Genomic DNA, 213,600 nt, shown 5'->3' with positions numbered 1-213,600 from the left:
CATTGCCCATTGGTGTATGTTTCCATCATGGCCAGTAGAGGGCAGAGAGCGCTGCAAAATCTGTGTCACAAATCTTTAAATTCTTTATTGCTTACTGTGAAGCCTGGCGCTGTGAATGGAAATCTCATCAGAGAAAACACTGCATCGAGAGCTTAATGACATTTGAAGGTTGCAGAAATATTTCAGCAGAAGTCGAATTCTGTCAAATATTTCCGAAACCCTGTAATTCAAAATGTATATATATATTTTACTTCCAGCTTTCTCTCTTTCTCTCCTTTGAGATAATTTTGACTATATATCAGACTCAGAGTGTCCTTTTATTACATTTCAGATGCAGGCCTATTATGTGGTCCATTCCTAATATGAAACGTTATTTTCTTCATAATTTTTTATACATTTACTTCATTTAAAAAAAGAATAATTTACCTTTTCTATGCAACTTCTGTAAATGAACTGTACTTAATAGGAGCATAGAATCTTAATAAGGTTGCCTGTCATTGAGTAGTTGTGGTGGATCACCCTGTCTAAAATTACTGCTAACTCAGTGTTTTGGGTGTCACTAGAGGATTTGAGTGGATTTAGCACCCCTTCAAGCAAAAAATAATTGTGAATATATTATACAATTGAGCAAAATGTTACCTATCAACAGCTTAAATCCAGAAATATTGGTATGAGCCTTGAAAAAATAACGCAACTGGCTGAAAACTACCCCCCTTGTTCTTTGTTCTGTGCCTGTATTTTTGTGGTTGGTCATGTGGCAAACAGCCACTGCAGCTGCAATGGGACAATGGGTGGTACAGTGGATGAGAGAGGTGAGGATGGATGCTGGCACAGTACCGCTCAGAGAGGTAGCCCGGACACCGTGGGCTCTCCTATAACTGGGAGCAGCAGCCGCCTGCGGCTCTGCCGAATTCATCAGCTCCCTCCTCTCCTGTGCCCTTCGCTCCAGCAATCGCACTCTGCCCTGGGAACGACTGATGAAGTCTGGTCTGGACCTCTGCAGTGCGTCCTGCCAAAACCAGAAACATTTAAGCTCAACCCCCCCTCATTTCCAACTCTACCTGCCCCAGAATATAGCCCTTGGGCATCCCATTTGGAAAACCAAAGCAAGTATAAATGTGTCATTCTCTTTCCCTGACATCGTGGTGTATTTTAGTGGTTGCCTGCCCGGGGGTGAAAAATCCCCAAAGGAGGAAAAGATTAACCTGACGGGTCACATAATTACCAACATAGGGATTTTTTCCAACTTTTCTCTCGTCTTTGATTTGTGAAATATTGGACAATTTTACCCACTCAGCCCTTTAAATGAAAATTAACCAGTTCAGCTCTTTCATTATACTGGTTGCAACACACAAGTATGCTACAAATGGGCATTTCATTGTTTTAAAGGGTCACAAAAATCTTAACTTGTGTTTCTTTTCTTTGTTATTCAGACTCACCTTCAGAGAAATAGTTTCAGGTGACCTTTCACAGTCATGACTCAGAGGAATAAATCCAGCATGAGGCTGGCTGTGGCGCCGGACTGGGCTTTGATCTGGATGCGGCTTCATACATCTTCCCTCCTTTGTCACTACCAAGGCAGAGAAAATCAAATTGTTTGTGTCCCATTTACACCTGGCTTGGCATCTCGGGCCTAAGCCCAATGCACTATTGCTCAATAGCCCTCTGGGCCCGCCATGACATATTACTTCTTGGCATGAATCAAATAGGCACAGTATGTAAGGGCTGAGGAATTTCCGCTGGATCTGTATTGATTCAATCAAAGATGTAGCTCTGAAAACAAAGTGCTGAGCTTGCAGCATTTTCAGTTAATTGTAACAGAGATCAATGCTTTATAAGGTGAGAAATTATGACTACATACGAGTGGAAGAGAGAAGTAATAATACCAGTATTTCCCTGGGGTGATGCAGTGGAGTCCTTCTCAGAACTGCCATTTGGTGTTTTCTTCTTACTAAGTTGTCTTTGGAGTTTGATATTTGCTATGATCGCAGCTGCATTGAGGGCAAGCACTTCCTCTGGAGACTGAGTTGAGTGGGGATCTGAAATTCAAGAAGACTTTGATGTGAGTGAAGAGCTGGTAAAAAAAAAGACACAGAGGCAGATATTGGGCTTGTTGCTGTACACCACCGGCAGATTTTAATACAATTTCATAATGTCCTGCCTCGGTTCGAGGTTGACTGTATCAAACATTGAATTTAAATTATGTTGCCTAAGGCCTCTGTAATTAATTGATGACACTGTTAATGAATGTGATTAAAGAATAATTAATAATTTCACACAGAGAAAAGCCATCATGAATAAAGAAACACACTTGCTCAGCAGAAAACTCCCTCCTCATATTACTAATTCATCTGAGTATTCAGGATCCCAAAAACAACAATAGCTTGAGCTGACAGCTTCAGCCATTTTACATAATCAAACGACTTGATGTCAGACTTCCAGCAAAATCAGCGAAGCTCCAAGTGTTAAGATCCTGGAGCAATAAATGGTAAATAAAGAGCCCATGTCTCTCATATTTGATTATTTAGCTAGAGCATTGAAAGGACTTGATGATTACTTATAAAGACCAGTGATGTGACCTGGACTTGCCCCAAAACACTTTAAAACAGCTCTGCTTTCATTCCTTGCTTTAACCATACAGGAATACGGATTGACATTTTGGAAAATACACATTCTTGCCAAGAGTTACATTAGAAGAGCGTTGGTGGGAAGGGGAAACAGCTAATCTGGCTCTGTCCAAGGATGAAAAGGTCTCCCAATCCTCCCCTCCCCCCCAACAGCTCTAAAGCTCATCAATTAGCATGTTTTATCGTCTTTTTGTCACTTTAAGGTTGCCACGCAACCAGCAGAGGCTCCAGGAAGTTACTGTACCAAGAAATAGTCAATAGGACATAACCACCCAAAAAAACCACAAACAGTTTTAATTTAAAATTTTTGTACAGACGTATCAAATGAGATATAATGTGAGGTGTAGATGTGCTGGGTGGCAGTGGTAGCTGTTTTCCGCTGTGTTCAGGTTGTATGCTTTATATATTCTAGCTTTATATTTAACATACAGATATGAGAGATGTATTACTTTTCTCATCTAATAAGTGTATTTACCAAAACGTCTTATTAACCTCCACATTATTACCGTGAATCTATGGCTCGAATCATATGTCAAAACCCAAAAACCAAGTAAATGAATAGCTCACATGCTTATTCGTCACTGTTAAATGCTTGTTTTTATAGTGTTTTTTCTTTTTCTTTTTTTTATAGTGCTCTTGCGTATTTTCTAATGCTCTTGTTTAGAGTTTATTTATACTCTTTGGCTATAACCGGGAAGCGAGTACTCAATTTCGTGCCATCTCATGTGAAAATGTGTGCTGGTATGACAGTAAAGATCCTTGAGACTCTGTGAGAGTGGGTTTTGGCTCCCAGATGGATAATGAGTCCACACAACGTGATACGATGTGTGGACAGATGTTTGTCCCCGCAGCATGATTACTAAAAAGAAACACACCTAAATCTAATACCTGCTCTGACCGTTCTGGGGACCAAAATGTATTCTAGCACATCCTAACGCTTAATTTTCACCATGTTTGGCACCTTGTGATCCTCCCTGTGCTGTCAGTGAAAAGGGGAACTAGAATAGATTATGCATGCAAAGAGTGGCGTGGGCAAATAAAAGAACATGAAAGTGAGAAAGTGTCTGTAGGTGCTGATGAGGACTCTACAACTAGGCAATGCTATCTGACATCGGAGCAGATATCTGGCATGGGTGTCAGTTGCACTCAAGGCAGCAGATAATGGACTGATCTCAATACAATCTAACTATCAATAAGACATCAAATGACAATATTAAACCTGAGAGTTCAGCCCTTGAATGCTGAAGTGTGTGTAACAACTTTAAGCTATAACACACAAATGGCACAAAGGAAGTGTATATTTAGACACTGCCATCCTTTGAAAATGGAGATCAGAGAAAAAGGGAGCCTGTGTGCTGACAAGAACACTGTCGGAGTGGGACAGAGGAACCTACCCGGGGCCGTGATGAGAGATAGACAGGGGGACGCTCTCCTCACTGGATTCTCTGGCGGCGATCTTTCTTTCTCACCTCTGTTTGGCTTTAGGGTGTCTGCCGCTAGCTGACCTGCTTCTCTCACTGCTGTTTGAGGGCTGATGAAACTACTGTCAGAGTTCACAGGGTTGATATTGGCCTCTTGTGGAAGTCCAAAGCTCCATTTCCTGGCAGCTGGTTGTGTCACATTCTCCTTGCTTGGCTCACTGTGTCCAAACACATTGCCATAGCAGCTCAGCGGTCTGTGCGGCCTGACCGATCTCTGTCCAACAGCCCTCAGAGAAACCTCTGAGGGAGCAGGTGCTGCTATAGCAGAGGGGGTGCTCATGATAAGACTCAAAGTGGATCTGTGCAGTGTTCCACCATTTCTCTCTGGATCTGGAGTGGATTTATTTGGTGCAACAGCTGAGTTTGGCCTCTTTGTGGAATCCAGCTGATGATGTGAAGGTGCTGCATTGTGTTGTAAATGGTTCCCCTCACTCCACATGCTGTTTTCCTTGTACACTCCCTCTGTGTAGCTGTGTCTATACTCTGGGTGTTTCATCCTAGACCCTACTTTGGCTGGACTGTAGCTTTCCCTGTGCTCTGTCACTTTGATGATAGTAGCCTTTCTTCTGTGGACCACTGTGTCCAAAGCCTGGCCAGCTGGTGGGGTCCCTGCCCTTTCTGTGGTCGAGGCAGGACTAGTCATCATCCTTTGCTCTGTCACTTTGACGATAGTGGCCTTCCTCTGCACTGTGACCTGCCTAGAGTTTGGGTCCATGTACTGGTGGGTTTGTGGCAGAGAAATTGATTCGCGGGACTGGGAAGACTGGCTGCAGGTGTTGGAGCCCGGCAAACTGGCCGATCTGCTCACTTTTCTGGAGGAGATGGTGATGGAAGAGAAGCCAGCTTTGTTCTGAGGGATGATTGTAGTCACAGCAGAGCTTGTCTGTACGTGTGAGGCCTGTGGACAACAGTTTGTTCTACACAGCGGAGCTGTTGGTCTTATAGGCTGAACACTGCTTGTCCTATGTAAAGGAGTATAAGTCTTGTACGTGTCTGTGCTGTTTGTCCCTTGCAGTAGAGTGTGTGGTTTCCAGGGATCAGCAGATGCTGTTCGATGCAAAGGAGTCTGCTGGAGGGGCTCTTTGCTGGTTGTTTTTATCAGGGGGGACTTCCTGTTGTAGTCTGAGCTGGAGAGTTCGTTGGACTGACTGCCTCCAGGGAAAGCTGACACCCTGTTGGTATTCCAGCTTCTCCTTAGAGCTTGCCAGCCCACAGGTCGGTCCCCTTCGTTAGCTGGAAAGCTTTGTTTTTCTGGCACCTACAGCGTGTGGATAAAAGAGATTCTATGTGATAAATATCCTTAATTATGTATGGAAACCCCATCCCACCCCCCTGTTGTTGCAAATGTCTCTTGCTAAATGTTTCGTCGTTAATCAACACAATAAAACATATGCAGTACATTAATCTTGCCAATTTGAGCCTCTGACAAATACAGAAAATGGAATACAACCTTATCTAATACGGCATGAGATATTGACAATTTGACATCTCTCTAATACTACATTTCAACAGCAGGTCAGATGTCTTGTCTTTCTTTAGGGCTTTGCTGTTTGTTCTTCAGTCAGATGACTCTCCCCATGCTTGACACAGTGAATGCCCCAGTAGCAATGGAAGCAACAGCAGGCAAAGCCAGCACACAGCGTGACTTATCCCTCACAGAATCACAATGAGACTCTATCCTCAATAGAAACTAAGAGGCAAAAAAGCAAAGACCCTGGTCCTTGTGCTAGAGGATTCTGATGGTGTTTATGGAGCATGGAGAAATGCTGATATGTCCCTGTTGCCACCAGATTTATGATGTGACATACTGCCCTGAACCCTCATTCATCAATGTTGCATAAACCATGCGGTAATCATTTCTAAACAAAATATAAGATTAAGCCATTTGTACTTGGCGAAAAAAACACCTTGTGTCTGTGAATATTATTCACCATAGAGGGCAGACTGTGATGAAAAAACTAGTACAGTAGTCTGTTTTTTATGTCTTTTATATTTATATTCGATGCAGGCCACTAATATATTTCTCAAATTATGAACATATTCATATATACACAAGTCCAATGATTAAAGTAAGACAGTGGTAATTAAGGCTGCAGGCAGTTTAGTTCAGTTAAATCTTGTATGAGGCAACAATAAGAAGTAAATGCTATTATAATTGACTATTGTTGTGTTATTTGCTGGTTTATCCTCAGCTCAGTGTAAACCAAACAGAACAAAGGTGTTATCATTTACCTGTTCAATAATGACAGAGCCTGGACGGGGTGTCTGATACGTCTTAACACCCAAAGCGCTCGGACTGGTGTGACATCCCTCCGCTTCTCCATCTATGTATGAAGGCAAAACAAATGATCCACTGTCACAATCCTCACAACACATGCTCACACACACACACACACACACACACACACAGGCATTTCTCTGACTGTATAGCAGTGTTGACACTGTCAATAATTGACGTTGGCACGGTAAAGTGAATCTAGCACCACCCCAGAGACACTTGTCTGCTTCCTCAGGAGACATAGCAACTTGACTGGTCTCCTTCTCAGCCTTGACTGATACTCTATTGCCACCCTGACTGCGTGCCTGGCTGCATTTCCACCTGCTGCTGTTACCATGGCGACTGGCTCTCACTTCAGGATAACCCTTGAATGCTGTGTGGACAATCTGTAGCGTTAATTTTAAGGGAGAAAACAAGAGACAAGGTGAAAATTGCCCCACTTTGCAAATGCGATTACAGCCGAAAAACACAGAAATGTGTCTTTAGTTGTGTCACAAAAGACTAGTCTTTCCGCCACGTTGTTCCACCTGCTGCCATCACTATTTGTATAATTTATTTCCCCATGCCAAGTTGTGAGTCCCCCCCCCCCCCCCCCCAAAGAGCTTCTGTCATTACCTCCACTAGCTGAGCTCAAATAACCTTTTTTTCTGAATCAACAGCTGACCCTATTATCCCAGAGTAAAATAAAAACGCAAGGCCATATGGCAAATACCCTCTGAAGTCCCTACCCTCACAATTTATTTCTCATCCACATGAGTTTTATTTAAATAGTACATGTGAGCAGGGTGAAAATTGGCCAGCCTATCTAAACATGAAAGCCCTTGGAGCACAAGATCCAATTTTATTATCATTTGCTCATTAACATCAGGCCATTTTAAGTTTGTTAAATGTGACTTTTATGGAGAGAGAGGGCACTAAGTGTCTGCAATGAGACCTCGAGTCCGATTAAAACTGCTTCTGCAAGGGTTGTCAGTGACTAGCAGACAGAGAAAAAAAAAAGACAAAAAAAGAGAGTGAGAAAGAGTTGGGATAATTTGCTAGCTGGAGTGCAACAGAATCAATTCTTGTTGGAATAATTTGGGTTGGATAGTTATTTTTGGTTTCAGGTGTAGAATCGTGCACTGACAGATGAGCAAGATCAACTAGCATCAAAACAAGACACATTTGGATGCAGTCCTGCATAGAGAGTTTTGACTCTTCAGCTCATTGTTGGGAGTTCAGCCGTGGCTAATTTATGTGCATGCAGCTGCATAGTGTTATTACTCACTATGATGTAACAAAAAATATGAATATTAATGGCCCATTTGATTGACTAGCAAGAGGTTTATAATTGATCAAAGAGCATCACAGGAGATATTGTATTGGTTTTTCTTCAATTATGCTTTGATACATCATGGTTGAACAGAAGTCCCTTTGCTAATACAGCACGTGACTCAAAAAGATCGGTTAAAAAAAAAAAAGATTACCAATATCATATATACCATAAGGAGATGGTAAATAAAACCTGCACTTTTTTTTTTTATCAAAGTTCCTTGCTGCTATGGACAGATTGCTTTGATTTCTGCAAGCAGCCCAAGCATTGCCAGGATAATCTACGTATAAACAAGGACAAGGTTGGAAGATCAAGCCTCAGATCAAACTCAGTGAGTGTGGGGTTGCTGTGTTCAAAGATTAACAGGAATCCTTCTCCAATCAGTCTGCATCTGCCCTTATCTTGCTGCCTCCCGCTCCCCCCATATCTTTTCATCACCTTTTCAAGCCTAATTTGCCTGTTTCCTTTACCTGCAATCCTGCCAGAGTACTATGGCACAAGTCGGGACCAGTTGTATTTGAAACTGACTTTGTTTTTTTTTTTTGGGGGGGGGGGGTTGTTTAAAGTGATCATCCAGTCAGTCAGCGTGGAGCATTTGAAAGAGGACAAGGGCAACACTGCTGCAAGGAGCTGATTAGAGGCAGGTAAACTGTGTGGTAAGTCAGCCCTGAAATAAGCTCTTGTTCTCCCTCTGGCAAACCCAGCCCCCGCAGTTACCCTGTGGCCATATTTGTTCGAACACTGATCATGCACTAAACATCACTTGAAACGGAACCTTTGTGCATTTTGAGGAAATTGCTGTTATACAAGCGCATGTTTTTTAAATTTGGTTTTATTTATGGCTTTAAAGTTTGACTCGACTTACTTTATGATTGCACGTGCATAATTGTGCATTTGTTGAACATATGAGGGTATTCATTACTATATTCAACTGAAAACCCAACTGTTATACAAATGAATGTAAACTGATACGGCAAACCGCTTATTAGTACATACCCTGGTGCCTGTTGGCTGTTGCTTGATTCTTTGGAAATGTTGGAGTGATAGGTTGTTTCAGTTTCACCTGTAAAAAGAAAAAGGGCCCATTAGAAGTTGTCATTTCACCAAAGAAGTATCTTTGAATCAGCTTTGTCTGACCTAAAACAGTAGATTTTTCTTTGGGAGAAAGTTCTGGCATCTAAAAGGTCCCATATTATGCAAAATGCACTTTTTCTTGTGCTTCATGCCCTTTTAACATAAATATGTGTCCCCGGTGTGTCTACAGACCCTCAAACTAAGAGAAAAGACCACCCTCTCTCTTTTTCTCCGGCTCCATGTTCCAGTAAATGTGCATGAAAACAAGCCTTTAGATTCGGCTCCCTTTATTATGTCACAAGTTGATCAGTTGAACATGTGACCCCCTCCAGCCTTTCAGCAGACCAACTGTCTCAGTCCACCGTTGCTTTTTCTCTCCCTAACATCAGTTCCTGGTAACACGAAGATGTTGAAGGAAAAAGCAAAACAGCAGATTGTTCTGTACTTCTAAATTGTAGCATGCAGCAGAAGCCGAAAACAGCTACAGCAGCCATGTCTGCTATGAGAAAACATTAAACCATGTAAACTTGTTCCAGCAGTTCCTCCAAATACAGGTATCAACTTGAAAATGAGCAGAATATGGAACCTTTAAAACAACTTGAGCTTGAGATTTTGGGGGAAAATGTTTAATATTCTAGCTGGGAGATAATATGGGAGATATTAAGCTTGTGATTAAATGGTAAATACATGAGGCTAAAACCCATTGTGTAGTGTGTAACATATTGTGTATTTAAACCCTGATGGAAACCAAAGTAAAAACTAGGCTAGCTGTTTCCCTTTGTTTCCACTCTTGGTGCTAAGCTAAGTTAACAGTAGTAGCAGATTGATTGGTATCAATTGCCTCATCTAACATTTAACATTCATAAGTGTATTCTGAAAAATGCCCTAAGCTTTTTATTAAAACATAGAGCTCATAAATAACCAACTTTTGATTTAAGCTACTGTGGAGGTGATGCAAAAAAAAAAAAAATTAACATTGACTTCACACAGTAGTGTTTTTTTTCCAGTGAAGAGTCATAAGGGAAGAGATGTGCTTTGTGCAGCAGTTCAGACAAATCTCTGGTACAGCAAAGCAACTTATCGATTTTGAAGTCATATTATCAGTTCACTAGGTAATACTCCCATTGAATTTTCTTTGTACATTGACTTGCATCCTCTCAGGGCACAAAGCTCTATCTCTGCTGCCACAGCTCAAAATGAGTCGTAAATCTTTCGAGAATGTGTAGAATTCCTGCAGAGTAATAAGCTGTTTTCAAAGAGTGCCGGAGCTCTGCCTTCTCCCTGGGTATCTCAGACTTGACTACAAATGGCTCTGGGGCCATTTGTAGTCAAGTTGCATGGCACTATGCACCTTCACCTCCGTTACACAGCACTCTACCTTCACACTTACATTGTCTCACTAACATGTAAGAATCCCAATCACACAACCTGAGACAATGTCAGTGCCAAATGCAGGGTTAATCAGTTCAGTGTCTTTGCAAAGGCTTGTTTTAAAAGATCAATCAATCAAAAACTTGTTCTACGAGTTTCCTCTGAGACAGGAACTCCTCATACTCCAAATAAATTTCATATAAATATATAAACGTTGTCTGTATTTCTCTAATTTCTTCAAATCTTTCTAATCTAAATGTAAATGAAAGAATTACAGAAATGTCTGTAGCATCAGAAAATGTTCCATTTGAAAACTTTTTGATTATATGCTGGAGGCTTTGTTGGGTATTACCTGGGCAGCAGAGTGGTCCAAAAGCTGGTTCTGGTTGCAGGCATCAGCCACTATCACTCTTCTTTGGATTGGCAGCCATCCAATTTTGACTGGAGCAAGATAACTGAGTTCAGTCTGTTCCTTCCTTGGGGCCTGCATAATGTGCGCTCTCTCCCAGCTTCCTCTCCGCTCTGGAGGAGAAAAACACCCAGTTTGGAGGGACTCCTGGCTGCCTAGCGAACTCTCACACAGGCTGGGACTCCCACATGAAGATGAACCCCTGCTGTAGGAGGGAATCCCCGGCTGTCTCCCGGCACGTCCGCTTGGCTCTTTGTGGAAAGCAGGCATGGATGTTGTGCGCTCATTGAAAGCTGGAACCTGATCATGAACCGGGGCCCTGAGGAGGTCATTCTGCATCCTCTGCAGTTGCTCCAGCCATCCATCCAGCTGGCGTCCTTCAATGGCACTCTGGGGTCGAGGTGCACGTCCGTGGTGAGAAACACGGGGCAGTACTTCCCCCTCTGATATTAAGCTCTCCCAGTACGACTCATCTCCTGATCTCCTCCAGCCCTGAGCTCTAGGTAGGTGGGCAGCTGGCCTGCGGAGAGCCATCCCTCTGGAGCTCAGGTAGCCACTCACAGCTCTCGAGTTTCAGCCCACAATAAAAGCCCTTTACAGTGAAGGTAATAATGAGAATCCCTTGGCTCAACTGGACCTCTTACCGTGAAGAATGCCAGAAATGCACTACAAGGAATCAGTAGCTGCAAGAATGCAGGAGTTCATCTTTGTTACGGATCTATTATGAAAAGGCATCAGAATACAGATAAGAATGAGAAATAGGTGGGAAATAACTGCTTTCATTAAACCACTCAGTGCTACTGATACTGTTACTTACCAGTTAGTGACAAACCATCCATTCTCACTTGCTTCCATCTCTTCTCAGTCCTTAGTGTTCAGGAAGTAAACACTCTCTGTCTTGATACAAACTAGGTGCTAGTGGGTACCGTCTCCAGTCAGGCATGTAGCAATGTGAGGGATGCTTTGGCGAACAAAAGAGTTACTGAGCACAAGGGCTGAACATCGAATACAGAGAGGGAGATGGAAAGAGACAGAGGGGTGGGCGGGCTGAGAGAAAAAACAAACACTTGTTGATGCAACGCTTGACGTAACAAGATCTCCATTTAAACAAAGAACATCATCAAAATTCAGCATTTTAATTATCAAACTGTCTAATTTTAGGTTTCTACGAGTTAGACACGCCACGCGGTGTTCAAAAGAGCGAATCAAACTTCCTGACATTCAGGCGTCCTTACAAATGATAGAGCATCACTAATGAGCAGATTATCTATGTTATTCCATGAGTCACTTCAGAAATCCTCTTTGTTGAATTCCCCCTGTTTCTGCTCTTCCCTGTGATCTCGTGGTTGGTGGCTGATGATGAGGCATTGCTATCCTCAAGCCTCTATCCAAGCCATGTGACTTTTGCAAGACTGTCTTAAAAATGGGCCAGTGTCCTCTTGGATAAGTAACTGTGACCCACATGATGTCCCGCAATGCATGAGGGAGGGGTATTTACAAGACAGGAGAAACTCTCCACTAGCTGCAGGGAAGATTCTGCCTTTAGAAACACAGATCTGTAAAGATACAACTTCTTCCAAAAAAGATGTGGCAGTTGCTTTGATGTTTAATGAATTTCAGTGTTTCTCAGCGGATTCGCAGTCCCCAGATGTCTTTCAAAGCAACTCCAGTCCCACTCTGTGCGGAAACATTTTCCAAATGTCTTTCATGGATATAGATAAGGCAGAGATAAATGAAATATCAATTGCGGTGACCTGCTTTAAGGCACCTTATCAAGCTGGGAAGCTACAAGCAGAAGGAATATGCAATGATGTGAAACACTTTGCATCTTTTTGTCTGGACTGTCTGGGAGATAACATCAAAACAAATCAAAAACTCAACTGAGTAAGGACAGATCTAAGCAAAGTTGAAAATAGGTAGCTTCTTGTACATGATAATAAGTTTGAATGCGGTAGCGCCCTCTGCTGGCAACAGTCCAACACGACAAGTGGAGGAAGTGAGCGCACTTCTCTCAAAGATAGGATGCAACCATTGGATGCAACATTTGTGCAAACAAGATGAATAACGATGAGCGGATTCAGATGTGTGCACCAGGTGCATCTTTCTGATGACTTTTGTTTAGCGCCTGCAGCTCTGAGGACCAACTTCTATTAGTTGAGCACATCACTGCCCAGGAAAACAGGCCCTCCTCGGCTCCTATAGCTTCATCATTAAGCACAAAGGAGGAAGGAAATGGACAGAGACGGCATGAATTCAGATTGTGTGGTTGAGCCAATTAGAGGAACAATCTTTGTGTATGTGAGCTTTACCGTGGAGTAAGGAAAAGGTCACCTCAGGGAACATTACTATCTGCTATCTATTTACAGCGATACTGCGAGAAGTTTTCTTTTTCATTAGAATAAGTTGAAACAGTATGTGCGTGTAATTAGCTTGATCTTTAAACATTTCAAGCTGAGTGAAGCAGAAAAAAATTCTAATTCGCCAACTGCTTCATTGTCCCCAACAGTTGTAGAAGTTGCATTCAAGGCACTACATTCAAATCCTGCCTCGCTTTTTAATCACACGTAGACAATCCTACATCTGAGCGCGTGTTCACCATTGTAATTAGCAGCAGTATTACAGCTTCTATTATTCTATTTCTATTTTACAATCATCATGTGTAGCCTATTGACCCCAACACTCTGTACTGTGCATGTAAAATTCAGAGAAGCCTAAAAGTTTAGTAAGTTTACCATAAATGTGATATATGTGAAGAAAATAGACACAACAGTATAAATGATCAAACCTAACCAGGCTAAAGTCACATTAATGACCCACAGATGCATTTACAACCATCTTTGTGTCTTTTTTTTTTTTTTTATTAAACTAATGTGCAGCCGCAGATGACCGCAGAGTCAACCAGTGTTTACATGTTAATTTTTCATCAGAAATGAAGCAGTTTCCGCCTCAGTCTGAGCAGCAGTGGGGCTGCAGCTGGACGCCTGCTGTCTGAACGCCTACGGGGTGAAAAAGTTGTGTTCCCTTCCTCCCTCTTGTGGAGCGTCCTGTCAATGGTGGAAAATGGCTGCTCGGAGTAGCTCCCCAAAGCTCAGAGAAAACTGAAAAAAAAAAAAGTCCTACAGTCAAACCAGGAGGTCACACCTGGAGCTTTTCCGACAGGCGTCAACGACAACTACGGGGAAGCCTCGACACTGAGAATGTCTCGCTGGGTGCCCACCAAAAAGGAAAAGTATGGTGTTGGTACGTAAGAAAACTTGCATGCTCCATCGTTAGCTCGCCCTAGCTCTGTGCTCTCAGATTGCACAAGTTTGGGACGGATTGTGATTAGAAAGCGACCGGCTGTGTTGTTTGTCGCGCGGGAATTCTTCTCGGTCACATTTACCTAAACTGTGGGAATGCAAATCTCACGTGTCGGGGGGACATTTCCAGCAAGTTTGCATGAAACGCAAAACAAGGAATGTGTGTCTATTGTGAGGAAGAGGACTGTGTGTGTGTGTGTGTGTGTGTGTGTGTGTGTGGAGTGGGAATTGTTAGAGGCGCGCCTAGTTATAGAGCCGTTTCCTGTGTTATGGGGCCTCCGCTACAAACTAACTAGCCACTTTCGGGCTACGCATCACTTGTAAGTTGCAGAGTTAGTCGCCTGCCTGGATTTTACTGTTCCGTCTGCTACACAGAAAAAGCCCCCAGTTGTTGGTTAATTATTGTCACTTCCTCAAATGCTCTGAAAAGCAGGCGTCCTGGCCTGAGAACAGTGTCCCGTTTAGCTTCCACTCTCTCCTGTAGGGGATTATTTAACAACACTCCACACACACCATCACAGAAAAGCATCTGTGACAAGTACTAATGGAGTTACACTGAAGTTTTCAATTAGGAAAGAAACACCTCAAGTCCATTACATCCTCTGTGTGCCACTGTAGAGCTGATATGAATATTTATTTAGGGCATTTTCTTATCGCTTGTCTCCCTGTCAGCCTGTATAATGTAGTTATCACACGTGTTTGTATATTTTTGCACAATGACCAAGTGCTTTCTTCATGTGCTGATAAACCATTTCGCTCCAGGACTTTAGAAGAAGGGACACCACACCGCAGGGTTTCGTCTTTCTGTTTGTACTTTATAGGCATTAAATGTAATTTTAAAAATACATTTCTATAAGTGGTCACACATCATATAATGCATATGTTTCTATATAATGTATATTTTTTTCCCCCCTCATGCGTCACTTGACTAATAGCTGGGAACACCCTCATGAACCTCAAGGCAAGATAGCCGGTCATGTTTTAAACACGGTACGCTGCATGACTTTAATTTTGATGGACTCATAATGGGATATACGAGAGTAGCAAAGTTATGGCTCAGCACGCTCACTGTGCTGCACATGTATGCCTGAATTAATAGTTTAATGGAACTAATCAGAATTTTCCTGGGGATCCCCTGGAACATCCTGGTCCTGTTTTGGCCTGCAATGGAGCAAATTACACCTGGTCTCACAACAATGGGTAGTTATTTTTAATGTGTGTAAAGTACCCCGTCACATGAGTCCCCTTTTAGCGGCGTCCATTAGTGGGACTGAAGGCTTGCAGCTGTATGAGGGATGCCGATGCTGATTGATGGATGAGTTCAGCAGGTTACACCAAAGCTCGGGTTGGCATCTCAGACTGCAGCTTCCACATGGGCTCTGTTGTTTTCAATCCCGTCCACGCCAGTAGTCACTGTTTCTTGATATCCGTCTCCAGATATGGTTGTCTGTGGTTTATAATGCCGTGTGCTCTGTGTGTGAGAAAAGTATTCTGAAGGCAATGATTGCCAGACATATTTTAGATATCTACGAGATCTCGATCTTGTAGGTTCTTCAAAAACCTTGGAGGAAATTCTCACAGGACTCGATGAATGCAAGAGTGGATGAGTCATTGGTAGAGAGAGAGGCAGCTGCTACATCACTGCTGCAGAGGATTGGGGTGGGTGGGGGGTGGGGGTGCACAGCCATTGCACTTTTAATACCTCATGTGTTGACCAAGAAGCACTAATGAGCACTCTGTGAGACCTCTTATGCTGGCAGCACTCACTGTGGACCTATTTCTGTTTCAGCAAAACTTTTGTCACACCATTCACTGCTCTCATTATGGCCCAATGGCTTTATTAGTGTAAGTAAGAAAACTGTCTCCTTTTAGTCTTTTCACAGCAGTATTAATAATAAATGCTACTGTCTTCTTACATAGAGCATAGCTGTGATAATAAAGGGCTTTGTTATCTTACCAGTAGATTCATATTATAGTATTTGGATGATTGCGGAAGCGAAGCTTTGCACAGTGGCAGGCTGCAACAAAATAACTGTAAATTAAACCATTTTAGATTTGTGTCACAGCAATAAAAAAAAAACAACACAAATTTGATCAGACAACCAAAACCATGAATTTTGGTTTTGAACTTTTTATTTCCTGTGTCGTGTAGTTCTCTGCAGCTCTTCTAACTGGCTGAAATAAATACTGAATTCCTCTGCCTGTTTGGCCATCCTATCCATGCTAGAATAGATTTTGTTTTTGAATAATGTCTTGCATGTATATCTCAGAACTTCCTAAATCACCAGGAGTTATCTCAGAAGTATAGTTACTTGTATATCAACATACATTGATATCATATCTCACCATATATCCTATAAGTATAATATTAATATCATGCTGTAGTGATGAATGACGACCTGCAGATATCTGCATGTGTGTCCTTGTGCTAAAAAAAACAAAAAGAGAAGAGGTCCATAGTGCAACTAGAGGTCTGAAACTCCACGGGGAGTGCAGTATTTTCATTTGATGTTACTTTACACTACTACTTCACTGCATTTCAGAGCCAAATATACGTTTGCCCTCCACTGCTTTTATTTTACAGCTGTAATTACAGAACAACTCACCTTGGTGGTCAATGATTTTCCTTACAAAATATTATCATGATATAAAATTTGATGCATTGTTATAGGCTACACTATCCGTCTGTATATAAAGCAGTTCAAATCCGCTTAATCTCGGCCAGCTACAACATTAAAATCTCACTTGCACATCAATGCAAGAATAATAACAATCCCATGATAATAATTTATAACAATATATCACTCACAGTGGCCATGCTTTTTTATAATGAGCACTTTTACGCATGATATTTAAAGGACACTTTGCCTATAATAATATACTTCCACTTAACTTGAGGGCTCTTACTTGTACTGGAGTATTTCCAAGTGCTTGTGTATTGTTACTTTAGTTTGCATAAAGGATCTGAGTAGTTTTTCCTTAGCAGGTATACAGACATCAGTCGGTGTTGTGAGACTTGTTCCCATTGAACAAGGTTTGGTATGCGTGGCCTTGACTTGGTTTTGGAAACTCACGTTCTTAATGCACGTGGAATCTTTCTTATCCCACCAGAGGCAACAAACTTTATTGCTTTTTACATTGTTTCTCAGGATAATTATTACCATGAAGCTCCACTTCCTCCAAACACTGCCTTTAGTTCCACTGGCATGTTCAGAATGCTGCCTATCAGCCTGGGTTTAACTCGGCTCACCTGGTGAATTGACAGAATTAATTGCCATTCATGACGCAGGCACATACAGGAAGAATTATTGGCTATTTTTAAAATGGAAGTTGATATTTTGGGCTCAGGGCCTGACTTCATTCTTTGACCGGAAGGCATATCCTAAAAGAAGGACCTATTCGTCAAAGAAATGCTAAAATCATATCTCCCTTCACCTTGGGCTAATTTCAATACACAGTTCTTTTCCTGTTAAATGCCAACCACCCTGGCACAAATCAGTGGGATCGGGAGTTTTGAAGCCTAGTTATTCTTGTGGCATCTCAAAAGTGATTTAACAGAGCCTCGGGGAAATGTTTTTTAGCAGCTCTTGGTTCTGCGATGAATCAACCAAAAATACTTTTTGATGCTAATTTCAAGTGTTGTCTCATTAATTCTGTTTCATCAGGTTGTTGCTGTTCCTTTAGAGTTACTTCAGAGGGCTGTAGATCTAGAAAGCAAACCAGGGAACACTAAGCAACAGGACTATTTACTTTATCTGCACATTGCCATTGAGACTTAAATGCAAATTGCCCTTGAGAGCTTGTGCTGTCATGAGAAATGTTTTCCACCCCTTGATGCTTTTCAGTTTGTAATTTAGCTTGACGTAATCTAACATAATACCAGCTCAGAAGACACAAAATGTTTTCTTAAAGTACATTTGGACCTTTCTTTTATTTCTAGCTTGCAGTTGCAGGTTTGGGCTGTAAGGAAATACTGCTTCCTGTAGGTCAGATCACAGACTAGCAGCTGGTCTAAGACGACAATCGGACACACACGTGCACGCACTGAGCGCTAAACTTTAGCTCTGGTGTGGCCATGATTCATATTTTTAAACTGGTGTGTGGCAGACTGCGGGCCAACGGGACTGACAGCCCTAGACGGCTCTCATTTGGAACAGGTTAGTGGTGAGTGACACATTGGGAGCAGCAAATACAGACTCAGTCGCTTCGTCTCTTGAATGAGGCCGTAAGTAATTTGCGAAGCCCCCACCCTGCACCCAAGAAAACCATCTCCCACCCACAATTGCAGTGAGCTAACAAATATGGTTACAATTAAAACGCAGTCTCGGTTACTACATAAATTCTAACCGTGTGTTTTAAACACCCTGCCTTGTATTTTACACTTCTCTTCTAGCCTGGCTGAAAAATACGGGAGAGTGAAATTTAAGTCATTCCCTTTTTTTTTTTTTTTTCACTTTATTTCTTGGGTTTTATATGCTAGGAGTTATTGTGATGGCGCTTCATTCAGAAAAAGCCTCGTCTCACGTCTGTGTAAAGCACAATAAATATGAACAGGGAAAAAAAATGTGGCTCTTGTCATTCCCGCCCTCGCTGCCAGATATCGGCGCTGTTAATTCTGACATAACAAAGCATTCAACAATATTAACAACGCAGTTAAGTTTTTGAACAAGGCACCAGATTTCTTTCTGCTTAAGCTTGAACTTGGTCCAAGAAAGAAAGAAAGCTGAGCTGACAAAATCAGAGACAGAGAGGTTTTACTAGAGTGAAAAAAGCAGCTGATTAATAGGAAGGAGGCAGGAGAAGGACGGAGATGCTGTGGAAATGAGTGGAAGTGGGGTGATTTTTTTATTTATTTATTTATTTATTTTGGCTTGTCAAGAGGGTAAGAAACGATTTCATCTTTGTTTGTTTGGCTTGTGTTACAGCCAGGTGCTGTTTGTGATGAGCCCAGCACCTATGCTCATAAATATAACTGTACAAACAGAAATTGCTTGTGTTTTGTAGCAGAGAGAGAAGATCAAATTAAAGGAGGCACAGAGCTACAGTGTGATTTTAGGAAAAAAAAAAAAATAAATAAAAATTCTCTCTCTTTTTGTCTTGCACATCCTTCCTTCGGTGTGGTGACCAGTAGGTATGTGGTTATGCTTGGCAATGGGAATCTGAGTGTTTCTATTAAGTGTGGAGCCTGAATGCTAAGCTAAGGCCATTATTTCCATTTTTATGAGTTTGTGCATCATGGTGGTGGATTATTTGCTTTTCTTTTTGTCGCTGTGCAGAATGCTTAATACACTCTCCACCTGGAACCTCATTCTGCTCGAGTTTTTTCCCCCCATTTATTACAAATTTACTGTGCTGTGCTTATTGAGCTGCCCTACAGATCTGTAAACAAATCGTCAGCCAACTTTGCGTAGACGTCTGTAAAACTTGGCCCGTCAGGTGCCAATTAGATCACGTTTTGAGCTAGTTGCGAGCTAAAGCTTTTGATTCATACCTACCCATTGCATATACACTAAGCTTTTTTTTATCAAAAATATTCTGAGACTCAAATGCATTGATCATTTACTTTCCATTTTCTTGGCATTCATTAGGCACCGTTGTTTAGTCAAAACTTTGGCCGTCATCCTCTTCTTCTTTCTTTGGAGGTCAGTATGACTTTGCTATTATTCATTCTGAAAGGGAATTATATATTAACTATGGCCCGCACTGCTTGGTGAGGCAATTCTAATAGTACAGCTCCCAATGGCTTGCTGTGAGATGGTGGCTAAGACAAATGACAGCTGGCCTATTTAATCAGTGCATAGCTAAGTGGTTCCACACTATTCCTTCTTGGCTCACCGTTGAGACAAAGCTGGAGCACTTCTACATCTTGTTTAAGCGTCGCTGTCGTCTGAAAGGTTGAGGTGGGGGTGGGGGTGAAGAGGTTGTGAACAAGTTAACCTTGGATTTACACCGATTAGAATTTGATTGGCCTCGTGACTACTAATTATAGTGCTTGTCAGACAGTATTGGTAATCATAGTCCTTTTTTTTCCTGTACAAAGTTTGAATGTGAACAAAATGCGGAGCTGCTTCTGCGACAAAGAATAAGGAAATCTGACCAGTGCTAAAACTGAAAGTCATGAATCATAATGAAATGAGTCAGCATCCTGTGACACCACCATTGGTACCCTTTTTAGTGACTTCTCGTCCTCATCCTTGGTCTCAGCTGTTTTTGATTTTGCCGTAACATCTGCAGAGGCTAGTTGGTGCTGACAAACATAATCATCAGTATGTAGCCTGCATGCTGTTTTTATAAGGTGCTTCTCTCCATCATAGGATACAGCAATCTGCTTAGGACCAGTAGTGCTCTCAAGAACAAATCTTTCCAATAAACATGTGCCATCTCATTGACCAAAAACTGATTTTACTTCCTCTAGCTAATCTGTTAAAAGACTCATGGTTGCACAGTAACTTTGAATGAAACCGAGAGCATTCGTGGATCTCCATGACAATTATTATGGACCATAATGTTTCTTCCCAGTAGTTTTGTGAAAGGCAGCGAGACATGAAGGGCACACAAACGCACACATCCCATGTACGGAGACACTGTACGTGTGAATATCTCACATGGGTCATTGCTGTCGCTCGGCTACACGGGCAAGCGGTCCCCAGTACCCCCAGTATTGATTGTGGACACGCCAGGCAGCTTGTGCATTGTCTGAAAAGAGTCCCGCTGTGCTGCTTTTGCTAGCTTGGCAGATGGCTAATGGTGTGAAACACAACAATGTGAATCAATGGTCACTCATGTAGACGTTACATAATTTAGATTTAGCTGGATGAAATTAACACATGAGAACCTTTCAACTGTCATATTGTATCAGGCAGGCAGTTAATGTGGTTGTATGAAGTCACTGGTTCATATTAATAAACTTCATCTCAGTTTAACGTCTAAAGAGTTTCATCTAAAATTGAACCTTCTACAAAAAAAACTACTGGCACAAATATTTAATTCCCTGTGGATTAGTAAGACAGGGCGCTTTTCCTCTATGACAAAGAACAATGACATTTTTAGCCACAGTAATTTGAGCGACTCTATCAGATTCCAATCCAGATGAGTAAGTGTTCATTCAACCAGGGTTGGCAGTAGGTTTTAAAGGAGTAACAAAGAAAAAACCTAATTCCTGGGAAAACTGAAATCTGCTTTGTTTGAACTAAAACTAAAAGGAAGTTGTTTTATTTAAGGTATTAATGCACCCTGATCCCGACGCATCTCATCTTGTCATCAGTTTATTTATTAGATGACGGCCGGACTAATAGCCACGGTAAAAATAATTGTTTTTGTTATGTGAAATGTTGCTACTGCCCTTTTTACCCCCAACAGTTAATTTCATGTTTCATAAAAGTGTATTCATTAATTCTGATTTCTGCAGAGGTGGTGAAGTGACCCACCTCCATTATAAAACACTGTGGTAGAAATACCAGCATCAGCAGCTAATCACAAGACCAGGCAGTCATCCAAACACGGTTTCATCGTCCCTATGGATTACTATTAATGTTTATTTCTCATTTTTCTTGCAAGCAATCGAGATCTATTTTTAGATGTGAGTTGTACTTTTTATAATACTCAGCCATAAATACCGGGAAGCATTTCTTTACTCAGATTGGTGTTTTTGCTCAAAAGAGAATAAACAGCACAAACAAAGTTTATGTCTGGGAATAAACACAAGAGGAAAGAACTGGCAGTGAATACAAGACTCGGGCTCAGTCTGCATTGAGTATTCTTAACAGCGTCAAGCTGACCGCTCTGGCCGAGGCTTTATTCTACCGGAGTGATGAGCTTGCAGCTGAGCTGAGGCCGTGCCAGGCTGCCAGTGGGTGAGCTGACACCGGAGGACCTGTCTGTTTCTGTAGGTCAAGCATGGGCTAAAAGGACCAGCTCCCAATGGAAACTCACTTCAAAAGCACCTAGAAGATAGAGTCTAGCTGTAAGCTATTAGCAGGTATGACTCGGGGTGTATGCATAACTTAACGACGAGTGCCAACGGCATCAACATGCAAACTGTTATTAAAGTCCCATAAGCTGGAACACATTCTCCACTGAACATATTTATTTTGCCTAAGTAAACTTCCCCAGAGGTATGGTTTCAGGTCATTATACTGTATTGGTTTTGAGTCTTCTAATCCCAGATGCCGAGATTTACGTGTAGCAGATATCGTAGGGCTCAACAACTGTAGGGCTGTTCAGGTTATAAAAATGGCAGCATTAATATCACCTGCAGTCCATATTAATATTGCATTTGTCACCTTTAAAATGTCCCATGAGCTGTTTTGGGGACTTGTAATGGAGTTGTCAGTCATTGATTGTGGTCGCAAACAGGCTTGCCACATGCAGCAAGAGACAGTCTTTCAGCAGGGCTGCCATTTGATGAAATGGCCTTTTGTGTGGTTGTATGGGTGTGCGTGCGTCTGGCTAAATACTTGATAAAGTCAGAGTCTTGCAGCTCAGATGTTGGTGGGCCCTGGAGGCAGTTTTAGATTTCAGTGAGTGGCAGCTCTACTCTGTGATCAACCTTTACAGATTTAGATGAAGTTGTCGCACTGCTGTTGCTGACACTTCAGTCTCCTTTTGTTTAAAATAAATAAATTAATAAGGCCGACATTGTGGAGACATGAAATAAATTTTCACCTGGCCTTCACATTTTCTGCCTGAACATAAAACTTGAGGCCCTTCCTGTATTTGCAGGTATATGAAGATACAGGTAGGTCAAATATCTCTCTGACAAAAACCCAAAGATATTCAGTTTAAATCACATAAGACAAAGAAAGTGGTGAACAATGACTAAAATGACCAATTTTCAATAACTTAATTCTGTGAAAACTTTAGTTAAATTTTACATTATGCATTTTGTATTTACTAATATATATATAATATACCAGTGTTTTCCAATCCTGCTCCTGGAGGCCCTGCATGTTTTAGATATTTCCTTGCTCCAGCACATCTCATTCAAATAATTAGCTCATTAAAAAAGCTCTGCAGAAAACCAATAATGACCCACCCATTTGAATTGGGTGTGGTGGAGCAGGGAAACATCTAAAACATGCAGGGTAGTGGGCCCCCCAGGACCAGGTTTTAGGAAACAGTGCAATGTACTGTACTGTGTATGAAACATGAACCTTTTGCTAAATCTGTTGGTGAGAACAGTGCAGCCGTACTTTTGCACCTTTCAGACGTCAGAATATCTTCCCCGCCACTGAAACACTCACTTGTGGAACCACAAACACTGCCTTTTGAGCCGCCACATACATAACCAATGAGATACTGAAAGTAAATAAATAAGACCCTGAAAGCGTGGCAACAGAAGAACCTGCCCTATAAATACATTATCAGATGCATGCTGTTTGGTTTTGCTGCAGACTGCAAATTTTCTGAGAGACATCAGGCCTTTGCTACTTCAATCAAGGTATTAAATGAAGCAATTGATGCTGTAGTAAATGTGTTATTATATATTTTTGAATTGATTGAGGAAATTATTATTCCAATCCATTTTTATTTCCTCCTTTTAAAGATTGTGCAGATGCAGTATAGTACTGTCAATTGATCTGAACTGATTAGACTGTTGCCTTCTTTGAAAAGAGAATCGGGAATCAATTTGCAGTCAGGAGCCATTGAGAAAGGAGAGGTATTCGTTAATTTGGACGTCAGGCTACCCAGCTTTGGTACAATAGCAAGCCTGAGGTCCGCTTGGCAAACAGGTATTTCAAAAAGCCAAATTATGATGTTATCAGTGGCTGGTACACTGTGTTCGTACTCCTTCAAAAAGTACTTTCACTTCTTTGCAAACACAGAGAGAGCAGAGGGGTAGTTAATCTAAACAGTTTAGGATGGTAGGGCCAAATGAATTGTTGGACCTTTCTTTTGTCTGGGTAACTAAATCAGTTGCTGAGGGTGACAAAAAGGTTCAGTGGATTATAGTAGAAGTTGATTGCCTTCATCTATTCCCACAATGTAACACAGAACATTTTAGAGGTGTGCATGATGTGAAGTAGGGCAGGTATACTGATATTCATAAATGTTTTCTTCTGCTAAATTGAAGCTGAGTGTTTGTGCTGCAGTCTCTGCTGTACATGCTTATTCACCAGTTGCTTTTTGAACGTTCCTTGCTGTGCAAAAATGCTGATTTTTAAGACTGTTTGACGGTCTGATGTTCATAGTTAGAAGCAGTGGGTGACTGCAGGCAACCTTTCTGTACATCATTACTGATCTTCCCAACCTTCTCCTTTTCTGTTGGACATTTCAGAGTATCGATGTCATGCTGCTCTCTCATCACTGACAGTGTGACTTCTGCTTCGGTGGCACACATCAGCCTTGTGATTATAAATAACAACATGAAGAACAGGTCCCAGGCATTGTTTGTTATGTATGTCTGTTTTTGCTCTGCTTGCGCCGCTAGAAGAAGCAGATACCATCTGATGAAGGTCAAGTTCTGTATCATGTGCTTGTCAGTGAAGTCGCTTTTTTGGCCAAGTGCCACCCAAGAGGTTGGAAAGTAAACTTGCTGAGTCAATTTCAGAGTTTCATCAAATATTTGAAGGTAATTATGCACTCATTAGCATTCGTATCACAAGAGATGTAACACAGGGCAGGAAATAATTAGCTACTTCTTGCTGTGCAAAAGGCTAATCTGTGTGGATTCTGCCAATTTACTTCCCCATGCTGTGTATTGGTGTATAGATGGAATAAATACAACCCTGCGATCCGTTCAGGTTGTTTAACAAAAGATGCAAGCAGCTATGATAGTGCTGTGGTGGAGAATATGTAGGATGCATGTAATGCAAATCTGATCTTAAATATTATTTCCACGATCATTTGTAATCGTCACCTGTTGAATCTTTGAGTCATACAGAAACTGTTTCAAAGGCCCTCATTCACACTAAAGCTCATGGGAGGTGTGTACAAAGTGCAGACAGGTTTGCTTTGCAGTGCCAGTGCAGATACTCATGTACCAATACAAATAACACCGGAGAGCACTGTGTGAGAAACTCTGTGTGAAAAGCTTTGCTCAGTGCTCCGTAATGAGCCAGGTTCTGCTCTCTCTCCCAGTTGTATTGGGAAGATGATTTTCAATTAAAGGCTCTTCAGAGGCAACAGAAGCTGAGTTATTGGCCTGCGTTAGATTGTACCCCGAGGTCTGTGTTGGAGCTGGGCGCATGGCAGGAAAGTTCTGCCAAAAGGTATTACTGCTGTTGGCATCTAGATCTGGCACGTTGTAGTTTTCTCCACCTGCTCCTCCTTTCACCTTACTTCTCTCCTCGTGCCCCAAACCCACCGACTTCCTCTGCTATACAGTGTAATCATTTTACAGTGCTCTGTTTCACTGTTTACGTTCTTTTTTTAAAAAAAAAAAAAAAAAGAGGTATTGTTAATCTTCCTGTAGTCATGAAAGGCAGCAGCGTTTCCTCCTGGCTTACTGGAAGGGCCCCTTCTATTGTGATACAGTAATATCTCAAGTGGCATTTCCTGCTTGTTTCCAGTCAGAGGGAGGAGAAATCTGGTTCTACGAGCGAGCAAGGAGAGAGAGACCTGGGGCTTTCCTCTCTCCCAGCTCAGCTCCTGTTGTATTAATTTCAGGTTAATTACAAGAGCATTATCTCTGCTTTCCAAATGCAGATAAAGCTAAAAGGCTGTTGTATATAATTGGTTTAAGAGAAAAAGGGGTGATTTTGTTGGTATTTCACAATCCCGGGTTCACTGTCTGCATTTGCCTCTAAATTAGAACCATCAGGCTTCCGTCTGAACGCCTAAACCTCTTATTAAACCCTATTAGAGAGGGACTTGAAATTAATTATAATGTTTTTCCCCGCCTGGTACGTCACTGACAAAGCTCTTTTTCCATCCGAGTGTTACAAATATGTTGCACAGTTGATTGTCCACTTTCACTGTGAACGTATTGTAATATTTCTGCCAGCAAATTACATCTCTGTATTTTAATTACATACTTAGAGATGATACTTATTGTGATTTCTTAAGTGTAAAATAATTAAGCAAAGTCAGAATTATTGTAACTTCTCAGTCCTTGAAATATCTGTAGACTTCCTTAACGATCAGATTTGTAGGAGTCACAGCCTGCAAGCCTACTTGAGTGTTTTCACCATTATTAGTATATTGCTAATGCTTCTGTATTTACATTTTGTGCTGCTGGGACACCTGAATGTTATTGCGAACAGCAGGAGTTTATTCCAACAATTATCTCCCGCTAAAGGGCTTCGTTCACGCTCAGTTTGACATGATGAATTGGGACCCTTGACTCACTAACCACCCCCCAAAAAAACCAATAGCTCGATTAGTCGATGACAGAAAATCAATTGGCAGCTGACAAGCGAATCACTGTTGTTTTTAATTTCTTTAAACGCATTTTCTAAACACTTGGTCGCAAAGAATTGGTTGCGCCCTCTTAAGTGTGAGGATGCGATGCTTTTCTTAGCCAGAAATGGAAGTAAACCGAATCTATCTTTTTGTACACACAACTTTTTGAAGATTCCACTTTTGGGAAATTAAAGTTGGTTCTTTTTAGACATTTTATAGACAAAACAATCAGTGGTCGGTAATTGTTAGGGTTTTTGTTCGACCTTTTATGATAGAGTTGACAGCTGAGAGATGTCATGCATGGACACCTCTTTTAAGCTATTTTTAATTTTGCCATATAAAGCTGTGAAAAGCCAAACATAAACTATTAAGAATTCCGATTTGATAGAGTGCTTTTGAACCCCACTTCAGATATATTGCTTTCTTTAGTATGCATCACCGCCAGTGGTGAGGGAGTCCAGAGGAGGGGTAAACTAGAGTCCGCACACAGTGCAGAGATGCAGTACAAACACCAGGTCCCTCTGCCCCCCTGGCCGTCGTTCCTCATGTTATCCTAACAGCACTTGGCAGATCCCTGAAGAATACCCGTCAGCTCTGCAGCAGAGCTAGCTGCAGCCAGCTCCGTCTCACCACCAGCAGAGCTCATCAGGAAAACACAGTTAACACCTGCAACATCACCTCACTCAGCCCACATTTGCCACATACAAATGACTGTGCCAGGTTGATGTCAGACAAGGGTGGGTTTGTTTCGTACTCCAGTCATGTCTTCTAAAGCGTCACAGTCTCACAGTCAAATGTTGGGCCTGAAGCCAAATTCAACGCTGCATAGGAATTCATAGTATTTAAAATCTTGCCCTTGAAACCATCGAGATAATTGGTGCTGCAATGGTTGAAGATACAACAGTTTTCTCCCGCCTATATGACAGTCTCAAAAGATTTATTTAAATCGCTGTAAATGAGGGAGCATTTTTCAAACTTAGCCCTATATGATCGCTGGTGTGGACATTACTATGTCCACTAGGAAGTTCAATTTAAACCACTGTGTACGGCAGTGAGGTGATGCTTCAAAATAAGCGAGCTCTCTGTTGAGTCTCATACTTGAGATGCATTAGATTTAGATGGCCAAATGTATAATAGCCATGTAGCCCATGCCTTAAGTATAAGAGGTATATCATTTTACATGCAGTTCTCTTCAGTCAGTCTGGGTTAGTCAGACATATCCTTTAGAGAATAGTGTGTGTGTGTGTGTGTGTGACCCCTCTTTGCTGATTCCTCCGTCTTGCCTTGGAGACCCATAGAGCAGCTGGAGTGTAATAATCATCCTCCATTCATTCCCGCTGCCTGGAAAAGGGTATTCTCAGCCCGCTGTGTGCTTATTGAACTCCTCCTCATTCAAGTTAAGCACTGTATTAAATTCATTTTACTTGCTCAGAGTTACTGTATATTAATATTTTCTTACAGACCACAATTTCTCCTTCTCTCATATGGGATTGTCTTCATGTCCTCTCCGTCTGTCCCATATAAGGCTGCTTCGGCTGTCAGTCTTTGTTTGGCCTTACACAAAACGGGGCAAAACCTATATCCATGGTTAGGATGATACACGATCTTAACAGTGACATTTGCCAGTTTCACTTTCATGAATGAACCACAGAGAGAACTGTAACGTCCCAGGAGCAGCTCAACAGTTTTACACTGTGTTAACAATACAGGCAAAGCAGGAACATGTATTTTCATAAAATTCATGATGTTGCCCACCAAATACTACAAAGTGTATTTGATTGTCAATAAAATGCCAGAAATTGGAAAGCAATGCCCTTTAAAATTTCCTAAAGACGAAACATCGTATTGATTATTTCGTCTGACCAACAGGCTAAAACCTAAATCTGTTCATTTTATTATCACTCATTTTTAAGCAAAAATGCCAATCATCAATCAGGACTTTTGCTGATTTGCTTTCTGTCAATTGAGTAATCAAAGCCATAGACTGATCAGTGTCAGCTCTAGAGCCAAGGTTAGATCAGACTGGATGAAGTGCAGAATCCACTGGCTGCATGTATTTACATAAACAGAAAATCTTTATAATGGTGCTTTTTCAGTATTGCAAAAGGGGTTAACAGCATACAGAGCGTCTGCAGTCGATCCACAATGGGAATCTTATGGAGAATATAATGGCTCAATTTTGGGTTGTAAAAATGTCTCTCAGGAGCCATGTTGCTAAGGGGAAATGCTTTGAACTCAATGAATTTCAATGGAAGAAAGTCGGGGCTGGGGAGTGATCCTCTTTTGTAACAGAGCCCAAAGTGAACAATGTTGAAACTAGTTTAACTTTTCAGGACGCACACCACGGTTCAGCTGTTAAACTTGAACCAACAACCACTGAGTGGCAGATACAAAAGCAGGCTGCTACACCAGAAGTGCATCCAAACTTCCTGGGTCTGTCTTCAGCCTGAAAGGGATAACGCCTTTACTCTCATTCACTTGCACATCGACTCCCATGTTGTGTTAGCTGAGCTTGGAGTCGCTCAACTCGAGTTGCTGCAGTGATGTGATGTCGTGACTGACCAGTTCTCTTGACGTCATCTACCTGCTGCTAGACATTGCAGGATTTTTCTGCCTCTTTGGCATCTCAAAAGCCCAGCCCAACCAGACTGAGAGTTGCCTCATACTCCACTCTGCCTTTTTCGTCCTGGAGAATCCTCTTGTCTGGGATTTCCTGGATGACTCTCCCTGTGGGCTTACAGCCCACGGGGACTTTGCAGAAAACATCAAGAGGCTCGGTCTCTTTCCAATGAGAATTTTCTATACGCTTCTCTTTCCTCCCTTTTTCTCACCCCCCCCCCTTCATCAGCACATTGTATTCTCATCTGAGTGTAATGATATGTTATACTCTTCGTGGATTAGTGCAGGTTATTAGTGAGCCCAAAGTGTAGAATTACAATCAGTCCAGTGTTTAGATGAGACTGCTTATAATTGTGGACAGGGCGTAGATGTGCACTGGCTAAGTGGATAGGTCTGTAATCTGATTCCTCACTCGTTTCCTCTGATGATAATGTTCTCCGAGTTTGCACAGCCTTATGCACGAGGTTATGTATGGTAATGAGTCCCCAGCAAATGATGCTACTGTTTATCACGTTTCCAGAAAACCATTTGCATGCCGTACTCCAGGGAGAATATGGTCCACTTCCTCATCCTCTTCATCTTCTTCCTCTGATGGGTTTTCTCTCCCTCACTGCTTCCGAATTGACATGAGTTTACTCTTGGGTATGCAAATACAGGTTTATGAGTAATCAGAGCTGTCATTCAACCCCCACGTGACAAGAATCATTTTGGTTCCTGTGTTGAATTGCACCATCATTGCCTCACATGTCAGGCTTATGTTTGATGGTTGCCATTTACTCAGCATCTTCCCAGGGTGTCGTTTGTGTTCATTTTGTGATTGCACCTCTTGCCCAGTGAGAATCTCCCTGGTTCTCTGAGCTCCCATTTGTTTGATATGAAACCTAGTCTCAGCGCAAGTGATCAGAGGTGCAGTTTTTCATTTTCTGATGAAATATGATACTTTATGACTCGATCGGGGCTGCTTGTTTGAGCTGCAGCCCCCTCCCTTTGCTGGACCTACTATTTAGATAACATGCTGAATCAGCTGGACCTGTGACCCAGTTCCAAACAAACACACAGATGCAGCACTTGACGGCTTTACAAGCTTTTCTGGCTACTCTTAATGATGGTTTAATTGAGCACAACCCGCTGAACAGTGACTCGACTACTCTCTGATGGCTCTGCACAGATTAATCCCACCTCCCTTTTGATTGTTTTGTTGCTTTCTCTCCCTGTAGGTACCTTTTGTATCCCAGTGTGGTACCACTGAATTCATTTCCTGGGGTCTTTGTTCCATTGTCAGCCCGTGGCTCGTGTTCTGGTGGGTTCGCTTGGCTCGTCGGATTGTTCTGGGGATTGCAAAATGCATTGTAGACACGCACGTGTATATGCACACGCACTGATAACAAAACAACAAGGGCTGAATGAAACGGGCTACACATGACATTTCATGCACTCCACTAAATGGTGATGGCTGAAGTGATTGGCTGTCCAGCTGATTCTATACATGCTGAACATTGGCTACAGTTTGTCAGAGGTATTACATAAGTTCATGGTACTTTTTGAGGCTGTACTCATTTGTGGTGATGTTAAGCAAATATCCCATGAAATGTCTTCAAGTCAGTGTTAGTTAAGGTCTACTTCACCACTAACCAGTCTTCTATTTCTTGCAAAATTTCAAACTTTTTTTTTTTTTTTACAGTGTTTGCAAGTGATTGGCCACTCACACAGTACCTCTTTTTACAAGTTTTACAAGATAACACCATTATACAGTCTTACAAGACTGTCTAATGTCTTCCATTGCTGGCACACACATCACAGTTACAAAGGCTTCTCTGTTTACAGAGAACTCCAATTAGCAGCACAGTGACATTAGTCAGTGCTTTATTCATCAGTGTTTTTTGTCTTTTACAGAATCAAAAATCTAAATGGTGGTCATTTAAATGAAAACTAAATAGCAAACCAGCAGTTAAAAAACACAAAATACAACACACAAAGAAATGTTGTCTTCACTTGTGTGGGAGTAGATCAGTAGCAAAAGCGACAAAGACAGAAATGCTTTGTTCTAGATAATTGTCCACCATAACAACTTTAAAAGCTAAATGGTGACCAAAAAAAAAAGCATTGCTGTGTGCTACCTGATATGGAAATGAAATATAATCGGCTCCGCTGATGGCAGGTGATTGTGGGAGAAAACGGTTGATTCACTTGATGTACCATGAGCATGCTGGGAAGTCTCCAGTGCCTGCGGCGATGGTCTTTTTTTTAATTAAGCCATCATTCACCTTTGGAAACCTCTGTTGAAGTGGCCCTGCATGCATTCCCTCAGCAGGACTTGAATATACACACACAGACGCACATTTGTGCCATTTCTCCCCACAGGTGTACTCTCAACACAGCTACCTGTCATGCTGTCACTGTATAGATTGTGTAGTGTGTGTGTGTGTGTGTGTGTGTGGGGCCCTTGTAGTATTTCTCAAAGACAGGTGTCGGTCATGGCTGGTTTGACAATGACATGTTGTTCATCTCTCACTAAACGAGAGAACAAGTGTCACCAGTCAGGATTTTGTGGTTATAACATGACCTTGACATGTTGGCGAAGCTCTGACAAAAGACATCAGATACTGGGTGTGCTGGCTGTTGAATAAGGGCCATCAGAGACTAGCCTGCGTTGTATTGGTAGATCTCCAAGAACACAAATCCCACAGATGTCTTTATTGAATATACAAGAAAAGTTTTTTTATGCGGCACTGACTACTAATAAGAGGTTTTACTTGTGCCAAGGAGATTTATGGTTTCTGCCCCATTTGTTTTCACTGTGTGTTTGTTGACAAGTATCTGTGATACCCTGCTAGCAAATAAACAGAGTTTGATTAAATTTGGAGGAAAGTTTGGTCCAAGGAATGAGCAATTTGGTTTTGGAGCGCATCCAGGAATCAGGAATGAAAAACAGAAGAAAAATAGATATTATTTTGAAATACTGCAAAACACGCTTCTGATGTGTCGGATTTATTTCTTTACTTATATTATGTACTGTATACACTAAACCTTTCGGATTGGGCTTTGGTCTTAATGTTGTTTCAAAATTTTATGTACTCTATAGTTACTACATTTTATTCATTACACTTAAATCAGTTGTTACACTGTAGATGCTTACACACTTAATTGAACTCACCAGACCATATTGGTGATTTTTACCAAGCAGTTTTGGGAGCACCTGCATTGTGCTCTATTGATTTCCCTTCATTTAGCATACAAACATTTTTTAGGGCTGTAGTTAAGAAATCTCTGAAATGCGACCTGTTCTTCAACCAATCAGTTGGTCAGTGGTGGGGAAAAACTATCTATGCTAACACATACATTTAACTCTGCCCTAAAAAAAATGAAACAAATGTGCTTCTGTAGGGTTGTTTTTCTTTTTTTTTTTTTTTTGTCTGAGGACACCCAAGAACATCCAGAACACCTCTGTATTTTATTATCTCTGTCTCTGTTCCGTAATTCTGAGCAAATCTGTTTTCTGACGGCATTATTGTTGTTCTGGCATTCTCATTATTGCTTTCTTTTCAGTGGGTGGTGGTAATGTGTTGATATTACAGCTTTGATGGTGTCAGCCCCAACCATCACTGTGTCAGACTGAGTGGGTGGACATCCTGTGGATGTGTGATGCCTCTACTACACATTGCAATGGCACACAATTAGTGCCACAAGGGAGCCAAACGCTTTATTGCCTTTTTCCTCCTCCTGTAATATCTCCTCCTCTTATATTGTCTTCTCTCATCTTTCTCCAGCAATCTATAACTACGATGCCCGGGGAGAGGAGGAGCTGTCGCTGCAGATTGGAGACACAGTGCACATACTTGAGACATATGAAGGTGAGAACAGGCTTACTGATGACACACACGATCAGAGCTGACACGCCAATGTCGCGCATTATTTTCCTGTCATAACTAATACTTCTTTTGTTTTGTCAAATCTTTGGACATGTGTTCAATAAGAAAAATGTATGGGCAATAATGCTTATGATGGCGTGTTCCTGTAAATGGAGAAGGTAGCAGCAAGGGGTTTTTATCATCAATGTGTTGGTATTTTTAACTTAAATGTCATTCTTTATTGCATATTGATTAATAAAACTGTTAACCTTGTTGAAAAGTTAACTTTGGTGCAGGTTTTATTGAGTTTTCTGTGGTTTTATTCTTCTTGTGTACCACATAGGAGAAAAGCAGCTTACATTTAACATAATTCTGTTCTCCATTAGACTGGTACAGAGGGCATAGGCTGAGGAGAAAATCCAAAAAGGTAAGTGGCCAGTAAACAAATGTCTTGCACACTGAAATCTGGTTACTCTTTACAGCTTCACTCTTTCCAGCAGTGCAGATTCTGTCCCAGTTGTACTATGACGTTGTTTGTATTGTGATCTCTTCCTCTTCTAGGGCATATTTCCAGCTTGCTATATACACCTGAAAGAGGCCACAGTTGAGGGCAGTGGGTGAGTACCTATCCACTTCCACTTTTTCATTGTATTTGGATATGAGATCATTTGATTATTACTATGTATTGTGTATCAGATGAATATTGGGATTATAATTCTGTTTGCTAAAGATGTATTGAGATGAGATCGGCAACAAAAAATGAAATGGGGGGGGAATAAATAAATAGATTTTTAAGTTTGTCCTCCCAACTCATGTTGTGACCTACTACTAAGAAGCTGGTTGGCTAGATAGAATGTAAGTTGTGGGTGAACAGCCTCTGAGGTCGTTTCAGTGGAAATATCTGCACTTGATGTGATGTGACATGTGGGTTTGTTGTTGTACAACTTGTGGCACTGTCTTGTTTTGATCTGTATTCTTTGATTTCACTTGCACAACACAAAAAAGATAAACCTTCACTTCAAAGTCCTTGAATTCAACAGAGAACCTTGAGGAACAGATTTTGTTTCACAGAATTAAAACTAAAGGATTTGAACAACGCCAATAAAGAAATTAATACATTTAATTTTTGCTTTGACGACAGGCAACATGTTTGATACTGACAGTGTCTCAGTGTGAAGGGGAAAGTGTGGAAAGGACACAGAATCACTGTACAAAATTTGTTCACCGTCACTGCAGGCAAAAGGAGACGGTCATCCCCACTGAGCTGCCCCTGGTTCAGGAGGTTACCACCACACTGCGGGAGTGGGCTACAATATGGAGAGACCTATATGTGGTAAGAAAGCCTGTCTTCCCCCAAGTGGAAACACACACACACACATTCCTGTTAGATACATTTTTTGTGGGATAAGGCAATGTGTGGATGTTAGAGGGCAGAGAAACAACAGCTCAGTGGGCTTGTGAGGTGGTAAAGCTTATAAAGTATATAAGCTTACTTCAGCGGGTGCCCATGGGCCATGGAATTAAGAAAAGTCCTTTCCAAACCATGACGGTCTGGGTTATTTCATAGATTTAAGAAAAGGAATTTTGTTGCGTTTTCAAAAACAAAAGTTTATTTTCCAACCAGTATTTTTTGTAATGTTAGTCATTTTTCATCTCCAGGTTATTTCCGCTTTCACACTCTAAATTCTAAATGGTTGTCGTTAGCTTATTGTTAGAGAATTTAGCGCCCACTCCTCTTTCTCACCTGCTGCTCTAATGTTAGCTGTGTTCTGGCCGTCAAATCGGTAAAAAACAAAGCCGGAAAACAGCAAAGTGTTAATTTCAGGAGTTTTGGTTTAGGAAATGATTATTATAAGGACTGGGTGTCACGAGTAGATGACAGAGAGGCTAAATCCAAAGTATGTGCAACTCTTATTGAACTATCTGGGGGAGGGGAATCAAAACTTGACTCTGTATAGGCCTACATGTGTATTGAGTTATAATCAATTTCCCTGTTTGCAATACCTAGTCCTAGGCATAGCATGTTAAGACAGGCTTGACTGTTAATGAATGCAGGGCAGCTTTTAATACTGTTACTGTTAGACTGCCAATGATGATGTATTGAATAAAGCATACAAGACTTAAACATGAGGCAACTGAACAAGTCCTCTTGCCAGTGGACCGTTCAGACACAAGAGCACTTGGATGTTCTGAATTTCCTCCTGTGTCTAAGCTGTACACGTGTCCATACGTCTGTTTCCAGGGGGACAAGCGGGAGATGTTCAACTCTGTTCGTGACATGATCTACGACCTCATCGAATGGCGCTCCCAGATCCTGTCCGGCACCCTCCCACAGGACGAGCTCACCGAGCTTAAACAGAAAGTCACCTCCAAGATAGACTATGGCAACAAGTGAGGATCCGGCCTTTAGAGGCTTTTAGCGTTGTCCTTTCTTCCCCACAGCTTATATCCCTTTATCCTCATATCTATCCGGTAAAATGACTCTTGTTGGAATAGGTCAGCAGTGTCAGTCAATAGAAAATGACAGGTCATCACTTAGCGTGAGGACAAACTGGAGGGATTTAGCTTCAGCAAACTGTACCGTAGTCCATCATGAAATGACAGCTCTTGCTGTGTCTGCAGTGGGCCTAGAAAATCGGTTGAAAATGAAAATTGTGAAACTCCACTCTGTTCCTGTGATGAAAGTTTAAACCTTTGGCCAGGTAGAGAAATGGCTTTTGCCTCTGCAGAGGCAAGAAGTGATGAGCTGATGAAATACACTGACTGCATGTTGGCAGCATGTTGTCTGCCCTCCCTCCAGCCAGAAAGAGTTGAATAAAAGCAGTGGAGCTGAGGGAAAATGAGGCAATGGGAGTGGCAGCGTGCATTTAATGTGTGATGTTCCTTCTTTCACAATATTTATGTTGTCTCTTGTGTTTTCATCTGGACAGACTCTGGTAGTCCTTAACTCTCCCCCATTTGTATGCAAGGTACTTGGATCTCGATCTGGTGGTCAGAGACAAAGATGGGAACATATTGGACCCAGAGCTCACCAGCACTGTCAGCCTGTTCAGAGCACACGAGGCGGCCTCAAAACAAATTGAGGACCGGATTCAAGAGGAGAAGGTAAAGACAAAGAGGACCCGGTATCTACACTTGGACCCCATCTTGATCTCATTGTTTCTGGCTCATTGAATTTCAGATGCAGTTACAGTGTTTGACTTAGGGGGAAAAAAAACACATGGCAGAGGGGTTGTCACTGCTCTTCTTATGAGATAATAGTGAGATGAGATGACTCCTCATTTGTCTGCATTGGAGACGTCCTCTACAGCAGTGTCTGCACCATCCCCATGCACAATAGTGTCAAACATTTTTAGCCATGCTAGTGGTGTGACCTCTTTTGTCCAGTCTGAAATATCACAGCTGTTGAATGGATTTCTGTGAAATATGGTGCTGATATTCATGCTCCCCAGAGGATAAATTCAACTCACTTTGGTGATCTCAACTTTTTATCTACATCATCATGTCAAACTTCCAATTTTGTCCAATAGTTTGGTTCATGACTAAATACCCACACAACTAACATTACATCAGCTGATGCTAGCATGCCAACATGCTAAACAAAAATGGGTAATGTGGTAAACGTATCAGCTAAACATCAGTTTGTCACCATCTAATAGTCACTAGCATGTCTGTAGTCCTATTTATTGCTTTTAAACTTTATTTTGCTTTACGCAATCAATAAAGGCACTCATTTAATGCGGCTGACTATGACTGTGACTATGATCCCACTGCTTCCAAAATGGAGACTGAGGATTGTTTGCTTAAGTCATTTACATGGTTTCATAAACTATCCCGAGAGTGTTTTGCTAGTTTGCATTTAAAAAAAAAGGCGACTTGTTTCTTGACTGACTCCGGTCATGTAACGGTGAGACAGGGTATACAAATACTAGACAGATGGACAAAGTGCATTTCAAGGTAAGAAAAATACAAAGAACCCCTGTAGTTCAGTCTACAAAGATGTTTCGCATTTGCACAACTTAAGTGGGGAAAAAAAAAAAATACCACTCGTGATACACAAAAATCCTTGACTTCTTCAGAAAGTCAGGAACGCAGCCAGGTTCCCTGTCTATTTTACTTGGCGCATCAGTGGCATCCCTCACCTGAATGTCAGTAGGCAGTATGTAGGAGTGCCAGACGCTAAGTGCCCTGCAGTTATGTGGTCTCATCTTATGTGACCTTTTCATCCAGAGGTCTTTATTGCATATGCATGGGCAATAAGAAAGTGTACAGGTCAATGTGATAAATATTAATGATGTGCCTCCAGCATATTTTTGAAGGGCGTCCAGGGTATCGCAGAAGCAGTCCACCTTTTACTGCAGACTCAGTTCTGGAGATCAAGCGAATGTAAAGGCTTTTTATTCCAGTGGGGAATACTTTGTAATGAATTCTAATGGATTTATAGTTAAATCTTTGCTTCTGAACTTGTTGAATTTTCAGAGAGACATTGAAGCAGTGGGTGACATTCAATAATCCGTTGTGCAGTTGTTTACCACACCTAAGTACAGTATCTCTTCCTTCATACGCCGATGTCCCCGGGATCCTTTGATCTTCTCCTGGGCACATTGCTCAAATACACACAGACCTGCTGCCCACCTGCATTTCACAGAAAGCTGTGGAAGAATGCCCAATATTGAATTCAGTACCTCTGTTTCCCTCCGACAGTCTCAGAAGCAGAATATTGATCTGACCAGGCAAGCAAAGTTTGCCTCCACACCGGCGTTTGCCCTCTTCGTGACTCTGAAGAATGTGGTGTGCAAGATCGGTGAGGACGCAGAGGTTCTCATGTCGCTCTACGACCCAGTCGAGTCAAAGTTCATCAGGTAACCCCGTGGATGCATATCCGCTTTTTTTTTTCTTGCTCCTTCTTTTTCTCCCTCCCTTTGTGTTCACAAACACACTTATGATTAAGTGTTAGGGTTTCTTTTGGTTTCTTGTAGTATTTCAGTTTTACCTTTTTACTATTGTTGTACTGACCATTGAATTGCTCCCCAAGTTGGATCTGTGTCTGGATTAACATTCAAGCTTCCGCAGCTTTAGAGGAAACTATAGTTAATGCAACTCGACTGCCTTCATCCACTGTATCACAGATGTTTCAATGTGAATATGAGAAACTGCTGAGACAGATTGTATTGCAGAGTCACACTTTTTTCTCTGCCATCTCTCCTTTAAAGCGAGAACTACCTGGTGAAATGGTCAAGTTCAGGCCTGGTGAAAGACATAGACCAGCTTCATAATCTGCGTTCAGTCTTCACGGTGAGTTTGTTTGCTTGTACATGCGTCCCAGTGTTTGTGTGTGTGTGTTCGCTCGGCTGTGGTAGCCCACTGTTTATTCAGCCATGTTATGAGGCATGTGGGAGCCTGTTTGCGGAGCCTGTATTTGTTAAGCTCTCTCAGAAAGAGCCTGGCTTGCTGTATGTATTTACCAAGGCAGTCACCTCTATCTAATGGAAGCCCAAGGGCGGAAGGGTCAGCGTGCACCCACTGGGAGCACTTTGCTCGTTTTGGAAGGTATTGCCCACAGGAAATGAATCTGTGGACATCACAGATGTTGCTGAAGCAATTTGTGGTGAAAAATTTGCCCTCACCACAAACTCGTCTTCACCTAAGAAGGAGCTACTAATTGAGTTGTTGTGCACCCAAGCACTGCTGTAGCCTAAAGGAAGCCTTTTCTGAAGGATTTCGATCCCACATTGTACAATCTCATTGTAAAGTAAAACTCAATGTTATCAACTCTTAGGCAACAGCGTCAGCAGTTTTTCACAACTTTTCTTTCCCCCCCTCCTCAGGATTTAGGCAGCGAAGATCTTAAGAGAGAGAAGATCAGCTTTGTGTGTCAGATTGTCAGAGTGGGGCGCATGGAGCTACGAGACAACAACACAAAGAAGCTGACATCGGGACTGAGAAGACCCTTTGGAGTGGCAGGTAAAGCAGACTACACAGAGACTCTGTGATAACCTGTTGTCCCAAAAAGAGCCACAAGGAAAGAGTTGCAATATTGCAGTCACATCTTTCTTTTTGAAAACATTGATTATCTCAGAACATTGTAGCCACAGGTCCCCTTTTAAGCCTTACACTTCAGTATCCTGCCAAAGTCCTTGACCAGATGACTAAAAATGGTAGATATCCAGCTAAAGTAGAAAGAAGAGTTTGATTTATCTCATTTTGGCAAGCTGCCATGCATATCGTAAACTAATTAGATCGGCGTTTTGCCCACAGTTCTCCAGCAGAGAAAATTATGCCCCTCTTTCAGTGTCTTTTTCCAAGTGCCACTTGAAGAGAGGGTAAATGACAGCCTGATTTATGATGGCTAATCTTTAGACATCATCACCATTGCCACGGTACACAGCGTGATTGAGAGGCTGATTTTTGAGATTTGCTCTCTTTGAGACACAGTTAAGTACTTTATTTCGACCTGTTCGACCTGAAGGGCAATAGAGTAAAGGTGCTGTCACAAATACTTGCTCCGTCTCTCATTCACTTCAGCTGGAACGCATTCAAGAGCGTGTCTCCTGTTTTGTTGTCAAAGTTCACCTTCGGTCAAATTGGTCTCGCACATTTGCATCCTGTGAAAATAGTGTTGTCTTCTTGCAGCTTGTGTTTGGAAACGCTGGATTCATTATTCTGATAGTGTAACATCACAACACTTTTTAAAAATAATATTACGCCATCAGACTGCTAACTGCAGCATTGCTCTTGACTCAGACTGTTAAATCAAAGACCTGTGACACCAGAGCTTTTTTTTGGCACAGATATGTTTGAAGGCAAATGTGGCTCAGGTCTGTACACTGCTGTAACTTGTAAAGACATTTAAGAAATAACTTAACACAAGACTGAAAAGCTGTGTTGCTGCCCAAGTCTCACACCTGGTTCACCTCTGACAACAGCCAGCATCCATTGTGAGGATATAACCACACCCACCGATGGTTTCACAGAGCTCTGGACTACACATGTAGATCACTGCAGCAATCCTGTTTTCGTTGACCTCCAGCGATTTAAGCCGTTCTTTAAGCAGATATTCCACCATCATTTTTGAGCATTAAATGTGTTTTTTTTTTTAAGTCAGATCAGAGATTTGTTTCACGGGCTGCTCCTTTCCTCTGCTTTCACTGACCACGGTGCAGGTCACTTGAAATCTTATCTTCCACTGCCTTAATTAGTTGAAGAAGAGCCAGCATTGGCTGCCTTTACTCCCTGATGTGGCCTTACCATGCACTTATCAGTATCTCTTTCGCAGCCACGCCATAACCCTCTCTCCTCTCCTTGTTTTTTCACAGTAATGGATGTCACTGACATCATAACAGGCAAAATGGACGATGAGGACAAGCAGCACTTTATCCCATTTCAGCCGTAAGTGGATTGTTCAGCAACACAAAATAAATCACCTTCATACATAAGGGAGCATAAGTTCTTGGGATAATGTTGCATAAAATGACGACGCTGATATGGTTCTGCTCTTACACTTATTTCTATTATTTTGAATATGTACAGAATGTCAAAGACACAGCGGTTGTATTTTACAAATGTTTTAGAATCCTTGACACCTGATTACCAGGGGTTTTAAGACAGTAGCGCTCCCCTATTCCCTGCTGACTCAATTAAGGCAATCTCATTAACTGTTGCCATTCTCGTAGGACCGCGTACAGAGCCAGAGTAACCTTTTCCTTAACGTGATTTCCCGCATAATTGGAAATGCTTCAGATTCAGGCAGTTTAGCTGGCAGATCACCTCACTAAACGGCTTCATCTCTGAGCATAAATCATGTAAATTAGAGCCTTCCAGTGTGAAGAGAAGAACAAGCTCTACAAGGGGTTATTTATGTCCAAGTGTGAATATTTCGCACTGAAATTTAACTGAAGTTTTAAAATAGCAGTTCAGAATGTGTTTTCAAGGCTAGCAGAGGCAGGAAGTGAAGCCATTTTAGCGAAGGTTGGACGTAGTGATGTAATTTGGATAGACTCCTTGCATCCAAACAGAATGGAAATGGCTTTCACAAATCGACTGGATAGATCAGAATCTCGCTGAGATAGTTTGATGTTCTTGTTTTTCCCAGGCACTCTTTCATTATAAATCTGCCACTTAATCTCTGGCATGTGGTCCGGAATCAAATCAAACTTTCATTTAGATAATGTATTTGCGCCATGATTTCATGTTGTGCTGAAATGATTGATTAGTTCATGGACAGAAAATCCCATTGCCTCACTGTGCTCTTGTCCGACTGTGTCCAACTCTTCAAAAATCAGATCCAAAAGCTGTATCATTGCAAATTTGAGGGAAAATGCTGTCGTGTTGTCTTACAATGTTCCGTGTGTTAACTTCTGTTGTTGCTTATTCTACTTCCTCACTTGGATTGGTTATGGTTTTAAGGTGGGAGGTACTGAAGACAGTCTGAGTGACAGAGATCCTTTTACTGCTTTCTCCATGCTGATTTCACCACTGTCTTCTCCATGCTCCTCCTTTTGTGCTTGTTGAGAGTCCTCTGTACCGCCGATGCCGTCGCAGCCTACTGCTCATATTTCTCTCACAGCTGCCACACGTGTGGTGCTTCCAGATCGCATCTGCTACTTTCTTAAGCTCTGTATGTCAATCAGTCTGGTACTTTCTACACCTGACGCCCTTTGGAGAACAAAACATGACGTGATATTTGAGTTTGCCTTCTCACTGTTTCAACTTGGACATAGTCTGAAGTTTACAGCCTTGGGTGTTAAATTTCTGCTGTTGAAAATACTTCAAGACCGACCCCGGGAAGGTCAAGCTTCCCACTGCTGCAGTGGCACTATAAATGCTGACTGGGCATCATTTCCTAAACGATGATTTCTCTGTGTGTTTCTTTCATTACCCACCCTGCCTCACTGCGTCATTGCTAACAAGCGGCTTTGTGTCTGTCACGGTATTCGCATCACTCTTCGGTGTGTGTCTCCCTCTCTTTTTCTCTGTCTCTCTGTCATCCCACTCCCCTCCTCACAACCATCACTTTGTGGCTCTTCTGCCCCGCTCCTCCTCTTCTCCTCCTCCCTGTCCTTTTCCACCATCTCTTCTTCTCTGTGGTGTTTGCCTGTTGTGTGCATACTGCAGGCTAGCGTTGGATGACGCCATTCGCCACAAGCAGCTGAACATCTCCCGTTTTTCACCCAGGGTGGCGGGGGAGAACGACTTCCTCCAGACAGTCATCAACAAAGTTATCACCGCCAAAGAGGTCAATCACAAGGGCCAAGGTACAGTTAAAAGTTCAGACACAAGAACCAGGGCTAAGGAGGGAACTCTATTCCACTCTATTGTCAGACTACTCTAATGTTTATGGAGATTCTTTGTCAACTTGGCCACCAAATATCCAGCAGTGCTTCAGCAACTTGTCTTGATGTTGGATTTCTTGCTAACATCACTCTTATGCAATCTTTACATTTTCAGCTCCATAAATCACTGTTCAGGCACGCATTGTCCTCTTCAGGAAACAATAGGAAACTAAAATCTGCCAAAATGTCAATAGAATAATGAAAAGTTTGCATCAGCATTGTGAGTGTGCAGCTTTCATCTGCTCTCTTTCACATCCACTTTATCTGCAAGTCAGCACCTCACTAGAATAGGTGTGTGCTTTTCTTCAGATATTTGTTGATTACATTGACGCTGGAGTTGTGAAGTATTATTATCTATGAAAACGTTCCACTAGATATTTTAAAATCCTTACATGGAAGGGCCAAATTATAGTTCAGGTCATACTAAACATGCCAAATGTAACCTTGACTGCACCCGACTGAACTGTTGTAGTCTTCTGTCATACTATATTTTAGAACTCTTCATACAAAGTATCATTATGTCCAACATGCTGGCAGGGCATTCTCATCTTGCTAATAAGAACATAATTCTTTGTCAAGTGCTCACACTATAAATCACTGCTCATCCTATAAATAGTTGCCCTCATCACCATGACTACAGGATCCAAGTAATCCAGCTGTTAATTAAGCGGGCAAGTCTTCTGCAAAGACTAGATGTTATCAGTGATTTGACATCTGTGGTTGGAAGAACAGCATTAGCCGTCTAAGGGATTTGTGCTGGGAGGAGTGAAACAACATGACAGCCTCCACGGTATTGTCATGCCCTATGAAGATGTACTTGGATAAATGTCAGGTCTGCTCCGGCCCACACTGGGAAGAACAGCGGAGCACTGGGAGCAGCTGCTTCGGTCATGCTCGCATATCAAAAGGCTTCCAGCTTGGCTAGTGAGAGATGTGTCACTCATAACGATATGGGGCCTTGTAAAGTGTAAGTGAATAAAGCTTCAGAGTTCACAAACACCACTGGTGCTGGTGGCCTGTGAAGGAGCGCACTACAGGGTGACTGCTTTAATTGGGTGCCTTGTTTTTAGTCATTTTCAGTCTTGTTCAGAAGTATGTATCTACGTTGCTTTGCTTTTTTTCCTGAGAGAATATTAAGAGTGAGGGTTGTTACAGAACTGAAGCTGGCACACCATGCAGTGTCTGCAGAAAAGAAGCTGAGGGGCTACTGGTGTTAAACTGCTAGGAAATATTGACCCATGAAAGTCCCCTGAAGGCCCTTTGTTTAAGAATTATTCAAAGCTTTACAGTTTCCTCTCAAGCTACAAACTCTCAGGTTTCCCTAGAGCAATTATTTAAGTCTGGGAATTACTGCAGAATTTAAATATTCTACAATAAGTGTCACATATTCTCTTAAAAATGGAGTGCCTGAAGAAGAAGTCTGGGGCATTAGGGACATTATCATGAATTTTGCAGTGGGGCAGGCAACTTTTTTATTTTATTTTTTTATTTTATTTATTTAATTTTTGGTCAAATTTTCCCATTTAGGATACCAAGAATCTGTCTGTGTGTTATCAAGTAAAATTTGCCTGTTTCTCCTCTTAGTGTTAGTTCTCACATGACCTAATTCTATTTTTTTTCTTTTGCCTTTGCCACAGTTATACGACACTTGATGTGACTTGGATAGAGATTTTGTAGTTTTTCTCACTCCAGTCACACACACTCACTTTTTACTGGGCACAAGGAAAACACACACACACACTTGCTTCCTCTGTTATTATGTTTTCCTAATCACATCCCTGCGGGTAGCTTCTATTAGTGTTTTGCCCTAGAGCTGCTGGATGTCACTGACAGCAGAAAGCTCAAGAAGAAATCTCTTTTTAGTGCTTTCCTGGGGCAGTTTGCTCTCACACTGTCTTCTTCTGACATTATCTTGGTCCCTCCCCTCATTGCCTTGAATGCATCACCAGGCCTGTGGGTGACTCTGAAGCTGCTTCCTGGAGACATTCATCAGATAAGGAAGGACTTCCCTCACTTGGTGGACCGATCAACTGCTGTGGCTCGAAAGATGGGCTTTCCTGAGATCATCATGCCAGGTTGAGTGTTTTAAAAAACTTAACTTTGGCTGCCTGTCCCTGAAAGTCTCTGAAAGTTTTTTTTTTTAATATAAATTCGACTGGCTGAACACATCATTAGAATTAAAACCTACTACTTTGAAAAAAGTGAGTGAGGGAGAAAAGGAGACATCACACTTTATTAAGGTTTGCTTTAGACATTAGTTATTTAATGGACTCAAGTAAGTCATAAAGTATATGGTGCCAGATATCCTCTTATGCTACCTAAAATGTAATGAGACATGCAGTCATTTTCATATATATTAAGAATGAATGAATAAATGCATAAACCCTGAGCTCAACAAAGACGGTGAGGAAATGACCTGCTTGTTCCTATTTCCTGCTTGTTCCTGTTTCCTAAAGGTGATGTACGAAATGACATCTACGTGACGCTGGTTCAAGGGGATTTCGACAAGGGGAGCAAGACCACGCCCAAAAATGTCGAGGTGACCATGTCTGTTTATGACGAGGACGGCAAGAAACTGGAGGTAGGACTGAGCAATGTTAACTTACTTTTTTTGGGCATTTTTCTTGGGTTCAGCTCATTCGCAGGACAAAGTGCTTCAGCCCGTCGGCCTCTCAGACAGTGTGTGATTTTCCAGGCTTTCTTTAATCTCGCACAGCTCAGCACGCTGCTTAACTGACCAGGACTCCTATAAAGCAGCGTGATACACAGGCCAGACTGTACACCTCTGCCACCTGTCAAAAATGACACAATGCAATACTGGTGCTTTGGGGTTGATTGAATAGCCAAAAATGTGGCTTACTACTGCAGGAATCAACCTTCATCATTGTCAGAGTCCGTTACAGAACCAAGCATGCGTGTGGATGGGCAAAATGGGCAGCATAGTTAAAAAGTTGCAAGTGATAAGAGATGTGAAATTAGCATTTCTGTTCCGGTATAATCACCATGACTAATTAAGTTATAATGTTCTCCTCTGCGTTAGCACGCTGTCTCAAAATGTAGGAAGTTTATTTGGATGAGATTAGTTAATTATATTTTGGTGGTGCAGCAATTAACTATTTTAATTTCAGCCATACCTGTTGTACACATTGATGGGAAAGGAGAACAGCCAGGTTTGCATCTTAGCACCATTAATTGCTTTGGATTTCTGTGTAAAATCAAACCAGAAACACACAAACAATTAAACATTAATCATTATTGCTGCTGCCAGTTTCCAAATTGGAGGATGTTTAATGGACTTTTGCTTCTGTCTACATTTTAATCATGTGCCAACCCATCAGCGTCTAATGTTCTAATAAAGCTTCTGTTTCATCTGGAGTCTCAAGCCAGTGCGCCCTTTCTCTGATGTTTAATTATTGTCAGCTGATTGACTTTGCCTCTTGCTCTGCAGAGGCCATCAGTTAATGGGTGATATGAGAGGTGTAGAGCAGTAGGACATGAGGAGTATGTGGGAAGAACTGGGGCAGGAGGTGTGTGTCTGTGGGAGTGTGTCTGTGGGAGTGTGTGCTCACACGTCTGTGAATGTGCAGTTTTATTGTTCAGTTATTGTTGAGTCTTTTAACTTAACAGTTTTTTTTTGTGGCAGTGATTTTTGTATTAATTTGCAATAAGTTCAGGTATATCTAATATTTTGTTGCAAGGCTATTGTCTTAGATTCATTCTACAGGTATTAATTTGAAATGTTTGTACTTGGAGTTAGAGTGGAAGTTACAAAGACTGATGATGAAGGAGTGATTTGAGTTGACAGATCCCTGGTCTTGGGGAGGCTTCCTGCAAACGGCGCATCAGAAGAGAGAGCTATTACCCATGGCTGCCTCAATTATACACATTAGTCTTAGATTGATGGGCTTTGTCAGTGATTTGGCTCAGCGGGCCCAAGGAAGTGTTAAGATCAGTGGTGATTATACTGTAAGAGCGGAAGTAGCAGTGATGATCTGACAATACAGATAATGCTTAGCTGTCTAGTTGTCAGACAAGTAGTCTTACTGTGATTACTTTTGAATGCTACGATAACAGTATGGCTATGTATATGTGTCTTTTTACATGGATGTCTCCCAAACACACATTAAAACATATCTCAGTGCATATTAGTGTGTTTTCTATTTGTATACAATTTTTATTTGCCATTTTATTTATACTTTAAGCTCGGAAAGTTCATTTTAAGCATCTACAAGCAGCTACATTGTGTTTATTATAGCAGCCATGTTGGGTTTGAATAGCCTGTTGTACTTATACAACAAACAGGTTTGACTGATTTGCTGTGTCACTGCCAGTACGATACCTGAGTTTTTGTACTGATACTAAAATTAACTATGGAGTATACACAAGAGTTGGCAATACTCCAGGGGTAAACACAGTTTAACAACTGTTCAGCGAGTTCAATAACCAGCTCTACTTAGTTTCAGTGGAACATTCAACTGTGTGTATGTGTAAGGCAGACAGAGCCTTGGGGCTGTAATGACTGGAGTCAGTCACAGCAGTCGACGGTGATAAAGTGACATTGATCACATCTATTGCTGTCATAGCCATCCTTGCTATCCTTGTAGCACTGGAACTCCCTTCAACATCTTGTCTTGCAATTTTTAACAGAATTGCTCCGTCTCATCTGTTCGGTTCTCCAGGGATCAGTGCTAATTGGGTAAATTCTCCCTCTTCCTTCCTGGATTATAATTGGCTGAAAGGAAATTCTGTTTCTGAGATGAGAGGCACTGTCACTTCCTGTCTGTCACTTCAATGTCTTTATATACAGTCCATGGTCTGTAGCAATGTCAGTATGATCTTTGATAATAGAAACCCTTTTTAAGTCACCCAAACCATAGACAGGGCTCACAACAACAAGTACAAACAAGTACAGCTCCCTCAAATCAAAAAAGTTTTCTTTTCATAATGCCGTTTATGTAATAGAGTAAAATAGGTGCTTGAAAATAGAGAATACTCACACGGAGGCAATTTTCACAAAATGTTTACTTCTCTAATTCTACTTTTTATTGCCCTCCTTGGATGTTTCTGTCTCAGCCTTCTTATCCTGTACTTTTTCTTTCTGCCTCTCTGGTCTCTTTCTTCCTCTGGATTTATTATCCTTCCTCTGTCTCCGAAATGATTTGTATAGTGAGGCTGGACAGTGACATCGTATGACCTTGACATATTAGCACACCCCTACCAGCCCCTCTCACCTGCAGCCAGACCTCTGCCACTTTCCCTTCCTCGTCTCTCCAAAACCTGAAGCTGTCATGACTCCTGGCCACTTAGTGAAGAGTTGCTAGAGCTAGCACCTGCCCCCCAGATCTGCTCAGCGCGGCTGGGGGAGACGGGGGCTGTTATTCCTCATAATTGCTGGTTGTCAGAAGCCATTAGTGTTGGAGTATTTTATCTGCAGCGCACTAGCAGGCCAGGGAGTCAGCTGGAGTAGTGGGAGGAAAGAGGTAGGCTGGCTGAGCGCAGATTGATAGAAAACAAGGCATGCGTGCCATCCGCTCTCACTCCATCTCTCGTGCCAAATCCCCCTGGGGGCGCATAGTATTTTACATACGCACCCTGACCTGTTGGAGAAACTCAGGGGACCCACTAGGAAGACCAATTTACATGGCTGGATCCATCAGCTCCAGCTGGTCTGCTCCCGTACACCTGGCTTCCCTCCACTTCTCGCTGCATGGGAGCTACTGCCCCTCCTTCTTAAATAATTAATTTCTAATTTATTTCTTATTTCCACAATGCTGTCATAAGATTGGCAGCCAACTCATGGTGCTCATGCATAAAGTGCATCCAGACGTATAAAGGCCATTCTTTCTTTCTAGATGTAGGCTGTCTGGCCCAGGGACTACATTTTATGAAATAAGTGCTAGTCAATTTTCCCCATGCTGCAAGTGTGCAAATGTCAGAGCAATGATAGCAGACCCTTCAAAATTCTGCCACTTTGAATGAACCCACATTTATACCAGTATAACCAGATACTATTCATATTGTTTGATCTGTGTGTGTTCTTGGCCTTTGTCTAGAACGTGATCTTCCCTGGAGCTGGAGATGAGGGCATCAATGAGTACAAATCTGTCATCTACTACCAAGTAAAGCAGCCACGCTGGTTTGAAACAATAAAGGTGTGTCTCCCTCCTTACTTTGTATTTTTTTTTTAACCACCTTGACTCCAATACCACCCTTTGATATAATTTTTAAATCAATTATTTATCAAAACACAGGCCTCCATGACTTTACTTACCGTTGTTGTCTCTTGTTTTGAAGCATATATAGACAGTGATGAATATTAAACCCTATAGTAGATTAAATGGTTAATGTGGTGACAGCAGAAATGCATATAAATGTGAAGTTAGTGATCTATGACAGCTGAAGGACCACACCAGTGGTTTTGCGTGTTTTAATTCATTTACCACAAATCACTTTATACTTTACATCGCAACTAACACTTTTGCAAATCATTGGTTTCAATTAATTTCTGTACAGCATGACAATCTACAATTTAGGTCTAATTCTGCTCCCAGTGTGTCCCTAAAAATCTGCTTTGCAAGTATATGTCCATGGGTGAGGATGTCTCACATGGTCTCTTGTCTGTCCCTTTATATTAGGTTGCAATTCCTATTGAAGACGTGAACCGGAGCCACTTACGGTTCACTTTTCGCCACCGCTCATCGCAGGACTGTGAGTACAAATGTCAGAGTGTGAATAATAATTTTTGGTGAAGACCAGCTGCACAATTGGCTGCTAATCTATCCACAGCAAAAATAATGGAAAATATCCAATCCAAGCAGATGTGTTGCACGGTGATAAATACTTTGAAGCTCACCCTTTGTCACATTAATCAGAGACATTAGTCTGTCTCTACATAAAGCAGCATCATGGAGTGGCTTGTCAGAGACTACAGCTGGGATGTGAAAAATGCCTGAGGGGACTAAATTGTTTATCAGGACCAGTGTCGAGCTGAATGCAGCCAGTGTTGTATGTCCTTCTGTTTTTTAACATCATTTTTAATTTTGGGGGTGTAGAGGGCAGGGAAGCCTGTTACTGGCAGCCTTGCCATCCCATCTGCCTGCCACATGGCGAGGCCATCCCTCCAGCAGCAGGAGTGGTGCAGGGAAAGGGGTTTTTGGAGTGGTAAGAGGAGCCATGACAGGCGTATATTTATTAAACAATCAATTCATATGACAGGGAAAGCAAAGCAGAATTGGGAGGATATCAGCACGGGAAAGTAAACCTTTTCCCTAGTCAAGTAATCTGCAGCTGCTGTCATCCTCCAGTTCCAAAATCCTCCAGCTCTTTTTGCTTCTCACCTGCGTACAGGTGGTTTGGAGGAAATAGCCAGGTCTCAGAGATCAGCGCTGGCTCATAATCCACTTGGAGAGCCTTCTTGTCATGCTTGGCACCTTCCCTCTGCAGCTAATGCTGTTACGAGGCATGCCTTTGAAACTCTGTGACTTGCTGTTATCTTGCTGTAACGGTTGCTTTAGAAACTGGCTCACCTCGAGTGACTGTGGAACTGCAGGGGCATGCTGATGCCGCCAAACTTAAACTTGTCACAATTGACAATGAAGACATATGTTTTAAAGGTGTAATTCTGCACTAAGTAACCTGCCTACCTGCAAACACTGTAGGTGTTACATTTACTTTACCGCTCTGCTTTAGCTTCTCCATTTCATTACCGGTAATGGACAATTGATAACATTTTTCCACCCTATCACGGTGTGTTGAACGTTTTCACCTCAGTGTGTAAATGATCTGTGTTAAAAGTTGATGCAGGTTTTTGCAACTTGGATTTTCACATGACTGGGATTTTCCAAACTAGGATACTAATAAACACCCTCATTACCTATTCTGTAAGTGACGACTCCATGATATTCATCCTTGTAAGGCAGAGTGCAGATATGACAGTAGCTCGAAATATGTCTGCATTCTACTGGCGATGCACTTTTTCAACGAAATAGGGAAATACTTTCCCCCTCTACATGTGAAGACTTCTTGAAGAAAAGCAGAGCAGAGAAGGTCTGTCAAACGAAGCTTGTGTCCTTCCTGCTTCCTCCACTGCTGCTAGCAAGCACTGAACTTTTAATAGAAACACACAGTGACAGAGCTGCTCATCAAGGCCACTACTAGAACTCAGTATCTCAGTCCCCTGGTTCAGAATCAGGCCAGCTCTAACACAGTGCATCAGACTACCACTCCAACATTGTCAGGGATCATCAGACTGATGGCTGCTATCACAGATGCCGCCGTGGCTGTAAGAGATCCCCGTCATCTTTTCACTTCTGTTTCATCTGTCATTATGCCACTACCTGGTGAGTGGGGTAGAGGGTAGGCTTTAAAATGTGGCACCGTATGCTCCACATAAATCTGAAGTGACAGCCCACCTTAGAGGTGGAAATCTGCAGAACTTCCACACAAACTTGACTTTGATTGGCTCAAAAAAGTAGCTCTGTCCTGAAAGTCACTTTTTCCCCTAAATGTCGAAGAGTTTGGAACCCTCAGCGCTCCTTAGGAGGTCACTAATACATTTTTCTCAACTGGGTATAATACGCACAGTGTTTCCCTCCACTGGTTCCTCTCAAGACAGCCCAGCAATTATTCACTGGCGAGGCTGCAGGCAGCAAACCAATGAGGGGATTTATGCAGATAGAATACACAAGATACTTCGATGAATCATGTCTCCCCGCACGTAAATTTGAGCTTGTTGATTCACAATGATGATATATGTGGTCCTATCCAAACGCTTGGTTACAGGACAAAGTCATAACTCTCTTGCTTGTTTACACAGCGCTTCCCCTCAACACCTCCAAATACAGTCACACACATGTGTGCGCACACACACACACAAGCAATGAGCATATTTTCTCCACCCTAGTGGGATTACACAAGCTGTTCACAGCTGCAGCCTTGAGATCAAGTACAAGTGTATTCATATGCTCACGGGAAATGGATGTACAAGATATATTAATCGAAATCTTGTTGCTTGAGTATCAGCAATAAATAACTTTTTAAATAGTGGAATATTTTCTTTTTTTTTTTAAAGAAGCTAATGTGTTTTTTAAAAAAGAAAATCATGTATATTTATATAATCATCAAACAAATTTTCAGATGTTGAATATATCAGTTTTTAATTAAAGGGCAACTCTGGTACTGAAGCAATTCCAATACTTTTTGTACCCACCAGTCATTTAAAATCCAAAATATGTAAAAAATTATGCCCCGCTTGAAAAATACCAGTCGTTCTTTAACCATGTTTTGTCATCACATCTTGCACAATTTCTCTTAATACAGTAGAAGTAAAATAAAGTGTCTTCCTCGTTGAAGGAAAGGAAACAAACGGCTCGTGCACAGATACATTCACAGCATTAACCCTCCAGTCTTGGGGTGAAATGGCCGTTTTTTTTACTACTTTTCATTTTACCTTTGTGTTTCCCATTAAAACTGTTTAGCTTGCTTTCTTTGTGTTTGTGTCTTTGACGCCGATGGGCGGTCCAAGACTCTGAAGAGTTAATACGGACATCAGACTGGAACAGTAGATTCTTGTGCCAACTCAGGAGCTGACTCAGGGCCTATAGCGCTGCGATTTACATGAGGGATTATCTGTTTTATTGTCTGCTAGTTTGTTAATGACTTGCAGTAAAGTCGGCCATGTAGCAGGGTTCACTGCAATGGAGCATAGCAGCTTACAGCTCGCAAATATACACAAAAACCAAGCACACATTTTAGTAAAAAAAACAATAAAAAAAAAAAAAGAAACGCAGAAAAGTATGTATTAACAATCAATTCCAGTCATCAGCATGTCCTACAATCTGCTGTTTTCTGTCTTCCTCATGTCAGTCTATTCTTCCTTCCACAGCCAAAGACAAATCAGAGAAGATATTTGCCTTGTCCTTTGTGAAATTGATGAGGTATGATGGGACCACTCTGAGGGACGGCGAACATGATCTGATTGTGTACAAGGTAAATACAAAATATCCCATAACACAGTTAGAAGTCAGTGTGTGGTGTTCTGGTATGATTGTTATTGGCTGCCTACCTGCTGGGCCAGCCCACACTCCTCATGACCACAACAGAAATGATTGGGTGTCTTATTAGTAGCTACTATGATAATAGCTTCACTGACTTCAGTGTTGAATTGTGTAGTTGGTACGCATCAACCCCCACAGTGAAATTAAATTACTTTCCAATTAAAATCCTTTGTGTAATGATACCTTTGCGTTACAGTGCCTATTTATGTTAATTAGAAAGTTAATGTGAGAAGAATTCCCCCAATTAGATTTTTCTTTCTCTTATATTTTGCATTGCTGTTGTCAGTCAGGGTTGCTGCTTGGCAAGGAGTTTTGTTACTACTCTCACACACAAAAACTGGCAGAAAAACTGGTTGAATAGTCGTATACACAAGGAAAACACATCCTAAAAAACCCACAGAAATAGAACATAGCACTTCCTTACAACACAAAAAGCAGATATAGATTCTGCAAAAATGAATCATGAGGCAATTGTAAATTGGAAGTTGACTGAGTTTTATTGTGGGAAATCAGGCAGAAGCAAAGAAGCTGGAAGACTCATCACTGTACCTGAACCTACCTGCCACGAAACTGGAGCTGGAGGAGAAGGGTTACTCCGCCACAGGGAAAAGCTCCCAGAACTTGGGCAACTGTACCATCAGCAAGGACTCCTTCCAGATCTCCACTCTGGTCTGCTCCACCAAGCTAACACAGAACGGTAACAGCTCCTATACTGCAGTAGCTCTCATGTCTTTTACTATTCTGTTGTCTTTTATCTTTTTCTGTACAAGGTGTCCCCTCTCTGAAGGAGAGAGCCATGCAAATATCTATGCAAACCTTCACAGAGAAGTGTGTTATGGGTAACTGTAGGTCGCACCTCCCAAATGTAGTGCAGACTTGTCAAATAAGCTGATTGATCCAACACCCTTCTGGGAATTTATCTCCATTTTTATGCATCTGTGCCGGCAACAGCTGTGGCCAAAGGCATTATGTCGACAGTCGTGGCCATAAATATTCGGTTTCCAGTTTGTCTGTCCGTCCATCCATCTGTTCCATTCTTGTGAACGTGATATCTCAGGAGCACCTTGAGGGAATTTCTTTAAATTTGGCACAAATGTCTGCTTGGACTAAAGGATGCAAGGAATAGATTTTGATAGTCAAATGTCAAAATTCAAAGCTCAATGTCACTGTGAGCTCAAGCCCGTCCATTCTCACGACCAGTCATGAAGTCTCAGAAACGCCTGGAGGGCATTTCGTTACATTTGGCACAAATGTCCACTTGGACTCAGGGATGTACTGATTAGAATTCATAATTATGACAAAACGTCACACATTTTATATCAAATGTCAAAGGTCATCTTCACTGTGGCATCATATGTTCTGAAAAAATGCTTTCTGACCGTTCATCCTCATAATTCAGGAACAGAAGAGGAGATTGTGACCATATTACACATTTGGTTGGATATTGAATTTGTGACTTTAATCTTGTCTGGACAGATGTGGATGCAAAATGCAACTGACTTGTTGGTGGAGGCATACAGCCGCAATTGCGGTATTCTAGTTTATTAAGAGCTTAAATTCTTCTTAAAACCACTTTGTGTCATTGCCCATCTTGTCATATTTCCAAAAATGTATTGTATGATGATGAATCCAGATTCCTTCTCGCGTTTTTATACCTAATTTCATTACCTAATTTCCTCCGTGTTTTCTTTACATTGTGGTTTACTAAACTTGCTTCCCGTCCATAGGCGCATCAGTATCATTCTTACATTTACTTGTATAAAGAACTCTCAATGAAGAAAAGAGGTTTTTCAATGTATTTGGATTTTGAAACCAGCCTCGGGCCACAGCATCTGGTTTTGAAAGACAGATTATCCATGCACAGTAACCATATATCACTGAAATTAGGACTGCTGGACCTCTTCCATCCTTCACTCCTTCCACCTGGTTTTTACACGTGTCCTCATGTTGGACATTTGCCTTCGCTCAAGGGTTTCCTCCGGCCTTTTCTCCCTCTAACCTACTTTCTCCTTCTCATCTCCTTTCTGTCAGGCAGTCTCAGTCAGTCCATCTCTGTTGACGGACGACAGCTCTGCTCTGTTTGCTACTGTCAGTCTGGAGGAGTATTTTTTTTTTTCCTCAGAGGGTGGTGAGGATATTTACACTTATTAAACTAAGGAAATCACCAATTCTGCCCTGTGGCTCATGGATTATGGATTTTAGCCTCTTGTGCTCCCCCAGCTTTTATGCATGTTTATAAATCTCAACAGACATTACTGTAAACTTGCTTGGACTGGTTAGCATATCCAGTATTTCCAGTGTTTATAATGTTGTGGTTGTCTCCTTGTGGATTGTGTGAAAAGCTGGTCTGCTGTGTGAGTGGTCAAATGCTCCTAGCTCTGATTTCACAGTTACTCTAACCAGAACCATCCCAAATGTCTGCTTGGCTTTCCTCTGAGCACAAGGCATTGTGCCTCTTTGTTTTTTTCGCCTACATGCTGGTGACAGCAGCTGCCGGGGGCATTATGTTTTCGGTTTGTCTTCCATTTGTCCTTCCGTCCTGGTCTCGTGAACGTGGTATCTCAGGAAAGCCTTGAGGGGAATTTCTTCAGAGTTTGAACAAAGATCCACTTGGTCTCAAGGATGAACTCAAATGTCACAGTTCAAGGTCACTGTGACCTCACGTCCATCCCACTCTCGTGAACGATATCTCAGGAACGCCTGGAGGGAATTTCTTTACATCTGGATTAAACAAACAAAGGAATTTTTACTGTCTTTTGCTTCAGTGAACTTACACTCTAATAGACATGTTCTCATGTGTTGTGAGTCCAGTCCCTTTTGGTATAGAGTTGGACTCCCTCTCCCTCCCACTCCCTCTCCCTTGACCAGGACAGGGGCCTCCTGTTCCTCTGCTAGTCCACCTCAAGCCCATTTGTTTTGCTGGAAATGAGCCTCAGGTGGTTTCTCTATCAGTCCTCTGCACTCCTCTTTAAACAGTCACTTAGACTAAACATATTTCATGTGAAGACAGCATGTCTCACTGGAAATTAATCACTGACACATCCATTTAGCCAAACAAAAAAACCCCCCACTTAATACTGTTTACTAAATTACTTTAAATACTTCTACATATATTCTACAAGTCTCGACAAACATGGATGGAAACTGGAACTTGACTGGTTGGCAGAGGCATACAACCGTGAGATGGTAATTCTGGTTTTGGTATGCAGGACTGAGTCACCATTTTAATTAGAGCCAAAATGAAAGCTTCCTCGTTCCTCTCAGTGTTTTCGGCCACAGCCTGAAAGAGTGAGAATTAAGAAGGGACAGATTCACCGTAGGCTAACTTTAACTGGAATTGAAATTAATTGTTTTAGTTGCCCAAAGCAAATACCCTGTTTGAATGAGGAATGTATCGTGCCCTTATGTTTTTATTCATGGTAACCCAAAGATAATTTTAAATAGTCAACCAAGGGCAGAATGAAATAAATGCTTGGAGTGAATCGTTGAAGCAAATTGATGTTGTGTGTGGTTCAGCACTTTGCAGTCTTTTTGTAGCATTAGAGCACCCACTGTATAAAAAAACAATATTAACCTGTTTTTCTGTACTTAATAGGATACAATTCTTTTGACACTTAAAATCATCCTTTCAGGAATAGTAAGTAAAATAAGCTTAGAGGAGATCAGCAACTTATTTGTGTTCTCCATTTTTTTCATTCTATTAAAAAGAAATTACAACTTGGATCTTATTTTTGACCAATATTTCTGGTATGATAATGAAAACATTGATTCCCTCAATGACACTCTAGACAGATTTTCCACACTACTTTATTTGAAGGTAAAGCTGAAAGCAAGCGCACCCAGTATACGCGTGACAATCCCTCACCACACGGGAAACTACCACAAGTACAGCAGATCAAAACTGAACCAGGAGTTTAGTCTGTATACTACGATGGATGTTTTCAACACTGGCTCATTGAAAATGTATTTTATTGTTCACCTTTGCCATGTATCTTTTCCATGTAAGTGTAGCCAACCAAACAGGTTTGTTTAAAGCCTGTATGATCGACCTTCAGTTGAAATTCTCTCTTTTCCTGGCAGCTGATTGACAGATTTCAGATATGGAAGCTTTATGTGACATTATGGCAAATCTTTGGTGTCTAACAAAGACCTGCATGGAGGAAAAAGTTTTTTTTTGTTGCTGTTGCTCTCCTAGAAGTAGCCCTGATAATATGCACAATAAAGCTTCCGTGATGAGTTCACTGCAGACCCCAGAAAGATTTTGTGTGAAAGAGGGGGGCAGTGCGTGTTGTTACAGTAATGTTCCTTTTGATGGTTATTAAGTTTAGTCTGCGGTATAAATTGTCATTTAAATACAGTCATAGGCTCCCTCCTACTCTCCTCAGTGGGTGGTGATGTTGGCAGATGAGCAGCCTCTGGTTCAGAAGTAGAACCTACCAACACTGATTATACTAGAGAAGCATGTTAGTAACTCAAACCCCTGTCTAAACTTCAGATGTACAGTAAATAACATCGAAGAAGAAATCTATCAGCACCATTCTCTTTCTCTATTTTTACATCTTGCTTTTCTGTCTATGCTTTCCTTTTTTCCCCTGTGTGAGAGAGATGGGCAGCAGTTTGTGTCCTGGTGAGATGATTCAGTTCCATAGAGCAGCTCCACTGCTGATGTTTACCTGGCACTTTGTGGTGATAATTTGCAAGGCACCAATAGGTGCTTGGGGATCAGACTGCCTCGTCACTGCACACTGAGTTTGATTAAACAGAGAGGTTTGTGTATGTGTGTGTTTGTGTGTGGTCCCCCAGGATATATCATCCCACGCCAAAGCTCTAGGAAAAGGTTTGAGTTCTTTTAATAAAGCATCACAGAGTGAATCTATCTCTGACTGTGCCAGAGCCTGCCTGCTTTATTAAAACCCAGAAGCTCTTTAAAACTCCCACCCAAACAGCTAGCTCAGTCAGTCAGTGACTGACCCTTCTCTATTGTTGCACAATATCTTTTTTTTTATTTCAATTTTCTGTCTATTCTGATCTCTCGTTTATGACTTTAGACCTTCCAACAGCATTTGTGATTGAATGGCAAATAGCTGATTGACAAAACTTCTAAATCTCACTTGAGAATCGATAAAGGAAGTGCTGATTTTCTCTGTGGCACGCTACTCTAAATGAGTCAGGTTGGTTTGAAGTGTTGGTAAATGGTGAATGGACTGGAATTGCTGTGTATATAGCAGCGCTTTACAAGGTCCTGTTTGGTCATTGGTCAAAATAAGCTATTTTTAGATTTTGCATTGGGCTCTGGGAAATTATGGTGTCAATTTTTCCACTAGTTTGCAACACATAATGAATGATATGGAACATATTAATCAATAATGTAAAAAAATGTTAGTCACAGCCTTAAGGTTGTCTAAATGTCTCCATCATTTGCTCAATTAACGTTCACTTCAGACTAACCAGTTGCTCACACGATGTCTTTCCTGAAGACTTACACGGGTAACGGGAAAAAAGCCATTTGAATGCGTCTTGCAACAGACTTTTTGCTTCATACACGTCACCTCATCCCTGACCCCAACATTGGAAATGAAACGCTCTTTTTAATTAAGCCAGATTTATGCAGGCGGTCTCCCAGCACTGGGAGCTTGTGTGAAGTGGCTGCTGGCTCTCCCCTGGGTATTTACAGTGTGCTCCACTAAACGGGGGCTGGAGGAGGAGCACAGATCTAATGACAGCAGAGGCGGTAGAGCACCTGGCCTGGTGAAAGATGTATTAACGTGCTGCTCCTACCTTGGCTGGAAGAAGAGAAGTATTTTGTGAAAACGTTGTTTTAGAGGAGATACGTAAGGTTTATACTGTGTGTAACACTGCTGCTGTGTTACTGTGTTGTAATTGGCTACAAAAAAACCTCTTAAAATGTATTGCCAAATACAAGGCTGCTACTATTTAAAAAAAAAAAAAAAAAAAAGCAAGCTATTAAGACTTGTTAGTGGTTGTGTTTGCTTGTAAAAATGAACAAAAAAATAGCTCTCGTCAGGCAAGATGTACTATAAACAAACATTCAAATGGTAATGTGAAGTCTTTTGCATTTCAGTTGTGCAGTGACAATGTAACCAATTTCCTAGAATTAATTATTCCACCACTCTCCATCTGCCAGTTTTGTAGCTTTTGAATTTGGCTTCGTACAAAGGCATCCATTCTCAAACAGATGTTATTTGTTGAAGGCACACAGTGATTTTCTTGCACCTCCTAGGCAAAGCAGATCTCCCCCACACCCTGCCTCACTGTCCCATGTGTTACAGATGGTATGGCCTCTAACAGCAGTGCCCCAGTGGGACTGAGCTGTGTGATGATTTATTCTTGTTTCATTCCATTTGTCTCTCTGAGGTGTTAAACTGTCAATTTTCAAATCTATATCTCCTTAGGGAGGGGAATCCCTGATAGTTTAGACAGGGTCTTGTGAACCCTGATAGGTTGTCAGGTTTGCACACAAGAGGCATCCATCACAGGGTGGCCTTTCTTGATTGGCTCTACCATAGCCAATCAGGTATGGCAAACAGAGAGGGGGAGTAGCTAGGGCGTGGGTCCAAGGAAGGCCTGAGTTCCAAAGAGATAATGGGAGCCAAGTAAGTCAGGCAGGGCTCATCTCTAAACTATATTCCCAGAGCTTAGTTGCTTTTCCTGTGTAGGCTTGAGTTGTGGAGGTACAGAACAAATATCTTGTTTTATTGCGTCAGAGCCCGACGTGATGTCAGGCCCCGATGCATTAAAACAAGTATTCCAGCGATTTAGTATTGGACTTCTGAAAAGTTTGGGGACTTCTGGAAAAAAATGTAAAAAATAAAGATGTTTCAAAATTGATGCAGCAGAAGCAGAATTGTGTCATCTTCACACTTCTCATAACAAAACCCAGAGTAATCCTTGAGAAAGCTTCCTTAGAGTCACAGAACACATAAGGGACAGAAGTAAACTGATCTTGATGTTAACAGTTGGTGAAGTTGGCGTCTAAACTGACTGATGTCTCTCTACACTCTGGCTTACACCTTTTGGAAAACAAGTGTCTTTTGTCCGAGGAAACTCTCTTACTGTTATTCACAGGTCGGGATATACAGGGCCTTAACAAATTGACGTGAGACTAAAAGCTCCCAATTTGATAATCTGCCAAAGGTGGTCTAAACGAGCGCTCCCCTGAGCGTGGTTAATCACATCATGACTCATCCTCTTGTGCCTAAAATGATTTTCCATGATTAAAGTGAGAGATCTAATATAATGACTAACGCTATATTAAGAAAATTTACAAACTGCCGTGTGTGTCTGAAACATCTTAAACAAATGACTGACGTAAGCGCTCATTGAATTCAAATGTTCAACCTGAATAGTCATTTCTTGCTCCCTCTCCACTGCCTGCATTACCATTGGCAGGATGAACATACCCCTTTGTTTTGTGGTAATGGCTTTGTTTGTTACTTTTCAGTGGACCTTCTTGGCCTGCTGAAGTGGCGCTCCAACACCAGCCTGCTGCAGCAGAACCTTCGTCAGCTGATGAAGGTGGAAGGTGGCGAGGTCGTCAAGGTCAGAACGACATCATCCCCCACTGTGCTGATTACACTAATGTCTAATGTCTTCGTTTTGATGCTGAGTCACAAAACTTTGGTGCATTGAAAGCTGGAGCAGAAACGAATGCTCTTGACTCACTTTTTGTGGTAATTTTTTATATCCTTGAAAGTGCACCTCATCCGTTAGCCTGGATACACATTAGCAAAAACAAACAACCACAGCTGGTGACAAAAACGGTACAGTCACAATCCTTACTGTTTCTGAAAGCCACAGCTTCTTGGCAGCAATTTTACAAAGTATTACACTGCCTGTCAGAGCTGAACAGGTTGCTGTTTTTTTTCTTTGTATGTGTTGTTTTTTTTAGTTATTTTCTTATGTCTACAGCAAGGAGGGAGCACCACACAAACAGCGTACTGAAGGGGAGGAGATGACCTGCTGTCAGAAGTATAGGCAGGCCCTTTAAGTGCTCTGTGTGGGGCAGATGAATAAATTATTCTCTAGAGAAACTTTTGCGGGTTGGGGGCCTGGCAGATTGCAGTGTATCTGAGGAAGTACTTCACCCAGACAGTTTTGATCAGGCCAGATAGATGTGCCAACCACAGCTGGACCTGTTCATTAAACCACAGGGGTGTGATTATTATTACCACCACATTAGCACTCAATCCCTCCAAAGCACCCCGAAGCTTGCGGTGTGCAATTAGAAAACCTTTTAATCTTGGCATTTAAAACACAATTTATCAATAGGTTATGTATGCATGGGCTTATACACTGTATTAGACAATATGCACAAAGATGAAATCAGAGATGAATCCTGGGAGAGTTTTGGAGGGTTTCCTGTTATGTTTTTCTTCACAATACCCGTTTTTCTTACTCCTTAATGTGATACTGGTTTTTAGTCAACAGGGTACTCCTCCCCCCGTCTCTGTCATGCAGCCTGGCCCGTGTGAGATTGAATTGTGCTTTAAACTCAATACAGCACACACTGTGTTTGTTTCTTGTTGAGAACATGATGAATCTCATCCATCCTGAGATGACAGACCAAGAAGAGTATAGAGCAATATATCTGTTTCTGACACTTTTACATCTGTTTTTACATTGCCTCAGAATTGGCTGGGTAAATGGAGCATGTGTCCCCAGAGAAGGAGGTTGTGTATAGTTAGTGTATCTTGAGTTGCTTCTGACAAGGAAATTATTACTGTCTTCATGTCTCATGTTAACAGCAGTAAAAGGTGCGTAATGGGTAGCGCATAGCACTGTCAGAGCAGAACTTCACTTGGAATGAGGTTACACTGTATCCGGATCATTACTGAAAAAATATTAAAGGCCCCATATTATACAAAATGCACTTTTCAGCATAAATATATAACCCTCGTGTTGTTAGAGACAGTTAAACTTGGAGAAAAGACCACCCTCTCTCTATTTCTTCTGCTCCAGCTTTCGGTAAATGTGTGTGTAAACATGCCGTTTAGTTTCGGCTCCCCTTATGATGTCAGAAGGGGTCGTGTGACCTCCTCCAGGCCTTCAGCAGGTGGACCGTCTAAAAACCCTCCTAGTCCACCTCGCTGTCTGCCATTATTTATTTTGTCACTCAAACCAGTTTCTGCCAACATAAAGATATCGAAGGCGAGAACGGAGCAGCAGATGGTTCTGCTCTTCGGTTCAGATATGGATCGTTCAGACAGATAGCTCAGACTTAAAGCTGCAGCAGCCATGTCAAGTACGAGAAATAATAAATATAAATCTTTTCTAGTCGGACCTCCATACACAAGTATGAACTTTAAAATGAGGATAACGTGGGGCCTTTAATATCAATATTATGACAATGATTTTAAAAGTACATAATTAATTAATTACATCACGAAATAGCATTAAAGCCCGGCTCTGCCTGCTGCTGATTTTCTGCCTCCACACTCACCAAAAATGTCTCACTTAGATCCATACTTGGTTTGACTGGTGATCTGTGGTGTATTTTTTTATGTATTATTCAGCCAAAGACTTTTTACGTCTCATTCCTGTTGACAATACAGATGTGTAATGAAGACATTATGAATTCACTTGGCCCCAAGGTCATTTATCACATTAATGTCACCAGCTTGATGTGAAATGTCCTTCTTAGATATAATAATGGTAATCAGTTTGACTCAGTTTGTTTTGAAAGAGCAGTGGAAGCAGGTTTGCCATTTTGCAATAAGCTTGACACTTTTTTTTTGGAGTGCCATGTTGTATTAATGGCCTGCCATAACGTGCCATGCGTCTGTCATTCTAGTTTCTGCAAGACACTCTGGATGCTCTCTTCAACATCATGATGGAGAACTCTGACAGTGACACGTTTGATACGCTGGTGTTCGATGCCTTGGTAAGCAAAAAAAACCAAACAAAAACACAGTTGCAGCACAGCAGAATTCACACAAGAATAAGTTTATGTCTGTGGGAATAAACAAATATAATATGTTGTCACACCTTTTATATGCTCAAACCCTTTTTTGATGAGCGTCTCTGCTCTGTTGGCCGTGTGATTTTCGCAGTCTGGTTTGACTTGATTTTTTTTTTTCCTTGTTCCACAAGTGTGCTACTTGTTTTACAAGGAAAAACACCTCCTTTCTGAAGAGAAGTATAAACCATCATAAGAATAATGGACAATGATCGTAATCATTTCTCAAGCACTGTATGTGTGAGCATGACTTTTTTTTTGTGCCATACAAGCTTCAGCATCCATGTGCAAAAGAAGAAAAAGGACTTCTTAACTCTTATAGGGCCAACATATTTTGTTCCAGGGTGTGGTTAAAAGTAATGGAGAGTACACACCTTAACTCCCCACAAGAATGTTGGCAGTGTGCCAAGGGAACGCCTTAAATGAAAATGCCTCTGTTAGCAGAGCTGCCAATATTCAAATATTGTTGTTTTTTTTGGATAAATAAATTATTGTTGGGTTATTATTATTATTATTATTATTTGGGTATAGAATAGTTATTTGTTAGCATGGATGTGAACTCTCTCAAATACTTAAACCTCAGCTGCTGTCTCATTTTACACCACATGTGCTAAATAATGGAGCCAAAATGAAATGAAAATGTGTCCCCATCCAATGTTTATTTTAGCTCACAAAGTGTTTCATGTTGTGCACAAATAGGCTCATTGTGTACAGAGGGACGTACTGACACACTGCATCTCATGTGGTATCGCTGCTGCAATGATCCGCATTTTCATTAATGTGGTTTGCCTAACATTAAAGGTCTCATTTTCCTGCAAGACGAAGCACGAAGAAGGCAAAAAGAAATTAGCCAGCTGGAATTTTGATTACATTACTTTGTTATGTATTAAATGAAGTATTTGTAGCCAATGAGTTCACTAAGTATCTGGCAGAATCGCCTAGCATCATGGGGTACATCTCAAAAGAACAGTTTTCTATTTCAGAGAGAGGAGTTAGAAATTGTGTTGTTGGGTGTCCTAGATTATCTGCAGGCTGGAGAATTGAGAGAAAATGGCTTTCTGCTCAAATGCAGTCTTGTTTAATTTCCCAATCTATTTCAGCATATTGAGTAAGACAGGCGGTTTTTCCTGCTCTCTATTATGAGCCATGTGGTTTACATTTTAATGAACATGTCTTTGTTCTCTGACAGGTGTTCATAATTGGGCTTATAGCTGACAGGAAGTTCCAGCACTTTAACCCTGTTCTGGAGACCTACATTCGAAAGCATTTCAGTGCCACATTGGCATACACGTGAGTTAATTACCCTCTTTACAGTCAGTCCAAGGACATTTAGTAACAAATTTTATGGTATTCTGTGATTAGCAGATTTGCCAGGCTCTCTAAATATGATTTTTTTTGTTTTTTAGGAAGCTGACCAAAGTTCTGAAGAACTATGTGGACAATGCTGAGAAGCTGACAGAACAGCTGCTGAAAGCCATGAAGGCTCTGGAGTACATCTTCAAGTTTATCGTCCGCTCCAGAGTCCTCTTCATCCAGTATGTCTTGGTGCACGCATAATATGCACATGTTGTAATACCTTGACAAAGACCAGTGTGTCGTTGACAACGTGGAGAAACATATCAGCCTGGATGCGGTTACTCATTAAATAGAATATATTTTATTTACACATGATGTTTTGCACAAAAAGTGCTCAAATGAAAAGTGACAGGACAAATGTTGCAGATCCAACCGCCACCAATGTTTCACCTAAATATTAGGAAACAGTTGTTCAACAGAGTTAAATACAAGACTGAGTAGACACACGTACATATGCACACTTGTATGCAGACATGCTCTCGTTGTCCATACTTTTTCAACACAGTATTTTTTGGTGTGGAATCACTTATTGGCCTCTTACTAATAGTTTTTATTTCTTTATTGCTGTTGTACCATCAATAACAGTTTGGCTTCACTGTTATTTCATAACATTGTGCAGCATTGATTGCGTTCTACACAGTGTGCCATTACTGTGGCATAATGTTGAAACAGGTAAAAGTGAATGGGCTTTGGGTGAGGTAATTTCTGTGGATGTTTTTATAATTGGCTGTGGGGATATTAAATGGATGATAGTGTTGTAGAGCCACAGAATGAAGCTGTTGGCGGCTGAGGGTCTGATGTATGATCTTGGTCTAATTGAGTGTGCAGAGTTTGATTGGTTTTCTGTCCTAAGTCTAGAGGACGCTCCGTCCTTTAACTTGCACATCAGGCTACAGCAACGTCACTCTCTCTCTCTCGTAGAGCCGTCCATGTTCACTTTGTGCACCAAGTGGTTTCTTTTCACATAATAATCAAGAACAACCTCTGACCTTACAGTTGGTGCTTTGTCTGTGCCGTCTGCTGTCTGTGTTTTGCCGTTACTGAAGATCTGTCTTTAGTTGTTTCCCAGAATCTGCTCTGTTGGGCCATTGCTGCTGAGTTAGAATTCTTTTAAACTGTAAAGTTGTCTTTGAAGCCTTTCCTGCAGCTCTGACTAGAAGGTGCCAAGACCACACCAGTACGTGCTCGGCTTTTCATTCCAAGCCAGTGGAACATTTCTATGAAATGGCAGAGGAGACACTAATCACACACTCTCTCCCTGTGACTTGAAACTGGTCTGACTGTCCTTAGCTCACTCTGCTTCTTGGTGCTGCAGGTGAGAAGCGGCTTTAAGTAATTGTTGTTGTGGGAGCCCTGAGACGGATGTCTCTAATCCCATGATTTCTGTAAACCCTCAACAGTGACTATCCTGGACCATGTAATACCCACAGCCCCATGAAAGATTGTGGCACCACAAAACCCACCTCTGGAATTAAAGCAGTGAAATCTGATGCGGTGGGAGCAATCTAAACATTTCACCCCTCTTTGACCTGTCTCCCTCTGCTTCAGTGCGTTTTTTCAAACAATTTAAATTTCCCCCACAAATCCTGATTTTTATTCTTTTAAATCTGAGTAGTTGACACTTGCAGCGAGCACAATACGGCTCATTTGCAGTTAATACCCAGTTTGTGGAGATTTATGGGCTCTGCAAGTTAGATGAAATGCATTTGCATTTTGGGGGGGATTATGGAGGAAGCCCTGCTTTGTGTTCCCATGCACTTAGAAATTGGGGGAATTGTTTTTTTTTAACAATTGTTCTGTGATAATTGGCTTTTAGTCACTACAGTTGCTGGGCATCTTTGGCTCTACATAACCCAACTAGTAGAAGAAAAATTAGTGATACTGTGTCCCAGACAGATTAGAAAGTAAATTCACTGAACCCTTGTATGACATTTGCTTTCTGTTCCCCATATAGTATTCCAGAAGAGTCATTAGCATAGATCATTAATTTTTCTGATTTTTCTTTCCGCATGACAGCAGGCAGGTGCTTCAGGGTCTTGTCATGTTGTTTTAAATGCTAATCTGGCTGGCAGCAAGAGTGATGTCTGTGGTTCTGATCCAATAATATTTGCATTGATAACACACACGGGCCATTCTGCTGGCTGCTTTTAATGATTTAACACAGAAGCATCAAACTCTTGTCATTTCCACTGCGGGTGGGTCTGTTTACACAGGGATGAAACAAACAACAGCCTTGTGATCATCTGCCAATGTAATTCTCTACTTCATCTCCTCCCAGGCTGTATGAGAACAAAGGAGAGGCCGACTTCATGGAGTCCTTGAGGAACCTTTTCACATCCTTTAATGACATGATGAACAGTAATTCAGAGAACACTGGCATGGTGAAGGTAGGTTCACCGTCACAGGAGTCCAAATGCGTGCTATCACTCCATCTCTGTGCCAAGAAGTATCTGCTTCTGCATGAATATTATAAGTAACTGCTGCGGTGTGAATAGTAAGTAAGCCTGCTGTGATTTGCTTTGGGTGGCTTGCTCTGTAATTAGAGATGCCTGTGTCCATGTAAACTAATACAGCAGCTTATTCTATATTAATGTCAGAGCTCCTTTTGGTGGTCTCTATGTCAGTATTTATTTTCTTCACCTTTGTCATGTGTCCGTGCACAGAATTTCCTGATCTTTACTCTCACTTGTTCTCCATGTGACCTGGTTAGGGCTGCACATAAAGTAAAATAAGGTACATTAGAGGGCATCTTAAGTAGATACTTTACATTTAACATTTTGGGAAATGCGCATATTCGCTCCTTTCCTTGCATATTCGAGAGTTAGATGAGGAGATTGATGCCACTGTTATGTCTGCATGATAAATCTGAAGCTACAGCCTGCAGGGCTTAGCAGAGCTTAGCATCAAGACTGGAAACAGGGTGAAACAGCAAGCCTGGATCTGTTTAACAGTAACAAAATCAAGCTGTACAAAAAATCAAAATGTGAAAACCACAATTTGTGAGCTTAAGGGGGTTTGTACTGGAGTATTTCTGTGCCCAGCTAAATAAGATATGTGTTGGTCAGCTTGAAATCGTTCATAGATAGATTTTATTACTGTTCCTGAGCCAGCAGGGCTGTTCCCTGTCTTTATGCTAGGCTAAGATAACTGGCTGCTGGCTGTAGATTCATATGGCATTTACTTCATGCACACAAGAGTGATATCAATCCTCTCATCTAACTATCACCAAGAAAGTGTTGCTCATTATTTGTTATTTAATTTAGACAGAAGTTCTTGTAAGTCTGCTTGTGTTAAGACAACATCAAGCACAGACACAAGTTTTTAATTTACAAAAAAGGAAAAATTTGGTTTTGTATTGGCATAAGGATCAAAGATATGATTGTACTTTATGATTGTATACTTCTATAATTTAACACAAACACATCTAATGTAGAAAAAGCTAAACTCCTCTGTGGGAGGTCACTTGTTTATTCATTACAAGAGATCTTAGTCTCAGGCACTCCAGACTGAATTTTAAATGCTGTTTGAGGTAACATATTTTATTTGATATTGATTGGATAGATAGATTGGATGGAGCGAGGGAGGTGTTATTAGGCAGTCAAGAGAGATGATATGTTGAGGCTTTTTTGCGCAGCCCTAACACATTATGCATGTTTGTTCTGTGTTGGTTTCTCTTGTCTGTCTGTACTTCTATATGTGTGTTTGTGTTTTTCTCTCTCTCTCTGTTTCACTCTGACCTTGACTGTCCTGTGGTCTGGGGCTCCTCTGGCCTTCTGCTTTTTAGCTGCTCCTTAAGGTATTTATTTCACCGCCTTGCCCTTTCTGCCTTCAAACTCTTTTCATTGTGTTTTCATTTCATTGTCCTTGACCCCAAACTCGGTGGCCTCAGATATGAAATAAACACATTTATATAAATTTTTTTGTCACTCTGCGAAGACACACATACACACAACCTCGCATGCGCACACATGCTCATGTGCGCACACCTATGCTTTTGGAGATAACATAATCGCAGTTTACATACACCTCGGCATACCTACAGTAGATCCATGTGCACACTCAACCATAAGAGAAGCTCAGGAGTCAATTAGGAGTCAGTTGCTGTGTAATTGGGTGAGATATTAGCTTTACTGTCAGTAAATTAAAAACTGATCTTGAGGAACGGGCACGAAGGTGAAGAATCCTGGTTTCTTCCTTCCCAAGTCCGCCCTTGTGAAAGCACTGTGACAGGTGGAAGCTAATGAGCAGTCCCATCGTAACTCGAGTCTGAATCCTGATGAACATCTGGACAGACTGACACACACGCAGGCGAAGACCCTCAGGCACACACACACACACACACACACACACACAAACACACGCGCTTCTGGTGACTGTACGGCACGTGCAGAGGCAGGAAGCACAGCTCCACCGAGGCTTGGAGTGACTCAAACAAAATATCCCTCCACAACAGGTGGGAGAACAAAGTCTTTTTAAATTGCCTTCTTTGAGGTGTAAACAGATGCAGTTTACTTTTTATTAGAAAAAGTAGGTTTGCTAACTGAATCAAAGTCAAACAGCACAAGATGTGAGTCTCCGCAACTCTTTTTGTCTGCAGAGAGCGGTGAAGTTGTTGAGGTGTGCATGTCAAAGCATTTTATCTTTTGAGATAAAAGTAAATTAAAGAAGGAGTTTATGTGGAGGTCAAGGTAAAGATGGTTCAGATGTTTAGAAATATATAAGATTTCTCCCAGAATGTCCTTTCACATCATTACATTTACTGAAGTCAGTATGTAAAGTAGTATTTTCTTTCTTCGCATTTGAACATTGCTAATTACCTTTTACATATTTTCCAAAATGAAACCATGCACAATAACAAACAGTGGATTGTAGCATGTGACATCTAGTGTGCTACATCTGTATTGATAATCAACCTGTATGAGAAAGACTGGCACTGCTGCTAATTTGCACAGATGCTGTATAAACACCTTTTCCCACCTTGGCCGGCATTTAGCAGCAGTCAGTTAGAGAGGGAAGTGTCAGCTTGGTTAATCATTCCCTTTATTAATGGACGACTCTGTAATCAGCCCCTGGGTGCACACTCTTGATGACTTTATTATCGTATCGATGGGCAAATGTAAATTGCATCTGGCTGTATCTATCAAGGTATCATTACAGAGATCTTCCTTTCCTTTGTCAGTTTATTTAGTACAAGTCATAACATCACCCCTCTGCCCTGGCACACTGAATGAAATGACACATACAGATACATTAGGAAGAGGAGATAAATGCCTGTTGATTGGTTTACAAACAGTAGCCACTATCATATGGACCTGTAATGTTGAGTATAAGCAGGATTGGCTAATAGCCACTCAGAGTATCACAGTAAGAAGTGAAACCAAACATATTGCTCATCATAAAAATAAATAAATAAATAAAAATTTAGTTTTAGTTTGTGGCCTAAGAAGTCAAAATGTGAGGACTGCTGCAGCATGTGTGCGACTGAGAGGCCTCACTGTTTCCATCAGTGACACAAAATCAGCTTAATCAGGCCACAAGATAAATTTACACTCAGCAGCACACAATGAAGCAACATACAATTCCCACCTTACTTGTTACCACCTTACTCGCTAACTAAGTATCACCCATGACTGAACTAATTAACTTAGAGCTGAAAATGTGGTAATTGTGTCTTTTATTTTCCTGGTTAAGGGGGCTGCACTGAAGTACATCCCCACCATTGTCAATGATGTGAAGCTGGTCTTTGATCCAAAGGAACTAAGGTAATTTCCTACGATTCATAGCATATTCCTGTGCTTTATTGTTGTTACAATGACATCTGCAGTACACAATTGTAATTGGACGGAAAATAATTCAATGGTAGAGGAAAACATAGCAGATCATACTGTACGGCTCTCAATGAACTATTCATCTTGCTTTTTTTGTTAAGACCCGACGGCAATCTTGAAATCTTTCCGCGAGTTTCTCAAACAGACGGGGCTTTTCTGAAGGGCACCACAGCAGCTCATTAAAGAAGATGTTTAGAAAATGTTCAAATTGGAGTTAAATGTCCTTTTTTTTTTTTCTTGGGAATGAAAGGAGAAATCTTAATTGCTTTTGTTTTTTGGAAGCGCAGCTTGAATTCTTGATGTTAGGAATACATCTCAATTGAATTCATTTAGATGTATCCCTAACAAGCTGATGTGATATTGCCACCATAAAGACTTTGAAGCAGCATTTTTTTCCGCATGGCTCTCTACCTCCGGCTGTTTTTATTCAATAACTCAACATTCAGAGGCTGTACTGTAATAGGCACTGGTTAAACATGCTCAGGTTGCCTTGGAAACTCACTGACTGCTCCACTCAAGTGTCCATTTCAGTAAATGTTGTCTACCATGAATGTCATCTGCTATAGTGTAATGCTTGTCTTAAAAATGAATAGCTTCTGAAGTAATACTGCTAAATTATATGTTTACAGTAATGTTAAACAAAACAGAAAAACATCATCTAAGTACTTTTTCTTATATTAATGAATGGACTATCACTTTCAAATGACCATAATAATCTTTAAGCAAAACTTAAGTGCATTATATTTTTGTGGCTGTGTTTCAAGGCTATTTTTGAGACCTGAGAGGACTTTTTCGTTTGTGACAAATGCCTCATGGATGTGCCCTTGTTTTTCTGTCCCATTTGAATGCCTTTTAATCTGTAATTCTGAAAGGACACAACACAAAAACAAAATAGAATGGCCTCATTTATGGAGCATTTTTGTTTACAAATATGTAAAGAGAGCTTTTCAGTGAAACACTTTTCGGCTGCAAATGAGTCCTCAAAAACATATTTTCGTTCATGAAAACATTTCATCATCTGTAAATATTTTAATATAAATATACGTATACATGAGTCGAAATATATGAAATATACATCCTGTACACAGGCAGTTGCATCAAGTGGAAGGACTCACTGGGAAAATCAGCAGGTTGCCTCTGACCAGGCTGACTCTAAAGTTTATCTGTTCCTGATGATGTAATATACCGTCCTTTGAAAGTCAGGAGTGAGGTTGAACGAGAAAGAAGTCTGTCAAAAGTGGTAGAGCCAAAAGTGGCACACTCTTGGGTCCGTCTCAGTCAGAGTATCGTCAAAAGCTTTTCATGTTGGACCAAAAAATGGTGTGTGTGTTTTGTTGCCAGGTTTTCTGCAGCTACTAACATCAGGAGAAATTAAAGTTTTTATGCAATAAATTCAGAATTATAATTTGACACAGTAAAGGCCATATTTTTGAAGGTTGATGCTGTTGTTTATACCAACGTGTAGTTATTAATCTAATCAAGAATGATGAGACCACATGCTGACTGGACCTGTCCACCTCCTTTTAATCAAATTTCGGAGGGAAAACCCTGTATTGCTGCATGTTATTGAATATTCTATCCCCCCAAACAGTCTTGACACTGGGATCTATTTTATGGCAGCTCAAACACTGGCACAAACCGTGCTACTACATGCGGGTATTTTCCAGACCTTGAAATGTGCTTTGCCTGTTCATTTCCAAGCACTCAGCAAGGAGCTCCCTCCATTTGGCCACGTTCAGCACCTGGGCAGCTGCCATTTCCACAGCAGATCCTGGGCCACACAGGATCGCCAATCCCTGCCTCTGGCCTCCAGTCCACTCCACCTCTATCACAGCCACAGTGGAGGGGGGTCGTTGGTTAAAGATGGACGCCAGTCTTTCAGCCCATTCGCTCTGTCTAACATGCACCAACTCTGTGTTCATTTACCAAGAGTGAATTTTTTCTCACTGTCGATTTAATTCTGCATTCAGATTGACAGTCCGCATGAAATCAGTCAAATCAAAATGTTAAAAGTTTTCACTCATAATTTTATCATTCGTAATAAAACACTTTGATATTCTTACATTATTGGATTTTAAAGCTAATTGACTGGCGACCATCCTGCACTCCCTCCCTGTACTGTGCAGACAATGGAACCATATGCTATCCGGCTATATGGTGAAAAGCATTAAAACACAAAATCCCATATCCTGGTGGACACTTCCTTTAAGGTTAATGATATAAAGTATTTGTGTTGAAGTTACCTGGTCAATAGGTGGATTTTCACCCAAGTAACAATAAGGTGAGACAGCATAACGAGCACACTGCTACATGCTCTGCCATCTTCACTTTAGTTTGAGAGGAACAAACATGAGAAAAGCTTTTGATTTCAGCTTTAATTCTTTAAAGCTGTAGTCCTTGTGAACTATTCACTAAGCCCGGCTCTTTTTCCTGCTCGAGCAAAGGTGGCATCAGCTGTTCTTGCAGTCGCAAACCTGGTTGAGAGGCTGAGCTGGAGGCGGCTAAATTGAAGTCTTGGGGTTGGAGGGGGGTGTTTTATCCCCTGCCAGAGCCTTTTCTCTCCTCCTTGAGCCTCAGCTTGCCAGTATAACAGGCACCCGACCTCCGCATTCAGAAGAAAACTGCTGGCTCTCTGTGTGTGCATGAATGTGGATTTATCTTTCAGTGTCTGAAATGTTGAATGCTCATAGTTTGATCTTGCTGAGCTACATGTTGTAGCCTTGAGAAAATGAATCATCAGCCCAAAAAATGCATTATGTTGAATAGTATTCATTTGCATATAGAAGTAGATGTAGATCAGGGCAATGGCTTTGTGAAACAGAGAAGCTACATTTAAAGTCTGCTGAAGCCTTTTGCAGTAAAGATCGCACAGGGTTTTGTTCATTTATTTGAGCTACTTACACTCTTCTGGGGACTGTGTGGGTGTAGGGATGGGCTTAATTGATATTTCTGACTCGACTTGAATCAGTTTTGCTGAACCTGTACTTAGACATTTATAATTTGAAGTATATGAAGTTTTGAGGTCTCAGCAAATGCCTTTCACAGCTCAGTTCAGCTTCATCCATCCAAAAAAAAAAAAAACTTTTAGTATTTCTTTGTCAGTAGAAGGAGGCTGATTCAGGTGCTATCACACTGTCTGTGCATGGATGTATATCTTTTTGACAAGTAAACTCAATGTGCTGATCAAAGTCACAAGTAAGTGACCTTGTGCTGAGATTTTTATGGTCAAATGACTGTTTGACAATTTGTAAGGTAAGTAATAAACCTTCAAGCTCTAGTAATGCTCACAATATCAGCGTATTTTGTGATATATGTTCTCTGGATTTAGCCAATCAGTTTTGGGTTAAATAAGTGAGTAAATGCCTGAGAAATTAAGGTACTTCGTCACATAAATACAAAACAACAATCAAAAAAACATCCTTGTCACTTGTCACTGATTTGCAGCATTGACTGCTATCCTCTAATAGCAGCTGCTGCTGCTGCTCAGAGTTCATCTTAGGTCAGTTTCTCTGGGTCAGTTAGCAAATATCTCTTCAACCACAGCCAGAATATCTGAGAAGTACCTGTGTGGGTGTGCAGGACATTTAATTGCGTTTTGGACGATTGCTCGTGATGGGAAGCAGTCGACCATCCCAAGATGCCTGATCAGTTTGACCTTTTATCTCCATCATCCCCTTTCTTTCTCCATAGCAAGCTGTTCACCGAGTTCATCCTAAAGGTTCCTCTGGGTCGCCTGGTGAAGCAGAAGCTAGACTGTCTGATTGACATTGTCCACAGCGATCTCTTTACCCATCACGGTGAGAGCGCGCACACACGCACACGTTCACAAACTGCACAGTTCTTCAGCGTATGCACCTTCACTCATGGTGCAGTAATATAGGCAATCACACACACCACCTGCCTCCCCTAGGCAGCTGTGTGCGAGCTCAGAGTAAAGGTCACTGGTGAGATGTAGTGGAAATCCCTCTTGTTATCTAAGAGAGTTAAGCATCCCCACTGCTAAAATCACCTGGACTTGTCTGGATCAGAATGTTGGTGTTCCCATCTACCCAGTCTTAAAGTCCCAGTCCCTCCCTTCCTGTCTTTTTTACTATGTATTTTTTTGCGTTAAGTGTGTCTATCACGTGATTTCTGTTCTCATTTCCTTCTCCTTGTCTCACACCAACAGCACTCCACTGTCGAACAGATCCACACTAGCGCTTTCATAATACACATGCTCACCACACTGTTGTATATTTTCGCAATGTCGTAGTAATGTCAAATATGAATGTCAGGCATGTAGCGAGGGGTAATGAGAACCTGTACCCCTGGTCTCTGCAGCCAAGCTAGCCTGGGGCCCTGCAGCACCGACGGTTGAGGGCCAAGAATTTGCTTGAGGCAGACGTCCTCTTATGCCATGTTAGGTTAGGTCTTGATTTAGAGACAAACAAGCTCATACACAAACTTTGCTGGTAAATTAAATGCAAAGTTTTTAACCCAGTAAAATTGTAGCAGTGATTTAATGTGGCAACTGTGTGAGCAACTGACTAACGTAATTCTTTGAACATTTCCAGTAGTTAAAGATGTGATGGAGAAGGCTTAATTGCAAAGTAAAAAATTGTCTATTCCACGTCAGTGTCAAGCTGAGCCCCACTTTCATTACAGATAGTGACCACTGCGATGAGCAAAATGAGTTAACCAGGCAATTTTTAAAGCGGTCTAATCGGCTGTAGTAAGCACAAATGCTCATGAAACTCCTTGATAGATGCATTCTGATCACCAGGTGGTCCCTGAAAGGTTCACTTGCCAGCCACTCCCAAAGTGAAATGTACTGGAATGCCTGGAGCAAATGCCCAGCAAGACGCACCCACCTATATGCTCCTCCCTCAACATAGAGTTAGGAGTCTCCACATCCTCATCAATATGCATTGAATGTGTTCACTGATGGAAGTGTTTCTTTTTCTGTGGGCTGCACAGTAATTAACATATTAACTGTTTTTGTGTAAAAGCATGTCTTGAATTAGTACTTTTCAGGCCCAGATGGACTTACTTCTGTTGAAATTGAAGACTACACAGTACATGCATAATTGCAATGCAAGTCCATATTCTTGATTAAAAAAAAAAAAAAAGAAAATACTCCCAGGAACATTATTTAAAACATTCATTGGGTTGGAATCATTTTCAGGTGATCTTAAAGTGAGCCAGACCTTATATTCAGGTTTGCACAATTATTGGGCAGCTTTTTGCTGCCGGTAAAATGGGCCAAAAAGAAAATGAGAAAATGCCTTTCAGAAGGATGCCCAACACTTGAAGTAGCCAGGGTTCTTTGCATAACTTTAAGTTCGTAGCAAAGTAAGTTTTGGGATTCACTCATAATATTTTGCCTGTTTAAGAATAAAAACTAATGCAGAGACCAGACTTGCACCATCATTATGCACACACTCCAAACAATGCCCTTTCTCCATGGGCTTCATCTACACCATTGAAATTGAAATGCTGTGCGTTGAATATGATTGGTATGCATATAGAATTCCCTGATGCCGGTGAAAACTTAATGAACTCAGAAAAGAGGAAAGTTTTTTTGGGGTTTTTTTGTCTCTCTTTTTTTTATTTATTTTGGAGGCACAAAGTTGTGTCACCTTCACTATTGATGATGTAAAACAATAGAGCGGGACGGATGCATAAATCACTTGCAAATGGGCTCATTGGAAGAGAACAAATATGTCAGCTGCTCTCCTGGTCTGTGTTAAAGGGGAAAATCACTGTAGCGTCTAAAATCTGTTTGCGCTGGAAGTTTGAGGAGAGCGCTCATGGCCTAGCTTGATAGTTCCAGTCTGCTTGTCTCGCTCCCACCCTGCTACTAGTGTGCGTGTATGAGTGAGCGTGCATGCACGTGTATTCTCACATGTCTATGTCCACTGTGTGTGTGTGTGTGTGTTACCACCTGTGTGTATTTTGAGTTTGGAGGAGGCGCAAAGGGAATGAGAATTGGGGGTAAAAAAACAAGGTATTAAACACTCCACACAATGTTAGACGCCCTCTGATAGGAGATTTGCTTTTGTGCTCAAGCTCTGGAAGATTACTAAGCCCATACACACATATACATAAAAACACACAGTTTGGCTTTAAGCTGTATCAGGCGGAAAACTTGGTGCACTATTCCACAGTACCAAAAATATTTTAGTGCAGACATGGTTGTCACTTTGTATCAGGTCTAGCTAACACACGACAAGGCAAACTCTTAACATCCATAACTTTTTTTTTTTTCAGGAATTTGCCAGTGAAAGCTTTTTGTGAATAATAGCTGCATTGTAGAGCAACCTGTCCACAATACTGCCATCAGACATGGGAGGCTATTCACTTGTGATTTGTGGAGCTTTTTCAGACGTTTAGTCAGTTTGTGTGGAGCCACTATACTGAGGAGGACGTGGGTCATTGCTAATGGTGCTCTAGAAATGGGGTGTTGATGGGTCCAATATTAAGTGAAATAATTTGACACCAGCAGAATACATTGGGTGAAATCGTAATGATTTTTGTAATCCTGTGAGTTTTTATCCAGCACTGCCACTCCTCCAGCACTTCAATCCCAGAAAGGATACTATGGGAAATGACAATGGGACTGACTTGTAATCAAGTGAACAATCATGGTCCTATGATTATTTATTATTATATATTCCTGTTTTTGAACACCAGGCTGGCACCACATTCAGGCCAGATTGTAAGCTGGATATTGTAAACTAGATATCTCAAAATATCCAGGAAAGATAATAATGGCATTTACTGAATAAAATCACGCTTAAAAATGAAATTTGAAATTCCCCAGGGGTGTTTACTTGTTAAATTACTACTTGATGCATTCATTACCCTTTTATTACACAGCCTCATCACGGTCTCTGTGTGGAGCTCTCACTTATGGCAAATGGTGAACTCCAGTGATACTGACAGTGAAACAGAAACAGCTTCAGAAGACATTAAGACATCCACCTCAGTGTTTTTTTTTTTCTTTTCCCCTTTTCTTCCTTGCAAAGTTTTTACATGTAGCTAATTTAGGAAGCGGTCAGAGAATGTAAAACACTGATTGGATTAATGTACGATACCTCTGGGTATAGTTTATGAAGAGGTCACCATGGTTCGTGCTATTCATTATGCGTTCCATCCTGCTGTTTATCGTTCTGCCTTGAGCAATGCTGACAATCGCCGTTGCTTTATGTTTTTGTGCGTGTTTTGAAATCCTATGAATCCAGCTGATTGGCTTATTAAAGCTAAACATTATTTGTGAAGCAAAGAGATTTTATTGATTTGTGAAGTGAAATCCGTTGCTGGTTGGCCATTTAGAGCAGCGGTGTCTCTGGACCTTGTCATGATAAAGATTGTTATTTGAAGAGAACTGTTGTCCCTGTGGTCTGCCACTGTGCTGATAATGATTTCACTCAGGGCACTGCCCTTTGTTCTTGTTTCTTACTGTCTTATTACTGTCAATATTCTGCCCTTGTGCAAGACTGTGTTGTTGGACTGTGTTTATGTTTTTTCTTCTCTTTTCTTGCAGTGGGGTTATCAATTTCTATTTACACCAGTAATGCGTAACAGTGGGCAGAAAACTGTAACGTGATTGCTTTCCTCTCCATAAATCTATAAAATACTCACTTAACCGCCTAACCGATACTCCACATCTTCTAAATTGAACCAACCTAACTCCACTACTTGTCCTTAGGCTTTGAATATGACCCCCACACACATACAAAAATGCCTCTCAGATTGGAATCTGAAGGTTTAATAAAAAATATGATAATTTTGCGGCAGGCTGCCTCCATGAGAATACTTCCTGGCTTATCGCTGCTGTCCGGCATGTCCAATTGCCAACCAAATTCTCTACAATCTGCGTATGGAAATTCACTTTTTTTTTATGTTTCCGTCAACATCAGCCAAACTCTTGTGGTTGGGTTTGGTTGTATGTTGTGTAGAATTTTGATTGTAAGTGGTATTTTCACAGAGTCAGCAAGGAAGGTGTTTTCTACTACAGAAAGTATGTCATATTTTGTTATCTTTACTTTTTTGTCTGAAAAACTTGCTTTATCTTGTTTGTTTTTTTTTCACACTGATGGTGAGATATAAATAGCTAAGGTGTCCAGGACACCAAGGGTGATATGGCAATAAAATATTTTTTCTTACCTATATTTCATGGCAGGTTGTTTTTTAAGTGGTTTCTCTCCGAGAAAACGATAATGGCTCTGATTGACTCGTGTAGTGATAGCTGTGTGTAGCGTAACTATCCCAGGGGATTTTGAGAGCTTTTGCCAAATTCACTTTAATTAGTAAATTCAATCTCTACATTTTTTTTTATTTAATCCTCTGAGCTGTGAGCAAGCCATTAACAAGCGACTTCATCAAGTGCATTTCAAGAGCATATGCTGTACTGCCTTGTGTGATCCATCATCTGCTTCATGTTTTGAACAGCACAGTGAATGTGTGTATTTGGTGGTGTCCCTGCAGATTGCCGCGAGATCCTCCTGCCGCTGATGACGGACCAGCTGAAGTTCCACCTGGAGAAGCGGGAGGAGCTGAAGGCTTGCTGCCAGCTGCTTAGTGACATCCTGGAGGTTCTCTACAGGAAGGATGTGGTGAGACACACAACTCTGCAGCTTTATATACTTTATTCACCTCTGGGATGAACGCTAGCGTAACAAGGAGAAGTGCATTTTGTTTTTTTTTACTGATTAGCTGCTAATCAGTGTGCTGTTCTTAATGTTGTCGCCCTGCATGCCCTAAAAGAGCATATTTCACAGCACTGATAATTTACTCACCTGTCGAGTTGGCTGTGCTCAGTAATTCATTGCTCAGGCTAGAGGCCATCTTCAACACCATGAATGTGTGCCAAGAACATGGTGATGAGCTGTGCTTTAACCCTTGTTGTTTTAGAGTGTGCCTTTTATAGAGCACTCCTTAAAGCTAGTCAGTTATTCAGCCGGTCAAAGCAAATTATTATTTTTATTATTGATTAATCTATTTTTTGTTTTTCCAATTATTAAAATAACTGCTTTGTTCAGAAAGGGCCCACAAAATTTCCAATAGAAGTTCCCGGAGCCCAAGGTGGCGTCTTCAAATGGTCTGTTTTGCCTGACCAACTACTCAGCTGCCTCACGTAGTGTGTTTCATCCTCTTATACAGCCAGACTCTTGCTATCCTCCCATCAGGCCCTCTCAGACTCCCCTCGCCACTGATAACCACGGCCTGGCCTCCCACGCTCCACTCTTCCAGGGATTGTCAACCTCTTCCACTTGCTCTCCCTTTCACACTCCTCCTCTTCACATGCACATGCAGATAACACAACAGTATCCACAGAAACCAGAAAAACTCACTGTGGAGTTTCTAAGTTAAGGATCTAATTGTATTTTTTCCCTTAAATAGCTATCCTATCCTCATGTGCTGGGTTTGTGTCGAAAGTTTATTTAGACCGGGGGATGTCTCTTAAAAAAAACTATGTGGGAATCATGCGGGTATTCTCCAAAGATGTGTGTCACACATCTTTGGAGAGGCAATAAGTGAAACTCCCTCCTCAGATAGTTTAATCTCCCAAGTGCTCCTCTGTGAGTGTTTGTGTGCATGTATGTGCACAGACTCGCGTGCACAAGTTCTTCAGCCGCAGAAAGAGCTGTGTAAATTATTGAAAGTTTAAATTGACGCAGCAGAGCAGCCGTCTGCTTAGAAGATTCTCCCCAGAGCCTGGTAGAGACGGTAAGAAACAGCCACTCAAAACAAACTAATAAGCAAGTCCAGGGAAAACTGTCCCACTTAAAACAAAGGTACACTTGCTCCACGGGTGTTTCCCCCTCCAAAAGCAAGGATTTCCAATTTATAAAACATTTCGGATCTATCAGTCATGCTTGTCAGGTCTCTCAGCACAAAATGTCCTCAAAGTATCTTCAAATTTTCAAGGTTTTGAAGAGCAATAGAAACATTCTTCCTATCAATTCATGATGACAACCAGTCTTTGTTTTGTAATGTCACAAAAAGTAGCGGAGGTTTCTTTCTTAGCTTGTGTGTTTTAGTTAGAAAGTTGTCTTAAAAACCTGTACACATTTCCGTTAAATAGGACTCCTTTAAACAAAATTAAAGGAGTCCTCCCTGAAACACTTCGTCATTGGCAATGGACCTTATATTTTTTTCCTTTTTGACATCTTTCTGAATCACCAGCGTCCTCTCAGAGTCAAGGTTTCAGGGTTCAGTCTAGACTTAACAGTGTGCACTTACATTCAACTGCCATTCACTCAAAATCTAATTGCAAAGCAGATGGAGCCATCTATTTTAAAATTAGAATAAAACAGCCTCTAAAACAGCCTCAAGAGCTAAGTACGTAGTGCAGCAAAAGGCCTCACTCTCCTCTTTCTTCAGCCTTTTAATGCTTCCAGTGCAACCTTATGGTGCAATATGGCTACTTTGCATAATGTCTGTTCTTTCAGACATTTTAATAATCATTTTGGGAATTTTATAACTTGAATAGAAAAATCAGGCTGTGAGGAAAGTGGTTACACTAAAAAGTAGACTAAAACTTGTCGTCACTGGACATGACTGTTGCGTAACCATATTTGAAATGTTATTAAAGGTGCTTTTGTCACCGTCTCCTTCCTTCCCTATGTTTATGTGTTTATGTGGTTGTGTGCCTGTTTTTCTCTTTGCAGGGTCCCACCCAGTGGCATGTTCAGATCATCATGGAGAAGCTGCTGAGGACAGTCAACAGGACAGTCATTTCCATGGGACGCGACTCCCCTCACATTGTAAGTTTGCCTGATTTTCCTCAGCTATTAGCTGTGCACCCCACACTAGCTCTCTGTCAATCTTTTTTTTTTCTTGTTCGCCACACATGTACATTCTCGTACACACACACACACACACACACACACACACACACACACACTCCAATTTAGCAGGCCCCTGTACCAAAACCAGCCTAACTCCCACAGGCCCACTGCTTCTCCAATTCCATTCCAAAGCTATCATTAAAGGTAAAGTCTACCTTGGCAGAATGCTTTCTCACAACCTCAATCTGAGCGTGGCTTTGATCTGCTCATATCGGTCTCCAGCCAGCTGTTTGTGTGCCGATCTCTGCGTGTTTTGTTTTGTTTTGTTGTTTGGTTGTGTTTTGTTTTCGTGATTTCTTTCATGAGTGTGTTTGCCTGTCTGTGTGTCAGATCCCTTACTTATTAGAACGTTTCGGATGCTTTGTTCTGTAAACTAATCAAGAGTACCCCCACCCCTCCGCTGCCATTAGCATCCTTCCCCCCAATCACACTCTCAGCCAGAGCTCGGTAGCAATTAATACACTTATCAGTCATCGTTTAAATGTGCTGTCTGTCTGATGTGCGTGGCTAAGCCTCTATCTGTCTTCCTGAGTCCAATGAGCACAACGTCAACTGCTGTATTCTCTGGCTCGTTCCGTCACATCCTGTTGATGCTTGTATTCATTGGATCTGCGTGTAGCTTGGGATGTGACTTTGAAAGTGAGACTTGGATAATAATCATATGCAGTTTTAGGCAAGGTTTATGATGGAGGTTCCTCTAAGGCACTTAAAGGCACCTTTACAGCCCTCTTAAAAAGAACTAAGTGATGAGAGAGACATTTCCTCTGGACTTATGGAAGTACAAATGGGAAAATGGGGAGTTGTATGATGCCGACCAATTATAGATACCTTTACTGGTTGGTGTATCATCCTTTCTGCTCATGTCTAGTCTCTTGTCTGTTATTTATCAGGCATGCGTGCGTGCGTGTGTGTGTGTGTGTGTGTGTGTGTGTGTGTGTGTGAATGACACCCTCTTCATCTGTATAGCAGTAGGAAACGATGGAGGCTTATCTGTTTTTATTACCAGTCACTGAGCCACACCAGCAGAGAGTGATTTAATAAAGCCAACAGTGCCGAGAGTTATCGCACACTAATCGTCCAGTATGTGTTTGTGACTGTGTGTTATGTCATAGCGCTATAATAACGTCTGCAGCACTCATCCTTTGTCCCCAGTGTCCTCTTACTCTCTCGTTCATTCTTCTCTTTCTCTCTCACTTTTCCTTTCTCTCCAAGTTGCAGTCAAGTGTTTTGTGTTGCAGGGATTCTCTAGTGGTTCCTCTTCCTCCCATCTCTCCCCCCTGTCTAAAGGTATTTCAGCAATGCACCAAGCTAATCGTGTAAATGGGGAGCCCTGTGTTGTGTAACAGATCGCCAGCGTGCATCGCATTGCATAATGTAAAGCTAATGAAGCTGTGAGTTGAGCTGGGGCCGCCGTACTTCCCTTTCTCTCCCAGCCAGCTGCCTGGAGGGGGTCTAGGACTCCCACTTAGTGTCCCTCCCCAACTCTGCAATCAATTTTATTTCATGCCAAGGCTACAGACTCTGCATGGTCCCGCCTGGCTCGTGGTCAGAGCAGGCGAAAAGTCGGATTTAGAACTTGGTCCAGCTGCTTTTGCGGCTTGCCTTCTACTCCTGCCTTTTTCTCCCGTTATTTTTCACCGCAGTAGGGTACTTTTGATCGTGTAATTCACATATGAAACTTGCCTACCACTGCAAAAGGCTATCAACACTTATGAAGGCAGCACATGCAGGTTTCCTCTCTGCTGTATTATACTAAGTGCATCCATTTCAGCTTCCCCCTTGTGGTGTAGGTGAAATGGTGTTCCTAGCTTCCAGCAGTGGCTGCTGAATGGCGTGAAAGGGCAACATCCTCCTCTCTGGTTAATGAAACTGCTCTAACCATGACTTCCTGTCTACTATTTACTTGGTATAAATGTTCTGCAGCTGCCCTTTACATTACTTCACTCCCCTATGCACAGTTTACAGTATTGTCCCTACTGACCTCCGCTTTTTGTCAACTGCTGCCTCTATAAGTAGCTAACCACTGTACTTGACTGCCTTGACATTTCTAAGTACCTGCATAATATTTAGCATCAGCGAGGAGTGTCCTTTTACCCAGTGGGAGATAGAGGTCACATCAAAGCTTTGTCTCTCTAAAAGGACTATGGGTCTTGTAGTCAAAGACTATACATTATACAGTACTTGGGACAGAAGCTGCATTTGAAGCAGGTCTCCAAATCACTGTTTAATGATATAGTTCGTTGTGAATTTCTAAGAGCTATGAGACCTAGTTGGCGCTACTGGAAGTGTCGTAGCCTTCTAATCAGAGCGCTGTTGTTGCTACCGCTGGGTACTGCTGCCTACTCTGCAGGCAGATTGCGCGCTGCTGCTCACACAACACCGCAGCCAACCACCGACCTTGTTCTTCTGAGTGGCAGCCTCTTACATTTAGATTTATGCATTAACGTTCTACTCTCTTCCGCCTCTCTCTCTGCCTCTCTTCTCTTTCCTTTCTCCTCTCTCCTGGCGGTGGTGGACACAGAATGTTGATGAGAGTGATCACAGTGCCGGCTTGGTGGGGTCTGGTTTGTTGTGTGTTGTCACTGCAGTGCTACGCCTGTTAGCAGCTTAGACACAGAGCGCCACACATTTGCATCGATGGGCATCCTAGCAGGCTGTATCTTGATATTCATGTCCACCCTCACACAGGTTAAGATGAGTCCTTGTGAATACATTTACATTAGGATGGTACCAGAAATATTTTTGACTGTCCATGCTGAAATTGGTTTAAATTCTACCTTTATGCCCTTGAATTACATTTCCTCTAGTTTTATCTTCTGGGTGAGCCCTGTAGATACACATAGATAGGTAGCTGCAGCTGCAAAAATCAGTGTGTTACATACTAGTCTTCTGCTTTTAAAACCAATGAAACAAACGTTTTTGTTTTCCTTCGTCTGTCATTTTAGCCATACTGACCTTTGCATATTTTATTATGCATTGTCATGACACACCTAATTGTAAATGTCAAAATTAAGAGGATAAATTAAAAACATTTAGACATTTGGCTTTACCTTAATTTAGTCTAAATCACCTATTGAACTTTTCATAGCTGTAATTCTAAGGATTGACCCACAACAGGTTGTGGTGATACTTGGCTGCAGTGCTTCATGGTTATCCTGATGATTTTCCTGCAGTGTGCAGAAGGAATGGAGTGAAAAGCTGCAGAGGAAGGACTCTATGCTATTGATTGACAGTATGGGGCTGACTGGCTATAGGGGCTGGAGCTCATTCTTTGCTGCATGCACTCAAGGACCGAATATATTGCAACAAAGCCATCTCAATAACGTCTATTCAGATCAGAATCCTCTCCAGTCGCTTTGACTCGCTGTATCACTCACTCACTTTATCTTTCTGTTTCTATATCTGTTTCTGTCCAAATATTTCTCTTAGCACCTCCTTTCCTCTCTCTTTCTGTCCTCTCTCCCTCTCCCCGTCTCTCTACTGTTGGCCAGACTGCTGCAGAGCTCTTACAGAAAAGAAGCATAGTGAGATATGGCACTGCATCATAATGCCTCAAACATGCATTTATCACTCACTCGCTGCATCTCTCCTCTCCTCTGCTGTGCTGAAAGTATGACTGAGCATCCTCTTGGGTTTATTGACCCTGCGACAACTCATGTCAGACGTATGCTCCCTGTCAATACTGTGTGAAAATCCCTGGGAGTCACGGGGGTGATGCTCGTCACCTTCAAACTACAGAGGACTGCGGTTATAGGGTGAAGAATGCGAGATGTGAAGTTGCACTGGGTGTCTTGTTTGTACCCTGTACTGTGCTTCAGACATCCACCTGAGGGAAGCCCTGTGGACATGGCCCTGCTATGGGTGAGAAGGGAGGGAGGGAGGCAGAGTTGCCCTTAAGCAACATTGGTTCCTGCAGGAACATGCATCCATGTGAGGGTGACTCTGTTCTGAGGCATTTATTCAGTGCTTCGTCCCCAGTTTACCTCATGGTGTCACCTCATTGCACAAAAGTGCCCAAAAGTTCATGGATGTCATTAAAGAAAGGATAACTGGGATAAGAACTGAGCTCGGAGTTTAAGCTTTGGATCAGAAGCAGGCTCTGAGGCAGGTTGACCTCCTGCACCAGAGGCCCTTTGCTGCTTATCTCCCTGTTGTATTCTTCTCAGGTGTTGTGCCATCCCACTACATCAAAGAGATGCAAGGCTGATTTAAGGTGGATTTTCAACCTTATCTCCTGCTTTTCATCACACGAGATTGTCGAACTAATGGTTTTGCATACAGAACTTTCAAACTAAGCCAAAGTGAAATCCTAAATTACAGGGTTGGTTCACATAAATTACAACAAAAATATATTTCCTCACTTACCCCATAGCAGTGCTAAGCCATGCAGATAGTTTGATTAGTCGGACAGTTAGATTGTTGGAACAAGTTTTGAGATATATATATATATAGAGAGAGAGTATGAGATTTCTGCTGTCACCCCAACACAAACGAATTGAATTACATTTTGTTTGTAGTGCCTATGGTGTTACATTTAAAATTACATTTAAAAATGTAAATTTCAAAAGCAACATATGTTTCATGAAACGGTGACACTGACACAGATGATTCAGACATCACAATCCAGGGCAAATATAATCTAAATTGCTGCTAAGAGCTAAAGACCTTTAGATATAAGTGAGAAAATATCTTTTTTTTTTTTATCATTTAGGTGAGTCAGCCCTTTAACTGGTATATTCCTTGATGAAAATAACATCCTACTGTGCTTCTCACTATCTTATTATGCAAATGACACTCAGTCTTCTTCAAACTTCGAGAGCTCTGTAGATGTCTGTTTTTATTTTTCATATTTTGCATATTAAATATCTTTATTTTTTTCTTTTTTAAAAAAACAGTATAAAATACACAGTATTGCACATAGTAAATCAATTGCACTTCTTTAAGGTACAGATTAACATCTAGTTCTCTCTTGATGCTACAGCATAACTACTGAAAGAAACCAACCCAGCATGTACAAGAGTGGAGGTGTGAATAACATGTAGCCAACAGAAAGCAGCATGTTGGAGCTTGTGAAGGTCAAACCAGTGGTATCTAGTATAGTTTGCTAGGTGTTGTTGTAACAGTAGATAAAGATGTTCCTTTTATGCCCTTGTTACCACTTTGGCGCATTTACTGTCATTTGGGGCAGTGTATTTGGCTTTGAGGGTGACTTCGGTTTTATGCTCCTGCGGGCGTTGGTAAGGTTTTCTTTTAGATATTGGCTGCTTTCCCCCTCATTAAAATGGTATTAGCCCTATTGATGCTATACAACATATATTTATATATAGTAAATGCAAATATTATTTTGGCTATACATAGTCTCTGAACCCTGTGTGTTACTACATGAGTTTTTATTTTACAGTCGAATAGATGGGAAGCGATGAGCAAGCGCTAGTAATTAAAAAAAAAAAAAAAAAGGGAGAAAAAAAACAAATGTTTTCTCATTCTCTTTAAAAATTGTTTTCTTTAAAAGCTAGAAAATATCCTGCAAAATTTGAGGGTTGTAAAAAGCATGCAAGGCTACACGCCTGCCACCCTGCACTGTAGAAGCCCTGGTTGTGATCAGAAGTGGCACATTCAGTCTTTCTGGCTTGGTTTCAGTAGCTACCGTAGCAGCTGATGCAGGATACTGCAGCAATACAATCACAGCTATCTTCTGTAACCCCTCATGTGCTAAGAACCAACGTTATTTATTATACTTGGATTTATGACTGAAACAATAAAGGATCTTTAAATTCTTTTTTTTTTTCTCGGTGTTGAGCCAGAACTCTTTATAGTTTCATAATGATGAAGTTTGAATGTATGGATTCCATCTTCTTTTTTTTTTTTAGGGTTTTAGGATTCAATGGACATATGCATTGTGAGGTTAGTAAGAAGTCGGACGTGTGAAAAGGAATTACGAATCAGAAATTATTTAACTCCTATGCACTGAAGTTTCTGAAATGCACAGCCCCTTTCACAGCAGCTCAAATAAATATATTCCACTAAACCTTAAAGTGAATGTATATAGATATATATTTATATAGAAAAAAGTACATTGACATCTAACTTTGCAAATGTCATTAAGAAAATAAGTGTTATTTATTCATTCTTTACTTCAAAGTCAGTTGATTCAAGGAGACATTTTAGTGATGGATAGAAAGTTGATCATAGAATTCCAATAAACATCTCTGACGTCTTTGTCCTTTAGGTCTCTTCTTTAGATATTATGAAAGTCCTCAATCTGTCTTGGTTAGTAGGTGATCTACATGTGTGAGTTGATACTCAAAATAGTTCTTTTTAATTATTCTGGAGAAAATGTATCCTGAACAGTGTTAATTGTGCTTTGCAGTACGGTGATATGCTGTTGATGTAGACCTCAGAGCATCGTGGTTTACTCGCCAACCTCTCCCGGAGGATGGGGAAGAAAGACCAAGTCCCAACTGGTGAATAGAAATGTGACGGTCACCGAACGATTATCATAGAATAGAACCCCGTGGATGTCAGCTAGAAAAATATATGCAAATAGACAGAGGAAAATCAAATTTGTCTTCTCACCTTGCTGATCTCCAAATATGTTGCCCTGGTGTAATTTCACACCCTGTTTGAAGAAATTAGTTCAAAATAAATCTGAATCCATTTTTGGTAAGCATGACATTTTGATTTTTCCATGGAATCCACAAGAGTGTCCCATTACACAGCCTGTCATCACTGAGAAGGCGTTCAGTATCCAGTGCTGGAGCCCTCCATTAATACTGGTTACCAGGTCTACAAACGCCAAGTAGATGTGATAAAACAGAAGAGCATGGATGAACCAAGAAATATAGATGACCAGACGGACACATAAATCCTGTGCATCGGTAGTGGTGGAGGAGACGGTCCTGTGTATTCACAGGAACCAAAGTTTCCAGCGAGCGTGCTTCTTGGAGTCAGCTTTGGACTTGCGTTTTGGGGTGGAGGTGAACGCCTCCTGGGGGTAAGGCAGGGGGGCGAAGTGGACGTCGTCCGTAGGGCAAAGCCTCTTCATCAGCGGCTGCAGCTTGTCCTCCTGCTGCTTGAAGTCCAGCTCCACACTGCAGCAAAGAAACAGAGAGATGCACAGTCAGCTCAAACAGTAGCTAACAGCGTCATGCAGGTATTAACGCCATGCCATCATCCAGTTATTTATAACTGTCCATTATAATGCATGACTGTGAACAATCTTATCATATTTTCTTGTATTTAAGCCTCCTTTTTTCCATGTTTTCTGATTTTCCTACTGCTTCCTGAGCTAATTTCTGCTACAGTCCACGTGGCTTTTGTTCTGAACCAGCCTTAACTACTTTCTACAGGCTGCAAACCCAGTCAGCTTTTTATACATTTTTGTATATTCTTCATTCATCGATACTGAAGCCACTTGTGTTTTTTTCCCCTTCACACTTCTTTTTAACCTTGACATGTTTTAACTTGGACACTCTCCCTCTAACCATATTCAGTATCTACGTTGTGGCCTGTTCTCACTTGACCCCAGCACAGGCATCTGTCACAGCAGTGCTTAGCCTGGTAAAGTGACCTACATTTGTCGCTTACTTCATCCTTCTTCCCAGTAAAATCTCCCAATTTAGACTGTTTTTGATTGCATCTGGCTGCCCACTTTGGCTGCTGCCGCTGCTGTCATTTTTGCTCTCCGCATTTGGATCGTGATTCATAAAGCGCGAGGGAAGCCTATTAGTATTTTTCCCAGTGAAGAGTGCTGGGTCACTGGAGGGGGTGTTGAACCGAAGATCATTTGCTTTGCTAAGACTGAGATCAGAGCCTGGGTATTGATGTGAGCCCTTTAGGATTTTAGTTTATATCATGTTGCTTTGATTCCTGCACAATATTACAGCATCGGCAAAAAAGGTAATGGGGATGCAGAATGATTTAATTTGTAGGATTTTTGTACGCACACACCCACAAACAGAGTATTTTCCTTCGGTGTAGTCCATGTTTCCCCAGGGTGCAAGGGGATTTATCTGGACCAGCCATCATTGTAATCCCACCCCCGCACACATCTGAGTACTCTGTTCTGCTAAGTGAAACTCAGATTACAGCCTCAGCTGTGGTGGTAAGTGTATAGGGACTTTAATCTGCTAAAGCTTCCTCCAGCCACCAGCCTGAGTCAGGCTGATGGGGACTGTGATGGACAGACTTACATAATTGCAGCACGATCCACTTGAATACGGAATACTCTATGAATACTGCAGTTTGTCTGACTAGACGCTGCCATTTACCACTGAGAGATAATGCAGTGTCAAGGTGAGCTGGGCAATAGGCTGTCTGCTCTGAGTGAAATAGAGACGTTGGTAATGATCGCCTGTTGCAACACTCAGAGTTGTTTTTAAGCGTGACCAGTTTTTAAAATTTACACCGAGTAGAACTCTATCAGTAAAAGTACTGGGTGTTGGTAATTAGTAGTAGAGGTGAGCTGTAGTTGTGCATTATGTACACACACGAGGATTTGAAAGTGGGACAGTTTGAAATAATGTATCACCATAAAATACAACAGTTTTTATTACGTCTGTTGATGGTATTGATACAACAGAACAGACGTAAATGTGAGTGTCTGCCAGTGACTCAAGTGAATGTTGGGTGCTGAACCAGACACTCAGCACTTTGCATTTGTTTGACTCAGGCCTTTACACGAGGCCAAGAACACTGCAGCTATTAGCAATAAATCACAGGCTGTTAATTACACTGGTTTAAATCCACTTCTCTTTGTGTGAAGTATGTCTGTGTGTGTGTGTGTGTGTGTGTGTGTGTGCATGCACATTTGTCTGCATGCGGAAACAGTTGCATGTTTGTGCCATTGAGCGAGGCTGTGATTCATTGTGTGATTCATTTAACTGCAATTCATTGGGACTGAGGAAAATGCTATCATTGAAACAAACAGAAACAAACGCATTGGGCCTGCATGGAAATGAGTTTTCAAATAGGTCTGATCAGCAGGAGAGGTCACTGAAAAGACAGCAATGAATCATTTGTGATTCTGTTTTGGTTTGCCGTAAGTCACAGCAAAGTTTTGGAAAAATCTTGCAGGCATTGAACCGAAATTTGAGCCCTGCACACGAAATGTCTGTTTTGCTTTGCTTAGAATTACTTTTTGACGCTTGGGCAGAGAGATTTGTCCCGAGGTGTCCTGTTCAGCTTAACAATGTTTCCAAAATGAAATCTTTGCTCTGCAAAGAAAAGGCACAGTATTTCTTATCTTGGTATTATTTCACCTAGATCACCACAGGTCTCGTTATTCAAAAAATCCAATTATGTAATTATTCTGTTGTGTCTGTTTTTCACAAACAACTGGTCCAAAATTTAGCATCTGGGCTTTTAGCAAGTGCCAAGAAAAGAGGCTGTGTCAGTCCTCTTCATGCCTCCGTGCTGCAACAGCTGGCTCGAAGCATTAAATGTTTGGGTTCTCCGTATGTCCATACATCCCAATCTTGTGAACACTATCTCAGGAACGCCTGGAAGGAATTGCATTACATCTGGCACAAATGGTCACTTGGACACAAGGATTCATGGAATTGAATTGAATTTTATGGTCAATGTCACTTTGACCTCACAAGGTACTTGTTTTTTTTGGCCATAACTCGAGGATTCATTAGCTTATTATGACAAAATTCCACACAAATGTCTAACAGGATAAAATGATAAAGTGATGACATTTTATATCCAAAAGGTCAAAGTTCAAACTTCTCTGTGACATCATCCTGCTATGCAAAAACACTTTTCTGGCCATCATTCACTTAGAAACAGAATGGGAGATCGTGTATTTCACACTTGGTCAGACAAGTGAATTGAATTGATTCCCACCTCGAAACTGTGATTGTATGGATCTTCTCAGCTGCTTGGTTGAAGATGTGTGTGAAGCATCCATGTTTCAGAATTTGTAGCTTTTTTTCTATGACCATATTGAAAGCAGTGGCTACTGTCATGGCTACAACTTTGTGTTCTTCCAGAATCGAGCCTCCTTGGCCAAGCATGTGAACACATACAAGGAATTTTGACTATCAGTCTTCTCTCAATGAACTTACACACTAATAGACATACAGCAGTGTTGTGAGTTCAGTCTAGTTTGGTATTGATTTAGACTCCAATGTACTTTTAGTCCACCCTCTCCACTTCCTCTCACTGGAAGATAACCATGACAGGGCTGTACTGAGCTTCAGGTAATTGTCGTTGCACCATGTAATGAAGCTCTCTATCAGTCCTCTGTCCTCTTCTGTAAACATAGTCTCTAAGTGAGGACAGTATGTTCCTCACTGGAATCATACACATCAATAACATTTCATTTAATCAAAAAAATTCCCTTAATACCCTTTATCAATGGCACTTCACTACATATATTATGAGTCTGGACAGACATGGATGTAACTGCAACTTGACTGGTAGGCGGAGGCATACAACCGCGAGGCACTAAGTCAGTTTTACCCTGCACTGGTCTGGAATCGAATTTAGAATGGATTTCATGTATCTCAAATGAATTGGCTCCAGAATACATTTGTGACCTCCAAGCCCCCTGCACACCCTGCAATTTAGCCTGAAGTCTGCCAGTAAACTTCTCTCATTTCGGAAAATCCCACCTTATTTCAAAGGGGACAGAGTCAGCCCATAAACAGTGTGCCTCAATTGATTTTAAATTCCTCCTAAAAAACCTTGCGTTATTAACATGTTTTTACCAGACGGCGTGAATTTATCCTGACTGTTTTATTCTGCCTATTTTGGATTTTACTATCTTTTTATCGTCTAACATTTACTGATTACTTTATATAGACGTTCTCTTTTATTTAGCTGAAGATTCTATAAATGCACATTGATACCAGATTTAGATATTTCTTTTTTTTCTTTTTGTCAGGCCCAAGGGAGTTGATCTACATGTGTGAACACAGCCCTCAGGGTCATGATGCATAATAAGATCGTGATGCCTTCTGAAGTCAAACTCATGCTCACATATTAAACGTTATTCATGGGCTGCAAAATTAACAGGCTCTTGCAGCTCAAATAACTATAATAACACAACATCAAAGGATTCTGTGATCAATGACTGTTTGTCTGAGTGTAATGACTGCTCGGCGGTGTCACTGGTGAAGCAGTATGCTGATTATTTCATTGTGCCATTTTCATCTCTTAAAAAAAAACCCTTAAATTAACACTGTGTAAACACACAGAGGGACAGATCTCGCTACCATTTTTTGGGCATCTTAATGCTGTGTCAGTCTTGTGGGATGTGTTTCTCACACACACATAAAAAGACAGATACACTATAACTGGATTTGTCCTGCTCTTCAGTCTAAATCTCTAATACGGCCGATGCTGTTTTTGCTGTGAATCCACGGCTACAGGTTATTGCCTTGCATCAACACAGCCATTTGATCTGATCAAAAGAAAAAGAAAAAACTATTATTTTTATAGATTTTTATTGGTACAAGCATAAGCACCTATTGTCAGTGTATGCTCTGAGATTATACTATCAGGGCATTTCAGTCAAAGTACATGTGTCTTCGCTTTGCTTTTTGTGCATGAGGCGTCTATGGGGTTACTATAAAGTTACTTTACTGTACCTTACTGTACAGTCTCCATTTACGATACATCTGATTCAATTCTGTAGTAGTGATGTCTTTAAACTTCAGCTGGTTTTAGTCTGTCTTTGACCTTTGTTGCATGTCAATCCCTCCCTTTTGCCATGTTTCTTGTCAGATCCCGTGCTGCACTGCCCAGTGAAACATAAATGTCATGATTTCCACATGATTTCCAAAACACAAAGGTTCACACTGACACCTGAGACAGGAATAGTATCCAGAAAGCCTGTATATTAATCTCAATAACTGTGAAATACAGCCCTGATTAAACATTCGTACATGTCCCACATGTTGTGTTTACACTCTATTTACACCACTTATCTCACTTGATACCATGTGTGTGATGTCAGGTCATATATTCTCTCGCAGCTATAATCGTTTGATTGTCCTTTCAAGTTGACATGCTCAGTGTATTAGTGCTGACACGGTATTTTTGCAGGATTAATAAACCTCTGTAGCTGCATTGTAGTCAGACTAAATCCTTTAACACACACTCAAAAATCTTCAGTGCACTTGAACAGCCTGTACGTTCATGATGCTCAGAACACAAGTGTTGTACTGGTAGCTGTTTTTCTCTTTGTGTTTATCCTATCTATCCTGAGTTGTTTTTTTTTTTTAATCTACTCTTTAATGAAATTTGCTATTCTTACCAAATGTCTTTTAAAGTGCCAGGAGAATCATACAAAGTAGTTAAAGTGGTAAAGGAGGTAAAGTGGTCTGTGCCGTTGGAATAGCAACAGCAAGAAAACTTAAATGTCACTGAAAAGAAAAAGAAAATTTCATTAAAAAAAAAAAGTGAAAAGATAATAATCTAATCTTTGAAACATACTCAAAAGGGCCCTCTAATTAAACATTTATTAGTCTCTACCCGGCCCAGTTATCAGCATCTCCTCATGAAACTGTCACAGGCCCTGCTGCGTCGCTCCACATTTTGATTTTGTGTTGAAAGCGAAAAGTGAAGCGTTGTCGGCATTTCCTGTCCCCTCGCTGCCTCTCCCCTGAGTGGGTTGTTGGATCGGAACAAATTGAGGAAGGCACTTTGGACCTTGTCAGTCCTTAACCTCCTAACCCTTTCGTCGTCTTTCTCTCACCTACTCTCACTTTTCAAAAAGCGTATACGCAAGAAAAGAAAAAAGAAAAGAAACTTGTCCACTCCCTAAACTACGCCTTACATCTCATTTCAGCTCATTTGTGGATATTCACACCTTTACCTCGCTTTAAACATTTGTCAGTCTCTATCTCTAATGGTCTCCCTCATCCTCTGTGTGTCTTCCTGTTTCATATTCTCACCCTGCCTTTCTTTTTGTTCCCTTATCTTTCCTGGGTGTGAATGTGCTCTTTCTGACTGTCCTCACTGTCCCCTCACACTGTCTGTCCTACTGGGGATCTGTCTTGTAGCTATGGTAACCAGCTTGCCACCATGTTAGAAAACATCATTATGCTTGCAAAAAGAGATATCTTCTCCCAGCAGAGTCGTGCAGTAGGACAGCCTTGGTGCTCAATAATTTCCATATGCTATAATGTAATCAGCTCTCCAGCCTTTAGCAACGCTTAATTGATTTTCATAGCCTCACACAAAAGATGGAAGATTTTTTTTTTCTCCCTCCTTTTAAGTACCCATCCCTTTGTTGATTTTTGTATTTGATTTTATTATCTGTTTGCACAGTGTTATTTAAATAATGTTTTACAATCAGATAGTTTGTTTAATGATCAGCTGTGGTTCCCAGTTTCTGGGACACGCAAGCTGTTGAGAAAATCAGACTGACTGGAAATAACTGCAGTTCATAGTGAACAATGATGCCCAGTCGTGAGGACTGCTCCCATCAACTTTCTTAATCACAACCACTTAAATCTATCTCCCTGTTTGATCAGCACATTAGCTCATATTAATGCAATTTGAGGAAAATGAGATTACAAGGTTTTTGCGTCAAGACGCATCACGACTTAATGGCTGTGGTCTCGAAACATGTGCAATGCTTTTTCTGCACCGTCCCGTCTGTCTCTTTTTTTCCCTATACAGCCGCTCTTTGTGTTTCTCTCATGCTCACTCTCTGACTTCTTGTCTTTTTGTCATTCCTCCCCTCTCTCCTACCTTTCTTAGTAACAGATATTACATCACCTGGCAAGATGGAATGAATTGCAATAATCTTTTCATCCCCTTCTCTCCCATTCTGTTTCAATGTCATGAGCATTGTATAAAGCATTGAATCCCCAAGTTCATTTGAACACACACTGTTAGCTGTTAGGATGAGATAACGTATTCTGGAGAAACGGTGAGAGAGAGAGAGAGAGAAAGTTACCGAGGGAGGATAAAAGAAAGGCAGACTGTGCTCAAGATGGTTCAAAATGAGGAAAGTGGGACTAGACAAGGACAAGAAACTACAGTGGTTTGTGTATTCTGTTTGAAGTCCATGCCCACAGACTACAGCACCATATTGATCTGCTGCTGTTGTTATGCTAAGGATGGGCTCAGAGATGGTGCCCTATACTCTTGGACAAATTGATTATGCTGAAGCGTACATGGCTGGCTCCTTACCGGGCTGCGTTAAAATGATTTATGGGCCCATATGTCCACCCCGGTCATAAGACCAGCTTCATCATAAACACAAGAGTTAAGGTTTTGGCCCTGACGCAAAAAGACACAAACATGTTCACAAAAAAAAATAAAAATTCCAATAGATATTAGACAGCTGTTCTTCCCACGTTCAGTGTGTGCTCCTTCATGGCTCTGCTTCCTATCCTGTGTTCCTCCACCTCCAGAGAGGTTGTTTTCATGGAGATCTAAGTAATTAGATTGCCATTTAATCCTGCTGCCTGTGTGAATACAACTGCTATATTTGATTCTGTGTCCAATCAACAGAATTCACCATGCCAAGCGAGTCTCTTAAAGGAGAACTCCGATCAATTTAACAGATTTCAAACATCTCACTTCGAAATTTCTGCCCTTTATCAAGTTGAAACCCTGCCAGGCACCGGCAAGGTTTGTCAAAAACAGGCCTTCTATTTTGTATTGAATTTCTGTTTTTCTGCACTTCCTCCGCAGATGAAGCGTTTCAATTGATTGTGGCAGATCTAGGAAGCCAAATGTGGAATTCAAATGTTAATATAGTGCTTGTTTGAAGACAGTCGTCATTGTGTGTGCATGATCAGCACCAACCAAGTAAAGGGACAAATACATCCTGACTTTGTATAATATTATATTTTTTGCTTGTGGATAAGAAAAATCTCGGTAAGACAGACATGTTGGACAACTCACTGACGTGTATAATTGGCCCATATTCAAATGGCCATACTTAATGATAGCTTTTATTGCAGCCTGTATTTTGTATATTTAAACCCTCATTGCGAATTCAGATGGAGGCGATATTTAAATGAAACACCTTTCCCAACACACCAGTGATCAGAAAAGGTACACAGTAAGCTGCCAGGACTATTTTCACTGAAAGAACCTTAAAATGGTTGCTCATATTTTTGAGATTTAGACGTGTTATCATACTGCAGTTTATGCTCACAGATTCGGATGGTTGGTTAGCAAAAGGCAAATAGAGGCTGGCACAGCAGGGCAAGCACAGTTGGTCTTTACTCAGACAGGCAGAGCAGAGACTGAACATAGGTAGACCAGAGGGAGCTGGGCCTTCTCTTCCCCAGGGTCAAATCATACAGAGTTAGCTTTAAACAGCTACTGCTGCTGACTAATTTATAATACCAGGCAAACTTCCATCTCAGCAGTCTGTCCGATTTCATCCATTCTGTAATCCTGCACTCAACCTATTGCCTCTTAATTCTCCCATGCCATGTTGTGCTCTTCAAGTGTCCTTCACATCATCTGCCATAATTCAGCTCACTTCACTTCATCTTGCTGTCACTGAACTGTTGTAAAAGCGACCGTTCTTGTTTCCCACCGTGTGGCTATACGGGGGAAGCTACCACGATTTAAATCTGTTTTATGACATATTGCACCTTTCTCAGTTGAAAAATCAGAGGGATCAGAGCTGTGCCCTGCTCCTTCATTTTCAGGAGCTGATTGAAGCTCGGCCAGTGGCTTATCAGTTATTGAGAGCAGTGGATAGAAAATGATTTAAATGGCTCTTCAGAGGTGAAATGCCGACTGAGTGGAACAGCAGTGTCCACTAAAAACAGTTTTATTGATCGCCTCTCACCCTCTTACTCTTTAAATCTCTTGTCTCTCTCATCTTTGTTCTTTTTGTTATTTTTGACTGTTAGAATTACACTTTTTTGAAGCACCAAGCACAAAAACAGCCAGACACACATACATATATGCATGGAGAGGTTGTGTCTGGCACTTCAAATTGTGAGCAAAGAGCCCTCATGGGCCCTGAAGACTGTCAGTCCCATTGTTGATCAAAGAGGAATGTTCAGACATGACTGAGGTGTTAGAACCTGCAAGGCTGTGTCTGTAGGTCAGGGCCAAAGACTTTAAACTTTGAGATGACACCACAGTTTCACATCAGGGCTGTAACTAGTGGTTATTTTTGCTATATGATTAATCTGTGTATTTTTAGCCACACTTGCAACATGACTGCAGGGATGGCAATGTTGGTGTGTCAGTCAGTTCACTAATTGGCCCAGACTGGAATACCTTAACAATTATTTGATGGATTGCCGTGAAGTATTGTAGAGACATTCATGGTCCTCAGGGGATGTATCCTATACTGGATGAGTTGCTGAGAATTTGCTACAGATATTCAAGGTCTCTGATTAATAAATTCCCCTTGTGATCCCCTCTCTTTTAATCTTGAGCCATCATTAGTTAAAAATTCTACTTTGTCCAATACTTTGATTTCTGACCACTACTGGTGTGTGTGTGTGTGTGTGTGTGTGTGTGTGTGTGTGTGTGTGTGTGTGTGTGTGTGTGTGTGTGTGTGTGTGTGTGTGTGTGTGTGTGTGTGTGTGTGTGTGTGTGTGTGTGTGTGTGTGTGTGTGTGTGTGTCAGCCTGTTAGCATTGTCACTAAATATGAGCATGTTAGCACGTCGATGTTAGCATTTATCTGAAAGCAGCATCACAGATCCTGAGTCATGCTTTTGATCAGTCTGTGATTTGTTTGGTCTTTAAAATGTCATAAAACGGTGATGAGCAGCCGTCACAAGTTTTTGGACCCCTACTGATCAGCACCTTGTGTGCTGTGGAGACCTTCGGATTTCTGGGTTCCACAATCTCCCACAACCTAAAGTCCTAATGTCCACCACTGCCTCCATCACCAAAAGGCCCAGCACAGGATGCACTTGTACTATACAAGCTCAGGAAGTATAGAAGAGCTGCTGATCCAGTTCTGCAGCACGATTTTCCATCACTGTCTGATATGGATCAACCACCAAACAAGACAGGACCAGATTACAAAGGACTATGAGGACTGCACAGAAAGTCATCGGTGGCAAACTGCATTCAGTCCAGAACTTAGATGTTCAGAGATGGGAAATGTGCACGAAACATCACTGCAGAACCACCACAGCTTGGACACAACCTGGTCCACTTTCTCCCCTCTGGCACGCGTTACAGAGCACTGCATGCCAAAACAACCAGACACAAGAACAGCTTTGTTTTCATTGTGCATATACGTATATAGCATGTGTATATATGTTTACCCCTGTTCAGCTTGTTTATTTTTGCTCTATGATGTCTGTTCTGTATAAGTACATTGAGCTTCCTTGTGTGTGTGTGTGTACACATATTTGGCCAATAAAGCAGATTCTTATTCTGAAACGATTAATTGTCACAATTCATGGCAATTAGATTTTCTGCTGACTGTCTAATCGATGAATAGACTTGCGTCAGCATCATTTCACGTGCTTTAACACATTTACACACCTATGTAGCAAAGTATTTACACACACACACACACACGCGCGCACACATACCGTTATAAGGAGAGAACTACATGCATGTACACTGGTAGAATAATGATTTTGGGTTCACATCCGTACCGTCAAATAAATGAAACTAAATTTGAAAGTGCAGAGTCTCGGTTGGCTTGGTGACGGCAAACAACGCTGATATTTCATGATGTTTTGATAGTGATTAATTTCTTTTTCATTTCATTTCATTTTTGGGGGCCTTGTGCTCACTCATTCTATGTATCCTCTCAACTTCTCAACCTTGTGCCATTTGTCTCTAAATCCAGCAAACCCTACTCTTGCTACACACCCTTCAGTGAATGAAGTGGTATTAGGGGACAATGAGCGAGTCGGACAAAGATGTCTAGATTCAGAGAGAGAGAGCGTTGAAATGTCACACGTCTCCAAGTGCACATTAACAAAATCCACATAAGTCTTGAATCCCCTGCCCCTTCCTCTGCTCTATACTGTCCCTTTTTCACCTGTTCACTTTCCCTCAAGGAGAAAGGACAGGGCACATTTGGATCATCATGTCTTTGAAGAGGAATGGCCACTAACCTGTAAATAATGCATGCGCTGTTCCGGCATGTGTCACAGTTGGCCGTGTCCTGTCCGGTTCGATAGGAAAGTCTGCGGGGAAGATAAGAGTCGTGAATGAGTAATTACAGAACTCGTTAAGCTGCTCCCTCACACCTTCCTTTCTCATCTTGTTTGTCATCCCTCGTTAGCAGGGAGGTAGTAAATGAGGGTGACGATGAAAAGTCACACTGCCCTCCTGAGTGGCCTGTGTCCGGCAGCCAGGTCAGAAAGAGCATGGGGTTGGCCATTAGCTGTGGTTGACTGATTGGAGGTCAGATAAGGCACCAAGTAGTACACAGAATGAGTTTCTGGGCTGCATTGAAAGGTAGTTTTGATCAAGGACTTGTCAGGATTGTTACTGCAGTTACTTTACAGTTGTTCTCTGGAAATAATAAGAAAACGTGGGGCTGCAACAAATGATTATTTTCATTTTATTTCTTTATGACTGTATTTTTTTTTTTTTTTTTTTTGGTGCGATATAAAATTTGAGAAATTTAAGTTTCCCAGAGCTCAGTGTGACACCCTGTATTCCACCACTACTTTTCATGACATCAATCCTTTTTACTCACCAGAGAAATCCCACCATTGATAAATACATTCTGTACAGGATAGTGCTGTAAAACATGCAGTAAGAGTTATTTTCAGTATGAACCTTTTTATTACTTGAAAAAACTGAGAATCATTTAGAATTGAAATGGGTTCTCTAAGCAGATAAAAATTGACAGTTTTGTTTACAACAGTGGTCCTTTGGCTTTATAAAGTCAGTCTTTATTGCACTGCGCTATTGATTCACCAAATTCACATTGAAACTCATCAATATCCTATTATATTATATCTGATGTGTCCTGTGTGTTGCTCTATCTTCAGTTGTCTTTGAAATGAAATATTATCATGAGCCAAGTTCCTATTATAGATCTCTGTTCTCTCTCAGGGGGCAGGTGAAGACCAGGTGATGGCCCTGAGTGAAACTGTTTCATTACATGCTTCAAAGGCTCAATGGCTTTCCTATAGGATTAGCATGTGGAAATGTGCACATTGATTCTCAGCAAATATTCCCACTTGTAGTTAATGACATATTACAATGGACATACTGTGGACTCACTTCACCAATTACATGGACAAGAAGCAAATCCTCTGCTGGTTGCCTTTTATGATTATGATCTGCACTGCTGCAGCAACAGAAAGGTGTGTCGTAAACCCAGTACAGATCTCAGGCTCTTTGTAGCTGTTATTTACCCAGGTATTGACCTTCATGACTCTCCCTCTCCCTCACAATGATGTGGTAATACGTAGTCACACATTGTCCCTACCATATACAACCACCCTCCTACTAAAGCAGCTTTATGGAAGCATTTGTAGTTGTTCCAATCATTTGCTTATTGACTTTGTCTTTCCAGGATCAATTTACCACCATCTAGAGCATCAGATTGGTACACAGGTGTGAAATCTGTAGAATTGACTTAATCACAGCGAAAAGCACACTCCGTGTTAAAAGGTCAATTCACCCAAATTACACACACTTGCTTATCAGTGCTACCCAACTGTAGAGATAGTTTTGGTTTAATTTGCCTTGGTCTTTAGAAATTTTGCCTTCAATCCATTATAATGGACGTAGATGGACTTCTATTTGCTCAAAGAAAAATTACCCCTAAAAGAATGAACAGCAATGTGTTTTTCCAGAAGCTATGTCCTTATTACTGTGGATAATCCGCAGACCTCATTGTGAAAACTGAAATCTGTTTACAGTGAGGTCTGTGGATTATCCACAGTAATGGGGACATTACCCCAGAAGAGAGATGCTGCTGTTGACTCTTAAGGTGTCAGTGCTTGCGAAAATGAAATTTCAATAACCTCTAGGTGTAAGGGAGAAAATGTTTTTTTTTAGTTTGGGTGGACTGTCCCTTTAACAAGCACTGACACAAGTCCAGGTTTCTCAAATGAACATAGCTGAAAAAGCCACTGTATTCTTATCCCCACTGAGGTTAATGTGCTAACTTTCACATTTATTTCCCGTCTCTCATCTTTGCAGTAGCAGAGTCATTTCTCAGATCTCTCTCAGGGAGTCTTGTCACACTGCCCATAAGGTGCAGCACCAATAAAAATTAAACCACTATCATAAATTCCACCTCCTTATCTACTTCTTTCTGAGCTATATGCTCTGACAGGTATATTAGAGGTGTTAATATCAATATTGTTATTTAAGGCTGTCGCAGAGTGAGGTAATGGGGAGAGTCTGAGAATAGGATGAATGCAGGGATATTGGGAAGTTTACTTGAAGTCGGTTGCTTGGAGTAATTGTTTAATTGGCTTGTTATTGGAAAGGGGATGGCAGTGCACTGCAGTGGGAAAGTTCAAGGCCGTCTTTCCACCCAGATGAGCTGAATGATAAGCAGCCAATGGCATGTGTGGGCAACTGAATTGTGTCCTTTGAGCAACTCCCCCTTATTGTCTCGATCTCGCCCTCATGCTGTGTAGATCTCTTTCTCCCTCTATCTTGTCCCTCTCCACCCCTCTCACACTGAGTTGATAAAGAGAAAATAAGTGAGCGGAGCTGATTTCGGCAGGCCTCCCTAGGGAGAGCGAAGCCAAAAGTGCCATTAACAGTATATTTATACACCCTACCCCCTTTGTGCTACTAGGTGAGCTCTCCCAAAGGTCACTGAGTGGGTGGGAGTCCAAAGGCATAAAAACGTGTACACATCCACAGTGTAAATAGACAGGCTAGCAACAAGTCCCCATGAGTGTGATTAATTGGGTCTGGCCTGCCAACACTGGCTGATGATGCAGCAAATTTATTCCTGAGCTTTGTGCTGTTGGATGCAACCGATGATGTACTTTAGAACTGCATCACACCCTTCACACTGTGTTGTTCTCCTGGGAGTGTGTGTGTGTGTGTGTGTGCTTGCACGCATTGAGTCAACGTGTCCTAAACTCTTGTTTTCCACAGCAACTTGGTGAGAGCTGCTCATATAATATGGAAAGTTCTAGTAATAGAATAACCAAGGGAGATGGGGCCTTGCCCGGCGTTGTCACTCTCACTTACTTTCTTTCACATGCTTTCTTCTCATCAAGTAGCATAGTGGGAGAGGCTGTTGTGCGTGCCCCATACGTTTTCTGCATAAAAAATGCTAAGTGACGTACATTTGGGGTACATCCAGTTCTTGGATTTTCATAAAACTGTCCTGGTTGAATCATCAGTACAAAATATAAATAATTATATCAGAAAATATCTAAATCTTTGATGAAAAATAAAAAATTCTGAGTCAGCAGATTAAATGAGTTCACTTTCAGATTCTGGCTCAATTTTAGCTGAATTTAACAACTATAGTGTGATGATTTGTTCTCAATTGCAAGTAAAAACCAGTCAGAAATTGCTTCTACTTGCTACTAGCTATGGTTTGTTTACCACAAAAACCTCGACTGAGGTGTTGAGGAACAGTGAAGATGTAAATTAAAAAAAACTTTGAACTGGGAGTTAGAAATGGGAAAAAGTACTTCAGGGAACGGCGGTTCCTCACAATTTGCAACTGCCTCTTTCTCCATCTTTCATTCCACACACTTGTTGTCTTCCTCCCGAGGTCAGAGAGATCAAGGTAACGGACGTGAAAAGTGGGAGGGGTGGTTCAATTTGTGACTGAGCAGCATGTCACAAACACATGTGTAGTGATAAATGCACACAGCCTTGCGTTTCGTTTGATGAAAAATGAATGCCATAGAGCATAAGCAGTGTATCACATGTAATTGCTTTCACAGTTCACCTATAGCCTGTGGGCACTCCTATTTGTTGTGTCAGTGACATTTATGCACTAATGTAGTGTGACTAAAACAGCATTAGAATTTTTGCTGGGCTTGCTAAAAATCCACCTTTGGAAATTGGAAATATGTACAGGAAGAAGACGCTTGCGCTTGTATAGAAAAGTAGAGTTTTGATTCGGCTCAGATGGATTACAAGAGGCTTATAGTGCTCACTGACTCAACTAAATGTAGGCCTTTGTAATTAATGCATAGAAACAAATTGCGATTGTTTTCTTTCAGTATGTGACCAGGTGGTACCATTAAACAGTAGTTGCTAATCTTCATTTACAAATGAAGTCTCTTTTCTCTCCCACCTGCCACTTTAGACACATCTGATAAGCCAGATGTGCTTAGCAACACAAACAAGATGGCTCCCCATGCTGCACCACATGTCCGCTTACTTTTGCACTCACAACACACTTTGATGACTTTGGTGATAAGGAGATTATGGCTGCTTTGTGCAAGATCGAAGCAGGATAATTCTTTTAGGTGGTGTAAACAGTTATAAGATCTGTGCCTTGCTCAAATCCTGTCGAATGGGAGTTTTAACCTGTCGTTCAGTGAAGTTGACACTGAGAGTTGCTTTCACACACTGCGAGACATTTCTAGTTGTGTGCTCCATAAGCTCGACAAGCGTGTCCGTGTGTCATTCCCACAGGTTTTGGAAATCCATGTTGATATGATGTTGATTATATAGAATTTCTCTCTCCGTACCTCACCACAGTGCTGGTCAAAACAGATAGGGATCTGAGTGCAGAGCCCTAGCAATTCACTCAACAAATTGGCCATTTTGTTTGCCTCATCACTTTGGATAGACAATCCTCTATTTCAGCGGGCTAGATGCTATCTGCAGACCTTTTGTATATACTCAGTATCCATTGGACAGTAAATGGCTTTTTCACAGGCCATGGCTTTTTCAAAGGCCTTGGACTTACTAGATAAACATAGTGTGCAGCTGGATAAGGCCAATTGCTATGAGTCTGGTATTGTATTTTGCTTATGCAATAAATTGAATGTCACTCCATGATTTGTTCTCCCCCTTAGAATGACATTAGCTTTCACAGCATCATAGAAATTAAATCTCTATATTCAGACATTAAAAATGGGAATAGTCAATATTGCTTTTTATTCTCTAGGAAACTGCTGACTTATATAGGCTTACTTTCAGCTAATACTGATCTCACACACATGGTTATGTTTTTAGTGGCTGAATCAGTTCCATTCAAAAGTAGTGAGAACATTTCTGCCATTTCCTAGCCTTGCGTTGAATATGCTTTAAAGCCCGCACACAAGAAGTGTCATCAAACCACTCGGGCCAAATTGAGTGACATGATTTGTCTGTTAATAAGTTCTGCAGCAGTTCCGTATTATGTGAAGGGAAAACAGAGCAAAAAAGAACATTGTGCTGTAATAGCACCGCAGGGCAAATCCACGTGAAAGCCACATCATCCCAGTTACATGCCACTGTGATCAATTTTTTGACACTGTTTGGGTGGTTCAGTCAAGGCTCTGCTGAACACCTGTCACACATACAAGCCTGTCACTAATATCTAGAAATAATGTGACACATCTAGAGAGTACCCTTTCTGTTCATGCCGAATCATGACTGTGCTCTGTGTCTCTGGTGTTTCCTCAGCTTTAACCTGTAAACACCATGCCCTTTTCCCAAAAAGTGCTGCAGCAATCTCTGACCTCATGTTATCTTACATAAAAATGATTCAAATGAGCTCCATGCAGTGAGTCATATGAATTTTAAATTTGGGGAAAATAGAGCACTGGCATTAGTTTGTTATTTAATATATTAGGTACCCTGATTTGAAGTTTGAAATCATATCTGGAGAGAAATGTTTGCATCTCTACTTTAAAGCACAAGCTATAAGGGAGATGTCTTACCCTTCTCTGTGGGCCTCCCCCTTCTCAAGTTCCTGGATGACCCCCAACAACACCTTGATGGTCTCTTGGCTGGAGCTGATGAGATTTTCCATGGCCTGGAGCTGTGCTTTAACATCCCCGTCCTGATTCATAGGCACTATTTGCTTACAGGCCTCCTGTGTTTGGTCGGGCGGCGCCCCACCAGCCTCAACACCTCTGCAGGGTGACAGAGGCTCCTCCATGCCCCGTAGAGGCCGGGCAGATAGCTGTCCTGTGTGGCACTGTGCCTGTGTCGTACAGCCTCTGCTAGAACGTGGAAGGGTCTCACTCTGCAGCCCGTTGAGCTGCAGCGCTTTCTTCCGCTTGCTCCGCACAGATGGACTGTCCAGGCACTCCACCTGGGTGAGGGAGTTCCAGGCAATGGGGCCCGTAACCTTGGAGGCCCTGTCCGGCAGGGTTCGGGACGAGCCCTCCTCCAGATTGAGCAGCTGCCTCTTTGTTGAGTGGTCTGTGTCAGGCTCCCTGTGTTGTAATCCTGTCCTGGCTTTGGATGGGACACTGCAGAGCTGGTACTCTGCCTGTGCTCCAGCTCCGCTTCCTCGCTGTGTGTCTGCAAGGCAGTCTGTGTCTGCAGAGCAACTGAGCAGCAGAGCGTCAGAGCACAGGCCATCAGGTGCAGTGTGCTGCTCCACTGTGGCAATGCACTCATTAGTATGGAGCAGAGCCCTGGTCCTCCGGACTCCACTCCCCCCGCAGGCTCCCTCCTCCTCCTCCTCATCTAAACCCTGCTCAGCAGCCTTGGACTGCTTCACCTCCATGACAAAACCGTTATTCTGACCTTTGTAAGTTTCCACGGCCGCCACGTGTTTAAAGGTGTGGCCTTTCTTGCGCTCAAAGGGAAAGGTCTGATAGCGTTTCTTCAGGTCAGGGGACGTCTGCACGCCTGTGCTCCTTGTCACGTTTGGGATGGATCTGCGGGCAGGGACGGTCATGTACTTGTGGTACGCCACTTTGTATGAGATTGGCTTGCCACCTTTCCCTGCTGCCTGCAACTCCGCCTCCCTTTGCTCGTTCTGTGCCTCACAGATATCCTTGAAACGCACTTGCAGGGCCTTGTTTCTCTTCCTCACCTGTCGACTGGCTTCCAGGGAATACTTCACCTCTAGTGCCAGCGAGGTGGAGGGCAAGGGCGCTGCCTCCGAGTCAGACTCTGAGTTGGTGAGCATGCATTTGCCACCCTCCTTGCTCACCATGTTTCCTGAGAAGCATGAAAAAAGACACCGTGTTAATCTTTGGTAATGAATGAATGGCTTAGACAAAGACCCTTGCCTCACTATTACATCCCACTTGACAGAACACACACGCTCTCTAAGCTTAGGGAGAAGGGAGGAACCTGTGCAGTCATTTAATGAATATTATTAATAAGTGCTTTTATCAGACACCTATCATTATGTGTGACAAAAAGCATAGAAAGTACAAATATTAAAGCAGATTTTTAGCATATCTTTAATCACTTCACTTGATAAGTTAGTATAAAAGGGATAGTAGAGTTTTGCATTGAATATGGTTTCTACATTTGACACTGTGCGTGTGGTGATATCATGCATGTCTAATGTTTTCATAATTATGAACAGTACATTTACATTTGGGGGGAAAAAAAACCCTCTTTCCTTTCCTATTTATTGCCAGTTCATTAGTCCTTTATGGTTTCCAATTCTTCTGTGTCGTTACGGAAAAACTGCAAGGGTTATGGTTTTAGTATACCCTAAAAATAATCCCAGCAGATTTCTATGACGGATTTAATCTTCTTTTCTGTGAAACCAATAACTTCAATTTCTGCATAATTTTCACACGTTCATTATTGCCAGTTACAGCATCTCTCACTACCAGGTCTTCCTCCACTCCCACACTTGTGATGAGTATTTGTGTCATAGTTTGTATGGTTGCTTTTGCAGTGGCTATCAGACACTATCTAACCATCATAGACACTCCTCAAATGCTCTTAGTTAACAGTAGCAATATACTGTTGACTATTCTGAAAACTAGCCTGAGGTCTGCAGTATATTTCTATGGCTCATTAGGTTCAGCAGGACTCATTACTGTCTGACCTTTCCGTCTCACAGTAAATAATTAAGTAAAAATAGGATTTTTGGCCTATTTTGGAGCACATTTGCACCATTCTAGCATATATGAGTCTGGCATCTGTTCATTTTCCATTTTCTAATTGAACAGAAACAAGAGAATTTCTTGAAGAAATGGGGACTTTCTTAGTCAACCATTGAAAACTGTACAACAATCCCCTACGGAGAAACATCCTCTGCAGAGATTGTCTTTCCCCAATGCCACAGGTATGGTAGCTGCATCACGACTCTGCAGGTTAGCTCTGATGTTCTGACAGAACTCTAATGCTCCTATTGCGTGCTGACTTATTGTAAGCAAACAATCCACACGCTTAAATAAATGCGAAATCAGATAATTATCCTTCTCAGTTTATCTGCCATGGCTGCTCTTTGTCAACAAGGAACGACATCTGTTTACTTACCTGGGAGCTATCAAATGGACATTTTGTCACTGTCTTCTCCATCACATTATTGCCCTGCCTCTGTATTATTAAATCATTGTCTCTTTCTCTCTGGGTACTCTGGCTTCCTCCTGTTTAGGTTAATTGGTGACACTAAATTGCCCGTAGGTGTGAGTGTGAGTGTGAATGGTTGTCTGTCTCTATGTGTTGGCCCTGTGATTGACTGGCGACCAGTCCAGGATGTACCCCGCCTCTCGCCCAATTTCAGCTGGGATTGGCTTTAGCCCCCCTGCGACGCTAAAGGATAAGCAATACAGACAATGGATGGATAGATGAAGATGCTCTGGCAAACTGCCTACTACGGCTATAGTAACATTTTCTCAGCATGAATATCTAACTAAAATGGAAGGAGTCCCTCCCCGTCTGTCTGTATGTATTTATGTCCATTCTTCAATTTCATCGTCAGTCATTCATCTGATCGACTTCACACTTGGCGGGTGTGTTGCGATGTATTGCTAAAGACACACGCTACATTCAATAACAGATGAAGAAAGAGAGCCCGGAGATGTTACATTGTAGCAATCTGAAACATTTCAGGTATCAGCAATGTAACTTTTGGAATGATCGCTTTTGTTCCTGGAAATAGCCTGGTCCCAAATAGCTAGCTCCTACCAATGACTTGGTGTTAAAAAAAAAAGAGGCTAGGTATAAAAGGTTAAGAAAAAAATTATTTGGATGAGCAGTTCTCAAGAAAGCTGCAAGCAGCAATACCAAAGGCCAAGCAATCGGCCTGTTCCGAAAGGGCACTTTTCAAACGGGCACGGCACTAGTATAATCTAAAGCCGTCACATTGCCAGTGATGGCATGCCCAAGATTATGATTTTCTTGCGCACAGTGTTGTTACACAAGTTCTCAATTAGAGAGCCACTCTCCCCCACATTGAGCAGAAGAATTCAAGAAATATCTTTGCACAATTGGTACAATTATACTTAACTTTAGAGTAACCTGTCTCGCGAGTTTTTCACGAGAGAATCCCATGTTTGAAACTTAAAAATCCATGAAAGACACAGCAATGTCACAAACTGACAGTTTTCTGCTATTCATGAAGGTGTTTGACTGATTCTTAAAAGATTCAGTCAATTACTGATGTGACCAAATGACACGAGAGTACAGTGCAGTGTAATTCTTGTGAAAATTGTCTATAAGCTCAACAAAAAAGACTTTTTGGAACGTTATTCTCCCAACAGTAACGAGGGTGTCAGAGGACAGGCACTATTGCAATACAGAACAGAAATTAATTTTGCACTGTATACTGTTTATAATAAGATATGACAAGTAAAAATCTCAGTATTGACATTTATTTTGTCCCTCCCCCATGAAGCATATTGTGATTCTGAGTAAAACTCAGAAAATGGAAAAATAGAAAAAAATACAGAAGTTCTCAAGAAAGTATCATCCCCAGTCACTGCAGTTCTGCACACAGGAACACCAGGGAACTTAGTTAGTTATCAGTGGAAACGTCCACCCTTGCATTGTATGCAGATAATCATTTAAAGTTAATTGTTACCACAGCTGTGCAGCATTTGAGTCAGAGAGTCTTATTTTTTTCCCTTGCTCTGACTGTTTGACCATGTGATGTTTATTCCTAGACTATTATCTATTCACCAGCATGGCCACGCTCTCCTGGCCCATCACGCTCAGTGTCCTCTCTATGTTTGTTCAAAGGATGACATTTTGTATAAGAGATTAAACTGTTACACTACATTCCCTCTCCAAATGAGGTCAGTGAATATGTCCATGTTATAAACAACGTCCAACTTAAACATTATATTCAATGTGTGCAAAACTATACCTGATTATAATTCAAGATGCCACCCTGTTCTAAACCATCAGCTATTGAGACATGAATGTAGTTTGTCAGCACAAACAGCAACAGTGTTTTCTCATTAATTCCTACTCTCCCTTCCTTACACACAGGGTCCACAATGCTTACAGTTTCATGGTATTGTATCATATCCTCATTTAAATTTGATCCCTTTTGACACGTCAGCACCGCAGGCTGAATGATGTGTCCCTGGTTCCACATATCTGATTTGTTACCCATTGGGTTCGGGCCCGGGCGACTGTAGCAGCACTCGTATCTCACCTCCGGCTGGAACACCACCCCCTGGCCTCTTGCATAAACAGCATGACTCATCACGCAAGGCAGTGGCAACTGCCCCTTTTTAGGGTGGCCCTGATCCTTTTTTTTTTTCAATTCAGGGGCAAGTAAGTGAAGTGAACTGACCCACTATTTTCTACCCAGCAGGACGGACCAAAAACAGACCCCACAGGGTCGTGTGCGCATGGCAAAACACATCAGACATGTTCACATCTGACCTTGTTTTAGCAGTGCAGCTCACATGGCTGTCACCCTGGCACTATGGGTCATTTTTTGGGGTACTTCTAGGGACTCAAATGCACTATGTCCGCGATGAGAGCCTGTTTGTTTTTTGGGAAGATTTCCTCTGCTAATACAGTCATTCTTTGAAGCTTTGGAGTGCTGCAAGGACAATACAGATTACTGCAGTAATTTAATTCATTATTCTTTAATGAAAATGGTCTTTATGTTCACAGCACATGCTCATTTAATGTAACACACCTTGAATTTCAAATGGGTCCCCATTACTTGCATTATTTTAAACTGAGCATGAGTCAGCAATTTTGTGAATGGCAGTTGCCTAATTGAACTTTTGGTTTCCGGGGGTAAAATCCTAAAAGGTGGAAATTTCAGTGTCCCGATTCAACCAGGGGATTGGATGTTTACCGTAACTTTGAGCCTGACTAATTTTGTTTTATCGCTTCTGCTCCACCGAAGGGAAAATTCATTAATATAGTATGCATCACAAAACCAGTGAATTGATTAAACACTGGAAATATGCCGTACATGTCAATTAGCAACAGCTGCCGAAACAGCCTTTCTTATTATTCTTATTTAAGCATTTAATGGTGTGTTTCATTCCATTTTCCCATTTTCTCTTTATTTCTTTTAGATTACTTAAATCTTTTCCCAATTTAGGTGATTGATTGTCAGCTATAGCAGTAAGCTATTTAGTCATACAATATAGGGACACATACTTACGTCTGTTTGGGGCTGTTTTTCTTGGTTTTGTCTTTTTTACATCCAGCTAAATGGGGAATCTTAACGTGACAGCATACAACTACACTGTGCTTCCAACTTTGTGGCAGCAATTTGGAGAAGGTTTCACCATAATGGTGCCCCATGCAGAAAATAATGTTTTCCTGATTTTGCGTTAACTGCACTTGCCTACACAGACTCCTGACCTCAACCCAATCCAACACCTTTGGGATGAGTCAGGCCTTACACCCAACATCAGTGGTCAACCTCACTTATGCTCTTGTGTCTAAACAGGAACAAACCCCTGCAGCCAGGTTCCAACATTTTGTGGAAAACCATCCCAGGACATTGGATTCTATTATAGTAACATATTTAATTCCCATGTTTTGAAAATATATGCAGCCAGCAAAGTGAGTTTGAGGTCTGTCCCTTGTGCTGCAGGATCAACAGAAAAATCCTGCTCTCCTATCGCTACAACTTTGCATTATTACAGCTCGGCATGGTCTCACATGCTGCTCGAATAAATGAGTGTGGCAGTATCCATCACATTTATGGAAGTTTCAGGCTCTACTCTCCAAACTCTAATCCAGATTTATCTACTCGAGTTTTGTTTTCCTCTTTTCTCTCCTGTCAGCTTCCTCTCATGATTACATGGGGCTTAGTAGTGTTTTGAAAGGTCTTTGATCTGTCTCTTAAGAGCACGCTGATTATGCTGTAAAAAAAGATATGCGGGATCGCAGTTTACTTTAGATTGGGTTTGTAAGGTCATTTGACAGTGTAGGTTTGTTGTTGTTTTCTCTGTGCTGCAGCACGTGAGCAAGCTTGGGTGCACCCATGCTCGCAGGGTGTGATGTGGGGATATATACGCACAAATGATCGACTGTACAGGTCAGTGTTGAGGGATAACAGCAGTACAGTGCATTCAGCTGACACCAAACACTACAAGTTAATGGTAGCTTAATACTGTGAGCAGTAGTGCCAGAATTAATTTTGAAATGGGTGGGGGCATCCAGCTTTGGATGACATAAGTGAACTTTCTCAAGTCAACTTCCTTTCAGTCTCAGTCTCGCCAACTGTTTTTGCACAAATGGCAAGAAAGACATTCTATCTTCTCGTCAGGATACTTTCAGATCAAAATGGTAAAATGGGAGCAGCTTTTTTGAGCACTTAAGGCTTTCCAGGGTGTATAGCACTCTTCTGGGAAGCTCTTTACGTACAATCTTATATTAAAAATGAAGGGCATGGGGTTGTCTGTCTTGTTGATACAGACCATTTACACTGTAGCCACCCAACCAGTCAATGTTTCTTTCCTTTTCTGTTTTTTTTTAGATAAGGTTTGAAAGAGAGTAAAAATTCATGGCCTATTGAAATGGAGTGTTTACATCCAATATACCTACTAACATAAAAAATAGATAACCGCCTCATCTAGAGACATAGGAGTATAACCAAAGCCTACATTAAGATAAAGACTGTTGCAGGAATGCAGAACTGTGAATAACAAGAATGTTTACCACCCGATCTGGCTTGCGGGAAAAAACAGTTTAAATGTTCCAAAATTGTTTCTTGAGACTTCACAAAAATACAAAATAGGCTAGCCCGGTGAACAAATGTAGACAATAAAAGGTGATAACAATAAATAGCTTTCCAAGATGTAGCCTATAGGGGCTACTCAGTTAATCAGCACCGAATTGGACAATGGTTTATTATGATTTGACATTAAGAACCAACATGTTGAACATTATCGCCAGCACCCTATGACAGTAATACCACTGTAACACCTGAAAGTGGGAGGACAAAGGGACTTGTTGTCCCCTTTATTCCAGCACCAGTGACCATGAGATGGAATTGCACTGTAAATCACAGGATTTTAAGGGATTGTCTTTTTTTTTGCTCAGTCATAATGGACCACTACATTTGCCAAGCACCATTTTAAAGATTTTGCTCTGAATGATCATTCAGTGATGCAGTAATGACTGAACAACACCAGCAACATATTTTTTTGTCAAGACTGCAGCATGACACTTCCTGATTATAAACGGAGCAGAAGGCGACATGTTTCACATCTCAATCCTACTTACAATCACATTAAGATCCAGGACGATTGTAATACCGTTGTGATTCCACAGTTCCATCTTGAAATACTAGAAATCTGCACAGTTTCAGAGGTCTGATACTGTGACAGGATGAATCCAGATTTGCTGTTAATCCTCAGCACTCAGAATATCCTTATATATTAAGTTTCTACCATATGCATAGTATTTATTGAAAAGCCATGTGGGCATTACATCACTTTCAAATGTATACTATAGATTTATCTGACATTTATGTGTATATTGCCTCCAGTTTTGCATTGTGTGTAGGAAAAAGACTGCATAACATACTGCAGTTACAGTACAATACCTCATACAGGCCTTTAAGTGTGTGCTGTAAACACCATTAGTATTTTTTCCACCTCTATTATATTACAGTAAGGAAAACATTACTATCATGAAACAACTCACTATACTGTATGTCAGTCTGCTGTTTTCATGGCAGATCTCTTATCCTTGGACTGTAGCCTACGGACATTGTAGCCTTATTTATTTATTTATTTTACTCACTTTGTCCCCACTGAATTGTACTTTCTCTGTTATTTTCTTTCTCACTTTAGTTAGTTGGCTTTGTGCGCTACGTCTTTACCCAGGTGGGTTCCTGGGAACTTGATGAATTCACAGGAAGCGTGTAATCCATATGTCAGTGAACATACAGGCTAGATGGAGATCAGACCTCAGGAATGGATGTGTGCTGCAGAGGCTGCCTGTTCTAATCAGAATGCATGAGATCGCTCTCTCCTTTCCTCTCCTCTTCCCTTTTCTACAGAACATTGTATGTCTCTTCTTTCTGTTATTCATTTTTTTGTTCTCCGTCTCTCATTCTCTTCCCATGTGTTGTTTTCTCTCTGTCTCTCTGTCTCTCCCTCTCTCTTTGCCTTCCAGACACACTGAGGTTTCAAAGCTGATGGGTAACTAGAGAACTCCCCTGCTGCTCTCAGATTCTTCCTAGTCATCCCTAGCAAAGGAAAAAAGACACACAGAGACACACAACCACCACACACTAGGATGGGAAAGATGAGGAAAAGACTATAAAAACAATAAACAGATGCAGGGAGAACGGTTGTACAGTTTCCAGTGTGCTTGGATGGAGCAGAATTGAATGTGAGTAAAACAGACAGAGGTAGTGATGAAGAGGAAAGATGAAGCTATGGATAAGGCTCCCTGAACACGAATAAGCAGAGACCCAGGGGGAGAGAGTCTGCAAAAGTAAACCATTCTGTCTTGTCGATAAGATGCATCATTTTGTCAATTCAACTGGAACTCATGAAAGTCACATAGTGTAGGGAGAGGCTTGATAAAGTTACTTGACATTCAAAAAAAAATGTAATTTTTAGGGTTTTCTATTTTTTCCCTCCACTGAACATGGGCGTGTTGAGGTCCAGTCAGTCTTAGGTGTACATAAAATCAAAATATACATGTCAGGCTTTTAGCTAAAAGTGCAGAAGGACTTCATGTGAGTTACAGTTTGAGTAACTGTTGACAAGTTTGCATAAATGCTTATTTTTCTGAATATAGTAGAGAGAACAGAGTTAAACTGTGGGGCTTTAGACCTCTAGTAGGACCATGGAGCTGGTTTTCTATGACTGGGACCTCATGTTGTTTGTCTTGTGCACATGCAGGTGATACGGTACATAGTCCTACCAGTGGTGTCACACTATTGCAGTGATCAACAGGTGACATGCTGTAGGTGACGTGTATGTTGCAGTGCACTAGCAAAGGCAGTGAAGAAGAATACTGCAGGTCTGAAGAGTGCTGTAAATTGAATTTATAATGCTTCCAAAAATGGCCTTGCAAATGTTTTGTGAGGAAGAAAATGCACTCGACATGCTTGTTAGACCTCGAGGATACTCCGAATGTGTTTTTGGTGAGAAATACTAAATGTAAACATAACTTTTGTTTATTTACAAGGGAACTGCGGAGGGCACTATTGAATGGCTCAAAGTCACATCAAGCCTACCATCATGCATGACCCTGTCCTCTGACCTCCATCTACTGATAACAATAATTTGTATCTAGAAATAGTCAAAATGTTGTTTGTGAGAATCTCCAGCCAATCAGTACTGAAGCGATTAGTTAATCAATTAGAAACTTATTTGAGAACACGATTGATCATCAATAAATTGTTTGACATATATCAAGTAAAAGTGCAAATGGCTTTTTCAAGCTTTTCAAATATGAGAATTTGCTGTTCTTGTCTCGTTTAATTGTGAATTGAATATCTGCTGGCTTTGGGTTTTTGTTTGGAACAAAATAAGCAATTTGAAGACATTGCCTTGGGCTCTGGGAAATTGTGTTGGGCATTTTTGAGTGTTTTATGGACAAAACTGTTAATTGAAGAAGCAATGAACGGATTTTTTAATGAAAACAACGGTGGGTTGCAGAGCCTAAAGTGAAAGAGTAGACATACAGGTACATAGATTCAACTTTTTTTGCGTCACCACAGAAAACTCCCCTCTTCTGTTGTTCTGCCTCTGGGCCTGTCGGAGCCGCAGCTGACCCCCACTGCAAAGCAGTGCGGAATCCATGCCTTACACACAAACATACACCAGCGCACACTGACAACAACACCCAGGTGGGATCAGGTGCGAAGCCTCTTCTGTATGCAACAGGCACACGAAGTCACATGCACGCACCTTCTCCTCTTCGACAACAGAGGTACACCATTCACCTCGTCTGCGTGCTGCTGTTGTGGGGAAAAAATCTGACTCCTAATGAATAATATCATTAGCACATGAATGGTAACATCTGGCTTGTTCCAAAAGCAGTCATTCTTTTATAGGAGAGCAATTTGTTTTGTGGATGAGTGAGCACCCCTCCCAGCGAGCAGGGCCACGGGAGGCGAATGCCCACTTCACAACTCAAAGCCCCGCATTCTCCTCACTCCCTTTCACCTCACACTTTCTGCTGTATTTCTTTGGTTTTTGGGAAGCCAGTGTCTTTGTGCAGGCCAACTCTATCATATTTCTCCCTGCAGTTTAAAAGAGCTTTGTTGTAGCTTTGTTCTACCCTTCCATCTTCGTGCACCTCTGCATTTGGAGTGAGTGCGCACAGGATTGTCGTGCACCCAGTCCCGTCTTGTGTGTGGATAGGTGGCAGAACCGTCAGTTACCCGCTTTCTTCTTTCTAGAGCATGACTGGCTGAGGTGCAGGCTGATATCACTGATTTCTAAAAATAAAGATTAGCTTTGGAGCGGTGGGCCATCACGTCCATCACTCCTGGACGGCCAGGCCCAGTTCTTACAGAGGCAGCTCGAAGGTTAAAGGAAAGGACGGGCAATGACAGACGAAGGGGAGCATGTCAATTCTTTTTTCTAGAGTGACATCCTACGTTCATCCCTACCCTGTAATTTTATGTAATTGTATTCATATTATATAAATAAGGCTGTGACAGTAGGTATGTACTTTTCATGTCACTCTTGAGTGTCAGCTTATAATATTCTTCAATTGTCAAAATAAAATAAAATATCCTCTCCTGCCAAAGTCGCTCTATTATTTCTCACAGACAATCTCTTTTCCCCATTGCTCTATATCTCTTTCTCTCTCTTTATCTATCTTCATCTGTTTCCCCCAGTCCTCTTCTCAGTGTCTGCAGAAAGTGAAATAGAGCAGAGGGGAGATTGTATCAGAGTGTTGATGTGAGATAGGGTTGAAGGGGAGACAGAGAGCGATGGCAGGAGGTTTGTGGGGAAGAGTGGGAGTGACATGCGCTATGTGCGGCAACTGGAGGACAGTCGAGATGTGAGGGTTCCAGGCAACCGGTGCTCCCTCTCTCTCTTTCTCTCGCTCTCCCCCTCACCCACACACACACATCTACACACACACACACCCATGCTCCAGTAATCTCTAAGGAGATGGTGACTTCTCTCAGTCTATTAATCTAGATTAGTCTTTAGTGAAGGTTCTTCCTCAGATGCAGCCAACTGTCTGATGCCCAGCTCTCATTAAGTATTCCTCTGTGTTGCAACCTACCTGCCTTTAAAATGCTGCTGCCTCTATACACGGGGCAACAGCTTCATGTAACAATTCTGCATTTTTTTCTTTTGGTTTACACATCGTTATGTTTTATGTAACGCTCACTCAGCTGCAAAACTGAGAGGAAATGCAGCATCATGCAAGCCCTTGTACACAAGCACTATTTTAGCTATGTATTTGAAACCAGTCAGGTTAAATCTGGATCAAAATCCTTTCTGAAACAGAAAACTGACCTGCCAGATCTGATAAATGTCAGATAGCAGTGCCAGTGAGTTTTTTCCTCCTCATTTTTACCTGAGATGTAAACATTTTTCATGTTTAAAGTTTGACAAACTGACTGAATCGCCTCTTAAACTCTGCACCAGTGCATTCCTCAACCGCTGCCTGAAATCTCCTTCAACCACATCACCTCAGCAGAGGCAACTAAGCATAAAATCAATCTAAGATTCGCCTCCTTTCATCTGCCACACATATTTGATATTTGATCAGCCTACAAAAAGGGGAAATCTTCAGTGAAAACATTCCCTCTGGCTTATCCCAGGCTGATTCCCACAGAGCGAGATCCCAAAGAATTCCCCATCCAGAGGTTATTTGAACAGACTCCCCCCACCTTGCAGTTGCAGACTGAGAGGTGAAATAGAGGAGAGGACAAGAGCGACTCACCTCAGACTGTGAATTACTGACGTAAAGGATGCGATAGCCTAGATCCCTGGTTGTGCCCATGCATGCCCGTTTCCTTAGTGGATTAGAGGCGAGCTGGAAGAGGAGGCTATGCCATGGCAGAAGTTAAGAGGGCAGGCAGGCAGCAGCACGCAGGCAGAGCAGCAGCAGCAGCAGCAGCAGTAGTTGGAGTAGTTGTTGCACATCGGTGTCCTCTGATCCAGTGGCGTGAGGTTCCTCTAAGCCCCAGTCAGTCAACACTCCCCCTCTCTTTTCCTCCTCTCCACCCGCTCTCCTCTGTTCCCCTTTCCTTTCTCCACACGGCGTCGGCAGGGGCTCACTCACTCACTCACACATGCATACACACACACTCACACACGCGCAGACACACACACACACACACACAGTGGCTGAACTCCGGACGCCTCAGCGACAGAGCCCACGCAGGCAGAATATCCCCATCGTGCCGCTGCAGTTCTCCTCTCTGGCTTTCTCCTTTTTTCTGCGTGTGTGCATCTGAGTGTGTGTGTAGAGAGAGAGAGAGAGAGAGAGGGAGGGAGAGAGAGAGAGACAGAAGAGAAAGAGCGAGAAAGGGACAGAGTGAGAGATTAAGCGAGAGGGGGAGGGAGCACGGGAGAGCAGAGGGAGGAGGGAAGGTTGCAGTGGAGAAAGTACGGCTCTGGTTTTGGCTACATCTGGCAGGTTCATGCATCATCTTTTTATCTCATCATCAGTTGAAGCAGTTTTGTCAGTGACCTCACTTCCATGGAGACCGTTTGCGCATCAAAACTTGCTTCACTTTCTTTGTCACAAGCAGAAGAATTCCAACTTTGAATGGATCTGTTCAGACCGCACGTTCCCTCTCAGCCCTGCAGCCCAGCGTGCGAGCATTTGTCTCGAAAGACACCGACGGATGTGTTTATGAGACGCGGCAGTCTCCGTGCATACCTGTGTCTTTAATTCCTTCGCGTGTTGCCTCCATAGAGCATTGCTTGTCATGTATTAGCCTCGAGAGTTTCATTCGAAGTCCATTCACCTTCTGTTGTTAAAATTTCCCAGAGTCCTCGCAGCCCTTTTCCTTGTGTGGGAAGATGATTCCATCTGCTTGTTCCCTCTGTCAAAAGCTTATTTGCCTGATCTCCTCGTGGCTTTTTATCCATCTGTCATAGGCTAGTTAGATGTTAACACTGTTTGTGCAGGAAAAGACTGGATATGTGTATTTTCCTTTTGGACTTAATTGGCATACCGTTGTAGTGCTCAGTGATCAAAATAAGGAGGGAGGGAAATAAGTGGGTGCCTGGTTGGATGTTTTTGGAGATATATCTCGCCCTCACTCTTGCATAGGGAAACCCCTAGTCCTGCTTTAAGCCGCGGGTACCATGGTAATGAGCTGCAGTTCTCCAGACAGCAGCTGCTGTTACTGTGTGTTTTTACATTTAAGTGTATGTGTGTATGTGTGTGTGTGTGTGTTTGTTTGTAGATTTTTTTTTTTTTTTTTTGCACATACTTTGTGTACCTGTAAATCGGCAGATAAGCAACGCACAGCCACCCATAACACATATGATAAAGACTGACAACATCATTCACCATTCAGGACCTTGTGTAGTCGATATGTCAGGGGGGAGTTAACTTGCATTTTGGGTGAAAAATAAATCCATCCCTCAAAATGAAGATTTTAGTTATGTCAAAGATAAAGAAAAGAATCATATAATGGAAATCCTCTTTAATTAACATGTGTAACTTGGATGGAATCCTAATTTATTTTTCTTGAAAAGCTTTCTTGTAATAACAAAGCTGGCTTATTCTTAATGTAACACTTCTCATTATTACAGCTTGTCTGTCATACTTTTATTATTATTATTATTATGCTGTCTCTGATTAGGCAGATTTCCCTAAATTCATTAAGGAAATTCTCTATTGGATCATTCGTTATTGTTGTTTTGTTTTTTTTCATTGAAATCTTTTCTCATCATCATTAAATCCTGTTGGATGTTATGAGATACTTTATTGTAATGAATTTTTTACAGTTTTTTTTAAACAAATTTATGACACAGGATACCTGTCAAATGAAATTACAAAGGATGTTTTTTCCCCCCAATGCGCCAATTTTCCGTAGTTAAAATAAACAAGGATTTTCTGTTATAAGGTTATTTAATCTCATTAACTCTTATGATTTTTATGTTCCTCATGAAAAGGTAGAAGAAAAGAAGCAAAAGAAAAGCTGATAGTAAAGCAACTCATATTCTTCCTCTTTAAATCTTTATCGCTGTCCTCAAGATACTGGTCAAAAACGAAACCAATGCTTGACAGCCCTGTGGCTGCATCCAATTCGGTCGCAGCCAGCAGGACAGCTGATCCAGCTGTGGAAGAAAGTGCCAAAAAATGTTAAGGGAGTGACAGAGAAGACGTGACTGAATTATAGCTCAGTCTCAGGTTCGCGTCTCTCTTAAATCCATTAGACCTCCTTCCCTTGTTTATCACTCTCTCGCTGCGTCACAGCTCTCTCACACGAGCCCTTTATGACACTCGTGAATAACAGAAAGTTTTGTTATTCTTTGTTCATCCCTTCGCCTCATCTCGCGTCTCTACAGCGTGACATGAAATACTCCTGCTTCCTGACTGACTGAGTGTAGCTTCAAGGCGCTGAACACTGCACTCACTCTCACAACACAGTTTTATGAGACTGGCTTCTTGTTTTGGAGTGACAGTAACATGTCTGCTTCACGACCTTATTGCTGCAGGTTTGTCACGGGAGAAAGCTAAAGAATGTTTGTAAAGATTTGACCTTGTGCCATCTCTGTGCTTGGCAAGTGTTTTTAGATTTTAACCTGGGTTAATAGCATTTGTTTAATGGGATAGAACTCCGTTGGGAGGTGATGTCTACTGTATGTATGGTTGAAAAAGGCTTTTCTGTTATTGGAATCTGCTCAACGATCTGCTTGTCTAAGCAAACTGTTTCTCAGATGGATAAACCAGTGGCAGCGGACATGTCACTGGAGTGACTCTGCTCTCTTATTGATTTCATTACCTCAAAGCCAAGCCCTTGGTGGACTTCTATTTGATGTCCTTGTCCCCTGTATGGATGGTGTACACAGTGTTGTAGTCTAAGGGTGATCCAGACTCAGTCTTTAATTTTTGCTGCTTGGTCTGCTGGGATTGTCAACATTCCTGGTTCAAAAGTATCTCTACTGTCACGATCAAATACAGCAAAATAGTAACAGATTTTACACAACATTAGCATATATGGAATATGAAATATTGCAACAAATAAACAGATGTTTGCCCTTTAGATAGATAGATAGACTTTATTGTCTGCCCCAGACAGTGACAGAAATTCTCCTTTGACAAGGCTCCAACAATAAAATACAACACATATCACACACACATATGACAAGTGAAATGTTCAAAGGAAACAGCAGCCAATACATCCCAAATTGCTGAGGTGAAACAGAGATGAGAGAATGTGAAATAAACAAAACTTGTGCTTCTATTGTAGACGAATCATTTATATCATCCTGTCAATCAGGATTACATACTTTCCTCCATCAGTAAGCCCAGAAGATAAAGAGTGGAGGCAAAGCGGGTGTCCCCATTCCTAGTCCAGTCATAGCCCGTCATGTTATCCTCCTTACTATCACCTGATACAAACACCTCCTGGTACATGTGGATCACACGCGACAAATTCTCTCAGTAAAATCCCAAATGCCATCCTACATGGGAAGCAGTAATGAAATGCAGTGATGTATTAGAGTTACCGGTGCTTGATCGACTGTATAATCTTCCTCTTCAGTATATTCCAATGAATGTATTCATTCATATTTTATTTAGTTGAATTTTGTACACCGTTAGAATACAGAGTTGTTAATGAGAACACTCCTGTGCCCGTGGAACCAGCGTCACCCCTCGCCTCTCAGCTCATATTGAACATGCACTTATGTCACACTGCTAATTAGTGTGGCGTATGTGTTAGCATTACCCAGTGAAATAGGAAATTCTCCTCTCTTTTTTTTTTTTTTTTGCACCCCCACCCCACTAACCAGGCTAGTTTTCCCAGATTTCCTCATTGTCCTTTAATTTAACACAATAAATGGTCTAATACAGCTCAACATCTAAACTTATTTTAAGCAGATTGATTCCCAGGTTACATATGTATTCAACTTTCATTTCAGTAGCCTCACTGTCGCCACTCAAATCTCTCCCCTGAGATGCTGAGTGCATCCATCCACACAGAATACATTAGAGTGTTGAGTGTCATATCTGTATGGAACTGAATTACGAGGTGGTGAAGAGAACTGTCAATTTGTTGTAGCTTAGATCTCTAAGCAATCGTGAAACAGAAAGGGAAAGTTTTGTGTGTGTGCGCGGATGTGTGTGTGCATATCAGTTGACAGGTTGATATGACGTGTCTGCTGTGCAGCAGCCCTGCCCCAGCAAGTCTCCGAGTGAGAAGCAAAGCTGAAAATGTGCCTAGCAGATACGTCAACGAGAGTCTGTCCCCATCTGCTGCAGTCTTTTGGTCTTTTCATCAAACGTGTGTACAAAGCTGGCGCTCCTTCTGTCCAAAAAGGCATCTAGAGTGTGAAGTGGGTTAAAACCGAGTAAAGCCCAGCACAAGCACTCTTGTCGTGGAATTTATATGAGGAGAATATTCTGTCAAAATTTGGTCATATTAGTGGTTAAGGTTGATAGAGATACTGTAGGGTTCCTGCTGTTTGTTTTGAGCAGATTTGATATCGCCAACTCTTCTCCTCTTCCCAGAATTGTCAAAACTGATTTGATTTTCTGGCTCTGCCTCAGGCCCAGTCACCGCCAAGAGCTAATTCAAAGTGTGGACCGCCTCCAACCACAATATTTAAAGCTGCTTTTGACCTTTAGGAACAAATAGTTTGAATTATCTGGACAGCGTGTTATGGCTTCAAGACAAGACGGCACGTTATTGACCTACACAATCCCTCCTCATACTCCAGTCCATCCACACAATCTGTCACACTGGCCGGACAATAGTCAGTAACATCCATTTCCTTTTCAGCAAATAATGTACGTCTGACACTGGACACACACAGAGCTTCGTTTTGAAGGAAAGTGGCCTTCGCTCAATGGAGTCTCCTGTATAAATTAAGGTGTCTGTTCAAGGAAGTATTATGCTTTGATGTATTGGAGTGTGAAAGTGCTTCCTCGAGCTTGTCTAAGTTTGATGCTGTCTGAATGAAAGGCATAACAGGTCACTTTCATGGCTGGCTGCCCAGGTTTTTCGTTATTATTTACCCTTATGTATTCTGAAGTGTTAATCTGGACTTCACAATGCATTATGGCAAATGCTGCTTAAGAAGAAAATGAAGTGTGAATGGTTTCTGCTGGCCTCGAACAGGTCCTCCACTCATTTCCACTGGCTGACCTGCCTGCCTGCCACCTTGTTGGCCTGATGTTGGAGCCAAGTGGGCTCACTGTTCTATCCTGCAGCAGGCGCCAAGTATCTTGCATGTGTCAGATCTGCCTCCCTTTGACAGGCTAGCGAGAAAAGTGATGCTGCCTTTCCAGCTTCTTTGCCTGCTGTGTGTGTGTGTGTGTGCGTGCGTGCGTTTGTGCGTGTGTGTGTGTGTGTGCGTGAGGTAGTGGTGTATCGTGATTTACCCCTTTGATACAGAAGCCATACACTAGTGATTTTTGAGCAACTGCATCAAGTCATTACTGCTCCTGTAAAACTCCCATAAAGCTCCCATAGAACAGCTTGTAGTTGTCTTAAAATCAGGGATTATTGTTTTTAAAATGATAGTTTTATTTAATTTATATATTTGAAGCCTATCATGACGATCTCATTTTACTGTGGTGTTTAACAAAATTCTGTTTTCCAAGTGAATGAAGATGAGCCAATAAATCAATCTCTGTTTTATTATACATGCATTTGTACGTAATTTTGCATAGTGTTGCCATATCATATGTATTAAGTGAGAAATAAGTGGTTTCATGAGAAAGTCGTAGTTGGAAAAGTAAAATATGAATTGATGTTATGAGAGGTTTATGTTGTGTATTTCACAACAAGTACAACAGCAGAAGAGACTCATCTAGTTTATGCATCTTTATAAATGTTTCTTTCTGCTGTTTTTTTGCTATCAGGTGCTGTTGATGACGTTTCCCTTTTTCATTTGAATTCTCCTCTGAAAATCATCTCAGTGGACATTTTTGAATCACACCTCCGACAATGTGAGGAGGCTAACTGAAGAGAATACAAATCGAGATCTTATTATGTGCTGTTGGTTGCCTCTGCCAGCAAAACTCATCACCTTATACTCAATGCAGCTCCCTTTCTCATGAGATCTTTTTTCCTTTACACTCAAACCCTCCATGAGTTAGCAGAGTGGATCACTTGTGTTTGCACAGGAGGAGGAGTGTCTTCATCCCTCTCAGATTAAACGGCGTAGTCGCCACGTGAGGTTTTCTCTGTGCTCGTGTAATTTCCGTTGTAATGAGACATCAACTTCATATTTCATCAGGCCTGAAGCCAATTGAGAGATAGAGGGAGTCATTTTTGCCTCTGTTGGTCGGCACCCCCGGTCTCCCCTCCATCCCTCATCTCTCTCTCTTCTCGTGTGTCAGTTTTCTGTCCTCCAGAGACGGGTTGAGACTCAGTCTGCGTCTCTCTAGAGACCGGCGTGCCATTTCCCCCATTGGCTTAATTAAAGGCATAAAACAATGCTCTGTTTATAAGGCAACACTTCACTAGTAGAACAAACATCAATTTTTGCTTCTCTGCTGTCAGGCACTAAAGTGAGATGAATTATCAGAGCTAGAGAGTGGTGCATGATGGATCTGGCCCTGCCCTCTAATCACCACTTTTTCATTTCCGCTAAGATTCTGCCTCATTTGCCCTCAAGCATAAGATGGATTTGGAGGCAGGGTTTTGAAAATCTGCAGCTTCTGGACACTGATAGATATCAATAGTAAAGCTTCCGTTTATTATTGTTTAGCCAGAGAAAGTGTTTCAGTAGATAAATGTTTGAGACTGATGACAGCTCAGTTGGTGGCTATTAAATGATTAACTTCTGTAAGCATCTGGATTGTGTCTGTCCCGTCCTTCAGGTGCTTCATCATCTCCAGTGGGAGCTCCATCATTGATCAAAAAAATTCTGGTTCTTTATTGTGCTCATTACCTTTGAATTAGAGTTCAAGAGCTTGTCTCAAATCTCGCTCTTCATGACAAGCACTCAAATAGGGTGCACTGTTGTGCTTGAAAAATTATGGTTTGTGACACTTATGAATCATCATCATTTTGCATCACCACCGAGTAGTTGTTTTATAAATGCACTCTGTGTGTCTGTCATCTCAGGCACAATGAAACATGAGATTTTTAGCCAGAAATAGTACATGTAAAGAACATGCTTTGGATAGTCTTTCAACCCCCCCCCCCACCCTGCAAAGGCTTCCAGATGCTCAGAACCATGTTTACAACATGTTAACATTAATCTAGACTTTTATCCTGTTCATTTGTTCCTTTTTGTATTAGTGATTTAATTCAAATAGAGTCACCCTTGAAGTTAGAATACAAACATGTCACAACAAACAGGAGACTTCACACAATCAAAGTTAAAGGGATGCTTTCATTGGGTAGTATATGCAAATAAAAAATGCTTCGCTTTCCTCCTTGCTGTCTGCACCGGGAGCCCCACGGCTCTCAACGTTTTGTGCTACCCAGCAGACTTTTGCCGCCTGAATTAACAATAAAATGATTACTGTTATTTTATTGTTAAGTCAGCTGCTGTATGGAACCGCAACCCTACAGCCAGAAAAAAGTCCATCGGATGATGCGTTTAGCATCACCCAGCAGACTCACACACCCACATTGCAATGATACAAAGCTGGTTAAAAAATCGGAAAGTATCCCTTTAATGTAACCTTGTACATAAAAAAGAAAAAAAAATGAAAGGAGTTGTGTCAGGATTTCTAAACCAATCAGTTTCTGTTTCTTTTGTCTTTTTTGTTTTGGCTCTTAGTTGTTATTCTTAGGCAGGCAGATGAAGGAGCATTTTCTGGTTATCCCTCCTCTATTTCCGCCCCCTTTAGCTTCTCAGTGTGTCACATACCTCCGTCGCCTGCTCCTAAATCAGAATTGATAAGCCCGCCTGTGACTAGTGAGGGAGAGACTTATTTTCTTTTAATTCTCCGAACCCTTCTTTTCTTAGCCTGCTTTATTTGATTTCCTTCCACGCTGTCTCTCTCTTTGAAAAAATGAAATAAATAAAAGCGTTGTCATGGTAACGATCCTGGGTTTACCCCAGTGATAAAAGTGGAGAGATGTGCCATGAGGGGACAGGATGGCCTTTGAGTTCTTCTGGTCCACCACTAGTCCCTAATGGACACCCTGGTAGCCCTGTGGAGTCAGCTGTATGACAGTGACGACTGTCACTACTCACTAGTTTCCACCCAGCGAATTAGGGCTTGAGAACACAGATGAGCATACCTGAACTTTTTCATTTTCCATCATGCCCCACATCTCTATTTCTCACATTATCCCATAACAGCTGGCGTGGCATGTGTTCCTGTTCCGCATTTAGATCTTAATTGCTGCACAGCAAAAGGTCTGAATCCCTTGTCTGGGAGAGATTCACTCTGACTCTATCCTTCACTCCGAAACCACATCAAAGCGGGAATATGGAAGCTAGATCCCTCACCTGTATTTAATTTGCCATCAGGATTTGCCAGCTGATCTTTCCTTCTCTAGCAGCAATAACATTTGTTTGGAAGCTTAAGTTTCATTCATGAGCAACACATTACAGCAATAAAATCGATTGTAACATCAGCGTATGTATGCGTGTGCTGTTGGCAGTCTTGATTGAATGTTGGGAGTAAGCTTAAGGGGCTTATGCTACTGTACGCAGCACTGCAGCCTTATGGCAAGTCCCACACTGAGCCTTACAGCATGTAGCTTTTCTCTGAATTCTCTTTATCAGTGGGATTCTATCACAGCTGAAGAGATAGAAAAAATAAACATGGGATACCGTTCAGCTGATCTAGCCCCTCTAGTCTGCATGTTGAGGGGAGTTGCTAAAACAGCCGCAATGACATAAAGTTTGCTGCGTTCTTTGAAGCCTTTGCTCCTTTTGTTAATAAAGTGACCGCCCAGTGTGATGGGAATTGCAGCAGCCAGTTCCCGCCGCTCTCACCAGTTACAATCGTGGTTCTGGGAAATTTCAATTTGAGTGAAGAAGGATGGATCTGACATGCTAAAAAAAACCTACCTTTAACTCACCAAAGGTTATCCATATGCTTTTTATTAGGTCACTTCCCCCTATTGTTCTCCATTTAAGAAGAAGTATGGGACAACCATCTCTTTACACTCTTTACACACACTGTTTCAGACTCTGTGTAAATATTTTTTTCCATCTTTAATGCTACAGAACTGAGGCTAACTGAGGCTTACATGCCCTTACAGATGAAAGAGTCTTGCCCTCTGTGCTTCAGAAAAACATTTCCATATTAATATAACATGAGTCACTCTGGTTTCTGTGAAGCATCTCTGAGAGGGAAGTGAAGAAGTCATCAGCTCCACATAGCATAACAAGGAAAAAGCCAAAGAATTAGATACACTACAGATACGCTATAGTAGATGTTTGCATTAATGAGTCTTTTGCATGATTATGTTATTGTAAGTGTTGATGTGGTAAGCATTATTTCCATACGTATTGATAGAAATAATTAACCTTTTGTCTAAAATCATCACAATGTGCTACAATGGAAACTGAGCAAACAATAACCGCAAGAAGGGGTTGGATGAGGTAAGAGAGTGTGTGTGTGAGTGTTCAGCATCTTTTCAGCTCTACTGTGCTTTGGTGGGTCAGGCCTAATTACAGCTCAAGGAGAGGTTCTCCAACAAAACAGAATGCCTTGTGAGGATTAACTACCATGAAGCAGCTGAGTTATATCCGTCGCATGAGGGCTACACTAACAGAGTCCGCACTTCACAGAGGTAGTCCCTGTCCAGATTAAAGCCCCAACCTGGGGTTTGTTCAGGCAATTAGTTATGAAATTATACCCACTTGCAGAAAGTGGGTTAGCATTCTTTTAACCAAATCTCGCTGCAGTCCACTTTGCTCAAAGTCATTCCATTTTACTGATGGCATGAATAAATGTAAAGCTTTCACTTCTTAAAACGTGTAATAAACCTGCCTTGTGCTTTCAGTCAAAGATTGAGATAAATCTAAGACATGTCAGTTTGAAAACCTTGCTTTTGGCCTTATTTTTTCTTCCTTTTGAAATATCATATTCAGGTCATTGCTTTTGTCAACTGTAGTAAAAGATGCACATTGACCAGCAATTCCTGTGTTTTGTGGCGTAAAATTATTGTTTTTGTCAACAGAGTCTTGTGGCTTTGAAGAGAGAGATATAACGGCTGTCTCTGGTTAAACAAAAGGATCTTACTGGTCTATCTGAAAGGTCGTGCATTCTGTGACAAAGCAGTTTTAATTACTCACTCTTTGGTGCATTTTCTTGATTTTGATTTGATTTGCTGGTTGAGGCAAAATTGTCTGGGTATATTCCGATCTGGGGCTCCACGCAAGATCTCACCCCATGGGGTCAAAATGATCACGAGAACGGTGAGCAAAAATCCCAGAACCACACGGGGGGACCTAGTGAATGACCTGCAGAGAGCTGGGACCAAAGTAACAAAGGCTACCATCAGTAACACACTACGCCGCCAGGGACTCAAGTCCTGCAGTGCCAGACCTGTCCCCCTGCTTAAGTCAGTACATGTCCAGGCCCGTCTGAAGTTTGCTAGAGAGCATTTGGATGATCCAGAAGAGGATTGGGAGAATGTCATATGGTCAGATTGTTGTGTTTGGAGGAGAGGGAATGCTGAGTTGTATCCAAAGAACACCATACCTACTGTGAAGCATGGGGGTGGAAACATCATGCTTTGGGGCTGTTTATCTGCAAAGGGACCAGGACGACTGATCCGTGTAAAGGAAAGAATGAATGGGGCCATGTATCGTGAGATTTTGAGTGAAAACCTCCTTCCATCAGCAAGGGCATTGAAGATGAAACATGGCTGGGTCTTCCAGCATGACAATGATCCCAAACACACCGCCCGGGCAACGAAGGAGTGGCTTCGTAAGAAGCATTTCAAGGTCCTGGAGTGGCCTAGCCAGTCTCCAGTTCTCAACCCCATAGAAAATCTTTGGAGGGAGTTGAAAGTCCGTCTTGCCCAGCGACAGCCCCAAAACATCACTGCTCTAGAGGAGATCTGCATGGAGGAATGGGCCAAAATACCAGCAACAGTGTGTGAAAACCTTGTGAAGACTTACAGACCTCTGTCATTGCCAACAAAGGGTATATAACAAAGTATTGAGATGAACTTTTGTTATTGACCAAATACTTATTTTCCACCATAATTTGCAAATAAATTCTTTAAAAATCAGACAATGTGATTTTCTGGATTTTTTTTTTTTCATTTTGTCTTTCATAGTTGAGGTATACCTATGATGAAAATTACAGGCCTCTCTCATCTTTTTAAGTGGGAGAACTTGCACAATTGGTGGCTGACAATACTTTTTTGCCCCACTGTATGTCCATACAGTTCCATTTCCCCTCCCAATTCCTTTCTCCACTAAGTCTCATCCTTTTGCCCGGATGTATCACCTGCATGACACTTGACAGTCAGCTGCAACTTCTCACCACCCAGCGTGCCACACATTTGCCGTCCCTTATCTGCCCTCCGCAGCACATGTACAGCGTGCTAACCAGAGCCAGCAGAGCACACTGCAAAGTAAAGACAGCACTTAAAGGACCTCACAGACATTATAATCAGTGGAGACAAAGAGCCGGGGAGTGGAGGGCAGTAGGTTAATGAGATCAGCCACTGAGTGAGGGCGCCTACCTTTCCAAACCTGGGAGGACAGGCCTGCTTCAGTACTCAGATGCAATCAACTCAACTAGTCAGAATCCATCAGAATCGCAGGCACAGCGTCATTCTATCCTCAGCCTTCAATTTGAACTTGATTGTGTATTGAATGCACTTCTTTCTCTTCTCCAGGGGAGCTTCGTGGCCAGCATGACTGCCACACTGAGGCAGATGGACGACTATCATTATGCTCATCTGATCAGCACCTTTGGCAAGATAAGGAGTGATGTGGTGGTGAGTACACATTATCAGTGTGTCCCTGTCTACTAGATGACATACTTCAGTGTCATTTTGCACTGTCTTCTCCAGAAATCAAAAGTTGGATTAGATCTGATAAGAAAATGTTTTTCGTCCACAATAAAGTGTGAAATTGAATTTCTGTTACATTCTGCTGCATGTACAGCATGCTCTTGATGACAGGAACTCCTAAGGGGTGGGGATCACTCAAGTTGTGGAGGGTGGATAAATCTCATTGATGTTATGGATTTCAGCTCTGAATAGTTCCTCCCCCAAAGCGGTATTTCTCTAGTATCTGCTGACAGATTAGCATTATGTTACTCTACTCTGACAAGTGGGAAAATCCCACTGTTTGCTTTTACCCCAACAAATGACTTTGGAGCTGCATGGGATGGACAAGAATCAGATTTACATTAGTAGAATCTAAGCAGATGGAGTTTTTGCCTTCACTTGCTGCACATACTGCTTTCATTTGGTATTGAATTAACGAATGCCCCTCTAACAAGTCAAAGGATTAGTAAAATTACTATTTGTTTGTCCTTATTGTTGTTTGATTGAGCTCTTGTATGCACCTAAACAGTATTTATTCTTTCTACATGTTTTCATTTTGTGAAATGACTATACAAAGAACTCAGCATGGGTCGAACTTTTTGACCTTTATGATTGTACACAGGGCTTGTTTGAAGCTGCCTGTCTAGTTCCCATAGCAGGATCAACAATCACCGTGATGAAGCTGGATCTCTTCACAGATTTATTGTTCCTGAAGCTGGCGTGGGCCATATACACATTTCAGAACTGGCTGCAGCCCAAAGGACTTTGTTGTTTTGCAGTTGTTTTCTAAACACGGCATCACAAAGCACAGCGATTCATCCAGGAGTGAAACATCTACAGCCAGAAATAGATTTACATGCATATTTATGTTTTAGGTATTTAGCTTCCACTGATAATAAGAGAAAGCTTTTGTGGGTGTGGCAGCAAAATAATTTTTTTAAAAGATGTCAGAAATTTCACATTATGAGAAAGAGTTGATGACTTTGTAGCCCTGATGTAGTATGACATTAAGGAGAAGGAATTTGAAGTCATGCTGCTGTAGACAGGGTAGAGCTGAGCATAACCGAACCTAGTTATCAAGTTGTCCTTTTTTGCTTGAATAGCTGGTAATTATATGTGCACTTTGTTATCTAAATATCACATGAATAGTTTTTCCGTGAGAAGTAAGATGGCTCTAATCTCATTGTACTACAACATGTGAGCATTAAGAACACGCTGGTCTCAAGTGCCACCAGCAAAAGGGAAATATATGAGTCACCTTGACCTTAAAAACTAATCTAAAAGCTGTTTCTGCCTGAAAGCCATAAACCCCTAACAGTTCATTTCAGATTGCTCTTATCTTTGTGGTGGGAAGAATAACAGTTTTCATTTTGAAAACTTTCTCTCTTGCAGGATTTCCTAATGGAAACATTTATCATGTTTAAAGATCTCATTGGGAAAAACGTCTACCCCTCAGACTGGGTCATAATGAACATGATGCAAAATAAGTAAGTATGAGACACATGGCCACACACACAAACACACACATAAAGCATACTGCTTAAAACACTTTTGTTGCTAAGGAACAGCAGTCAGAATTGGGTATGGGTATTTTCTAATGTTTTTCTCTCCATGCAAATATCAGCACAAGGCCTCAGCAGTGTAGCAATCAGATGAGCAGTCAGCGCAGCCGCAAACAATCACATGAATTATAGATGCTAGGGTGTATGCTGCCTGCTAATCTCCAAACTTAGTCTCAGCATCTCTTTACTTTGTTGCTTGTTGTGCTGCCGCAGCCTTCTGTTTTATTAATGTGAATGTTGCCTGATTCCATTTTTGTTGAAAATCTAAAAAGAGATGAAATGTGCTTTGCAGTTAAGGAGTTTAGTCAAGAATTGTGCTTTTGTGCACTTATCAGATGAAGTTAGAGCTAGAAGAAGTATTTAAAGACAGTTTTTGTGATTTGGGGGATTTTTTTTTTTTTTACTTCCCTTCGTATCTTTTTAGAAGAGACATACAGTATACTAGAATGTGTAATGGCAATGCTCAGTTATGGAATGGCACAGCAACAGCTCTTAGTTTTTACAACATGCGTACAACATAACATAACAATGTGTTTTAATCTGCAGTCAGAGACCCGTGGTCACGGCAAAATTTGCTCATCTGTGAAAAGAATACTATACGCATTAAGCATTGCACTGCTGTAGCACTGTCAGGCCCACAATGGACTACTAGAGTCAAAATTGATTCAGCATGACCAGAGATATTGTCTTTTTTCATTACACCGATTCTTCTTCTTTGTCAAAACCTGGTGCTTACGTTCCCCAAAATGTAACTTAACCGCTGACAAGCTCAGTTAAAGATTCAGCCTCTAGCCCCAGGCAGAGACGAGGAGCAGGCCATGGATGTCTGGTAACATCACTTTTTTCTAAATCCACACCTCCAGATTTTTTCATTTGCAAACTTGTAATCCTCAGCTTCAACCACACTGACTCAGGTGACAACACTGGAGGCCATTTATCAGGCTTCACCCAGCTCCCTCTGAAGCAACAAAAGGTTTTATATAACTTTTTCCACATATGCATATGATAGCTCGATCGTAAAGAAGAAGAAACCTGAACTACCAACTAGATTAAAAAATAATGATAATAATAATAATAATGGCATGTAACTATAATTTGTTGTGTAGGGCATGTAAGTTTATGTGTTAGCACTAGAGCATGTTAAATTAACTACGAAATGAAAAATAACAGCTTTTAGAATAATATCATATGAATAATATATGAATAATTAGAGCTCATTTGGAAAACAAGATAAATGATTGTTATAATTGATAAACCAAAACCAGTTTGATCAGTGTTGCCTGGAGTGCACAAAAAAAAATTATTTAGGAAAATAAACAAAATGGAGATAATCTGTTTTTGCACATGAACCCTTAAACTGTCTCACACAGACAGGTGTGGATCTCTGTAAGATTTACAAGATACTTATTTAACTTTTTATTTTATTTATTGATTTTTTTTATTGTGACCAGTGGTCACAATAAAAAATACTCACACTGTAAACACAAGGTGTCACAAGGTTAAACTTGTAGTAAAACTGTTTTAAATTATGTTGTTAAAGCAAATACTTATATTCAGGATGGTTGCAAAGACTGCATGTTGTTGTTAGATGTTGTCGGATCCTAATATATCCAGTGTGGAATTAAGCTCAGGTATCAAACAAGACCAAACTTTTCCAGGGATGTCAGTTTTTGAGCCACAGCATAGACCAAAATGTAGCGTGCAACAGACCAGGCATGGCCTGTTTTTCGCTGATTGCCAGACATACCTTTTGCTTTGTGATTTCAAACTGAAGCAGTTGTTGATCACTTGCAGCTCCTACTGGCTGGTTGAGAGGAGGAAGGAGCAGCAGTCAGACGGTATAAAAGAGTCAGTGGTTGTGGTGATTCAAACATTGTGAATGTTTGCACAAATGTCTAATAAAATGAAATGATAAATTAATGACATTTTATACCTCAAAAGTCAAAGGTTAACTTCACTGTGACATTATATTGTTCTTTGAAAACACTTTCCCGCCCATTATTCAACAGTATAACTTACTTAGGAACAGAAAGAGATATTTCACATTTGGCCAGACATTGAATTAATGACACTTATTTTGGATCTGTACAGACATGGATGTAAACTCCAACTCAACTGGTCGCTTTTTTCCTACATTTCCTTCACTGGAGTTCCCCTTTTAATGGATCATACTGAGGAAAAAAAACATTGAGTAACACCACAATTTAAATAACAAGGCTTTTCAAATTCCAACAGATTACCTGGAGCTGTATCTGTTAGAGCTGAGCTTCAAATTGGCCGTTAATGGCAGGTGCAGAGCTTATAGAAGCAGTGTCTGGTTGACTGTGAGCAGTTTGTCCCCCGGCCCACCCTTTCCAAAACTCTTCCAACATCCTCTGTAGCTAGGGATGCGTAGAGCTAGGGATGACTAGAGATTTTATTGCTGCTCAATTTTGGTTTTATTGCTTTCATCAGTGTATTTGATTCCTACAAGCCAGATTCCTTTTGGAATTCACCCCCCTCTCTTTCCCACACACACACATAAAGCATTTGTCAGCCACCTGAGTCACAATGCAGAAGACATTGGAGTAGGTTGGCGAAGATGCTGTTCTGTGCCCTGCAGGTGTGCAAATCACATCTGTTCTGCTGTAAACTGAGCTGCAGTGTGGGGAATAAAACATGTAGTCCTGACCCTCCCAAGCGACACATACACAACACATCAGCCAATGTTCACACATGCTTGCAGCAAACTAATAAGCTTGATTCAAACACTCCATAAGCACTGTGACCCTGCACTTTCTGAAGCAGCTTTAGGGGTGTGATGAGCATCACCGAGCTCCCAGCAGTCCATTCTCAGATCATACGCAGAGTATGAAATCGTTTATTTTTTGACTGGTAGACTAGAGGCCAGTGTGTCAATTACCATGCCTGAGCAGACTCTTATCTAGCCGGTCCTTTTGTCTACTGATACTTGTTTGTGACAGCCTTTAGATTAATTCTGCATTCTAGTCGGTGCATTCAGCTACTTACTGGAGTTAAATCCTTGTTCAAGTCAATGAAAAAAAGCCTGTCAAAGTCTGAGTAATCTCACAGTCTTTATACGTTAGCCTGTATGAATACTGCAGGTATCTGCTTTGCAACAAATTAGCAAAACTCTTCCATTTGTCGCCATCCATCAGTTTGTTTGATCAGTTGTTTCCTGCTCCCAGCAGTGAGAACCCAAGCTGGCACTTTCATTCATCCCATGAGAGAGCTATAAATGTTTTGCATTACCAGTCTAAGAGCAGAGAAGCTCTGTGTGTGTGTGTGTGTGTGTACGTACGTACGTGTTATTCTCTTTTGCTGTGCACTCTTTGATTGCCAGAGCACAGGGGACTGATTGAACTCACGGCAGTCTCTGAAAGTGTCACGTCTTCGAGGCTGCACTATTAAACTGGAGCCACTGCTTCATGCTAAAGTTAATTTTTAAAGCTAAGTTTATGTTTCTTTCCTTGTTTTTGGCCGTGTGGAGGCAGAGGAGCTCGAAAAGAGCTGAAAAATGCATAGCCTACCTTTGACATACAGTATTTTCGTCTCACAAATTGGTTTGGCTAACTTGGCTACTATTGTATGTTGGGAGTTTAAACTTGAGTCAAACATTAATTCAAAAATGTCAAATATTTCCTCTAATTTGAGCCCCATTTTTGGTCTCTGAGACCAAACCTCTGAGAAAAATATCTGTCCTCTTAGTGTTTCTTTTTTTTCAAGTACAATGCCAAAACTCAGTTGACATATTTTAGAACTTTTTAAAATACATTTGGAAGCCTCATGAAGTACATTTGAATATCCCTCAGCCCCTCCTCACAGTGTCTTGTTTCTGGGCAATCCACACATGCCACATTCAGCAGACAGATAACCACCCACAGCACCAGCAGACGGTTCTTTCATGTCGACACATTATGATAGCACCACTAATGAGATGGGCATCAGCAGTAGCAGCAGTCGTTTCCTCCCACTCCTTCTTCTCCACCCATCGCCTCTTACTTCCTCCAGGTTGTAAACTGATTTATGGGCTCTAATTGCCCTGGGGACAGTAGCATCAGACTGGATAACCGCTGACTGCCATTTCCCTCATGCCAACTGACCATTGCTTAATAGTGACAGCTAATTGGCAGTAGAGATGGACCCACACTTGTCTCTGGAATGACAGTGAACAAGTTTGTTCACTAAGGTCGTGATTAGCTTAGAACTTGATTACATGTCCCAAGACAAAGATATTTCTCAGAGGTTGTAAATACATAATACTATCTTACTTGATGCACATAACATTTGGCCTCTCAGCCATTTTTTTTTTGTAAAAATGAAGTACTTAAAGTAAGTATCAAACAATATAGGCTTCTCTTTGAATGTGGCAATATAGTGAAAGCAGATATAACACAATTATTTTTGGCTTTTTAGAGGCACACGTGTCCTGTAGGTAATCCTTGATTATTGTTAAAAAACCACTTACTGAATTAGTTGGCATTTGCTTAAGCGTTATAGTCACTGTCAGTTTTCTCCAAGGGATGAAAAGCCTTGCATCACATCCTTTACCAGACAACAGCTGCTGGCTGCTTTGTACAGTCAGCTAAATGTGCTCCCTTACAGATTTGCATAGTAAACTTTTCAAGAGCTCTGCGCTCTTCAACCTTATAGCCCAAGATCTGCTGAATCACTGCATACTAAGTGCAGTCATCAACATCAATCTGAACAATGTTATTGGCAATGTTTTTTCTTTCTTCCAGTCATAAGGGGAAGCATTTGAACAGCTGTGAGTGTTGCAGCAACCAAAAGACTTAATTAACAGAATGAGTAAAAATGATGTTAGATGATCAACTGCAATTACTGATATTTTATGTACTGATAAAGTATGCACTAGGACATGTGATCAGACCCTTAACATATTTGTAATTTTAGTTGATATCAGATGACCTCGTCAAGATCAGTTCATTTCCCCAAATGACACCAAAAGTTTCTTGCAGAGCTGTTAATTATGTGTAAGAATAGTAGATGGAGAGATGAATGGGGAGTTCTCAGGGAGCCCAGTGTGGCAGATGAAAAGATTAAAGCCCAGATGAGCTGAAGAGGCAGCTCTTTAACTCGATAACCCATGCCATCAGTCCCTCACAGACTCATTAGGAAAGGGTTTCTGAAGCTGGATGGCTGCCGTTTGGAGCTCTCTCCATGACTAATCCAGGACCTGAAGGGCAGGTCTGGGAGGCAAGAAGGAAGGAAGACTCACAGAGAGTGAAAAGACTGCCAATGATGGTGTGATCCTTCTTGCCCCTGTATAACCCACCACCCACCAAGATAAAAAAAAAAAACAACAGTGCCTATGGGCTTATGGGTGTCTGATTTCACCTACTCTCCTCTTAAGAAGTGTGCTGTTGAAGGAATGCTTGTTGGAACCCCCCCAACTACATTTATGGTTACTTGCATTTACATGGTCCTGTGGGTTTTTAAAAAATGCAAGATTCTTGAAATCCTTTTGAGCTCAATGTGGTAACTTCAACAAGGCATCGTCAGCCTAAAATAATTGTGCAAAAACATTTTACATTTACTTACAAAACTATTCAGTTATTACTGTTTGTCCAAAGTATTAAAACATGTTTTTAGTTAGCGATGTCTAAGACTAATGCAATCTAATACAACAATGCTGCAATGAATCCTACAGTCATGAAGGCGCTGCTGTTATTTAGTCTTGCCTCACTGATGTGAATTGGGTGAACAAAATAATAGCAACATCGCTCTTTATAACAGATTACAATTCAACAGCACCATTAACTGAAGCCTCCAAAATGACCAGTGAGTTGAATCAAAACCTCTCGAAAACAGTTTCAGTAAAGATTTAACCTTAATCTTCATGAAGGTAGGGTTATACATATAATAGAACTTATAGAAAAAATTAAAGAGGAATCTTCTTGTTTACTTCTTGTTTATTTCAGTGAACTTTGAGCACTGTGAGACAACTCTGTTGTGATATTGGGCTATACAAAATGAATTGAATTGAATTGAATTGAATTGAATTGAATTACTATACATTGTGTAGCTACAGACATGTTTGTCCAACCCTCCCAAATGATCTTGCACACTACCAGTGCTTCTCAAGCCTCAGCCTTATGTTGAAAGAAGAAGTCTGACTTTTGCATGGCTTTCCCACTATGTCACCTTATAAATATGGTGACAGTTGTCTACTCTCTCTCTTGTGTGGTTTTTGCCTGCATGCTGGAACCCTGATTAGTAATTCTGCGATAATTGAGTTAAAGACAGCTTTACGGACGAACCAAGGGAGAGTCACTCAAAGAGTTCTGATGTAAATGCCAAGCGCACCCTCTTCACAGACAACCTGAAGTGTTCTGATTGGAGTTGATGTTAATGTCTGTTAATATGTGTGTTTAGTTCATTACAACTGCTTAACGAAAGGTCTTTGCCCAGGCCAGTAACTGTTTTGCCCATGGAGTGCAGTGTACATGAGTGGCTGTGACTGTACCCTGTTAGTTGGCCTTTAAAGTGTGCTCCCTGGAGAGAGATAACATCCAATGTGATTTCTCTCAACATGGTTTTATCCAAGTCATTATCGAGAAGCAGCAGGTTGGATTGCTGTTTTTAAAAAGAAGTTTAACTTGAGTAAAACGAGGAATGCTCTAATGTAAAAAATACTCTTTAAATACTTTGCATAGTAGCCAGTAAGCTCGTGATAGCTGTCAAATGACTGTGGAGTAAAAAGTACAATGATTTCCTATAAAATACAGTAGAGTAGAAATATAAAATGGAAATTAAATCTACTTTTCCACCTCTGTTTTGTAGATGACCCTGACTTTTTATTTTCTCATGCTGGCTGACAAGAGAAATTACAAATTTTCTCTCGGCTATAAATAAGGATCACTTACTGCACTGAGGCAGATGCTCCATTGGAGACTCTGTGATTATGCTGTTGCTCATTCCTCTCTGAACATAACTGACATGTTTGCCGTACACTTGATGAGTGTGCTTCTTTCACTTTGATAACCCAATTACTCCTGTCTTTACATCAACAGTGTGTCAAACCAAATGACCCCATTTCTTGACTGCATATCTGATGTGTATTTAATTTGGCATTCAAACCAGCATTGATGAACACTGCAATCAACACAGACTAAAAGGGCATGAATGTCAGTCTGCTAATATGCCAAAGCCCTATATAGTCATATCTAATACACTGATTGGAACTGCTATCGAGGATATGAATCCACGTGAACACTCTCACTTTATGAAACATGACTGTGTCTTCTTTAGAAAACTGTCAGAGAAAGTAGAAATATATTCTATTCTTCACTCTCTAGTTTTCTATAGGCATATCATTTGTATTTAAAAGAAATTTTGAAAAGAAAATGTTGAAAGTTCTGGCTGTTAGAACCTGTTTTAATTGCTTTGTGATTCATCTGATAACTTTGAATACGCCTCATTATCTCATCCATTGCTCAATATGACCCTCGCCAACACTGGCTCCTGTGCAGAAAGTGGGAGTTTTTCCTGCACGCGAGTATTTGGAGTTCTGTCTAAATCAGCCTGCATTGCCTCATTAGTAATCCGTTCACCTCTTCACAAACTTTTGGCCTGGATGAAACGCAGCTTTAGCTGTCATTGTTACATCTCAGATCTCTGTGTTTATAGGTTGGCGGAATCTAGCGCTGTTTAGCTCCGACACTGGCATCACACTGCCGGATGCTGCCAAGTCAAAGGGACTGCAGCTTTTTTCACAGTGTTCGCATGGCAGACAGGCCCTCACTGGCCTGTGGGGTCAATCAGAAATCATATCTTTTCATTTTTTCATTTTACACAGCCTCACAGACACATTATATCTGTGCAAAAAAAAGCACACACACATCTTAAGTATTTTTTTTCCTCTGCATCTATCATCATTTCTACAGTTTTTTACAGAAATTGCAGCAAAAGTCCTCTGAGGGTTTTCTGGTTCTGTCTGTAACTTCCAAGAGATATCACTATTCCTGTGTGTGTGTGTGTGTGTGTGTGTGTGTGCGTGTCTGTGTCTGTGTATCTATATATATATATATATATATATATATGTGTGTGTGTGTGTGTGTGTGTGTGTCACCTGAAATTTGTCATCAGGATTTTTTAAGAAAGTTGCTGAAGCAACAACCATTTAATGCTTGCTTACCATTGCATACATTGCTCTAGTGAGGACAGTGTCAGCTGATCCACCACTTTGGTTCAGACTGAAATATCTGTACAACTATTAAACTTCTCATGGTAGGGTGAATCCTAATGACTTTGCTGATCCCCTGACGTTTCCTCTTGTGCTACCAGGAGGTTGACATTTAACTCAAAGCACCGCTGTGCCCAAGTATAGCCTCACAGAGCTGCTAGCATGGCTGTAGACTCTTAAGTCTTAATAAGAATGTTCTCTACATCCAAAAGAGCTATACTCTGTGACCTTTGTGTAACTAATAATGTAACTCTCTGTATGCTCAAACTACAGAAAAGATGGTAGCACATCTAGCAACAAGTTTGTTGTTGCGTGCATGCTTTTTCATGTTATTGCTGATAAATTAATATATATCATGAATATGTATTTAGTAAGAGTATGATTTAGTTGGTAGCCATTATCAGTTGGCATATTCAACCTGACAAACTCAAAATGTAAGTCAATGCTGTGTTTTTGTATTTCATCACACTCCCAACATCCACCACTCGCGGTTTATTAATTACAGGACATGATGGATTTCAGTTTTATGATAAAAGACCGGTGTTGTATTTGGTGCAGAGATTTTATTTTGGAACAATCATCCAGGCAAGGTTTAAGAGCTCTTTATCACTAAGTGGTTTAAATGTTAAAGTGAAGGGAAGAAATGATGAGTTCTTTTTCCCTCTGTGGGAATGGAAAGGTCTAACAGATGAGAGCAGTCCTTTGACTCAGCCCAGTGATATTTTGAATCATTAGAGCTTCGCTTCCCTGGGGTTTGCTGCTCAGTATAAATGCTTGCAGCTCAGTTTATCTGAAAAGCCATGATAAACTTTAACAAGTCTCAGCTACACTGTATTTAAGATGCACACTGTTGTGAGAACTTGATAGAAAATATACTGACAGATAAATTGATCTAATATTAGATCAGGTGTCTGAAATAAAGGTAATCTAATTTAATAAATTGGTTTGATAATGAAGGTCTTTGACCTTGCCTTATCTCTTAGCACAGGCAGATACGCCAGCTATTCAGCAATAGTATGCAAATAAATCATGATCATTATCGGTGATGGTCTCTGAACTCAATTAGCAAGTATGATCTACAGATAACTTTTCATTAGCATATATGCTCGGTGTCTGTTGTGCAGATCCTTCGACAGAGCTCAAGTCTGTGTACCAGCAGGAAGTTAGCTGATTTAAAGCATTTTTAAAAAGGCATCAAGGATGCAAACAGCAAATGTAAACGTACAGCACACCCATCAATCAGCAGTAATGGGTTGATTCTTCTGACACTGACAGTTTGATGGAGCGTATTTATTATAATGATGCCATATGTATACAGTATCAGATTGACTCTAATGTGTAGGAGGTGCTATGCTGCTCTCGCACAGCCTAATTAACAAGTTAAAGGATATCCAAGTTGTGTTTTTGTCTCCCTAAGCAGAAAATAGGGAAGCCTGTGATTTCTGGAGATGATTAGAGCTACCTTGATTTCCCTGCTGAACCTGAGATGAAAAAACAGAAAAACAGCAAGAGGGCAGGCTGTTTTTTAGGAATTACACATTTCTAGGGTGTCCCCAGAAATGCTCGATGTCTTAGCCGAAGGCGTTAAGCAAACACTAAATCCGCTGGATAAGTCTTTGATTGCTTTTATAACAGCAGCTTAAATTTCCCAGTCATTAACATTTTGGTTGTAATGAAGTTATAAAGAACTGGTTTGTCACTGTCTCTCCTTCTGCATCTGAGCATCTTATTTTCTCTCTGCAGCATAATGACCAGCCGTCGCAGATGTTGCAAGGCGGCCAAGCAGCTTCCCTCTGGCATTTGGCTTTGTTAATAATGCATGCTTAAAAGAGCAGTGGCACCACAGACCGTATAATATACAGTTAATGCTCTCTATGCACAGTCTAAATTCACCCTCGTATTGCTGTGTTTGAGCAAAGAATATTCCCTGAAATCAATATGGTGATTAATTATAGACTGTACAGTAATAACATCTTTTTTCTCAATAATTCCTCTTGGATTAACTCAAATACAGACAGTCTAAATGTGATGCTATATCATATTTATTTAAGGACCGCAATTTTAAAACTTTTAAGCGCCCTTTAAAATCATACATGTCAAAGTTTAAGAAATTAGCTCTGAATGCTTTTAATTTTGTTTGAAATTGCCTTTTTGAAGTATCTTAGTCAGAGCCCTCTGTGAGGGAGAGTGTATTCTATTTTCATCCGCCTCATTAAGTTTTTCACTTTAATTAATGGCAGGATGTGCTCACAGAGGAACTGTCCTGTCTGTTCGTTAAAGCCCATTATATGTCTGAGCTCGGGCAGACTGCTGGTTTCGAATAGGCTTTTAGGTAATGGAGTTTACATTATCGTGTGAACTGCAACATGAGAGAGAGACACTCATAAAACATGTTTATGGAAAGCCTCTCATGTTGGCGTACAGATATTGCAGATCAGACACATGGAGAGCACAGTAGAATCCATCTGCCCGCATCATCACCGGAACCGTGAAGGAATACCACCACTGGAAAGGGAGATCAAGCATAAATGGTTGATTACAGCTACATTTTGCCTGTTGAGATGATATTTAGCCAGAAGCTGTGAAGAGTATTGATCTTGCTCCTGTCCTCACAGTGTAACCCAGCAGTGTGGGCTGTGTGCTTCCTTGGTGATGTCTGAAGCGCTTATTGTTGATTAGAAATGAGTTTATTTGGACCCATCAACCCCTCCGTCGATATGCTAACCTCTGTCAATGTACTGCAATTGAATTTACCCTGAGCTGAAAGAAAACCACGAATTTAGCCCATAATTAGTGATGTCTCATTACCATGTCTGAGCATTATAACTGATTAGAATTGGTATTTACTTCAGATTTAGATTCTGTAACTCAGTAGCTGTGTTTGTGTTCATCAAGTGAGATAGATCATAAATAAGGCCCATCCTCTTTATTTTTCATTGATCTTTCATTGGAAAATATCTGGACTTTTGATGGGTTTGGATTTGCGGATGCAAGTTAAAGTTGTGTTCCTTACTGCCAGAAGACTGTAAATCAGTATAATTTTTGATGCTAAATAATATATGAACCTAGTATTTGTTCTGCAAACAAACTTATTTTCACATTTATTGTTCATCCAACAGGGACAATGTACAATCCATTTTTTTGCACCAGATATACTTTACCTAAAAGGTCATTTTACACTGGTGCTATAGTTAAAAACTGTGCATTAAAACAAACACAGCTTCATTGATACCAATTACCAATACTAAAGTGGCAAATATATCCCCCCAAAAAAGCAGAATTCTTACCTAGTATGAATGCAGTCTTTAACACTAGCCAACGTAACTTAGCGTAGTGAGCGTTGTTTTAAGTATCCTTAAGCCATTTTTCAATGGTCACCAGTTTTTCTTTTTAAATATTTAAGACAAACAATAAATCCTCTTCCCTGTTTTTCAATCAAAAACTGAAAATAATGACTCCTACATATTGAGCAGTAATATTTCTTAGCCCACAGGTGCAGTAGATGGAAACACATTTTAGCATTAGTCCAGTGTTAAGCGTATCAACTATATTGACATGTTCACAGCTGCAGAAAATTGAGTGAGGTGTGCAGAGGGGGAGCCGGTGCTCGTGCAGACAGGATGGTGGTAATAGGCTGTCTGAGCGCTTAGGAGATGGGAGGGGGGTCTCCCACTCTCTGTGGCCAGAGAGCCAGAGAAATGGACTTCTAATGGCTTATCCAAAGGTGTTAAATGACAGTTAACCTTTCCAGCTAATGAGTAAGGTGACTCTTAATATGTATCACACATCGGGCCCAGATAGCATTTAGTCAGCAATGGAGATAAATGTGGTACATGAATATTGTATAGCTTTAAAATACTGCAGATCCCATAGCGCTGCCGTCTCAACAGTGATGGTTACTGGTGTTCAAGGTCACTTAGACGGTGCGGTGAGGGAAACCCCCGGCCCCGTCTCTACGACAATGAAATTTCGACCTTCCAGTAAGCTCAGGTGACAGGGACCCTCATTGCCACGCAGCTGCAACATACAGTAAGAGACTTATGATGATTATTGAGGAATAGCTTTTTCCCACAGTGGGCAAAATGAGGTTTTTAGCTTATACCCTCGCGCAAAGGCAGAAGGCTCTCACCGAGATCCCCGTGCAGCATAATGTCTGCTCACCTGCCAGCGTCAGTTACACGAGCGTTACATCTTCATGCCGCTTTATTGCCTGCTCATGAAACCCTGATGCAATCCACTTAAGTGGCATAACAATTGTCCTTGTTTCACCTTGCCATTTTTATAGCGCATTCTGATGCATCTTCATATGCCGCCTTGGGCAATCATTTGTTGCATTTTGTTTATTGATTAGTAGCTATGTGGAAAATACTCAAACCAACTGATACAGGGACTAAGATGGAGAAATGTCAATAACCTGGGGTGTTCCTTAAATGAAGTAAACCAGGTTATTGAATATGCTGTGCTCAGCACTTTTTTCATACACTCATGATAAAGGCTTTTTTTTTGAGTGGGTAATGCTTAGAGATTAGTACACACATTGTTGTATGGCTGGTTCCGCCAGGGAATGAAGTTAAATAGCGGATGGGCCTCTGACTCTGTAAGTAGCAATCATAATTCCCCTCTAAAAGCTTCATGCCACTTAAGTTATTAACATTTAATTTTGCAACATCAGAGTGGATTAACCCATCAGACAGTGTTCTCATTAAGGTCTGCTCATGGCATCTTTTTTCGGGAGTGCCTCCAGCCCTTCTGTACCTCGGTCTGCCAAAGAGAAAGGATCAACCTGCGTTTCACCTCTGTTGGAAGCGCACGTTTTTTTTTTCACAAGGTCAAAGAGTTATTCTTTGTGGAAGTAAAAACCACTTATGTTCCTCTTCTTGTCTGGCTACAGCTTCAAAACTACAGTTCAGTTTTCCAGTTAATGAGTTCATATTGGACGAGTCTGAAGTACACAAAATGGTAAAAAGCTTCTCTTTAAGAGAGTGTAATTATTTTTGTTGAATTATTCCTTGAGAAATACATTTAATAAGATTTAGCATAATGGTTTGATCCATTAAGTGGTTTAAATGTAAGTAAGTATTTAAAAGAAATCATTGTATTGCTTTTTACAATGCAATCCAATAAAATCCAACAGACATCTATTTATACTCTAACTGCATATTTGTCCAAACATGGCACGAGTATTCCCTCTGCCAGTTGTTACGTGACATTTGGTACATTCGTGTTTGTGTGGGGTGTGAATACGTATACAGTATCTTGTGGCCATTTGATTAACAAGCAAAGTGTTTTCACTGGGGAACACACACAGTTGTCTCAATGTGACATTTAAGCCCATGTAATTAGAAACTATCAACTGTTTTATTTTAAGGTGAGAAAAACTTCATCAGTAAGACGACTAGATCCCAAACACTTTCCTCTTATCTTTCCAGAGTTTTCCTGCGGGCCATTAGTCAGTATGCAGCCGTGTTGAACAAGAAATTCCTGGATCAAACCAACTTTGAGCTACAGGTAAGACCTGAACAGCCTTGACACCAGCCGTCCCATCCTCCCAACGATGAAGGTGTTCTTTTACTCAAGGCAACACTGGATTATGATTCTGCGTTCTATTATCAGCAATTTTTGGAAAAGAAGTCTTTTATCATCACTTTACTGCAGTTTTCATCACTCCGCTGAGGCTGTTTTTAATGTGCAGCATTGTTGGACGCCCTGAATATGAAAAAACATCACTGAAGGCATTAGACATAAAAACTGTGGAGAGGGAACATTAGTTATTGTGTAATGGAAGTCAATTTGATGTGCATTTCGGAATATTCTAACCTGCCTCCTCCAGAATTGAACAACTTTGTGCTTGCTTTGTAAATGCCTGATATATAGAATAATGTTAATGTTGTCAACAACGAAAGTGCTCTGAGCTTTTTAAGCCTTTAAGGATTGATTATTTGAACAGTGTTTTAGTGTCACATTTAGCACTCGGAGCTCTCTTTATGGTGTATGAATTAAGTCTTTGGTTTTCCTTATTTTAAAATACAGCTCAGTGGTGTAAAAATAATTTATCTGCATAGAATGAAATAGCCTTAAACAGTCATTTTTTTACTGTAATAGCTGTAAAGTTGTTTGTTGGCTTTTGGGTATTCTCAATAGAAATTGTGTACTCCGTATGTTTTGAAAATTCATCATGAAGAGACGTATTTTCTATGCATGCATGGACGGTTTGCACAGCAGTGAAAAATCGAGGCTACAGTAGCTTCTCCTTTTAGCTGCTGCCATTGTCTGATTGAGAGTGTTCCCAGGAGACCAGTGGCCTAAATCACCAACCTCTCCCTCCACTGGGGCCGCTTCCCGACACACAAATATACCCATCTCTAAACCTTTTGATTTAATGAAAGTGTAAAGCTCTCCAGGCCACATAGTGTGATGCCATACTGAATGATATTGCTGTGAAGCTGTTTTTTTGACTGCGAATTAAATGTTCCATTTCTTCTTTTAACACCCCACTCTCTGCCTGTCTCTCTGTCCTCATGTGGGTCAGCTGTGGAACAACTACTTTCACCTCGCTGTAGCCTTCCTCACCCAGGAGTCATTGCAGCTGGAGAACTTCTCGAGCGACAAAAGAGCCAAGATCTTCCACAAGTGAGTACAAGCGCGCTCTCGATCCACAGGACGTCCTCATAGCACACCAACACAGCATAAACTCCCCCCCCGACATGAGCAGGTTTTATATAATTCATCACGAAGAGGCTCAGAGGGATTCCCAACACCCCAGGGCTCCAGTGGAGGCTGTACTAGTTGTTCACCCTTGTGAACAAAGCAGAGCAGCCTCACAGTAACTCCGGGGTTTATGGAGAGTATGTCTTGTACTCAAATCCAAGGTATCACACAAAGTTGGGAATTAAGATACAGGTCTTTGGTTTCTCCTTACAGCATGGGCTACATGTGTTTTTCTGCTTGTTCCCTCAACAGATAAAGGGGCGACATTATGATTTCATGCTGCACAGAGTTTTTAAAGGCTGTTTTTTTTTTTAAATCCACAAAGTGTAGATTTTTATTGCTTCTGAAAATCTGCTTTAAGACCTAACTCCCCCTTCAGTTATAAGTTCACAGAGCCGTTTTGTTTTCCTGGTCATCCACTGTCTGTATCTACAAAAAGCCATCTGCATTGGAGTCTGGAAATGCAGTCGAATGTGTAAATGTTTTCTAGGCAGTCATGGAGCATATTAGCTCTCATCTTCATTTGGAGGAGCTTTTGTCACCCGAGTGTGCATCACACTGGCTTGTGCTTGACAGCGAGACTCCACATTGGTCAGTGCTTTATTATCGTCCCTGATAACCTCCCACACAAACAGTCAAACACAATAAACAAAACGTTCCCAGCCACCCCCACCTTGCCTTTCTGGACTTGTCAGCCTTCCTCGAACAGCCAAAAGCAGCTTTTTGATTCACATACACAAGAATAGGCGTAAACACAGAAAAGGGCTGATCTCTACTGAGATATTTCCACTCTGTTTATCTGACATTCCCGAGTATGTCATTCAAGTATAACCAGGGAGATTCCAGAGCAAGAGGAGGGGATATTATACCGGGTTTGTCAATTTGTCTTTCACCCACTCTTTCTACCTCTACCCGCCCACACTCCCTCTCTGTCTGTGTGTCTGTCTCCTTCCACCTACCACTCACCCTCTCTCTTTTACCTCTTCCTCTCTGCATTCCGTTTCCCTGTGTGCTGGCGCATGAACTGTCAGTGCTGCCTGCAATACCAATTATTGTGCCTTGCTCGGGAGCAGAGAACAGAGGGGTGAAATCAGAGAGGTGTGGAGCACAACTCTTTGGCGCTCGGCATCAGCTTTTCTCCTGCATCACACACTTTTTCGTGCTGTTTGTGAAGTTGTGGTCCATTACTAGGGTCTGTGTGATCCTCATTACACACCTGTACAGACATGCACTGCATGGCACAAATAGCTGGATAAATGCATTTCTTCGTGTGAGCAATGTTGCTATGTTTCCAGACCTCAGCAACAACTTTGATGAATATAATAGCATCATAACTGACAAAAATAGGTTCAAATCTAAAATAATCTGGAATTTTCCTTCAGCCATACACATACCATAAGGGGCACTGGTCAGAGATGACGCAAATACAGCCACAGATGCACAGAGCCGGCTGGATAAATGAGCATGCAGCAATGTCCTTGTCATGATATGCGCATATGAGTGATGAGGAGAGGGAGTGTCATATTGTCAGGTTTTGTGAATATCTCACACTTTCTCTTCTTCAGGCTTTGATCACATCTCATCAGTTCTTACAGGCCACTGCTTGTCAATCACTTGGTTGTTGTTTTTTTTTTCTGCTTTCTTGCTGTATGTGCGACTGTCTCAGTAGTTCTTCCTTCATCTCTTATGTTTCCATCATCTCATGCCTCTGCATCCCTTTCCTCCACTCAGTCCTGATCTTTGTCCCCTGACCCAGTTGCATTACACAGCACAAGCTGCTGAGAGCCCCAGATCCACTCTGTACTCACCGCTGTCCCTCTGTAGCCATGTTATTCTTAGTTAACCTCTCCGAGAGCTTTGCTCCGTAGCTGACAGGTACGTGTGGTAGGTTCTGACAGCCGACAGTCATAGCTGCCTGTCAGGCTGCCTACAGGAGTGTGACAGAACAGCACCCTGCATCTGTCTCAGCTCAGATGAGGACATGATGCCTCTTGAGCAGTCGTCAGCACGCCCAAATGTAGAGACACAAACCCACATACCTCCAGTTGTACACATACATGTTATAAGTACAATTATACACACAGACATGCACAGGAATACATTTTAAAATGCACGTTACACACTATAGTGCGGATCAGAGGCAAAAACAGTTGAAGATGCAATACATAACGTATTACCATTTCTCTTCAGCTTTACAGTAATTTATAGAGGCGGACATCTATTTATTTTTTATTATCTTGCCAATACTCTGCCTAAAGATCAATCCTTGGGCTTTGCAACACTCCTGCTTTTGACAGTTAAATATGGTAAAGTGTCTTAACCTGGCCAGGCTGCAAAGAACTGACACAGCTTCTTTGTTAAGGATTCTATTAACGCTCTTCTCCTCTCTGTCAAGATACATTAGTGTATCTTTGTACAATATCGGCAACAACAATCAATAGGGTTTCAGAATTCTATCAGGGCTCTGATAGGTGCTCTGAAATGTCACAATGTGTAAAAGAAGGCTCTGAATGAATATTAATTAGAGGTCAGGGGAGGTTTCATGCTTAGACCTCAAAGTCTCATCTTTTTATTCCTCTGCAATGTCATGCCAAGGTGTCATACCATCAGTGTGCAAGGAGGAGGAGACAGAGGTGTCACTGCGGCTCCATCAGTCACTCAGTGTGATAGTCCGATGTCAGACAGGTCTGGTTCTTGGCATGGGAAACCCCTACAGTCGCCTGCAGCACCACCAGCTGGAGGAGGTGGAGGAAGGAAAAAGTTATTAATGACTCTGACGCCCCATCTAACTTTAAATGCACCTCAAAGTGGTTTATAAATAAACCAATACCCAATGCTCTCACTGCTTTCCTCTCTCAGTTTCTCGAATCGCATAAAAGGCGGCCGTTCACATTTAATCTGAAACCAGTTAGCTAGCTGGTTTTGTGCAAGGTTGTATGATGTTTTCAAGCAAATAAAAACAACAATTTTTCTAAATTACCCAACAGTCTTGGGTGATCTTTAATTTCATAGCAAGCATTGTTCCGCATTTTAATCTCAATTAATTCTTAAACATGTTGTAGAGCAGTGGGTAACACAGCACAGCACTTAGGATAGATCTGTCCATCGATTTTGTGTGCAACTTCTTTTTCATATTCAGCTGCTTGGTCAGCCTCACAACATGGCTAGGTTGAGGGCAGAGACTGTGACGGTTTGGCATTGCTTCAAAACAGTACCACAATATTGCGTTTCAGTGCAGTTATTCCCCATGGTGAGCCAGTAGTGAAAATACATCTGACTACCTCTCAGCATGCAATGGTGCGGCTAAAGCGTGCTATATCAGACCACTGGAAATAAGGTAAAAATGGTCAGAAACGTCTCTCTCAGGACTGTTATCCTCAATGTGTCCTCTATATTCTTGATCTTATAACAATTTCAGGGTTGAACTTACTCTCTCTTCTTATCAAATGGCCAATCAGTTTTCAAACTAAATCCATTACTTTTGTTTCATGTGATCAGTTTCACAGAAATGGTCTCACTTTCTGCCTCTCTGCCCACTGCTTCCTTTTCTGTTAGTCTCTCCATCTTTCACTATCCGTCTTTCGCTCTCCACCCTTTCCACTTCACTATATGTCCTCTCTGTGACCCAGGCCTGCGTGGCAGACAGGGAGACGGGCTCCACGCTTCCGCGTAGATTGGCACATGACCTAGACATGGCAGAGCTGATCAGCTTATAAGCCGTCATTCGCCAGAACTTGACAAAAAGTCAGCATGCGAATTATCCTTCCAGCTTCTTTTGCAAATCTTTGTTTTATATAGGGGCCCTTGACAAACCAAGCTGACGTCAAAGCACTGGCACCAACAAAGACTGTGTGATCAAACACTTTGCCTCATGTCTTCTGTGCGTTCAAATGCATACACAGGGCAGAAAATAAGCCATAGCTGACAGCCCATCCGGCTAACTGCTATGTGAATATGTTGCAAACTTGTGAGTGGAAATAAGCTGAAATAACTAGTGTGCAGTTGTATTCCAAAGCCCATACAAAAAGAAAAAACAAACTAAGTTACCATGGTCAGAGCATTGTGACTCTGTTTAAACAGTCTCATTATATGTTGGTGTGTGTTTGTGGGAAGAGATTGGCTTTGGTTCTGGCAGCTGAAAAATGTCACAGCCTCTCATATACAATAGGTTGCATTGCTTTAGGTAGTTAAATGGTTTGTGTTGCTGTCAGTGACTTTATGTAAGAGCCTTTATCTAAATCAGCTGGGCCCTAAGTCATTTTATCTTCTACGCCATGATTTGACAACAGCTTGTGTAACATTTTATCCTGTTTGTGTTTCAGGTACCAGGACATGAGAAGACAAATTGGCTTTGAAATCAGGGATATGTGGTACAATCTAGGTAATTTACCAACTCATTTTTGTCAATATTGTTCACTTTCACTCATGAATTCTGTGATAGAGATCAATCATGTAAACACTGCAGTAAAACGCCAGCAATTTACACATGTTAAAGTGTTGTTTTCTCAATTTGTGTTTTTGATTATCTGCCAACTAAGTACCCTAACACTCATTACAAGTCAACCCAGTAAAGAACAGCATCTAAATATAGACAGTCATGTGTTAATTAGCTTTATGTTGTGTGATGAGAGAGGCTCAGTAGAGAAGCCTCAGTGGAATAAGATTGTAGTACAGGGATTGGAGTTTTATATTTGGGCACTTGTGCCTCCCTTAAAGTCCTCTCATTGTAAGCCACACCATCTGATCACCAGATTAGATTGACTCATTCACTACTGGGTTTTTAAGTCCCTTGCTATTTTTTACCTGAGGTGTTTGGAAGTTATTTACCACATGAGTGTCATGGAAAATTCTGATCAGACGTGACTTAACAAACATGGGGAGCCAGATTTCTATTTTGTTTGCAATAGCTAGATTTTTAGTATACTGTATATTTATATGTCCTTTATTCTTTTCTAAGGGCCCCACAAGATAAAATTCATTCCAGAGATGGTGGGTCCTATCCTGGAGATGACACTAGTTCCTGAGATCGAGTTGCGAAAGGCCACCATCGCCATCTTCTTCGACATGATGCAGTGCGAGTTCCACTTCACGTGCAGCTTCCAGCGGGTGCGTCTTCTGCCACTTGACAAAGCAAAAAGGATTGTAACAAAAGGGCTTCATGAGAAGAAGTGGGTGTTGGTGTGGCAATCTGAGGAGGAGTGTACAGTGAAGAGGGGTAGTCCATCTGAGAAAACATTTCGTAGCCACAAGCTTACTTGTAATTCTGCAAATCTCATTTTGTTGTGCTGCGATTATCAACAGCCACGGTAAGTGGAACTTAATGTTCTGCCCTGTTACAGTGCAAAATTAAGCCTTTCTGCATGAGGAAATCCGTTTGGCTACAGCTGTTCTGTCATAACATGTCTATGGCAGTTTTCAGCTTTGTGATGTTTATATGGGCTCCCAAAGTATGTGATGCTCATTGTAAAGGAGCACAAGGGCTCCCAAATGTCTCTGCAGGCCCTTGTAGCCCTATGAAGACAGTGATTAACCAACATCCCTCTCTCAAGGGAAGGGAGCACTGCTAATTAAGTCAATGTGTCCCTTAGGATCTGGCTCACTGGAGGTGAATGCCACTTTCTTATTCTTTCCCTTTAGTGAAATGTGATCAATTTCACTTTGGCCTGACCCCTTTTTACGCTATAGGCCAGTAATATTCCCTTTACTGGTTTTCTTCCTTTCTCAGTCTGTTGTAAAACCTTGGCTTAACAGCGAGCAGCATTTATATCTTTTCTTACTTGGCTGCTCTCTCCTCTCCTGTTCTATATTTGTGCGTAGCCAACACACGAGCAAATCAAGACGTCAGAGAAAATTGGTTTGTTTAAGCACAATAAAACAGTTTGTTTTTTTTTAATGCAGCTGCTACATACACACATCAGAGAAATAAGGTCCATGCATCACTGTCAGAAGCTACAGCTACAACAACAGAGCAAAAGTAAAAGGGATGTGTCTCATGATTCAGCCTTGTTTTGCGTTCTAACCAAATTTATGCAGAAAAAGACGAGCTTTACTAATAAACAGAAAATACCCGCTCCCAGCCAGCTGGGCTGCAAAAGAGCGACGATTAAAGTCAAAGCAAAGATCCCCTCAGCCAAGCCTTGATGCAGTGAGAGCGCAAGTGTGAGACAGGGAGATGGCGTTAATGAATTGAAAAATTAGCTACACTGATTATTTACGCCTGCTCTGTCTAATTGCAGTTTGAGAACGAGATCATCACCAAGCTGGATCACGAGGTGGAGGGGGGCCGTGGAGACGAGCAGTACAAAGTTCTCTTTCAGAAAATGTAAGTGCTGATTAATGGGCAGGATTACGCCTGTGCCTCTCACAAGTTAGATAATGTTAATTGCAACATAGCACTCCTCAAAATAATCACAGTGTGCTGATGATCACACATCTTCCCATCACGGCTTGCCACTGCGATATTTGCTTTCAGCACAGTTGGATGCTAACTTTGCTTTAATGGGCAAAGGAAGATGTTTCCCAAATCCTTAGTGGCAAAAGTTTGACATTTTTAAACTGTGAAAGAACCTCTTATACATCCTTGACATTTGTTTTCCTCTCTGTCCCCTGCATTTTCTTCCTCCACATTCACAACCACGTGTACACACACACACCACTGCACACCTTCACTCCGAACACACACAAAAAACACACACACACACACACACACCAGTTTACTGGAGCACTGCAGGAAGCACAAGTACTTGGCCAAGACGGGCGAGAACTTTGTCACTCTGGTGGTTCGTCTGCTGGAGAGGTTGCTGGACTACAGGACCATCATGCACGATGAGAACAAAGAAAACCGCATGAGCTGCACCGTCAACGTGCTCGTAAGATGGTTTTCTTTTCTCAGATCCCAAGTACACACAACCCTAGTAATGATGACACACAGTCGTTTGGAATCCCCAGCATGAGTATCGTGTAGGGGGATGTATAAATCACTGTAGCAATAGTTCAGTCAATAGAATCACTTCCTAGGTATTATTCATGTTGTCAATAAAGTGGCCATAATGACATGCAACCACCCACAGAAAAGAATAACAACCGCCTCCACATGTCACATCGCATTAAGATGTTATCACAGAGCAGCTCACCTGAAACACCTCTCCTCTGTGATGTGACATTTCATCAGGAAGCACCAGAAATGTCAGTTTTGTCTCACGTGACCACTGGCAGTGAACTGCAGGCCTACAGCCTATATTCAGCATTTATCTGAGTCATGTTCTCTCTGTGCAAGTTTTCAGTTTGAGCCAGCAGAGCAGTATGGCTGCCTTGTTTCTGATGTCAGCCAACTTTCTTTTCTTTAGCAGATGCTTCACGTCTACCTGCTGAAAGCCAGGAACTTGTTATTTAGACATATTTTAGAAAATGAATTTGTCACACTGTCAAATTTTTAAAGAATAATCTACGGTCCAGTTATTTGTAGAGTTATGCAATGTAAGCATGACACAGTGATGCGTTGTATACACTGTTATGGCATTGTTGTCACCAGAAATGTATGAACCATTTTAAGCCCATTTTAATGGTCTGTCTCCCTCCTTCCTGTAGAACTTTTACAAGGAAATAGACAGAGAGGAGATGTACATCAGGTAAGACAACGTCATATCCAGCCATGTGCCTGTTGGGCAAGTTTAAATTGAATTCTTTCGAGGCATTTTACAGACTACTCTAAGGTATGCATACAGTACATTAGGAGACTTGGTGCTGTGACATTCAGTTGGGCTACCTGCCAGAGACTAAATGCTGTACATTTTGGCACTTGGCCTGCCAGCTGTAGGTCCCCAGGGTTCCAGAGTGAAATATTAAATTTTGTTAAAATGCGTTTCCATTTCCACAGTCTTCGCCAGTCTTAATTTTCCATCTGTCTGTCAAATTTTATTTGAGATAAAAGAGGCTGTCAAGATGTATCAGTCTAGCTGAGTTAACTTTGTGTCTGTTATTTAAGTGTGAGAGGACCAACCTGACATAACCCATAAATCATTGCTATTTCCTGCCAGGTACCTGTACAAGCTGTGTGACCTCCACAAAGAGTGCGATAACTACACTGAGGCTGCCTACACTCTGCTGTTACACGCCAAACTGCTCAAGGTACACAGACACAATACCTGCAACAAGTAAACGCAGAAATGCGCTCTTCAAACTTCAAACAGCATAAGTCGCAGAACCCAAGTACACCGTTAAGCTATTGTCAGGGAGATGACATTTAACCTCAGGCATTAAACAAGTGTGTATCTGTGAATTTGAATGTGTACAGGACTTAGAGAGATAGAGCTGCAGCCCTTTAATCCCACCATGGCATGAGATGGTTGCTAAGAGGGCAGACTTGCTGAGCAGCATCTTGTTCACCTTGCATAGTCGATGCAAATCATGGCTAGTATCTGATCTTTCCCTTTGATTTCCTGAAAAGAAGCGAAGACATAGTTACAGAAAACTGAGGTGCTTAAAGATACCAGTGTACTTTTACCGTCCTTTTTGTCAGTGGGAAAGTACCAATCCTCCACAGTTTCTACGACACTTTTAGTGCAATTATATCTCCGTTTAATATATATAGAAATATTTATCAGCTATCAAGAAATGTTTTATTTTAAGATCATTTTTGTTCTTGTGGATCTACTCTAGGCCTTGAGGGTTTTTATCTCAAATCCCAAAAATACGCCGCATCCAGTCCTCACACCAAGAGCTCCAGTGTCTATTTCCAATCGGGGTTTGGTATACCCTGAATTTGGGGTTGTTCCTGTCTGCCTTTCATCCAAAATGGTTGCACCCAACAACTCATCTGTATTTGCATAAATAGCTGGCTGCTTCAGCCTTTGTACAGGTCCCAACAGGGGAGAGCAGGCTGTGACTGAATCACATTTTCCTCGCTGAACAGTCACAGTAGCATTTGCAGGAGTTGTTTTTGTTATGATTATTTTAATTCAGCTCATCTCCCAGCAGCTGGGGCAATCCTGATCATAGCACACCTTCCAAGAGGGATTTACCATTATTATTGTTTTGTATTATTATATTGTGAAAATTGGTTAATGTTGCCCCAGCAGAGTCTGGATAAATAATTTCTTCTGCCATAGACTGTCTTTGAAGTCACTGTCCTTCTTTTGTATGCGCACACAGGCTTGAATGAGGATGAATGATGGATACATTATTCCATATCCACTAGCAGTTACAGAGTAAAACTGGCCCCTGTTGTAATAATTAATCCTCTTGTAGAGTACCTGGAGCAGTATAATAATGGTTGATGACTATACAGCACTTTATGTATTGTCGAAGATGTATCAGCACTTTAGTTCTGTCGATGCAGGGTCACCGGCCATCCATGAATAAGCAGAGATTCTTTTTACCATGTAAATGCTGCAGTCCAGCTGTAAAGGAATCAATAACCTGATCCAAAGCCTCCAGGCATCCCTCTTCATGCCACAGCAACAATGTGCAGAGCAATTACTTTTTCACCCATCTGCAGCGCAGGGGATGCAAATTCCTTGGCTTTGCTATTCAAATGTAGCCCTCACACAAAACTTGGTCAGATTTTCACACAGATCTCAACTCTTCAGGTCACTCACAACACCACAGAATCCCAATTACAGCTGGCTGCTAATGAATCAGTCCTGGCACGACACATAGGATTATACTTCCTCAGCACAGAGGCCAATCAGATTGCCCATCTCTCCGTTAGCCAAGCTCCCCTAGTCTGTCAAAAACCTCATTATTCTCAATGTTGGCTGAAGAAAAGGCATGATAGAGTACACAGTCAGCACAAAAAGATACCCCTGCAGTCTTTTTTTTTTGCATCACTCTTCCTTGTCTGCCATTGTATAGAAATAAAAGCAGAATTTCTAATGAATAAGATTACACTGCAACATGACTCAATTGTATCTGATGTTTGTTAACACCAGCATATGTTATGCATCTCTGCTCCCTTAGCTCCACCTCACTGGACTGGCTTCCAGTGGGCCATCCTACTGGTGCACTAGTTTGGCTTGTGGGGGGAGTGTTGCACTGATGCTCGCTCTGAGCCATTCAATATGTATTGACGCCTGTTTCATTGCCCATGTCTCAAGTTTCCATCTTGCCCTGCCAGAGTGCAGGGCAGCTTTAAAAAGAATTACACATCAATTTCACCCATTTGCATTGGCTATAACTCAGTGATTGATTTCTTGTCACCTGTTCCCATCCTGCTCTGTATTGTATTGCACAGTGTTGACCCCAATGCTAACTTGTCCTCTGTAGTGGTCAGACGAGCCATGTGCAGCCCACCTGACACAGAGAGACGGCTACCAGGCCTGCACTCAAGGACAGCTTAAAGATCAGCTCTACCAGCAGATTATCAATTACTTCGACAAGGGCAAGGTAAGAGACACACACATTGTGGCGCGCGCACACACAGGAGAGTGGTCATAATCGTGATAAATCCTGGACTCTGAGGATGCTATTTTTAGAGGCTGTCATTTCTGTTAAATACCTCCTCTGGCATGAGAAGGCAGGTTTTTAGGAAGAGCCACTGAATGGAAGTTTTATATTCCTTTTCTACAGAACAGGGATTGAAAATAATCCTCTTTTTTTTATTTAGCTGATGCTCCTATGGACGAAGGCGCGTTACAGACCACACAAGCATTAATGCATCTCTTTTGTGTTGTCCCCTACTTTTCACAAAACCGTCTCTCCTGCTCTTCTCTCCCACTGTTCTTCTTTCTCCTTTTCCCTCATAACACTTCAATGATATACTCAAATGCCATCTCTGTATGATGCCAACCTGTTATGACGTGAAGAGCAGGCACCTCTTACACATGCCTCAGATTGAGAAAATGTTCTAGTTGCATAAGACCTGGTTAATGTGCCATTCTTCTACGTTCTTCATATTTTATTCCAGAGGAGAGAAATGCTTTTTCAGCCTGTAAACTAAGCCTGGAGTCGGTCTGCAAGACCGCAGCCAGGGCTTCTCAGAGATGATGTCCCAAGGCTTTGCATGTGTTGGGGTGAAGCCGCCACTCTTGGTTCTCTAGCCAACTGTCACTCAGCAGGATTTGGCCAAGGAGACAACAAACTGAAAGAGCCTTGGCTAAACATACACACACAAACACACCAGAGTGATCAGGAAGTGTTACAGTGGCTGTAAGAGTACACCAATACTCCAGAGAGGGCGGTATCAACTGAGGACAGTTCCTAAGAGTGTCATCTGAGTCATCCAGAAAGCAGTCCCAGATGGTGTTGCCACCACCGCTTTCACTGATGGCAGGCTGATCTGAGTAGCAGTCTGGACTCCAGCCTGGCCCAGATCAGTTCAGCCCAATCTAGTCTGTCAGGAAGCCACTTAGAAGCCTTTCAACATGTTCGAGTGGCCCCCTTCTATCTGTGACACCACTCCACTGGATTGGTCTCAGGGAGAAATGCATCACTATGATACATTTGCTTTATCCAAAGGGATAGTATCTGAATTTTAGTGTTTTAGACCAAATAGAAAGACATTAAGGAATATTGACTTACTAAGAAGAGTTCACATTTAGTTATTTTCAAAAAGGCCTATATTCGATACCATTGCTTTGGAAAGATGATCCGTTTTATTCATCTGGCTGAAAAAAGAATCTTTTATCTCAGCTTGAATCTTGATGATTAATTTACAAACTGTCTCTGTTTATGTTCCCAATAGATGTGGGAGGAGGCAATCATTTTGGGAAAGGAACTGGCTGAACAGTACGAGAATGAAATGTTTGACTTTGAGCAGCTTAGCGCGTCCTTGGTGAGTAATTTATTTATTTATTTTCTTTAATGCCATAAATGGAGTCATTTCATTATATGGAAATGCAAATGACTTGAGTTTTTGTGATGTGATTACTTTTTTTTATTTAACCAGGAGAAAGCCTCATTGCGATTAAAGTCGCTTTTTTCGAGTTAGGTGGCAACAACATAAATGAGATGTCACAAGATCAGAGTGAAACAAAAATGCGCTTGAAAAATTTGAAAACAAAATCACCAATAATGACCAAAGAAAAGCAGAACTGTAAATGTTTTCCATTACGCTGAAGCACACCCTTGTATCTCCTAACAGCGGAAGCAAGCCCAGTTCTATGAGAACATAGTGAAGGTCATCCGGCCCAAACCAGACTACTTTGCTGTAGGCTATTACGGCATGGGGTTCCCCTCCTTCCTACGCGTGAGTACTCGCTTCAAACATACATCTCCTGCAACTCTTACAGCTCATGGCTGATAGCACAGCGTGGGTGAGCCACTTGTCAAAGCAGATGATCAATAGGTTTACCGGTGCTTGCTTAGTTCTCAGCTTCAGCCATCAATACATATGTGTTTCACACACCTCGCTCCCACAGGTTTTGGTTGTTTTGGCGGAACTCACTTGTGCAGCATCCCACCTGGTCTGGTTTTCACTTACTTACTCATAGAAAACAAACTGTGAATCATAGCATCTGCTCCATGTGCAGGTTATAGAATCATCTGCTGGACAGACGCCCTTCGGTGTGGGAAAGTGGGTCTCTTGAAAAAAGGAGGGCTAGAGAGCTGTGAATTAAAAGCAACCTCTCTCTCAACCTCTCCCTCCTAGCCGAGCCGCTCTCATTCATGGTTTATCTCTCCCAGCTCCTCTAGCCTTTCTCCTTTCTATGAATCTAATATCTGCCTGTTTTTAGCTTGTAATGTATCAGTCACTCTGGCTGCTGGTCTGTTGGTCAATCCTTAAAATTCCCCCAAAATCGGACATTGCAGGACATAGCTATAAAAACAGTTGGGACCAGACGAATGACCACAAGCAACAACCCAATCTTCTCTGTCAAGTCAAAAGGCCGATCACGCTGCAAACACTGCCTTTAATTCTATCACATAAACTTCAGCTGAACACTCTTTTCTCCACGCTGTGAGCGTGGTCTGCATCACAAGTTGTCCCCTCACTGCCTGCACGACAAACCCGCGCACCCACTACAATGTGAAAGGAAGTGATATGGTCACCTTGTAAATTGCTTTTGGTCGCTGCCGAGTCATGGCTTATAATCCCAAAACATTCAGGTCTATACTTGTTAAGGTAGTCGGAGCTTTCCTCCAAATGTTCTTACAAGTGGTAGCACCACAAAGTGGAATCCAGCCTAATTTCTAAAATGATCACCATTTGTTGTTCATTGATCATCATTAATATGAAGACTTGATGAAACCTAATAAGCATTCCCAAGTGTATTCATAGCACCAACAAGCATACTTGGCCGCTAAACCTGAACTGATCTCTATTTCCCCTCTAAATGTCCTGGCTGGCTGCCAGTGACAATCTGATAACAGCTTATCACAAATTTAGTATGTGTTTAACAGGCGTTTGATATCTCTTCACTGGCCTTATTCAGTGTCTGAGGTGCTATTGTGTGCATATCAGATCTCTTTTGCTCTCTGTCTGTGAAGGGTGTTTAGTTCTGTCCGTATCTCAGTTTTTACTAAAACAGTAAAAGAAATTAATGGAGGAATTTCTCTGTGATGCTTTGACAAATAGGGTTTAATGTAAAGTTAGAGCTTTTTTCCCCTTCCTATATCTAAGAAGAAAAATGAACATTGCTATAATGAAAGAATGTTTGCTTTTAATACATTCCCATTTACAGCTGTTTTTAGGCTGTCATCTGGCGTGCTACTGAAGGTGTTGTTTTCACGTCTAGGGCAAATTGGAGCCGTTTTTAATCACCAAGCAACACATCAAGTGGCCCAAAAGTCCTTACGGAATAACATATTGTGAAAGTCCAGCTTCAAGAATAGTGATCTCCTGATTATACCCTTTTCTATTATGAAGACATTTCACAAGAGTCTTTTGCCACTCTGCGATCTCCATGTGTCCGTACTAAACCCTTTCATACGGCAGGGCAGAAACTCCATTACAGACAGGGCAAGCTGCACTGGCCTAATCTAACTTGCTATTTGAGGACAGCTTGGAGTTCTTTTTTTTTTTTATCTCCTTTTCATTCTTTTTGAGGCGACTTGACCTTACCTGAAATAACCAGGGCCAAGTGTATGCCAGGTTGCCTTTGTCAGTTGGAATCTGCACTTAATTCACCCGTTTATTGTTTTGTCCTTTTGAATCATGGCGTTCCTCCTGCTACAGTGGATACAACATAGTGTACAAGCTGGTATTGAATACTCCGACCAGCAAATAGTAGCCTCTTTTGCAACCCAGTTTCCCCTAATTATCTTCCAGCAGCATTTAGAAGCTTAGTAAGTGTTATAGAATGAATACAGCCAAACAGATCTAAAGTATTTTGCCCCAATAGAGACATTAGAGGATTACGGCCCTTAAATTGTCCTGCTACAGTATAAGGGCTCTTATTTTGAACGCCCTCTTGATATTTTTCTTAATTATGCTGAAAGATTTCTGTGTGAGTACATAGGGAAGTATTTATGTATCGGTTAGTTATTAAGATGAATATAGTTCGGAGAGGTTTTGTTTCACACCCAACAATGCTGTTTGTTGCAGTATGCCAGTGTCCTCCGGGAATACTCGATTATGTGAGAAAATCAATACTCTGATAAAGGCGTTTTGTACCCACCCCCCTTAAGAATTGATTTTATGCAAGAGTGCTTAATAAAGCTTCTTATGATTTATTAGTTGTTAAGGTGGTTAGACACTAGGGTACTTGCTAATTGTAAAATGCTCTAGATTGTGTCATTTGTTTAGATCTTTAGACACAACTAAGCAGTTGGTGTCAGTGTTTTCATGTAGTTCTGTGTAAAAACCCAGTGGTTTTTGATTGTCTCCATTGGTGGGTAGAGTCTGTTTCTGAAATTCTTTTGTAACTAGCAAAACAAACATTGGAAAGACGGGCATAGAATTTTTATCTTAAGTCATCATTTCAACCTTGAAAGTCACAACATCTTGTCAAGATGCTTTGAAGCATGACTGCAAGCTTCTGTTGTATTTGTTTGCTCTGTTCTTTTAGCTTTTAGACATTAAAAGGTATTGTCAGTATTTCAAAGACCGATTTCCTCTACAATTGTTTCCCTCAGTTTACACCCAGTTGGCGTACTTCTCCTCCTTCCTTCTCTTCCTATCAATCCCAAACTTTACTTAATCCCTGTATTGAGTTTCCTGTGAGCGCTCAGCTTAAAGAGCAGTTGAGGGTGTGTGAAAGTTGGTTTGAAATATGTATCCTAACACACCACATTCTGAGACACTCGGGTATGAGCTGTCATGTTCTATCATTCAAAATGTTCCTCAGACAGACCCCTGAGCACACTCAGGGAGATGAAGGAATGTTCCTGGCTCATACATTTTTAGGAGCACTCTATGCACTTTTCTCATAGAACTTATTTTTGTATTGGAATAAAACAAGAAGGTCGTTTTTATCAGTCTCTGTGTCTGTTAAACCGTATCTGATTCTGCAGAAGATTCGAAGGAAGCCGCCATATGTTTAGCAGTTTTGCCAAAAAATAAACTGGGAAACTATCATTGCCAAGAGAGTAAAATATTGATACTTAATTGGCTTTCCTGTTGTCCCCTACATGTTACAAATCTTCCAGTCTTGCTACAAGCATATCCAAGGAGCTTAAATCCTTCCCATATGCTTCATTTGAACTTGATAACATTGCAGCTATACAAACTGTTGCTGCTCCGTCTTTTGACTGTATGAAATTGCCCTTTTTAACCACCAACCAAGAAAGAAAAGGCAATTTTAGCATGAATAATTTTCTCAATGACAGAGATTTTCTCTGCCAGAACTGGCCAGTGTAGGTTTGAGGGTAATGAAAATGAGGATAGTGACACTGAGATGACTGTATACACGATCGGAATGCTCAACAACACAATGGGAATCTGCTGTCTTATGAATAAGCATACGATACACAATGATGGAAAAAGATGAGATGTCCTTGGTTAGGTTTGAATGATTTAGAGAAAATATAGAAAGCAAATCTCGCAGTTGTTCGCCATCTGAAAATTGCAGCTTTGTATTGTCAGGCAGATTTAGGAGCTTCTCTTGCTGTTGGAAGGGGTGACTGTGGGAATCAATGTGCTTTTGTCAACTTATCTGTCAAAGCAGATTTAAAAATGGCCCCAGGCATATTACATGGCTGCAATTCATTTAATTAATTGGGGAATTGAGATGTGTGCCGTGCATGAGCATAGAACTTGCCATGTGTAAGCTATTGTGTAATGATGGTCTATGAAACAAAGAAGGAAATGTAAAAACGGCTAGGTTATTCTTCCTAAGTAAGATCCTGACTTTCAAGCCCGACTAATGTCCATGTTAAGCTAATGAATGAAGCCAATAAATCATAGATTGCCCTGAGGGAACCTTGGTGGTTTCAAGAAGAGATCAAGCCACCAGGATGTGAAGTCGGTGTGAGGAGTGCCCTTCCTCAGCTGCCACGATGTCGCCACACTGATTTGAAATTGGCAAGATGTCTGAGCCATTACAGTGGTTTGAAGGCGACTTCATCAGTAGCTGTAGTTTGCAGCAGCCGTTTATGAAAGAGCCCCTGGCAACATGGTAGTAGCCATTTGCAATCTGTCAGTTCGGTAAAACAGAATTCCTCCCCAAGCAAGCCCACTCTGAACCCAGCTGGATTCGACTAATCACGGAAACGGTGCCAAGAACTTTCTGTCACCCTTATTTCCAAGTATTTAATATGGAGATTATGATAATGTATTTTAACCCACAGTACCAGGCAAAGTAGATTTACAAATCAAAGCCATCCTCATCCATGTAGCTTTCTTTTAATATTGCAGTTTTGTCATTGTCCCATGCCTGTCCTTATAGCCATCATTGAATGAATTTTAGCTACCGGATGCAATCTTCTTGTGAAATGGTCTATGAAATGATGCAGTATTCTGTCAATACTGCCATTTTCATAAAACAGAGACAGTGTCCACAAATTATCACCTGCTTGCATGATTGTGTGTCTGCCTTCATCTACATGTCCAAGGTCTCACTGCTGTCTTTATTGTCCTTCAGAACAAAATGTTCATCTACCGTGGGAAGGAGTATGAGCGCAGAGAGGATTTCGAAGCACGTCTTCTCACACAGTTTCCCAACGCAGAGAAGATGAAGACGACCACACCGCCCAGCGAGGACACAAAGTGTTCTTCCGGACAATGTATCCTCCATCACTTTTGCCTTTTTAGCTTCTGTTCGAGTTAACATTCAATCGTTCAGGTTGTTTTTCATCATTTATTTTGGTGCAGATGCCATATTGAATGCTTCCAGTCTACAAAATGAGAGGCGATGGGTTTTTTATACTGAATACAATAAAGAAAATGATGATGCATGCTTGCAGAGTAAATTAAATGATGGGAGACATGGTTTAAAATCAAGATTAATATTAGTATCATTAATGATACATAAATTAGGCAGTCAACATATGTAAAATCTCATATAAAATATGAGTTCATGTCAAATTGAATCTGCCTCTCACTGATATGTGTTGCACCAAAGAAAATAAGCCTCAGTTACTTATTTTGTTAATTTTTAACTACAGTTTGCTAAAATTCATTTGTTTGGATAATAGAATTGTGTTAAACAGTAAGACAATAAGATTGTATTTTATAATTTGATAATTTGATGTTGATTAACAATAATAGTGACTCATCACCAATTAATTTAATTTCATTCATTAGAGTTCAACAGTTTCATTTGTTTCCTTGATGTTTCTGCTGAAGACATCCAGTGTTTCACTGTGAAACCCATCCTAGACCTGCCTGCCAAGTTCCAAAACAAGCCCGTCTCTGAACAAATAGTGAGGTAAGCAGGATATCCCCGCTCCTCATTTCTTTACAATTACAGAGTATGTTACTCAAAGTCACACAGCGTGCATTTCAATCCAGCAAGCCCAATTTACTTTCCCCAGTCACTCAAAAACAATTTAGAAGGCTCGTGATGACATGCGTAAGTGCATTAGCATTTTTCAGAGTGTGATGTGTTAAAGGACCACTGTGGTGCAAGTGATTAAATCTTGATGTAAATGTGTGTCTGTGTAGAACAAACAGCAGTTGACCTTCTTGTCGTTTTCGTGGTTATTAACTTTCACCAGCCATCTGCTATTAGTCACCGTGCCAAGTACAACATTTTTTCTCTAACATCATTAATACCTTTGTGTCGCGCAGTGGGGCCACAGCAAACAGTGGGCCCCAACACTCCCACTTGTTTGCCCAGTCTGTACAGCAGCCATCACCCACCGTGTCACTCAGCTGTGCAAATTCACTTTGATATGCCACCCAACGCATCAATGGACATAATTAAAAGAAGACATTTACTTGGAAAACCTTTAGCCAAATATACCTGCGCACTGATCTTATCGCAAGCCTGCACTGTCGGTCACATCCCTGTGCAGCAGCCTGTTGGCTTGTTTGCTAACTGTGTCTGATTGGAATATGTAACTGTGTTAATAGCCTAGATTAGACAGCCGTGTTTAGAGAGTGATAGAAGACTGTTCCACACCAACTGTCTCTCTGCCCGTCTCTCTTTCTCTGCCAGGCTCTGACTGTGCCTTTCCCAGTTGTCTCCCTCTGTCCCTACCTCTCTGTTTTCTCTCATTTGTTCGTTCATTTTGTGCAAAGCACCAACGGTGCATAGCAATGAGAATGAGCTGTTTGAGCCAAAGGGTCACAAGCAGCAGGCAGCGCACACCCCCTTCTGACCTTGCTTTGTCCAGACCATGCCACTGCATCATCTCCAGCCCGCCAGCTAATGACATGTAAAAGGCTTAATTGGGGTAGCGCAGCTGATTTAAAGCTGCTTTATTAATCTGTTTATTAGATCAGAAGCTCAGAGGCTCTGTTTTTTAGGTTAATGCAAGGCGTTCTTGGCTAATTTGGGAACAGGTCTCGCCATGTTCATTAAATGTTGTGTTCCCCTTTGTGACAAAATACAGAGGGGAACATCTGGTATGGTAAGACCTGAGCGCAGTTTCTCTGTGTTGTGTTAATGTCACAAAAGCTTTGTGTGGTCTGACAGTCCAAAGTAGTCTGACAGTCCTTAGTAGAAAAAAATGTGTAGCAAAGTTGTAGCATCCCATCTGCACACACTTATTGCTGCCACTACGAACCTAAAAGAGCAGTGGTTTTGGAACAGCTCTGATTTCTTTCATATTTTATTCATAACTGTTTGCTAATAAAAGCAAACCATGCTCTTCAAACCATATGGCATTGTTTTAGGAATGGGAAATGCAATATGCTGTATGTGGATAATAGATCTGTAATCGTCTCTCCAGGAGAGTGTGAATGGATTTCTGTTGGCAACAGCGACAGATAGAAAGCATCTATGTGGGGGGGCATGTATGTGCCCAGACGGCTGCTCCCACAGCCACTATGCAAAACTGTCATTTTCTTAGTGTGAGAAGTCTATTAACCTGTTTGGCAAAGTTCATCCCTGCTAGTCATGTGCCTTTATCACATGTGCTGCAGCCTCTCTTCATGTCTGATATGTCCTGCTAACTTTAGGGACTGCCAGTGACATGAGCGACCCAAAAGTCAATTTATTTACCATGTAGATGAGGCCGTGCCTTAGACAAAGTCAACATGCTAAATGCCACAGTTCCTGGCAGCGTTACCATGAAGGGGGTCTGTCCTGTGTTTGACCTGAAGCAAAGCAATCAACCTTTGAATCAAGCTGTAGATTGCCCATAACAGTTTTAATTTACTCAGGTGCTGATTTTCTCCCTCCCCAGCTTCTACACAGTAAATGAAGTCCATAAATTCCAGTATTCCAGGCCAGTGAGGAAAGGAGAGAAGGACCCTGACAACGAGTTTTCGGTAATTGCTGTCTCTATTTTTTTCCCCTATAGCTTGTCGATTTTATTCTTTTTCCAATGGTTCTATGTTTTTTGTTTATGTTTTTTGTTAATTTTAGAAAATCATACTCTTTGAAATGGAACAACTGCTTAAGCTAAGTTGACTTTCTAAAAGTGACATGGAGGCTATTTGATAGTAAACTATAATATAGTTTCTACAGGGCATGCAAATATGCATTTTCCTGGCCCAACAGTAGGTTTTAAAAATAGGTACCAGGTTGCATCCAGCCTCCTACCTTGTTGACAAAATATTTCCTGTGTATTTATATCCCATGTTTTAGTTTTTGACAAATGATACCTACAATAGGTAAACAAATGTTACATAACAACAGCAGCACCACATTTTTGTCTGTTTTGATCAGGTTTCTGCTTTTTTGTCTCGGTATCTTTACCGCTGTTTTGTAATTTATTATGGGATGCTGCTGGATTATTGTTTAAGGTTTATGCTCTATACATATTTTTAGTTTTTTTTCCAGCAGAGTAAATCAATAGCAGAGCAGAATTCTCATTTACATAGGCAGAAGATTTTACACCAAGGAAGAGGGATACAGAGGATTTATTTTATTTTTATTTTTAAACACAGCAGAAAGGGGGTTGCCAACAAGAAGAGCCAGACTAAATAAAAATGTTGACTGCGATCCAAATCTGGTTGCCTGGTGCAACTATTACTGTCGAGTCCTGATTTTTAGTAAATCGAATGAATTATGTTTTGAGCACACTTAATGTCTTAAGGTTTAAAATGACAAAGGCAATAAATTGAAACCATTCACATTTTCCTCTGTCTGTTTACTGAGAGCCGGATGATGTATATAACTCATTTCAGACTTACTCTATTATGCTGACAAACCAATGGGAGTCTTTCCATCCTGACAGAGAGGTGATAGATGCCAACTGCGAGACATATTGTATCTTTCAAACCTATTAAACGTGTCAACATACACATATCTTATTCTGTAATTTGCCATCTCTCCAGCATGAGCAGTTTGCTGTAAAGCTTATAGCGTTTTTTCTTTTCTCCCGGCTTAAATGTTGCAAGAGAAATCATTATTTGCTGTGGTGTAAGTTTTTATTCTGAAGATTTAAAGTCATTGTTTGAACTCCGTTATGTATCAAAGGAGCTGCTGTTTGGGCAGGGAGGTAGTAGACACCTCATTTCCATCAGCCCACCCTCAGTAGGCTTTAAATTGAAGAACCGTTACATTATCTTACTCTCAGTCAAGCCACAGCGGTCTCAAACCTTGTTGCAATGTGGTTTGGCACAAAAACAACAGCAAATTCATTTGTTTAAATTGCCTTGTCATTTCTGCACTGTTCCTTTTTCAGAATTCTGATTTTTGTGCCCTTGTCATTTTGTCAACAGAACATGTGGATTGAGAGGACCACATACTCAACTGCATACAAACTTCCTGGCATCCTCCGCTGGTTTGAAGTCAAGTCAGTGTCCACAGTGAGTATGAGAGGCCTGTGTGCCAGGCAGGCCTCCTAATCAGATGAGGATCTGCAGCCTTGCTCAGAGGCAATCGATATGATTTGTCCACTTAAGCTGTATAGACAGCAGTGCGGACGCAGGCGCACCACTCCCCGGACTAACGACAGGGCACGTTCTCCCTCTGCCAGAGGGCCCACATTGATTCACCAAACACTCCTTATAGCCTGTTTCCACTGAAAATAGCTACACAGCACAAATACAACTAGAGGACAGTTTAGAACTCAAGTCACTGTTGATTTTTTTTCTGTAATAGAATTACCTGGATTGCTGTATTGAATACCCACTGATAAGAGGATGGTCTGACTGCAACAAATGACTTTAGTGTTTATTGTAGCACTTGGAATGGGCACACATTTTCCCACTGAAACTGTATTAAAATTTAATTCCTTTAGCTCTATTGTTTTGACTAATTAAAATTCTGGTCCAGTGTCCTCATTTTGGGCTGAGATGTTTACTGTTGGTACAGGGAGTGTGGAGAAATGAATACGGTAATATAAGTTGGAGCAAAAGAGCAGGTTACAGTATCACTTAGAGCCAAGACACCCGCCTCATCTTTTTAATGTCTCATTAGTTTGTCCCAAAACAAATGCACTACTTAGCGTAATTAGCGCGGGTAAGTATTCCGCAATCAATTACTCTTTATATGTCGCTTTGATTAGTCACTTTCACGTCTGTGTTGGTGAAAGCTTTAGAAAGGAGCACTTGTGCTCCTCTTCACAGAGGTTATGTTTAGCCATGGTGTTCATTACAGCTCGCTCACTCTGCATTCATAGCCGTCAAATAGCACCACGTGACATGCACATTCCAGGGAGCTTGGGCATTTAGCTCACCATAATCCGTGGAGAGATCCTTCTAGTTTCTACATATTTAGCACAATCATTTCACTACAAACATTTAAGCCCTCTCCCTAACTCACGAGTCCATGCAGCGAAGTGTTCCTCTCCATTGCCACACTAATTCAAAGCGGAGGCCTCCTCCTTCAGGCTGGGTTGGAACATACTGTCAGGAGCAGCTTGCCCTCCAGATGAGCCAAGGAGAGGCCAGGTCCCCGAGGTCATACTCTCTATTTAAAGCTTAATGACTGGGCTGAGATTCGCCAAGCTAAAGCCATTCATCTGACAATGCTTTTTATCATGCTGGCTTGAGACTAACCAGCACAGATTGGAGATTTGTCTCCCTGGCACAACATCTTTATTTTTTTGGCTGGGGTCTAAATCTGACATTTACTCAACAATCCACTCATGTTTCTTCTAAATTCTTGCTAGCAAGCTGGAAGGAGGTGATGTTTTTTCATCCAAAGTAATGAGATTGCCCCCACGTGGAGTTGTATGGGTTGAGTTGGTATTTGCTTGCACACAGTAGTGGAATTAATGACAGTATTTTATTCATCTCCTCTCAGAATTGCCAATCATATTTTGTTGACATGGAATTGAATTTCCTCTGTACAAACACACTATACATCTTCACCTGACAGTTGCAGGTTCATGTATGAGCACAGTGAAAAATGATTCATTGCTTCGCTACCCTACATGATTTATGTGTGTAGTTAAAGGCTCCTAAGCCTATTCTCTAATAGCCTATGCCTAGTCGGTGAACGCAAATTTTATTGTTGATTGTTGGGATCACAGAGACAGTAGTGATTTATGTGTGTGTATGTATACTGAAATAGGTGAATAAGTACTGAAAATATCTGATGATACCTTCACTTGCTGTGCTGCACAGGAGGAGATCAGTCCACTTGAGAATGCCATGGAAACGATGCAGCTGACCAATGAGAAGATCAGCAGCATGGTGCAGAGGCATCTCAACGATCCCAACCTTCCCATCAATCCCCTCTCCATGTTGCTGAATGGGATTGTGGACCCAGCCGTCATGGGAGGGTTTGCCAACTATGAGAAGGTGAGAGAACATGAAACATGTTCTGGACTTTCTGTGTCCCTATACTGTCTCAGCCTGTATACCTTTATGTCCACATCTCCGTTTTTATCTTCACTTTACTTGAATAGAGTTGCTTGGCATTTTGGGAAATGTGCTTTTTAGCTAGATGAGAAGATCAGTACCACTCTTATGTCCGTCCACTAAGTATGAAGCTATAGCCAGAAGGTGGTTAGCTTGGCAGAAAGACTGGAAGCAGGAGGAAACAGCTAACCTGCTCCTCCAAAGCTCATTACACCTTAAATAACTTCCTTGAGTCACGTTGTCGCTGTGAGGTTACCAGGCAATCAGCAGAGACTTCAGGAAAAGTCACTGCACTCAGCCAAGAAATAATCCAGTACATAACACCCTGTATCACACTGTAACACACATATTTTTACACCTTGCTTGTTGTAAAGATGAAGCACACAAGACAGAACATGCTAACTAGTGAGCTTAAGAGGTGATGATATTCAAATATCGTTACCTTTGGACAGAGCCAGGCTAGCTGTTCCCCCATTTACATTCTTTATGCTAAGCTAACCGCCTGCTGCTCCTGTTCCATATCTAGCATACAGACATGTGAATGGTAATCTCATCTAGATCTCAGAAAGAAAGCAAATAAGCACATTTCCTTGTGATGTTGAACCATCACTTTGTCAAGAGAACACATTTTAGATTCCCGAAAAAGAAACTGAGAATTGCTTGTGGTAGATAATTTTACATGTAACTTTCATTTGCATATTAAAGCCAATAAGGTAATAATACACTTTGCAACATATCAAATTCTATTCAAAACTAATTCAGGGGAATCTTTTTTTTTTTTTTTTCTTTTGCTCAGGTGACTACTCACTCACATATTGTTTGCCTCTGTTCTGTTCTGTTCTTATTCGTTGTGACCTGAGCCTTTTTTCTTTAAAAGGCTCAACTCAATCTTCCTCGTATCCTGTCCCTCATCACGTTTCTAGGGGTCTCCCTGGTTTGTGAGCTGCACACCTTATTCACCATATCATGATAGACTCATGTGGAAGGGGAAACTCTTTTTACCTTGTGTTGGATGATAAAAAAAAAAAATGATAGCCTGTTGGTTTCCCAGCACAAATCATGACCTAGAATAGATTCATATTGGTCTTGTGAAACGGTGCAGCATGAGTTAGAGGAGAAGTGATGTGAATTCTTTGCCCCCAGGTCACTCCTTCATCTTACTGAAATGGTGCAGGTGGTGGAGGAGAGACGGATGTCTTGACTAAATGTTTCTGATCCCAATGCTTTCCCCCTTGACTCATCAGTTTTTCCTTCCCCATTTCCCCTTTTTTGATATCACAAACGTGTCCACATTTCAGATTATTTCTTCTTTCATCCATTCCACCTACTTCTCCTTTTCCTCCCTGCATACAAACATACTTACTCCAGTATTTCTTCTGCCTTTTCTTTAGGCCTTCTTCAATGAGAAGTACATCCAGGAACACCCAGAGGACCTTGAGAAGATAGACAAACTGAAGGACCTTATTGCCTGGCAGGTGAGACTAAAGTTTGGAATGTAATCTGCGTATATATGACCTGCATTGATCGGGGTAAAGCATTAATCTGTCAGAGTTCAAGGAAAGGTGTTACAATCTGCTTATCACAAATAACATGCTAGTCTACTGTAAAATATAACATACTTTATGATATCACATGGTATTTCTTTTTCCATGGCACATGTGTAGAGCTACATAGCCTACAGTCAGGAGGCAAAATACTGAGCATTACTACATAGTATGACGGAGCATGACAAGCATGAAAATGTGAATTCATGCCACTTGGCCTTACAGCATAATCGAGCTCTCTTAATTTGCATGGATTTGCTTTGGGCCATTCATGTAGCCTTTCAGGTACTGAAAATTTAGTGGCCTTATATGTAAGTTATATATAGTATAGTTAGAATTACTCAAGATAAGGTTAAGTCAAATAATGGAATCGGCATTCAATATGGGCCCTATAGACAGCAGGCAGTGTGTGTGCATCTGAAAGTCCCTCATACACACAGTGGAGAGTTTGAATGCTGGTGGATGCTTGTTTTGCTCTGAATGTTATGGCATTCATATCTGAAATGTTGTCACCTTACTAAAGCACTGCTGCAAAAAAAAAAAAAGTCACTCTGAAAGGTTGCAGCTGAAAATATATTATCGTTTGAAGAACTTGTGAGTGCTCTGCCAAGAGTGTCCAGTGACAGTAACTGAAGTGAGCAGGGGAGAAGTGTGTTAAAGAGTTCAGTGGAGATAATAGCGAGGGAGAGTGCTGAAGAAAACATTCTGAAGTTAGGGAGGATGCTCCACTGCATGAAGAGACAGCGAGAGATCAGCATTGTCGGTTTTGCGAGCTCTGCACCGTCACTGAGCCTGAAAGAAGTGCACACGCAGCAGACAAGAAATGCACATACATACACATTGTTGGAATACATCACAAAATGTGCTGCTCAACAACTCACAATGAAACTAAGCAAATCTTTAGCTCATTTGTGGCTCTTTATTTACTCCTGGCTGTCTTTGTTTTCTAGAGTAATAACAAAAACTTCTGCACTTTAAGTTTTTCTGTTTTGGTTAGCCTTTTTTATTACTCTCTCACTTAACTCTTAAGCTCCGAACTAAGGGTCACTTTAATACTCACAAATTCATGGTTTCCTGCCCTATTGTTCACCCAGGAATTGAGCAAAGATACAAGAAGTTTCTCTGTCTGCTTCGTATTTCTCGGTGCAAGGAAAAAAGAATTTAATTGACTTTACAATTGTTGTTCCTCTCCGTTGTTGTAAAATAGGTCAACTTTGTGCTCTGCATCACTGGTGGAGCTCCTCCGAATCTGAAAAGTTAGACTCTTTTGTGTTTGCGAAACCTCTTGTCTTCATAAGGCACAATGATTCACACAGGAATATACCAGTCTTATTGGTTGGATGTCATTATGTTGACTTAAAAATAAGACCGTTTTTATAATTACCATTTTCCCATATTAGTTGTTATTCTAGTTTTTCCATGTTAATCTTTGGAAGACATGGGGAAATGTAGGATATCACTGACTGAAATAGAGGTTGACAAAGCAGGTGAGGTTAACTAAAAATAACGTTGTCGCTACTTCATTACTCCTGGAAAGAAGTGAATATCACAAATACATTATTTCTGACAAGGTTGGAGTATGCAACTTCATTTTACCTTTAAGACCTATCAGTTATTTTTATATCCATCTCGGAGCAAAGGCACTGAACAATAATGTTTGTAAGACTACCTTTGATTTAAAACTTTGTGCTGGTTCTAGTATGGTGCTCAGATGTGAAAGTGCCAAATCCATTTCAGCATCAATTTGAGATTTGAGCTTCACTAAAATAGTCTTAGAAATCATACTGCAATTTTCAGATGATCTTCCGCCCACAATCCGCAGTACTAATTAGCAGGATCTCTGCTGTATACCCCAGCCATTCCAGTGTGAGATAAAAGAGTGGCTGTACCTTGGCAGTTGTGTCACGTTATAAATGTCGTTCATATCATGCTAACTGAGTGTTTGAAATCACGTTGGTATGTATCAACCATAAGACAGGAAAAACATGATTGAAGTTGTCTGGTGTGATCATCACAGCGACGTGTCATGGATAAAGCAGAAATATGTTTGCAGAGCCCACGCCAAACATGCACACAGGGAACTTTTAAAGAGATGACTAAAGCAAAGTTGTCAATTTGAAATGCAATCAGCTGTCTCCTTGCCAGAGCAGGCATGCTTGTTTATCTCGCGTCTTGAATGTCTAAATGAGACAAATGAATGCGAGCCTGCTCCAGTGAACAAACTAAACGGTTCGAAATGAGCCAGTGTGCACTGTTATTCTGAAATACCCATTGTCCTCGTCTTGCAATTAGAGAGGAAATGAGCAACTGGAAATCAGGAAATTAGGTACTGTAAAAAGCTCCCTGGCAAATACAAAGTAGGTGTTTTCTGTGATGTTTCTGGTTATAATTAGCAAACGCTCTACACAGATGCATAAATTAGTACCTTAAACCTCTCATGCAGCATGATTCACTTTATTAAAAGTAAAAGAGCAGCTGAGTGATTAGCAAATTGAAACACAGACCTAATGGGGCCATTTTCACCAGGGCATCATCTTCATCAGCATTTCTCATGCATATAAACACAATCTCTCAGTGACGATTCAGTTTTCTATATGGTGTCTCTTGATTAAGGTTTTTGCTTGTGCTTTTGGTCCCTTCACCTCATCTATATAGTACAGTCTGTCTGTTTATTAGTCTGTCTGACTCACCACTGGCTGTGTACATCTGTGAGACCTTTGTGACCTTCATGAAAGGTCTTAATATGTCATCATAGCCTTAATACCAGACTTCTCAAAGGCAATGTGGCTATACCAGCACCCCAGGGTGAGTCTCAGAAGTCTGCTCGCTGTGCATTAGGGAAGGATAGAGTGACAGGGTTCAGCTAAGAACACTGGGCTGTGAAAGACACTGCTGATATTAAACAGCAATGCCATTTCTTTCGTACCTTTGGTTAGCTGATAATACTGGCATTCACCTGTTTATAAATGGGGTTGGGGCTTCATTTGTAATCACTGCAAGCCCACAAAGTGCAGCTTGAAAGGTGAATCTTTTGTTCAAATAATGTGGTTTGCATGGAAATATGTTGGGAGAATGTGCCTAAACATAATCAAATGCCAACCCTGCACTTATGTATTCTGGAAGTACAGAAAAATAAAACAAGTTTGATGTCAAAGTAGTCATCATATTGTAAATCCAGATCTATTTTCTTTTTTTTCGCCATTTCATTCTAAATGCTGTATATTTACAGTCATTTGCACAACTCTGAAAGAAACGTAGCCCTGAGTTACTAGCGGCTTATCAAGTGTGACTGACTGAGCTGTTTTGAGGATCACTTGACAGACATCACCACGACTGAGCATCTGTGGCTTACCTTCACATATTTTTTCCATTTCTCATAATTGATCCCAGACTGGGGAATTGTATATATTCGGCAGCTATTGGCAGCTAAAGGAAACATTGTGTGATCGAATCAGTGGCATTGAAACATGCAGTGGGGCAAAAAAGTATTTAGTCAGCCACCAATTGTGCAAGTTCTCCCACTTAAAAAGATGAGAGAGACCTGTAATTTTCATCATAGGTATACCTCAACTATGAGAGACAGAATGAGAAAAAAAAAATCCAGAAAATCACATTGTCTGATTTTTAAAGAATTTATTTGCAAATTATGGTGGAAAATAAGTATTTGGTCAATAACAAAAGTTCATCTCAATACTTTGTTATATACCCTTTGTTGGCAATGACAGAGGTCAAACGTTTTCTGTAAGTCTTCACAAGGTTTTCACACACTGTTGCTGGTATTTTGGCCCATTCCTCCATGCAGATCTCCTCTAGAGCAGTGATGTTTTGGGGCTGTCGCTGGGCAACACGGACTTTCAACTCCCTCCAAAGATTTTCTATGGGGTTGAGATCTGGAGACTGGCTAGGCCACTCCAGGACCTTGAAATGCTTCTTACGAAGCCACTCCTGCGTTGCCCGGGCGGTGTGTTTGGGATCATTGTCATGCTGAAAGACCCAGCCATGTTTCATCTTCAATGCCCTTGCTGATGGAAGGAGGTTTTCACTCAAAATCTCATGATGCATGGCCCCATTCATTCTTTCCTTTACACGGATAAGTCGTCCTGGTCCCTTTACAGAAAAACAGCCCCAAAGCATGATGTTTCCATCCCCATGCTTCACAGTAGGTATGGTGTTCTTTGGATGCAACTCAGCATTCTTACTCCTCCAAACATGACATGTTGAGTTTTTACCAAAAAATTCTATTTTGGTTTCATCTGACCATGTGACATTCTCCCAATCCTCTTCTGGATCATCCAAATGCTCTCTAGCAAACTTCAGACGGGCCTGGACATGTACTGGCTTAAGCAGGGGGACACGTCTGGCACTGCAGGATTTGAGTCCCTGCCGGCGTAGTGTGTTACTGATGGTAGCCTTTGTTACTTTGGTCCCAGCTCTCTGCAGGTCATTCACTAGGTCCCCCCATGTGGTTCTGGGATTTTTGCTCACCGTTCTTGTGATCATTTTGACCCCACGTGGTGAGATCTTGCGTGGAGCCCTAGATTGAGGGAGATTATCAGTGGTCTTGTATATCTTCCATTTTCTAATAATTGCTCCCACAGTTGATTTCTTCACACCAAGCTGCTTACCTATTGCAGATTCAGTCTTCCCAGCCTGGTGCAGGTCTACAATTTTGTTTCTGGTGTCCTTTGACAGCTCTTTGGTCTTGGCCATAGTGGAGTTTGGAGTGTGACTGTTTGAGGTTGTGGACAGATGTCTTTTATACTGATAACGAGTTCAAACAGGTGCCATTAATACAGGTAACGAGTGGAGGACAGAGGAGCCTCCTAAAGGAGAAGTTACAGGTCTGTGAGAGCCAGAAATCTTGCTTGTTTGTAGGTGACCAAATACTTATTTTACCAAGGAATTTACTAATTAATTCATTAAAAATCCTACAATGTGATTTCCTGGATTCTTTCCCCCCATTCTGTCTCTCATAGTTGAAGTGTACCTATGATGAAAATTACAGGCCTCTCTCATCTTTTTAAGTGGGAGAACTTGCACAATTGGTGGCTGACTAAATACTGTTTTGCCCCACTGTATCTGCCTCTGTAGCTCATTGACATTTGGTTGTTTTTTTCTGGAAAGGTAATATTAGCATATACTCGGCTTGTCTGACCTTGTTTTCTAGCTGTCCACAGTTTTAAATGTGGCTGGTTAGAGCTGTGATACTCAACCACTGGTATTTCCACAGGTGTTTGCCTTGGTCAGGAAAGAATGCCTGAAGTGTACCCATCACAATGTGCTTCATGGCATTTTTTATTCATCTGGCTATAAGCTCCAATGTTTGTTTTTTATTAAGAGTTCAGCCTTTAAAGCTAGAATTATAACTGGTGCTGTGACATGGCCCATAAAAAACCTTGGGCGGTGCTGCACTTTCCCAGCTAGCATTTCAGCATCTCATGCAGAAATGTTTATCTGGCACTCCCAAGTTTGCCCTTTTCTCATCTAACAAGAGCAAAATGTTGTAATTCCTAGTCAATGCTACATACCAATACAATGCAGTCTTACAGTGTGTGCTATTTTTGCAGTGTGCATTGTTAGTCATTGTAAGCTAATGTTAAGAGTGAAATCTATGCTAGGTCTTTATAAAAGCAGCCCCAGGTCTCCAGTGTCTAATTATCTGATATTAACATCAGCCTCACATGAGGTAACATCTCTTGCTGATATCCCAAATCATAAACCTGCTGTCTCTTAGTCTACTGGAGAGGAATCAAAACTTTTTTTTTTAAAAGTTAGTTCATGTAATTAATCCACTGAACTTTGTGTGTGTGTGTGTGTGTGTGTGTGTGTGTGTGTGTGTGTGTGTGTGTGTGTGTGTGTGTGTGTGTGTGTGAGAGAGAGAGAGTTGGCAACCTTGAGCCTTAGTGTCTTCTACAATGAGCTTATCTCCGTGCAGCCAACAAGCAGAATTCTGTTGCCATGCTGCCACTCAGTCGCACTCAATCATCCTAAGGTCTATAAAAAGATGTGGGTATCCTGGGAGACGTGAATTTTGCCTCAGCTTTCACTCACTGTTTTTTTTCTCCCCGTTCCTGTCTTTTTTCTTCTCACAACACTTCGTCCCTGTGACTCCTCTCCCTCCTCCTTTCTCCTGTTTCTAACCTCTTTTCCTTGCACCTCTCTTTCCTTCCCCTCACCTTTTCTCTCTCAACCTCCTGCCCTCCTCTCCTCTCTCCTCCAAGAGGTCCCAACGGTGATGATAAAGGTGCTCAATATCAGGGGAAATCCTCGCAGGGTGTCTGTAGCCTCCTCTCATTTATCTTTCTGTGTCAGAGCTTTGGTTTTATGGATCACAGCACAGTGACTAACACTGGATTTTAGACACTATGATACATGCTCACTATCACTTTTCAAGCTAATTTGCTCACTCTGTGCTTCTCCTATCACAGGATGCTGTTTTAATGTATTAGCGTATTTAATGTATGTAGTGTATTACACAAGGCCAAGAACCTCAGGGTGTCTTGTTCTTCAATTGGTGACCTTATAGATGTGTTCTTCAGCCTTAGTTCTTTCTCCCTATTAATGAGCCCACCACATGTTGAATAATGTGTAAATAAAACATGCACTGTTTGAGATTATTACAAAAGGTTGCATCACAAAACTGAATTGGTGTTGTGTGCCAGCTGAGTGAAGTCAGTTCTTGCTGTAGCCTGCTTTGGAGGGGCGGTTTGCCCTCAGAGAAAAGGAAGAAAGGCGAGCAGTCTCTAGGGAATCGGAGGTTAGCGCACACACTGCCTTCTCTTTACTGGCCCACCTATGCCCGATACTTCACATGCTTCTTTGTACTCTGAGCAGGTTCTTTGTTCCATTTGCTCAGGTCTTAGGTGAATTTGTTAGCCGTAAAAGCTGCTGTACTTAAAATGAAGGCACAAGATGCACTCTGTAGTTTAGTGTTTCCTTGTTTTTCAAATGTGCAAATGCACCACTCTGACTGCGACTGATTAATATAAACGATTGAATTAAATCCCCTCTAATGTGGCGTATTTTTTTTGTTTTTACTTATTCATAAGCATAAAAAGCATAAGCTGCTTTCCTTTCACCATTAACAGTATTTCTCACTTATTGCAGTGAGACAGTAAGGAAATAATTTTAACAGTTGCCATGGGAAAGAAAAGGACTGCTATTACCACAGCTGACTGTAAGGTCTTTGCTGGTTTCTGGTTATTTATTGTGCAGTTCTTCACTGCCTCACCACAGCCAAAGATGGCATGTAGCAAGAGCCCTAACCTGTGATTTAAACCAGGACAGAGGAAAAAATCACTCAAATGCTGGCTCCCCAAGGGATGACGCATCCTCCTCTTGCCAGATTTAGTCAGCAGAGCTTGCTGACACTGGCTGTGGCACTGGGGTTTCCTAATTACTAGTTTTCAGCAGTTTCAGTCTTTTCCACACTCTTGCTCTCTCTGTCCCCTCTCTCTCCTTCTACCTGAGTTGCCTCTGTTATGTGTTTAGATTTTGCTATTCACCAGCTGCCTACAGTGTGAGATGCAGCAGTGTGCTGGAAAGGGTGCATTGCGTCTTTATTTGCATCACAGGAGGAGAGGAAATCATCCATCACATGCAGTACATGCCTGTACATGTAGTCTGTCTTTGCTTTCTGTCTATTGCCTTGTTTAATATACCTGTGTGATGATGTGTTGATCATGGTGGTGGGAGGCAGGGGGAGGGAGCGTCATGGCAACAGCCTTTTCTAGTCTATTTCCACCTGGACAGTTTTGCTGTGATATTTCCTCTTTGAGCACACAGACACACTCAGACTGATGTGCATTCCCTGCTTGTGCTGAGTATGCATAGCCACGGGGCCAAAGGTCATTGCGTTAAATTGGATGTATGTGGCGGAACAGTAGCTTATTCCTCTGATGAATGAAGAGCCGACATGTAGCTCACCTCTCGTTTCTCCAGGGTATGTTGGATGAAGGCTTCTTACACTATTGTTTTGCCCCACCAGATCCCGCACCTTGCCGAAGGTGTTCGCATCCACGGAGAGAAGGTCACAGAGGCGCTGAGGCCTTTCCACGACCGCTTAGAAGCATGTTTCAAGCAGCTGCGGGAGAAGGTGGAGAAGCAGTATGGGACAAAGGCCCTGGTAAGAGATTTTGCCTGTTAGTGACCTTCTCTGCTCCATCAAGTGCTTTATAGCCCAGTGTGGTCATTTTTAGCAGGAACTAATGGAATCTGCAGCTCTTTCTTTTATTTCTCCTGGAGTATTTTCCACAGCATTTCTTAGAAATGTATATGGAACATATATATAACACCAATATGTTTTGTTATACTTTTGAGAAATGCTTTATATAGGAGTCTGGTCTTCCTGTTCCTTTGGTTAGGGATGCTTGCAGTTATAACATTTATTCCACACAAGCTTTATTTGTCTTTTATTGCATTTCAGATACAACACAGATGCACCGACTTTAGTGTTATCTGAAGATGTTCATTCTTGAGTATTTTATATATGGCTGGGGTGGTTAGAAATACCAGACGCAGGATGACAAAAGCCCCAGAAAGACCTCAGTCATCACAAATCTTTTATGAGAAGACAGGGAGGCCTCGTTTGTTTTACCTGTGTTAAAGTTACAGGAAACTTAATTTAGAATCCTTCTTTCATTTTTCTGCTGAAATACACGTGATGTATTGCTCAAATGCATTTAAAGTTACAGAAAACACCAAATAACAACAAAGCCACATGGCGTAGGTTGCTATGGCAACACATACATGGCACACAGTGTAAAGGTAACTAAGGAAAGCCATGTTCCCTGTTTGGATCTACTGTGCAGTATGAGTAAGCCAGACAAACAATGATCAAATGTAAAGAAGAAATATTATGCAAAATACAGTTTTTAATGTAATGTGTCGACATGAATATATGTCCCAGCAGTATCCAGAGACCCAGAGAGAACTAATAGGCCATCCTCTCTGTTTTCCTCAAGCTCTCTCTTTCAGTAAAAATGTGTGAAAATGCTCTGTTTAGATTTGGCCTTGTGTCTGACGTCACACATGAGCATGTGACCTCCCTCAGCCTATCACTAGGCCGACAGTCCCGCCCTCTCAAGACCTGAATCCAGTCCTGTCTGCCATTTTTGTTATGTCACTCGCCCTACCCCTGGTAATAAGATGTTGAAGGTACAAGCAAAGCAAGCACATTTTTCTGCCGTTGGCTGCAAAAAACCCACACAAAAGTCCTCATGTCCTCCCACCATCTGAGGAAGTGAGGATCCAGTGGATTTACTGTACTTTGGATGGACGTATTTTGGAAATGTCCCCACATTTGCATGACTGCAAAACATAATTGTAGCATCTGTGTGTGTAACATCATTTTACTCAGGACTGACTTTGCGCCTAAATATTTGTGTGAGCTACTCTCCCAATATGTGCCCTCTCGTTCACTAACATCAGCAGATGGAGCCCTGATAGTAACTTCAAGGTCACAGTCGGTGCTGATGGAGCCCTCACACTCTGCCTGCTGAACTCAGACACATAAAGTCTCTGGCTTCTTTTAAATCTCATCCTAAAACTTTTCTCTTTGTGAAAGCTTTCGGTAGGATTTGATATGTTTTTATTCATACTGTTTACCTTATTTTTATTTGTTTTTACTACCTATGTATTTATGTCATTTTGGTTTTAACTCATTTTAACCTTCTTGTCTGGTTTTATTTTATTTTTATAAAGCACTATGTTACGTCAGTAGAAAATAATATCAACAAGGGACAGTAACAGTACAAGCTCAAGGCTGGACTGATGCTGGCTCTCTGTGACCCGACTTCAGACTTGGTGTTATATGTTGTTTTACTGTTTATTTAGCAGATTTGTCTGTTGAACTTGGCGTTGGCATGTTGCTCGCCTTCTAATTCCTGATTTTGGGTTTCCTGGTCCTTTACAGTTTGTCCTCTAAATGCTCTTAACATGTATGTCAGACTTGCTTTTACTTTTAGCTGAAGTCAGCTCATTTGTAGCGGGATGCTGCTGGGTGCTGCCTCCCATCTCTCCTCTCCTTTACGGATTTAATTGTTGCTTGGCCAAGCTTTTCTCTCAATCTTGCCTGAAGTAAAGGCACCCTCGCTCACTTTAAAGGGAGAGGGTGGTGACCTTTTAAACAAGAGAAAAGCCATCACTTTCCGGGGTGTGATAATAAGGTTATCCTATCACATGTTTGATGGCCCTTTTCTTCACTTGAAAAGAATGCAGAAGGGCTCATTAAAGCTACTAGGTTTTTCTTCCAGAAGGTCCTTTTTTTACAGAATTATAGAAATTAGTATCACCAGAGTTTTTTCTCTTTTTGTTCGGTAATATAATTGTGCTTTGTCCTATGCTGTGCATAGGATAATATGGGGAATGGCCCCCACCATTACAGTTTCCCTCTGACTATGAGTGTGGAATCCCATCCTTGAATATATATCTGTCATCCCTCATAATATGTATTGGACAAGGTCAAGAGTGGCAAGCAAATGTTGACGTAGTAATGAGCACTTTTTTCCAGTTGTAAAGTAATAACAATTTACACCTCTCCCTGAATATGTAGTAGTCACATCTATCTGTCTGTCTGTCTGTCTATCGAAATGTAAAGCTAACTTCAAAGCAGTCAGTTACTTATAAGCTGATTTCTTTCCGTGCGTTTCTGTTTTTCCTTTTCTCTGCGGTGCCAGCCGACGGCAGATGAACGGCGGGGGCCTCGTCCTCCCTCCATGGTGCGCTCCTTCACCATGCCCTCCTCTCAGAGGCCTCTGTCAGTGGCTTCAGTCACCTCGATCTCCTCTGACAACTCACCCTCCAGGCCTGGCTCAGATGGGTAACACCTGGTTTACAGTTCTTCGGGGCATAAATACCATACATCCCCCATGGCTTTTGGTCATTCCATTTAAGCAGTTCATTTTTTATTTATTTATTTATTCTAATTACCATCTTGTAATAATCGTTGTCTTCAGTTTGATTCTCAGTCTCAGGCCTTACACTTAACATTTTACACAGATTCCACTTTCATTTTAAACCTAAGACGATTTCTGAAGTTGTGCTTCAAACATTTTTCATCGAAACTATTTCAGTTATTCCCATTTAAGTCCAGATGAGAATAACACAACAGTGTTGTATAGTTTTTTCCTCACCTCACGATCATCTCTGGCATGAGTCCGTATATTACATAAAGTTCAATGTTTACTGGAGGCTGTGTTAAAATTGCACATACAGACAATCAGACATTGTTGATAAAGCTGCTTCAGATGCACAGACAAGGAAGGAGATAAACACTCTTTGATTGGATCATTATCATATTCTCCTTATTGCAGTTTTGCCTTGGAGCCTCTCCTGCCAAAGAAGCTGCACACCAAGTCTCAGGACAAGCTGGACCGGGATGAGCCCGAGAGGGAGCGCAAAGAGAAAAAGAAGGAGAAGAGGAACAGTAAGCACCAGGAAATCTTCGACAAAGAGATGAAGACCACAGAGATCCCTCTGCAGCCCGCTGAAGCCGTCATCCTGTCAGAGACGGTACTGAAAAAGTTACCTGCATAATAAATTACCAGTAATATACCTATGTATTACTCATACTCTCTTTCTGTCCATTTTCTCCTATTTTCCATCCTATTCTAAATATATACTATAGTAACTTTAACTTTACCTGATGGTTGCTTAAACCATTCTGTATTCTCCTGCTTTCCTTCTTCTTTTCTCTGTGGTACTCTATCCTACACAAGTGCAAGGCTCCCAAAGTCTGAATCATTTCAATTTTGGAATTGAGGAGCTTTTCTCCAGCGCCACTCTTAGGTCAAGTTAAGTTTTCGCACAAGAAGGCCACAAAAGGGCGACACAGGCAGTAGACTGTGACTCTTGCACCGAAATGTTCTGCTTGCACAGAGGACATCGTAGAGTGCACATACAATAATACAATATTGTAGAGCAGTTGATGACCTCTGCTGAATGTGATGTCTGTAGTATCCTGAAGTCGGATTTTGAGTTTTGTCCCCTTAGCAGCAAATCTCTAAGGAAAGCAAAATGCATCACAGTCCTAGGTATAGTCTTCATTCTTTCCAACACATGGCTCCCATTTCTACTACCCCCTACCTTTCTCCACTGTTCTATTTGCACTCTACGTCTTCATCTTCTCCTCTCTCTATTGTGCTCATGTCCCTCTTTACCACTGCTGTGTTCATTACAGCAGACGGGTATCACTGTGTTCTGCATGCCCAGTGGGAATGCTCCCTGGCCAACGGCACTAAGATAAGGGTGGGAATGGGATCCAAAAGAGGCTCATAGCACTGGTGGAGCCGTCTGGCTTGTGATACGAGCCTCCTCCCTTAGGGGTCAAGGATAGACCACCTAGGGGTCTGTGGTAGTTCCCAAGCTGTTGTGGTATGTAGTTATAATCTGGAAAACCTATATCAAGGAAAGTGCTTTTTTTTTTTTACCCTCAATACAAATGTCAGTTTTGTATTTTTGTGCTCTAGAAAATCCCTGGATGAAGTGTGTTGTTATTTTCAGTGTCTCCCATGTGGCAGACTGTTTGAGTTTGGCCAATTACAAAGTTGTTTGTTAATGTAGCCTGCAGTGTGGAATAGCCCTGAGGACATATCTTTTCATATTCAAATTCCAGCCACAATAAAGCTGGGAGAACTCAGTCTTGCATGCAAACAATGATTTGTAACCACAAATAAGATATTGCAACCCAACGAGCACATTTATCCAAATAGTTTTTCCTTTAGGAATACAAATAGCCGACTTGATATGTGCATGGATACACACACACACACACAATGGTCCCACAGGAGATGTAAAACTCATTTCACCTTGGTCTTTGATAGATCTTCTGTTATATTTCATCACGGGCTCAACTCATTTGCCACACAGTAATTTTTGTTCCCAGTTCTGTTTTATTGACTTGTGTAATTTAGATTGTTTTACTTTTAGCACTCCGTAATGACTCAACCACTGATGCTGTGTACTTCCTCCCTTTGTCTGTGCGTGATCACTCAGATCAGCCCCCTGCGGCCTCAGAGACCAAGAAGTCAAGTTCTCAACCAGATTGGCGGAGACCGGCGCCTCTCCGTGTCCCCTGGACCCCCTTCCTCTTCCTCCAACTCCTCCTCCTCCTCGCCGGGCCCCCCACCCATCACACCCAGGAGTAAACTCTCCTTTAGCCTGCACACTGTTTCCAGTAAGTCCAGTCACACTTTACTTTTACTCCCCTTCAAGCACATACTGAGCTAAAAGGTTCTTTTATCTTCTTTGGATTGTAGATTTCCATCTGACTTCATTTTACCTCTTGCATCTGTGTTTCCACAGGCTGTGGTACATGTGATGTCACTCAGTTTGATATAAAAAAAATAGCATTATGTGTCATATTAGCTCCACATTTTTTAATGGATACTCTAATTCTAACTGTCAGGACCACATATTTACATCTAAATTTGTCTCCCTTTGTCACTGGCTGCTAACACTAGGATCACACATAATAGGCTCGAAGTGTAATCAAGGATGCTCATTAGCAAGAGTTCTTTTACATGTGTTATATGGTGTCTGTATGGGCCAAACTAACTGGTCAGATAACATTTTACAACTGATCAGCACTCCACATTAATACTAAACTGTTCTTGACGTGTACAATCATTTCCCCTTTAAGTGTTTGCAAGAATTTTGCTCTTAAATTCAATTCTCTATAATTCTTTTATTGTTACTTTAAAACATACAATTAGTCTTACTAAGAGGGGACCTACCAGTAATGGGCCATGTGATCCATTTTGGGTCCCAGCCTCACTGTTGAAGAAATGCCCATGCACTTTGATGAATGTGAGCTGATGAGTGCCCTCTAACACAGATCTGGAGCTGAACGGGATGGGCTGCTCTGACAAAGGTGAAACCCCTCCTCCGCTGCCTGTGAAAGGCAGCACAGCTGATTATGGCAACCTGCTAGATAATCAAGACTTGACGAGTCCCTCGACGCCTCCACCACCCCCGCCACATCAAAGAGTAGGTGTTTTAATTACGGCTGAGAGGAGCTCCTTAATGATGCATGGCACTTATACTGAAACAAGAGGCCCCTACATGCACTTGACATTCGGGTCAATTTCTTCCACTGTTCCCTTCCCTGTACGTCCTGCGCTCATGTGCTTGCGTCCCTGTCGGTGTGCGTGTCCGAATGTCTCACACTCACAGTTGTGCTTGTACTGCATTTGTGCATCATTTTCGTAATGTGTGTCACAGAAGAGTGTAGGCATCAAGTCAGTTAGCAGCAAGGGCCTACACCCGCCTGTCCACCCCGCTGTTATTTATACTTGTTCCCCCCAGCCGGCCCGGCGCTCAGACGTGATTGATTGGATGATTACTTTACCTCTCACATCCATCAGGAGCTCTCCCGCTGTTAATCAGCGGCTCGTCTCTCCACACTCACAGACGTCTACGCTAGCCATCCTCTCGCCTCGCCACTCCGTTAACTAATCTTATTTATCCACTGTCACGGCTCGTGGACAGGTAGTAAACCGGAGCCTGTGCACACAGTGTGGCAGCAGGCTGACAGCAGTGTAGTGAGAGCAGATGTTCTGAGACTGAGTGACAGCCACTCTCCATTTACAGTCCTTGATGGAGGCAGAGGTGAGGTCATTGACGAGCATTACTCCTTGTCTTTTGTCTCTGTTGCGAAGTCAGGTGTCTTAGGTAGGAAGGGCATGCGGGGGGACAGTAGAGCTTAAACATTTCAGACTTTTTCTATCTGGAGTGAATTAGGATTAAAATCTGACCACATAAATATGGAGTATATTCAGGGAAATAACATGATTTAGAGATGAAACAGTTCACAGTTTTTGTGTTTTTCAACTAATACAGGGCTGCTCTCCTGTGGTTTTGTTGAAAATGATTGATGACAAAAAAGTATTTATCAGCATCAGAAAAGAGTAAAAGCTTAGATTTAGGTGTCTAGTGTTGCTCCAGGATCAGGCTACATGATATCAGCCTAAATTTGCTGCCAAACCAATAGATGTGGGGTGTTTAGAAGGAAAATTTTGCTCCCATACACCAGCAATGGAAAGCAACAAATTCTGACAGTCTGTCTCTTTCCTCACCTGTTCCTGTTCACAGTGTATTTTGTCAGTTTAAGGTGCTATGATCACCTAATCTGGCATAGTGACTATCTTAGAAGACATAAATGTTGTGTAAGCTGATCCTGGCATTAGCCCATGTATTAAAAGACCTGTCAATCCCTTTGGGAGTGATAGCAGCTTTAATCCGGAGTTTTGAAGTTTAGCGGAAAGCCACGTTGCCCTTATTTGAGAAAATGGCAATTTCAAGGCTACTGTTGTGTCTGTTTGCAGCCCGTTCCACCTCCGCTCCCCAGCAAGACCCCTCCTCCACCTCCTCCCAAGACCACCAGGAAGCAGGCCTCCATCGATTCAGGAATTGTACAGTGAACAAAGACACTGACAGCAGGACCAAACAACACACTGACAACGCAACAAAAACAACATCAACAGTAACCGCCCCCCCTCCCCAAAAAAGCGTTTGTTTTTACCCACACATTCCTCGCTCCCTGTCCCAGCTTGACAAGATGAATACCTCACTGCAGCCCGCCCCTTCTTATCATCTTTTTTTTATTTCCTTTCTTGTTTTGCCTTCAGTTTGACGGTGATGCAGTCTGCAACAGGGAGCATGTTGCACAGATGACTAGTCACTGAATTTATAGATGCTGTCTACCACGCCACTTCAGGACTTTATCAGGACATTGTGTTCAGACAGATAAGCTTGGACCAACAGCTTTCCAATACTGACCCACTCTCAAGTATATGAGAGCACATAGCTCGTTAAAGAAAAATTCCTCTCTTTTATTCATATTCCCACTATGTACAGAGGTTTGTATATATGATTTTATTTTATTTCAGGTTTTTTTTGTATGTGCTTTGACCATGACTCTTTTTGTATTAACGTACCATTAGATTAAGTGGCATTTATATGAAACAAAAAAGGGCTCGTAGGTTTTGAATTGACAGGGACCTTACAGAGTTTGTATGTGAGAACCTATCATGGATTTTATTGGCAAAATTTTGGAGTGCACATACAACTAACTCCTATCGCATTATCATTGTTCAGACCTTGTCCTAGATTGCTGTAACCTTGGATTTCAATAATATTGACTGTTCCCAATTCACTACTGACATGACTTCTGAATAAACTTTCAAATGTATGTATTTTTAAAAAAAAAAGATGTCTGCCTCATTATTTTGTCTACAGCGAGAGATGCTGAAAATAGACACGAGTGTTTTCATATTTCTGAAATCCAAAACAAACTGGCAATCTGTACGCGTTTCCTCACTTCTACTGAACACTCTGTAACGAAGCTTTCTGCCTGCTTGATTGACAGCCATCACAACAACCACTTCATTGTCAACACAGAGGCGTTGTATACTGGGAAGTGTTATGCCACAGAATGACTTCTATATAGGCTAATGCAATCTCATTTACATAATGTGTCCGCTCACCAAGCGATCATTTCTCTTTTTCAAAGCTGAAAGTGTGAATCTGGAATGTGGCCCATATTGAAAGAATAGCAGCATAGATGAGCCAACAAACCACAGGCGCCGGCTTTGTCCCGCTTCATGCAATCTTGACTTCTACTTTTATAGAAACTGCTGAAGGTCATACTTAAATTTCTCTATTTAAAACTGTCGTTTCCTCACACTGCTGCAGCACAATAGCACGTCGTGTGAAAATGTTAATCATCTTTTAGGGTTTTATTTAATTTCGTAGTCTGAAAGTTATTGATTGGGTGTCATGGGACTCCCATCCAAGACGCACAGGCTGACAAGTTTTTTTTCTCAGCTTTTTATGCTCGATGGGTTTAATGTATTTTGACTCCAAATTAATGATTGGAGTTTGAGCCATTAAGTAAGTGTACAATTATCTGTTGTGCAGCAGCTTTAAATTAAATCACACATTAATTAGTTTAGTAATGTGTGCATTACTCTAGGTGTCAGTAGAATAACTTCACTAATTTAAAGTTCAGGGACAGTGATCATTGTGGCATAAACAGCATTTAAGGCATACAGTTTTTAAGAAAAGTCTTTAATCACAATGCCATTCTATACTGATAAAGAGAGGTGTTTTAGATAACTTAAACCATCAGTTTTAATAATTTATTAGGGATTTTCTCCATGCAGCTTTATTAGTCATATTCTTTCTAATATTGAGAAAACTCATTAAACATATATTTTAGTTTTTAGCAGTTTCCAGCTGTTATTTGTGCTCCAGTAACTCAAAGTTTCTGTAAAATTGTGCTTTTGAACCTTCAATTTCTGAACTGTCATTTGCACATTTTGTGAATGTATTTGCTGGCCTCATTGTCTGAACCATAAAACCAGCTTGTGGGACCCTTTTGAAGTGTTTGCCCCGGGTGGCTCATATTCCTCTGCTTTCCTATTCTGCTGACACTTTGTGAGTGGGTGTCCGCCTGAGGAGAATTGCTCAAACTGTAGCATCTGTTGTTTGAAGATGTTTTTTATTTATTACATCTCAAGAAAGTTGGGGTTTATGAAGCTCTCTTGTCCTAATTAGGAACACTGAATGACATCTTTTCTTCTGGTGGTTTATTTGGTAAAAGCAGCCTTAAGAGACCATGTGTAATAGTGTCGCTCAGGGGTGGTTTTAACATATTTTGTCAGACTATAAAATGTCTCATTATTATGTTAGTAATACACCTACTATCAAAATGCAAAATTCAGTGCTGTTTCTTAATTGTTCATTAATAAACCAAGCAAACAATTTGACTTGCGTATATAATTCTCAACAGAATTGATGCTGTAAGGGGCTAGAATTCATCAGAAAGGCAGTAAAGCTTTGAAAAATCATTATATAGAAAATAAGTCAATACTTATCTGCAGTCTATTCCATTACCTGTCGTACTTCCTGTACCAATCACAGGAAAGAAAGAGTTCCCTCTTTCCTCATCTGTGCTCATTTAGTCCAACAGTAAAATTCATTTAATCCTGGTGAGGGCCGATCATTGTTGTGTACATGTTATCACGGCTGAATACCAGGTCGGTATGTGCACCATAGGACCTTCGTTTGACCATGTACTATCCGTCTTGATAATAAATTGCTCTACAAAAACACAGAGAGAAATGGAAAGAGTAATATTCAATAAAAATGCAAGTTTTCCTATCATACCAGTGTTATTTTCTCTCATGGTTTCCCTCATTCATCATTCTTCCAGTTCCCTTCAAGGCTTGACTACCTAACACTCTCTAACGACCATTAGCCTTGCCACTGTGCAGTGCCATACTCTACTTACAAGGACAAAAACATGATGGTGTTCATTAAAGCCTTTGCTCAGTCCTGATGCGCATACGACCTATTGCAAGATAACTTAAACGTCACACTGGTGGAATTTATGGTTTCAATTGATTCCATGTGAAAAGCTTAGGGGGTGTATAAGGTGCCACATGAGAAGAATGAATGACCGTTAATGGCCACAAACTAATCAACCACTCCTAATCGCCGATCGATAGCTACAAGCCAAAGTACTGTGTAGAGTGTTAAAGCGGTGGCCACTGCGCTACTAAACAACTTGAGGGTGATTAACAAGCAGGCGATCACAGTTTGTACAGCGATGATTTAGAGCTCTTACATCTTTTGCATGCGTTGCCTATAAAAAGTATTCAACTTCCCCTTTTGACTTTTTTAGACTTCAGATTTTATAATAGTGAAACGCATTGAATGTAAATGAAAACGCAGACTCAAAATATATATAATCTATAATTCTCTACAAATTGATCTGTTGTCCCACATCTCAAATTACAACCCAAAATAATTAGTAATTGTAATGATAGAAAAAAAGCATGTGTTACTAGTTAAATCAGTGTTACTGTTTAAACTACCGATGGCTCAGTGCTCTATAAGTACCACAGTAAGCTTGGACACCTGAAACTGAAGCAGCTTAATGTAATGCATCCAGCAGTCATTTTATTATTTGCACCTGTGCTTGTCCAAGTGTGACACCTCAAAATGTCTTCTGTGAAAAGGTCTGTTGTGTTAGTGCTCACCCCCCTTGTACTGTGACACACCTGCTGTCATCACTGGTGCTGCCAATTGTTTTTAGAAGTCGCATAACAGGTTGAATGGGAATCATCTGTTAGTAAAAACATTTGAATCTGGAAGGTACAACACCTGCTTAATCAGTGTCCTGGCAAAAGCTACATCATGAATATAAAGTAACAAACAAGTCTGCGACGAGGTTACTGAAACACAGCGAAGTACAATGAGGTCAAGCATTTAAAAAAACGGCACAGCTGTAAATCCACCTGGAGCGAGCCTGTGGACGCCGTGAAGCAGCTACGGGGTTGAGACACTGTCCATACAGCAAGTGTTGCCCCTGTGATTCACAAAGAGCAGTTTTATGGAGCTGTGGCAAAGAGAAAAACACAGTAGGAAAAAAGAAGAACTCACATGACATGGCCCAGCAGCATGCTGTGGGGATGTCTCTCTGCAGCAAGGAAGGTTTGTAAAGGTAGAGGGAACACAAATGTGGCAAAATATGAAAAAGAAAAAAAAAATCAAGGTATAACAGAGTCGAAAAATGTTCTATAGTCACAGAGTGTGTGCAGCTCAACAGAGTTTGACCAGTTTTGCAAAGAATAATGGGTATGCAATGCTGACATAGATCCATCTGCTTAGAATGCATTAGATGTCAAAAGGCACCACTGACTCAAGGGGGGGTGGACATTTATGCAGTCAGTCACATAGCTATCTTACTATGTACTTAATTTAAGTCCGTTTCACAATTTCTTTCTCACTTGGGCATTAAAAGTTTTAGTGATTTAAAGTAAAACAATAAAAGAAGTCCAAGGGGGTCCAATACTATTTTTATAGTCACTGTAACCTGCTTATTGCGATGCAATGATTAGTTCATTCTTTCCAAACTGAGGTGGGGATAAAAACTTTCATCAATGGCATAATTCACTTATCAAGAATACCCAGTGCACACTCAGTATCTAGCCTTGCAATTGAAAAGGGATAAAGGGTGAAGCATTTCAGCAGTGGTAATATTACATAGTTAACTGGCAGCTATTTCAATAGGCTCTCAGTGATTTGTGCTCAGGCATTATGCTTCACCCTCTCTCTCCTCAAAGCATAGGGAAATGCATCCCTTAATTGAGAGGATTTCCAGAGGCTTTGTGAGGGGAAAGCTGCGAGCTAGCTCCTTCTCTCCAGGAGAAATGTATTTACAACGCACTCCATCCCCATCTCATTTGTCATTTCAGTGTGGAATAATGTGTATATTTTCCTTCCCTCTTGACACGCTCTCATTTGCTGGGAGGCTGCAAATGTGCATGCTTCTCTTTAAATGTCTCCTTCGCATTATGAAAGAGGACTGTATTTCCATAAATCAACAACTGTGCATATATCCACTAAACTCACTACATGTAATGGACATGGTTAGCAGTTGTGTTTATATTGTGAATGTGGCAGACACTGTGCATAGCTTCTCAGGACATACAGATTCATTTTTGCACAGGCAAGGTATTTTCAGACATAACTACGAGTCTACAGTCATGCCAGCAGCTTCACAAGGCCGTAACGCATGGCCATGTCAGCACACATGCTCATGATGACAATGCTACAAGTTAAGCAGGTATAATATTTAACATGTTCACCGTGGTGTGTTAGCATGCTAGCATTTGCTAATTAGCAGTAAACATAAAGTTTACCATCACCATCCTAGTTTTGTGTTAGCTTGCTAACATTTGCTAATTAGGAGTAAGCACAAAGGAAGGGAATATCATTCATTTTGCAAGTATTTAGAAGTAAGAATCACTAAAGTCAATATGATTTATCATCAGGGGACCAAGTTTCAAAGAAATCCAACCAACTCGTGGCCCAATCCAGCTAAAAAAAAACTTTATTGCATGCCATCCCCCTCTTTGTTCCCATAATTTAAGTTAACTGTCTAATAAAGAAGATAAAATGAATCTTGAAAGTAAGATGGTAATTTCCATTCTAAATGCCACCCTGTCTAAAAATGAAAAAGATCTGCATTTAGACCACCCATTGCCAACTAAATGTGCTGATGCCTATTGTAAACAAACATACAGCTTCACCAGCAAGTCAATACATGTCACCATGAAAGTAGAGTGTTGTGTGTAGCTGTCACAGATAGTGTCGTGCAGGAACCATAACCTTTGTATCGCAGCAGAGTTGTCACAGAGTGGTTCAGTAAACTGGCTGAATGAATTGTGCTCAGTGACAGAGCAAACATCACTTGTGTGGCGAGAACAGGGCTGGTGTTTACTCGGTTTTAGGAGCATCTGCATTGTCCTCAAGAAATATCTACTGAACAGTGATATTGAGTCAATTGCCTTTGCTTTGCCTCAATGTCACTCTTTCACTGAGGAATCTTCATTAAATGTCTTTTAAAAGATAATAGCAGATTTTTTTCAGTTGCACAGCTCCTTGTGCTATAACAAAACAAGGTTAGTGATATGAAGATACAGTTTAATTTGCATGTCTCTGTCATGACCCATGACAGAGCTGAAAAGAGCTGAAAAGTTATTTTTCAAGTGAAAAAGGCCAAACGTGTTTAGCTTGGTTTTTGAGGAGAGGTTTGTTTGTGAGCAAAAAAGCCAAAAATTCACAGATTTTATGATGTCAAACTCAATCACTTTGATTTTCAGACTTTTAATTGGGCAAAAACAATCAGTTTGATTATGTTTATTTCAAATTTGGGTTGATTTTACTCGGTAATATTTTCTACTGTTGTGTGCCCTAAATGATTCAGTGATCGACAGGGAAATAATCATCAGACTAATCGATAACGACCATAGTCATAAATTGCAGCCCCACATGACTCCTATTTTGGAAAAACATCACTTTGCCCAGATTTTCAGTTACTTGCAAAATTTCTGATAAAACACAGCTGCATTTAGAAATGTATCCACATGACCACACAAACTAAAATAATAACAGACCTCCTCGGGTCCTCCTCGACAGTTGCCTGCTCTGCCGAGCATAAAGACAGTTTCAAATGTCTTTATGCTGTTAAAGTGTGAGATTTTGCAGATAGCAAACTGTCCTTCTAGCACATTTGTAATCTGTTGAAACAGCATATAGGAAATACCTGGACTGGTAGCCATGAGCCAAGCCTTTGATTGAACACTTTAATATTGTTTTTCTGTACCACTTCCAACTTTACACACTCCAGACAGACACTCCATCACTCTCTTATCAAGAGCGGCCGTCACAAGCAGCTCTTACAGGCACAGACACAAGTCGACACCGGACTATAAAGCACCGGAGAACTGCTGGCATTTTAAATCAGAGCCTGTTAGCATGCATGTTTCTGTGCTGTATTCAACACTAAATACAAAATGTACATTCTGCACACAGGCTTATTATCTTGGTTTGAGGGAGTCAGTCTAGTGGTGGTGATCTATATTAGCTGAGGCTATTATGAAGCACAGGGTTTTCCCAGACAGTCGGTGAGACGTGTTGCTAGGAAACATACCTGGAGATCGGGGGTGGAGAACTGGTTTGATGAGGAAGCAGAGTTCCCAGCTACTTTCAGCCTCACATAGAAATAACTAAGAAGTGCCATAGGCATGCTGTCTCAATCGCAGAATATTGATTTGGTTTTAATTAAATCTTTATAATTTGGTCTTTTTGATCTCATGTCTGTATTTGTGAGCTGCCTCAGAAGCTTTCCTTCTGCAAGTATAGGATCAATGGATGTTTTTCATAGATTCCCACCAATACCATGACAAACTCATAACTAAGACTCCACTGAGAGCAAGTTTTCATCACAGCTCTGACAGTTAAATTGGCAAAATGTGATTATCATACACACGATGCTTACCTCTGAGATTATAATACTCTGGCATATTGATGACCTTTTCAGAACAGAATAAATGTATTATTAAAGTAATATTGTACATAATTCTAAAGCAGCAAGCGTAAACATTTAGTGGTGTGGAACTGTATATGCTGTAAAGGCAAAATCCTGCGTACTCAGACAGCAAACTTCCACACAGAGGAACATATTTCATTACTTTCGCTTCAAATTCTTAAGCCTCTGTATTTTTTCAATTCTGCGTGATTAAAATCAATATAAAGATCAGATTCAGGATTTTGATATATTTTGCCTCCCAGAAAACTGCACAGCATGGTTGATGGATGGGTATTATAAAGATTTTGGTTTATTGAGTAACGCTGAAGGTGTCATGTTTAAAGCAATGCTGCCCTCATCTGGGTGATACTATTAGTGCTGCCTGCCTGCCACATCACACTGCCTAGATGAGTAATTACCAAAGTGACATAAACCTTTGGCTTGTGTATATATAATTTTAAGGTCATATTAATAGTCTTGACACCACCAGCACCCTACTATATCAAAGCATGTCCATGGTATCTTTGCGCCAGTGAATTGAAGCAGCAGTTATTTAATGGGTGATGAAATTTTAGAGTTGAAATATCTCTGCTAACAAAATCTCATTTCATGATTCTCCTCTTCTATGCCAAGTTTCTGTATTTCAGAGCCCACACAAGGAGACAACCGGCAGAGTATATTTAACCTCTCTGCAACTGATGTGGGCCCAGCAGAGAGTGATTTGGGATCTAACAGACCAGTAACATCGGATCTCTCCAAGGATGTAATCAGGAGCAGAGGTGTAAATCTGCCCAGCGGAGGAGAGAATTAAGCTAATGCAACCAGCAGCAGGGAAGCAGAAGGCCAGGCTGGTTGTATTTCTCCCTCAGTCAGCGTGCTGTCTGCAGGGCTGCCTCCTTAGCTCCCTGAGACGGGCCGTCAAGGCCAAACAGTAATTGGTCAAAGGGGACTACACAGAGAGGGACATCTAATTACTACGAAACATATCCTCGTCATTGGGCCTTGCAGGTAGATGAATGCCTTAAAATGTTTATGTGCTAACCTGAGCCGACTCTATTGACCCAAAGTCCCCTGCCACTCAAAAATATGTTTTCCTTTTTGCTCCATCACTTGGATGTTTATACTTCACTGTGCAGAATGAGTTTGTTTTCACGTTCATCCGCTGAGGGGGAAACATTCCTCTGTGCTTGCCATAAATATCAGTTTAAGGTGTGTATGAATGGGATTATTTTGTGACACCATAACTGTTTGGAAGCCAGTCGTGCTCCATTACGCAAATTCCATAAGAATGATGTGGGAACTTGATGCATTTGGCACACATACAGTTGACTTCTCTGTGAATTAGAAGGCTTTGTTGTCCTAACATCCATATATGTTGTCAAGAAGTGGCATGATGTGACATTTGAAATAATTTATAAGAAAAGTAAGGACATTGATCTTAAAAGTACCCATTATTTACCCCTTTAAACTCGTGAAATGGTTGCGAAAGAGTGCACAGCTCAGCTAGAGGCCCTGTTATAAATGGCTCTTGCAGTGGATATGTCTTTGCCATTTTGAAGAATAAAGACCATCCAGTGTAGAAATGAAGGATGGGCCAGACAGTTGCTCTGCCTGCCAAGTTTTAGATCGCAACACTTCAAGTGTCTTTAATCTCCGGGACAGTCGGGGCTGCTGAGGAATTAACTTTCTGCGATGTATTCAGCAAGACCAGCTTTTATTTTATGTCACTCTGCATCCAGGATGTACATTAATTAGCGCTGATGTCTGTTTTCTTTGTTCCTCCACTGGGGGGAGACTCTGAGAGGGACAAGCCCCTGGCTGCACAAAGGGATAATTTTGTTTACACAGTCAGAATTAATGACTTTATCTGGGCCTCTCATGATTTTATTGGCCTTAAGTGCAGCTAATAGTCTGGTAATTACTTCAAAGCAATAAACAGTTAGCAGATGTCTAACTCATACAGCCACATGGTGAAAGCCAAGGCTGTTTGTGGAAAGCAGGCCTTATTAACCCTGAGGGTCTTTGTTGATTCCAGCCAGTGTTTAGCTGCAATCCCAGCAGTGGAATATGTTGCTCCATACTGAAAGGAGAAGACGCAGTGTGGGTGATTCTCCCATCACCTGCAGCAGTGGTGTAACTCTGCTCTCAGCTCTGAAGGGGCCTGCGGTGGCTCTGCCCTGCCTCTTTGACCCCGCCATGACTGACTTGATCTCCCAAAGAAAAGCTCCCATGATCTCAAAAAGCTCGAGGAAACAGGGGATGAAGACAGACATGACAGAGCAACAATAGACACCCCTCCACCCCCGTCCCCATCCCCCACACACACAGTCAGCAAGTTTGAATTATTACTTTACAATGGCACGGGCGCTTGAGTTTGTCATGTCGAGCCACATTTGACAACTCTGAAATTTAATCTGAGAAAAAAAAAAAGATGGGAAAATTAATGCTTCAACACAACAATTCTTATTTCTGAGGTCTGCCTACTTTTAATCAACCCCAGGCCAAGAGAACAGTGATAGCATGATAACCATATTTAAAAGAAATCCCTACAGCAATTAAAATAACTGAACCACAAATAAATTATATATTAGATTTAAAAGTCATAAGGGATCATGAGGCAATTCAAAACTTCCTTAAAGATTATGACTATTTAAGGAGGATGAAGGATTGAAGTTATTGCTTGAATAGTTTCAGATTCAGATGCCCAGTCAGCAGTAATTAGCTGGACTGGGTGTTAGACACCTAACAGGTTGTGTTGTTTTCATCTGGGGGTTAAATGCCACTTCCCCCCCGTGGAGTCCACTGCTTGCCGCCGCTGTACGGCCTGTGGTCGGGACAACACCTTGGAGCCAAACAATTACATCAAGGTCATGGAGAGGAGGAATGTTCTGCCGATTAGTGCAGGAGTCCAGCAGCAACCTGCGGAGCCCACTCCTCACGGGGATGACAGCAGACCTGCACACAGAGGAGACTTAATAAATCAAAAACTGACCTGTTAAATTCGCTGTAAATTTACAATTTCAGTCGTGTAAATCCTACTCACGCCATAAAATGTCCTCCAGGCGTTAATTCCAGGGGCAAAAAAAAATGAAATCTGTGTGGAATATTGTTCTGCATATTGTATTGTATTGTTCAAATATTATAGGGCGACTAATGTACGCTTTTCAAATTTCCTCTTGATCGAAACTCAGGGAATTTGATTGCTAGAGGTCGGCTCTAGAAACCATGAGAGGTGGTATTGTCCTTCTGATCAAATCAATGAAATTGGTGTACAGTCTGTTATATCAGACTCTTATTGTTATGTGCATAAGTCCCCTTACAGTGTATGAAATAAAGAAATGTGGGCCTTATTCCACTTTGAGAGGAAAGTTACACTTTGAAGGGATCTATTTAAAGTTATCATCGTTTTTCCTCATCTTATTCTAATCTAATAACATTTTACTTATTATACCATAAAAGTTTAAGGGTTTGCTCCCATTCTCAGTATTTTGGGCTGTTGCAACACTTTTAATTTGCCTAATTCAAAAGTGACATTCTCATATTGTTTTCTCTGTTGTAAAACTCATTTAGGTTTGATGTAATATAATGATGTAAATTAAACATCAGACCGAGTTTTATTACAAGCCAGGTACAGCAGGCTGTAGCCGGGCTTCATTGTCAGCCTGCTGGGTGTATTTTTTCCACGAGTCACTTGTTGACACTAAACTTGCGGTACCTGTGAAGTGTTTATTGCAAACGAATTTCTTAAGAGAAGGAGGGTTTTTACAAACACATGTGGGTCTACGTTGTTTGGGGTTGACACTGTCCCCCAGAAGGTTCAACGAGTTCTGACACGGTGACAATCAGTGCGCAGAAAATGTGAATAATAATGAATTCTATTTTCATCCAGGTGTTACGGCCCATATTTATTGTTCATTAATGTGCTGCTAAAATATTTTTAGATTTACATTTATATGAAATATGAGTGATTTGTTTAGTGAATATATACTTGCTATAACTGGAGTCTCTATATACTAACAACAATACATATATTTGGGAACCACAAGAACTCTAGAGAAATAATTATACTAGTGGTCTTCATTAGTACATCATATCTACTAACGTATATAGTGCAAAGCTCTACTTTGTCTTTGACAATTTTGTTTAAAACTAATTCTAAATATAAAGGCTTTGCCATAGCTAACACAAGCTCCCGTGCGTAATTACGCACGGGCACTAGTTATAAGTCACTAACACGCCTTAATGAGAATATACCTTAAAATAACACGAAGCCCAGGGTTGCAGTTAGAGGCAGTATCGGTGTTCATTGATAGGGAAATTGGGGCAATACAACTGGGCTGTAGCGGGACAGAAAAGAGGGGTGTGACCGTCCCAAAAGTTTTCTTCAATGGGCTACCTGTGGAGGAGCGCTGCGCATAAATACTCCTCCCTCTGTGGATGAGTTCAGTCTTGAGGGAGAGACACAGAGACGAAATTAGGTTTTGGGAATCTGGTTAGAGCGGATTATGAACGCTTTTGGACACCAACCATCTAACCAGCAGACCAGCCCCATTCAGCACCACAGCGCTCAGGAAATCCTGGACATGGCCGTGTACTGCGATAACTACGGTGTGTACCAGCAGAACCTCCACCACCATCACCCTCAGAGGCCGCCGACGCACCCCACCAGCTACGGCCTCGGAGAGTACACCTCCCCGTCCACGAACCCGTACCTGTGGCTGAACGGACCCAGCATCAACTCCTCTCCTTACCTTCCCGGGAACAACGGCACGTCCTACATTCAGTCTGGATACGGGTCGAACCAGAGGCAGTTCTTGCCGCCTCCCACCGGGTTTGGTGGGGCAGACCTGGGGTGGCTGTCCATATCCAGCCAGCAGGAACTCTTCAAGATGGTCAGACCACCTTATTCCTACTCAGCGCTGATAGCCATGGCCATACAGAACGCCCAAGACAAAAAGTTAACTCTCAGTCAGATATATCAGTATGTAGCAGACAACTTCCCTTTCTACAAGAAGAGTAAAGCTGGATGGCAGAACTCGATTCGCCACAACTTGTCACTCAATGACTGTTTCAAAAAAGTGGCACGGGACGAGGATGACCCTGGTGAGTGTGGACTATTCAACCAAAACTAGTATTTCAGTGGGATATTTCTATTGAGGCTGCTATTTTTTTGGTCTACAAAGCTATTAAAATAGTTGTAACTGCTTTTAAAACAAACAAAAAAAATGATGATGATATGATGATCCAACTAATTGTCAGTTTTAAAGATTATAAAGATGAAATCATTGTAGATTCAATTTGAGTTTAAAGTTTGTCTTCCATATTTAACCCCTCGTTTTATTTCCTCATCCAGGTAAAGGGAACTACTGGACGCTGGATCCCAACTGTGAGAAGATGTTCGACAACGGGAACTTCAGGCGGAAGAGGAAAAGGAGAGCGGACATAAACGGAGCTGACAGCGCGGCTCTCCCCGTCAAGTCAGAGGACGGCCCGCACAAGCTCTCCGACACCGCCAGCCTGCTGAGCTCCTCCCCGCCCAGCCTGCACGGATCTCCGGCCTCCACTGAGCCCAAGTCGTCCCCGTCTCCGTCCGCGGAGCACAGCCCGTGTTTCAGCAGCTTCGCGTCCAGCGTGAACTCGCTGCTGGCGGGCGGCGGCGGCGGCGGCGTTGGCGGCGACGTGTCCCGGGGCGGGGAGCGGGACTACGGCTCCGGGCATCTCGGGGGACTGTCTCAGACCAGAGAGGGCATGTCAGGACTGGGCTCCTACTCGCCCACTTTAATCTCTCCTCTGAACTCTGACAACAACAGAATGAACTATTACACATCAGTACAGAGCCTCTCCAACCACTTTAGTGTTAATAACCTCATATACAGCCGGGAAGGAACAGAGGTGTAGACTGTCTTTGCCAGTGTTGAGCTGCTCACAGAAAAAGTAATTTATCACTCATTTTTAGCCTTCACAGTCTTTAGTAGCCTGCTGTTATTACTGATTACTCGTGTCTGGTTTAGTAGGCCTCATTGTAAAACTAGCACTGGAAGAGAACTGCCATTTGTTTCACAGTAACACCTCCTAACTGGCTATAAACTGCCTCTTCTTTATTATGGTTTGAAACATGTTTATATGTAGAAAATTAATTAATTCACAAATCAGCCCACTGAAATCCACCACTGAACTGATGGATGCGTACTTTACTTTGGATATTGTTTTTATGCCTTATTGTAGCTGCGCTGGGCCGACTCCCTGTCTTCAAGAAGAAGACTGTGTACAGAAATTATTTTCATAAGACATGTATTTTAGGCTGAATTTTGTTTTGTGTTTTATTTAAACTCATGTCGATGTTTGAATAAAAGTCATTTATTTTAACTCCATAAGTGAAGCTCATGTGTCATTTTCCTACTTCATGACTGTTGCATGAAAAAAGTCAGAGAGATATTCTCCAAGGCTGCTTTCAGACTGTGTAATACTACAATCCTGACATCTTTGGAAGTGTTAGTTACAAGACATGCTTTATTTGTCTCTCAGCAGGTCATTATTTGTCTGTTATTGTACAGACAAATCTATCCAGATAAAACACAACAGGACCAATTGACCTCCCCCCATTTTTTCTGTAGATTTTCAACTTAAATTGGCCATTTAAAATATTTTGGAGACCCAGCTGTGCCTTCTGTCTCTCACAAAGCCAAAAAGCGCCACACAAATAATCAGATTAAGTTCTCAAATGTTTTGATGTTCCAAGAAAGAGGTGAATAAACCGGTTTAAATGCTTTAGAGCCTGTCAGGAAATCTGAAGTCAAGTGGCTGTAAGCAGTAAAGTGTGTAAGACAGAGACATTTTCCGCTTGTCACTTCCAATAGCCCCATTTCAACAAGCAATCGGACCTTTAACTTACTTCCACGAGGTTCAGAAGTTCAGCTTTTTGTCTGGGCTGGATTTGACTCAGACTGCGCCTGTTTGATGTTAACCTGTTTGCTGAATATTGCACCTGTCTCCATCTATTCCCAAAGTCTTGTCACGCAAAACGCTGCCTGTTCCGTGTGTGCCTGTGTGAATCCTGTTAATGGGATTTGTTTTGTTTTTTTTCTTGTTTTTGTCTTTGTATTGGGAACCGCCGTGGACCAGCATCCACTAAACAATTGATGAGAGGGTTCAACAGGATGTAATGCTCTTTTGTTGTGCTTGTGACCCAGGGGACACAACAGAAAGCCTGCTATTGGGGTGAAAATATTAAGCAGCCCATGCAGAGAAAATGTTCAAGTGATTTAACACCCCGCTCCTGTCTTATTTTCAAACAATATAGATACGCACGGAATCAAAGCCTGTAAATAAAAGGAAACACCTCTTAATTGGTTGATAATTGAAATCACTCAGGCGCTCTGTGGTCTGGAATAAAAGAAAAATTAATTGACAAGACTTTCGTGCCCCTTGTTGGAACACAATAGAAGCTGGCAATTCAAGAGATCCCCTCCTGGGCTCAAATGAAAATATTGCGATCTGAAGATCTGGGAACAAATTATCTCCCTCAGGCCACATTTTGCTCTATTATCTGTGGAGCAAGGCCCGGATCAGACAAAGAGGATTTTTGTCATACAGGAGCAGGTTCTCACAGTAACAAGTTTTCTGTTGAAATCCTCATCACGTCGCGTGAATGGAGTCTAAAGCCTTTCCCATTCAGAGGCCTTTTAGTTCTTATTACTGTCATTTCTTGATCCCTCAGTTCAGTCCTGACTATGTGGAATTGTACAATGATTTAGTATTACATGGAAAACTCAATTATATCAGGCAGTTGAGGAATGTAACTGAGTTTATCTACTCCAATAAATTCAATTATATCATGTATGTTATTCTGAAATGAGTCAATCTGCCCACTGGGTGCTTTTACTTTTGGCATTTTATGTATATTTTAATGCTAATGCTTATTCAAATATTTTTGAAAGCAAGATTTTTACATATAACAGAGTACTTCTAAACTGTGGTAAAATTCAATTCAATTCAATTCAATTTATTTGTATAGCCCGATATTACAACAGAGTTGTCTCACAGTGCTTTACAAAGTTCACTGAAATAAACAAGTGTAAAAGATCTGAATACTACCTCCACCACTGATATAAAGGTACAGTCCAAAGCCTGCATACAACACAAACCCCAGACTACATCCACTTGCTTTCCAAGTTCGATTCAGCCCTCTCAGTTCTCAGAAACGTAACGCTCCAGTGCCCTGTGCCTGAAGGGCACATTTACCCGGCTCACATGAATATCAGTCAGGCCACCATGTCTCTGCTCTACCTGCTCGAGGGCCCCTGGCTCCAGGGCTGAAGGCCCAGGCCCAGCAGAATACCTCAGCATAAGGGTAGCTGCCGGTCCCTACACATGCCTGGTGGGCTAAACCCATAATGATGGGTTTCAGCCTCAAAGGGTCATCCCTCCAAGGCGAGGTTGGCTCATAATTGAAGGAGCTGGTGTTTCAGATCTGGATTATTTTAATCCTTTCTTTTTTACAGGACTAGATACAACAGCAAGTCATCCAATGCCCACGGATGGAACAGGGATGGAAGCGCAACATCTGCTTCACCTGCAGTGAGTTTTGCTGAAAGAGAACAAATCCAACTGTTACAGCCGAATTAAATGAACAAATACAGAAATAGGGCAGTTGCTTGGTTTAGATTAAGGTTTATTTTTGGTTTGGGATGTCACGGTATAGATATCGCAACTGGAAAGACGTGAAGAGGAGTTGTCTGCAGCTTGACACCTGGAGGCTTGTCCGCGTTAGTCAGTAAGTGACATGAGCTGGAGTGATGAATCACTGCTGGATAAAGTTGCACTCAGCAAAGCGAGAAACTTAACTCCCATTAGCTGCTGAGTGAGATCTCCTCAACTGATAAATAAGCAACTACAACTAGGACTAGCAACCCACTCCAAAACCTGCTTTTCAATATGTACTGTGCAGGTTTTTGCCATGAATTGCGGTGAAGACTGGTGATGCCGAGTAATTTTAAGATGTGCTTTGCAAGACAATTTGTTGGTTTGTGAGATATTCGGGATTTCAAATGAAAAGATGTGTCCAGAGCCTAATAATTCTCCACAGCCCATATAACACTACCTTACAGACAAATCTGAGGGGTAATATGAAAAGGGAGACTGTGCGTCTGACCCCAGTGAAGAACATGATATGTTGGCCATAGGGGGGCTGATTACTGTCTGTGTCTACCCTGAAATTTCACATCTGTTTGTAGCAGTCAGTGGGCATTACAGGGATAATTCCTTATATTACAGCTCAATCTCTTGAGGAAGTTAAATATTTAAGAGAACAATATGATGACAGCTACTGAGGAAGCCACTATACGGCTGTGAGGAGGAGGGGGTCCACCTCTCTTCACTGCACTTTAAAAGGATTGTGTGTGGAAATGATAGCTGAGGAGAATGTCTATCAATTGGCATGACCTGATTCGGTTTCATCATTCCCCATCCGAGGCCCATAAAAAGCCTAACGTATGGGCCGGTAACGGCATGAGATCCCTGCTCCGGACAAGCAGCCATATGGATTATTTTATACAGAACAAGAGGCATCCCAGTGCAAACTGCTCGGTTGTTGAGAGCATGTGAAAAATGTGGCGACACCTCTAACTACACCACTTGACAAATTCTACATTTCTCTTTGTTCTTTTTATCTTATTATATTTTAGATTAATTACATTCAGATTATGATTCAAACTGGGCTATCATTAAATAATCAAAACTGAATGGTAAAATGTCTAAAAACATGAAAATCTTTTACAATGAAACCAGCAAGTTTTCCACCATACAATAAGTTGTTTTTGTCGAATGTATAATTTTCTTTTATCAGCCTCAAATGTTTCCCTCCATTCTAGCAGTGGAAACAAGCTGGTTTAAAAGTAGGGTCTAGAATTATTGGTGAGCACAGGAAGGACAGCCACTTCAGAGCCTGTGAGGCTTGCCAGCAGAGGAACCTGCTGAAAGAGTCAAAGAGATACAAGGATTAACGGACTAGAACGAGTCCCAGTAAATCCACAGCCAGGGCCTGTCTTCACATCGCTCAGTCTGGAAAACCTATCCCCAAAACAATGTAACTTATCCCCCGCTCACTCTATTGCTGGAATATATTTTGACAAAGTCTTTGTTCTCACATTAGGGAACTGTAGGCAGATCATCTGTTATCCGTGACCTTTGTCATAACAAACCATGGCAGTGGTTTTACACACTGCTGAGAAGCCAGAAAAGAAAGTTCACATCAACTTTTCAAACAAATTATGGGTCATTGTGACTCACTTGAAGCCAAACCTCTATGACATAAAAATGTGTAAATATGTTAAGAAAATACTTGGTTTAATAGACAGCCTTTATCACAGTGGTTATTTTTTACAACTATATAATGATGAAATAACGATCATCTCAATACAGAGAAAGGCTTTCTCATGAACTCCTCAATAAATCTGCAGCCATTCATCACCTACATGAAATTCCAAACCATGACCTTATGAGAACAATATCCAGGGTTCATGGAACATCAATTTCTACGTGCAGTGCAGCAGAACAAATATCTGAGTAACGGCCAATATGTAATCATTTTAGCTCGGTTCAGGAACCACTTGAAGTCTTGCACATAATAATGGTGCATTTGACCTGTCTATGTTGATTGCTGCAGTATGTGAATAAGTTGGACACATACTGTAAAAAAAAAAAACTGAATGATTTAATACTAAATTTTGAAATTAAAGCTGCTGAACTGAAACAGCATTAAAGCTACTGGGGAAAATAGCATGTTTTGTGTTGCTGACGCCTTGCGGTGATACCACCCGGCTCGCAACACCTGCGTGCTGTCATTACCTGTTCTTGACAGACAGGAAGTGGTGACAGATGACAGAGGAAGTAGCTACCCAGAGGGAATCCATTTTACCCGCTGCAGCCTGGACTTTTGGTGGCAAGACGGAAGTGAGGAGATCATTCGGTACTCAGGGGATCCTCAAAATAGCTACCTCTGTACCACTTGTCAGTCATTGTCAGGAGTCTTAAAGGAAGTTATCTCTCAGTGTGAATGTTACATCAGATGAAGTCCCTGTTGTCAAAAGACGCAGTCCACCTGGAGCACTTTTGAACTTTGAGACACATCTTGATGCTCATCTTGGTGCACGTCATTCAGAAACAGATATTGAGCTATGCTTTGTTGCAGAGATGTTGCAGAAGCAAACGAGACCTGACCTTATGTGTTTTTTATGAGAATCTATCTGTTTATCTTCACTGGCTCCCATGATGCATTATTCAGCTTCAGTGCTGTTGGATGCTGGTGCATCTGCCCTGAGGAATTCATTGACTGCCCCCCCCCCAAAACAACACTCACCCGGCCCCTAATGAGACCCCCTACCTCCTGCCTCTATTATGAGGGATGCATACCAATAGGGAGACAGGAGAGGGGAGACAGACTGAGCCTCGGAGACCTCTGGAGCCCTCCATGGCCTAAACCATCAAACGCACCCCTCACAGAGAGCCAAATAATGGGCCTGATCAACATTTAACCAAGTTTTCCCCATGTAAGCCGCAGATGATCTATGGCTGAAGGCTCTAAATGATACCCTTTCAAAAGGGACAGCGATGCCCCCTCCAAATGCTCCTTTTGTGTTTGCCACTAATCCCAACCTGCACTTCAAGGCACTGGCTCACTTCTGAGGCAGCTGCTATCATCTTAAATGGGGGGGAAAGAAAGACAGCGATTTTAAAGTGCTTTAATCAAGAAGATGTAATACCATGATAGGCTGATTACCCCCTTGAGCATGTAATTATATCCCAATCTGTTATTAATAATACTACTATTCACTTCTTTCATTGTTTTATTGCCTGGAATTATTAACATACTGTAATTTCTGCATGGTACGAAAATACAGACAAGGCACTGTTCAACCTTTTTAACACTTAAAAAAATTGATCCAATACTTTCATTTCCCTGTGGAGCACGAGGTTGTTTTAGGTATACAGAGGTACAACGCGCAGGAAAATCAGCCAGGCTTGTGCAGCAGCAGCCCAGGAAATGCTTATTTGCCAGACAAGTGTTCAAACAAACATCAGCGTGCAGCAAGTGCTATGTGTTGACTCTGGTATTGGAGTCTATCATCCCTAAACAGCTTGTGTGTCAACCATAAACACAAGACGTGCACCCTGTCTGGAGAAACAGGCTTCCAGGCTCACTGCTGCTGCTAAAGCTGCTCTGTTAACACGCTCAGTCGCTCAGTCGCTCAGTCTGCCATTGGTACTCATGCCGTGTTTCATGATAAAAACAAGCTAGTGTTTTGTTGCTCCGACTCATTTAACGCAGTCTGTTCCCCTTTGTCACGTGATGGCATTCCAGTGCTGTGACATAATCCAGGGTGCACACGTGCAGCCGTGCATGTTTTCATATGTGCGTGTGTATCCACTCTACACTGATGCTGACAGCATAGCTGAGAGGCAGACATCATCCACAGAAGTGTGTTGACATGGCCCCACTTGACAAGGAGGCCTTTTTTATTCACCATGAGGGAAATTAGGTTTTTACAAGCCTCGGATAATCTGAGGCAGCACAAAGGCGTAATTAAGACAGCGAGAGGGAAGCACTGTATTTAGCCCGTGAAATAGAGACGCTGTCCTGATTACTGTGTGAATCATTAGGTCACTCTCATGACACTGTGTTGACTTTATTTCATTTATAGGTAAATAGACAAGCACACTAAGGAAGGAAAGTGTATGTTTTCCTTAACTTGAGACCCAATGTAAATGGAAACTGTTTTGCCACCTCTCTGAATTACACAGAATCGAGGGACACATACAACCTAATAATGATGTGGCATGTGAATCTTGCATGGGGAGATAATGGTTTATCTGTGCCTGGGTACTCTAGTTAAATTAGCATGTATGAAAAACCAATGGAGAGTCTGGCAGTTTTCATGATACAGTGTCCCTCTCGTCCGCCTTCTTTTGCAAACGAGACTGTGATTTAAAGAGCCTTGTTTTACTCAGGATGGAGAGGCTTTTATACCCTTGTCACTATGACAAGAAAATGGTGCGTAGCTTCTGAATAAAGGTCTGTGGGGGCATGATCAAGTTTTCAGAAGGAATTTTATGGGGGTTTTTTCTATAAAAACATTTTTATTTTCATCCACTGTATGAGCCTAAATGGACCGTTAAAAGAATTGTTGGGAGGCACACTTTTCTATTTACTTTAAGCTATCAGGGACCAACTCACTGACAGGGACATCAAGATTGATGGGACACCGTCTTAATTAGGTGGGTCAGGTCTTGGACAGATAGCTTTGTGCAACTGTCAGAGCCCCTCCCTATATAAAATGTGTAATTATCCCTTTCATTACACTCAGCTTTCAGGCTACCTGATAGAATTCAAAGGGAGGTGTCACTATCTTTTATCATTATGCTAATGAGGCTTGTGACCAGCAGTTAAATCACAATAGTGGGGGTTGAACAGTAGCTATCAAGCTAGTCTGCCAGTCTAGAGGTGAGCCCCAGTCAGGGACCTGTCTGTCTGCAGGGTGATGGGCCATGACATGTCCACAGGGCCACAGGGCATTCAGACCAGGAGGGGAGAGCCGCCTTGGGACACGTCCTGGAGGGCAAGCCCCCCTGACCTCCATCTGCATACTGGGCTGCTCAGACGCCTCTTCAATAGCCATTTAAATATGATTAGACATTAATGACCTTCACAAATGAGCAGACAGAAGATGCTTTGTTGGGGTCTACCTCAGGACTCCTTTGGTATCTGGGCATGTGTGGTTGGATCTTGTAAATCCCCTTTACGTCTGGTACCTGTGGTTGGAAGCTGTAGGCTTTGCAGTTAGCATTCGACAGTGCCAAATGTGGACCCGAAGCACTGCAGAAAGAATTTGATGAAGGGGGAGTGACATGTGGTTAATTTCCATTCTGTTAAATAAGCCAGGCACACTGCCCTCTGCGTACATGTCAACACTGGGGGCTTGTATGGGTCACACGCTAATGACTGAGTTTATAGTTTACCACTCTTCTCTCACTGAATGAACAGAAGGAATATTGCAGATTGCATCACCCCTATCAACACTTTCGCTTTTTTAGAAAGTTGAAATACTCCAAAAACCTCATAATCATATGTGCCTTTATTTCAAATGTACTGAGTGTATCCATCCGTCATTAAGTAGATCCAGTATCTATTATTCAATAAAGGAGAGTGCCTGCAGAGTGGCTACAAAATGACACATGCTGAACTATGCAGGGGTTGGACTGCTTTTACAATTAGATCAGACCATCTATCCAATAAATATAATGAGGATGAATCACAGAGTTGTGCTGTTTTTAATGGTGTGTAATGGTACGAGCGCTGACAGCGTAATAGCCCCAGCTCTATTGACTCTTCTCATTACGCGGCGGCAGAGGCCTTGTCCAATCACTATATTTAACTACCACAGAGGCAATCATCTCAGGCCCATATTACCGGACAGCCTTTAATGAAGAGCACAATCATCAAGCGTTTAGGTTTAATGAAAAGAGCCACCTGTTAAGGTGCATGAGCAGACCTCAGAGACAAGCGACCATTTAGAATGATCCTCAGATGAATCATGGCGGTCAAGGACGTAATGACGGGACGCAATAATCAAATGTTTTTTTAACTGAAGATGCATGAAAGCCCCGTGTGTGTGTGTTCCATGGTTTTATTTTAAACCGTGAAAATCAGATTGTTCATTCATAGAGTTTGTCATGAATCAATAGAATATCTGTAGAGACAAGAGACAAACTCATATTATACTAGATAGTGACGGTAGGAATAGGTATTTCTGAAATAATGGTGTCGTTGGAACAGCACAAAGCTGTTTTGAATCTGGTGTGAACGTCAGGGGTACAGTGTTGTTCTTGCAACAGCCGGAGGAAAGCTCTCTCCATTTTTGTGAGACAGAAAAAAGACTGCTCTCACAGACAATGCATCCTTCATTAGACCACTCCGCCAAAGTCCATATCATATAACCTAAGATTTTCCAACAAAGCCCAATCCACTCACCAATTCTAAAGCAAAAAGGTCATTTAATAAGCCGATTGGAATGAGGATTTAAATGCCTGATGTAAGTGAAAGAGAGGATTCTGAGGATAAACTGGAGTGTTGGCACTGGCTTGACTTTGTGCATGAATTAATTTTTCAGATCGACTCCAAATCTTTCTCAGATATACCTTGAAGTATAAAATGAAAACTTCCCACTGTCTGTCAAGTTGTTCTTGTCTCACTTTTCCTCAGTGACTGCAGGTCATGTTGGATTATTATTTACAGTCAACAGCAATGGAAATCCACATGTGGGACGGATCAAGAGTTTTAAATAGTATTCACCTTCCTGGCTGATGGTCACCTTTTGCTGTACTGTAATAAATGTGCGAAATGTTAGGAAAGTCCTGCTATTGAGTCTCAGAATTTATTTTTTCTTTTTTTGACTTCTCTCGCATATCTCAAGGATTACAAACACACTGTACGTTTACCTCCCTTCCTTTGTCATAGATTTTGTGTGGGAGAACAAGAAAGACATCTTTCAGCAGGATTTACTTTATCTGTACCACTTGAATAGAGCTCCTATGTATTATGTAGGATCAGTGACAATGCTGGTTACATTATTACAGGCACAGATACAGAAAAAAAGACACTTTACAGAAATGTACAAATTTTACAGCCTACAAAATTAGTCATATTCTGCCCTAAATTCTCTCATGAGTCTTATTTTCAAGCATAGAATATAAAACACAGTATGTGAAAAATAAATACAAAGTTAATTAAAAAAAATGATATGAAATTGATAATGAAATAAAATTATAGAATATATAAAAGTAACGATTAATTGTTTGGTGATTATATCAAATAAATAGTTTTGTCCAAAAAAGAAGGACACAATTAGGAGCTGGAGCGAGGTAATGTTTTGCAATTTTGCTTGAAAAATTACTTAACAATCAATCAGTAAACAAAATAGTTTAATTGCTCAAATCATAATGATGTAAGCAGAAGGATTGTCCTATTCTTTCTGTGTTCATTTCATATTTCACACTTTGTCAGTTTTGCTTAGTGTGTATTAACTCACATGCTGTATGAGGAGAATTACCCAGCTTGTCATTTGCTGAATTGAGGTGGTCTTCCTTTTACAGCTTACATAGAAAGCACACATCAAGATAATTGATCAAGAATTTTGTTGCTGATAAAGCTAATGTATTGTGTTATTCTGAAATGTGAAGGCTAGATTCCACTAACCTTTGCATTTAAAGCTACTGTACATCACCAGTGTTTGTATTGCACTGTTGGTCCACTGCACTCACAGACATGGTGTTGTTTTTCACCATGTCCTGGTTGCAGACTCTGGCTTTGTCATACATAATGGCCAGTCCTTTGAGGCTGTGCCAGCTCCTGAACACTCTGAGCTGATTATTTTGACATCTTATGGCAAGTAGAACTCTCCTCTCAGCGGGTTGTGCTTAAGCACAGCGAAGAAGCATTCCTTTGTTAAGTGTTTGTGTCACACTTAAAGGATTAGAAAGCGTTTGAAAAGCACAAGGAATAATGTTTGGAATCACCTACTGAATAGTTTTACTGCTCAGGTTATTCAGGCAATGAACCACAAATTTATTTATGGAGTAAAATTAGCAACTTTGCCAGAATATAGTGAGCAAGCAGTACCAGAATCCGGGTTTGGGCACTGTTCCAGGAGCTGGCAGGGGTTCACTGTATGGAGGAGTATGTGTTACCCATATGATATTTTACCCTTTTGACAGAATGTACATTTATGTTCCCATATTTCATAGTTTCTGTCAGGGTCATTTTAAATCCCCTCACCTGTATCTCACATTTAAATCTTCACATGTAGGCATGTCTGGGTCTAAACTGGGAAAGGGCTGCTAGGATAAATCACGGCAGACATTTCTACTTCGATGGTTCCCATACATCTCCGATTTTATTGTGTCTCAGGATCCTCTGTCTTGATACGGCTTTAGTGTGGTGACAGAGGTTTTTGGTTTCTGACTGGAGGGAGGAGAGGGAATGAGGGCCTCTGCTGGGCAGGTTGTGGCACTGATTACTTCAGCGATACTAATACTGTTCTAAAAACAACTACAACAAAATAGATTAAATAAAGTGAAATATTTCAATCTGAAATGTTTTGTGAAAGAGATTCTTTAATTTACTGGCTGTGAACATTTGAGAGCTCAATACAAACTGTTCTTTTACAGACCAGTTGAGGCTGTGACTCAATAGTTTAACATGTCAACATTAGGATACTATAGTTGCTGTTTACTTATTTAGTATGGATTCTAACTATCACATTGGCATTGGCTATTAGTGGATATCTATTGTACTCTTGTATGCTTATTTATTATGCTGTGTATGTACATTTTATAAGATATGTGTTTTTATATTATCTTTACGGCGCATTTTTAACAGCATATGAAGCTAACTCTATAATTATTTTAATAATGAAATAAATGTTTTTAAAAGATTGTAATTACAATCAAGTTATTAAAAAAAAATCTCACCAACCCCCCCTTGGTATATACAGTAGCCATGTTTTGGTTTTATCTTCCCACATTTTGAGATTCGTGCCTCTGAGTTGACTGTCACCCCAAAACAATGGAGTTGAGTGGAAATGCAACTCCATTGAAATGAGTGGAGAGGAAAGACTAACAAAATAGCCCAGATATAAATATTTGACAACATTTTCTTGATATTCTGGATTATTGCTTATTGGATTATAGGGATGGCTTTTTTTTTTTCTTGAACTACATGTCGCTGTTTAAATTTAGCAAATGTAATTTAGCCATAAAGGAAATTGAATTCATTCACACTGTATTGGCAGAGCTGGAAATGTCAAAACCGGGGCCTATAAAGCCAAAACTGTCAAACTACCTGCAAACTGCGAACAAACCTTTTAAACACACTGCTGGATTCAGATAAATAGATTGCTTTAAAGATCCTGAGTGAGAGATCTTAAAGTGTCAGTCATGTTCTCCAGTTTCAGCTCTCTGAATGACTGAGGGGAGATGGACATCACTTAGGGATCCCCAGGGGAAGAAATTCCTCCCAGACTTAGTGTTTTTCATGCTGTTCCTCGCAAATGAGTTCCCAAGCCATTTCCATTAAGAGACTTGGGACAGGCTTTCCGCGAGCTTCCCAAAATGTATAACCAGCCAAAGGGCAGGGTTTTGTCAAACAAACCTCTGAAGGTGTAATCCATAGTGTTAAAAGCAGAGTGGCTGACCTTTGGTTTAATTCATCCGATGTCTATTTCTTCAACATGAATTTTAAGTTTATGTAAAATTTCAAATACATTTTTAAAAATTTGGTGGAGTTTTGATTCAGATTTCCACACGTGGCTGCTGGCAGACAGGCCAGAGTGTCCTGGTTGGTTGTAAATCACCAGAGGAGAAATGAGTGACGTGTCTCAAATGTTTACATGCAGCCCTTATTCTTCTTCTCAGGATCTGAGAGGCTGGTTGGCAGCGCAGCATATCCCCCCTATGCCTTCTCAGAGGTTGTGTTACTGCGTCCATACATCACCCTGACATGGGTGCACTCATTGAAACGGCCTGGCTAGACCCTGTCTCAGGATGATGACATATTTGCCATTCCACTCAGTGAGGTGTGTGAGCATCTTGTCACTTATCACTGTCATAGATCCACAAGCTCAAACCATAAACACCCTCTGTCCTTAACTCAAAGAGTATATGCAAGACAATTTCACTTCTTCATGTCTTACAGTGCTTTAAGGATGATCTAATTGGTGGCAAGACCTCAGCATTTAGGCTCCGACATCGATACTCCCCCGACCCTGCCTGGGAGTCCCCTTCAACACGACTTCCCTTGCTCCTCCTGGGGGTAATGAAGGGAGGAAGAATGTGGAGGGAGGAAGTAAGTTTCCTTGAGGCAGATTGCTGGATGGAGAGGCTGAGAGACGGACAGATGACAATGGCAGGGAGGCCGGGGCCTGAGTGTCGCCTCAGGGAGACCTACACATTGCTACGTGTTGGCTCCAGCCGCTATGCTAAGTGCACCGAGCTGAGGTCTTCACAGCGGATTTGGCAAAGTGATCCCTTCACCCACCCCCCCATCCATCTCCTTCCCGCCTCGCCCCTCTCTCCTCTTCCTCCCTGCGTTGACACCCAACCAGGAGGTGATGAGTTGACACAGAGGGTGAAGACAGCGTTATCTCCACCATTACCGCTTTTGTATCTTTTTTTGGTTGGCAGTCTAATTTTTTAGGCAGCTTAATTTCTTGGGCATTTCTATGTTTTTCTTTCTTCTTTTTTCAAGTGCATATAGTTGTCATGTATGTATGCCTGTATTTATCCATGTATGTGAGTATTATAGCTTGACTGACTTTTTTTTCACACAAACTGATACTGATATTCAAAAAAATCCAATAATGCAGATATGATTTTTCTTTTTCCATAAACTTATAACAAAATAATCTTGTTTTTTTTCATTCTAAATGGGACATTTTACAGTCATAAAATCAGCCTGTCAGTGCTCTCTGCTGGAAAAACATATTTATCGGCTGATGAATATATTGATACCAATATATCTGCAATAAGTTGATATTGGTTTTTAAAAGGATAATTTGAGTTTATTGCAAACAAATTCTTGTTTCATAGTTTTGGCCATCGTGTCTATCAATAATAATACACTGTATTGACAAAAGTAATTACTGAGATCTGGGAACATGTAACATTACTAAAAAGAAGTCTGGTAGGGCAAGAAACTCAATTACAGTTTTACATGAAAAATAAACTGATTTAGATAATCTGGCTAAACTGTCTAATCAATTTGTGATTGTGTTGCTTGGCCCATTCTCGGCACATCCAAAATCTCAACAATTACTGTAGTGAGTATAATGTTATCAGAAATTATGGTTAAAACTACAAAATGACATCCAGATTGCAATAAAACACAATTATCCTTTAATGGAAGGAGGCCACGTTTGTGGTGAGCGAGGGGTCATCTTGTTATATAGGCTGACAAATTGTTTCATACACATGCAAACAGGCCTGAAGCACTCCTGATCCCTCCAGCAGTCAGACACCGTGTCTCCATGTCTATGGTGAATGACACTGAACATCGCCTCCTGTAGAGAGGCCGCATTGTCTCTTTTGCAGGAATTAGAAAGCCGATATCAAATTCAGCTCTATTCAAAGAACCTCTGTTTTATTAGAAAGACAGGCAGGTGATTGCAGCTTTTAAGACTTTGCATCACAGGCTGAAAGCCACAGAAGCACAGGTCAGAGGAGAAGTGGAAAACTTTGTGATGAATGGAGTAGAGGTGTAGAAGTATTGAATTGCAACAACATTCCTGAAGGTAAACTTAAGGTATTGAGGTGCTGTTGTAATTTGCAGTGTCTTGTGTCATGGATCCAATCCCTCTCCTTTTTTATCCCCATTGCACAAGGTGTTGATGTTGATGTTGAGGTGAATGGCTTGGCAGATGAAGTTATATTCTTTATGACAACAGCCCCATGGTTTTTTCTTGCGGTCAGCGCCGTAAATTTCAGGCGGGTGTGACAATGATTGACGGCCTTATGACAGAGCTTTGCAAATCCTTTAATCCGTTCATAAAGCTCAATAGGGGGCACTTGATGCACTTTATCCTTGCGCCTCTCCCCATCTGGCTTCTGTAAAGACACTCAGTGCCGTCAGATGCTCTGAGAGCCTTGACAGGAGCTGATGACACGCAGCGTTGAGAGCTTTTATGAGACATGGTGTTTTAATCACAGAAATTCACTCAGTGTATTAAGATAACATAAAGATGGAAGGAGGCACTCTTTAACCTCCACACCCTTCTTTTTCACATTCACCTGAAGTTTTTGCCCTAGAAAAAAGTGTTGTTTTTTTAAAAAAAAACAAGGGTAAAGAAATACTGTATGAGGCTGACAACAATTTATATGTGCTGTCCCTGGGTGCAGACTGCTGGAATCTGTGGTTTTATGGCCATGTGGATTTGAGAACAGCCTGCAGTCTATGACTGAGTGTCTTAGTTACAGTTGAGTGTCTGTGATCTATGGATTTGTGTCCCGCTCCAGTGACAGTCAGAGCTCCTCCTTCACACAGGAGCCTTTTATCTCATGGAGACACATATGAACCTAGAAAACACCAGTAGATACAAACTCAAATGCAATCTAA

General features: G+C 41.4%; 3 protein-coding genes across 4 annotated transcripts; 2 read left to right on the top strand and 1 right to left on the bottom strand.

Annotated features, from left to right (window-relative positions):
• Positions 1 to 13,612: 13,612 nt before the first annotated feature.
• On the top strand, positions 13,613 to 185,741 carry dock1 (dedicator of cytokinesis 1). 2 transcript variants are annotated; one of them, XM_070851297.1, is made up of 52 exons: positions 13,613 to 13,792; positions 32,580 to 32,663; positions 33,047 to 33,087; positions 33,222 to 33,277; positions 33,897 to 33,993; positions 34,903 to 35,051; positions 35,630 to 35,765; positions 37,365 to 37,522; positions 37,874 to 37,955; positions 38,489 to 38,624; positions 39,977 to 40,049; positions 41,835 to 41,914; positions 43,942 to 44,067; positions 44,449 to 44,573; positions 48,046 to 48,144; positions 48,628 to 48,700; positions 51,876 to 51,979; positions 52,561 to 52,744; positions 59,510 to 59,607; positions 61,859 to 61,948; positions 63,213 to 63,313; positions 63,430 to 63,558; positions 65,658 to 65,766; positions 69,071 to 69,141; positions 72,898 to 73,004; positions 77,677 to 77,804; positions 79,863 to 79,958; positions 128,147 to 128,248; positions 129,695 to 129,789; positions 143,500 to 143,578; positions 144,600 to 144,700; positions 149,101 to 149,159; positions 149,736 to 149,884; positions 151,015 to 151,100; positions 151,491 to 151,647; positions 152,366 to 152,406; positions 152,815 to 152,905; positions 155,042 to 155,161; positions 156,459 to 156,548; positions 156,858 to 156,962; positions 161,737 to 161,878; positions 162,441 to 162,522; positions 164,447 to 164,531; positions 165,930 to 166,016; positions 167,781 to 167,957; positions 169,409 to 169,492; positions 177,549 to 177,686; positions 180,238 to 180,380; positions 180,874 to 181,072; positions 182,555 to 182,735; positions 183,396 to 183,547; positions 184,885 to 185,741. In XM_070851297.1, exons 1-52 carry the CDS (start codon positions 13,750 to 13,752, stop codon positions 184,978 to 184,980), a joined length of 5,616 nt encoding a protein of 1,871 aa, XP_070707398.1. In that variant the 5' UTR covers positions 13,613 to 13,749; the 3' UTR covers positions 184,981 to 185,741. The 2 variants fall into 2 exon arrangements, with proteins under 2 accessions (XP_070707398.1, XP_070707397.1); XM_070851296.1 differs by having other exon boundaries at positions 41,775 to 41,914.
• On the bottom strand, positions 86,950 to 105,010 carry LOC139219446 (inhibitory synaptic factor 2A). The gene is made up of 3 exons (XM_070851298.1): positions 103,779 to 105,010; positions 98,070 to 98,141; positions 86,950 to 87,133 (listed from the first exon to the last, which is right to left on the bottom strand). Exons 1-3 carry the CDS (start codon positions 105,008 to 105,010, stop codon positions 86,950 to 86,952), a joined length of 1,488 nt encoding a protein of 495 aa, XP_070707399.1.
• An 11,204-nt stretch (positions 185,742 to 196,945) lies between the features above and the next one.
• foxi1 (forkhead box i1) lies at positions 196,946 to 198,338 on the top strand. Its single transcript, XM_070852392.1, has 2 exons — positions 196,946 to 197,543; positions 197,794 to 198,338. The coding sequence occupies exons 1-2, from the start codon at positions 196,946 to 196,948 to the stop codon at positions 198,336 to 198,338; spliced, it is 1,143 nt and encodes a 380-aa protein (XP_070708493.1).
• The last annotated feature ends 15,262 nt before the right edge of the window (positions 198,339 to 213,600 follow it).

This window comes from Pempheris klunzingeri, chromosome 20, assembly GCF_042242105.1.
Source record: "Pempheris klunzingeri isolate RE-2024b chromosome 20, fPemKlu1.hap1, whole genome shotgun sequence".
Classification (NCBI taxonomy): domain Eukaryota; kingdom Metazoa; phylum Chordata; class Actinopteri; order Acropomatiformes; family Pempheridae; genus Pempheris; species Pempheris klunzingeri.
Note: the sequence above shows the minus strand (reverse complement) of the source record. Positions and strands in the feature narration are given on the sequence as shown.

Coding starts and splice junctions, on each gene's coding strand:
- dock1 (XM_070851296.1), top strand. CDS start 13,750: ATGTCTCGCTGGGTGCCCACCAAAAAGGAAAAGTATGGTGTTG. Junction 32,664..33,046: donor CATACTTGAGACATATGAAG/GTGAGAACAGGC, acceptor GTTCTCCATTAG/ACTGGTACAGAGGGCATAGG. Junction 152,407..152,814: donor AGAGAGGAGATGTACATCAG/GTAAGACAACGT, acceptor ATTTCCTGCCAG/GTACCTGTACAAGCTGTGTG.
- LOC139219446 (XM_070851298.1), bottom strand. CDS start 105,010: ATGGTGAGCAAGGAGGGTGGCAAATGCATGCTCACCAACTCAGAGTCT. Junction 98,142..103,778: donor GGGGAGGCCCACAGAGAAGG/GTAAGACATCTC, acceptor TCTTCCCCGCAG/ACTTTCCTATCGAACCGGAC. Junction 87,134..98,069: donor AGCGCATGCATTATTTACAG/GTTAGTGGCCAT, acceptor TCTTTGCTGCAG/TGTGGAGCTGGACTTCAAGC.
- foxi1 (XM_070852392.1), top strand. CDS start 196,946: ATGAACGCTTTTGGACACCAACCATCTAACCAGCAGACCAGCCCCATT. Junction 197,544..197,793: donor ACGGGACGAGGATGACCCTG/GTGAGTGTGGAC, acceptor TTCCTCATCCAG/GTAAAGGGAACTACTGGACG.